Source organism: Enhydra lutris, unplaced genomic scaffold (assembly GCF_002288905.1).
Source record: "Enhydra lutris kenyoni isolate GAN:26980312 unplaced genomic scaffold, ASM228890v2 scaffoldscaffold7, whole genome shotgun sequence".
Taxonomy (NCBI): domain Eukaryota; kingdom Metazoa; phylum Chordata; class Mammalia; order Carnivora; family Mustelidae; genus Enhydra; species Enhydra lutris.
This window is the reverse complement of record NW_019154091.1, coordinates 30,578,069-30,852,200: the sequence shown is the minus strand read 5'-3', so window position 1 is coordinate 30,852,200 and position 274,132 is coordinate 30,578,069. Positions and strand designations below refer to the sequence as shown.

The 274,132-nt window shown below is 41.0% G+C and overlaps 3 protein-coding genes across 7 annotated transcripts; 2 read left to right on the top strand and 1 right to left on the bottom strand.

Moving 5' to 3' along the window:
- Positions 1–17,325: 17,325 nt before the first annotated feature.
- LOC111142223 (bestrophin 3) lies at positions 17,326–51,690 on the bottom strand. Its single transcript, XM_022495255.1, is given in 10 exon segments — positions 17,326–17,345; positions 17,348–18,264; positions 29,877–30,028; positions 31,798–31,878; positions 35,081–35,233; positions 35,322–35,399; positions 36,818–36,972; positions 47,572–47,805; positions 48,299–48,393; positions 51,539–51,690. Coding segments are annotated over 10 exon segments (2,037 nt in total).
- Positions 51,691–91,583: 39,893 nt separating this feature from the next.
- On the top strand, positions 91,584–137,555 carry LOC111142155 (RAB3A interacting protein). Of its 5 annotated transcripts, none has more exons than XM_022495144.1 (12): positions 91,584–91,744; positions 92,440–92,580; positions 106,124–106,396; positions 107,120–107,378; positions 119,000–119,095; positions 125,118–125,195; positions 126,093–126,296; positions 129,496–129,624; positions 130,878–130,990; positions 134,459–134,558; positions 134,645–134,714; positions 137,199–137,555. In XM_022495144.1, exons 2-12 carry the CDS (start codon positions 92,570–92,572, stop codon positions 137,279–137,281), a joined length of 1,416 nt encoding a protein of 471 aa, XP_022350852.1. In that variant the 5' UTR covers positions 91,584–91,744; positions 92,440–92,569; the 3' UTR covers positions 137,282–137,555. The 5 variants fall into 5 exon arrangements, with proteins under 5 accessions (XP_022350852.1, XP_022350853.1, XP_022350855.1 ...); XM_022495147.1 differs by lacking the exon at positions 91,584–91,744 and adding an exon at positions 106,450–106,452 and having other exon boundaries at positions 92,169–92,580; positions 106,124–106,215; XM_022495145.1 differs by lacking the exon at positions 92,440–92,580.
- An 11,110-nt stretch (positions 137,556–148,665) lies between these two features.
- LOC111142003 (myelin regulatory factor-like) lies at positions 148,666–267,505 on the top strand. Its single transcript, XM_022494930.1, has 25 exons — positions 148,666–148,711; positions 176,843–176,933; positions 193,590–193,657; positions 193,752–194,016; positions 194,890–194,981; positions 201,387–201,537; positions 204,765–204,960; positions 207,215–207,291; positions 209,266–209,376; positions 210,892–210,982; positions 219,885–220,085; positions 227,584–227,692; positions 228,455–228,564; positions 244,218–244,381; positions 245,274–245,337; positions 250,369–250,454; positions 252,873–252,947; positions 253,031–253,083; positions 253,211–253,390; positions 260,354–260,416; positions 261,069–261,156; positions 263,125–263,199; positions 266,515–266,635; positions 266,958–267,032; positions 267,227–267,505. Exons 1-25 carry the CDS (start codon positions 148,666–148,668, stop codon positions 267,311–267,313), a joined length of 2,739 nt encoding a protein of 912 aa, XP_022350638.1. The 3' UTR covers positions 267,314–267,505.
- Positions 267,506–274,132: the final 6,627 nt, after the last annotated feature.

Sequence of the window (274,132 nt, the reverse complement as noted above, 5' to 3'; positions counted from 1 at the left end):
AAGATTTTTTTTTAAATTTATTTGACAGACAGATCACAAGTAGGCAGAGAGGCAGGCAGAGAGAGACAGGAGGAGGCAGGCTCCCTGCTGAGCAGAGAGCCCGATGCGGAACTCGATCCCAGGACCCTGAGATCACGACCTGAGCCGAAGGCAGAGGCTTTAACCACTGAGCCACCCAGGCGCCCCTTGTGTTTATTTTTTATTTTTGACAATTATGAATGGAGTTTTCAACTTCTTTGTGTAAATGCCAAGAAGTGTGATTGCTGGGTCATATGGGAAGAGAATGCTAAGTTTTGTTAGACTGCCCAGAGGTCTTCCAAAATGGCTGTGCTGTTTTGCCTTCACACCAGCTATGAATGAGAGACCCTGTGGTCCCACAGCCTTGCCAGTACTTGCTATTGTCAAGGTTCTAGATTTTTGAATCCTTTGATCATCCGAGACAAGTCCCTAAGCCTTGGTTTCCTAGTTTGTGAAATCTGAAAACAGCGCCTTTTATTATTGGGTTGTCGTGAGGATGAAATAAAGCCACCCACACAAGGCATGGTATGTACACTCTCAAGAAATATTAACTGTGACGTTTGGATTCGGTCGGATTTCTGTTTTCAAAAGCATGTGAGATTCTTGGGCACAAAATGATGTTATGTTGGGGCACGAGAGTCGGCCCCCAACCGTTTCCCACACCGAGGACTTCCTGTTGGGTCTCCTTTGAAGACAGTACACAGTATATACCTGCCTTGTTCTCCATTTCCGGGTGAGGAAATTGCAGCCCAGAGAGGTTGCGCTGACTCAGGTGAAGTCACCCAGCTAAGAAGCTGAGTCAAGTGAGACTTCAGCGTGAGATCATGGGACACCAAAGTCCAACCCTTAGCCCCTTGTGACACCGCCTCTCCCAACCTGGTCTCCTTGCCAACCCACCTGCATCTTTGGCTTGGAAGTTGAGATTCACAGGGTTATAGTCTTTCCAGCCCATTCTCTGGCGAAGTCAGAAGTCAGGTTCCCATGTGAATATTAATTAACCCCAAACTGGACAGGTTAAAATGGTGATGTTGAAGTTCAGGTTGACTCTTCTGCTCTTCTGAGGGCTCGGCCAGTTTCTAGTGTTCGTCCATGTTGCTGCACGTTTCCCCCACCTCATGTGGCCAGCTCCCACTCGCCCTCAGGGCTTGGCCACCACATTATTTAATGCAGTGAGACTTCTGGGTCAGAGGCCCCCTTTTGCTCTTTTAGCACCCTGTCTTTTCCCCACTGTAGCTCTTGCCACCCTGTATTACACTGCTGTGTCTGGCTCCCCTACTAGGGTTAGCGCCATGAGTGCAGAGATGCTAGAGGTCTTGTCCACTGTTGTATGCCCAGCCCCCATGATGACACGGGGCCCCCAAGGTTGGATTAACAGGTATTAGTGGAATGAATGACTGAATGACTGGACATAAGGGGTTGGTGCTGGACTGCAACACTGGGTTTGGTGGGGTTTTTTTTCCCAGACCCAGTCTGGGACATCAGCATTGACATCCCACCTGAGGCATTCACCATGGTGTTTGACTTGGGGTAATCCAACTTCTGGATTTCCTCTTCCTATTGCAAGAGCAGGGAGTGCAGTGAGGAATGCCATGGGTAGGGGTGTTTCAACACTTAGGTGGACTCTTGAACAGCAAAGCTCTTCTCCCCAGCTCACCAACTCTGTGAGCAGAGCATGAACCCCGAATGGGCTTAATGCATTCTGTGGCCCGTTATATTCTTGGGGTGGGGGTCCCCAAATGCCCTTCCTGGGGTCTCAACTGGAGATAAATCAGTTGGTACATGGTGGTTTGGTCATATTTGTTGTCAAAATGTAAACATATTGCTCTACTGGTTGGTAAAGAACCATTACCCAGAGTGTGCTGATGCCCCAGTTTCTCTGGCCCCTTTCCTGAGACCCCTTACCTCCCCATAATCCAGGAAATAGGGCGGTAATGTGTGACAGGAGGCTCCCAAGATCCTGCTTCAGCTCCACGGCTGGTGTCATACTTCTTCAGTCTGAGTTTTTACATAATTTGACTATTACCCCTGGTAGAGTCCTTCCTGTGTTACTGGGAAATGGTCGAGGGAAGAGGGGAGAAAGGGGAGGAGGAGCAGGGGAAGATTCTGGCAGGATGTCCATTTCCCTGGCATTTGCATAGAACTAAGAGGATGTAGGAATTTGGACATTCCAAATGAATGAGGAGTGGTCTCCAGCTGCCCTCTGTACAGACAACTGCTCTCCATGTTCCTTCAAGGAGCCGCCTACCTGGAGAATAGCCACCATTTCTTGAGCTTTGATATGTGCACAGTACTCAGATAAACATCCATTGACCTTTCCTCACTCCTCCTGGGGAATCTGAACAGTTACCCTGATCTTCCAGACGAGGAAACGAGTCTGAGAAGTTCAGCCGTGCTCAGTTCATTGAGCTGGTTCCGGGGCAGAGTTGGGAGTCTGACCGAAGATGCCACAGCTCCACAGGGACTGCGCTGGAGGGGAACAGCTTCTTTCCAAGGCAGAGAGAGGCACAGAGACTTCTGGCAAGAAGAGCCACTTTCCAGGAAACAGTGCAGAAAAGTGAAACAGATTCACAGAGAGGGCTGCCACAAGGCCACGTCCCTTTGGTGGCCAGAGGGAAACTCGCCAAGAATCCCAAGGCCTGGAGATGGCTGCCTGGGGGCACCCCCTGCTCAGAGCCTCTGTGCTAACCTCTGCTGGAAGTGAACCAGGCTCCAGCCCCCTAAGTTCGCCCTCCGCATCTGCCCTAGCGCAGTGCACTTGGCTGACTGGCCGTGTGACCTGCCTTGAGGTTTCCCACGCTCAGTCTCCATAGCACCCCTGGGTGTCTGGGAAGTATGCTTGCGCAGGCTGGGGTATTGCAGAACTCCTACAAGGAGCTCTAGGTCAGATTCTTCCTGGAGGTCCTAGTAGATACCTGTTGCTTTGACTAGGAAATGTGAAAATTTCATCAGAGAACAAAAATTCTTTTCTTTTTTCTTTTAAGATTTTATTTATTTGACAGAGATCTCAAGTAGGCAGAGAGGCAGGCAGAGAGAGGGGGAAGCAGGCTCCCCCCTGAGCAGAGAGCCCGATGTGGGGCTCAATCCCACAACCCTGGGATCATGACCTGAGCTGAAGGCAAAGGCTTTAACCCACTGAGCCACCCAGGCACCCCTTGAGAACAAAAATTCTTGAAGAAAAGGAATCTTTAAGAATCCTCTTTAGTGAAGAATTTGCACTAGACCTTGATTTCAGTCATGAAAAAAAAAGATGGATAGGAGAAAAAAAAAAAGATTTGAAAAGAAGCATGTTAAAATGCTAACAGTCATTCAGATGTGTGGCAATGTATTTTTCTTTCCATTTTTCCAGAAAATAATGTGTTTACTTTTACAAGGAAAAACATACATGTTTATTTATTTATTTTAAATATACATGTTTAAATTCCCCCTTTCCTTCTGTGGTGGCTTATGTCTATCTTGAGGCATTTGAAAAGGATGGCCAGGAGCACACCAGCCAACCAGCCAAGCTTCCTCTTTGGGACTTGGAGAAAAATCATCTGAGTGCCCTGAACAATTTCCTCATTTGTGAAATGGGAAAATAGTGAGCTTGGTAAGGTTAGGATGAGCATTAAATGGCATTAGCTGGGTAAAAATTTTTTTTTCTTAAAGATTTTATTTATTTATTTGACAGACAAAGATCACAAGCAGGCAAAGAGAGAGAGAGAGAGGAGGAGGAGGCAGGCTTCCCACTGAGCAGAGAGCCCGACACGGGGCTCGATCCCGGGACCCTGGGATCATGACCCGAGCCGAAGGCAGAGGCTTTAACCCACCGAGCCACCCAGGCGCCCCAGCTGGGTAAAATTTTGATTACAAATCTGGCTCATGGTAAATGCTCGTGAGAAGTGGTAGTCATCATGATCACTAATTGGCTCCTGATGTCATTAGTTACTCTCAGGAGCCTCAGTGTTCCTGTGACCAGCAGAGGGCACTCCTGGCCCCGGGAGTCCACGGGATGGCTGGACACCAGGATTCCACTATCATGTGCCTGTCCTAGGTGGAGGGATGTGAGGAGACAGCACACAAGTGCCCCTGCCTTGCTCATTGCTCTCTAAATTCCCAGCCATGTGCTGAGATGAAAATTTGTGTTACAGCTGGAAGGGCTGACCTTCTCTAGCAGTAACAAAAAACTGACCGTGCTGCTCACAGAAATGCGTATGCGAAGGATTCCGATATTTCCTGTGGAGTTCAGTTCGGCAAAGAGGGCAAGCATTCTGCCTTCAGGACTGGAATCTTCTGGGGAGAGTGGGGATAGAGAGGGGCAGGCAAGTGAGTCTGGGGATTCTACTACTTGGGAAGAGTGGGGGGTGGAGGAGAAGAGAGGCTGGTGTTCTACTGGTCATTGGCTCTGGGAGGCCAAGTGGAAAGAGGGCCACACTCTCTGAGTTGGTGACTCCAATCTCTCTCTCCAGCCCTGACCTCTCCTCTAATCTCCAAACTTGTCTGATAGCCAGCTGTCATTTGATGTGTCTACTTGGATAAGGTTAAGCATACCCAAAATAAAACTGTTCTTCCTGACTACTAACAACCACCACCACCACCAACTACTACAACAAAAGCAAAAGTGAGCCCATACTCTCAAAATGTCATACATTTGCTAAACAAATATTTCTTGTGTGTCCACCTAGTGCCAGACACTGGTCTAACCTCTGGGGAGGGATCACAGCAGTGAGCTGAACAGGCTTGATCCCTTCTCCCCACCCCCATTATGGGGCTATATGGATAGAAGCCAAACACGTGTAACAAGAAGTGGATTGTGCTGCTTCACTGTGCACTGGTAGGAAAAAAACACAAAAAAATTATAGTATTATACTTGCTTCTGGGTGCACATTTGAGTAGGGCCATGTGGACTTATGACACTTCAGTGTAGAGAGAGAGAAGGATGGTGAGGGGATCAGGAAATGTAAAGATTATCTGGCAAGATTTGCTTTCAAGGAAAGGTGAGCGTGTGTGTGTGTTCACGTGTGCAAAAGCGCGCATGCATGTGGGAGGCTTCTCGAGACACAGCATAATGGCGTTCTTCAAGTGTCTGCAGGTGGTCCTCACCGTGGAGAAGGATGGACAAATTAGGTTGGACCCAGAGGGGGTATGAGAATGGTGAGATCCGGCTGGCAGGAGGCAGCTTTCGGCTCAGTGTGGTGAGGGCCATCTACTGAGCGCGGTGGTAGAGCATGAAAGGGTCAACAGGGGCGAACTGCCTTTCACTGGAGGGTTCTGGCTGGAAGAATCTTGGCAATGCTACTGTAGAGAGGATTCTGTCATGCAGTGGGGTCCTGAACTAGGTGACACCAGAATTTCCTTCCCACCCCGCGTTCCTAGGAACTGGATTTCTAGGATCCAGTTTCTAGGATCAGTGATATGGAGACCCAGCGTGGATGCCTTTCTGTCACCAGCCTGGTGCCCGTGGGGTATCAGCAGCCTCAGAGGTCTGTTCCTCAGTGTCCTGTCGATGAAGAGACTCTATTCCATAGTGTCCCATCCATTCAAGGAGAGAGGAGCAGTGAGATCTGAGGGTCCCCAAAATATGGTGACAGCTGACGCTCCCTAGCTCTGCTCAGGCCAGTGTGTCAGACTTTTTTTTTACTGGAGTGGCCTTGGCTTCTCTGTCTCCAACCTGATCTACCTTCCCACTCTGACTAATGTCCCCAGGCACCGATCCCGGGGGGGCTTGTAGAACCACCTCCCTGATCTCAGACAACATGCTCATCTTTGTTTTCCCTCCCGATAAGACTCTTAGCTCCCAATTTCTTAGATTTTTTCTCTTTGGTAAACAACCTATTTAGAAGAGATTTGAAATGTGAACCAAAGTTTTCAGAAACAAATTATGTGTGACTGGGCTGTCCTTAGTTCCAATCTGGTAATACCCTTGGATTACAGGAGGGCGTGTTTGGCCTGCTGTTCAGAATAAGGAGGAGGCAGGCCACAAAAGGCACTTGGGAGATTGTGTGGGATACCTCTCCTCATTTTTGCCTTTTCCCCTTTTCTCCCACACCATCTCACACTTCCTTTATTTTCTCCTTTATCATCTTAGACCAGCAACCCCAGCTCCCAGTAAGCCTCCTTCCCACCCAAAGCCCTTCCATGCTTTGGAATGCCTTCCTCCGGTTTCTCATGTTCAAGGCCCTCTCTGGCAGTGATAGCTGGCAGTGCCATCCAGGCAGGATGACCTGAGACTGATGGGGGTGTCCTGCACCCCGGTGACCAGAACCTAGTTCCAGGAAGGACCTGCCTGGCCAGTGGTCACTCCTGGGGTGAGTGTAATTTTTTTTTCCTTCTTCTTCTTTTTGGCATAAGATTGGGCCTCCAGAAAGGGGCACACTGATTTGGGGTGACTCAAATGATTAATATAGATAGGGACCCTGCACATCCTAATTGTGGCCCTACTTACTCTCTAGTCCTGTCTATGTCCCAAACTTCCCCCCGCCAGAGGCAATTTCTTGTGTGTCTGAGAACCTTCAGCAGCTCTCACAGATAAACATCACCATGACCCTTGGTTTAGGTGGATGAAACTGGAGGGTCTGATGGGGGGTTTCCTCAAGTTCAACATGCTAAAATGCTGCCACCTGGAGGCAGGTCTGGGCCACGCTGCTGGAGAAACACCCCTACTTTTTGTTTCCCTCTTGGGCCTTTGCCTCAGTCAAATGGAGTTTGCTATAGGCTTTTGTCAACTCAGTTGAAGGCAAGAAATTGAAGAAGTTATGTACTTTGATCTTTGACTCAGGAAAGGAGTCCTTCCTATACCTTCAGGGAAAACACATTAAACATTCTCAAATCTTACTTTTGCTCTAAAGTCAGGCGCACTTCATTAAATGATAATAAAGACAGTTAACAATTATGAAGCCATAACTTTCCATCAGGTTCTGTGTTAATTGCTTTACATCCATTATTTCATCTGACTTTTAAAACAGCCCAGTGAGGAACATACGGGCATTGATGCCATTTTGTAGTTGTTGAAACAGAAGCTAGAGCAGGTCAGATAAGTTGACCTAGGTCACACAGCTAGCAAGTGTCTGGGCCTGACCAGAACCTTATTCAGAGAATCAGAGTCAGAGCCCTTATTCACCATCCTGTTTAATACTAGGAGGATATAATAATGGCCGCAAACATTTACCATGTGCTTAATATATGACACACAATATACTCGGGGTTTTGTCTGTACCAACTCATTTAACACGAACAATAACAATGATCATTACGATGATCCCCATTTTATCTCCAAGGTAACCAAGTCACAGAAAGGTTAAGTAACTTTGCACGAGCAGCGGTGGGTCCAGATTTCGAACCCACACACTGTGTGTCCCAAAGTTCACCTTCTTCCCCTTTATGTTCTCTACTTGGCAAAAGGTGATGAGGCCATATTTGAAGCTGAGTTTTCTGAGGGGAAAATAAAGCAGAAGCAAGAGCTCCCGCTGCCCCCCTGTGCCTCTGGTGCCCTGGGCCCTGCGGAAGACCACTGATTTGTCTCCCATCACCTTCCCTGGGGATCGGCAGGAGCAGGTGTGTCTGCTGACACCGACAGGGGGAAGGTGCGAGCCCTGGGTTGGGGGGGCCGGGGTGCCCACATGACCCCCATCTGCTCACTGGGGGTCCTGGAGGCCCTGAGGGATGTGCTTGGATGCCAGCAGATTGCAGGTCTCCCTGTCGCTGCGGACCGTGGGCATCGAGGGATCCTCGCAGTGTCGTCTGCAACAGAACGGCACTGCCTGCTTGGTGGGCTAACAGCAGAGTGGGGTTTGCAAAAGCCACGCACAGGGGTGGCCTCAAGTAACAGAGGTCAGGCAGCTGCAGAGAACCCCCCTGGTGGCTGGGGGGGGCAGACCCCAACCCTAAATGTTGACGGGACAGAGGGAGAGGCTCCTTTCCAATCTGATGCTGGGCTTCTTTCTCGTTGTTCTCCATCTCCGCAGGGCCTCCCACGGGCTCTCTGAGCGTCCCTTGTAGTATGTTCTGAGGAAGGGTCCTTATGGCTGTTAGAGGTTTCTTCCCCACACCACCAGGGCTTACCAACTAGCGCTTCGTTGTTTATTCTTCTACTAGTAGGGAGACCTACCTTTTTCCTTACAGGGGTGAACTTAGCTTTTAAAAGTTAAAAAAAAAAAAAAATTAGATATCCTTGGTGCGCCTGGGTGGCTCAGTCAGTTGAGCATCTGCCTTTGGCTCAGGTCATGATCCCAAGGTCCTGGGATCGAGCTCCAGGCCAGGCTGTCTGCCCAGTGGGGAGCCTGCTTCTCCCTTGCCCTCTGCCTGCCACTCTGCCTGCTTGTGTGCAGGTTCTCTTTGCAAATGAATACATAAAAATCTTTAGAAATTACATATCCTTTTATCCGCCCTCTCTGCGGAGCTGCCCCTGTTACCCCGTGTTCCACGCCACTGGCTCGGGAGCTGACCTCAGACTGAGGTCAATGGCTGGAAATAGCAGAAGGGCTCCAGGCCGCCCCCGCCCGTGGCAAGAGACAGCCAGCCCGCCGGCTACTATGAACAGCAGCTAGAGTTTCTCCAGTGGGAACGACACACAAATGACATGCTGTTCCTGGGTTGTCTGGATCTGACATCCGTGCAGGGCCTGCTGCCAACGGGGCCTGGTCAGGCGTGGCCAGCTAGCGCCAGAGTCCCTGCGTCCAGAATGATTTGCCCTGTCAGTGAGCCAGGGAGAACACCAAGCCTGTCCAGCTCTCCCGGAGAAGCAGGTCAGGAGGAGGACGGAGTGCAGGTTTATCATGTGTGGGTGGTAGCTAGGGGCTGCTGGAGTTTATAGTAATACATAGGCCAAGGACCCGCCACCACTGGCTTCCCATCTTCTTACCCTTTCCCTCTTGGCACGGATTAGGAGCTCACCGTGGTTGAGGACTCCGTGGAGCTGCGGATGTTTTGGTAAAAGAGCAGCCGGCTCAGGTCACCTCCCAGGGCCACACCAAGTGAAGCAGGCCCAGGCTAGGGCGGTAGGCGGTGGCGGAGACTGTGGCCTGCTGGACAATCCTGGACAAGCAAGAGCTGTGAGGAACTCAGATTCAGGCCACCGGCCACCACTTTCCGCTGCGGACCTAGGTCATATATCCAGCTCGGGCTCAGACCGTGGAACTGTTTTAAGCGCTTCTGCCCTTGCACTTTCCCTTCCCTGGGCTTCCAGGATGCCCGCGCCCCGATCCTTGGGTAATGACCGCCTCGCAGCGAGTGTATGCAGCGGCGAGGCGCCCGAGTCAGCACTAATGAGAACACCGGTAGAGTGGAAATGACCACGGAGAACCTCTTACGGAGCGACCACTTTATCAGGCTGTTTCCCCCGAAGCCCACGTGCCCGGACGCTGAAGTCAGCGGAAGGGTTTCCGCGGAACCGCAGACCACGTGTGGCTTCTGCTGAGGAGACAGCGTGTTTGAGGAATTCTAGGGCTGTGGCTTTACACGCCGGCCGCAGGACGGGGCTGAGGGTGGCCGCGAACACCCCGGATCCACCCATCTTGGAGGAAAGCCTGTTCCACGGTGGAAAGCCCCGCAGGTCCCGGCTGTAACATCTCCGCCTCGGCCGGTCCCCGGCTGGACGGGGGTTAGATTGCGGACCCCGCCTCTGCGCTCCCGTCCCGCCTTCCTTTGAGCGCGGCGGGAGCCTGAGCTATCCTTGCAGCACGGACCTAGGGGGGGCGCTCCCTGCGTGTCAGGCTTGGCTCTCACAGTTCGGTCTCGGCCTGTTGGAGGACATGGCTTAGATCTCGTGGGTTTCTATGCGGTCGAGTATAACAGGAGTTTGCACGCTTCAGGCGTTCAAATGGGCAAATCACTAGTCAAAAGACAACAGGAGGGGGTGCATTTTGGAAACGGTTTGTATTTAGTGGGGAGGAATTGGAGTTTGATGGAGTTGAACTCAGCTTTCTCTTCTCCCGTTTATACCCCATCTTTCTTCTCTCTCAGATGCCACTTTCCTTCAGACCAGTGTATCTGCCTTACAGGAAATACATCGTACCTATAGACTGCTTGCTTAGCAGGAGGCGATGGGGGGAACCTACCTGCCTCATCTATGGAGGAAAATAAAACTGGACACCTACACACCACTGTAAAGATTCATAGGAAAATCTAGGAGAGTGGGAGAGCATCCTGACATGGGGGGGGGGCAGAAGGATTTCTTATCCAAAACTGCAAAAGCATAAAAAAAAAAAAAACCTTGATGAACTTGATTATGTTAAAATTAAGAATTTCTAGTCAACAAATAACAAGGCAGACACTTTTAATAGACATTCAAAGGGTTACAAAGATTGTTGCAATGTCTAAAACCAAGGAGGGTCTGTCTACTATTGTTCTAGAATATAGAAGGAACTCCTGAAAGTCAACAAGGAAAACATAGAAACGCCTTAAATAAAAGGGCAAAGAATTTGAAAAGGAAATTCAGAAGAGAAGTCCCAAAAGAATTAAGAAGTATATAAAGGGATGCTTAACGTCATTAGTAAATCAGGTAAATGTCATACAGTGATCAGTAATACTTAATTAGCAGGTAAATGTCAATTAAACAAGGATTAGGTGTCACTTTACACTTGTTAGACTGGAAAAATGCACAACCTAGGTAGAGCTGAGCATGGGGCAGGGAGGGGATGGTGGGGAGAAACCATGGGTGGGGGAGGGCCAGCCAGCGCTGTGGTTCTGGAACGTGTCTGGCAGGAGGGACTCAGGTTAATATATCCAGACTCTGTGACTCAGCAACTCTGCTCCCGGGTATGCACTCTGTGGGGGCCATAAAGGAAGCCTTTGGAGGAGGAGCTTACAGTGGAAGGGAGGGAGGCAACAGGGGAGTAGATGAGTAAGACAGAAGACATCTCAGAAGATGCCGGAGTTAGAAGCAACAGATGGGGGCGCCTGGGTGGCTCAGTGGGTTAAAGCCTCTGCCTTTAGCTCAGGTCATGATCCCAGGGTCTTGGGATTGAGCCCCACATTGAGCTCTCTGCTCAGCGGGGAGCCTGCTTCCCCTCTCTCTCTCTGCCTGCCTCTATGCCTACTTGTGATCTCTCTCTCTCTGTCAAATAAATAAAATCTAAAAAAAAAAAAAAAGAAACGACAGATGGGAGGTACACAGGGAGCTTGGGAGGGGGGACCTTAAAAACATTGTATGAGTAAACAAACACATGAAAAAACAGATGAGACCTATAATATAAAAACATTAACCTAACTTAAAACTTGCACCCAGATACAGGTTGTGTAAGAACATTTACAAACAAAGGGCTTTACATTAAACAAATTAAAATAGTTCAGAGGTGAACAGGATTGGGGATGAAACAAACATACAAACAGGAAGAGAAGGACAGATGATGTGGGAGTCGGAGGGTCCTAACTCCCACCCACTTCCACCCACCCACCTTTGCGGTCGACACAGCAGTTGCCTCATGTCTCAGAGTGACTGTGGATAAAAGTCATAATAAAAGGCTGGTGACATCATCCAGGACGACACTAAGTCTCTGATGTTATTCTCCTGGGAGCACTGGGAAATCTGTGATGTCGCTTGGCCTGTGGGGAGGAGGTAGATATCCTACTCATTGTAACAATTCTCTACTGAAAAATATCCCTTCTATACAAAGTAAAATGCCAAATTATTTCTCTAGAAGATATGGTTTATTTGTTTGATCCTCAGGGAGACATAGATAAAGGCTGAAACTCTCCATTATCTAGCAGTGCATTGGCGCATGTTCTTACGTAATATTTGGTGGAATATATTGTCACCACCCATTCTGTGAGCCACACCGCCAGGCTAACAATGGAGTTTGGCCACTCTTCCTGGTTAAGAGCCATCCAGGGAATTCTCTCAGGGTGAAACTCGGGGTTCGTACCCACTTTTTCTGGATTTGACTTATCGGCTCCTTTAGCGTCAGGGAGAAGTTGTGCCCAGCTTGCCGCTGGCGCTCACCGCTGGAGTTCAGCCAGTGGCTGAGTTCATCTGCTGTCCCCTAGTCCTCTCTCTTCTTCATCTCTCTTCGTTAGTCTCCCCAATGGTTGTCTCATTTTAACCTTCCTATTGGCCCCAGTCAGGGTTCCCGACCACGGTATGGTCGGCTAGCTGTTGTGGTGGTCTGTGCTGTCCGGTGTAGGAGGTCTAGTTTAGCAACATCCCTGGCCAGTCGCGCTCCCCAGTGTGACAACCCCAAACATCTCCAGAGATTGCCAAATACCTCCGGGACGGGGGGACAAAATTACCTCCAGTGGAGAACCACTAGCTTACACACACCAGCATTTCTGTACACGATCTGTTTGAGAAATGTTCTTCCTTGTTTCAGGGTATAAGATGCTGCAGTCTGGGACGCCTGGGTGGCTCAGTTGGTTAAGCAGCTGCCTTCGGCTCAGGTCATGATCCCAGCGTCCTGGGATCGAGTCCCGCATTGGACTCCTTGCTCGTCAGGGAGCCTGCTTCTCCCTCTGCCTCTGCCTGCCATTCTGTCTGCCTGTGCTCACTCTCTCTCCCTCTCTCTCTCTGACAAATAAATAAATAAAATCTTAAAAAAAAAAAAAAAAAAAAGATGCTGCAGTCTGTTTGCTGACTCTGTTCGGTAAAGGTTTAAAACCAGAAGCTCCGAGAAGACGGGTCCAGGTAACCATCCAGCCACATCTACCCGTGGCAAAAAGGTTGGGGCCTATTTCCTGAATTAATTCAGAAATAAAACAACAACCGCACAAAAACGGAAACCCTTGGTCAGAGTTAACTGAGTCATGAGGGCAACTGTGGTTCTTGGGCCGCTCCTTTCCCGGGTCGGTGCCTTTGTTTCCTGTTTGCGTTGGCCACAGGCGCGTGCCCGGCAAAGGTGTGAAGGGAGGCTGGGAAGAGGTAAATGTCTGTTCGGGTCACCTCTCTCCAGCTGTGCCAGTGGGTTGGGATCCTTCTGGATTCTCTAGGATTTGCAATAGGAGGACAAGGCAGGCATTCTCGAATTGGTTCTTTTGACTCAGTGGCCTTTTTGGTGGGAACAACTGTCCCCAAAATTAGGGTTGGTAGAACTAAGAAAAACAGAATGTAAGTGAAAGGACTGAGGATCTCCGTGAGATGAAATGAAGAAAATCCTTGGTTATGACTGTTAATACCCGCCCCCCCAGCACTTCAGAAAATGTTTGTTGTGGGTCACGTACGTGATGATTTGATGAGCGGAGGGTAGGTGGAATCAGATTCGAATTTGTCTCTTGCTTCGGAGTTTTTACAGTTGTGGTGCTTATTCCAAAATACCCAGAATTAATTCCAAAAAGAACCAGGTTTGGGGAGATTAGCTGCCCTAAGGCAGTCCTCTGACTTCAAACCAGGGGTGCGAAATCCTCTAGAATTATAGTAGAAAGAACAGGAGCAATTAACTGTTCCAAGTTCCACATTTTGGCTGAGGAGATTGGTGCAGAGACTGGGGGGGGCGGGAGGCACTCATCACCATGGTGATAAGTCTGGTGAGAAGTGAAGGAATGACAAAACACTAGAGAGAAGGAAGATGTGGGAGATGCTGGGAGGTGTATGAAAGAAAAAAAAAAAGGAAGCCAAAGAGAACTGACAAGTTTCTTGAATGAAAGAGATTAGAATCCTTGAGAATAAAGGGACCTCGACAAGCAAATGGCCAAAGTAGAAAGGGGCAAGTCCTTTTTCCTGCAGAATCATGGGGTCATCAAGTTCAGCTCAGCCCATCAACAAGACATTGCTGCCTGGGACTCCCAGCCTTTTCTCATAAGCCCCCTCAGCCCCCCCAAGGGCCAGTGAGATGGTGCTGAGAAGAGCCCATTTCACAGATGAGACTGCAAGAGGCAGAAGGACAGGGGCTCGTTCAAGTTCATAAAACTACAGGGGCAGATGTCACAGGCCGGTTTTGTACTCCTTATTCCATTACACCACATGGCTGCCTGGGCTCAGCGGATTCTCAGAGAGTAGATGTTACAGTGAGAAGATTTTAGAAAAATGATTGAGGACTGAATCAGTTTCTCTGGAGAAGAAGCTAGAGAGCGAAGGCACTGAAAATGAGAACATGTGAGGGGATGCCTGGGTGGCTCAGTCAGTGAAGCGTCTGCCTTTGGCTCAGGTTATGATCCCAGGGTCCTGGGATCAAGTCCCGCATTTGGGCTCTCCTCTGAGCAGAGGGCCTGCTGCTCACCCTGCTTGTGCTCGCTGGTTCTCTCTCTCTCTCTCTCTCTCTCTGACAAATAAATAAATAAAAAATCTTAAAAAAAAAAAAAAGAGGATGTATGAGTCTTTAAACAAATGGACAATTTTACATTTCTCCATTCCATTTAAACTGTGTTTTCCATGGCTTAGCTGAACCAAGCTGCTCACGGGACAGTTAAAGAGGGGAGAGAACAGCCTTCTTAGTTTTGTCGGGGGCCAGTCATCCCTGGATTCTTGGATGACAGAGAAGAAGTTCCACGGGCCTTTACCTTCCCTGATTTGTGGGCAGGACACAGCTAGCTCCTGTGGGCTGAGAGAGAAGGAGGCAAAGGGGGCTTGGCCGAGTTGCACTCTCTGGCTTTGAGGATTGCATCTGATGCATGGGAGAGCCTATTCTAGGGGTTGGCCAAGCCAAAAAGACTGAGCCAGCAGGCCAGGTGACCATTTATGCAGGGGGTAGAAGTTTCCAGAGCTCAGGAGAAAATGGGCTATGCAGGCAATGGAATCAGGCACCAGAGAAGAAATTTTTTTTTTCTTTTTCCAGCTTTGGTCTGTGTTGGGTAAAAACCCATTTTAGAATTAATAGAGATTTCTTCATCTGATCGGGGCAATTGCTAGCTTGAATTTATTGCTGAATTCAACCACATGGGCTCATTGAATGAGTCATTATTCAGCTTTTAGTGCAAGGAGGAAATGGGAGGCCCCCTCAGAGTCTGATGAAGTACTGAGGAAATTAAATAGTTCTCTGGACAAAGGTGCATAAGGGATGGATGGAAGCAGAGATGAACGAACATTTCCCTAGTCCGGGAGAGTGGACAACAGTCATACACTCTGTCTGTGTGTCATTTATCACCTTGGATGTATGAACAAAAATTGCTTATATTTTGAAAGCAGCTAGGTAGAAACTTGCTTGAATTTGAGCAATAGATAAAGCCAAAGAGAAGAGAATTTCAACTTAAGTTGAAATAGCCAAAAAAAAAAAAAAAAAAAAAAGGCAGTTAGAGGCTGGGGGAGGGTTAGGGCTGGCTCTCAGCTGCGTTTATATCGGGGCTTGATTGCATAGCCCTTACTAACACTTTGGGAATATCAGTCCCTTCCCAGGTGCTAACCCTCTTGATCCACATAGAGAACCATCGATGTATAGTATTTCTCCCAATATCATTTCCTTTCAGTCTTTGGAGAAAACCCAGTTAAAGTAAATGTCACTGCTGTCATGCAGCTTGGGTGGCCCAGTTGGATGCAGTGTCTTGTAAAAATGTGCTAATTATAACATTGCATGTTGGGAGTAGTTGGGGAGAAGGGTTCTGACCACTTTCTTCTGTCAGAAAAATGAAGCGGATGACGGCTGGGCTCCAAGTGGGAGCAATGCCCTCCTGTATGCGTACATAAAAGACCGGGTAGAGGCACCCGGGTGGCTCAGTCAGTTGAGTGTCTCGTGAGCCCCATGAGTGGCTCAGCGCATGGTCTCGGGGTCATGGGATCAAGCCCTGAATTGGGCTCCACACTGAGTTTGAAGTCTGCTTGCGATTCTCTCCCTCTCCCTCTGCCCATCCCCCACTCTCTTTCTCTCTCAAATAAATAAAGTCTTAAAAAAAAAACAAAAAACCAGGTAGACTCAAGCAGGGAGGACCCAGAGGGCCTGCCAAGGTTGGAGAAGTTCAGGCATGGCTTCCTTGGGGCATCCTCCAGAACTGTGGGCACACAGCTGGCTGATTCAGGGCCTCACACATGGCTTGACACAGTAAGGGAGTGCCCAGGTTAAGAGGGGGGGCTCTTGAGTCAGGTAAACCTGGGTTTGAATCTGAGCTCTACCCCTTTCTGGCTGTGTGTTATAAGTCACACTATTTTGCTTTTCCAAAGAATCTGTTTTCTTCATCTTTAAAATGGAGAGAATAGTACATTGACCCATAGAATTCCTGTGGGGATTGGTGAGATTCTCTGTGAACTTTACAGGCTGCCGCCTGGACCCATGTGTACTCGATAAGTGATAGCAATCAGGGTTATTTTATTTATTAAGTCATATGTAGTCAAGCTTCGCCATACAACAGAGATAGTGAGAGCAGCACTCCTAAGACATGGCCTTCTCCACATGAAGTCAGAGGCCCCAACCACCTGCCACCCCCAACAACTCCTTGGAGGGAACTGGTCAATGTCCTGTCCCCATCGTGCCATCCTGGACCCCCTTAACCTCCCAGCTCCAATATCTTACCTCATGCCAAACAACCTGGCAGACGCAGTAACTGGTCCCATGTTGTGACATGACTGGGATTTTAGCTTAAGAGTTCGTGTTAAACACACTCAAGCCTTGTTATTCTTTGGTTCCATAAGCATTTGCTTATGAGATTCCTTGTCCTCTTTGCTTCTGATTTCTCCAGTGTTCAAGACCAGGGGGTGGGTACAGAAAGAATGGCAATGGCTGCCATAAGCCCCTGTGCCCCTTCCACTGGGAGGCTCGAGTGCGTCAGGTTGGACTTGCGGACATCTTTGATTGCCCTGTGGGAGGTGCTGCCAAGGCCTCATCGTCTGCAAACCATGGCAAAAAGTAAGGCGCAGAGTTGGCAACAGAAAATAGTACAACCTGAAAGGTGGGAGAGAGTAGAAGGGAAAGACAAAAGGATGAGAGAATAAAAAGAAAACAGAGAAAAAGAAATTAAAAGGAGGTGGAGGTTGTAATACTGTGAAGCTTAAGAATCAAGAAGTGATCGTAGTTCTAGAAAGTGGTAGTGAGATGGTTAGAAAGCCTCAAAGAGTCAGTATTAGGAAGGAGCTTTTGCAGCATTGTGTGACCCATATCCCTCTCTTTATGACTGAGGAGTTGAAGAAAAGAGAAAAAGTGGGGAGGAGAGAAAACTTTGTCTCTCTGGGGGCAAAACTGGGGGACTATTGGCTACAAGATCCTTTCCAAAGGTAACATAATCTCTGAATTATAAGCCATAGATATATTATTAAGATTCCTTGTTTGGTTAAGATAGGTCGCTGTGGTCTGTGTGACTTCTGTGAAAGTCACCTTGTAACAGATGATGTGAATGTATTTGATTTTCTCAGTTCTCAGAAACTAGGATCATAATGCCCTTTAGTTTTAAGTTTTAAGTAGCTTATATAGTCTGATGGCTTTTTAAAAAGTTGACCAGTCCTTAGGTATGTTCCGGAACTAATGCTGAAAGTAAGAACCTCAACTAGAACCAGGTCCTAGAGGTTCTGGTTTTCCTTTGGGTGGTTCCTCAGCTGGCTCATTGTTAAAATCTATGATATCTGTTTCCTTGGTGTCCAGATTTTCCATTAAATACAGCATATCAGGAGAGGCTCGAGAGCCAGCCACGATGTTGATTCCACTGGTCTCTGAAGATGTTTCTGTGTCGAGTAAGAGAATGGGCTCAGGGCTCATGGGATCTGGGCGGAGGCCCACTGGGGAGGTGTGGCTGGACTCCAGGAACCCCGGGAGGCTCCACCTTTTCAGGAACTTGTCATCTTTAGGGTCTTCCCCAGAGACAAATGTGGGAACATTTCTTTCATCTTTGGCAGAACTAGTCTGGGGACTGGGATCCCTCGGAGGTGTCCCTTTCTCTGAGGGGCAAGGAATCAATCCCACGGGGACCTCCTGCTGTCCAGTCCCACTTGGCTCCACCCCAGTAAACTCTGCACTCTGAATGGAGGCCATGGAGCCATCGGACACAGGCACTGATGCCTCGGCCACTGTGATCAGTACCTCGGGCACCTGCGGCATTTTGGTGGGGGAGACCCTCACACTGGGCTGTGGACTCAGGCTCTGCAAAGTGCTCGTCCGGCTGGTCTCCCTGATGGTGGACAGCTCCCCCAGGCTGGAGTACATCTTGATGCTCCCCTCTGGGGGGCAGGTCTGGTTCGGGGTGCCTGGGGCACGGTGGTAGCTTCTGGAGGGCACGTCCAACAGATCCCTGGCTGGGCTGACATCACCGCTTGGGGGAAAGAACATGGAGCTGTCACTGGCCTGCCGGCTGTAGCTTCTCCTCCGGGGGCTGGAGGGGTGTTCGTGGGCGCTCAGGAATCTCTTGACTCTCCTAATCACGGAACGGCGGTGGCCGTGCTTCTCGTAACTCCACAGCCAGTCCTCGCCAGGGAAGTCGGATCCAGACAGTCTGAAACACACAATGACACAATGCAGGCAACTCGGCTTTGGGACCCCAACCCTCCAGGCAGTATCTCAGAATTAAGGACAGAGTCTGGAATGTTTGCCTTCCAGATCTGGAAATGGAGGGGATTTTAACCTGAGAGAGTCTAGCAGAGATTCTCAGAACTTTTGGTCCCAGGACCTTGTTAAACTCTGAAGCACTATTGAATACCCCAAAGAGATTTGTTTATGTGGGTTATAGCTATTGCTATTTACTGCATCAGAAATAACCAAGGCGGGCACCTGGGTGGCTCAGTGGGTTAAAGCCTCTGCCTTCAGCTCAGGTCATAGTCCCAGGGTCCTGGGATCGAGCCCCGCATCGGGCTCTCTGCTCAGCAGGGAGTCTGCTTCTTCCTCTCTCTCTCTCTCTGCCTGCCTCTCTGCCTACTTGTGCTCTCTGTCAAATAAATAAGTAAATCTTTGAAAAAAAAAAAAAAAAGAAAGAACCGAGGAATATAAAAAAGAAAACCCACACATACACGAATGCGCAAGCACACATTCCATTAAATGTTAAGTGATGACATCATCACGTAGCATGGAGCCTCTGGAAAATTCCACTGCACACTCAGGAAAGAATGAGAATGAAACAGGTAAATAACATTTTAGTGTTGTTAGAAAAATAGTTTTGACCTTAAGGACTTGGGTCTTGTGGGGGGATCCTAGTTTTTAGGGATTCCCAGCAGTTCCCAGACCATACTTTTGAAAATCACTAATTTAGAGATCTGAACATTAATCAAAAAAAGGATACAATGTGCGTTCCTTCAGCCTTATTACAGGTGAACTAAGGGCCATGAACTAACGATCTGTGAAGCCCCCCAAAACAATGGATCATAGGTAAATGCAAGACCCTGCAAAACATAGCTGACACATTTATTTAAGTACCTCCTTTCACTTAATTACCACATTCATTGTGTGAGCTGGTACTATTATGATTCTCACTTAACAGATGAAGAAACTGAGGCCCAGAGAGATTCCTAAGGGCTATGTAGCCCGTGGAGGCAGAACTCAAATCTGACTCCAAAGCCTTTGTTCTTAATCCCTTTTATATAGAGTCTGCTTCATGGGTGTCGGGTGATAAGGTAGGCCTGGGGGTGGCCGGGGGCGATGCAGATTAATGAGTAAAACAGTCCTTGCCCACAGGTAATTTGTTACCATCCCTGGTCTTCTCACCTAGGGTTAAGGAAGGAGAAATGTGAACACTGTGGCAAGAGCACAGCCACAGAGGAGGGCTGGTGTGTGGTGTGTGGCCTGGCCATGCGGCTGGGCTCTGCACGGCTGAAGTTTGATTTGGTAATGTTGCATTTTCAACATTGGGGACATAAAACAAATAACCCTACCCTTTTGAATCTTCTCCTTCAAGGCTGAAATAAAATGGGTAATTGGGATAGGAGTGAAAACTATGGGGTAGTTAGGTCAAGTCCGGCCTCCCAGTACATGGTGCACATCCATCCGGTCTTACTGAGGTTCAAGGTTAAACCTCGGCCTGAAACCACACATGCTCGCACTGGCTCTGGGAGCACCCACGCTCCGCTGGAGCGGTCCAGGATTTGTGAGGCCATCCGTGTGACTGTCGGTGGGGACGAGATGCCTACACAAGGCCAGGTGCACTTTCTGTGACCCAGAGGGTAAAGTTGGAACAGCACGATACGGGTGTAACCTGAAAGGGCACAGTGAGCAGCAAAGAGAACGTTGTCGCTCCGTGTTTATGAATAAAAGATGGCTGAGTGAGATGATTAACCAGCTGAATGTCCCCGGTTGGCGTCCGATTACAACCTCGTGCTGTTCTTCTAAAGCTCCAGCAGGGCTCTCGGCTACCGGATAGCCTCTGCCCCGCTCCCCCCACCCCTCCGCCCGGGCTGTGCCTGGCTCAGATTCTCTTACACATGGACTCCAGAAACGCAGACTCATGCCTCAGTAACCTCCTCCCCCCCCCCCCGCTTGGATTTCCTGAGGTCAGATCTGCAGTCACACTTCAGGAGGGCATTCGGTTATGGAGGGCACCCAAGGAGCGACAGTGAGGTCCTTCTCTAAAATGACCACGCTGGGAATCTGAGGCTGGGCTGGCAAGCTCCCTCAATAGGGTGAGCCTCTGTCCTCCATTTGGGGTCTTTACTTTTTTTTTTTTTTAAAGATTTTATTTATTTATTTGACAGAGATCACAAGCAGGCAGAGAGGCAGGCAGAGAGAGAGAGGGAAGCAGGCTCCCCGCTGAGCAGAGAGCCCAATGCGGGGCTCGATCCCAGGACCCTGGGATCATGACCTGAGCCGAAGGCAGAGGCTTTAACCCACTGAGCCACCCAGGCGCCCCTGGGGTCTTTACTTTTTATTGGGGATTTGTCTTCCTTGACTCCTCCTGAACCACACAACCCTGTAAGAATGATAGTATCTTCCAAGAAACCCGGTTGTACCATCAGTACTTCAAAACTTTGTAAACCCTAAAAGGACACAATTTTCTAACGATGCACTGATGTGAGGGACATGTATATTCAATGGGGGCAAGAGGATTAAGGCCCTGTGTCACCAGTTAGAGAAAAACAGAGCGGCTGCAAGGCACAAACTGCAAAAGGGCAATGCTCTTGCTCTATTAGTACTGATTCACCAACTGACACCCGGCAGGGCTGCCCATGAGATCCCGCTGCACCTTCTTGCCTCAGTAGACTGTGGTGTGGACGCATGAGATTTATCCGCTTACCCGACTCAATCTATGTGAGCACTGGCTATGAATAAATTGGGTGCACAAGTACTATATCACATCATTTAAAAGGCAGGAGAACCTTGTATATAAATAGCTACATTTGACGGTCAAGTAAGCTTTCAAGCTGGCTTTGACATAGAGTAGGAATCGAATGGGCAGAGAAGGGACTGAGCATTCCAAGTGGAAGAAATGACTTGAGCAAATGAGACAGGAGAAACTCTAGGGTGTTTATGAGGAATGGGAGATACCTGAGTTGTGTCAAGCACAGAAGAGTGTCAGGCAGACAGCTGAGAAGGCAGCCTTGGACTGTGGTATGGAGTCTCACATACTAGGTTGAGGGATTTGGACTTGACCGCAGAGGTGGGTAGTTCTGGACTGTCTTTGTGGATGGAAGGCATGAGTAGCTGTGTGCTGTTTGGTCGTAGTGTGCAAGCTGGAAAACTACATGGAAAGCAACACTGATGAGTGTGGTCATCCAGAAATGCTTTGGATGAGAAACATGATGCAGGAACTTTCCCTGCTGTTAGTCTGAAGGACCCAATGGGGGGTTCCTTGGAGGAACACTTGGCAGCCAGGATCTGGGTAACTGATGTGGTAAAGGAGGCCTTCCTGGTGTTTATGTTCATTCCAGAACTTAAGAGCAGCAGTGAGACTCCCTAGCACGGTGAACCTAACGACCTTTCCTCCAAGTGTTTCCGTGTGTGAACGTCTCAAGATCCCCATCTCCTTTCTCCCGCAGTCATGGTTCCTAATATGATGGCAGAAACCATGGTCTGAGAACAAAATGGTTTAAAGCTTAGAGTACACGGAATGGAAAACATTAAAGGTTTTTCATTTCTCAGTTGGCGAGGCTTGGATGTACCTTTTAGGTCCTTTTAGACTTTCTTCTCCTCCTTATTTGGTTTTTACGAAAGTGTCCCTTTCGTATAAAGAAAGTGTCCCTTTCGTATAAAGGTTAGTACAATCCTGAGGCCCAAATATAACACCACTTAAAATGCCTCAAAACAATGATAGCGGAAACATATTGCTTTACATTAGAGAAGGTCAGCTGAAAAAGGTCTTAAGTTCTGGAATTTGCTTGGAGTTAGATAAGCAGGTAATTAGAGCTCAGAGGACATTCATGGAAAGTGCCATGCAGCCATTAGTGTCCAGAAGATGGAATTTGAGAATTGCCTCTGTGGTGAGGAAAATGATTTATTTCAGGAGCTTACAGAGCCAGGATTTCTGCCGCCTGGGCTGACTCTAACCAGCTGTGTGACCTGAGGAGAGCCACTTAACCTTTCTGTGACTCAACATCTTACTCGATAAACTAGGACAACAGTACTTTGTCTACGTGCCTCACAGGCTGTTGGGAGTTCAAAAGGAGCAATAGATGTGGAAAAGCTTTGACGAGTATGACGTGAAAAGGACTCTGTCAGTGACTGGTAGACTGCCAGAGGCGACTTCCAAGTCATCGCTGACTTCTCGCACCTGGTTGGAGGAGAGGATAGCATGTGCCCGAAGGTTACTCCCTTTTCTCCTCCCAGCGTATATTTTACAAGTGTCACTACACCTTGGAGCTGCCGACTGACAAGGAACATCTTAGAAGGGAGGACGCCGACAGTCATTTCATGGTTAGACGAGGGCACTGAAAGAATGGAGAGGAAGCATGGGGACAGGAGAAACTAGGTTCCTCTGGAGAAGGAAGATGGGGCTGATCAGGTGGTTTTCGTGCCACTGGCAGACGTGGCCCAATCCGGCAGTAAACACCGACTGCGCAATGTAAATCATCAATACAGAAGAAATGATATTAAAGAAGGTTGTGCCAAGTACTGGGCTCTTTTTGAAGGGGTGGAGAAGGGGAAGTGGGGGACAGAGACTAGGTTCTGTTAAGCCAGTCAGGCTAGTTGGAGCTAGCCAAGCCAAGGAGGGAGAACATGAACTATTTCTATGGGTCACACTGGCGCCAGGATTGGATGTGTTCTTATTTCAATCTCAGCTGTTAAAAAAGACCAACAATCCACATTTTCAAGATATCTGTTGAACACCGACAACACCATCAGCCCCACAGTCTCCCTTTCCAGTGACAGATATCTGAACGCCTGAGCAGCAGTGATTTAATTAAGGGCTCTTGAGAAGCTGCTTGAGCTGGTCAGGGTGCTGAAGAACACTTGTCACCTCCTGTTGCCATAATAAGAGGCAGGGGAGAGGACTGCTGGAGATGATGGTGACTTTCAGAATTCTTGGGGTGTGTCTGATATGGCAAGACCAAAACAGCCCTGATGAGAGGTTTAATGCATTTTTTCTTTGGGGGGGGGGAAACTTTTTACAAAGCAACCCCTTTCTCACGTGAATGATAGGTAAATATAGAGCTTCAAAAGATTGAAGGGTAAAAGTAGATGATGCTTGCCTTTTTTAGTCTGGGCCATGTTTTTTTGTTTTTTGTTTTTTGTTTTTTTTATCAGCCCCCAGATTTATTGATATATAACTGACATAGAACATTCTGAAGTTTAATGTGTATGATGTGATGATTTGATTCATGTGTGTATTGTGGAATTTTTGCCACAAAAAGGTCAGCCAACATCGTCACCTCACATGGTCGCCATTTTTTTTTTCTTATTGAGCCACATTTTAAGGTGGTATTTTGACAACTTAAATTCAATTAATTTAGGTCATTTTAACAGAATTTTAATGAGGAATTTAGGAAACTGATATTTAATATGATGAGTTTTACTTCTCACATCAGATTTATTGTGTTCAAATTGCTGGTGTTACTCAAAGTAGGCAGCTGCCTTGGAGAGAGCTGATAATTTGCCTGAAAATCTATCAGAGCAGCAGGAACACATATGGAGGAGCATTTATTCATGGCAAAGCAAAATGCACTCTTCAAACCCATTAGAGGTGAAGGTTGTTATTTATAACCTTCTGCACTGCAGAATCTTGTCAAAGCGGTAGCCCAGGATTTATGAGATGGGAAAGGTAACTCTCATTCTGTGCTGGGAAGTGTGGGGAAAATCCACTGTGAGGAAAATCCAGCAGATAGAAGGCTGCATTCACCCAGCACTCCCCCCTACTCCCTTGCTGGAGGACAGTTTCTAGCAGTGGAACATCATGGGAGGTTCGCTGAGCCCAGTGAGATGCACACGGAGCTGGCAACCTTCCCTCTACCTTTCTCTTGCCTCTTTGCTAGTTTGAACCAAGGATTATGGTAAATCTGGCAAAAGAAAAGGCATATCTAGCCTTTTGTTACCACTTTGGTTATGCTCACTTGGCCTCCACTGAGTGACTCAAAAATAAATTGTGGTCCAAAATGGGGGTTCACTTACGGTCCCCCACGTCTCCACACCATCGTAGTCTACAAGAGTTTTGCTAGAAAAGGAAATTAAGTCATCTATACCTCTTATATCTTTTAGAAGATGAAAACTGAGTGCCAATGGTGAAGCCATGTTGGCATATGGAAGAATCGCTGAGAAAGTTCTAAAATTACCAACTTAATGCCATCTCCTTGGGAGGTTCCATCTCTCCATCCTTTCTGGTACATTAAGTGAAAATCAATGTCCAAGAATACCTTTTTGTTGAAGTTAGTGATTTAGAAATTGAGATATTTTTGGTAGTTTATAACCAAGCATGCAATAATATACATCAGCCTGTGTATTTTTTTATAAAGCCAAAATATTTTAATATAGTTAGCTAAGAGAGGATTACTGCCCAAAACACCCATCTAGAAGTATATTTAACCACAATCTAATAATTTGCTTGTTAAATACAGATTTTGGTATGCTAGAGCTACTATCACTAAGAATACATCTGACTGCACCATGCAATCCTAATGCTTTGTGCACATTAAATATATATGTATAATTGCAAAAAAGTAATTATATTATCTCTACATATTCTCAAAACCTTTGGAATAAAGATAGATAAGTAAATAAGTCAATAAATGTTCAATAAACCCCTCAGCTCCCAACGAGAAGAAACTTACAAATGTGTATATTTCTCCTCTTTTCTAAGTGCATCCTAAAATGACTTCATAGACCCATTCCTTGAGATCACTCTAAAAGCAAGGAAGTGGTGACATATTTGGATCCTGGCTGGAAGCCCAATAAAGCAGTGTTCTTCAAATGGCGTTGCAGCCAGAGGTTCAAGGTTCCCAGGCTGAGAGTAGGTGTCTACATCAGCAGGACACTGTGAGCGAGCACAGCCCCATGTGTACACACTTGTGTGATCCATTTCATAAGCAGCTAAAGTCCCTCTTCTCCAGGATTGGGAATCCTTCAGCTGTTATGGATAGATATTTCATTTGGGTTTTTCGAAGGCCTTGAAGGGATTGTTGCTTCTTTACTCTTGGTGATTTTGATTTTTAAGACAGGATTAAAGGGAATTATGAGACTTCAGGTCTTTCATTTCCTCAGAGACTTATAAATTTGCGCTAATGATAATCCCAATGCTTAAAAAAGAATAAGGATTTTGGAATGACTCATGATGCTATAATACGAAAAGCATTCTACCTCCAGCTAGCTGTGGTAGGCTAGGCCTGGCTCTTATTTTTATTTTATTTTCTTTTTTTAAAGAAATTTATTTTCAGTAATGCTGGCTTAAGTTTAAGCATTCTAGGTTTTGTTTTGGTAAATTTGGTTTCTTAGACGTAAGTGTTTAGTAGCGCTCAGAGAAGACCCATTTGCATTTTTGGGGCTTGGGGTGTGTTTTCTTCATGTGGGTCTTATGGACGACTCTTCTTAACGACTGTTTGTGGGTATTCTTTTTATCTTGGTTAATAATGTCATCACGGTAAGGACAATGACAAGACGCATTAATTAAAACAGCAGCCCTTCAATGTATACTTTAAATATCTTATAATTTTATATGTCAACTATACTTCAGTAAAGCTGAAATTAAAAAAAAAAAAACCCTGTTACTTCAAATATACTATGATTCCTTGCTATTTTTACTCATCTTGGCTTGGAATTTACCCTCTGCTGGATCTCTGTATTCCTATCCTCTGTGCTAGCTCCTAATTTGTTCCTAAAATGCACCTTACACTCCTCAGCTCCAAGGAGGTTTGTCTGACTCACCGGGCTTGGCGAGCATTTCTTGATTGCCGTGTTTACCACATTGTATTATAACCTGTCTCCTCGTTGTGTTTGTGAGCTTCAGAGGTGTTTGTTTTGCTTTGGTTTTCGTTTTTTGCCTCTGCCTGGCATTTGGCATAGAACCTACCATATACCAGACCTTGAAAGTGTATTTTGCCTGGAATAAATGGACGACTTTGTTGTGTATGCGAAGATACAAGGAAAAACACCATATTTTAAGTTCGTACTTGAGATAAAAAATGGGGGACACCTTATTTTATTTCACTAAGGTACATTTGGTAAATGTGTAGAAAATAGGGCAATATTTTGAATATGTTCCTGAATATAGAGGAGAGAGGAATTGTCCCTAAGGAATTTCCTTTTTATGTGGAAATGAGCAGCGTGCCGAATATGAAGGACAATATGACGCAGAGTAATTTCTCAGGTTGCCCCTGGATAGTACTTTTGCTCAGTTATGGAAGGGCATTGCCTTGATTTTTAGAATTTCTGGGTCATGGGAATTGTGCTCATAAGCGTGAAACATTGATATGAAAAGATAAGAGAACTTTTATTTCTGAGTTAAATCTGCTGGGAACATATATCCTCAATAGAATAAGAAAATAAAAAACTTACTCATCCAGGGAAGGATTTTATATGCACATTAAGCCGCAAACACTTGTCTGAAATGTTTGCAACCATACTATTTTGTCCCCTGGTCTTTATTCTCATGCAAAGGGCTCACTGGGTCATCATCATCAGTAAAATCATCTGGGCTACAATAATCCTTACTTTTACCTTTGCTTTTCCCTGAGCTTCAGTCAGATGGCTCTATTGGTATTGACATTGTATTCAGTGAGTGAACAATGCAATGCTTAGGGAATTACCTTTTGTGATTTTAGAGGACATCTATTGCTTTTCTTAGCCTAGCAAACCATTCACCCTTTCCTGGTAATACCACCCTAATTTTCTTAAGACATCCACTCCATATGGTTGGGTGGGGCTGACCACACCCCTTGGTCCAAAGATGGACATGTGAACCAGCCTTGTCTAATCAAAACATCATGTCTCCCCATTGATAGTGATTGGTTCAAGAATGGGCATGTTAGTCAAGCCCAGCCAACGAATTCGGTACTTTAGTTTGAAGAGTTGGAGAACAGATGGACTCTCTCTATAGGATTTGCTGAGAAGTTAGGTCATAGGCCTAAAGCTTCTGGCTGCCATCTTGCCATTTTGCATCAGGAGGGGTGAGCCTGCCTGAAACCTGAGCCAGTGGAGAGAAAAGTGGGAACAGAGAGACATGGCAATAGTGAGTGCTGGGGACATTCTCTGAGCCTCTGGATCCAGCCATGCTCAAAGTGAGGCTAGTCTCTAGATGTGACTCAAAGAAAACCCTTTTTTGCTTATAGTCAGCTGGACTTGGTTTCCCATCACAGGCAAACAGAAACAACTTAGACAAGTTGCACGGTCCTTAGATAAGAGCGCAGTCCTGGAAGGAATCAACAGTGATGGATCAAAGAGGGCATTTCTGTGAATTCTCCAAAAGCCTGCATTCTTGTAGTGACTGTTCCTGGGTTGTGAGGATCCCCTGGAATGGTCCCCATTCATGCAGAGAATCAAGACCAATTGAGCTTTTACCTAATTGTTTCTTTGACCAATTGGTGCTAGAGGAGTCCGGTTAAATGCCTCCCCTAATAGACTCTGGCCTTTGCCTGTGCCTGTTCCCATCATGCTAGCAAACAGCCTGTCTTAATTGCAGGGATGCTCTCTGACAGCTAAAAACTTAGCTGCATTCTTAAATATCATATCTCCTAGTTTTCTCTGAAGCATTTTATTTTCTGTCCTACATTTCCCAGAACTAGTTTAATACAAATAATAGCTTAGACTTGTTTAATCTTTCTATGCCTCACTTTGACATCCACAAATAAGAGATTTACGCAGGTCGATACTGACAATGCTCCGTGGTCATATCTAGAGTGTTTTTATGTTTATAATCTCATTTAATCTTCTCAATAATTGTTTGGGGTATTTTCTTTGAGGTCTTGTAAATCCTTAATTCTGAGTTTCTGTATTTAGAAATAGGGGAAATATATATTTTAATGCTTTCTAAGGAACATGGACATTCACATGAGAATGTAAAATTATGACCATTGGGATGAATGTGCAGATCAAGATAAAAATCTTGAGACCAAAAAAATATCATTTTAACCATCCTGCACAAACAACTTATTGGACCACAGCAATGGAGCCCAAGGGCTAAATAGCATCACTGCGACTGATTCTCTGACCCTATCAAATGTGCTGGTTTCTTTTCTTTTACAAGTTAGATCTTTGAACACTTTGTATTCATCAGTGATGGGAATGGAGGGAGATGTTAAAGCCTACTGAGTTGTCCAAAACAAACTCACAGGAAAAAATCTATTATTTTTCAAAACTGAGAAGGATTTCAAAGTCCATGAAACTGTCCCTGCAGAATGAGTTGCAAAATGCTGAGAAGTGAAAACCACAGGGAATGACTCTTCATGGAGCCAGAGCAGCCAGCTGGGGGAGGATTGAGCACCCCAGGCTGGAGGAAGCCCTGCACAGGAGAGTCTGGGCCTTAGCAGGCCTTCTAGAAGCAGAGGAAAGTCTAGCCTGGAACCTTCTCTAAGGTGTGCTTTGAGGACAACAAGGCAATTCTCCTGGCTCCTAAATCATCTCATTATTTGCCACAACTCCTGAAATTCTACTTCTTCATCTTTCCCTTTGGATCTTAGAAGGCTTTCAGCCTCAGCGGCTCCTTTAGGGGAGGGGTGCCACAAACCATCACTTGTTAGGATTAAGAGACATTTGGCCCAGGGTAAAGCCTTGTAGGAATAGGGCTGTAGGAATAGGGTGGAAACTAGATATCCTGATGGTAGGGAAAGAGGAGGACTAAACACGGTGGGGGAGAAGACAGAAGGTCCCAGGTGGCAATGACCGGACATGAACTCGCCTCACGAATCTGAGAGCTGGCCTCAAAGAATGGCAAACACAGTTTTGCCCAAAATTATAAGAAAAATCCTACAAAAGTTTTTGTCTTTTCTACATTTTTTTAGAGGGGTTCTTCTTATTTTTCTAAATTTGTCCATAGTCTTCTCTTTAAGTTACTTGGAAACTGTGGCATCTGCTTTCAGCAAATATACTTAAACTTCCCCCACATTCACACATTTCTCCAAAATCATATACATTATCAGATTTAATAAAATTGTTCAAGAACTGTGCATGATTTACTTCGGGCCTCAGCCCATTTATTTAAAGCTAAGTACAGAGGGACAGACTGTTAAGTTAAAACCACAGAACAGAGACTGACTTGTCAACGTAGTTGAATTAAAATCCTAGAGAAAACTTTTGATAAAACTTATCTCATTCCTTAAGATTTGCTTGCCTCCATGTAGTCTAATGCAGTGCCTACACATGGTATATGCTCAGTTAATACTTGTTACAAACAAACATTTAATTGTGATAGTCATAATTAAATGACTATATAATTGAATAATTAAACTACTTTTCAAATTGGAAGGGGAAAAAAAAGAAGATGGTTTCATAACTATTGGAAATTTTTCTATGGTATAAAAACAAGGTGAAGTGCAAATTACCCCCAATTACACACACATCACATTTAAACCAGAAACTAGAGTCTCTTTACTCTCAAACTTCCTTGGGCACGTTAATTATATCTGAAATTTGAAAAGGCTACTCTTCTAAGATATTAATAGTTGAAAATTGTCATGAAAGTAAATTCAAGATTAGGACATAAAAAATCAGAACAGTGCCATATTGTATTTTCCAAATATTGATGATTTAAAAAAGTACACTTACCCCATTTCGACAGTTGACCCCAGAAATGAGGGTATGCAGTAGTCTGCAGCTGCCAGCGTATAGGGCGGTCGAGCAGCAGAATCGTCCCAGTAAATGTCCTTTTTCATCTTAGGTAAGCTCATGTGCATCTCATCCACAGCTAAAAGAGAGACCTAAAATCATTGTTTTATTGTTAGAGTAATTCGGATATGAGTTGTATAATCAAAGAGAGTAAGTTCTAGTGGGTGGATGGGATTTGCAGGAGGATAGAACAGTCTGAAAGAGTAAATATACAAATATCTGTCATTTATATTTGCTGTAACCAAGGCTGCTGCACAGTTGTGCATGTTGTTTACTGCACAAGAGCACTTGACCTTGGCAATGGGGGTTAAGTGGGGCTATAAAACTGCCCAGACTTGGTTTATCAAGCCACAAGCCCAGAATGGAGCCAGCAACGTTTTACCTGGAGGCAGGAGAGACACCTTTTTCTTCTTTGTTCAGAGTTACCATGTTGTCTAATGGCTATCCTGACAGCAAACTCATAGTTCCAGACATTACAGGAAGTTGAAGATTCTCAATATCCCATTCTGTTGATTCCATAAACATAGTTACACTTGATATCATTTCTTATGCATCCTGATTTTTTTGTTTGTTTGTTTGGAAAAGTATATCAGCAAATCTCCACAGCCTGGGGCCATATAGTGCTCTCTCTTCTTGAGTTTGACACACTGAGGCATGAATAAATTATTAATCTTTCCGCAAATCCAATTCTTCCAAAGAGCGAGTGGCCTGTTATGCTTCCTCCCTGACAGACTGACAGTGTGATTGTTGGAGGAGGTCACAGAGAGGATGTAACCTCTGTTGACCTGAAAGCTGAACCCAGGCAATCACCCCCCACCCCTTCCCTGTTCACTGGAATGTACATTCTGCCTACTGTTCTCACAGTGGAGCCATTTCAAGGACACAGCCTTGAGAGAGCACTCTATTGTTGAGACCATCTTGACTGAAAGTAGGGCTGAACTCAGTTAAGGGCTCTGTATAAACTTGGAAGATTCTGGCAGGTGGACATGGAGATCTACCTGTCTTGTGGCTACCCAAGCCAAGCCTGGTCTGTCAGTCCCCTTGTTTAGTCAGCCTGCCACCTACCAATCTGGAGTGGCCTGGCTTCCCTTCCTCTGTGCTGGGCCTCCACATTCAGGCCAGTTTGTGAGCTAACAGTGATCTACAGTGAAACATTTGAACTGTTTAAGAGCTGAGTAAAAGCCTGAAGCAAGCAAATTGAAATTCTTTTCTCAGCCTGTGAGGGTCTGACGACAATCAGACAGTCAGACAGTCAGACAGTCAGACTGGTCTGACGACAGTCCTATTGGAAAGGAAAATTCTCTCATGCTGGTGCTTCCTGAAAAACCTCTCTGGAATAATGCTGTGGGGTCAGGGTCCTGGGGCCCATTTGGTTTAATTCAGTTAGATTTGAGACACAGGTCGTTGTGGCCTACGTGCCCAGTGCCCTGCCGGGTGGTCATCTGACCGCAGGCTCCTACATGACATGAATTCGGGAACTCACCTCCCGCCAGATCATGTCTGGCTGTCATTTTATGTCCCTGCTCACCCCACTTGGATGGCAACACAAAACAGATGAAAGAATGGATGAAAATATTGCTCTGCAGAAAGATGGAAGAGGCTGTGTAAAGCTAATAAAGAAACTTACAAAGAAAATTGGCTTGAAATTCTACTTAAAAGGGACTAATCTTTACTGCAACAGAGACCCAGGACCTGTGAGGTTCCAGAAGGACTTGAGACAACATACTGAAAAGACAAACCTCTTTCATCTGTGGCTAAAGCTCTGAAGCTCAGGGGCCCAAATTCCGAGTCTGTTCAGATTTGAAACACCACAAGGGATTCATTATTAATGTTTGTACAGGAAAGAGAAAGCTCCTCTAACCTGCAAGTTTCTGTCAATGCACCAGTTGGTTTCAAAATCATCATCGTCTTCTCCAAATGGGTTGATAAGCTGCTCAGCTACCTGCAGTGAGAACACAGAGCAAGGCCATCATGATGCCTGTGAAGACTAAGAAGGCAGGCTGAAGGTGATGGAGATGATGCCCTTTGCCACTTCCATGATATGAAGCCCAGAGGGGAGTGGGTCATTCCACCGACACTGATATTTATCCGCAAGTGAGACTTGACTCTCAGACCACAAATGAGGCACCGGGATGGGCTTGCTCTCCAGTGGATCTGTCTCTCTGTTCAGCTGGGGACAGTGCAGACCCTCCCCAAAAGAAGCTGTGTACCGTCAGGGAGCCGAATGATTGATGCTCAGGGGCAGATCTAGCCAGTGAATGTTGAAGGACCACTGACAAGGTGCAAGGCACTCTGCTGGACACCTGTGGGGTTATGTAGGCTGTGAGCTGAAGAAATTTACAAGGGCCCAGGTGATGAGACCAAAATTTAACCATGGGGAAGATAAAACAGCAAAGACTTAAAACATAATTAAAGAAAATAATACAAGGAGTTTTGACAATTATTGGACATAACAGCTAAATGAATGAGTCAGAGAGCTAGCGAGTCATAAAGTTGGAATTTGTCTCCCTTTGTTTTATTCTAAAGGGTTTTCTGGTACCTGGTCAGTTTCCCACTGGGAAAAGTATAGGTAGCTCCTTATCGCATTTTTTTTCACATATTTTCTTATAGTTGATCAATATGAAATGATCTTACTATGTTCCAGAATTGGAGAGCCTTGATGAGAGATTTATATGCCAAATATGTCTCGCCTCCTTTTTAAATAATCCCTTTGAGGAGTGACTGGGCGGCTCAATTGGTTAAGCATCGACTCTTGGTTTCACTTCAGGTCATGATCTCGGGGTTGTGAGATCGAGCCCCATAGGGGGCTCTGTGCTCAGCAAAGTCTGCCTAGGATTCTCTCTCCCTGTCCTTCTGCTCCTAGCCCTGCTTGTATTCTCCCTGTCTCCCTCAAATAAATAAATTTTAAAAAATCTCTTTGATTTTTATTATCAAGATTGTGTGTGTGTAGGTATGTGTGAGAGAGAGACAGACAGGTGGGGGGTGTAGAGAGATTTTACATTGGGCTTAGATGGGAAAAAACAAGGGTAAAAAATAAAGGCACCATTGATTAGTTGAGTTTCTATATTCTCAGACTATTTGGTAGAAAATCTACCTACTTAATTTTTAGGATGTAAGTCTAACCATTAACCACTTAGAGCAGCTGTTTTCAACCTTGGGTGAAGATCGAAATAACCTGTGGAGCTTTAAAGGCGCTTGATGCCTGGGTGCCTCCCTCAATTCTGATTTAATGGGTGCGAGGTTGTGCTGAGCTCTCTGTACTGGGTGAAGCTCCAGGAGATTTAAGTGCGTGGCTGAAGTCGAGAACCACCAACTTGGAGATGCATCTCCCTTGCTGTAAGTGATGAAACTGGGCAGGGCCTGTGCCCCGAATCAGTCAGCCTCCCAGCAATATTCCTGTCAAAGTCCCTCACTGCACCTTCCAGGGGCAATCCACTCTTTCTGGCCTGGGGTTGTAAGAGGTCACTGGATGGGCCTTAAAAATATTTTCGTTACATCCAGAATTTCACTTTTATGGGATCATTCCTGTATATAATATTAGAGTTTACATTTACCTACCCAAATGATATTATGTTTCTGGATTGACTATCTCAAGAAACAGCTTTTAGTTTCTTAGAAGCTCCCTTTCCAGCAAATAACTGAGTAATATACTATTTATAAGGTTAAGATGGGGTGTTTGTTTTTTTTTTTTTTTACATTTTGAAAAGCTTTATAAATATTAGGATGGGCAAGATAAAACATCTGCTTAGAAAGTGAGATCTAATCCATTGGGTGGGAAAGCAGTTCTCTTCTTTTCTTTTAAGGCTGTCTATCTCCTAAAGGAGCTAAGATTGTATTTTCGTATTTTGCCTTTAAAAGTATTTTATAAAGGAGCAGAATGTTAATATTTTAGAGAGCATTTCAGAAGGCAAGAACTGTTAACAGTTGCGTACAGGCTGGGCAAACACCACATGGACACAAAACAAAGAATTCAGGGGACAGGACAATAAAAGACTAGAACGATCCAGCATTCAGGCCAGCCTGATTTTCTGTTTATAAGACCGGAGTCTTCTTTTTTCTCTAATGGGAGATGAGAGCTATTAGTTTCTCTTGCTCTTTCTCTGTCTTAAATGGGTAAAAATAATTAAGGATCACTGTCACTCAGCTGAAAATGTTTTTGCCAATTATTAAGGACACACCTTTACTTCTTGAAATGCCAATATATTTATTTTTCCTGGTTAATGATTCAAGCCAATCAAAGCAAAAGCACTGGAGGGGAAAACTTTGCCACAGCCTGGAAGGCTGCTTTAGTGCATACAGGGTGTGGCTGGCTGCAAGGTCAGTGTTGGACACTTCATTTTATTCAAGTCATCTTCAAACTGTCCTTAGATTTCAATTACCTTAATGGAGCCATTGTCTTTGTGTGTATGTGTACTACTTCTCTTGCCTCTGGCTGTGGTGTTTACGCAGGCATCCAGGGCAGGTTGAGGGGCAGGGGTGGGGTGGAGGGTGCTGGGGGAGGGGGTTCAGGGGACTGGGGGGTGAGGACAAACTCAATTCTGCACTGATGGTGGGACAAGTCCTTCTCAGGACTCTGGCCTGTTTTTAATTTCCTGGCAAACCAAATGTCATCATAAATTCTGCTGTTTCTGGTTTTGATTCTGATGAATCCTTTTCTGAGGCTCAGTTCTAGTTTTGGAAATGCGATGCCTTTAATGTGGGACAGCTAGTAGGATTTCAGGGAGTCACAGTTAACTGCAGAGTTAGGTTGAACCAATTTAATAATACAATGCTAATGCTGAAGCCTGATATACAAGGCTTCTTATTTACTCCCTTTCACTCTGCCTAGTTGCCGATTGTGGCATAAAATATCAAGGCAGTTACGGTTATTACTTTAATTACATTACTAGAATCCTAATGGGAGCACACAAAGACTGAAAAATCAGTAGCTGTAAAAGAGTGTTCTTGTAATCTCTTTGCTTTAGATGGCTGTAATATGGTACTCACCACATCTCTTTAAAAGTAATGACATCCCTGGGCGATTCAATGTTAAGTCTACTGTTGAAGGGCTCATGAATGAGTGACTCAGTACAGACCCGGGGTGCAGAGGGTAGAACATGACAGGGTTTACAGAGTGGGTCTCAGGCGCGGAGACCGTGGGCTACCTTGAGCCATCCCGCGTAGAAGAAGAACTGGAGGAGCGTGAAGATCGGAATGTAAAGGTCTAGGTCATGCCCTGCGTAGCCTTTGGTGGGATCCAAAAACTGGCGTCCAATCAGGCAGGCAAAGAAGAAGGTGTAGACTGCCAGGGTGACAACCTGCAGCAGAGAGAAGCGTGAGTGAGAGCTCGGCGCCAGGTGCCCACGGCAAGCCTCAAGGAAAAACCGAGTGCCAAGAGCTTGATACCTGGGTGTAGACCAGCGGAATCCCAACCCAGTCGTAGCCAAATAAGAGGCTGCACCAAGAGCGGTATTTGTTCATTTCCTAAGGCAGAAACAGATAAAACATAGTTTACTAAGATGATGGGTGGGGCAGTAAAGATTTCCTGGGATTCGTAGTGTGGCTTTGACTTTTAGGAATATGTCCGTAAAGGGGCGCCTGGGTGGCTCAGTGAGTTAAAGCCTCTGCCTTCGGCTCAGGTCATGATCCCAGGGTCCTGGAATCCAGCCCCCGCATTGGACTCTCTGCTCAGCAGGGAGCCTGCTTCCTCCTCTCTCTCTGCCTGCCTCTCTGCCTACTTGTGATCTCTGTCAAATAAATAAATTTTTAAAAAAACCTTAAAAAAAAAAAAAAGGAATATGTCCGTAAAAGGATGAAGCTGACTTTGTAAGGTTCTAATTGGTTCTGAGAGCGACTGAGAAAGGAAACATTCTGGAAATGGCCATCAACATCATTCCACAATGCAAAATGGACGACTGCAGTTGGGCGTTTTAAAAAATATTAAAAGAAATCAGGTCTTTATAGGACTATCCCCTACTCTATTGAACCCGTAATTTCCAACATGTATGTTTGCCCAAAGTGGTGATGGGAAGGCAGGCGTTAATATTTTAAATAAGTCATTTCTATCCATTTTGGTACATTTCTGTGAGAGCAGATTTTTTTTTTCCCTGTTTCTCTACCTCTTTTGAAAACATGTTTGCTATAGATTTTAGAAAAAAAGAAGCACATCCTCTGCCCCCTGCCCCCATGAAGACTTTACAACAACACTTACATTGATAGAGAATAATCTCTGTTTGGAGCAGGAAGAACTCTAATCCATTGATTTTTTTTTTCCCCTTTATCAAGCATAAGTTATTACATAAGACTGGGAAGAGGAGTTTATGTTAATTTGGGAGTTATTTTTATATCATTCATTCTTTTTTGCCTGATTCAGGCAGGAGATGGTCATGGTACATGTCTATCTAGGTCTTCTATAAATTTGCTTTTCAGATGAACTCAGGGTTATTTCATCTAATGAAAACATCATTTCATTTCCTGGAGTATCTGAAAAGTTGGCTTAACCTCAGGAAATTCCAACTGGGGGGATCTGAGTGGACAGGTTTATTTTTACTCCAGATTTTATTCTAGGATGGTGGAGCCAGGGATGGTAAACACGCCATGTGGACACAAGATCATTCAGAACTCTTGACAGCTCTTGGTAATCAATTAAGGGACACTTTCTTACAGAGCCTGAAAGCCTAATTCTGTTTAGACTGAGTTTCTCAGCAACCACCAGCAATCCACATGACTTAAAACCTGTGTGTTATTCCTGTCCTGCATGTTGAGGGTTCCGATACTAGCCCAGTCTTTCTGGTTCCAAAGGAACCAGAACGAAGCAGACTTGTCCTGGTCTGACCTGTTCCATCCAGATCCCTGCTGGTCTCTGATTAGCGTCTTACACTGACGATTTGTGAGGTACTTACAGTCATCAATGATTGTAGGTCAACACTGTCCCTGATTCTACCTTCCTTTCGGGCTTTCGCTGCAAGATTTCCAAACCAGATGAATGGAACCCAGTATTTCAGATGAGGGGATTTGAGATGGTCAAATAATTTTCTTTCATCTGCTGTCATAAAACCTTTAGCACAAAATAAAAATAGCGCAATTATGCAGAATTAGTCTAGCACTAATACATTACCATAAATATTTTCATGGTTACTATGGGAGCATACAATTGGGGGATATTAAAAATGCATAAAAGATGCCTCAAGTAGTTTATACTTGTATTAGAAATAAGGAATGTGTGTGTGTGTGTGTGTGTGAGTGCAAACACATTTTTAATCTAACAATAATATATATCTAACTATATATATATTGTTACCTAACAATAATATATAAGTTATCTAAAATAATATATAAGGCAAGGCATGTTGGTAATCCCTCATAGAGATGGCCATTAGGAAGTAAGGTGACTTTAAATGGGGACTAGAACATCTGGGGAAGGTTTCCTCTTTAGATTTTGGTTTATTCATCTAAAATTGGGAGCAAGAATACTTAGAAATGTTAGGATTAATGGGTGACCTGGGTGGCTCAGTCAGTTAAGCATCTGCCTTTGGCTCAGGTCATGATCTCCGGGTCCCAGGACTGAGTCCCACATCAGAGAAGACTGCTTCTCCCTCTGCCTGCCTCTCCCCTTGCTTGTGCACTCTCTTTCTCTGACAAATAAATAATAAAATCTTAAAAAAAAAAAAAAAGAAATGTTATGATTGAAAGAATAAAAGGTGTTAATATACAGAAAGCACTTAGTATAGTGTGGAAACCACGAAGCACATACTTTTCCTCCAGCTCACTTGCTCCCTCCACAGTCCTGATCAACCAAGTCCCCTTCTGTGAAGCCTTCCTTGATGTTGGTCTTCTCCTTCCCTTGGGATTTCCCCCCTTCAAAGTTCCCCAGACAGTGGTCTCTGTTGCCTTGTATTAGGGATTGTCATACACAAAGATTTCTCTTGCTAAGACCCTTTGGAAGGGCAGTGAATGTATGAGTGTAAGGACCTATTTAGAAACTGTCCCTGCTCCCCTTCCTCCAGGGGATTTACTTGAAGACCAATCCCGGAAACCAGCTTCAGGTAAAAAAGCCCAGATACAAAGGTGGGTCAGGCCAGGTGGAGACATCCGATCAGTGGGGGGGATGCATACTCTCTCCCTGGTTACCAAGGAGTATGGGCCCTGCCCTCTGGGAGCCTTTTGGGCGCCAATCCCAATCAAGGTTAATAGGCTGGTTCAAATGTCTACTAGGGTAAATTGTAACTCCATTGGTCACCTAGCATCACTGTGGAGTTTCCTGTGTGTGTTACAATCTCAATCTCATTCGCCACCTGTGCATGGCCAGGCCTGACCGCATGGCCTTTGCCCTTAAAAGCTAGTCTGTGAAACAGAGAAGGGTCGCCCACTCTTGTAAGAGGTGCGTCCCCGAACGTTCAGTTAGATTTTTGATGCTTGGCGCTAAATAAAGCTTTGCTTGACCTTCACTTTATATCAGTCTTGCTCCTTTAATTACGGACCCATTATTGGGGCATAACAATGATCTTCATAGTGCCCAGCATATCTTAAAAGTATAATTTTTACAATCTTTATTTGTGTGTGTACATGTATATAACACCGTTTGCCTGAGCTTGCAGTGACCTCTCTAGCCTCAGTTTTCCCAGTTGTAAAAGAGAAATGATAGTACTACTTCCCAGGCATGTTGCAGAATTACATGAGATGATGAACGCCTGTCAAGAGGTTAACATAATGCTTAGCACATACCTAGCATTCAGTAAGTGCCAAGGCATAATACATTATGAAATTTTAGTTATCCACCCCACCCTCAACCTGCACAGCAAGGAAAAAAGAGATTTGAATAAGAGGAGAGGAGAAATAAGGGAGCAGGTTTATTTAATAAACGAACATTTACTGAATGTCTACTGTGCACCAGGGTTTGTTCATATAAATATCTACCTTATTTTTTATGTATTTGGGGGTGGGTAGGGGCAGAAGGAGAGGTAGAGAAAGAATCTCAAGCAGACTCCCCACTGAGCACAGAGCCCCCACGTGAGGCTCAATGTATTGACTCTGAGATCATGACCTGGGCCAAAACCAGGAGCTGGACACTTAACCACTTGAGACACCCAGGTGTCCTTCAAGTATGTACTTTAAAAGCTTGCAGTTTACACTTGACCTTTTGCTTTTTAAAATATTTGATTGAGTCATTCAAATGCTACAGGAATCCAGAAGGACCAAAAGAATATTAATAAGAAAAGTCAGTCTCATTTTCCCAGCTACACAGTTTTCTCTCTGAAGGAATTACTGTGGCAAGTTTATTGTGTATCTTTCCAGAGAAATATCATTCAGACTTAATTTTTAAGAACACAAATGGCTTTACACTAAATACATACATATCTGTCATTTGTTTCTATTTTTTGGTTATATCTTGGAGATCTTTTTTTGTTAGTATATATGGAGTGGCATCATTGTTTTTAATGGCTGCTATCTAGCTAATTGTATACAATGTTCTATTTAATTAGTCCTCTTTTGAATAGACATTAAGTTGTTTTCATTTTTTTGGTATTAAAAAAAAATAATGATGCAGGCTCCTGGGTGGCTCAGTTGGTTATGTGAGTGCCTTTGGCTCAGGTCATGATCCCGGGGTCCTGGGATCGAGCCCCACATCGGGCTCCCTGCTCAGCAGGGAGCCTGCTTCTCCCTCCACCTGCTGCTCCCCCTGCTTATGCTCTCTCTCTGTCAAACAAATACATTAAATTTAAAAAATGATGCAATTGGGACGCCTGGGTGGCTCAGTTGGTTAAGCGGCTGCCTTCAGCTCAGGTCATGATCCCAGAGTCCTGGGATCGAGTCCCACATGGGGCTCCTTGCTCAGCAGGGAGCCTGCTTCTCCCTCTGCCTCTGCCTGCCACTCTATCTGCTTGTGCTCACTCTTGCTCTCTCTCTCTCTCTCTGACAAATAAATAAATAAAATCTTTTAAAAAAATGATGCAATTAGTATTCTTGTACTTATTTCCTTGAACTTTTAAGTGGACTTTTCAGTGTTAACTGTAATTTAGTACCAGTAATGTTTTCTGAATTAAATCTTTTTTCAAAAATGGAGTTTTGTTAGATACTAATTTTGAGTTACTTTTGTCTCAGGAATGTGGTCATTTGCTTATGAAATTCTAACACATTCATATGAAAATCGACTTTTGCCCCAATGTAACCTAGTTTATATCCTTAATCACCTGTAATCAATTTACAAATATGATTATTCCGCTTTAAGTGATCCTCCCTCCTTACCATGGAGACGTAGTTTTATTTCAGAGGTGTTACTCTAATAGAAGAGGAGTCAAAGAGAAGAGAGACCTGCTCATTTTGAAAGTCACTGATTCATAGAGCCTTGGAGTTACCTAGATCTCGGTCAGTGTTTTTGAGAATAGGGGCTACTGATCGTGGGTATCTGAGTCACTTGTGACATCTGTCACCCATGGAGAGGGCTAGGCTCCACCCTCACCTACTAAATCAGACTCAGAACCAGCTCTGTGCCTTACCATCTCATGCATGCTACTTCTAGAAAATTCTGATTCAGGTGGTCTAGAGTGAGTCCGGGCATCAGCATTCATTCAGATCTTCCAGAGTGATTTAATGGAATTGGGTCCAAGCAGTCACATGTGTACCAAGCTCTGCCGGAAATTCTTTTTTTTTTTTAATATATTTTTTTATTATGTTCAATTAGCTAACATATAGTAGTACATCATTAGTTTTTGATGTAGTGTTCAATGATTCATTAGTTGTGTATAACACCCAGCCCTCATAACTGCAGGTACCCTCCTTAATGCCCACCCAGCTTCCCCATCCCTCCACCCCTTCAGTTCCATTCCTGAAGTCCAGAGTCTCTCATGGTTTGTCTACCTCTCTGATTTCTTCCCCTTCAGTTTTCCCTCCCTTCCCCTGTGGTCCTCCCCACTATTCCTTATGTTCCACATACAAGTTCTGACACACAGCAACGTTTGAAAATCACTGCCCCGCCGAATGAAGATTCTATTTATTCAGTATTTGAAGTAAACAGAGTATCAACTACAAAGCCAGTATTTACCAACAGGAGACTCGTTTTAGATAATGCTCAGGTTATTTATGTTAGCTTAGAAGGAAATTCCTCATGCCTGAGGAATTGGACTTTGTCTGGATGTCAAAAATAACAACGAGCCTGATCATTCGCTTCTCGCTTCTCAAGGCAACTCAAAGTTCTTGCCTGATCAAGATACTCCGCCTCTTTTTTTTTTTTTTTTTTCTTTTTAAAGACTTGCGGAGCATGATCGAGCCTTGTTACAAGAGGTTAATAAACTTGACCTGTCTTGGCTCTATGCTTAAAGATTTGCAGCAGCGGTTCATCCTTTACCTGGAAGCTATTCTCTGACATTTCATATCATTCGGCTAGCAGTTACATTCTTGGGATTTATGCTGCAATTTTCAAAAAATTACCCCGTTTATATACCAGTTGCAATCTCTGTCATTTGACCAAAGAATAACTTTACCTCTGCTTATTTTTTATTCAGGAGTATGGATCAATTTGTGCTGGCAAGTTCTTTTTCAGCTTTTTAGCAGAATGCAAATATGCAAAGTGAGGGTTTATTCAGGGCAGACACAAAAGCTAGAGTTAGCTTCTCTCCCAGGTAGCACACCCACCCACTGGAAGGGGACATGCAGAGCAAGGAAAGCTGGGGATTTTTAGTTTTTCAGCCCAGAGGTAAGGAGTACTTTGCTCAGCTCCGTGGAAGGTGGATGACAAACCAGACATTAATGTGTCCTCCAAGAGTGCACAGGCATTGTGGTTTTTGCTGCTCCCCTCAGGGTCACATGTCTTACTAAAAGTAACCCCGTCTTTGGAAATCATATCACTGGCCAAGTACAAGGAAATCCACAGATTGTTGGTCAAATCAATTAAAAGGATGTTTGTTATGAAATGTAATTCTATCCTTATCAGTACTTTAGGCCACTGTAACCAGAGACCAAGGAACTTTTTCAGAATGTGGTCATTATGCTCATCACTAGGACTGTGTGATCCGCACACCCACTGATCTGCCGCAGTTTGGTAGCGCTGTCAACTGGACTGGTCCTCACATCACCCTGTGACCTTGACCTGTCAGTCTTCATGCCATGCTCCCTCGGGTCCTACCCATAACCCTGACATTGCTGCTTTGTCTTGCTGTTACATCTGCTCAGAGCTCCTCTTGCTCTCTCTTTCCTTCTGGCTTTCTGGCCAGGTAGGCTCTGTTCAGCAATTTTCATACTTGTCCCAAGAAACCTCCTTAGTATTTCAAATCAGAGTAACCTCCCTCCACCCCACGTTTTTACTTGCAACTAGAATTGTGATTTCATGGAATAGGACCTCCTACTTTAAGGTAAAATGTTACTGCCCTCAAGCCAAAGGCCTAATTAAGTCCACTGATAAACAATATTCCAGTCTTTAAAATTTTTCATCTGCCATGCATTTGGTCTATTTTGCTTCAGTTGAAGCTCAGGCAGATGTCTTAGGCTTTTAAAGCAGAGTGTGCAAATGAGACTCTATTCAGAAGAGCTAAAGCTCGGCATCTCAAAGCTTGAAGGCAGAATGGGTTTATTGCCAGTTCTTTCTGAAAGAGAAGGTTGTGCATTCAGCATCTGAGCCCATCTCAGAGAGATGACTTTTTCAGAAAGATTGCAATGTGCCTGGCTAATTTTCATCTCTGTACTGTACTTTCAAAATGAATTGAAATGCAGCCACCGGATTCGACTACAGTGCTCCTTTAAACTCAATGGTAGAGGTTTAGAAATCCTTGTCAGCTGGAAAAATCAAAGGGAGGTCAGAGAGATTGAGGGAGAGAGATGGAATCACACTGTGAAACTGCTGTGGGCAGGATGTGAGACTTTTTTTTTCTTTTTTTTTTTAAACCACGGACCACACTAAGATACATTGTTCCCAAACAATGATTGGTTCTTTCAGCTGGTGGTCTCTCTGATATTTCCTGATCAGTTTAGTTCTGTTCTATTCTGTTCCATTCCATTAAAAAATGATGGTTGCAAGCTATTAAAATGACTTAAGAACCCAGTAATGAATTACAAACCATAGTTTGAAAAGCTTGAAATAGGATATGGTTGAGTGAAATCAGTTTCTAGGATTGCAATCCTGGCCAGAGACAGAGAACCTTTCCTCTTTTCCTCATGTGGATAAAACATCTCTACTCAGCCATATCCCTGTCCCCTGATAGTTCACCACCTTCTACACTTGACACACAGGAAATAATACCCCCTAAATCAGTGCTCTGAGCCCTCACCTGTCTGGGTGGCCCAGAATTTTATTTTCCCTGAGTGAGCAGACGTGAGGTGATTTGCAGGTGAGGTTGGAGGAGTTGATAGCTGTGCCCTGTGTCCTGGTGCAGTGCTTGCTAAACTCTGCTGTGTGTTAGAGTGGTCGGGGGAGCTTTTAAAACTCTTGATGCCTGGGTTATATCAAACACCTATTGAACCCAATGTCTAGGGTGGGAGCCAGGCATCAGTATTTGTAAAAGATCCCTAGTGATTTCAATTTGCAACAAAATTTAGGAACATCTAGCCTAGTGCACAGAATCGTTATGTCATTTTAGCATTCTTGGCCTGGGCTCAAACATCCTGCAGAGCTTCTGGGAGCTCGTTTGAGGTGGGGGCTCTTAGTTGCTAAGCCCCAGACATTCTGATTCCACCAGCTGCCCAGGAACGTGCAATTTAAAGTCCCCTTGATAAATGAATGTAGTCTATGATCACACTTTGAGAAACATTGAGTGGATGCCTTGATTAACTCTTAGAACTGTGTGGAATCTCAAAACCCTGACCCGCTGAGACTACCCATCATGGCATTCATTCAAGTAGGGCTGGTTCCGCCGTGCACTTTCTGTCCGATGTAGAGCAAGTGTGCATAGGTGAGTCAAGTTTCACTCACAGGATGACATTCTGTCTGTTCTGGGCACAGCATGTGAGACTATAGAGGTAACTGACTCAGCCTGTAAAAGTTCAGCCAGCAGGAAAAACTGGCACAGCTGCAAATGCCACTGTCCCCTTGATCACCTCTCTGGAGCGCAGAGTTGCGGGAGATCTCACAGAGACCAAGGAGCCCCACCGCCATGAATGCGTCTGAAAGAACTTGAACAGCACACCACAGGGCAGGAAGTCAGTACTATACAACAGCCATTTGATTTTACTTAGTGAGAGAAGATCACAGGTTACATGATCTGAGTATGGGGCTAGCCTTCCAGCCAGTGCATCTAAAAGCAGAATTTGTGTTTCAACAGCCATTTGACAATTGGGAGCTTGCTTAGTTGTATTAATGTCTGTATATCATAAGTGCCGCTAAAAATTCTGATGGGGTCTCCTCAGGGTCTTTCCTTATAGAAGAAGCTCAAAGATCCTCATGTTAAGAGTCAAGGGCTTTAAGAATACTGAACAGTGTCCTCTCCTCAAATTTTACTGTTTTCTTTCATTATCTCTCTCTCTCTCTTTTTTTTTTTATTTAAGTAGGCTCCACACTTGAGCCCAATGCAGGGCTTGAACTCGTGACTCTGAGATCAAGACCTGAGCTGAGATCAAGAGGCAGACACTTTACTGACTGAGCCATTCAGGCACCCCAAATTTTACTGTTTTCTAATCACTCTTATGGGCTACCAAGCACAAAAGGAAATGATTTGGGAGAAATAGAAATACAATGTAGAGATATAAAGTTCAGCTGTAAATACATTTGTGTTTTTCTCTGAAAATGATTCATGTGAGCAAAGATTTATAGCAATTTTTGCTGATCCTTGAGGACAGAGATCATATCTATTCTCACTTCTAGCTGTGCTTCCGTGCTCAGCACAGTGCCTAGCATATCATATACACTCAACAGATCTTTGTTAAATAAGCAAATACATGACAGATTTAGCAACAGCTTTAGTAATATTTCTTTTAGAGGAGTGTATATAATTTCCCATCACCTATTTCTGTGATTCTGGTGAGTAATTTTGAAGAGAAATATTTTTTTCCTTCTGATCACTATGAAACACCAACTAAAATGTTTTGATTCAGTTTTATTTCATAATCCAAATACCCAGTTAAGGCCATCGCTTGAACTGGCAAAGGTCTGGAATTGTGCACCTGACCTGACTTAGGATGAGTGACATCTTCCAGGGCTGGTCATTGGAATGACTGAAATTTTCCAGGCCAGGTTTGTTGCCAATAGGCAAAACGATAGAGACACTTCTGTTACAGCTCCTCTGGTAAGTAACTGAGAACAGACCAGTTTAGGGAATTTCCAGCAGTATAGATATTATTTTGCACTCTACGGGTATTTCTATTTTCATGTGAGCAGAAATGAAACCATTTTATTTTTAACTTGAGAGATTTAACCTGTAACATCAAAGCATATGTATTGCCCCAACAGCGTTTGCTCCTTTTAATTTTCCAGACTACTGGAACTTGACTGTCCAACTTCAAAGCAAGGAAAGTTAGGGACTAGCAGGTGGGTGACCTAGGTCATCTGGCTCTAGTCAAGAGATTGCCAGATGCTTCAGAAGGAGATGCTGGTCATTCTCTCTGCCCTCTCACTCAGTTCTGAATCTTTCTGAAGAAAGATTCCCTGAAGCCAGGCAAAGCTTTTAGAGGGAAACTCCAACCATCTTAAAACCCATTGTCTCTCAGAAGACCAGGGACCCCTTGCCTCAGAGTGTCCAGGGGCTTGTTAAATCCATTCATTCCTGGCCACCACCCCAGATCTACTGAATCAGAATCTCTAGGTGTGGTATCTTGGGATCTGAGTTTTTAGCAATATTGACTTTTAACAAAATCTACTGTGCACTGAGGTTTGAGAACATGTACTTTTCCTGACAGGTGATTTTATGTAAGAAAGTCACCAGAAAGGAAGTAGGTTTTCTTGTACCCTCAACATTGCCTCCAGCCTTTGCCCCCACTCCTCTGGGGCCCTTGTGCTTTATTTACTAGCCCTCTCTCCCCTCAGGCAGAGCAGGTGCCCTGGCTCTGGGCTCAGGACATCTGCCAGACATTTTCCGCCATCCCTGAATTTCCTGTTCTTCCCAGAAACGTTGGCACAGGCCAAGGACAGTCAGACAGTGACGGAGGCATGTGTCCAGCTCGGGGGAGAGTGGAAACTGACCCCATGTGCACACTGACTCAGCCCTCTCTGTTGGGGAAAGGAGCAAGTTTGGTGAGCCAGCTGCCAGTCCACAGAGCGGGTGCCCACTCAATATGGCAGACTGTGGGCCAGTCAGGAAGGATCTGGCCTCTGGAGTGGCTCTCCTAGCTCCGAGGGCAGTGGTTTGGAACCTTTGCCTCTCTGCCCAGTGCACAAACTTTATGTCCCTTTATGTCCCTGTGGCTACAAGCTGTCCAATTACTGCTTTTTCTTGTGAGAACACTTCAGAGGGAGCGAGAACAGTACAGACATGTTCCCTGTGATGTCAGGGAACCAGGCCCCAGAGGCACCCGCACAGGCCTAGGCACCCTCATGGCTCCAGTCAGTTCTGTCCACACAAACCAACTGAGTCACTGAAGTCAGCACAAGGCTCGTTATGCCCATGCATAAAAACCTCTTCAAAAAAGCCCTCAAATATCAATCTTTTTTTAAAAAAAGCTGTTTTCAAGGCCATCTCAGGAAAGGAGCCTGATACAGCAACCTAATTTGAGACTGTACTCAATATAAAGGCAGAATCACCTCACGTTTTTTGTTTTTGTTTTTGTTTTTTAAAGATTTTATTTATTTATTTGAGAGAGAGACAGAGAGAACATGAGAAAGGAGAAGGTTGAAGGGAGAAGCAGACTCCCCATGGAGCTGGGAGCCTGATGTGGTCCTTGATCCTGGGACTCCAGGATTATGACCTGAGCCGAAGGCAGTTGCTTAACCAACTGAGCCACCCAGGCGCCCCACCTCATGGTTTTAAAATGTGTATTCATTAATCTATCCCAACAAACTATCAGACTGACAAACAACCACCAAGCACAACTACCAGTTTTTATTTGGTGCCTGCCCACAATGATCTCATTTAATCCTCAACCCATTAAGGTCTGCTCTGACAGCTTCTCTCCTAAATATTAACATACCAAAGAGAACCATCCTCCCAACATGACTTGTTCCCAGCATACTGTGCCCAGGAGCGCGGGTTGAACAAATGCATCTATTTTTTTTTTTTTTTTAGATTTTTTTCTTTTTAAAGTAATCTCCACACCCAGTGTGGGGCTTGAGCTCACAAACCCATGATCAAGGGTTGCACCTTCGGCAGACTGAGCCAGACAGGCGTCCCCAACTGCATCTACTTTGAGGGGTCAAAGAGAGACCAGAGCCACACTGCCTAGACAAAAACTCATGGTTGGTTCCTGCTAGAATTGACTTTTAGAAAAGGTCAGGTGATATTAACATGGTTCTAATAAATACAGTAATTATTGTTATAGTATATTTACCTAAAGGCCATGTGACTCTTTGCCACTGAATTTGAAGTTGACTCTCTGCCACTTCTCTTTTGCGCCCCTAGGAAACTTCTTGAGAGCAGTAACTATGTCTTACTCATTTTTGCCTCTGAAGACTGTTTCTGGCATATAGGAAGTAATCAGTAAATGTTTCTTGGATGAATGAATAAATAAAATTTCAGAGGAATTTTGGAGGTTCCCATCTAGGCTGAGGGGAGTCCACGGAGGGCAAAGGCATTCAACATACCTGCTTCAACCACGTGGTCCATGGTTGGGAACCTTTTGTACACAGCGGTGCTCACAGAGCGGAAGATAAGTAGAGACGTGAGATTGACATAGCGCATCAGCGTCCTTCTTAGCAGGCGCCCGTGCTCGTCCCTTCCGTGAACACTGCTGGAGATGAGGAACATCAGCCTATCCGGCCAGGGCAGATTCACAAACTGGTTCCACCATCGGTTCACTACCAGAGTGACATAAAACCCTGTAAAATGACAGGAAACGATAAAGCCATTTCTTGCAGCATACATGGTGACCCTGATGCTTTTAGCAGAATTTCAGCTTTTTTAGGGATTGGAATGTAAAAATATGTTGCTATCTGTATCTTAGAATTTCGCCCTCCGAAATAAATAAATAAAAATAAATAAATAAATAAATAAATAAATAAATAATTTGTGCCTGGCAAGGCCTTAGCACCCAGTGAGTGGGTATTAGAGTTTAAATATTGACAGCAAAAATGGAGCGTTAGTGAAGAGGAAGCGTGATTGTCCAATCGCAAATGATGACCTCAAACTCGTTTGGGGTTAATTTAGCCAAAGCAGTCCTGAAGGAAAACCTTACGGGTGGTTGGGGTTCTATTGCAAGCGGTGGCTTTTCAGGCATGCCCCTCAGCTTGGAAACACTCCCATGCAGAGTCATCGGTGCCATCCTAACGGAGACAGCTGTGTGGCTGCATTCTGCGTGTGACCTATACTTACCAAGCACAAAGGTTACTGGAATTTGTTCAGCATATCTGTCACAGTAAATTGATAATTTTTCAAAGTAACGTTTTTGGGCTCCTGTAAGTAACAATCTGGAGCAAAAATAAAATGCATAGCCCTTTATGATATTATACTTCTGCACCTGCTTTGCAAGTGATATTCAGTGCAAACAATTAAGCACAAATAATTGTAATTTTTTTTTTAAGGCACAATAACTTTTTTCCTACCTGAGCTGATGTCTCTCAAAGGCTTTTTAATTGCCGAATGGTTCAAGTACTAATGTTTTTAGTACATGAATGTTATTGGCCATTAGACAGTTGGGTTTATTAACTTTTGTTTTTAAATACTTTACATTTTAAGCTTTTGTGTGATGAATACATTGGATTTAGAGCAAAATACCTCATGAAGGCGTCCAATTTTCAATTATTCGTCAGGTATGCTTTAAAAAAAAGTGTCTTGATTAAGTGAATTACAGTTATTAAGTTAATTACTAAATAATAGCCCTAAATTTGACATCTTGATCTTACTCTTCCCTGAATATGCTACTTAGCACATTCTTGATCATATGCGCTATACTTCAAGGGAGATTATAACTGTTTATTTCACCTACAATTAGTTAAAATATAAAACAATGCAGATATAACTAGAAGTAAAATTTTTTAATTACTATATTTGGTGGGTTTGTAGTTCTATAATATAAATATAAAAATTTATATTACAGATCTGACCAAAACTAATTTTCTGGTATTGTTTGACATAAATTCATTTAATGAAACTATTATTGATGTTTATATTATAGGGAGGGGATTCAGAGGCAGAAGAAAGGTCTCAAGTCATGGTCAAGATCTAGAAAGAGGAACAACACAGATGAATTTGCATGAAAGAATGAGAACAGCTGTTCCAAGGGAAGAAGAAATCTCTTGGAAATCCATGATAACATGTGCCAAGGGTGTGTTTGAGTCAGGAGAACTTGGATAAGGGAAGCAGAGGGATAATGAGGTAACAGGGAGCCACCAGCCAGATTGCAGATGAAAAGCTGGTGCTGAGAGGATTCTGGGGTGCAGGGTGAGCTTGGGGTGCAGGGTGAGCTTGGAATTCCTGCCTTGGCTTTGGAGGAAGTGTCAGAAATTCTGAAGTTAGGAACGGGTTGTGCAGGCGTGTCAAGGTCATGCCAATGACAAGTCACAGCCAGAACAGTTTCTGATACTCAGATAGAAATGGTCAAAGATGATTTAAATGTGGAAAGCACAGGCCATAAGGTCAGAGGAACCCAGGTTTGAATTCCGGATCAGCCACTTAAAGATTTGGACTTGGAACCTATCTTTAAATCTCTCTGAGCCTCAGTTTTCCCATTTTTTGCAAATGGGAATAATAATAACTATGTGTTAGGAATGTTATGAAGCTTAAAGAATATATTATATATATAACTACTTAACATATGATGTCATACTTAATTGATTAAAGAGGCTGTTATTATTAATAATTTGCCAAAGGAAAAAATATTCAGCTATTAGCTACATAGGAAGTTTAGTAGCTAGAAAGTACTAAAATGATGATTTTGTCAAGTTCATCCAAAAGTAAAAAGAGATATAATCAAAGAAATGAATTCTGTCTTTGACTTAGGATTTTTGCTAAGTGTAATTATTTGCTTATAACAGAATTTTAAAATTTAGGATTATTAGTACACATGAGAATGACACTGTGTCTATATTTTTCTACAGGTATGTTTGACTTTCTTGGTAAAGTCAGCCTATAGTTCTTGGTATGCCTTTAATCAAGATTAAACATCTATTTTGATAAGATTTTATAGTTGAACATTTAAAAAAATGAAGAATGACTTGCACAATTGATCATTATTATAAATGTAAGTACTTTTTGGTCTAAAAAATTTTAAAAAAATATATGCATACTATTTTATGGGGTATAAATAAGATATTAGAGCAAAAGAGGAGGCCCCATGGAGGATTTCTGGCTAGGATGCAGCTGCTCTAAGTGCTCTTCTATCCTAAGCAGCGGTAGCAGCAATAAACTCACATTAGTAAAAATAAACTAATGAGACAATTATTCTGAAACGTCATGTGCCTTCCACCATTTCATATTCTGAAGGATTAGATGACACAAAAATAAATTGTCCAAATAATATTGTATTTATAAGACACAACTGAAAGAAGATTAGAGGTTTGTAAATAAAACTTTCCCTTTACAGATATTTTGATAGGCAGCAAAACAGCTCTTCCTATTCTACTTTTGATAATTATCGGCTGGCCAAATTATCCCTCTTCTTCAGATAGAGTCCTGCTGCTGCAAAGAAGAAGGCAGGTAAGAGCAATGATAACACAAATTTGTTCACCTGTATGCGGGAAAGAACAAACTGAACTACATAGAAAAGGAGGAAATACAGCCTCAAAAACCTTTAGCTTTTTTATTTTAAGTTCTAACTTCCCCCAGAGTAGAAATGAATGCAATCAATTTTAATAAAAAAAAAAAAACTCACAAAGCTTCTCTTTTGTACTATTGATAAAATTTTATTAAGACCATGATTTTAGCCATGAAAGTATTTCTTGGACATGATTTTGCTCAGATTTTCTGTCAGTCTGACAGGTGTAGGTTGTGATGTTGTAAAGAATAAACATCTTTTGTTGTGAATATAACACACCCCAAACTCAGAAGATATCAACAAAATAAATTAGTTTTCAGGCCTTTATTTAGTTGAGGTATAGGTAGGATTGGCAGGCACCATCCTGGATAAGATCTTGTCATTCCAGGCAGAAGAAAGGAAAGTTGCCTGATACATACCATTCTCAAACACGTTCATTACGCAGGTAGTTGCTATAAGTTGTCAAATTACAAACTGACATTATCAATGACATAGCTGAGAGGGGCACAAGTGATTATTTGTCTGTGGCCTTTGCCATTCCAAATCATCTCTGAGTATTTAAGTATAAATCTTCCCTTTTATACCTCTGGCGAAGTCTGGCAGCGTGACTCATTGTGATCAGCTAACATGGGGCTGGAATGAGAGCCACCTGAATATGATAGTTAGGGTCTACTTAACATCCTGAGCATGGTTAGGTGTGGATTAAAATACCATGTCCTGAGGTGAAGAAGGCAAGAATGGATCATGCAAAGGAGGAGATTACATAATGCAAGAGTCAGCGGCAACCAAAGGCTCCGATTTTTGAGACTGTATTCTTCCATGATATCTGATGGCCATAGGAGACATGCAAAGGAAGGTACCTGTACACCAAACTTATTGCCGTGTAAAAAACAGCAAAGACAATAAATTCCCTGTACAGTAGTTTGTAGATGCTGCCTCTCCACTTGAGGAGTAACCTATGAAATCCAAAAAAAGTCGCATTTGCTACTTTACTGGAGTACGTGACAGTCATCTTGGATAGCTTTTTTTGTCTAGAAGAGCAAGAAGACAAAACACAAGTAAAAAGCAATGTTTAAGTTTGAGCATTAAGTCTATGTCTCAGACTCAAGCCACTAACCAGCCATCTCCCCATTCTGCCTTGCTCTGTTTAACTGATTTGGAATTTGGCGATAAGCACCTTCACCTCGCTGAATCTTTTAGTAGGAAAGGGGAGTTAAGTAGTCTCTGGAAAGGGTGATATTGGAACTTGCACTCATTTCTAAATGTTATCCAGGTTTTATAGTCATCACTTAGTAATATTTAAATGAACAAATGTGATCTAAGAAATGTGTTGTGTGTTTTCTTAATTCATGGGAAGATTTAGGGTATCGATATGCTATATAAATTGACATTTCCAAAAGCACCAGCCAAATGTACTCTTTGGGCCTTTATTTGCTAAGGTATGTAAAGAAGTATCTATTTCACCCTTAAATTTCCTGAGGGGGAATTTATGGCTCTCTACTTAGAAATCAGGCGATACTGTTGAAAAGAAGCAAGCCTCTTGTGGGAATTTAATTCATGGGTCACTTTTGGTGGCTTTAGTTGGATGTGGGTACCTCTGTAGTGGGGCTCCAAGTGCATGGGGAGCCCTCTGTACACTTTTCAAGGAAGGGTCACCACGATAGTAGTGGACTTTTCCCTGGAAAAGTCATCATAAAATACCTAGGGAGGCTCACTTTCTGTTTGGAACTGACCAAAATGAGGTCCCGATTTGGGCTCTCTCTACTTGGATCTGTTCCGTAGATGTGAGTAGGATGAGAATAGGACCCCAGTGCCTCGTTCCAGTGAGTTCTCTGGAATTCCATTGCTTTCAACAAGAAAGCAAACATTCAAGTTCTGAGATGGCCTTGAACTAATCCGGCACCACTACTCTCTAACATGGAGCATAAACAGATAACATGAGAGGTCTTTGAAGTCTTTTTTGCTTCAAAATGATCCGTGAGGAGGGTCTTACAGAGAGCTACTTAGATGGAAATTATGGAGGTTTTAGAGAGATTTGGGCTAAGACACAGGAAATAAATCCTCTAGCAGATTTCTTACAGGAAGTAGCCTGCAGCACACATTTTATCTAAATGAGAAAACGTCCTGTCTTTATTCAGAGGTGAGAAAACAGTCCAATTCTGATTTGCCTAGTTTCCCCGAAGAAATAAGACTCTGGCACTACATTCACAAACTTAAACTTTCAACATCACTGATGTTAGTAAAGAAATCGGGGCTTTTTGGCATAAGGAAGTGGCATTACGAGAGGACGGCAATCGTGCCACAAAGACAGTCTCATTTTCCCATCTTTACCTTGTCTATCTGTCTAATGTGAGTAGAGCCAAAATGGGGGGAGAGGAGCATAATAAATTAAGCCCATTTCATAATTTGTTCTCATGGGCAGTCTCATTTTAGATAACAGTCCTCAACTTGGTTTAACAGCTCTCTCATCTGTTTCAGCCGTCAGAAAAATTAAGATCGGATAGAGTAGAGGTCAGAATGAAAATACACGGGTACTCTTTGTGCACTAACCTATTTCTTGGGTTTGGAGGCTCCGGCAGGAAAGAAAATCTTGCGATTTCAGGCTCCCCCTGAAGAGGAGCCTTCAGGTCGGTGCTGCGTTCGGCTTCCCGCTTCGCTCGTGCACACTCAGATTTCCTTTCCTTCTCTGGTGACCGAGAAGACCCAGAGGGTGACAAGTCCAGGAGTTAAATGTTTTTCCACTTGCGGAGGCCTGTTTATGCCAATTTGCCCACTGATGACAGTTATAGCTGGGAACAAACAGAAGCAACAGCTGCTGATGTAGCTTTTTTCTACTCTATAATTATAACTCCACCTGCCGCCCAAAGTACCCCTTTGAATGAGAAGTCGGAGGTGACGTGAAGGAGTTTGGGCCCTTGAAGTCTTGTTATTTTCATTTTGGTTCTACCCTGGGATCAAGGAAGACAGATCCATTTTCCCCTGAAGTGTTCTGTTTAGAAGTTCACTGGCCACAAAGGGGGAATCGGGGTAGTCTGTGTGTGCTTAGGATGAAGAGTGAGTTGTTGTGAGGCCATAAACTGGGGCAGATGAGAATATATACAAGATTTTCACCCGTTTGAGAGGTATCGAGAATGATCTTCCCTTCAAAGCAACAAGCATGTGTGTTTGTGAATGTGTGGGCATGTGCGCGTGCGTATTTTAGAAAAGCAAAGAGAATTATTATGTGTGATGGCTTAGTGCAGTGGAAAACAGCACACGGATTCATTACATTTGTTACCCTTCTGTGGGCAGCTAGGAAAATTTTTTAATAATTCAAAATGGCTTCCATAGTTTTCTTCTTGAGAGAGGGAATACATTGGCATTCTCTAAATAGTGAAATAAATAATTCAGGGCCTTTGCAACCTCCTAAAGTAATGTGTGCCCCCAAGCATTGCAACTTTAGTTTAACTGAAATAACAACAGAAGACATATATTTTTGTGAGGAAAGGATAAAAAAATGCTTATTTTGAAGTTGAGGAATATACATTGAAAAGGGTTTTTTAAATAACATTTTTAAGTTTTATATGCATTTGCCTGGTTTCTTTTTTTTTTTTTAAGATTTTATTTATTTATTTGAGAGAGAGAGACAGTGAGAGAGAGCATGAGCGAGGAGAAGGTCAGAGAGAGAAGCAGACTCCCCGCGGAGCCGGGAGCCCGATGCGGGATTCGATCCCGGGACTCCAGGATCATGACCTGAGCCGAAGGCAGTCATCCAACCAACTGAGCCACCCCGGCGTCCCTTGCCTGGTTTCTTTATCAAACTATAAGTACCCTAGAGCAAAGACAGGGCATAGGTGTCTAATATCTTGCCCCCATCCCTGTTCACAGTTCCAGAATGAAGTGGATAATGGATATTCAATATGCATCTGTTGTTTGATTAACATCTTATCATCACTATGACGCTTCTGTGAGTACATTTGGGGGAATTTGTGAACATTTTAAAAGCACATATATCATGCTGCATGTTTTACATGTGGTTGCCATGGGAAGTGGTTGACTAGACCTGATGGTGTGTTTATAAGGGTTTTGCAAGACTGATCAGTGTTACAGAGTTTGAGCAAATCTAAACCTGAGGGCTTATGAAATAGAAACATGGAGGGTATTTTTAAAAAAAATTCTCACTTTTGTGTATCCTACTGAAACATGGCAGGATTCCCAGCAGTAAGGACCGTGGAACTGGGGGAGTGGGCCTCCTCTATGGGGCACTGTTGGCTGGTCTCACTTTTAAACAAGGTTAATGATGCTCATCTTTCCCATTGCACTGTTTTAAGGAATGACTAATTAATGGTTGAGATTGCATTTGAAATGCACGTTAGTCAATAATGATTAGACTAAATGAACAAACTCTCATTATTGAGCTCTGAGTCTGGGGGCTATTTCTAACAATGTCCAGAAAGATGCCATTCAGAGATGAACTCATTAGAGGGGACAAGCCACTATAGCTTATTTCCAAATATCCAACAAACGCCAAATGGCACAGTTAACTGCTCATATGACTTTTTGAAGAAAACTTTAAAGTTTCTTGTTAAAAATAGACATTTTCCCAGATTCTGAAAGTAACATATGCTTATTAAAAAATAAAAAGTAAAACAACGTATAAAGAACAGAGTTGTACTCTATATTGCTACCCTAGAGGAGTGATAATCATTGGGCACAGAGTTCATCTTTCCAGACTTCTGCAGAAAATATTTTAATTCCTATAATTAATGGTAAACGATATGATAGACATCTCTTTTTGTATATATGTGTGTGTGTGTAAATATATGTGTATATACAGACACAAACACACATATATATATTTATACTATTCCAGTCATATTTTGACAGTAAACATCAGGTAATGTGATCCTGACCACTCTGACTCTCATTGATCCTAATAAACACATTGGTCTTTGATTCCAGTAAAGATCCAGTGACAGGAAAATTCATAAAAAAAGAACAAGGGATCATTTCTAAGTGATGAGAATACTGATATTCATCCATAGGTGTCTGGATAAATCACTGGTCATTCCTCAAAGGCAAACAAGAACAAACTGAAGTAGCATTGCCAATTCCTCAAGGAGAACCAGCTTTTTAAAAAGCCCTACATTCATTTTAAACTCTTCTACTTATTTCATTGATGTGAGAAATCCTTTTGTTTTTAAAGGAAGGTATTTTTTTTAAAGATTTTATTTATTTGACAGAAAGAGACCCACCAAGAGAGGGAACACAAGCAAGGGGACTGGAAGAGGGAGAAGCAGGCTTCCCGCTGAGCAGGGAGCCTGACGCGGGGCTCAATCCCAGGACCCTGGGATCATGACCTGAGCCAAACCCAGACGCTTAATGAGCTAAGTCACCCAGGTGCTCTACTTACATTATTAAATAAGGAATAAGGAATCAGTAAACATGTTTGAACAGGATAAGGGCTTGAAAAAAATCTGTGTTACAGAAAGAATGTGCAGACAGAATGTGATGGATTTGAGTGGACAGGGAGTATAGGAAGGGAACCAGTTTGGAGTTATTATGGCTGTTCTTGTAGGAACTGGGGTGGTGGGTGAGTGGAATGCAAAGGAAGGACGGTGAGAGAAAGCCCAGAGGAAAACTACCACAGGAGGGAAAAAAAGTTGCAGGGGCTTGGGGGGAGTGAAAGGAAGAGGAAAGAGATGTCTTCTAGGACTCTTCCTTTGTCCTTTGAGCCCACTTGCTTAACAAGAACTACAGAATATGATTTGAAATTTGTTCAAGTGACACAGTTCTCTGTAGAGCACCATGCAACTTTGATGTTTGATTTGATCCTGTAAATAAGAACATCTTATCAGAAAGAAATGGGTGCAAAGTAAAATCACAGGTAGAAGCTCATGGGACCATAAAAAGTCAAGTTGTTGAATTATGTATGATAAGATAAGCCTCAGGTTTTCTGTTAATAATACTTTTTCTGGCACTTGCTCATTTTGCAATATGCTGGCTCTCCCTTACTACTTAAGATAGTAGTCAGGGCTGAAGCCCAAGAAAAATTCACAGGGTAAATTTTCAATTGAGAGTATTCATTCATGCTTTTTTTTTTTTCCCACAGCAGGGTACCCTGGCTCAGTTGGTTTGAGAGCATGCACAGTGATATTTTTTCCCTACAGTTAATTTTCAGTGGGCTCAGAGGGGCTGTAAGCTTCTTGAGAACTCCTGCCTTACTCTTTCTTGCTTCTCTTTCCCTATTTACTGGTTGCTGTGAAGCAGATGACTGGGACAAGCCATGTGTCAGTCCAGATGTATGGAGGTTTCTGATATGTGGTATTGGTGATGGAACGCAGCCAAAAGTCAAACCAAAGTGGGGTTAGTTAAGTTTTTTCTTTTTGACTTCAGGGGAGAAATAGAGAATGTCTAGGATTAGAAAGGCTATTGAATTTTATTACAGATGAAGTTCTAAGCTCCTAAGGGACTGGATATTTGAGGAGTCATCATCACTTTCTTTACACAGAGTAATCGCCAACTCAGCAGAACAGCAATGCATTAGTTCAAATTCTGAAGGTTATCTTTTTCTAATGGACGGTACAGAAATGTTCTATTTTAGCGATGGAAGCCTAGAGTCTAGAGGGTTCTTACTATGGTGCTTAAAATGTATCCTGTGCTTTCTAATCAATTATATTTCTTATAATTGAAATATAATGGATGGGACTGCTTAGCTCAGGTACATTCCTGATCTCTAAAGGAAAAAACAAAAAACCAAAAAACCCTGCAACATAAAACCAACTAAAGAGCAGTATAGTTTTTTTTTTTTTTTAAGATTTTATTTATTTGACAGAGAGAGAGATCACAAGTAGGCAGAGAGGCAGACAGAGAGAGAGAGAGAGAGGGAAGCAGGGCCCCTGCCGAGCAGAGAGCCTGATGCGGGACTCGATCCCAGGACTCCGGGATCATGACCTGAGCCGAAGGCAGAGGCTTAATCCACTGAGCTACCCAGGCGCCCCAAGAGCAGTATAGTTTTACATGAAAAAGTATACTGCTTATACTTTTTTGTATAAACAATATTTTGTATTCTAATATTTGTATATGCAAATCCAAATATATTGTTTATTCCAAACAGCTGAGAGATTCTGTTACTTTACCACTGTAATGGTAGAAGGTGGCCATCTGGAAATTATAGAACTATGTGGGCAAAGGGAAGATATAGGGAAGATATAGAAAAATTCCAAGCATAAATCTCTGGACACCTCTAAGACACCTTTCCATCTGAGGTAAAATGCATGTGGAAATGAAATACAGATGTTGGTTCTGGTTCTCTCACACGGTGGGTTGCTGCTTAATGGCTATTGCTGGAGAGGGCAGTGGGTTTGGAGTAAGAGAATGAAGGAGAAACTTCAGTTTGTGTTCCATATATTTTTGTATTTTTAAAATAACATCCATATTTTCATATTTAATCATATGCAATAAAAATCTTATTTAATACCACTTCCAAATCTATCCCTCCACCTCATATCTTGTATCCAACTCCAGAATGTTTATCATATTCTCATCAACATCTCAAATCCAACATGCCCCAAACTGGACTCCTGATCTTTTTCCTAGAAAATGCTCCATCTGCCACCTTTCATGTCAATTGATGAAAATTCCCTCCTTCCAAAAGGTAAAAACCTTGGAGTCCTCTCTTTCTTTCCTACCACAGGCCAGTCTTCCACAAACCCTCCACTTTCCAAGTAGACTCAGAATCTGTCACCTCACTCTCTTCTCACATGCCTGGTCTTCCTCTCCCGCCTCCCCTGAGCCACCATCATCGCTCTCCCAGCTTGTTCTGGCAGCTTCCCAACACACCTCCCTGCTCTCCACTTGCTCTCTTTTGTCCTGTGACAAGAAGGCAGAGTGCTCATACTGACAGGAAGGTCAGGCAAGTGGTGTCACTCCTCTGCTCAAAGCCCCTCCATGGCTCCCTCTTAAAAGCTCAAGTCCTTAAACTGTTCACAAGGTTCGTGGCTGCAAGACCCCATTTCCTCTCAGGGTTTTTTCCTATCATTCTTCCCTATCCTATGGGTCACATTCCTCTCCTTTCCTTCCTGGAACATATCTGGCATGGTCCCATCCTAAAGCCTGAGAAATGGCTCATCTTTGTGCCTGGAATGCCCTTCTTACAGGTATTTGAGGGGTTGTCTCCCTCACTCTTTCAAATCTTTGCTCAAATCTTTTCTCAATGATCTGATAATCTTACTTAAAATTGCACACTGACCCAGTGCACCTCTCTCCCCCTTGCACTCCTGATCCCCTTTATCCTTTTGCTTTTTATCCACGCCATTTATCTCCTTTATTTTTTTTTAAGATTTTATTGATTTATTTGACAGGCAGAGATTACAGTAGGCAGAAAGGCGGGGGTGGGGGGGGAAGCAGGCTCCCTGCCGAGCAGAGAGCCCAATGTGGGGCTCGATCCCAGTTCCCTGAGATCATGACCTGAGCCGAAGGCAGAGGCTTAACCCACTGAGCCACCCAGGCGCCCCTATCTCCTTTATTTTTAAGAAAGATTCTATATTTGTATCTATCTATCTATCTATCTATCTATTTATTTATTTGACACAGAAAGAGAGCACACAAGCAGGTGGAGCAGAAGGCAGAGGAAGAGGGAGAAGTAGGCTCCCCGCTGAGCAGAGATCCATATCTCCTTTAAATGTACCATCTATTTCACACATATATTGTGTTATTGTCTACTCATCCCAACTAAATTGGAAGTTTCATGAGGGTAGGGAGCTGTCTGTTTTGCTCACTGATGAAAACAAAGTGCACCCAATGCCTAGTTCAATAAATATTTCTTGAATGAATACATCTAAAGGAGAGACTAGAAAGGTTTCCACTTTTTTTTCATGTAAGTTTCACGAGCACAGATTTCATTATTTTGTTACTTGCTTTGTATCTAACACCTAGAAAAGTGTCTGGCATCTAATAGGTACCCAGTAAATACTTGTGAAACAAGTAAGAGAACATATATTTTATTCAGATGTTTAGCCTATCTTTTTCATAGAAATGCTTCTTACAGGATGAAAATGAAGAGACTGGGAATTTTTCCTGCAGCAGTTTTATAGCGCGCCAGAAAGTGAAAGGCTGAGCGCACTTAGGGACCTCTGAGTACTGACTCTGCGTTCTTCCTGGACTGTGGGAAGCTACGCCTGCATTGTGTGGTCACCTCTCTTCTGAATTTGTGTATCCTTCAGTAACTCAGGAATTTAGAAAGTAGGGGTGTGGGTGGTTCCAGACAACCATCTGTAACTCTGCCTTTTACAGTTTTTTTACTGACCTCAAGGAGATTTAGCTGAGGATACCACTGTACTTTAAATAGCAATAAGGAAAGAGGTAGGAAAAAATTGATTCCTTTCAGTTCCTATTGACTACCCTTTGGCATCATTTTGTTCCAGGCACGGGACTGAGTACTCACTTTGCTGGTGACAAATGCCTTGCACACCCATTAAAATAGCAGGGTAATGAAAGGATGAATACAGTAAATGGCCTTTAATGATGGTCTAGGTGGTGATGATATCACTTATGGTACACATAAGGGGCCTTAAGGTTCTTGACTTTGAATGCCCTTCTGGGATAGGGGTTATAGTTCTTTGTGAAGATTAAATTACCAAGGTCCTTTAGTGGACTATTAATGACTAAATCCCAATAGCAGAGTAATAGTATATGAGGGGTGTAGATATTCTGTTAAAGGGTATTTCAGAGCACATTCTGATATATTTCAATATTTTTGTGACATAAAAATGGAGGTAAATTGAGAATTAAGTCTTGTCTTTACTCTTTAACACCCTCTATGTACCCTGATAGTTTTGGGATGACTCATATTCACTCTCATCTGTTTTTCCCATAGACTCATGATGAGACTAAATTAAAAGCCCAAAAATGAGTTGCATAAAAGCAAACTCAATAGAACTCAGCTCATAGACCTCATGGCTTTAAGAAAATGAGGTCTGTTTGTGTGTGGACAAGGCTACTTTTCCCTTAGCACAGCACTGTCTTGTTATAAGAAGACCAAAGAGAAAGGTAAGTTATTACAGTTTCCTTTTCATTCCAGCAAAACTAGGTGGTTGCTTTTTTTATCTTTGCCTTCCCTTCTGCAAACCCATCTTTTAAAAATTTAATTTAGTTGTATTTATCATTAGACTATTTAAGAGAACCGGGATAGTTCTTTGTAAACTTCATTACTATCTAACAAAATTACATATTAACTCACTTTTGACTCCACAATCCCATTTCCAAAAATCCATCTTGAAGCATGCCTCCAATAATGCAAAAATGCATATATATCAAGAAATCAATAGCAGCATTATTTGCAGCTGCAAAATATTGAAAAGAACCTAAATGGCCTCTATGTAGGCCAGTGGTTGAATAAACTATGGAGTACACAGATGCAGAAAGGATTAAGAGTGATCTTAATGGAGTACACAGATGCAGAAAGGATTAAGAGTGATCTTTATAAATTGATAGGGAGTGACTTCCAGGGTATATTGGGTGAAAAAAACAAAATGCAAAAGATTCAAATAAGCACGTGGGAAGATATTTGACATCATTAGTCATTAGGAAAATGCACATCAAAACCACTTCACACCCACTAGGATGGCTATAATTAAAAAATAAACAAACACGGAAAACAGCATGTATAGACAAGGATGTGGAGAAATTGGCACCCTTGTGCATTGCTGGTAGGAATGCAAAATGGTACAGCGGCTATGAAAATGGTCTGGTGGTTCTTCCAAAAGCTAAACATGAAATTACCCTATGATCTGGCAATTCTATTTCTAGGTTTTTATCCCAAAATATTGAAAATAGGTCTTCAAACAAATATTTGTGCATGAATGTTCAAGGCAACACTATTCACATTAGCCAGAAGATGGAAACAACCCAATTGCTCATCAGCTGATGGACAGATAAACAAAATGTGGTAAATCCATACAATGGAATATTATTTAATCATAAAAAGAAATGAAGTACTGATACAGGCTACAATGTGGATGAACCTCAAAAACGTTATGGTAAACGAAAGAAGCCAGATACAAAGGTCACACATATGGCAGAGTTCCTTTTATATTAAACATCCAGACTAGGTAAGTCCATGGAGACAGAAAACAGATTAGTCATTGGCAGGGACTGTGGGGAAGGAGAAATGGGGAGTAACTTCTTAATGGTTATGGGGATTCTTTTTGGGGCAGTGAAAATATTGTAAATCTAAGCAAAGATGGTGGTTGTATGAGAATGTATTAAATACCAGTGAACTGTGCACTTTAAAATGGACAGTTTTATATTCTGTGAATTGTACCTCAAAAATAAAAGAAAGGGTCCCTATGGTATGCCTCCTTTTGTGAAAGAAAAAGGGGGGAGATAAAATATATATATATATCTTCATTTGTGCAAAAGATACACAAGGATTAAATGTAATGAAGTTGGTTACTCAGGATTGGGGGGGAGTGGGGTGGGAGGAATGAGGAAGTAGGAGTTGGTAGCAGGGTTGGGAGAATGACATTTACCTGATACTTTGTTTTGTAGTTTTGGATGGCTCTGACTCTTAAAACCATAGTACTGTTTCACATATCCTCAAAATAAAGAATTAAAATCAACCAGGATGTGAGGAAACCCCAATTTGGAATACAAAGAGTAACAAACAGATAGAAATATTACTGATGAATATCATAACCATACTAAAGAAGTTAGGGAAGAACCAACTAACTCTGGAAGATAGTTTTTAGACTGTATAATGTAAGGCTAAAGACAGAACTGCCTGCAAATATTATCCTCTAGTTTGTAAATTTTTTTCCTCAGGGGTGTGGGTTAGCAATTCTGAAACTACTTTATCTGTATACTAGGATAGAAAAAATAAGTAATGAGCTTCGGTGAGAAATTATTGATTCCAGGAGAAATACAAAATGAATCTGGAATAGCTTATGGTGCCATAAAGTATGGAAGTACTAAAAAATGATGGCATGTGTAAAAATGATACAGGAACCCACTTGAAAGAGCTTCTAATGAAAGGTAGGACAAGTTGAGCTAAAAAATAACAATGATAGTAATGGATTATAACCTGGAAAATGAAATAGATATCCCTGAGTTCATGCTGATACAAATAAATAATTGAATAAATAAACAAATGGAGAGAAGGAACAACTCTTCTTTAATAAATATAGAAGGAATGATAGGAATAGAAAATCACCAAAAGACAAAGACAAGAATAGTTAATGGACACTAAAAGCAGTGAAGATTAAGAATGTTGAGAGATAGGATATTTACATAAACTCAAAGTATTTCCTAACAAGATAGCTTTACTTACAAAAGGATAAATAGTACTTTATAGAGATGAAACCTGGCTAATACTGTACAGCCAAGTGATCAAAGTCAACTTTACCATTAAAAGTCATTGACATCAGAACCCTTAAGATGAGGCACTGAGAAAGGCATACCCTCACTCTCACTGTATTCCTACTTCAAATGCATAACCTCAACTTAATACCTAGAAAACATCAGACTAATTGAGGGATATTCTACAAAATAATTGACCAGTCTTTGAAAATGTCAAGATCATGAGATATAAAGAAATATTGAGAAACAGTTATAGACTGGAGGAGATTAAGGAAACACAACTATTAGATCTTGTACCAGAAAAAGGACATGAGCAGGGCAACTGGTCAAAATTGGATAAGGTATGCAGACTAGTTAGTAGTATTGTATCAATGCTAACTTCCTGGTTTTGGCCACTGTGTTGTGGTTAGTTAGGTAAGATGTTAATAGTAGGGGAAGCCAGGTGAAGAGTATATGGGAAATTTGGTGCAGCTTGTCTCTAAGTCTAAAATTCTTCAAAGTAATAAGTTAAAAGAAAAGTCTTTCTCACTTAAAACCTTTTTGTTGGGGCGCCTGGGTGGCTCAGTGGGTTAAGCCTCTGCCTTTGGCCCAGATCACGATCTCAGGGTCTTGGGATTGAGCCCCGCATTGGGCTCTCTGCTCAGCAGGGAGCCTGCTTTTCCCTCTCTGTCTGCCTGCCTCTCTGCCTGCTTGTGGTCTCTCTCTCTCTCTCTGTCCAATAAAAATGAATAAAATCTTTTAAAAAAATTCTAAAAAAACCCTTTTTGTTTATTTTGCTTGCTTTCATATTTAGCTGAGGCAAGATTTTGAAAATACGGGTAGATACTTTCCCTTTCAAAAAAAATAAGAGATTAAGGAAGGAATTTGGGATTATTAAATTAAGATGTTTCCGGTCCCTCTCCCTTCCTAGAGAAAAGATTAAATTGAAATAGGAAAATGGTGCGGCAAGATGTGGGGGAGGGGATCCAGTGGGATGAAATGATCTAGGAAAATGTTATCATCCCTCTGTCTGAATGAAAGAGGGGAGGGAGAGGTTAGTGGAACCCAGAGAGGGTAGCTGAATGAAAAGGACACTGGATAGGATTTGTGGGTGCCTTCTGGGGTAGGACACAACCAACTGACAGTAACAAAGCGGGGGAGCCAGGTGAATAGAATGGCCCAATCTTACTTGTCTTCTGCCTTCCAAGCTCCTGCCAGGGCCTCCAACCGGCTGTACCGAACCAGAAGCCAGAGGTCAGTTTAAACATACCCGCCTTTAGGGATTCAGAGGGGAGTATAGAAGTTTGGAAAGTGGATCTGGAGGAAGAAAGGAAAGCTATCAAGTACTGAGATCAGCTAATCTATCCTTCTCATTTTGCAGATGAGCGAAACAAACCTCAACGAGGGAAAAAAAGACATCCGATGTCACAATAAAAGGCAAGGTGATAGGGCTGAAAACCCATTGGTCTTTGAGTTGAAACACCTAGGTTCAGTCTTGGTTTGGGGCTTCAGTTTCCACACCTATGAATAAAGGAAGTAGACTAAAGCAGTGGTTCTCAGGTTGGGGTTGGCATATCCCTGAGGGCTTTGAGGAGACAAAAGGGCATGAATAATTTTAAGTGTGTCATTTTTTTAGACCCACACCTTCCTTATATATATATATTCTTATCTAAAGTTAATGTGCTTTCCTTTTGGTAATTGTTCTTCCACTTGACAAAAGAAAAGCATTCTCCTTGGCCATCTCAAATATTACTATAATGCATTATTTCAAGATGTGGGGACACCAAATGAAGGGACATTTTGAAAATGCATCGTTTTGGGGGCATATACCTGTGACAACAAACCAGAGACTTTCAAGGAAGAAATATTGAAAGGGGCAGCGGTTACTGAGGACAAATGTGCATTCACACATAGACTTTCTGCGAAGGGTTTGGATCTTACAAATAAACATTTCACATTTCAAACCTAAGGTTGAAAGCAGGTCTTTGTTCTTTTAGGAGGAAAGAAGTTTCTAGAGACAAACAAAAAAGCCAGACTCTTAACTATAGAGAACAGACTGGTGGTTATCCAAGGGAAGGTGGGGGAGTGGGTAAAATAAGGGGATTAAGAGTGCACTTATTCCGATGAGCACTGAGTAACGTACAGAACTGCTGAAACACTGTATTGTATGCCTGAAACTAATACAGCACTGAAAATTAATTACACTGGAATTAAAAATATTTTTAATTAAAAAAATAAAATTGTGTCAAATCTACCTCGATGAAGCTGTTAAAAACATTTAAAAAAAATTCAAATCTGTTTCTGATTTAGATGATGAGCACCTTGAAATCTTCCTGGAACTGGTCATGCCACATACCAGGCTGAATGGCACAACTGTAAATGATAATATGCAATTGTTTCTACTTCTTACACATACGGTTTTATTATTGTATGGAGCTCTTGCGTCTTCACAGAAAAACCAGTTCATGGTGGGTTAGACAAGACCAGTTGTCACTTCTTTTGAACACTCTTTTTCTTTTTATTTTTTTTTAAGATTTTATTTATTTATTTGACAGAGAGACACAGCAAGAGAAGGAACACAAGCAGGGGGAGTGGGAGAGGGAGAAGCAGGCTTCCGGCCGGGCTCCCATTGGGCCTTGATTCCAGGACCCTGGGATCATGACCTGAGCCAAAGGCAGATGCTGAATGACTGAGCCACCCAGGCGCCCCTTTTGATCACTCTCAAACTCAGACGTAGGAATTGCCATGCTGGCTCAGCCTTGGATTTATCTCACTCTGGTGTCTCCCTGAGGAGTAGCAGTGATCTCTTCAATGTGAACTTTAAGGCTAATCATTTCCAAGTTTCTAGTAGTTGTCAATTATGATTCTGCCTTCTTACATTCCTCTAAACATCCCCTCCGATTCTTGAAAATAGTATTATTGTTTTGTTAAAATGACAACATGCTCACTGTAAAATTTTGAACAATTCAGGATAGTAAAAAGGAAGGACAGAAAAATCCCAAATTTCACCCATCAACAATAACTATTAAGATTTGGTGATGGTCTTTCCAGATACATTCTATGCCTAGAGACACATGCACATTATTTTCCATAAATGAGACCGTCTTATGCATGCTGTGTAGTAATCTGCCCTTCCACCGAACACTGTGCTATGAGATGTGTGCTGCACATTACACGTTTGTTTGGTTTTTTTAGATTATTTATTTGACAGACAGAGATCACAAGTAGGCAGAGAAGCAGGCACAGAGAGAGGAGGAAGCAGGCTCCCTGCTGAGCAGAGAGCCCAGTGTGGGGCTCAATCCCAGGACTCTGGGATCATGACCTGAGCCAAAGGCAGAGGCTTTAACCCACTGAGCCACCCAGGTGCCCCCACATCATACATGTTTTATGTATGTGTTCAACACTCCGTTTAGATTGTTTCCAGTTTTTCACTTTCAAAAAACTCTGTGACAAACATTCTTGTGCAGATTTCTTTTCATGTTTCTGCAGTGTCTCTGCATTAATGGATTGTATTAGTTTTAGATTATAGACACCTTTGAGAATCTAATGAGCTATGTACTACCTCCCTTGCAAAATACACGTATTCATATACCTCATTTTGACTTTGACATTTTTTGTGTGTGGTTCCTAGCTACGCCCCTTGAAGTTCATCCTTGCTGAGGATACTTGCTAAAGATCCTTGGCCTCCAAATTAAGAATACCTACTTTAGGGGCACTTGTGTGGCTCAGTGGGTTAAGCCTCTACCTTCAGCTCAGGTCAGGATCTCAGGGTCCTGGGATCGAGCCCCACATCGGGCTCTCTACTCAGCATGGAGCCTGCTTCTCCCTCTCTCTCTGCCTGCCTCTCTGTCTACTTGTGATCGCTCTGTCAAATAAATAAATAAATAAAATCTTAAAAAAAAAAGAATACCTATTTTAGAGTCAAACTGTAAGTTTTAATAGCCTTTAAATTTATTTATATTAATTTATCATGTGTGAAGTACTCATATGTCTGTCTCTTTTTTTTTTTTTAGATTTTATTTGTTTATTTGACAGACAGAGATCACAAGTAGACAGAGAGGCAGGCAGAGAGAGAGAGAGAGGGAAGCAGGCTCCCCGCCGAGCAGAGAGCCCGATGCGGGACCCGATCCCAGGACCCTGAGATCATAACCTGAGCCGAAGGCAGCGGCTTAACCCACTGAGCCACCCAGGCGCCCCTCTCTGTCTCTTTTAATTGGGTCCAACCCTCCAGGCTCTGTCTAACTCTGGAGGTTTGGTGACATAGTAAATAATCAGATTACATAAATTTCCATTGATTGCCACAGGGGCTGATGTGATTTTGAACATGGAACAATGCATTCCATCTAACTTTATAGGCTTTAAGAAAGTCTCATAAACAAAAAAGTTTCATAGGTTAAAAAAAAAGGTATTGGAGCATTTGATTCCTTCATTCAGCATATAGACGTTGAGTACCAACTCTGTGTCCATCTTGGTGCTGGGAGCTATGAGTAAGGCTTCCATCCCTTCCTTCAAGGGCTTCACTGTCTAGAAGGAGAGTCAAGCTTATGGACACATCATTGTCAGGTGGGGATAGATTACAATCTGCTCTCACAGGGCAGCATGAACACAGGTGTGAACTAGCACACACTCAGGGAACTTTAGTGGGTCTGTGTGACTGAAGGCTAGCGGTCAGGCGGAAACAGCCATCCTCTTGGAGGTGTTATTAGCAAACCTGCTCTTTTCACATGGCCCATTCTCCAGCCCCACCAATCTGAATGTTCTTCCCTTTTCTCTGGACACAATATTTACTTCACTACTCAGGGAGACTCACTACTGACTTGAAATCCAACCATGTCCTGGATGGCTAAAGTGAATCTAGGAAGCCAAGTGGTTTGAGAAATCACTTAGGTTACAACCCACAAGGCAGCTAGGTTGTTTGATGAAAACATCACTTCTGTAGATTTGTGGATGTAGATGTCCTAGCTTTTCAATTGCTCCGGTAGACAAAAACCAGGAGAAACCACAGGCCAAGTTTACATATAAGTAAACTTAAGTGGTAAGTGGTTTGCTTCCTGTCCCGTGGAGTGTGCAAAGCTTGTAAACACACACCAATAGGCTGAGAAGCTTATTTTTGTGGTGTTTTTTGGTTTGCTTGTTTTTTGTTTTTGTTTTGTTTTGTTTTGCTTTGTTTTGCTATACTTTATACCTCTTGGCTTGGATGTAATAGTTTCAGTGCCCTTAGAAAGAAACCACTTCAGGGGTGCCAGAGTGGCTCAGTGGGTTAAGCCTCTGCCTTCAGCTCAGGTCATGATCTCAGGGTCCTGGAATTGAGCCCCACATCGGGCTCTCTGCTCAGTGGGGAGAGCTCTCTCTCTCTGCCTACTTGTGATATCTTTCTGTCAAATAAATAAATAAAAATCTTAAAAAAGGAAAAAGAAAAAAAGAAAGAAACCACTTCATTTGTCTTTAGCACAGCCCAAAGATCTCTTCAGTAGCTTGACTTCTTTTAGAAAGGTAAATCTCACCTATCTGTTGTGGCTTGCATGCCATTTTAGTCCTCACCTCCATCCATTCCTCTTGTTTTTTCTGCTGTATCTTTCCTCTTTCTTCACTGACCTCTTTTCTTTAGGTTTCTCACGTTTGGATTGCCATTCACTGGTGACTTCTTCTAGGTCTTCACATTTGCAATTCATCCTCTGCTCCCCTCCTTTACCTGCCTTCCTGAGTCAGACCTGGGGTGCCTGGCACATGACAGGAGGAGCCAGCTGAAGACTCATATTACCCCCATATTTGAAAGAGGAGGAAGGAGAGGAGTATAACAATTTCCCCGAGGGTCATATTTCTTAAGAACAGTATTCATAAAACTATTTTAGTTATATTGACTTCCCCTAGGATTTTGATATATGGTTGTTCTCAGGATAAAGGTTTAAAATAAAAATGTTTGGGTGTGTGTGCACTTTTCATTCAAAGTGAAAGTATATGTTGATGCACAAAATATGTTTTTAATACATTTATTATTTACACATATGAGTCACAGGCATCTGAAACCAAGCCTATTCAAACCTACTGAGAATAGGAACAAGTGGCATTTATATAGGACAAAGGAGGATGAATGCTAGATCTGTCAGCATCCCTGTCACTGCTCCAGCTCAGTGACTTTTAGGAAAACCGTTTTCAAATCTCTGCAGTATTTCTTGTACTTAATGGTTTTCTTTGTTTTGGTTTGGTTTTGGTTTTTTTTTTTTTTGCACATTCAATGTTGACCAAAAAACACACAACAAACACAAAGAAACCTCTTTATGTTAGTTTCTAATGTTACTTAATTTTGTTTTTGATGTAAAATGTAAGTTTTGGGGGCACCTGGGTGGCTCAGTGGGTTAAAGCCTCTGCCTTTGGCTCAGGTTGTGATTCCCAGGGTCCTGGGATCGAGCCCCACATTGGGCTCTCTGCTCAGCAGGGAGCCTGCTTCCCTCCACCCCACAATCCCTGCCTGCCTGTCTGCCTACTTGTGATCTCTGTCTGTCAAATAAATAAAAAAATCTTTAAAAAAAAAGTAACTTTTCTCCCTTCACATTTTATACTCCATTGATGTGAATATATACGTGTTTTTCAAATCTGCTTCACATCTATAGCCAGGGATCCTTTTTAAGGTTTGAATGGTATTTATGTTATTATAATTAGACTATTTTCTCCATTTTCTCATCAGTAAATGGGAGATCACAATAGGGTAGACCTAGAGTAGGGTTGTAATGAGTTTCAATGATTTAATACATTTAATGACAGCAACAACTGACATGACTTGAGTATTTTCTATATACCGGATATCACTTTGAGTGCTTTGCATGTATTACTACACTTACTCTTCCCCAGAACTCTGTGTGGTAAGTCCTCTTATTACCACCACCTCTCAGTTTTTTACCCACAGGAACTTGAGGGCAGCGAGCGTTGGAGTAATGTTCCCAGGTTACAATGTGGCAAATGGCAAAGCCGGGATTCCCATTCAGGCAGGTGGGCTTCAGAGCCTGCCCCCTTACCCACTGTGCTATACTGCCTTTCAGGTAAGCTAGTACCTGGAAGAGCCAGCCTGTGGCAAGGGAGGAATTTTTATAAACACCAAAAAGTATAATCGAGAGTGTGAAATGAACGTTTTTATGTTTCTAACGCACAGGGCAGTCTGGCTAGGGAATCTCTAATACTTGATAGTTGCTACGGTGGAACGTTTTCAGGGCCCTCGCTTGCTTGTTTTTCTGAATGCCTTTAAACATCTGACTTCAGGTGGGAGCACATGAGTGGAAAGATCACGAGGTTTAGAATGAGAAAGCGTTCGACTATTCTAGCTGCATGGTCTTGAGCAAGTTACATGCCTCTCTGGACTTCTCATCTGCAAAAATGACAATAATATCTGCTTCAGCATCTATGACAGGAGGCATGAAATGATTAAATATTCAAGCACAGAGAAATACGCTCAGGGAAGGTAGACAAGAGTCTAGAATGTGACACCCAGTGCTCAGCACTGACAGCATCGTCTTTGCTGCCTCCCTGGCTCAGAGTTTTGCCAGTTCTTGATGAAGATGAATATTAGTGTCAGGATCTTACTGAATATCACTGTTTCGTTCCTTATATACTTATATCTTGAATGCTCTCTATAGGAAATTGTGTATTATACTAATTCTATAATCCATAAATAATTCTTAGTGGATCTTTTTGTTATTTTTATCAATACTGAACATACAGAGCTTTTTTAACGTACACTACACGTTTCTAATTTGTGACATTAGCAAAAATTCTGGTGTGCAAATGATATAAACAATTTGTGGAATAGAAAACATAATTAGTTAGCCATATATGGGAAGTAGCTAAGCCTCTCTAGAGATCAAAGAAAGGCAAAACAAAAGACATACATCATGTTTCGCATATGAATAGATTCTGAGCTAGCGAGGGTCATATTTATTATTGATGAGTATATAAACTGGATAAAAGCCTGTTGGAAGGCTTTTTATAACATATAACAAGAATCTTAAATATGTTCATGTATTTTAAGATAATTTGTTTCTGGAATCTAGCTTTGGGAAATAACACAAAGCACAGTAAAAGCTTTTAATATGAAGTATTCATTGTGACGTTACTTATAAGTGGGAAAAAACGTATATGCCCTATAAGCTGCGAATAGTTAAATGAACAAGATGTTCGTCACGTAATGGATTACTGTGGAGTTATTTAAAATTATGCTTATAAATAATTTGTAATGACATGGAGAAATACATGTAATATAATTAAAATGAATAGCAAGAATGATACAGAATGACCCCAACTAAGTAAAAAAGAAAGTTACAAAAAATACAAATATCTGTAACTAAGTGTACAGAATGCTGATAATAGTTACTAGTGAGGTAATGATTATGAATAACTTGTTTTCCTGCTTTTCACTTTTTTGTATTTTCCAGTTTTTGTTCACAATGAGTGCCCGCTATTTTACAATAGTAAAACCCAGAGCAAACGCTCCGTGAGTGAGGATTTCCTTGGTAGGATGAGAAGCAGTGTCCGTTCCAGAAGGATGCCTCAACAAAGCTGAGTCCTATCCCTGTGCTCCGTATTACACTTTCTCCCAGGGTTTTTGTGAGAATTAAGTATTCTACTATGGGTAACTGAGGCCAGTAGAGATTGCTGTACTGGTGAGACACTTAGAGAAAATTTAAATTTTACAACCTTAACAGCAGACATGGGAAAACAACCAGACAGCAGTGTTGTGAAAGGATTGTTTCACATTTCCAAAGAATTCCCAAGTTTCCTTAACTAACTAGCTTCCTTGGGCACTCTATAGCACATAACCTCTCAGGAATATTTTCTTTCTGTGCGATGTGAGGATACATTTATTTGTATGTATTGGCAGCTTTATCAGAAGCATACCAAGAAAGAGAAAACTAGTTTTAATTCAGTCAGTTGCTTTTAAAAAGGTTTTCACCACCTATTTGGTGTTGAGAACTAGGGTTCTGGTTTATCCAGGACAATTCTTGTCTACCCTTGTGGTCCTGGTGTAATTATTAATACTGCCCTCATTTTCTCTCAAAATTGCTCTGCTTCTGAGAGTAAGTTACATGGTCACCCTTGCAATTTCAGATATGGGGAGGCGGGGAGGAAAGAGTGGTAGCATCTGGATGCTGACTCTTGAGTGGAGGGGGTGTGTGGGAGGGACAGTTGGCTCCTGACAGCCAGCAGCAGTGCCTGAAGGCACAGAAAGTAGCCCAGTTGCCAATAAACACTGGCCCACAGGCTATGTCGCTTAGGCTAATCAGTCGTATATCTATTACTTGATAGTGATTTTGATTCTGACAGCATTGGCTCTTCTTGAAGGTGGACCAGAAAATCTGTCTAGTTGACTTAAGACACCAAAGACACACCTGTCCCAGGCTTCTTTTCTGTCAGCCCATTCTGGTGCCTGGCATTTCCACCTTTAGAATCATGATGAATTGTTAGCAAAGTAATTCATATTATCATCTGGAGAGAACAGTGCAAAAGAACAGGGGAAACAGGACAATTAAGGAATTAGAAGGCTCTTCATACCAACTCTGCTCTCCCCAGTGGAATAACCCTGAGCAAAGGACTCAACCGCTCTGAGATTCAGTCTCTGTAGCAGTAAAAACAGGGGACTAAAACCCGTTCTGCCTACTCCTTGGGGGTAGTAATGTGACCCAAATGATGATTGTATATGAAAATGCTCTGCTAACACGAAAGCACTCTGCAAATACCAGAGACTGTTAGAATCATGAAGTCTTTAAAAACAAAGTAACACATTAGCTTGAGCTAATAGCATCACTTTGGAATGCAGTGAGCAAGTTCTGGTGGGGGGAACCCACAAATTGGGCAAATTTTGATGGGTGGCAGCAGGGAGGAGAGGACTGAAGCAGACTGGTTGATCATCTGAACCATCTGGAGAGGGTTTTGGGGCGGAAAAAGGATTGGTGGGCTTCATCCCAAGAGCTTGAGATTCAGTTGACTAGACACAGAGCCCAGAGTAAGGAGGAGGGGGATGGGGAAGCTGCTAAGCAAGAAGCAAAAGGGAGCAGACAAGGCTATAGAGAGAGCCGGGGGGAAGAAAATAATAGAACTCTCTTGCTTTGACAAGTTTTGTTTGTTTGTTTTTTCCAGAGCTAGCCTGGCTAGGAAACTAAGGACTAAAATTAATTTTTGTAATTTTTGGTTATATTCCTTCCCAACCCCCTCCTCTCCTCCCCCCAGTTCTAGTACATAAACCCCATGTGGGTGGGGATTTTTTTCCCTTTGCTTCACCGCTGAATTGCAAGCACTTAGAACATTTCCTGGCACATGGCGCCACAATAATAAAAATTGCATAGAGGAGTATTTGCCTGTTTTCCCCACCCATGGCTGTAATTTGAAGTTGGCTAATTTTGTTAACGCAGTTCTGAAGCTACTGAAAGGAGGGCTGTCAGACCAGGTTTAGGGTGAAGGCCTTGGTCCAGGTCACGAAATGGTAATTCTCACTTGTTAGGTAATTGCTACTTCCACCACCAACCCAAATTCTTTGTTGGTGACTTGTCAAGTTCTGCCGTCATGACCTTATTTGTGTTCTGCCAGCACTAGCACTTCTAGCACTAGGACTACCCTACCAAGAACAGAATTCTTTTTTTTTTTTTTTTTTTTTTTTTTCAGAATTCTTTTTAAAGTTGAGTTTAGTTGGTTACAGGAGTCCCCCTCTTATCTGTTGGGGATACATTCCAAAACCCTGAATCAGATGGTACCTGACCCTATACACACTCTCTTTTTTCCTATATATACCTATCTATGATAAAGTTTAATTTATAAATTAGGTACAGAAGAGATTAGCAATAATAATCTAGTAGTAAAATAGAACAAGTATCATATACTGTAATAAATGTTCTGTGAATGTGGCCTCTCTCTCTCAAAATATCTGCTTGTGCTGTACTCACCTTTCTTGTGATAACGTGAGACGACATGATGCCAACGCGATTACACAATGATGTCGGCACTGAAATGTCTTGTTACTCTATTAATGACTTTCTGACAGTCTGTCTGGAGGAAGACCATCTGTCCAGACCATCACTGACCATGGGTAACCGAAACCCTGGAAATTGAAACCACAGATAAGGGGAGTTGTCCCTTATAAATTAACTTTATCATAGGTATGTATTTATAGGAAAAAACATAGTATATATAGCATGTCATGCTATCTGTGGTTTTAGGTATCCTCTAGGGATCCTGAACATGTTCCTCACAGATAAAGGGGAGCTATTAGCTTCAATATTCAGTTTCCTGGGATCTTAGTTTGGGTCCTCTAAGACAAGAGAAACAGAGGCAAGGATGAAAGCATGGCCACTTTACTTGGAAAATGCTGGCTGAAGATGGTGAGGGTGAAGAAACAACAGAGAGGAGGTAAACAAAGATGCAAAGCCCTGGGGTGTGAGGTGTCCCCACACTGGCCAGGGTTTCATAACGGGCCTGGCAAAAACATGGCAGGTGCTCAGCTGGTATGTTGCTTGGTATGCAGGACTCTTCTGGAAAGGCTGTAAGAAAAAGACATCCTTCAGAGTAGTCATCTGCAAGAAGGTAGTGGAGGAGACTTTTCTGTTCAGATCGTTTCTGTCTCTTATTTCCCATCAACCAATGTTCACCCTGTTGGGAGGTAACTCCTTATAGTTCCAGCCCTTGGCAGCCACTCAGGAGGCCAATTCCTGTGCTCCATGGTGTGGCATTTCATTCAAATCTAGAGAGACAACTTGATGTGATAAGGCTTAGTGTGTGGGGAGTAAGGGCTATGTGCAGGGCCAGGGTTCCAACTTCAATTCCAGACAGCTCAGGGGGTTCAGCAAAGGCAGAGGTTGTGTTAAGGATACAATAAATGGTGTTAGGGTTGACTTCAGCAAGAAGAGGCAGTAGAGGAGTTCTGAGAAGGAGCCCAAAGATTGCATCTAATACACTTGCTTTGCAAAATGGAAATTCTTTAAAAGTGGAATCGTACATGTTCTTCTAACACTTGTTTTACTTTAAGAAGTCACAGCCAAAAAATAAAAATAAATAAAATAAGTCACAGTCATTTTCCCAACCAGTATGTTGTGATCATTCTTTTAACAAATGCCTAAGATTCCAGACAATGTATATGCTGTGATTTATTTTGCCATTTCCTTATTGATGGACATTCACGTTGTTCCCAATTTTCCCCATTATAGCAATGATCCTTAAGCACTATGTATGAATCTCTCTGGAGGACATACTGAAAGTGCTAAAAATAATCTGAAAAGAAAGGTCTTATTTAAAAGCAGTCACCACACTCGTCTGGAACTCTACTGATCTGATCCATGTGCTGGCATGAATTATGGCCTATTGAATTTTACCCAGGGTTAGGCAGTTCTGAGTTTATGCCCCTGACTACAATCTGCTGGCTTTTCAGATGGTGGTCTACAACATTGATACAGCGTGCTACCCTCCCAGGAGGCTCCTAACTCAGAGAGGAGATTACTTTCCATTTTTCCATATGTCCAAAGCCTTTCCATTTGAGTTATTTTGTCAGTGAATGAGTATCTTGAATAAATAAAGAAATGAAATTCTATGCATTCTGACTTGCCCAGCCTGGGTTTCCCAAACCCTGTCATCTAGGGAGATGTAATTAGTCAGGCAGTGGCATACCGGTGAGAATTTGGACCAGACTGTGCATTCCATCACCAGGGGTTTGATGTGTTCATTGATAAGAAAAACACCACATGGGGGCACCTGGGTGGCTCAATGGGTTAAGCCTCTGCCTTTGGCTCAGGTCATGATCTCGGGGTCCTGGGATCGAGTCCTGCATCGGGCTCTCTGCTCAGCAGAGAGCCTGCTTCCCCTTCTCACTCTGCCTGTCTCTCTGCCTACTTGTGATCTCTCTGTCAAATAAATAAATAAAATCTCAACAAAAAAAAAAAAAAAAGAAAGAAAAAGAAAAACACCACATGGAAAATTTTACATATCTTGTATCTCAGGTTTCAAGCATATGTTGGAGGAAAACTCTTTTGCCTTATGTTTTTAAAACTCTTTTGCCTTATGTTTTTATGTTGTTAATGCTCTGACACCATGATAGTTTTGAAGGTAATGACCCCTTATGGGGAACAACAGGGACTCCCATCTTCTTTTCCTCTTTTCCAGGCAGCTCATCCCCATCAGCCTCCAGCCCCCTGAGACGACCTCTGAAGATCACTCTGGTACCACCTCCTCACTCATCCTTCAGTGGTTAACTACGGCATTTCTCAAATGTGCAATTTTCTGACTGTAATAAACCCATCACTTTACTTTAAAAGTCAACTAACCCCTTCAGGCCATAAATTTAATTATAGTATATAGGATACAAAATATTCTTTATTCTAGTGCCCTTTTGATTTGTTTCTCAGAGAATCTTAACAACATAGACCTGTTATAAAATATAAATCAAATTTTACATGAAGCTATTTATTTTTTATTATTTTTAAAATATTTTATTTATTTATTTGACAGAGAGAGAGATCACAAGTAGACAGAGAGGCAGACAGAGAGAGAGGAGGAAGCAGGCTCCCCGGTGAGCAGAGAGCCCAATGTGGGGCTCGATCCCAGGAACCTGGGATCATGACCTGAGCTGAAGGCAGAGGCTTAACCCACTGAACCACCCAGGCACCCCACATGAAACTATTTAAAAAATTGATCAGACCAAACAGAAAAGACAAAATTAGTAATGTAACTTAGCCCTTAAAAGTATTTGGCTAGTAGTGTTGAATGAACTAAAGAGTGCTTGTACAATCTTAAAAAAAAACAAAAACCTGACCCCTGAATTTAAACCAAAACTGTATGTTTTTATTTTATATGGTACCATTAAATATTTTAACACATACATCTTATATCACTGTATTGATTATTTATCATATTAAGCCTGGAGAATTAGTTGATAATTTCAGGTGAACAAATTACAACAACCATTTTTAGTTATGATAGTTAGGATATAACTATCCTAGGATATAGATGGGAATAAATCTAACCAAAGAGGCAAAGAATCTGTACTCAGAAAGCTATAGAATACTCATGAAAGAAATTGAGGAAGACACAAAGAAATGAAAAATGTTTCATGCTCATGGATTGGAAGAACAAATATTGTGAAACTATCTATGCTACTTAGAGCAATCTACACATTTAATGCAATCCCTATCAAAATACCATCAACTTTTTTCAAAGAAATGGAACAAACAATCCTAAAATTTGCATGGAACCACAAAAGACCCTGAATAGCCAGAGGAATGTTGAAAAAGGAAACCAAAGCTAGTGGCATCACAATTCTGGACTTCAAGCTCTATTACAAAGCTGTCGTCATCAAGACAGTACGGTACTGGCACAAAAACGGACACATAGATCAATGGAACAGAGTAGAGAGTCCAGAAATGAACCTTCAACTCCATGGTCAACTCATCTTTGACAAAGCAGGGAATAACGTCCAGTGGAGAAAAGACAATCTCTTCAACAAATGGTGTTGGGAAAATTGAACAGCCATATGCAGAAGAATGAAACTGGACAATTTCCTTACACCACACACAAAAATAGACTCAAAATGGATGAAAGAACTAAATGTGAGACCGGAATCCATCGAAATCCTTGGGGAGAACACAGGCAGCAACCTCTTTGACCTCAGCTGCATCAACAACTTCCTAGAAACATGGCCAAAGGCAAGGGAAGCAAGGGCAGAAATGAACTATTAGGACTTCATCAAGATCAAAAGCTTTTATACAACAAAGGAAACAATCAACAGAACTAAAAGACAACTGACAGAATGGGAGAAGGTATTCGCAAATGACATATCAGATAAAGGGCTAGAATCCAAAATCTATAAAGAACTTACCAAACTTAATACCCAAAGAACAAATAATCCAGTCAAGAAAGGCATGAAAAGACATTTCTGCAAAGAAGACATCCAAATGGCCAACAGACACATGAAAAAGTGTTCAACATCACTTGGCATCAGGGAAATACAAATCAAAATGACAATGAGATACCACTTCACACCAGTCAGAAAGGCTAAAATTAACAAGTCAGGAAATGACAGATGTTGGTGAGGATGCAGGGAAAGGGGAACCCTCTTACACTGTTGGTGGGAATGCAAGCTGTTGTAGCCATTCTGGAAAATAGTATGGAGTTTCCTCAAAAAGTTGAAAAAAAGCTACCCTGTGACCCAGCAATTGCACTACTGGGTATTTACCCCCAAAGATACAAATGTAGTGATCCAAAGGGGACACACACACCCCAATGTGTATAGCAGCAGTGTTCACAATAGCCAAACTATGGAAAGAGCCTAGATGTCCATCAACAGATGAATGGATAAAGAAGATGTGGTATATATAAAAATATATACAATGAAATATTATGCAGCCATAAAAAACCCTGAAATCTTGCCATTTGCAACTATGTGGATGGAACTAGAGGGTATTATGCTAAGCGAAATAAGTCAGAAAATGATCTCACTGATCTCACTGATATGAGGAATTTGAGAAACAAGACAGAGGATCATAGGGGGAGGGAGCGGAAAAGTGAAACAAGACAAAACCAGAGAGGGAGACAAACCATAAGAGACTCCTAATCTCAGAAAACAAACTGATGGTTGCTGGAGTGGAGCGGGCAGGGAGAGATGGAGTGGCCAAGTGATGGACATTGGAGATGGTATGTGCCATTATGAGCACTGTGAATTGTGTAAGACTGATGAATCACAGACTTGTATCCCTGAAACAAATAATATATTATATGTTAATTAAAAAATCAGAAAAAAGAAGAATGCTGCAGTGAATAACTTCGTATATGTCATTTTTTCCTTGATTAGGGATCAAAGGATTATTGGGATTTGGGGCACGAAAGGGAGTGAGTTGGAAAGATGGGAAGTGAGATGTCAGAAAATAGAATGATAGAATTAAGATCATAAAGTTATTGATAATGACAAGGTCTGGAGCATGACTATGAGTGACTGAGATATGGTAAGAACAATGTTATTTGGATGGAGGAGTTAAAAAAAAACTGAGAGACTATGGTGTTGGAAGGATCGCCTACAATATTTATCAAAATCACCAAGAATTAAGACTAAAGAGAGAGATTACCAGATTGTAGTTAATATCACTGAGGAACAAGAGCAAATGACCTAAGTGTCAATGAATGACAGCAAAAATGAACATTATTAGGTGAACTAATCTGCTAACAAGGGCTTTAAAGCTGGGGAATTTTAGTGAGTGGAGTGCGAAAAGTCTGAAAGTGACAATGAGAACAAAGAGGTAGCCTGCCCCACCTGAGGCCCAGGTGTATGACCTTGGGAGAGAAACAGTCACTACCCATGATGGTTGCAGGGGAAGCAGTATCCTCAGGGAAGAGCCAGGTTTCTAGAGCAACAAGGTGAGTGAAATGCAGAGAGAAGAGGTTAAGGATACAAGGAGTTTGGCTAGTGATAGCTGAATTCCAGAGGGCACAGTGAAAGGGTTCCATTTAACTACACAGTGTTCACAAGCAGAACCTCTGCTGTAGTTTGGCCAGTAATCTTTTTTTTTTTTTTTTTTTAAAGATTTTTTTTTTTTTTTTTTTTTTCACAGAGAGAGGGGGAGAGAGAGAGCACAAGCAGGCAGAGAGGCAGGCAGAGGCAGAGAGAGAAGCAGGCTCCCCACTGAGCAAGCAGCCCGATGCGGGGCTCGATCCCAGGACTCTGAGACCACGACCCGAGCCGAAGCCAGCGGCTTAACCCACTGAGCCACCCAGGCGCCCCAGTAATCTTTTCTTTTGCCTGAAGTTCATCTTCTAGTAGTTTTCTTAAGAAAGGCTAGTGGGAACAAGTTTATTTGGCTTTTGCATATTGAAAACTCTTTGTCTTTAGTTTATACTTGAAAGACAGTTTGGCTAGACTTCAAGTCTCTGTGTCCACCTTCTCTATTTGAGTATCTTATCTATTGTTGTTCCACTGTCTTCTTATAATGAACAGTACTGTATAGAAATATAAGACCAGACTGATAGTTTCCCTTTATAAGCGACTTGATTATTTGCAACCTTCCTCAAAGGATTATTTTTTTCTATTTTTTTTTTTTTGTCTTTGTAGTCAGCGAGCTATTCTAGGTAAGATGTCCTTGGATTATAACACAGTTTTTCAGTAGAATGGTTGTCTTTTAATTGAGCAAAGTTTTCTTCAGTTGTATCTTTAAATATTTATTTTCTTCCATTATGTTGAGTCTTTTTCTTGGGGGGGGCACAAATCCCCTTTGTGTGTTTTCTCTATTATTTTGTTTCTAATCTTTTTGAGTGTTATTTTATTTTGCTTGTTGTTCTCGTTTTTCTATATTGTTATCTTAAGTATCTTTTCTTTTTTACATTCCTTCTAATTTTGATTTATTTCTTTGAAGGTTTGTTTTTTTCTACTGTCTCTCTTCTTCTTCTTCTTTTTTTTAAAGACTTTATTTATTTGACAGACAGATCGCAAGTAGGCAGAGAGGCAGGCAGAGAGAGAGGAGGAAGCAGGCTCCCCGCTGAGCAGAGAGCCCGATGTGGAGCTCGATCCCAGGACCCTGAGATCATGACCTGAGCTGAAGGCAGAGGCTTTAATCCACTGAGCCACCAAGGTGCCCCTACCGCTTTTCTTCTGAATTATTCTCTCTTTCAGTATAATCTTCCTTGAAGTCCTGCATTTCTGCTTTATGATTTTGTTTGTTTTCTTTTCATAGAGGTGATTGATTCATTTATTTGTCTTTTATTTAATAGATTTATTTATTTATTTATTTAAGAGAGCAAGAAAGAGAGTGCATGAGTGAAGGGAGAAGCAGAGAGGGAGAGAATCTCAAATAGACTTCCTGGTGAGTGAGAACCCATCACAGGGCTTGATCCCATGACCCTGAGATCATGACCTGAGCCAAAATCAAGAGTTGGTCACTTCAACAACCGAGCCACACAGGCACCCCAGGGAAAGATGGTTTTCAAAAAAATTTATGTTATAGTGACATTTTACTGGTAAAGTGTGCTTCCCATGTTAAGTTTTGCTCCTTTTCCCCCAGATTTTTGTGTATAGTTTCTTTATGTTGGTGCTGTGTTACTTCCTTTCTTATTTCACATCAGTGAATAAAATGTGTTTTCCTGGACTAGCAATCTGTAAGAGTTTCCAGTATAGGTGGGAGTAAGTGTGGGAAGGAGCCCATTTTCACTAAGTATAGGCTCTCTTTTCTGCTGCATGAACAGATTGCTTCCTGCAAATATGGCTTATCTGTGTGATTTTTTTTTAATTTTATTTTTTATAAACATATATTTTTATCCCCAGGGGTACAGGTCTGTGAATCGTCAGGTTTACACAGTTCACAGCACTCACCTTAGCACATACCCTCCCCAATGTCCATAACCCCACCCCCCTTCTCCCAACCCCCTCCCCCCATCAACACTCAGTTTGTTTTGTGAGATTAAGAGTCACTTATGGTTTGTCTCCCTCCCAATCCCATCTTGTTTCATTTACTCTTCTCCTACTATCTGTGTGATTTTTAAAACATTTATTTTAGGAGAAGAGGGGCCAAGGGAGAAAGAGGATCTTCAAGCAGACTCCTCACTAAGTGTAGAAGCTGATACAGGGCTGCATCCCAGCATGGCTTCCCCCAGGTTCCATACCCCCTTTTTCAAAACAAAGGATAATTTTTCTTCAACTCGGGGTATGTTTCCTATCCTTACGTGTTAACACTTTTGTCAGCAGTGTCTAGCTGGGTCTTCTTGCTGTTAAGATGCATCCCTATGTTTTTTTCCTGTTTACTTTCTCCCACATAATTTCTACTCAACTTCAGCTGGTTTTGGCAACTCCTATACATGTTTTAGAATCTGGGCAGGATACTAGTGTCCTAGTTTGCAAAAGAAAAAAAATGGTTGGTGGATTTGGGGGGAGGGAGATGTAGGTTGTGTCTATAATCTTTGTGGCTCTTAAATGATTTCCAAAGATAGAAAGAGAAAATACTAATATAGCTAGTCATGCTCATACCAGAAGTTCTAATTCCTTAGAACCATGATGTTCACATTGTATGGATAATCAGAAACTCATGTGTGTGTCCTGAATTCTCTCCTACTGATATTCAAAATTAGGGAGTTTTAGGATAGCATTAAGAGTCCTTCAAAATTACTTAGTCAACTGTTAATAAAATGTGCAATAGCATACCAAAACTAGGAATGACTCATGTCTCTTGGCCAGGCCTTGCTAAACCCTCAGAATTATGATATGCTGGAAATTTCAAGACCCCAAAAGGCAGACTAATTAAGGGTTTATACTCTTGTTATTCATTTACCCTCTCTAAAAGACCATGCTAAGCAGTATTCAGATATTTCCCATACTACCTCCAGGTTGCCTCAAGGTCAGATTCTACAATTATTTGAATTGTTTGGGTACTGAGTGGGCATTGCTGGCACCGAATTGGGGACAGAAGTCCATTCCTCGCCGCCAAAAGTGTCTGCTTGTCTGGCAAGATTTATTTCACATGGGGATGATGCCAGAGTGTTTCTGGTCCCGAAAAATATTTACCTAAAACAGAAACTCACCAATTAACTTTTATTATGACAGTGACAATTCAGATAGGTATGAGACTGAACAATTCTTGAGATGTCTGGACTGTATTCAAGCAATTACAGTTATTTCTATTCCAAATTTTTGGTTACTGAGAATGCCATCCGCCTGGATTGCAGTAGTTTCAGGAAAGAGAGCCATGTAGACAGAAATTCAGGACAATTTTGTGATTCATAGGCCACTTTTCAAATTCTAATTGAATTTTTCCTTTTTTGATAGTATAGCTTCTTTTCAGGTCTCTGAAATTAAATTCTCCTCTTCACCAAGCTGCACAGATAGAAGAGTTACTTGGTAATTCAAACACATCTTGAGGTTTGCATGCCAAAAGCAGCTGCAGAAATGTAAAATATGGTTCATATTCATCAGAACATGTGTCTCTGGAAATCTAGACTTTATGCTGACCGAAATAGTACACCACCACCTCAATATCTGTAATGCCCAGTGGCCACAAGCTCAATTCACACGCCTGGTTTGAGCCCGAGCTCTTCATTTTCTGACACAAAAGCCCTTCCTTTCCCCTCTGGTTTCAAGCTCAGTGTCCTCAGGTGTTTCATCAGATCAGAGAGAAAGCACAATCTCTTAAGGCTGGCATGTTGAGTGAGTTGGGCCTCTGAGGCTCTTTCAATTCCCCAAAGTCCTTGACCTCAAAACATCTCTAACTAGTTCCTATAATGTAGCCTGACTGCATTAAAACAAACCTAACTGTACACAGCTTTGTCTTTGTCCAGCCTGCGAATGGTTAAGAGCACAGGCATAAGATACGTTGACAACCAGGACAACCTCCATTCTTACACCGGGAAAAGAATCTTCAGCAGCTCAGGTCACAAACTTGCCCGATGAAGGATGCAAGGAGCATCAGACTTCTCCTTTGTCTTGAGTGAGTACTGAAGCATTCCCTCCCACCCCACTTCATGGCAGGGGCCCCACCTAGACTAAACACCCATCCTTATGCGAAACTCCCCAAATTCCTTGCTGGCAGAGAGAACCCTTGAAAGCTTTCTGTGTTTGAGCTAACCCGGGTCAATTAGGTTACCTCCTGAATGTTGCTTTGTAACATTCTATTCCATACATTTGTCAGGTGGGCTGTGCATCTTAAATTTAAAATAAAATAAATATGTTTACGTTGTTAAGTGTGTGTGTGTCACAATGGGTTTCAAACTTTTTTTTTTGACATCTGGAAATTCAATATGTAAAGGAAATAAAGAACGCTAACAGTATAAAAGTGAGGCAGAGAATAAACATGCATTCCCCTGTCTTAAGGCCTGTATGAAGCCCTTTCGATACACAGTCAATTTTTGTGAATAGTGCATAAGTATATAAAAAGGAGATATATTCTTATTCTCTCTCTTAGCTATTTATACAAATTTATAAACATATAAAATCTACCTTGTTAATTATGTTACTTAGGGCTGCTTTTTTTTTAATTTTATTTTTTATAAACATATAATATATTTTTATCCCCAGGGGTACAGGTCTGTGAATCGCCAGGTTTACACACTTCACAGCACTCACCATAGCACATACCCTCCCCAATGTCCATAACCCCCCCCCCCCCCCTCCCCCCATCAACCCTCAGTTTGTTTTGTGAGATTAAGAGTCACTTATGGTTTGTTAGGGCTGCTTTTCTATCCTTACTTATTTTTTACCACTTGATCTGTTCTGCATGAGAGGTAAATTTGCCATGTGTCCTGTTGATTCCTCCTTGAAACTGCTGTAGTTTTTTTTCTTTATAAATTTAATGCTATGCAATTTGGTATATAGATATTTATAAGTGTGAGATCTTAATTTTGTTATCTCATGCTTTATTGTTATACAGTGCCTGTCTTTGTCTCATTTAATACTTTTTCCCTAATTAAGCTTTGTTTGAGATAAAATTTTGATATTGGCCTCATTTGCTTAATATACTTTCATCTCTCCTTTTATTTTCATTCTAAAGCACTTTGCTTTCATTATCTTACATGTATAGCATATAGTTGGGATTTGATTTGATATTCCATCTGAGAAAACTTTTCAACTAATTGGTAAATTTAATCTTTTTGTATTAATCGAAATGAAAGTTATGTTCTATTTTAGTCCACATATAATTTTTTGTTATACTTTTAGTTTACATTACTTGTTTAAATTTTTGTCACTCTATGGCATGTATACTCTTTAGTAGTCATGTTTTTGAATTTTGAATTTGGTCCAGTGGGTATCTTAATAACCTTATAACTATATTTTTAGATATTATTCAAAGCAATAAGCAGTATATTTCCTCTTCCTCCTCTCCCATTCTCTAATCATATATTTTTTGTAGCGTTCACCTTATTTCTTTTCTCTCTCAACTTCTATTGGTTGTTTCATTGCTACATTGTCAGGATTTATAATTTACTCTCTGTTCTATGACCATAATTGTCACACTTATTTAATTTATTTTCTTTAAGGGTGGAATTTAATCTTTATTTACAGGACACTGCAAGAGAGGAGATCCCACATAGAAATAAGAAACCCACTGAGAGCAGGAACTTCATACAGTTTGTACAGTTTGGAACTGGTCAAGTAGAGTTTTGTTGTAAAAAGTGCTACAATAACAGAACACATTTAAAAAGAGTTCTTAGTAGAGAAACAGTAGGACAAACTTCTACCAAACAGAGCACACCACAAACAACTTTCTGCCTCAGCTGTATAAGCTAAAAGTTAAAGGTCCCACCAGTGCCATCCTGAACCTGGAACGTATGTCACACTTATTTTAGATTTAATTCTACAGTTAAATGGATTTAATAATCATGGTCAGTTGGTTTTTTTGTGTGTTTGTTTGTTTGTTTGTTTGGGTTTTTTGGGTTCTAAATTCATCTCTTGTTTGGCTGAAGCTCATTTTCTACTCTTGTCCTACAAAAGGGCTCATGACAGCCATATTGTTTGCATGTTCAAAAATGTTGTACATTACATTTGTATTCAAATAAACTTCTCTGGGGTGCCCAGGTTGCTCAGTTGGTTAAGTGTCCAACTCTTGATTTTGACCATATGTTTGGTTAAATTTTTCTTTTGCTTAATGGCAAGGTTTTTTAAAAAATTTTTATTTACTTTTTAAAATATTATTTATTTGAGAGAGAGAGTAAGAGAGAGCATGGAAGTGTGGAGGGTCAGAGAGGAAAGCAGACTCAGACTCCCTACTAAGCGGGAAGTCTGATGTGGGACTCAGTCCTGTGACTCTGGGATCTTGACCTGAGCCAAATGAAGTGGCTTAATCAACTGAGCCACCCAGGAGCCCAATGGCAAGGTTTTTAAATGAAAATTTTAATTTGGCATTTTTTTTTCCTGTTCCCTCCTTTTTTTCTTATGGTATCTTTGCATCCCTGTTCCTTTTTGATTGATTACTCATCTTTGAAGAAGAGGATTTCCAAGTTTTCTAAGATACACTACATGCAGAACGTTTGTGCTGAGGAGTGGCCTGGACCATGTTCCAGCCTAACAAAAAACCTTATGATACAAAGGTTCTGCATGACTATCCTTTAAATTCTCCTTCTAAGAGACTGGCAGTTGCAGGACTGCTCAACGGCACCGTTTCCATCTTGCCTCACCAACAGAATGCTTCCCACATATACGGTATGTTTGAACATTCGTCTCTCAACTGTGCCTTACCTCCTTTTCTTTATAATAAATCAGGTTGATTGGAGGCACTGCTGCCAACCCATATACTTGATCCACTTGTTTCAAATGCAGGATTGTTGGTTTTGACCCTAAGGTAAGTCACTTCCTTGTGTGAAAGTGTGCTTTGTTGATGTTTTCTGATGACTTGTAGCCATTGACATTTTACCTGATTGGTTAAGCTCAGTCATATGCTCACCCTTAAAGAGGCAGAATTCAGTTCTTGAATCATATGGACTAAACATGGTGAAAGGGTACTTTTCCAAATAAAATCACTATGCTGATTTCGAAAAGGTATAATGGATGCTGAACATGAAAAAGAGAGAGAGAGGGAGGGAGAGGATATTTAATCACTTGTTGCATTAAACAGATTCATCCTTTGAAATGTTTTCCCTTTTCTGTATTTATTACAGTATAGGCACTCATTATCTTATAGTAGCTTCCTATCTAATCTTGCCTCCCATTCCCCTTTGAGTATATTCTAGGCATTGCCACCAAATTACTCTTCTTAAACAACTGTTTTCTTTTCTTTCTTTTTTTTTTTTTAAGATTTTATTTATTTATTTGACACAGAGAGAGAGAGAGATCACAAGCAGGTGGGCAGAGAGGCGAAGCAGCTCCCTGCTGAGCAGAGAGCATGATGTGGGGCTCAATCCCAGGACCCTGAGATCATGACCTGAGCCAAAGGCAGAGGCTCAACCCTCTGAGCCACCCAGGTGCCCTTAAACCACTGTTTTCATTTCAACCTCGAACCCAAAATCTTTTAGGAACTCTCTTCTGACTCCCAGATGCCACATTTCTCAGTTTGGCGTTTATAATCTCCCAGGGTCTGGCTGCCACATATCTTCGCATATCTTTCCAGGCACTATCTACCTGTTCTTGTCCCATGTGCCACTAATCTGCAGGGCTCCCCATCACTGAAGCCATTGTGTATTTTCGTTATAATGCCTTTGCTCTATTTGTACTATTTGTTCTATTTTTTGCTCTATTTGTTCTATCCCAACACCACTTCTCCCCTCCTATGTCTGACCTCAGATGGTGAGCCAGAGACTGCAAGTTATCTCTAACATCTATTTTCTTTAGTATTAGAACTACTGATTTGTAGCTGAGTACATGGCTACTCAATAGAAATGACATGTTTCAGCGCTACTTATAGTTAATTTCTGACCAATAAGGGGTAAGTGTAGTAATGTATACAAGTTCTGCAGTTTTGTTTTTTTTTAAGATTTATTCATTTATTTTAGAGAGTCAGAGAGAAAGAGTGATTGGGGGGAGGGCAGTGGGGAGAGAATTTCAAGCAGACTCCTTGCTGAGTGTGGAGTCTGTTTCAGGGCTTAATCACAAGACTGATGAGATCATGACCTGAGCTGAAACCAAGAGTCAGACGCTTAACTAACTGAGCTACCCAGGTGCCACTGCAAGTTTTCTTAAATAAGAGGGGTGTGTCCTTTTCTGCCCCTATCTCTTTTCTGCTGGCTGGAAATAAGGATGTGATGGCTGAAGCTTCAGCAGCCATTATGGATCATAAGGTAGAAACTGCATGTTCAGGATAATAAAGCCACATGATAAAGAGAGCTTATGTGTTTATCAGAGAGCCACCGTAACAACCCTGAACTGTCTATACTTACATAAGAGAAATCATTTTATTTTGTGTAAGCTACTGCTATTTTGAGTTTTTAACCAGTACAGAAGCCAACCCCTCCATTAAAATACATTGTTCAGGATAATTTTCTGGTGGCCAATGATAGCAATCCATTAAAAATCTAAGCAAAATGGGAGGATTCTTTTAAGAATACAAGGATTTTTCACAGAACCTATGGGTAGGAATGAAGGAAGCTTCAGGGATATATCGGAACCTGGGACTGTGGGAAAGCCTTGAAGTTCTCTCATGGTGTCTCACCTCTCCTTCACTTCTCTCTTACTGTAGATTATGTATGTACCTGGTAGAGAGAAGCAATAAATAAGAATGTGTTTAATAGATGACAATTTAGGTGTCTGTGAGATAATATGGATCTGAAGCCAATTATCAAACTTTTCCTTTATGTAAGTAGTTTGTTAAAGTGACTCTTTGAAGAGAAACATACTCTTTAGCGTCTAAGCTCTTGCATTAACCTTTTTCTCTCAGCCTTCAATTTTTTTGCGGTTTCCAACATCAGTAAAGGGATGTGAGATGCAGAGTTGTCCATAACTGATCTAATAAAAGACACTTCAGAGCAGTTCTGTTTTTGTACAAGAGTTGCAAAAGGAAAATTTTATGGGAATACAAACACTGGCTCAGAAATAATTATTTTGCTAGACAAGGAAATGATAGATATTTTTTGGCTTATTTTTCCCCGTAACCAGCTTCCCCCCCCCCCCTTCTTCTTTTTTTTTTTGCATTGTTATTATTTACTGTCTGGGTTCCTGCTTTTACCAAGTTTTTTGCCCTCGAGGGGCATTCATGACAGCTTATCAAAATGTTTTATATTTTATATTCTTGTCAGCTTATCAAAATGTTTTATAAGATATTTTATATATTTGACCTAGTATTTTGAGTTGCTTTTGGTGGGACAATCGGCCACTCTTTAGTCTATCATACTACTGGACATGAAGTCTAGTATGCTTTTTAGAGTTTTAACTTCATTTGTTTGCAAGATATTACCCCATATTCTGAAGACCTATGCCCTAAGTTTGGTAGCCCAATTTCCCTATCTGTAAAGAGGAAGACTAACTACCCTCCTAAGTATGTCCAATTGTTCTCTGTAAAAGACTCATGAGATAATTAGTGTGAAGTCAGTTTGAAACTGGAAAGTACCCTGTAAATTTTCTGGACTTTATAAACAAAAGAGGCAAACAAACAATAAAAAAATCATAACTAAGGATGAAAACCATAGAATGACTTGTTCAATTTAAAATTTCTAGATATTTGCAATCATCTTATTAATTTTCTGACATCAGTTATGGATGGGAAAGTCTTAAGATTTCTTTAAAAAATACAATATTATTTACATGTTGTATTTGACACTAATTGCATAAGTTATTTTTTAATGAAAGAGAAAGAAGGCACATTTAAGCATACCACAAAATCTGTCATCACGTTTTTAAAGTTTGTGAAGGGTCGGTCCCTTTAAAATATGGGTGAGCAATCTAACCTAAGATGCTTACAACACTTTATATACTTTGCGGGCTGAGATTCTGAGTGTCTCACACTTTGTAATGTATTTTGGTCTCTGTGCTGCAAGGACAATGAAATGTTATTATAGGTAACAACTCATATCACTTTTCTCATTCTCAAACTGTGCTCACAGGTTAAGAATGTGAGAGGAAACACCTTTAAGTACACCTTTAAGAGCCTCTTGGATGCTAGGTGATTTGTAAATGGACCAGCCTGAGACTCAGGCATGACCTTACTGTTTACTATTTCCTGTAGACGGTCCATGTCTTAACTCCTACACTGAACATATCATAGGGCCTATCCTCTAAACATTTATTTTTTTAAAGATTTTATTTATTTATTTGACAGAGAAAGTGGCAGGCAGAGGGAGAGGGAGAAGCAGGCTCCCTGATGAGCAGAGACCCAAATGCGGGGGCTTGATCCCAGGACCCCGGGATCACGACCTGAGCCAAAGGCTGACGCTTACCGACTGAACCACCCAGGTGCCCATCTTCTAAACATTTATACCAAGACAGTACATTTGCATGTATGTCATTTATTTATCTGCATATATTGAGCCAGTCCTACTACGTGTGAGGTCTTATGCTTCTTCTCCAGAAGCTCACAGTTATTAGGAAAGGAGACAAAACTACAATTATCATTCTTTGTGATAAGTGCTAGAAAGAGACAAGGTCCTATGGGAGCACAGTCAAGAGCAACTAACCCGTATTGCGGTGCGATAGGGTTGGATGGCAAGCAACAGTGAAGGGTTCACAACAGAACTGATGCTTAGTCTGAATAATGAAGGATAAGCAGGAATTAGGTAAAGGAAAAGGAGGAGGGTCAGGACTTAAGAAAAAGGAGTAGCATATGTGAACATGACATGTATGAGAGAGTATGACAAGACTGGAGAACCCAGATAGTTTGGTGTATGCTGAATGTATTTATCCCACCTAGTTACTGTTATGCCTGTCTCCCTTGCTATGTTCCAGTTCTTGGGGTGGGATCGTGTATAATGGTTTCTTTGTTCCCATGTAGGCACAGAGACGGAGCACAGTAAATGATGACTAATGGTATTCATTCAGGACATGACACGAATGACAGGAGGTAAGGGAGAATAGTTAGGAGTCCATTAATGGAGGAAGGTTATTATCTAGTGACAGTGAATAGGAAATGGGATAGATTGAAGAATTACTTGGGAATGAGAATGGATAAGACTTGCTCTATTGGCAATGGGGTATGAAAGAGTAAATAATGACTTTCCAGGTTTCTGTTTGGATTATGGGTGGACAGTCACAGTAATGTTATTAATAATAACAGCTGATATTCATTGGGCAGTCTGCATCAGGTAGTACACTGTTTTACATGTATTAGACCATTTAATCTCTCAATGACTCAGTGAGGTAGATATGCTTATTATCCCTACTTACCTTTGAGAAAATCGGGAAAACTAGAGGTCTACTTGCCCCAAATCACCCAGCTAGGGATAGCTGATTTCAGTCCCAGGAATTCTGATTCCTGTAGTCATACACATAATGTACTCTTCTTCACTACCTCTAACAAATGTGATCAATATTTAGAATGATGGTCCTATTCAATGTTTGTCACATAAATTGCATGTCTTTTACTAAACACAGAGGCATATACGGTGATCGCCTCTTTTTGATCCGATTTTGGGACCTCGATTCTGTATTTTTCACTTTTCCTACCCGGAGAAGTGGGGTGGACGTCTGATAAAAAAAGTTAACACAAAAGATGAGAGAGGCGGGTACAAAAGGACATTCTCGAATGCTCAAGCCGCTGCTGAAATGATGGAATCTGGTTCTATCAGGCTTCCTCTGCCCCCATTCCCAGGCGCGCGCACACGCGCGCAAACACACACACACACACACACACACGTCGTAAGCTATATATGGACGCCAAGTTTTAGGTTGGTTCTAGCAGTCCTCAACTCACATCGAAGGTTTATTTTCCGACTCCTGGACAGTCCAACACGAAGTTAACTCGAGGCCGCCTGTAGAGCCCAGGGAAACACCTTCCGGCTAGGCGAGCGCTCGTTTCCAGAGCAACCGCCCGCGGAGGCACCTGGGGCACTCGCCCCGGCACCTGCGAAGAGACCCGCCTGACGCCAGGGGGCGCGGGAGCGCGTCGGCTCCACCCACCCCACGCCGGCCCCACGCCAGCCCCACGCCAGCCCCGCCCCCGGCCCGCCCCCGGCCCCGCCTTCTCTCCATCGGGCCGGGCCGCTCCTGGCTGCCAGCCGCGCTCCCAGCGCAGGCGCAGTCCCGCGCTCCCTCGGCGGCTCCCAGCGCTTTGCGCCCACCGCGACTGAGTGTAGCGGCGTCGGCCGGCCGTCCTCTTCCTCTTTTTCCTGCTTTAGGGCGCGCTCCGTACAGCGCTGAGAGCGCCCCTGAGCGCGGACAGTGACCGCGGTGATTTCGTCAGGTGAGTGCAGCCGCGGGAGGGAGAGGCCCCAGGCGCGGAGCACCGCCCCCCTCGGCGCCCGCGCGCCCGCCTCCCTCCCGCGAGCCGGCCTGGAGGAGCAGCCGTGGCAGGTGCAGGTGCCGGCGCAGCGCGCGGGGACCCGGCCCAGCAGCCCCCAACCCGGCAAGCGCGCTCTCCCGGCTCGGCCCGCGGGCTTTAGGACCCCCGGCGGGAGGGCTCCGCGCCTCACGGGGTGTCTGGGGCCGCTGTGGCGTCGGGCGGCGGCTCCTCCCCCACCCCCCGGACGCGGGCGCGTTACTCATTAACTGCGCGGTCCCGAGCGTCCGCGGCTGTGAACCCGAATCCCGGTTACCTGTCGGCGGGGCGCGCGCGGCTGGCTGCTGGGGGCCCGCGGCCGCGGGGTGGTGGTGGTGGGGTGGTTGTAAGAGAGTTCCCGAACAAGTGTGGAGCCCGGCGCTGCGCGGGACCTGGAGTGGGGCGAAGCAGTAGACTTGGACCTGGAGTCTTAGTAAAGGACAAGCGAGGCTCCGGGCCGAGACATAGAGGTCACACTTGGCAGGTTTCGGCGAAACTTGGGGGGCCAGAGCAAGCGCCGGGAGTCGCGCCTTAGGCGGCAGCGCATTTCGGCCTGACTTTTGTTTCGGGGAATTGAGACGAGCTGCACCGACGTATTTGTAATTACACTGCCCTTCCAGCGTTGACAACTCTCTGCGACTGCCCGGGGACCAGCCAGCTCTAATGGACTCTAGAAGTGATGATGTTAGGTGGAATCTGCAGCACGTGAAGAGTTGCCAGTTGTTATGGGATTAAGAAAACAAATCTGTAATGGCTAAAGGGTAAGGTCTGCAAAATTAAGAATGCTGAGTTAATACTGATCCCTGAGAAGCAATTTAGTTTCGTCGAAATACAGCATATTCCGAGGCTACCTGTTCCACACTCTTGTGTTTCCCCCTCCAACTCCTTTCAGTGTGGGGAAAAAATCCGTGTAATCTTTTGCCGTGGAATGATTACATAATTGGAGAAGACCGATAAGCGGATTAAAACAAAACTGTTCCATTGTAAATCGATTGAAAGACCCAGTTCTGTTCATTTTCCTCATTATTTTGTTCCTTATTATTTTCACGGTTTCTTTAAAACGGTGAATGACAAATCAAGGAGAAAAGAGGCAGAATAGATTTGTAGACCGATCACAGTAAATATTTGATACTGTTAAATATTCCACCAGTTTTATGGGGCCTTGTTCTGTTAATATTTGTTATTTATTTACTAGTCCTGCGCATTTGGATGGAACTTTTCATGTTTGGACAGACACTGAATCCCAACTGTGGTTTATGTGATCTAATCCTAAAACCCTTGTGGAATTTAAAGAAGTTTAACAGTTCTACAATTTTACTACAATAGTGTATTTTTTACGCTATATATATAAATATGTATATAATATATATTTATACACACACACATATATGTAATATATTAGTCTGTACATTTATTAACCAAAGTGGATACTTTAATATAACTTCTCCTTACGTGTTTGGCAAACAATTCAACTGTGGTATTGAATACCTCACACCTTTTCCTAGGATGGATAGTTGCTATTTGGCCACTTGTGGGTTTTCTAATTAGATACACTTTTACTTTTTGAATTAGTATAGTTATGCATATGCTTCCTTTAATATTTTTTCCTTGAATTTTCTCTAAACCCTCAATTCCCCACAACACATACACAGACATTCCACAAATAATTTTTACAGTGGAAGGTTTCTTAGAAATCTAGGTCCGTCCCAATCAATTCTTTATATGGTGGAGCAAAAACTTGGAGGTGACAGTTTGCATGTATTATTTTAGTTAGTGCACCTTTTATTTTCTTTCCTGAGCAGGACTGACTGAACCAATTAGTTACCTAGCAATATGAAAAATTATTAATCGGTTTTAAAGTTTTAGCTCTGTTACTTACTGTGCGTGTGACCTTGAGTAAATCGTTGAACCTCTCAGAGCTTATTTTCTCCATTTGTAAGTGGATAGAGTATTAGGTCAAACCATGTGACTGCCAGTTTTCAACTGTTTTTTAACATGGTTCAAACTAATATGAAAATCATAATGGTGGGATGAGAATTAAATGAGGTACTCCGTTGCGGGAAAGGAACAAATACTAACTTGGTAACTGGTTGCTCTAGGTACTTTGATTCTTTTGGTCCTCAGGACCTGCTGGGATATAAGCGGTATTACCCCATCTATAGATCTGGAAATTGAGATTCAGAGAGGTAAAATACCTTGCCTCTGGTTACTTAGTTGTCAGTGGTCATATAGATGATTAATGGCAGAGCCAGGCCAGGATTGAAAACTGAGTTGGCTGCCCAAAATGGAACTCCTCACATGCTTGCTCCCTCTATTCCTTTCTACATCTTCTGTAGAAGAACATTGTAATTAAAGGGTGACTGCAGAAGAACGGCGTTGTTGTCATCTGTATTTCTGGGTAAAAAGTATCCAGGTTTTCCGGTGACGGTGATACCACTACTGCTACTCCTGCTTTTGAGCTTAGAGCTTACCACGTGGCAGGTTCTGCTCTAAGCACTATCCCAAGTCATATACTCTGACAGTGATTTAGGAGTTAGCTAATGCTTTATCCCATTTTATAGTTGAGAACATTAAGACACTGAAAGGTTATGTAGCTTCCTTTAAGATCGCACAGCAAATTAAGCAACACGACTAGATTAGAAAAGTCAGGCAGTTTGTTTTTAATGGCTGTGCTCTTCGCCACTGCACTCTACTGCTTCATGTGTAGGTTGTAATGCCGAATTGTTTTTAATTAAGCTTTTATGAGATACTTAATATAATAAGTAATTCTTTATGTGTCACCAGAGATTTTCAAATCAAATATTCATTGAGCATCTACTCTGCAAGTCACAGTGGGGGGGGGTGGTTGAAGGAAAGTATTCATGGAGTCTAGAAGGCAGGCCTTATAATCATTCCCGTATCTTTTATAAGGTTCTCAAAATTTATTTTTTATTTTTATTTATTTATTTTTAAAGATTTTATTTATTTATTTGACAGATCACAAGTAGGCAGAGAGGCAGGAAGAGACAGGGGGTAAGCAGGCTCCTTGCTGAGCAGAGAGCCCAATGCAGGGCTCAATCCCAGGACCCTGAGATCATGACCTGAGCCAAAGGCAGAGGCTTAACCCACTGAGCCACCTAGGCTCCCCAAGGTTCTCAAAATTTAGAACATATACGTCACATATGTGTTGTAGTTTTAATGCATGCCAAATAAGACAAAGCGTTAGAATAGTTGGAGAGTGGGGAGGAAGGATGAGTCGTTGGTAGAGATATTGCGTGTTGAGGAAATGAGGGAAAACTTCCAGGATATTCTGAGGGAGTACACTTTTTCAAGTGTAAAGCTTTGTCTTAGAGTTTTGGTCAAGGTGTAGTTCATTAAAGGACAGTAAATTGTTACTAAATTAATTACTTAAACACACTTGGGTATTTTAAAAATAAAATATCTGAGCTTTTGAAAACTCCTTGCTAGCTAATTCCTCCCTTTCTCTACTGTTCTCCCTAGCTTTGCCAGCTAGTAGTTGTGTGTGTGTGTGTGTGTGTGTGTGCGCATGTGTGTTTTCTCTTTTATGCTTCCAGAGTACTGAGTACATGCCTCTCTTTTGGTATTCATTAGTTTTGGTATTCATATTGCCTTGTAAATCTTCACAGTGTGTTCTCTTCCTCTAATGTACATGTGCTTTGAAGGCAGGGCACAAGTCATCCTACCCCCCATTTTATAGCTTTAGCACTGGGCCTGGAACCCATAGGTACTGGGCTGTGTAGTGATGGGTATCAGTGGAAAAATATTACGATATGTTGAAATTGATCTAGCAGCAGTAATGGAAGTGTGTTCTGAGTAAGAGCTGGGGGGACTAAGGGAAGAAAGGGAAGGATATACTTCCAGCAGCTAGCATTAACTTGCTATCTTTGTTTTTCTCTTCTGCTTTCCCTTTCAACTTAAAACTAAATGAGGTAGTTTCATAAGCTTAAATTCTACCTAGTCATGGTTAGAAAAAAGTGAAAAAGTAATCTTGATTTATCTTAGAATATTGGCAGCAGAAAGTGAGATAGCTGTAGCCATTAGCTGAGATTACTTAGAGGAAGAGAATGGAAAATTTTGAAGTCGTTCAAGTTTGTGGGGATTTGTTTCTTGTTCTTAAGAACAGGGTTGTAGGGCTCCTGGGTGGCTCAGTGGGTTAAGCCTCTGCCTTCAGCTCAGGTCATGATCTCAGGGTCCTGGGATCGAGTCCCGCATCCGGCTCTCTGCTCCGCAGGGAGCCTGCTTCCTCCTCTCTCTCTCTGCCTGCCTCTCTGCCTACTTGTGATCTCTGTCTGTCAAATAAATAAATAAAATATTTAAAAAAAAAAAGAACAGGGTTGTAAACATAATTATAACTGAAGTTGATAGAATTCTACATATATGGATTGACAATCTGGTATAAAGAAACTATGCAAGAATGAGATTACCTTAGAAGCTTAAAAGAACATATAGATGATAGCTTAGAATTAATTAAATAAATGAATTGTAATATGATGGGTTTGGATAATGTTATTAAGTATTTGTTGGGAGCGCCAAGGTTGACAGATCAGGATCAGATATAAAAAAATCATCCAAAATAAGTTAAAAAAAACAATAAGTCAAAGTGTATTAATTTCCTTTTAGGAAGAGAATTGTATTTGAACTTTATACCTCAGGGAAAAGAAAAAACAACCCTGTTTTCCCTTTTATATCAGATAAATAAGGATCCCTTCTGGTTATAAGATCCCTTAGATTTTCACTTTTGTGTATTCCATAGATTTTTACAGATAGCACACGTTTGTGTTGTGCTTTGCAATCTCCGCAACATTTTTACACGGACCGGTGAGCCATTTGATTTCGTCGGATACAGGAATGGGGGGTAATGCCACCCATTATAGACGCTGAAACTGAGGTCCAGAGAAATTAAGTGACTTGTGCAAGTTTGCACAGCTAGTTAATGACAAAATCTGAGTTAGAAGGAAGGTTTTTCTAAAACTACTTTGATAAAATGCTCAGGATCCCCAAACATTTTAAAAACTCAGTTTCTCTGGTCTTGATATTCTCCCAAGGTGCTTACTGTTATATCTATATTTTTGAAACAAAGGTAGCCTGAAATCACTCTCTGTACTCTTTCTGCTTTGCTATTTGTTCTCTCTCTAAAGACTCTCACTGTTTATTTAGCCAAAGAATATACACCTCAGTGCCTGTTGAGTGTCAACATATATTCTTATGCAAAATAAGGAGTCTTCCGCTATTAAGAAAACTATTGGAAAATGTTTTTTATATTTCTTTTCTAAGGATTTGTAGTTAAATACAGTATTAGTAAGCCAGTTGTTAAGTTCTGAGTATTTTCTGAAAATCCTTAAAGAATCTGCAATAACTAGCGTCTCTAAAACACATTTGCATCCTGTAGAATTGGTAAATGCAACTTAATTTGTGCTCTGTTTTAATAAGGGTGGAAAGATTGTGTAGCTTGACTGACCATCTGATTAATTTTTCCCTTTGGTTATTAATTAAATTTATGCTTACCAACATAGGACGCTTCTTAAAATATAAATGTGATCTTTTTTGTTAATATCAAAATGTTTAGTGAATGTTAGTGAAAAAAGGATTAATATTTTCCCCCTTATTTATATAGTACTTGAATAAATTTGAAAGCTGTCTAATTATGGAGAATTTCAAATAAAATCAGTAGATGCAAAAACGTAGTGAACCTCAGAGTTCCTATCATTTAGCCCAGGAGTCAGCAAGAAGGGTCAGTCCTGCTACATCTACTTCTCCCCTTCTTGTATTATTTTGAGCGAATTCAGACATTGTATACTTTCATCTGTGAATATCTCAGTATGTTTTTTTAAACAATGAAGGGCAGTTAGCTATAATATGGTTACACACTTTAAAAAATTAACAGTAATTCCTTGGTATGAAATAGCCATATTTTTCACATAACAGTAAGACCACAATAATAAAATCAAGCTTCTGTTTATTTCTACTTACATGCCCATCCCCAAGTTCTATAAGAGGCTGAACAAGTATTTTAAATGTCACACAGCAGCTAAATGGAGGAAGAAATGATGATAGCAAAGAAAATATACGAAAATAGAACTCAAGGCAATAGTGAATGCTCATTTCAGTAGCTGTGTGTTAGAGAAACGTTAGTTTTGCCTTCCTGGAAGTAAGATGAGGGTTCAGAGTAAACAGTACTCTGTTCAGAATGCTCACTCACTCGTGGTTCGTTGAGTGAGACCTGTCTTAGAGAGCCTCTGTCTTGACCTACCCTTTCTCTGAATCCTGCCTCTTCCCCCCAGTCAGTTTTCCTTTTGAAGTGATTCTTGGATGTAGTGGAATCAGGTGGCAGAATCACACCAGGGTTTGAATCCTAGCTGTTATTTATTGACCATTTGACTTTGACAAAATTATTCTCTGAGCCTATTTCTTTTTCTGTTAAAAGAAGAATCCCAGTTCAAAGGGATACTGTGAGGAATAATTAGAATAATGTATACTATGTATATGTGTGTATGTCATATGTACAGAATGTATGTGTATGTATAAATATAGGTGACACTATTCGAATGTTTTTCATGTGTGTGCATGTATGTATGTATATGTGCATCTCCATCCCTTCCAGTCTTGGAGGTATCGCCTTGACAGTGAGCCCTGGGTGTTATACACAGATAATGAATCATGGAACACTACATCAGAAACTAATGAAGGATGGTATGGTGACTAATGTAACATAGTATGCAAACAAACAAACATCAGACACTCCTAACCTCTTGGCTAGCCTGTTGCAATAACCTCTTAACCAATTGCCTCTAGTCTCTTTAAAGTCCTTATGGCCTTAGGAGTCATTTTTTTCTAATGACTGCAGTACAGTGTATCTGTACTTGCTAAAGTGTAGATCTGACCATCTCCTCAGGATAAACTACAAGCAGCATTTTCCATGTTAAACGAAGCTGCTTTTAATCTGTCACATATTTGCTTTTCCAGCCTGATTTTCTGTCACTCTCTTTTTTGTTGTTTCATTAGTGCCACTTTTCCCTGGCTGTCCTGTTTTATTGCCCTGCCTTGTCCACCTATTGGATTCCTACTCAGCATCTAAAATAACTTGTATTTTCCTCTCCTTGAAACATTTCCTTCCTCCCACCCTTCTCCCCACAGCCCCCACGGTAACCATTTAGTGGCTCACAACAAGCCGTGCACTGTCTCTTCAGTCCATTTTCATAGTGCCATTCTTAGAACTTGGTGCCAGGATTTTCTCTGAGGAGATGTAAGCTGGCAATCATTCTTCCTTTCTAAATAGAATAAACACAATTGATAAAAAAATTTTATTAAATGCACTAATAATGTATATGGGTAAAATGTATTTAACAAATATGTTTTAAATGTTAGTGGTTTTTAAGGAAGTGAATTGTTGGGATTTGTAACACTTTAATTTGTTATACACTATTGAAATAGCAACCTAATTTTTAGTGACAGAAGCTGTTTCTTCCAAAATTCATGCTAAATTAAGAAGTCATTTGGGGGGTGCCTGGGTGGCTCAGTGGGTTAAAGCCTCTGCCTTCGGCTCAGGTCATGATCCCAGGGTCCTGGGATCGAGCCCCGCATCGGGCTCTCTGCTCAGCAGGGACCCTGCTTCCTCCTCTCTCTCTGCTTGCCTCTCTGCCTACCTGTGATCTCTGTCTGTCAGATAAGTAAATAAAATCTTAAAAAAAAAAAAAAGAAGTCATTTGGGCATTAATAAAAGCATCTGGACCTTCCTCCCTGCTTTCCATCCTCCAGCAGTCTCAATAAATTGAAAGAGGAAAATAATACATGTGTAAACATCTATGCCTGTTAAATACAGGATGTGGGTGTACAGTATAAGTGTTTTGTTGAGGAACATTTACAACAATACACTTGTAATTTTAACAATATTTTTAAACCAAACCAAACAACCATCGTTTTTTTTCCTCTTTGATGAAGATAATGTTTGTGCTGAGATAGTGTGACAGAATATTTGGCAAGTATTAGAAGATACCTTAGAGATCATTATAATTAGTAATAATGAATTTTAATTGGTCAGTGGCAGCCATGGTATTAAGCCCTTGATGAGTATTGTCTGAGTTAATGCTAAGACAACCTTATGAGATCAGTACAGTTATTAACACCACACCCCCATTTTTTCAGGTGAGAAATTTAGTAGAGCTCTGAGGTCAAGTTGTTAGTAACTGATTGAGCTAGGACTTCAGTCCAGTTCCAAAGTACAAGGTTTTTGGTGAGGTAGCAAATACTGGTTGTCAGACCCTGGTCTTCCTTCTCACATACAGATACACTTACAACCTTAAATTCGGGATCTTTGGGTCCAATTTCATCACTAAACAAACGAAGATATTTGGGCTCAGAGAAGTTTAATGTCCTGCCCAAGTTTGTGTGTATAAGTTAGAGGCTGGTCAAAACTAAAACCTTACCTTTTTTCTTCAGGTACTTCTGTTTCTGTTCTGCTGTGATGCATATAACCTCCTGCGTTGGAAATTATTTACTTTCTGAAGCGTGTGCTTGGAGGAATTGTAGTAAATACTGAATTAAAATTATTTAATTTTCAGATATTAAATTGATATGGGAAAAGATTAAGATTATGGCTTTAAAGTGTTTTCCCCCCCCAGAAGTAAATCCTTTGTTTCTCACTTGTTAAGTAAATCAAATAAGGGGAATGTGCTTTTTGTGGGAAAATGGATTTTATTTGTTCTTTTGGACTACTAATTTTGGACTAATATAAATTGAGTTTCTTGATTTCATTTAAACTATATATGCATATCAGTTTTATCCAAGTGCTTCAGTTTTTAATTGAAAATATTGTACCAGCAATTCATCTTAATTTCTTGAGTTATCCTAAAGATGCCTTGTATTTTCAGTTAGCAAATTCATTTGAATTAGAAAAAAGAATTTTATGACATGTTATTAGGATTTCTCTAGGCATTCATTAAATGAGTTAATACATGTGAAATTCTTAGCAACAGTATCTGACACGTAGTTAACTTTCAGTAAACATTGACTGTTGCTTTTGCTATGATAATACTGACTTCTAGAAAGAAAAAATAACATGAAATACATACGGGTGATCAGAAGTAAATTGTTTTGGTCAACTTTTCCTTATAATTCAATGTCAACTTTATTGCTTAGAATTCAGTAATAATAAAACCAAATAGGCTGTAGTTCACCCATAAGAATTTAATGTGGTCAACCTTTTTCACACATTGGTAGTGCTCCTTAACAGGTTTAGTTCATGAATTGGGATAATCTCCAGAAGAAATTAGGTTTTTTTGAATTACTCATTACTTGATGCAAAAAATAACACTGCTTAAAAATAGCAGCTTGTTTTACTCATATAAAAACTTTGAATATGAAGTAATTCTTAAAGCTTCCATATATTTTAAAGAGCAAAAGATTTTCAGACGAATGTGATTGGTGGCTCATTACCAGCTAAGTTACATTTTATGGAAATTGCATATGCTTGAAAAAGGGACTGAATTTAACCTTAAAATAATCTTTTCAGAAGTGACTTGAATTTAAACAAAGTTTAAGTATCCTACAGAATGAAAACCTTGTAGGGAGAGGCAATGACCAGAGGTCCTGTCCTAAGTGTTACGTGCGTTTCTTTTCATTCTTATCATGAAAGGTAGGAAACCCAAGCGTAAGTGGCACCTGGGTGGCTCAGTTGGTTAAGCACCTGATTCTTGATTTCAGCTCAAATCACGATCTCAGGGTTGTGAGATTGAGCCTTGTAGCAGGGTACACGCTGGTTGTGGAGCCTGCTTGGAATTCTCCTTCTCCCCCTGGTGACCCCCTGCTTGAACATATTCTTTCTTGCTAAACAAAACAAAACAAAACAAAAGAGCCCAGGCACAGATTTCCAGATGAGGACACCTAGGCACATGTTGGCCCAATAATTTGACAGAAACAGGATTCAAACCCATCTCTCTTTGAGACTTGCATTTTATGTTCATTACTTTTACTTCAGTCTATAGCATATTTGTATTCTCCATAAAGGCTTGGCTTTCATACCTTAGACATGCCCAAAAAGCCCTTCCAAGGGCTTTGTCTTTCTCCTTAGTTCCTACTTGTACCTGATTCTTTAATTATACCAATTTTCAAAATAATGAATTGACTCCCTAGCACCCATCAAAGGGGACCAGTGAGACTTTGTTTTTATTTTATTTATTTATTTATTTATTTTTAAGATTTTATTTATTTATTTGACAGGCAGAGATCACAAAAGTAGGCAGAGAGGCAGGCAGAGAGGGGGGAAGCAGGCTCACCGCTGAGCAGAGAGCCCGATATGGGGCTTGATCCCAGGACCCTGGGATCATGACCCAAGCCGAAGGCAGAGGCTTTAACCCACTGAACCACCCAGGCGCCCCAATTTTGTTTTTATTTTTAATAAAATTAAATGAATCATGAATTCAGCGATTTAAAAATATTTTTGTTTTGGTTCCTTACAGATACTATCTTTTTGATGTTCAGATTTTCCTATCTTTGGTTAGTGAGAATCCTTTTGATACCACTCCAGTAGTCTTTGATAGTTTCTTGCTTCCTGGTATAACAGGATGTTCCAGGGTCTTTTTGTACGTTACTGCGCTTGGCCTGGAAATCAGCCTTTTCTCTAAGGAGCCCTTGTTCTTTTTTTGGTACGAAATAGTATTACGCTGGGCACAAGGGGTACTTACTCATTGCCCCTGAGTCGGTTACTGTTGTGATTACCACCTCAGTGGATAAATTTAGGAATTTTTTTGTTCTAATAGAATTTTTTTTTTCTGATGGATTCATATTTAGAACTTCAGAATGTTTACTTCTTTGATTTTACATTTGTATCTCTTCTCATATGCTGAAAATCTTAATTTGGAATGACATTAACATAACTTATTTCCTTAATATTATAAATAATGGTTTCATGACAGCAACATTAATAATGTGATCACTGAAAATAGTTAACAGCTTTTTTCACATTTTTGGTCTTTGGAATATATTTGTTAAGTGTGTACAATTTTATGTTTTAAAACCACTTGCAGTAGCTCTTTTATGTTGTTAAGCTACTATCTCAATACACAGCTAAGTTTATTTGTTTTATTTTTAGGGATTCTTTTTTAAAATTTAGTATTGTTTTATCACTTACATGGTTCCAAGCTCAAATTCAAATCTATAAGACAAGGTCCATTTGGAAAAGTCTAGCTTTCATACCTGTCTCCTCCTCCTGTTCTCTCCCTCTTCCCATAGATTTCCTGTTTCTATTAGTTTTTATTAGTTTTTGGTTTATCCTTCCACTTCTAAAATATAAGTCTGCATCCATAGTAATACATCTATATGTCATATATACATATACAATTACAATTATATATGTACATAGAAATAAATTTGTATTTTCTCCTTTCTTAGGTAAAAGGTAGCTTCCTGTGCATAGTTATTTATCTTGTTTTTTTTTTTTTTTTAAGATTTTATTTATTTGACAGAGAGCGAGATCACAAGTAGGCAGAGAGGCAGGCAGAGGAAGAGGGAGAAGCAGGCTCCCTGCTGAGCAGAGAACCCGATGTGGGGCTCGATCCCAGGACCCTGAGACCATGACCTGAGCCGAAGGCAGAGGCTTAACCCACTGAGCCACCCAGGCACCCCTTTATCTTGTTTTTTAATTTGTCAGTATATCCTCAAGATCCCTTCATAGTGGTATGTAGATAGTATTTATTTCTTTTTACAGTTGTCTCATGCTTCATTATGAGGAGGTACATTAGCTCATTCAGCTTTTGCTATAACAAGATTGTAGTTGGTCTTTTGATAATGTTGCTAGCATTATGCATGTATCTGTTCTTCTTTATTTTAGTTTATTTTTGGGATAAAGGCCTGAAAATGGGCATGTCGGTTTAATGAATATGTCATTTTGCCAGATACTGTCAAATTTTCCTTTATAAGTTTTTACCATTTTGCATTTCTAGAAATGCAAATGCTTTCACATTCTATGATTTGGTGAACTTGTAAGGGTAATGATGTGAATTAAAAGTATGTGGGATGGATGAAAGGAAGTATCAGATAGTTACTGATAAAATGTCAGAGTTTAATGAAAACCCATTTTCTCCTCAAAAGTGAATGGATTAGTAAACTATATTCAAGTGAAAATGAAATTTTCAGGGTTAGATGTTTGGTGTATGTTTGTCTGTATTATAAATAAGGAATGAATAATATTCTTTTGGATGAAAATAATAAATTGAGTATTAAATACCTTACGTTCCTTGTTAATATGATCTTTCATTTAACAAGTGACTATTTTGGGTGAAAAAACAAGAATTAGTTTTATTTTGAGGATTCAGACTGTTTACTACAACAAAGAAAACATTGATTGGATTTGAAATTTGGCAGTTGCAGATTTAATAGATACAGTTTTCTTTTTTTTTTTTAAAGATTTTATTTATTTGACAGAGAGAGATCACAAGTAGACAGAGAGGCAGGCAGAGAGAGTGAGAGAGGGAAGCAGGCTCCCTGCCGAGCAGAGAGCCCAATGCGGGACTCGATCCCAGGACCCTGAGATCATGACCTGAGCCGAAGGCAGCGGCCTAACCCACTGAGCCACCCAGGCGCCCCTAATAGATACAGTTTTCATTGTCCATATATATATATAACCTTGAAGGTTTGTGACATGTTGTAATTGTACTTTTGAAAGAATATAAATATTGGGTCGCTTCTCCTTTCCCAGCTTTACTACAGCCTTTTTGTTTAATGCTTATCTTATATTATTATTTTTTTAAAAGATTTATTTATTTGTCAGGGTTGGGGGAGAGCACACATGTGCACAAGCAGGTAGAGGGAGAAGCAGGCTCCCTGCTGAGCAAGGAGCCCAATGTCTGACTCCATCCCAGAACCCTGGGATCAGGACCTGAGCCAAAGGCTGATGCTTAACTAACTGAGCCACCCAGGTGTCCCTCTACTTGTCTTATTTTAAACACTTCTTATTAAGGATATGAAAGAGTAGAATTTTGCAGCTTAATGAACGAAATTTTTGTATTATAAAGAAATTAGGAGTTATATTGGGGCCTGTGTTTGGGAATTTGGGAAGTTCTGAGAGGGTATCACTAGTGATTAGCACATTTTTATTCTGGGAAGGAAAAAATTGGGAAAAGAGTTTGGATTCAGATCATAGAAGACTTGATTTTCAGGCTGTTAAATTTGGACTTTATTCTGTAGACACTGGAAAATCAATAAAGGATTTATAAGATTTACATTCTTCAAGTGAAAAATTTGAGGGATATACTTTTTAGTTTTAATGTAACCTTGGTGATATAATTGAGTAGTTTTGAAATACTTTTTCTTTATGGAAACACTGAAGTGTACATGTTATTGTTAATGGCTGACTATAGTAACAAATGTTTATTGAGGCCATACTGGGTGCCAAGTACACAGCACACTACTAAGTACTTTATTTGATTGATCTCTTTTAATCCTTAGAGCAGCCTGGAGAATGGAGAAAATGTTGTCATACCCATTCTTACCCCATCAGAGGAGAAATTTAAGGCTTAGGGAAAGATAGCACATTATCCCAGATTGGATCCTAGACTTATAAATAAGAATATTATTGAGACAGTCTGTGAGATTTGACTGGGGCCTGTTGATAGATGGTCATATCGATCAGTATTAATTTCCTAACTTTGATGGTTTTGTGGTCAGACAGGAAAATGTCCTTGTGCTGAAGATATATATATTGAGATACTAAGTAGTAATGGGCATCATGTCACAAAACCTATTCGCAAATGGTCCAAAATGTTAACAGTTTCATAATCTGGGTGAAAGGTACATAAAAGCTCTGCAACACTTACCTAAATTTGAAATTGTCATTTGATCCTTGATCAACATGAGTTTGAATTATCAGGGTCCACTTACATGTTGATTTTTTTGGATAAATACAATACAGTACTGTAAATGTATTTTTCTTATGATTTTCTTAGTATTTTCTCTAGCTTTATTTTAAGAATACAGTGTATAATACATATAAGTATCAAATCCATGTTAGTTGACTGTGTATTGGTAAGGTTTCTGGTCAACAGGAGGCTAACAGTAGTTAAGATTTTGGGTAGTCAAAAGTTATAAGTGGGTTTTCAACTATGTGGGGATTTGGTGCCCCAGTCCTGTGTTCCGAGTGTCAACTGTATGGTGTAATGTATGTATCTCATTCCAAGCATGTGTATATATCTTTACTGCTTCTTTTAAGTTTATACTTTATATGGATTATTAGATATGTTTTAAAACTTATGTGTCTTATTTAATTTTAAATGTCACTTTCAAAATAACTGCCTGCTTTTTGTTTTAACATAGGTTATCTTATGATGAGGCTTTTGCTATGGCTAATGACCCCTTGGAAGGCTTCCATGAAGTAAACCTTGCTTCACCTACTTCTCCAGACCTTGGTGTGTATGAATCAGGAAATCAGGAGCAGACTACCTCACCAAGTGTCATCTATCGGCCACATCCTTCAACTCTGTGCTCTGCCCCAATTCAGGCTAATGCCTTAGATGTTTCCGACCTTCCCACGCAACCTGTGTATTCATCCCCCAGACGTTTAAACTGTGCAGAAGTATCTAGTATCAGGTAGGAAATCTTAAGATCCGTATTTTGGCGTATCATGTTAAACAAATGGACAGTTGGTTTGGTTGCCTTAAGTTTTACTATTTTAGAAAATTTGAATAAGCTTGTCCATGAAGAGCAGCAATACATATTAATGTTCAAGAGCAAGGGTCAGGAAACTTCTTATGTGAAGGGCCAGGTGGTAAATATTTTAGGCTTTGCTGGCCGTACAGTCTCTGTTGCAGCTATTCAGCTTTGCTGTTAAAGTATGAGAGCAGCTACAGACAGTACGTAAATGAATAAACTCCAGTCAGACTTCATGTATGGACATTGAATTTTGAGTTTCATGTAATTTTCTTATGCCACAAAATATTATTATTTTGATTTTTTTAATTTCTTTTTAACCATTTGAGAATGTAAAAATAAATCTTGGCTTGTGAGCCTTGCAGAACAGGTAGCAGGCTGGATTTAGCCTGCATTTAGTTTGCTGACCCCATTCTAGAGTAGGACTATTAAATAGAACTTTCTGTGATGAAGAAAATGTGATAGCCAGTGGCTGCTAGACTTGAAATGTGTTAGCTTTAGCTTTGACTGATTTTAATTGTTAATTAATAATTTATAAGTTAATTTAAAAAATGCTATTATTAAATATAGTGGCTATCGCATTGGAGAGTGCAGTTCTGACCTTTGTGTTTATGCCAGTTCTGTGTGAGCATATACTGATGTTTTCTGAACTTTCCTTTATAGCATCCATGTTACAGATCCAGCGTCTTGTTCTACCTCTGGAGTCACAGCTGGGTTAACTAAATTAACTACGAGAAAGGACAACTGTAATGCAGAGAGGGAGTTTTTACAGGGTGCTACTATAACGGAGGCTTGTGATGGCAGCGATGATATTTTTGGGTTGAGTACTGATAGTCTGTCCCGTTTACGAAGCCCATCTGTTTTGGAAGTCAGAGAAAAGGGCTATGAAAGATTAAAAGAAGAACTTGCAAAAGCTCAGAGGGTAAGCAAAAAAGATGCTTTATTTTTCCATGTTTTGTATTTGAAAGTAAGATGTATTCATGACATGGGGCAACCCCAGTGAAGTCTTTGCAGTTCTACATTTACCTTCCCATATGTACAGCCTTAGCTCCTGCTGGGCAGCATCTAGGCAACTGTGAAAATAATGGAATAGTAAAGAAGCTCATCTGAGAGTACGCACTGCCTACATTGCCTGCTCCCTGTCTTATTACATCATCATTCATACCAAATTGGTGGGTTATGTTTCATGTGTGAGTTTTCCCTTTCTTGTGTGTGGTTGACTTTATGGTCCTTCACTTGAAGTCATTTAGTCCAAGTCATTTTACTTTGAGGAATTGTTTGGTAGTAATTATCTTTGGCATTCAGTTGGGCTTGAATATTTTCTTACCTTGGAGAATTTTCTTTTCTTGGTAATTTGTTGTATTTCCCATTTGGTCATCTTTAAAATTTCTGCTATCTATTCCCAAATTTGTGGCTATTCTTATCCTTTTTCTGTGACTGTAATTAAATTTCAGAGGGAAATTTATAGCACCAAATATTTATTATTAGAAAAAGGAAAAAGTCTTAAATCAGCGGTCTAAAAATAGCAAAATCAGAGCAAGCAGAAGGGAAGAAGTAATAAAGAGCAATGTCAGTGTCAATAAAGAGCACTTTCCAATTGTCAATGACAATTGAAAAACTAGAGAAAATGAATGAAACAAAGTGCTGATTCTCTAAAAATATCAACAAAACTGACAAACACCTAACAAGACTGAAAAAAAAAAAGACAAATTATCAATAGCAGGAATGAAGCAGATCACTGCAGATGCTACAGATGTCAAAAATACAGTAAAGGAATAATGTGAACAACTCTATATAAATTTGACAACTTGAGTCAAATGAACTAATTCACATTTAGAAACTTGAGAGGATAAGACATTCTATATGTGTAATTTTTAGCATGTTAGGACATTTCACAAACATATATTCCCACCTTCTTTGCTACCATACTTGTCTCTTAAGAGTGTAACACTGATTTTTATATCCCTGGTGCTTAGCATAATACAATATGATGCCTGGCATATATGTCTTCTTATTAATGCTTCAGTGAATGGCTGATAGCTAAATAGCTATGCAGATATGTTAAAATATTTTTGATTAAATATTTTATCAAAAAGAAAAATCAGTAGTCTTTTATGTTTTTCCAAAGGAAGGGGGTGGGGTGAGATGTGATTGTAATCAGCTTCTGTCATCTGGATCTGACTCTGTTGTTTTAATATACAGTATTAAGTGAAATTATAGTTTATATAGAGGTAAACTATCGAGCATATATACCCATCATTGAGAATAAATCAGTGGTTCTTTATTGATCAGAACAAATTACTAATTTCTTAGGTCAAGTTGGGAATTTCTTTTGAAATCTTTAATGTGCTGTATTTAGAGGTCCTGTTGAGGTAATTGAAATAATAATGATATGTGAACACATATATATGGTGAATTATGAAGGGTATAGTATAGTATTAATGCTTAGAGTTCAAGGCTTGAAAATACCTCTTGAATATGAAAATATTTCTTGAATTTTAGCAACTTATGAATCAAAATTTTATCTATAGCCATTGTCTCTATTCTGATTATTCTTTTGTTAAGAGAGACCAGATAGTTACCATCATTCTATTCTTGTACCTTTAACTTATTTTTTTCTTTGTATATAAAGTGAGTTTCTTGCAGGTGATACATGATTAGGTTTTGCTTTTTAAAATCCTTTCCAGTAATCTCTGCCTTTTATATTTTATATAGATTTATATATACAATATAAATATATATACAATATAAATATATATATACAATAAAATATATATTTATATTTTATACCTTTTATAACTGGTATATTTAAAACATTTACATTTAATGTGATATTGATATGGTTTGGTTTAAATCTGCCATTGTACTGTTTTGTTTTCTGTTTGTTCCATCTATTCCTTTTTCTTCTTTTTCCTTCTTTTATGCCTTCTTTTGGATTAATTCCACACTTTTTTTTGTGATCTCATCTTATCTCCTTTGGCTTATTAGCTATATATCTTTGCTGTGCTTAATAGTATGCATATTTAACTCATTCGTGTCTACCTTCTGATGATGTTATGCTACCTCACATGTAAGAACTTTACAGAAGTGTACTGTCTGTAGCCTTTGTGCTGTAGTCATAGTCTGTTTCACTTGTTCATAGGCTTAAACTCTGCAGTGCACTTACTATTTTTTGCATTGAAAAAGAGATTTAGATGATAAGAAAAGAATCTTTATATTTACTGGTGTAGCTACCATTTCCATTGCTCTTCATTTCTTCATGTAAATCCTGATTTCCATCTGATAATCATTTTTCTTCTACTGGGAAGACATTTTTTAGCATTTTTGTTGTGTATGTTTGCTGGTGATAAATTATTTTTAGTTGTTATGTATCTGAAAAGGTATCTTTTCCCCATCTTTGTTTTTGAAAGATATTTTCACTTGGTCAAGAATTTTAGGTTGATAGTTTTTCTTTGTTGTACTTTAAAGATGTTGCTCCAGTGTCTTCTAGCTTGCACTGTTCCTCACAAGTAGTGAGGCATTGTCCTTTGTTCCTCTGCATGTGATGTAAAATTCCTCCCTGCACTGGCTGTAAGCACTTTGATTATGGTGTACCTTGGTGTAGTTTTCTTCATGTTTCTTGTGCTTGAGGTTTGTTGAGCTTCTTGAATCTGTAGTTTGTTAATTTTCATCGAATTTGGGAAGTTTGAGCTATTATTTCATAAAAAAACTTTTACCTACCTCCCCTATCTCTGCTCTCCTGCCAGGCTCCTATTACATATTCAGTAGACGGCTTCAAGTTGTCCCACAGCTCACTGATGCTCTATTCATTTATGTTTTAATCTTTTTTTTTCCTGTTTGTGTTTCATTGTGCATAGTTTCTGTTGCTGTCTCTTTCTTCAGTGTCACTCCTCCTTTCTTCAGTAGATTTAATCTGTAAATCCTATAAAGTGTATTTTTTATCTCAGACATTGTGGTTTTCATCTCTGAAAGTTTGAGTTGGGTCTTTTTAATATTTTTTGCTCTGTTTAATAAGTTCAGTCTTTCCTCCAGCTTCTCAAACATATGAAATAGAGCTTAATAACTGTTTTAATCCTTGTCTAATAATGCTTTCTTCTTTTCGGATGATAAGCTTGGCCAAATTATAGGACTCACCTAATTTGTTTCACATATTTGGAGGATCACTGTCTGCTGTTGGGTGCCTGGTGTCTTAAAAATTGTTTTATGTATTCTTTGCAGTTTTTTAGTTATGTCAGGTAGGGTTGTGAATGTGATCCTTGTTACTTTTTTTTTTTTTTAGATTTTATTTATTTATTTATTTATTTGTCACAGAGAGAGAGAGCATACAAGCAGGCAGAGTGGCAGGCAGAGGCGGAGAGAGAAGCAGGCTCTCTGCTGAGCAAGGAGCCAATGCAGGACTCGATCCCAGAACCCTGGAATCATGATCTGAGCTGAAGGCAGTGGCTTTACCCACAGAGCCACCCAGGAGTCCCCTTGTTACTCTATCTTTTTTTTTTTTTTTTTTTTTTTTTAAAGATTTTTTTTATTTATTTATTTGACAGAGAGATCACAAGCAGGCAGAGAGGCAGGCAGAGAGAGAGGAGGAAACAGGCTCCCCTAGAGAGCAGAGAGCCCGATGCGGGGCTCGATCCCAGGACTCTGAGATCATGACCTGAGCCGAAGGCAGAGGCTTAACCCACTGAGCCACCCAGGCGCCCCTTGTTACTCTATCTTGATTCGGAGTCAAAATTCTATTTCTGTTTGTATTGTTTATTCTGCGCCATCCTACTAACCCTAACCCAAAAACATACACTTAACACACATGGTCCAATAATTTTGAACTTCATGAGGATAAAGATCGTACGTGTTTTTTGCTCATGATTATATTTTGAACACATAGTGGGTTCTCGGTATATTTTGTTGATTAAATGAATCTATACATATGTATACAGTTACATTATTATAGAATAGACACACATATTAGTTAGGGACATGCTAGCTGCTAGTAAGCAACCCCTAAATTTTAGTGACTTTACCTAAAAGAAGTTAATTTTTATTTCTTGAGCATTCTGCGGCAGAGGCACATAGTTGATATGCAGTTCTTTATGAAATAATTCAGGGATCTGTGTTTCTTCTGTCTTGGATCTTTGTAGTCTTTTTGAATTTTACTGTTAACTGTATCTAACCGATGAAGTGAAGGGAAAAGAAAGTTTGGAGAAAGACACACCATTCTAAAAAGCCTTGTCTTTATTTATTTATCTTTTTAAAAATATATTATTTATTTATTTGACAGACAGAGATCACAAGTAGGCAGAGAGGCAGGCAGAGAGAGAGGAGGAAGCAGTCTCCCTGCTGAGCAGGGAGCCCGATGCGGGGCTCGATCCCAGGACCCTGGGATCATGACCTGAGCCGAAAGCAGAGGCTTTAACCCACTGAGCCACCCAGGCGCCCCAAAGCCTTGTCTTTAAAGTGACACATAACTTCTGCTCATATTCCACTGGTGCAAGCCAGTTTTCTGTTGATGCTTAGGTGTGTGGTGGGCTGGGAAGTGTAGTCCCTGGCTGGGCAGTGACTCCCAGCCACAAGTCCATACTGTGGATAGGGGGAATACCCGTGTGATCACTGATTTTGAGGTGCAGGGATGCCAGAGATGATGTATTCTTCACTTATTTGCCCTTCCACAGGGCATTGCTGAAGACCAGTTTTGTTGGACTTCTGAGGTAGAAATTGGGCTTCAGTTTACCTTTATTTAAATGTTGCTTCCTGGACTCTACCCCATATTCTGCTGAAATAAAAATTATTGTATTGAGGCTTAAGGATATGCATTTTTTTTTTTTAGGATATGCATTTTTAATAAACTCCTTTGTTTCTTGTATTTGCTACTTGTGATACCTACTGGTATAATGTGTTACTTCCAATTTTTAATTATTTTTTCTTAAAACAGAATGAAATAACTTGGAAAATAAAAATCAGTGGAATAGCTTGCAGCCAAATAAAGTCACCCAGAAACGCATACCTGTGTCAAATTCATATTCCGCATGGTCCTACTAACTGTGGCCATGGTTCTCTGTCATAGTACTGACAGCATTGTACAAGACCCTGTAGGGGACAAAAATAAATCAGATTTGACCCTGTCTTTAGATGTTTATTAGTTGGGAAGAAAAGACATGTATTACATGGTCATGTTTCACTGAATCTGAATTGTTTTTTCCCCATACTAACCATCGTGACACTCATCATTGCCTACTTGTGTATGAACTTGGTTATAGTTTTTCATATTGTAATTAATTCAATTGAATTGTGTGATTTGGGTTCTGTATTTGTTGGTCTTAATTACTGGCTTAAAGATCTTGAAAATGACCTCACTATGATAGGACATTGAAACAGAAGGGTATATAAAAAAAAAATCAGCTTTAAAGAGTTCTTATTATAAGTATAAAATGAACATTTTATTTTTTAAAGATTTTATCCATTTTTTCGACAGAGATCACAAGTAGGCAGAGAGGCCGGCAGAGAGAGAGAGGAGGAAGCAGGCTCCCCTCCAAGGAGAGAGCCGGATGCGGGGCTTGATCCCAGGACCCTGGGATCGTGACCTGAGCTGAAGGCAGAGGCTTTAACCCTCTGAGCCACCCAGGGGCCCCTAAAATGAACATTTTAAGTTAAAAAAAATAAAATCGTTTCATTGACAGCATTTTTTTCTTTTGATATAAAAATGTTTATCTTAAGAACCATAGTCTTAAATTTGATGGAATGTACTTGAACAGAGTCCTGAAGTTCTGTGTTTTGAATATCTCTCAAATTTCTTTTCTCCAGTACAACCACTCTAAATTTGTATCTTGCCTAAAATATAGCAGTAATCAGTGAACTGTTTTTCTTGTCTCTAATCTTTTTTTTTTTTAAAACCTCAGCTACCTCATCATACTTCCAAATGACAATTTTGAATTGCACATCTGATTACTATCCTGTTTAAAATCCTTCAGTGACTTCTCATGGCCTTTGAGATAATCTCCCCTTGTCTTTAAAGGACGTCCTGACTTCTAAGCCAGTGCTTTTTAGGATGGGCCATAAACCTACTTTTCTGGTATTATCTTTTTTGTGGTGTTCATCCCTTCTTGTCTTTAACTACTGCAAAACATACTAGCTTTAGCATATGGATCAAGGGAGAAAACTCTGAAAAGGGAAATTGAGCTCATATTGTAGAGGGCTTTTAGTATTTAAGGTGAAGTTTATACCACTTTGGTAGAGAAGCTATTCACGAATTTTGTCTTCCTGAATGACATATGTATTGCTCTGATTGCAAATTTCTCAAGGAGCAGTATCTCACCTGGTTTCGTAGCTTGAGAATTACCATAGTGACCACGGAGTAGGAAATGTTGAATGAATTGACTTACTTTTCATATGTAATTATAAAATAGTGAAATTTTAGTGTTTGAAAGAACCTGGCATTAAATTTATGCAGTTATAGATTTATAAATTAACTCAGGGAGAACTGGTATCTTTATGGTATCTTTCTACTCAAGAACATGGTATGTCCTTCTTCCTCTTTGTTTAGGACTACCTGTGTTTTTGCATTTGCTAGTATTTTAAAGTTTTCATTTTGCATTGTAGTCTTCAGCATTATGAAGTTTTTTTGTTTTCAGTGATTTTTGCCCTGTATTCTGTCTAGTCTGATATGATTCAGATTCTTATTTTTATTTGTATTACATTTTTTAGTATACTTCGCCCATTCTTTTATTTTTAATCTATCTGAATTTGTTTTAGGTATGTCTCTAATCTAAAGCTTAGAGATGGATTTTGCTTTTATAAGCCAATCTGAAAATCATTTTCTTTTTAATTAGGTGAGTTGCATCTGTGCCCATTTATTGATAAACATGCTACATTTGGGCTTGTTTCTGTCACATAACTTTCAAATGTCTGCTGTGTGTGTATACAACCTTTTCCTATGTTGTTCCGTTTTCTTTTTGTCCTCCTCCTTTTTGGTATTTTGGAAGGTTTGATTTCCATTCTAGTTGTTATCTTCCTTTAATCAAAGATATATATACTATATTGTAATTATATATATCTTAGCCTTTCTTTAGATACTGCCATTGTTTCCTGCCATAAGCAATACTAAACTTACCTGGTTACTGTTTTTCTCGTATCATTTGGTTTTAGTCAGACTGTTATTTCAAAGTTAATCTCTATGCTTTTAGATATATTTAGTTTATACTAGTTGAGTTGTGTGCCTCAAGTTATAGTCCTTTACTTCCCATTAGTATTTAAGAAGTTTGTGAATTCAATTTCATTTTCTCTTGTATTTTGTGTGTATTATTTTTATATTCCTAAAGCTTATAACATTTGAATAATTGTTTTGTCAGCTTTATCCCTATTAAAAAAATAGACTTTCTTCCTAGGAACATCGCCAAAGGCAAGGGAAGCAAGGGCAAAAATGAACTATTGGGATTTCATCAAGATCAAAAGCTTTTGCACAGCAAAGGAAACAGTTAACAAAACCAAAAGACAACTGACAGAATGGGAGAAGATATTTGCAAATGACATATCGGATAAAGGGCTAGTGTCCAGAATCTATAAAGAACTTAGCAAACTCAACACCCAAAGAACAAATAATCCAATCAAGAAATGGGCAGAAGACATGAACAGACATTTCTGCAAAGAAGACATCCAGATGGCCAACAGACACATGAAAAAGTGCTCCACATCACTCGGCATCAGGGAAATACAAATCAAAACCACAATGAGATACCACCTCACACCAGTCAGAATGGCTAAAATTAAAAAGTCAGGAGATGACAGATGCTGGCGAGGATGCGGAGAAAGGGGAACCCTCCTACACTGTTGGTGGGAATGCAGGCTGGTGCAGCCACTCTGGAAAACAGCATGGAGGTTCCTCAAAATGTTGAAAATAGAGCTACCCTATGACCCAGCAATTGCACTGCTGGGTATTTACCCTAAAGATACAAACGTAGTGATCCAAAGGGGCACGTGCACCCGAATGTTTATAGCAGCAATGTCTACAATAGCCAAACTATGGAAAGAACCTAGATGTCCATCAACAGACGAATGGATAAAGAAGATGTGGTATATATACACAATGGAATACTATGCAGCCATCAAAAGAAATGAAATCTTGCCTTTTGCGACGACATGGATGGAACTAGAGGGTATCATGCTTAGCGAAATAAGTCAATCGGAGAAAGACAACTATCATATGATCTCCCTGATATGAGGGAGAGGAGATGCAACATGGGGGGTTAAGGGGGTAGGAGAAGAGTAAATGAAACAAGATGGGATTGGGAGGGAGACAAACCATAAGTGACTCTTAATCTCACAAAACAAACTGAGGGTTAATGGGGGGGTGTGGGGGGTGGGATTATGGACATTGGGGAGGGTATGTGCTATGGTGAGTGCTGTGAAGTGTGTAAACCTGGAGATTCACAGACCTGTACCCCTGGGGATAAAAAGATAATATATGTTTATGAAAAATAAAATTTAAAAAAAAAAAAAAAAAAAATAGACTTTATTTTTTAGAGCAGTTTTAAGTTCGTAGTTAAATTGAGAGGGTGGTACAGAGTTCTCATTCACTCTGTCCCTGCACTAACATAGCCTCTCAACACTATGAATGGTACATTTATTATAATTCATGACCCCTAGATTGGCGTATCATTATCCCAGAGTCCAGAGTTTATATTAAGGTTCCCTTTGTTGTATGTTCTACTGATTTTGACAAGTCTATAATGACATGTATCAACCATTGTAGCTTTATCCAGAATAGTTTCACTGCCCTAAAAATCCTCTGTTCTCTATTTATTCCTCCCCACTTACTAAATGCTAACATCCACTGACCTCTTTTTATGGTTTCCATGCTTTTACCTTCTCCAGAATGTCATATAGTTGGAATCCTACAGGATGTAACCTTTTCAGATTGGATTCTTTTATTTAATAATATGCATTTATTTTCCCCCATGTCTTTTCATGACTTGTTAGCTTATTTCCTTTTAATACAGAGTAATATTCCATCGTCTGTATGTACCAGAGTTTATTCATTCACCTGCTAAAGGACATTTTGGTTATTTCCAAGTTTTGGCAATTATGAATGTATAAACATCTGTGTTCAGGTTTTTGTGTAGGCATAAGTTTTGAGCACCTTTGGGTAAATAGTAAGGAGTGTGATTGTTGAATCATATGGTAAGAGTATGTTTAGTTTGATTAAAAAACGACCAGACTGTCTTTTAAAATAGCTATGCCACTTTGCATTCCCAGTAGCAATTATGAGAGTTCCTTTTGCTTCCCATTCTTGTCAGCATTTGGTGTCGTCGGTCTTCTGGATTTTGGTCATTCTAATCGGTGTATATCATTGTTTTAATTTGCATTTCCCTGATAACATATAATATGAAATATTTTTTCACTGCGTATTTCTTCTCTGTACCTTCTTTTTTGAAATGTCTGTTCAGATCTTTTGCCCATCTTTCAGTAAGGTTGTTTGTTTTCTTACTGTTGAGTTTTAAGAATTTGTATATTTCTTATAATAGTCCTTTATCAGATACTCTTTTGCAAATATTTTCTCCAGTCTGTGCCTTGTCTTTTCATTCCCTTGATGTGCCCATCTTTTAGTTGTAGTTCTATAGTGAAATATATTTGCTTCTCACCCCCAGTCCTTAGTGTTAAAGCTCCTCCAGGGGCGCCTGGGTGGCTCAGTGGGTTAAAGCCTCTGCTTTCGGCTCAGGTCATGATCCCAGGGTCGTGGGATCGAGCCCCACATCGGGCTCTCTGCTCAGCGGGGAGCCTGCTTCCTCCTCTCTCTCTGCCTGCTTCTCTGCCTACTTGTGATCTCTGTCAAATAAATAAATAAAATCTTTAAAAAAAAAAAAAAGCTCCTCCAGCTTCTTCTGGATTATGTGAATTTCTGTTCTTTACTCGATCCCTGAATCATGCTTATATGAGAGATATTCTCTAAAGTTGTATAAGTTTATAATTCTTTGTCTCTGGTCTTATACTTGAAGGACATTTTGGCTAGATATCAAATCCTCATTTCACATTTTTTCCTTGAGTATCTTCAAAATGTTATTCTGTTGTTTTCTAGCATAAAATGCTATTGACATTTAATACCAATCTGATTGTCTTTACTAATAAAAGTGACCTGGCTTTACCTCTAACTTTTTTTTTATTATGTTAGCCTCACATATTTGTGTTTGTTTTCCATATTTAAATGGGTTGGATTTCCCTGGACTGTTAGGAGGAGGCTCCTGTGAAGGAGTAGGATAGACAAGAAGCTTTCTCAGTTTTATGTTTAAGAGCTTTCCCTTCCATTGTTACTGTCTTATCTTTGTAGCCTCTTCTGTCTCTCTGGGGTAAACCTCATTCAAGAAGGGTTTCTCCTCTAGCCCTGTGTCTCTACAAACTTTACAGATATAACATTATGTCTAGAGATGATATTTCTAGAAACAGAAGAAAAATACTTTTCTACTACCTTCTGTGATCTGTTTGCTTTGGAACCTTGCCACCCTCTTTCTCCTTTTTTTTGTCTGAGCCTTTTCTCTGCCAGTCTCCATTATTCCTGTCTTGCAATTTGGTTTCAGATTTCATGAGTTTTTCCTTTGGGGTGGGCCGTGTCCTCAAGGTTCTCTTTGCTGGATGCTTTGCAGTTCCCTGAGAGTTGAGGGCTTTACAGTACTGTTTGCTGCTTCAGGACTGCAAATAGGGTTTCGTACTCCACCTGCAGCTTGGAGCTTGTGGAAACCTTTTCCTTTTTCTCCATTTGTTCTCATATTTGTTCTCCCAGTTTCCATTAGGGTCAAGTCCTCTCTTTTGGGGTATATGTAATAATTTTTGGATCCTGAGGCTTCACAGGATACCTCTATAATCCTTTCTGCTTCCTGCTGTCCCTTCCACATGGTAGCTGACTCTGCCATGTTGGCAGTGTAGCCACGTTCTCTCACAGTCTAAGATATTGCATGTTATTTACATCTTAAAAGATATTTTTAAAGCATCTACTTGATACCTTTTGAGAAGTCATAGAAATGAGGGTGTGATCTTGTCGTTTACATTCTTCTTAGTTTTAAGTACAAATATGTATCATTTGCTTCTGGTTGCAGTACTAAATGGGTATAGTCTCCTAATGGAAATTTTAGACTAATTGCCATATGGTACTTAAAGTTATCTGTAAGTGAACAAATTTTAAAGTAAATATGAAAAAAACCCACTGAATTTTTATTGAAATGGATAAATGGAATTACATTCCTTTCTGGATAGAAATAAGTATGTTCAGAGAAAAGGGAAAAAAGAATGAAGTCATTTAATTGTTTATTTTCACATGTAATATGTAATCATAACTTTGGATGTCTCATGAAAGAAACATGAAAATTTAATATGTGAGTTAGAATTATTTATAATTTTAGATTTGCCTGATTGTCTTCCATATAGCAAGTGCTAAATAAACATTTTCAGTGTGAACATTGTAGGAGGGGACTATTAATATATTGTAATTTTATTAGTAAAGATTATATAGTCTGCTGAATCTAACTTCAAACTATGGAAATTCAAAATAAAATGATCGATTTCTCATAGGAACTGAAGTTAAAAGATGAAGAGTGTGAGAGGCTTTCTAAAGTACGAGATCAACTTGGACAGGAATTGGAGGAACTCACAGCTAGTCTGTTTGAGGTTGGTCTATTTACGTCTTGGCCAAGAGCAACATCTTGATTTTTATATATTGATAGAATTGTTTTTTGAGGGCGTCTTGGAAAAGATATGCTTAGCTTCACACATAATTTATACGTCATCTAAGAAAAATTTAATCTTCAAGAAATGTAGAGTCTACAACTTAAAATGATGGGAAAACGAAAAGATTCTGTGGGCTACCAATATCAGGTTGTTTAAAAAATGTCTATGTAGAAAGAAAGGAGGTAAATTTTAATTTTGTTTTTATCAAGTATTTAGGGGCTGCTTTAGGGTAATCTTATAATATGACTTACAACCAAAATAGCAAGCCCTGAGGTAGCTTTCTGATAGATGATGGTTTGAGGATTGTTAGAAGGCCCACCTGTTTATCTCCAGGCTGCCAACAGGACCACAATTTCTGCTCAACTCAAGCATGTTTCTCAAGTGGGGTGCCATTGACATTGTCATTTTGCATTTTTAGTGTATTAATCAAGGTTCTCCAGAGAAATAAAACCAGTAAGATGTGTATATATACATATACTGTATATAAAAAGAGATTGATAATAAGGAATGAGCACAGGTGATTATGGAGGCTGGCTATTCCCAGGATCTGCGGGGTGAGTTAGCAGGCTGGAGACCCAGGAGAGCTGATGATGTAGTTGTGGTCCAAGTCCATAGGCCCGAGAACTGGAGAACCGATGATGCAGTTCTAGTCCCAAGGCTTACAGGCTTGGGACCCAACAAGAGCTGATGTTTCTCACTTGGAGTTTGAAGGTAGAAAAATTCGCTAGTACTCCAGGGGCTCAGCCTTTTTGTTCTGGTTAAGTTGTCAGCTGATTGCATGAGGCCCAGCCACATTATGGAGAGAGAACAATCTGCCTTAGTTAACCTACCAATTCAAATGTTAATCTCATCCAGAAACACCTTCATAGAAATACCCAGAATAATGTTTGACCAAATACCTGGGCATCCAGTGGCCTTGTCAGGTTGACACATAATATTAACCATCATACTTGGCTTTGGCCCCAAAATGCTAGTCATACTGCTTGATCATTTTGGCAGCTTTTGCAAGTTGTAAACTTGGATGGGAAGAGGACAGTACTTCATTTGATTAAGAACCACTGTTATAGAATGCCACTTTTGGGTTAAGACCTTGAGCATTTAAAAGTGCCTTATTTAGGGGTGCCTGGCTGGCTTAGTTGGTAGAGCATGCGACTCTTGGGGTTCATGAACTTGAGCCCCATGCTGGGTAAAGAGCTTACTTAAAAAAAAAAAAAAAACAAAACCAAAAATGGTTCCTTATTCAGAAAGGTTGGTGTGTTACTGGAATGACTAATGTCATTATCATTGTTAATTCGGGTGTCTGCTGGCTCATTCAGTAAAGCATGTTACTCTTGACCTGAGGGTTGTATAAGTTGAGCCCCCTGTTGGGTATAGAGATTACTTAAATAAAATCTTAAAAAGATAATAGTACTAATTTATTTTTTTCATCTAAAAATTTGTTTTTAAAAGTTCGAGTGTAGTTACAAATTTTAGAAAAATTTTAAAATTTTTCCCCTTATGTTATTTTTATTTATACAACATCTATTTCAGTTTTAGAAGTATGCATAATTTCTTACATAATTTTAATCCTAATATATTTTGTATTTTTTTCCTCAAATAACATGTTTTCATATTAACTTACATGGTCATTGTCATGAGAGTCCTAACCCACCAATTGCATATTCCACCATTTCTATCATTACAAGTAACATTGTAAACAAGTTACATGTGGGTTTCTTCAGATGTGGATTTTCCATGCTCCCTCTGCTCCATGCCCCTTTGCCCTGTGTTCTTTTTTGGGGGTCATTTTTTTTCATGAACTGATTTATTATTTTTTGTTAGCTAGTCATCAAAGACTAGAGGATAAGAGCTGTATGACTTACTGATTTTTGTTTGTAGAAGTAGTAGAAACCTTAGACTTTTTCTTCCAGCGTTGTCTGGCCGGAAGAGAATTTTGTAATGATATATGGATACTAGAAGGAAGCAAATATACTAAGCTTCTCACCTGCCCACCAATAATTTTAGCCCTGCTTAGTTCCTCTTGTCTGCACTTGCACGTATATTCTGCTAGGTGAAGTAGGAAGAAAGGAAATGAGAGGAAACTTCTCCCTCTCCATAGCAGAATGTGAAGGACCAGAAACGCAGTTTTTGCAATAAGTTAAAATGTATATCTTAAAAAAAAGTTTTGGAACTCCTGATCTTTCTCTGACCTGACAATGGCTAATAGCCTTGACACCGTATATATTTTCTGAGAAAGAAGTTATACTGACAAAAGATGATTTCAGTAATGAAGAAAATTGTATTCAGACCAGTTATTTATGAATTTTGTAAAAAGATGCTAGAAGCTTTTCTGTGGTCTATTTATAATTAATTTTGTAGCAAAGTTGGGTCTTAAAATATCAAATACAAGAAATATAAAATTTTATGTATGTTTGTATGTATATATATTCCCACCTAGTGTCTCAGATTTTGAGATAATATAAAAATGAAGTAGGAAGAATGCTTTACAAAGTAGTTGTAAAAGAATGTGACAGAATGCTCTACAAAGTAGTTTCATTTGACATGGAAAAAAAAAGGTAGCCTTAGATTTTTTTCTTTTACATTTTGTCAGCCAGTTTTAGTAAATGTCTATGATATGCCGAGTTTTCTCTTTATAATGCTATGAGACATATAGAACAAATTGCTCATTTTATCTGTGAAGACAGTGAGGCATAGAAGATTAAGGAGCAATGTTGGGATTCAAATTCATAACCCTGACTCTTGCTTTAAGTACTGTGAAATCATAAGTGGTACTTTGTCTCAGGCCACAGAAAAGGAGTCCTCATTGAGGCCTTTCCTTTATCCCACATTCACAAGGAAAATCTTGTGACACTAACTCTGGAATGTAAGGCAGATGCATCTGCCTTTTTACTATGAAACTGCTAATATCACTTTACAAGCCATCATTATTTCTTACTTAGACCAAGAGATGCCAAACTTCTGTTGAGATCATGTACCTCCATCTGTAAAAGAAAAATTTAAGCATGTACCTTTATTATGATGAAAATAAGTAATATTTATTGAGGGTTACCTATGTGGTAGGCACTGTTTTAAGAGCATATATACTTACAAGTTACATATATACACTAATATAATGTGTTATATAATTATAAAATAACAGTTTTAAAAAGCAAGTCAATAATAAATACTAAGTTTTTTATTATAGTACAGAAATATTTTAGTCTCACTAAAATATATTGTGTGTATGTGTATATTCAGTGAAAGGAGTATGATTGAATATGTTACCACCTTGTTTTCGAAAATCTTGTTTTAACAATTTATGATTCAGGTGAAGTTCTGGTCTAAATTCCTTTTTTTAAATTAGATGTAATGCGGCTGATAACTCACAAACATATGGATCCAAATGGAAGAAGTACATCTTTCCCTGTATGAAACCATTATACTGAATTTTCATTTCCATTGCTGGTTATGTGAAGGTTTCTCCAGAATATTCTCTAGTGAATTTGTCTTCTCTCATACCAACAAATTGTCTTTGCAAATTAATCAGAAGATGTTGAGTTTAAACATTATTTTAAAGAAAGAAAGAAGAAAAACACCTTCATTTGAATCCCTGCTAACCAGATAGGAAGCAAATTCCGTTTTCAAAGTCTGTAAGTCGTATAGACGTAAATGTTTGTATTAGAGGTCTGCACACTACAGCCTATAGGGCAGAACTAGCCTGTGCCTGTGTTTGTGCAGCCTTCTGAGCTAACTGGTTTTTACATTAAGTAAGTGGTTAGGGCCAGAAAAACCCAAGAGGACTTTGTGATGTGAAAACTGGGATTCAGATTTCAGTGCTGATGAATGTTTATGGAAATGGCCGCCTTCGCTGCTGTTTGTTGTCTGCGGCTGCTTTCACCCTGCAGCGGACGAGGCCTGGCTTCTCGAGCCCAAGCTGCTTACTGTCTGACCCTTCCCAGAAGTTTACAGACTCCGGGTATAGAGGGTACTTGGATCATTTTCACCTTTAGAATTACAGAGTGGTAGACAATTTTCACTTTTTTGGAATCTACTATTTGATGTCTTTTGTCAGTTTGCCAAGTCTGGTGCGTTATCTTTTCAGCTACTGCTTCTGCCTCACTTCTAGTGCTCTCTTCTCTCCTCTTGTGACTCAGTTACATGTAGCTTACACCTCTTCACTGTGTCTCTCGTACCTCGGGGGGAAAAGTCGCCCCAAATTCCGTCTCTCTTTTCTGGGTTTACATCTTCTCCTGAGTCTTGGTCCCCTAGTTCTTCACCATTTTGTTAGCTCTCTAATACCGTCAGACACATTTAAAAAAAAAAAAGTCCAACTTCTGTAATTATTGTCCATGTGAGGGTTGGTCCAAGATGCACAGTCCTCTATTAAGGAAAGCAGAGTCCATTTCCAAACATTTAAACAGATAATCTCTCCTTAGCATGAGTTGCTTTTGCATTTATAGTTAAAATGTTTTACTTATCCTGAAGGGGGTCAGATTAGATATGTTTATTATTTTGAAAATATCTGCCAAATAGTGATCTGTTGACAGCCACTTGTCATCACAGAAAAATTAAGCAAATCTGAAACATTTGTTATTTTAAGAATAAAACCACTTTTACTTCATTAAATTGGCAGCTCTTAAGGACTTTGATACAAGATAACCAGCATAATTGTGCATGGGAGATTTTCATAGTTAATCTTATCTCATTATAAAACATTGATAGTAAAACATCTCTTACTTAAGCTAATGTGATCGGTAAAGTCATGTTCATGGGCATATAAAGAAGCATCAGTTCATTACTACTGTAGAAGCAAATGGGAGTGCTGCTGTCAGACTCTGAAGTGGAGAATGTTCACTCTTCCACTGAATAGTTGACAAACATTACTATGTGCCATTGTCAAACATATATTAAATGTCTTTGAAGCTGATTTCTTTCCTTCCTTCCAGCCAACTTCCTTCCTTCCTCCCTCCCTCCTTCTTTCTCTTCTGTCTCATAAACTGTCAGTTGAAGTTCTAACATACATGTTCTTAAATCCCAGGGGATTATCTCAAGCACCCTGTATATGGTTCTAGTCCATCCTTAATCTTTAATGAGACTATTCCATACAGCAGAGTAATTTTTTTTAAAATATAGGTAAGATCAGTGACTTTCTTCCTTAAAAGATCATAAGGTTTCATACTGCCCTTACAGTAAAACCCAGAATTCTTACTTGGATATTTTATTGATTATTAGAATGTAAACTGAATGTAAGCTCCTTAAGAGACAGGGACCTTGTTTTTTCCCCCAATATACTATCAACACCTGGAATAGTACCTCACAAAGAGATGTCGTGAGTAAATTGATGAATAAATATAAGAAAAAAAGGAATTAAATACCTAGAGTTTCATATTTATGGTACTGAAAAAAATAAGACCTTATTAATATCTAATCTCTGATTTGCCTTTTTAGATTGCTCTGCATAGAATTGTCACTTAATATCATTTTGTGACTGTTTTTATTGGAAGCTCAAAGGGTTCTCAGCTGTCATTCCTATAAACTGCAACATTAGTGATGTGTTAATATTTTTACTTGTCCCTTCTATATGTCTTTGCTATGACTAATAATATATATATATATATATATATATATATATATATATATAGTGGCCAAATTACAGAAACCTAACTACGGAGAAGTTGGGTTTGACATGTAGGATGTTTATTTTCCTTCATCACATTTGCAGTCTTTACACAAACATTAATCAGGGTGATTGAACTCAACTTGGCTATGTCAGTGGTATTAGTACTAAAAGAAAGTATGTATTCCTAATTCCTACCAGTTTACCTACCAGATGATATTTGCTATTTCAAGAGTTGATATTGAGTATTTATTATCAGGTTAAAGTTTGGTAGTATATCTTTGCTACAGTCGTAGACATTTGCTGAAAAATTTTTGAAAACAAAGGCTACTTTGTTTCCAAAATTTGAGATTTTAACTTTTTCAGGAAGCTCATAAGATGGTGAGAGAAGCAAATGTCAAGCAGGCAACAGCAGAAAAACAGCTAAAGGAAGCACAAGGAAAAGTAAGTCTTTGCTACTTTAACAGTAAAAAAAATATAAAATCAGTGATTACTGGTTTTTGTTTTTTTTTAATTTTTTTTTTTTTAGTGATTACTGTTATAAAGATACTTAAACATTTATTAGATTTTGTTTCTATTGTAAATTAGGGCCTTATTTTAGAAGATTTGGAAACTATAAGTAGAAAACAGCTACCACACAGATGCAATTAATAGTGAACAGTCAGTGCTCATTTATATTAGAACCAAAGGATTTTAAGTCTTGTGAATCACATGTATTATCAAAAGGATCATAAATCACATTTTATTGATTTATTTATTTAAAATATTTTATTTATTTGCCAGAGAGAGAGAGAGTACACACAAGCAGGCAGAGAGGCAGGCAGAGGCAGTGAGAGAAGCAGACTCCCCGCCGAGCAAGGAGCCCAATGCGGGACTTGATCCCAGGATTCCGGGATCATGACTTGAGCCGAAGGCAGCGGCTTAACCAACTGAGCCACCCAGGCATCCCTTTAAATCACATTTTAAAGTCACTATTTTTCTTCATTAGCTGGAAAAAAAGCCACAAAACTGTTAATAGATTTTATTATTTTAGGAATGAACCACAGCTCTTCATAAGCTATTTATATTTTGAACATTTTGAAAATTCACATGAATTAAATATTAGACATTTTGATAATTTTAAAAATTTCATTTCATGTTGTGAAATGCAAGCATGGCTAAATGCAAACCATATAGAAACATTAAACAACTTGGTTTCACTTTCTTTTTATTACTCCACCACAAATATACATTAAATTTACATGTCCTCTTTGAAAGGAAAGTGTTTTGAGCAGATAGCTAGCATTTAGCTGCATCTGTCATAAGACATAGTGTATGGAACTATGTTGATTTCTTTTCAAGATCGATGTCCTTCAAGCTGAAGTAGCCGCATTGAAGACACTTGTCTTGTCCAGTTCTCCAACATCACCTACGCAAGAGCCTCTGCCAGGTGGAAAGACACCTTTTAAAAGGGGGCATACAAGAAATAAGAGTACGAGCAGTGCTATGAGTGGCAGTCATCAGGACCTCAGTGTGATACAGCCAATTGTAAAAGACTGCAAAGAGGTAACTCGTCGAGGACTGTCCCCTCTGACTCTCTTGATACTTATTAATTCTCACCACTGAGCTGTCAGTTATGATTTTTGCCAGCAAAATTTTTTAGTACAAAATATGCAGTATTAAGATGGGGGAGGCTTTATCTAGAGCTGGCTGCTTTCAGGGAATCTTCAGTTCCATTCTCTACTTGGCTGACCTTGGAGTTACCTGCTAGAAACTTGGTAAGTTTCTTAATCTTGATACTTAATTTAGGGAGCAAACTGTCATGTGTTGTATAAAGGAGAGGGGGGTGGCTTTAATGATCTGGCTAGTCAAAATTTGTTGGTAAGATGCTTTAGCAGAATATGAATATAAGAAATGTGTGAAAATAAGGTGATTTTCTTGAACAGCACATTGCTTTTACTTAAATTCTGGGGGAGGTAGAGTTTTATATCAATAAGAGAGTCTTAGAGTTAATTCAAATAAAAAACAGAACTAATGGTAGCCTTATCATTTTAAAATATGTTGTGAAGGTAACTGAGATACTGTGGAAATATTTTGAGCTGTTTTGAGTAAAAATTGTATAATTATAAAATGTTTTTTTTATTTTATCATTGCATACAATGAGAAAGCATTTCCAATGGGATTGATCATGGAGCAGCCCCTCCCTCTTTTTTCCCTGAAAAGCTATGTTTTACGTTGTTTTATTCAGGTTCATCGTTAGTCTTTAAGCAGCTGTATCTGCTCATTTGGTTAAGTTTTTGCATGGAAGCCAGGATTTTATTAAATTGAATAACCGAGGTCATTACGTACTTTCATTGAATTGCATTTTGGTTGCTTATTAATAAAAAAGATGCTAGTGAGAGAGACGTTCAATACGTGACCAAATCTGAATGTGATGGAATCAAAAATCCATGTTAAATATTTCAGAAACTTTTAAAAATCATAACTTTAATTTCTTTGAATTTAATTAGCATTTTTAATTGCTTGGTACAACTCATATTTTGCTGTGGTTTCTCAGTGTGATTAAAAACCTTGTTTTCTGTTACATACACTTACAAAATTTAAATGTTTTCTCATGGGACATTTTAAAGTCCTGTTTTTAATTTATGAGGTCTCATGAAATGTGAAGCAGCAGCAAACAACTTCAGAATGATAACTTTCTGTTTTCCAGATATATCTTGTATTCTAATGTTTTGTGAAAACTTGTCAAAAAGTTTTATTAGACAAAGGAAACACATAAAGTTGACCTGTATAAGCTTTAGACAAAGGTAAAACAGTTGGAAAGAAAGTGAACCATGTTCATGTTTCTGCAGAAAATGTGACAGGCAGAAACAGTATTTGCAACGTAGTTTCTGAAAGCACTTAAAACACATGTCTGTGCAAGTACACACACACGCATGCATTATGCAGGGCTTTGCGATTGAGTCACTTAGACACAAATTTGAACTTTTACAGGTTCCTTGATCTGTAACCTTGGGCAAGTTATTTACCTCTCTAAGCCCTAGTTTTCTTATCTAAAAAAAAAAATGAAGATCATAATGTCTGTCTTGCCCAGTTGTGAGGATTGAGTGTCTGTGGGGTGCTTGCCATAGTTCTTGGCGCAGGACCAGATCTTAATAGTTTAAGTGACTGCCTTTGAACTAGAATCTTTCCTTGGAGTACCACTTACCTGCTTGGGGGCTTATGTCCGTTAAAGGGTAAACTTTACAAAGAAAATGAATTTGGAAATTTAAGTATTATTTATATGCTGGTTTTTTTTTTTTAATCTTCTTGACTTTAGTTTTGATTCAAAGAATTTATGGATTGGAATGAAAAAAATTCACACTGAAGGTGCCATTATATGCTTTAAAAGAAAGCGTGTAGGAAAGCTTGGATATACTCAGCCTTTTATTACAGTTATATAAATCACCTTCATGTGCCATTAAGCTGTCCTGAAGGCCATAGCGGCCATCAGTGTGTCATTTATGGTGTGCCCAGCTCTTCTGGATGAGAGTGGCTTAGGGCTGCAGGAGGATGAGGGGCATTGCCGTGTTGGGCAGCCGAGGGCAGGTGTGGCTTGTGTGTGACAGGTAGGATTGAGCTGAGTAGAGGGCATCTGGAGGGAAGAATACTTGGGGAAGTTTTATTAAAGGGAGGAGGAGGAAAGAGGGACAACTGGAAGAGTGAATAGGAAGATGGGGGCCAACCTGGGTTAGTGCTGATAATTCAGACAGTTGCAATGCCAAAATATATCTTACTAAGTGTTATGTGTTGTTGTTTTTTTTAAGATTTTTTTAATTTACTTACTTGACAGACAGAGATCACTAGTAGGCAGAGAGGCAGGCAGAGAGAGAGAGGAGGAAGCAGGCTCCCTGCTGAGCGGAGAGCCCTATGCGAGGCTCCATCCCAGGACCCTGGGATCATGACCCGAGCCGAAGGCAGAGGCTTTAAGCCACTGAGCCACCCAGGCGCCCCTAAGTGTTATGTTTTAAAGATAGTTCCTTTAGGAGATTACAGATGTGCTGCTTTTAGTCTTGCTGTTTATGGAGTAAACATTTTCAAATTCTTTTGAAAATGCCCTCAGGTAAAGCGGAACAATTAGTGTCATTTTTGACCCAAACTAGTTTCACAATTTAGTCTCCATTTATTCATACACTGTTTAATTAACTTGGCTCCAGATGACTTTTTCAATATTTTCAGAAAAGACTTATGACTTGTTTTATATTCAGAGCAGTGTGCACATGTGTCTTAAGAGGAGCTCCAGCATTTCTGGGGGTTGGCCGGGAATCAAGGTAGCATCACTGGACACTGTTGTAGATCCATTGAAAAGAGCTAGTCAGTCGTTTGGGGTTTGGATTTTTTTTTTTTTTAAAGATTTTATTTATTTATTTGACAGACAGAGATCACAAGTAGGCAGAGAGGCAGGCAGAGAGAGAGAGAGGAGGAAGCAGGCTCCCCACTGAGCAGAGAGCCCAACGAGGGGCCTGATCCCAGGACCCTGAGATCACGACCCGAGCCGAAGGCAGAGGCTTTAACCCACTGAGCCACCCAGGTGCCCCAGGGTTTGGATTTTTTTAAAAAGAAAGCTGGTACCATGTATTATAACACATCAAGAATGATTCAATTCATTATTTTAAATGAATAAGATTTCTTCCTTGGTAATGTTTATATTAGATTTGTGTTTTATAAAGTGATTTATGTTTGTACCTTTAAAAAGATTATTTTGTGTTTTCTTCTGGTTTGTCAGGCTGACTTATCTCTGTATAATGAATTCAGATCTTGGAAGGATGATCCCACAATGGATAGATCGTGTCCTTTCTTAGACAAAATTTATCAGGAAGATATCTTTCCATGTTTAACATTCTCAAAAAGTGAGGTAATTTTTTTTTATTTTAATAGGAATGTGTTAGAGTAGTTCCTGTACCTTTTGTTAAATCATGTAAAAAATTTTCTCTTATGTGACTAAGTTATAATAACATGTCGTGTTTTATCCTTTTCTGCATTCCAAACAAAGATCATGATCATTTCTTGGCATTCAGTTACAGAGCATCTTTGCTTACATGAGCAGAGGGTCATTCCCAGTGAAGTATGTGTTTTACCAGAGTAAAGCAGTAAATGTGCGCAGGGGTCGGGCTTAGTTCTTGATTCTCAGTCCAAGGTTCAGTGGAAAGGAAGTTCTGTACACTCCGAGGTGTTCATGTGATTTATCTGTACATGACAAAAAATCACATTTAGCTTCTTCATCTTTAAAATGGAAGAAAAATGCCTTTCTTGCCTGTGTGTCAGGGTTGTTAAGAGGTTGAAATGAAGTGAAAAAGTACACACAAAAACTTTGAAAAAAATACGAGATACTATACAAATGTAAGGTCATAATTTTAATTTGTTCTTACATGTGGAAGGATTGTCTATAAATATCCTGTCAGTCACTGTTTAAGAAATGTAGTCCTAAAAGTCTTAAGTCTTTAGAGGATTTAATTTTAACATTACTTGTAAGGAGAAGTTAAAATGGATAATAAAACACTTTTGATATGTACATGTTATTCGTTGTGACTCTGTGTCTGTTTTTGGGTAGTCCGTTCCGGATTACTAGTCTTGCCAGACTGAAGAAATTTGCCGGTTTCATCTACTGTTGATCAGTTGCTACCATCTCCATCCGGACATTCAATATTTGATAATCCTTCTAGTTCTTTTGTAGGTCACTCTGGTGCACATAAATACAAATTCAGCAAATATATAGCTGTAATTGTATGTATTGCTAGGTTATGAATGACTGGTAGTTTTAAAAATACGTATAAATTTAGCAAAATAAAACATTAGGGTATTCATTTTGAAGTGGCATTATTAGTGGATGTTAATTGTGGTTAAGAGATGGATAGATTGGAATTAATGCTCTCAATTCTCTTCTAGATACAGGAAAAGTTAGCTATAACTGCATTGCCTTTCCTAACAATATTTGAGTTATAAAAGAATTCAAACCAAGACTGTGTCGTTTCATTCTTTTCTTTTGGCCTAAGACCAAACCAGTGGAGCTTGGGGAAAGAATAATTTTTAAAAATTCAGTTTACTGTAGAATACAACTTTAACATTTTAATGCTGGCATAGCATCTGATACTTTTTGTTTTTTTGAAGTTGGCTTCAGCTGTTTTGGAGGCTGTGGAAAACAATACTCTAAGCATTGAACCGGTGGGATTGCAACCTGTTCGATTTGTGAAAGCTTCTGCAGTCGAATGTGGAGGACCAAAGTACGTTTTCAGAACCATGTCTTGTGGAAGACACTGAGTTTTTAAATTTTTATATGTTGTAATAAATTTAGTTTTTCTAGTTTTAAATGTGATTAAATTTCTTGTTACTTTTCTGTTTAGTTTGTGCAGCCTAAAGGCAAATCCTCAGACAGTATGAGATATGGCATTTCCAATTTAGCATCAATTTAGCCCTTTTAATTACAAATATATGTATTTTAGACCAGGTATTAGAAACATTTTTTAGACCATATGTTGTGACTAATTAGTTGATCATAAAATCAGCTTAGTGGGTCATAAGCAGAGTTTTTGTTTGTTATACATATACATACAGGTTTTGGTGTAAATGTATTTCTTCCTGAGGGTTGCCATTAAGAATAGTTTGGGAAGATAGTGAATTAGACCAGGTCTTATCAAGCATGCCAAAAAGATGCCAAAAAGACTTCTGTAATCCTCCTCTTTCATACTATCATATAAAGGATTCTCACCTTGGTAAATAACCAGTTCTGTCTTTCATACATGACAGATACTTGGCAATTACCAACCTTCAGAGGTAAGACTCCCACATTTCATAGCAGGGCAGATTTTCACTCTCCAGTCCCAGGATGAGGAAAGACTGAAACCAGTGGTTCCTAGGACCTCTGGCAAAGCTGTTTGCGAAGCGACTTGGAAAGATTTGGGGAAGCTGCTTAATTGGTGGTTAAGAACTAGATCTGTATAGGGGACCGGAAATCTGACAGAGCTGCTAGAAAGCAGTAACTGATTCCTGTTTGGGTCACTGAGAAGGTAGAAGAGAAAAGGGCCGCTTGAAATGAGCTAATAGGTCTGTGTGAAAGCCTGTGGGAGAAGTCACATTGTTCTTCCTGATTGCACAGTGTTCGTGTTCCGGTAGCTGTCTGTGGGGAGTACCTGGTCATGTGTTTGCTCTGTGAGCCAAACCTCCCACCACACTCCTTGCATGCTGTGACTATAGCAGAACGGCCTCTGAATCGTGGGGAAGGGATTTATATTCCTAAACTTTCCTCTTTCCATAAGCACCTGAGTATTTTTATCCTGATCATCAGTGATAACAGTTTTTGTGCTTTTAAGGTCTATGTTAATACCTTATTTTAAGTATGGTAGATACCAGTTTTTATTATAGAATTTTAAATTTCTACTTGCATCATATGTAACACATACTGTACTTGTGCAAATAACAAATGATGACAAATGAAGATACTAGTTAAGGTTGATTTATGTAGTAGTTTAGTAAAATAACATAGATTGGGCTTAGGGAACAGATTACATAGTTTAGGGATATTGTGCTTGTAGGAATGGGGTTAGATGCCACAGTGTTTGGAGTGCATGTTGTGTTGAGAAGCTTCTGGAAGATACTCTTCCCTGAAATGTGAAGTTCGGCCTTGGCCAAGGCTCTCATGGACTAGGTGGTGAAGAAAATCATGACATAAATGGCTCACGCTATAGGAACTTTGAGGAAGCCAAGACCTGTCCCATGGGTGGGGATCAGTGGTGGGAGATTTGATCTAGGTTTTTGAAGCAGGAGTGGAATTTGGGTAAAGAAGAGTACATATGACTGAAGACCTGGAAACAAGAAACTTTGTGTTCAGAAGATGGTGAATGTATTGGGGGGGGAAGGATGTGACAAATCTGAAGAGAACTTTGGAGAGGAAAAGATTCAGGTGGGGATAGTAAAAGGAAAGGAATTAAAGATGGTCGACTAGAAGAATGGTGTGATATTTTGGAGGTTAGTGGGAGGGGCTCTGGTTTGGGGAAGAAGACAGCAGGTCTAGGTTTAGACATATTGACATCCCCAACTGAAAATCAAGGTAAGGGTTTAAAATCTGGAGACTAGAGCTGCTAAGAGGTATTGAAGTGGAGCATGTTAACAGAATGCTGGCCTTGGACGTCAGAAGACTAGTCTTGAACCTTAGCTCATATAAAAGTGTGTTGGGTGTCACAGTTCAGAGATGGCTTTAGAAATGAGGTAAGAAATACTTTCATTATTTCAGAAGTTGATGCTTAAAACCACTTTAGCAAAGCCCTTTTAAAATTAGACAAAATACTAGACTAATAGGTATATGTTTCCAGAAGAGTAGTGTATATGTTGACTTCTATCAGTTAAATGCTTACTTTTCTTCTTATGTAAATTACACTTTTGGAAGTTCTAAAGTCTTCAACACTTGTGCAGTTTTTAAATTTCTTGATCTTCTCTCCTTCCTAAGCTAGTAGTTAGTGTTTTAAAAATATTGTTACAGCTCATTAAAGGAATTTTCTAAGAAAGGAACAATGAGGCAAACTTTCTTTGAAAATGTGTTAATTCTTTTGTGGTCAGAATGGCCGCCTCCAAAATTATCCTATTTACAAAGTTTCTTTTCTTAATATTTTATTTATTTTAAAGACAGAATGAGAGAGCATGTGAGCAGGGGGAGGGAGAAAGAGGAGGAGAGAATCTCAAGGAGACTGTACACTGAGCATGGAGCCCGACATTGGGCTCAATCTCACAACCCTGGGATCGTGACCTGAGCTGAAACTGAGTCAGACGATTTACCAAGACACCCAGCTGCCCCCCCAAATGATCCTATTTTAAATACACATTCTCTATTTGTTTTCTTAATATGGAGGCACATTTGTATCATATTCAAGTATAGCTGAAATTTAATGTTTATGCAACATTTTTCTTTATTATATAATTTATGATGTTATTTTTAAAAGATTTTATTTATTTGACATAGAGCACAAGCAGGGGGAGCAGCAGGCAGAGGGAGAGGGAGAAGCAGACTCCACACTGAGCAAGGAGGCTGATGTGAGACTCGATCCCAGGACCCTGGGATCATGACTTGAGCAAAGGCAGACACTTAACCACCTGAGGTACCCAGGTGTTAATAATGTTATTTAAAATGCTGTCCGCTGCTTCATTTTAGTTACAGCTGTACTTATTTTGCCTTGGTAGGGAGTGGTAGTTGTGATCAGCCATGGTCCTAGCTTAAGAGGGTAACACCTGGGCTGCTTCAAAGTATGCCCTGATAGACAAACCAGCATCACTGTATTGAGCAATAGAGTGACAGGTGGCTATCACTTAACCAACAGTCATTGAGGGTCTGGTGTGTACTAGGCACCTGCTTGGTGCCTGGCATTTAAAGTTGAATAGATAGAGTCTCTGCCCTCTAGAGTCTTACACAGCCTCATTGCAGCCAGAAAGCCATCATACGAAATCTGAGAGTCTGTAGTGTGTGCGAATAGAAAGGATGGTATTTCTGAGGATGCTGCACCCTTAGGTAACTATTGAGAGTCAGTACTTTTGGGAGGCAGCTTACTCCTTTGTATTTCTCAGGCCTGTGTGCATCCAGAATAGTGCCGGCTGCATACTAGGGCTCAGATATTTGTTGTCTTAGTGAACATGAAACGTCTATGGAAGATAGGAGCAAAATGCTTTCAACTTTAAAAAACTAAAATTTTGTCATTGTTTTACAGAAAATGTGCTCTAACTGGCCAGAGTAAGTCTTGTAAACACAGAATTAAATTAGGGGACTCAAGCAACTATTACTATATTTCTCCTTTTTGCAGATACAGGGTAAGTAACTGAACCATGAATTTTAATTAAGCCCACTTTGATATGAGATGTTTGACTGTTTATGACTTTTTTTCCTTTTGACCTAGATCACCTCTGTATGTAACTTTTTTACATACATTCGATATATTCAGCAGGGGCTCGTGAAACAGCAGGATGGTGAGTGTTCTTAATTGGTTACAAAATATTTACATAAACCTTCGGTGAAAAGTATAGGACATAATAGTAATCCTCAAATAAGCTTTATTATTGGTACATTGATATTGAATCTCTCATAGTTCTAATAAAATGTGTGGAGAATTTGGGAATTAATGTCTTTTAAAAAATATTTAACCCTTAGAACTGCCTAATTTTACTCTGATATGAGTTTTAAGCAGAATCTGTTATAACTCTAAGGGGGGTATATTGATAAACCAGATGGCAAATGTGAGGGGAGTAAAAAGCTTATTGAAATTATGCCTAAGAAATAAAAGTAAGTAAGCGCTAGACATGGTCAGATTTATTTTAATTGGTGAAAACCATGGGAATCTAATGATAATTTTTTCTATATTTTGTACTTTCACATGTGAATTAACAAAGCAGTCATGAAGATAGTTCTGAATGGAATAAAGTTTACTATATGCTGAATCAGCTGAAACATATAGATGATATATCCAAGAGAGCCAACCTCATGCAAGTGTTTTAATATTTTTAATTCAGTCTTTCATGATTACTGATGATTCTGTAGCCACATGGCTTAAATGCCAGGCATGAAAATGCATAAGGCCCAGCAACTCCAAAGCAGTGTTTCTTTTTTTTTTTTTTTTTTTAAAGATTTTATTTATTTATTTGACAGAGAGAGACAGTGAGAGAAGGAATATAAGCAGGGGGAGTTGGAGAGGGAGAAGCAGGCCTCCTGCCTTCCTGCTGAGCAGGGAGCCTAATGCGGGACTCGATCCCCGGACCCCGGGATCATGACCCGACCCCAAGGCAGACACCTAATGACTGAGCCACCCAGGTGCCCCCAAAGCAGTGTTTCTTGAGTACATGTGATTGTTTTAAAACAAGTAGCAGATACGAAGCTAGGGATAAGTCCGTACCCATTTTGAGTTTGAATTCAAGTTGTAGAAAATTTCCTATTCATATTTTTTTAGGGACTAAATATATTTTTATATTTAAAAATTAGAAGAAGCTTGCTATCTTTCAGTCATGTAAACCAGTGAATCTTAATTCTGTGGAAAGGTTAGTCATGCTAATAAAAACTTAATTTAGCCTTTCAAAGCTTTGGTATGAGAAGAATCCTATTGATTTAGAATCCCATATAATTAGATTTTAATGCCTAAAAGAATGAGGGTGAAACCTCTCATTAATGTTGAATTTCAATAGGCTGAGTAGCATAAAGTAGTGTTTAAAGTGTGCAATACTTTCTATGACTTTAATAAAATTGAAATATTTTTTAATACCTGTTGGTGGTTAATAGGATTTAAGCCACAGAACAGATGATTTATGTTAAGTTAAATTGTCAAGTGTGTTTTTTCTCCTTGTTAAAGTAAGTTTTGTAGGGAAGATAAAAGGTAATTTCCTTTGTGAAAATAGGGAGAAATTGCCATGAGTAGTAGTGGGGGTATAATGGTGATAAAAGTGGCCTCTTCTCTGGTTTCTCTCACTCTTCCAGGTCACGGTACTTGGTACATATATAATGTGTAGATTTGTAGCAATTAAATATTACTAATTTTAAAATATGTGTGTTATCTGTGCCTTGTATCAAACAGGATTTAGGGCAGCTAAATCTAATGCAGGGTTTCTTAAGCTTGGTACTACTAACATTTTGAGCTGAATAAGTCTTTGTCGTGGAGGTGGGGGCTATCTTGTACATTGTAGGATGTTTCCCATCATTGCTGAGCTTTACTCTGTAGATGCCAGTAATGAAAAATGTATACAGACATTTTGTCAAAGGTACTCTTGAGGACAAAATCTCCGCTTCTTGAAAACCGCTGATCTAAATCAGTCTCTAATCTGATGATATGTCAGAGGAAGACTTTTTGTCTGAAATATAAAGCCAATTTTTTTTCCCACTTACAGAGGGGGCTTGCCAAAGTAGGGAGAATTGAAATCTACAGTTAGTCTCTACATTTATTTTTATTTCTAATTTGAGCCATATACAAAACCTTTCTCTGTTATTTCTCAAAAAGAATGTTACTGAGTTCTCTGGACTGCCTTTTGTTTTCCTCTTTTTCCTGTTTTACTCTGTGTTGGTGTTAATAAATAGTGGAATGGCCAAGATGTCGCAGACTAAAGTAAGAAGATCCCTATATGAGAATAATTGAGGACTGGGTGTAATTCCTTATAGTGGCACCATGATTTCCATTTGCTCAGGGCACTGAAGCATCTGCCGTCTGTCAGACTAAAGTGGTCATTGACACATCTAACAAATAGTTGTAGCAAAACTGGTGAAAATTGCTCATTTATTGATAAGACTGGGATGCTCACAAATTTGTGAAAAAAATTTTTATGAATTAGTAGTAATATGGCAAGGCATTAGGTATGTCATTAGGAAATGCCCTGTTGGCATTTCAACTAAAGTTAAATTTTCAGTGAAACAGCTAAAAGGTAATTAAGATGTTATTTTATGATTTTTACATGTCTCCTTTTCTATTTGTATAGTTGATCAGATGTTTTGGGAAGTTATGCAGTTGAGAAAAGAGATGTCATTGGCAAAGCTGGGCTATTTCAAAGAGGAACTCTGATGCTCTGCCTGGGACCATGCATGAACCTCCCTGAACACCTGGAAAATGGCTGCATATTTTTATGGTTACTTGATATTTATTTCCAAGGAGTGGGCCCAAGACTTTTTCCCTCTTTTGCAGATTACACTAAGAAGTACTGTGATTTCTTTTAAATTGACCTATGCTGTGTCTGCTTACTCTTTAGTTGAACATACTATAAAGAATTACAGGTGTACTAGTGATTGTAATTTATAGTTGCAAAAAAAAGCTAAATAAATAAAATACATCAACGTTAGATTGAATATGTTTTTGCTTTCTCTTCTAGCTCTGACATGGCATGTAGGGTAAGCTGAATGCATTGAATTGTAGCTTTCAAACTGCATAGCAGCCTATGAGTGGCGAGGAAGAAGGCTAAGTGGACAGAATTAGCTCTGTCCCCCCACAAGAATGGGTTTATTTCTATCTGTTTTGTAGATTGGGCTTCAAAGAAGGATTTTATTTAAAGAAGGCAAAAAGAAGAAATCAGCACCTACCCTCTCCATCTAGAGAATGCTACTGTTAGTATTTCTGAAGAAGAGTCTTCCAGCTTTCAATATTTTCTACCTACATATGCATATTTCTGAAACAAAGACTTTCTTCTTTAACTTAAATAAGTTAAATATTTTTTCTACATGTCTTTAATCACTATATGGTTTTGACTGTAGGATGTTAATATACTTTGTTTTGAAATGAGCTTAAAACATTTTTTTCATATCATAATGCTGTGATGAATATCCTTATGCATACTTCTTTGCACATTGTTGGGTTGTTTCCTTCATATAGACTTGCCTAGAAGTGAAATTGTTGAGTCAAGCTATATGTGTATTTTAAAATATTTGATCTGCTTTGCCAAATTGCCCTCTACAGAAGTTGAACAAATTTATTTTTTACAGCAGCATTTTATGAGAGACCTAGTTTTCTGAAGATGGCATTGTTTTCAATCCTATCCTCAAAGATTTGGTCACCCTTACCTGTAGAAGATTCAATCACCAGGATGGGTAGGAGTCTACAGATAAAAGGATATTTGAGAATGGTATGGTGTGGTAGAAACTATCACTACCATACCAAGCTGAGGAATCTGAAATTGAACATGAAAAGAACTTTGAAACTAGAATTTTATGTCCTGATAAATAGTTATTCAAATGTGAGGGCATAATAAACATGTTTTCAGACCTTCAAAACTTCAGAAAATTTTCCATACAAAGATGCAAATTAAAAACACTTTTGGAGAAAGTACCTAAGTGTGAATAGAAACAAATCCAAAAGAGGCTGCAAGAGATTTGGGGAAAAAGAGATCCTTAAGGAGATTGTTGATGACTTTAAAAGAATCAAAGGTAAGGGTAAAGAAAATAATAAAGTATATAACAATCTAGAATTAAAATTCTTTACAATGTCAAACATTGGCAATGGGAGGAGACCATAGATTGTGTGGGTAAAGTTCCAGTCTTGTTAGATGGAAGAGATACCAATTAATTGTGAAGGACCAAAGGAAAAAAGACCAAGTAGAGAAATGAATAGTGTGATATGGAATAATATATTTATAATATATAAAGCATAAGGACATGGAAAGGTTAAAATACAAGTATAACTTGTTAAAATACAAGTTATATAACTTGTTTAAAACAAGTTAAAATACAAGTATAACTACACTGTAACACATTTTCTGAAAAACAAATGGATAGAAACACTCAAATACAGAGAATAAACTGGTGGTTGCTAGAGGGGAGGGGGGTGGGCATCAGACAAAATAGATGAGGGGGATTAAGAAGCACAAACTTAGAGTTGTGAAATAATTCACAGGGATGAAAAGTATAGCGTAGAGAATATAGTTGATATAACTTTGGTGACAGTGACTATACTTAATGTGGGCATTGCATAATATATGGAATTGTTGAATTACTGTTTGTACATCTGAAACTAATATGTCACCTATACTTTGATTTTAAAAAAGAGAGAAAGTAGTGCTTCAAGGGAAATTTTGTAGCTTTAAATCTTTTTTTTTTTTTATTTAAAATTAGTTTGCCAACATACATCATTAGTTTCAGATGTAGTGTTCAGTAATTTATCAGGTGATGGGCATTAAGGAGGGCATGTCATGTGGTGAGCACTGGGTGTGATATGCAGCTTTAAATCATATTTTTTAAGTGAACTGTGTTCAATTAAATTACAGAAGGACAAGATAAAAGTAAAGGAAAGAGATAACAGAAATAGCAAGGATGCAATAGAGGATCAACAAAGCTGTGTGTTGACTGAAAAGATGAACAAAATAGACAAAATTTTCTATCAAGTTACCATGGAGAAAAAGAGAAACTATACAAATAGCCCATACAAGGAGTGAAAATTATGTCATTATAGATACTGCAGATACTAAACATGAATATATGAACATCCCAATATATTTGAAAATTTAAGCAAAAGGGTAAAATTCCTAGAAATGTTGTATTTTGATTAAAAAGAAATCAAAAGCCTGAGCAGTACTATTACTATTCAAGGAGAGGCATAGTTAAAAATCTCACAAATAAAACTCTAGGTATAGACAACTTTAACAAACTTTAAAGAATGAGCTATTCTAATCTTACATGTATTCTGGAGAATAGAATTACTATGTTTCATACATCAAAAACCAGTATAACCTTGATAGCAAAACCAGATGGGGACAGTCCATACAGGTAAAAGAAAGAAAGATTATAGGTCTATTTTGTCATGGGTAGAAATGCAAAAGCAAACAATATGACACACTGACCAAGTGGCGTTTATCCCAGGAATGCAAAATGGTATATTAGAGGGGCATCTGACTGGCCCAGTCAGTAGAACATGTGATTCTTGATCTCAGGGTCATGGTCATGAGTTTGAGTCCCACAGTGGATGTAGAGATTACTTGAACTTTTTTTTTAAATGGTATATTAGAAAATGTATAAATCTAATTCACATTTACAGAATAAAAGTGAACACTGAAGAAAAAATTAAAAAGAAAAGTGAAAAACCATCCAATCAATAGATGCAGAAAAACATTCTGTAATTTTTTCAGCTTGATAAAGAGTATCTTAAAAAATCTTATAGTAAACATGATCCTAAGGTGGGAAATGTTAGAAGCATTTTCTTTAAAATCAACAATGGAACAAAGATGACTACTGTACTCACTCATATTCAAAATTGTACTGTAAGTGTTAGTGCAGCAAGATGAGGAAAATATACAGTGGTTGGGAAGGAAAAAATAAGAATTATGCTATGATTGTCTACATAGAAAAGTCTCCCATCAAATTATTAGACACAATTGGAGAGTTTAGTAAGGTGGGTAAATACAGGATCGATATATATTTGTGAATTGTACATATATGCAGCCACAGTTAGAAAATAAGATTTTTTTAAAAATTTCTTTTCAGCGTAACATTGTTAATTCATTGTTAATGCACCACACCCAGTGCTCCATGCAATATGTGCCCTCCATAATACCCACCACCTGGCTCCCCCCACCCCCCCCCCCCCCCCCCCTTCAAAACCCTCACATTGTTTTTCAGAGTCCATAGTCTCTCATGGTTCATCTCCCCTTCCAATTTCCCTCAACTCCCTTCTCTTCTCCATCTCCCTGTGTAACAACTGCAAAAAGAATTCTGAAGTACCTAGTGAGAAATCTAACCAAAGATGTGCCAGGTCTGTGGAGGAAAAGTTACAAAACTTAATTTAAAAAAGCATTGAAAAGGACTAGAGTGATCTATGTTCATGAGTAGAAGGACAATATTTTTTAAGAAAATGAATGTGTAGATTTAATGCATCTCCAAACTAAATCCCAAAATTTCTGCTGGAATTGACAAACTGATCAAAATTTGTGTGGCAGAGTCAAGAATGAAGAATGACCAAGGCACTTCTGAAGGACAAGAAAGGAGGAAGAATTCATCCTACCAGAAGGACATTTTATGAAGCGGAAGTATTTAAGAAAGTGGGACACGGTGCAGAAATAGAGAAAATGGCCAATGGATAGAATAGAGAGCTCCAAAGTAGACCCACATGTATTTGTAAATTTCGTATTGACCAAGAAGATGGTAGATCAGTGATAGGACTTATAATTAAATGGAGCTGGCAAAAAGACAAAGGAATGTATGAAATTGGATATTTTCCTTACACCATACAAAAAAAAACAACTGTTTAAATGTCCGGAAACTGTAGAACTTCTGATGTAGAAAATAGAGTTGAAATTATAGGTGAAATATATTTTGAAAATACAGGTGGATACCTTCCTGATCTTCTAAAAACTTCTTTTTTTTTGTTTTTAAAGATTTTATTTATTTGACAGAGATCACAAGTAGGCAGAGAGGCAGGCAGAGAGAGGGGGAAGCAGGCTCCCCGCTGATCAGAGAGCCTGATGCAGCGCTCGATCCCAGGACTCTGGGATCATGACCTGAGCCGAAGGCAGAGGCTTAACCACTGAGCCACCCAGGCGCCCCTTCTAAGAACTTCTTAAACTGAAAGCAGAAGAAACTATAGAAGATGGCCATGAAAGGAAGTTGTGCTATGTTATAAATTGTTAATTTAGAAATTTTGTTCATCAAAAGGCATGTTAAAGCCAGACTACAAGCTATGAGAAGATACTTGAAAAACTCATAACCAAGAATAGATTAGTATCAAGAATATATACAGAAATTCCACATATCAAAAAGAAAAAAAAAAAAAAAAGAACAACAGGAGATGGCTGGAACAGGTCCTCCACAGAGTTGGAAATTCCTGTGGGCTAATAAACTATTAAATGGTCTTCATTTACTAACAGAGAAAGCAAATCAAGACCACAGTGACAGGTTTAAATTCAACTGGCAAAAATTAAGCCCGATGAAGTCAAATGGAGAGAATTTCAGTAGGATTACTCATTAATTGCTGGTGGAAATGCCAAATGGTACACCTACTGTGAAAATTCGTTTGAAAAGTTGAACATTCCCCATGGCCCACCAACTCAGCTTGTAGGCATATACTCGAGAAGGACTTGTACAAAGTGCCCTGGAATGCATCTGTAAGAATGTTTTGGAAAAAATCCAAATGTCCATCTAACAGGAGGGTAAAGTGTTGTGCGCTCACATAAGGGACTATCTATCACATGGCAGGCAAAAATGATTGAACATGGGCTACATGCAAAGAAGCAACTTAATATAACACAGATTGGAAAAGCAAAATTGCTCAGAAGACTGGATAACAATACTTTTCCCATAAAGTTCAAAAACCAAAACTCAACAATTGTTTAAGCATGTATATATATAGAACAAAACTATCTTTTTAAAAACCCAAATAGTGATAAACCCAAAGTTTAGCTTGGGGTTACCTCTGGTATAGAGGAGGAAAAGAGAAGTGGGAAGAACAAATGTAAGAGTAACTCATTGTTGCTGTTCTAGTCCCTGGGTTGGATGTTGGGTTCACTTGTCATGAAGAGTACATATATGAATGAGGACAGTTGTGCACAGACCATTGGTGGTGTGTTATGAACCAGTGCTCCTGCATTCAAGAGCAAAAAAACAGGACCTGCTGATAATTGGATTTGGGAGAGAGGAGAGAAGTAGGGTCCGAATCCTAGGCTTTTGGCTGAAGCTATTAATGCATTTATGGAGATGGGGAAATCTGGGATAGGTTCAAATTATGCAGAGACAAGAACTCGGTGTTTGATGTGTTAAGTTTTAGAGGCCCATTAAGCATCAAGATGGGGATATTAAGTAGGTATTGATATACAAGTTCAAATTCAACGATTAGGTCAGGCTAGGTGATGCGTTTGGGAGTAGTTTAGCTCTGGGATCAGATAGGAGTTTAGGGATACTTTGGAGATGGAGAAGTATGGCACTGGGAAAGAAAAAGCCTGCAAAGAAGGCTGACTACAGAGGAGCTAGCAGAAATGGCGAGGCAAAGGAGATGGAATAATTAGTGTGCTGATGAATCTTGGCTCAGGAGAGCATTTCTGGACAGAATTTAATTGCCTAGACTACCAATTCTAGAAAAGAAGAAAAGACTTTGATGAATTTCTATAAATAGTTTCAGAGCTGAGGAGAGAGCCTGGCCTAATGGAGAGAAGTTGGACTAGGAGTTGCTCAGGAGAACTGCATTCTCCAGGGATGGTTCCCAAAACTGATCAGTTAGGCAGGTCACCACTCCTCTTTGGCCTCTTCGATGAAGGGTAAATCAAGTGTTCTCTATCGTCTCTCCCAGCTCTAGAACAATCCACAACCTTTGACTCAGCATTTATACTGGAAGAACAAAGGTTCGGTTCCTGAACATTGGGTTTCGGCCCTTGAGTGGCAACCACCGACCTACCCACTCAGCACCACCGCCATGTGAATTCTGTGTGTTTTCATTTTGTGCAGCTAGAGTCTTACATGAGTCTGCTTTTATTAGAAACTTTGTTTTTAAAAGTTTTCTTTGTTGTGTTTTTCCCTAAGTAATTTTGACTCAATGTTTAAGACAGAGAGGTCAAAGCAGTATGAATGTATATTTGTGTCTAACTTTTGTGCTAGAAAAATAGTTCATTCCCCCCCCCATGGAACGTAGTACAATTACCATTCATCAGACAACTAAGTTTCTTATCTTTGATATAGACAAACAAGGGCCCAGTGGTGTCTGTTAATTTTTGTGCTGAACTTCTTGACAGAATTCCTCCTCATCGTTCACATGTATCTGGGTCTTGGGTGTGCCAGGTGCTGCTGTAGGTGCAGGAGATAGAGCAGTGAGCAAGACAGGTGAGGTCCGTTCTCGCAGAGCTCTCCGTTCTGTGAGTAATGGGCAAGAAGACTAATATTAAAAGGTAAGTGCTCTAGAGATACTCAAAATGGGGTAATGGGCTAGAAGGGGAATGGAGGAGTACTCCAGATCAGGGGGTCGGGGAAGGCCACCTCAGGAGGTCACATTTTCCAGCTGGGCTCTTCTGACCAGACCCAGGCTTATGAAGGGAGGCAAGCAGCGAGAGAACCCAACGCTGGCGTACAGCCCCTAAGGGAGAAACGAACTTGACATATTTGAAAAACAGCAAAAAGCCTGAGTGTATGGTTGGTGTCAGGGAGGTAGATAAGAGAAAACTGGAGAGGGAGGCATAGGGTCAGACAACGTAGGTCTTAGTAAGCTGCAGTGGGGAATTTGAGGTTTTCTGTGACAGCTTTGGTCACAACTCTAGCTGGCTCTTTCTTAACTCAGCTTTTAAATACTGGAATTCCTAGAGTTTTGCCCTGGCCCCCCTTCTTGTTATCTAAATATTCTTCAGATCATCTCATCGGGGCCCTAGCTTTGAAAATCAAGTACCATTTGCATCTAACTCTCCCATCTCCAACCCTGACACCCCTTCCCTAGCTTCGGGCTCTTGTATCCATTTGCCCATTGGCCCCTCCACTTAGACTTCTAACGGGCATCTCATACCCAACATTGACACAGCCCAGTTGTTTACACAACAGTCTAGGGCTTATTCTTGGTTCTGTCACCAATCCACCTCCAATCCAGTCCATCAGCAAGTCACACCAACTCTGCAAAACATACCTTGAATCTGTCTACTTCCCTCCATGTCCACTACTACCACTCATCCAAGCCAGCATCTTTTAAAAACTAGCATTTAAAAAGTTACAATACCACAAATGACCAAAGCTGCTAAAATACAGAGCAGAATATAACCCTAACAGCAGCTCAGCTTTTACCTATTTATTTTTGGAGTTATCTGGGAAACGTCATTACCCAAACATCTAAACCACAGCTACATTAGATTATGGCTCAAGAGATGAATCTTTACCAAATCTGTGCAAAATGGGGATGCCCAATAGAATTAGGAGATCTTAGAGATGTAAAGACCATAGTCAAGGACATATGGGTGGTATTTGTTATTCTCTGAGAGGGAGAAACCTTAAACCCCCATTGCCACCAGCTGGATTGTGCCTTCAGATGTGTGTTCTGGACTCATCAATTAATACAGATATATTTTCCAGCCCTTCCTTCCCAACAACTTTCTTCTACATTCTCTTTACCTTCCTCAAACCATGTTGGTTGTTATCGGTTAGCCTCTCACCTGGAGGTTGCACACCGCCATAGCGCAGGCAGAGTCATGTTTCCACCTATGTGCTGTTTGTCCTTGACGATGTTTTGGTTTATTTTTACATTCGATTTGTTTCTGAACAAATTAGTTGTATCATTTAAAAATGAGATTTAAGGGGCACCTGGGTGGCTCAGTGGGTTAAAGCCTCTGCCTTCAGCTCAGGTCATGATCCCAGTGTCCTGGGATCGAGCCCCACATCGGGCTCTCTGCTCAGCAGGGAGCCTGCTTCCTCCTCTCTCTCTGCCTGCCTCTCTGCCTACTTGTGATCTCTGTCTGTCAAATAAATAAAATCTTTAAAAAAAAATGAGATTTAAAATTAGTTGCAACGGAGAAGGGAGTTGAGGGAAATTGGAAGGGGAGGTGAACCATGAGAGACTATGGACTCTTTTTTTTTTTTTCTCTCTTTTTTTAGACTATGGACTCTGAAAAACAATCTGAGGGTTTTGAAGGGGCGGGGGGTGGGAGGTTGGGGGAACCAGGTGGTGGGTATTAGAGAGGACACAGATTGCATGGAGCACTGGGTGTGGTGCAAAAACAATGAAAACTGTTACGCTGAAAAGAAATAAAAAAAATTAGTTGCAACGTTTAAAAATGAGATTTAAAATTAAAATCTGCATTTCTAGCTTCGCTTTTAAAATTGGCCACTTTGACAACACTGAATCCACATTCTTGGAAGAAGCTGAGGGGTTCTACCTGTTGGGGGGATCCACCCTTTAGCAGGGCTTGTAGCCTCTGTTTGCTCTATGCCCCACCACCCCTGTCTTCCTGACCCCAAGACTAAAGGGTCACTTGTCAGTTATCAGTATGCTTACGTGGTTGGTTTTTGCTTATGTGGGCCCATTGTACTAACTTACCTGCCTGGCCCGGTTAAGTATTTGAGCTTGGGAACTTATTCTAACTTTGCTTCTCAGCCCATCACTTGGAATCTTATTTCTTTCCCTTTTTTGTTTCTGCTCACTCACTAGTCTGCTGCTGAGACTGAGGTGTCTGGGTGAATCATTGGCTGGATCCTCTGTCATTTGGCAGTGAATACAGCGTGACGACTTACTTCCAACGGCCTCCAGAAAACGTGGCTGGGAACTTCTCTTGGGAGTCTAGATTTAGCCCTGGCCACACGTCTTCGGCATCCTAATTCGTATTGCACCTAAGGGCATCTACTTAAAAGTATCATTTGGCCTCTTCCTTGCTCTGCACATCCCATCTGAAGCCAATTTTGGATTCAATACCATCTTCGGGCTTTAATACGGGTCCAACTTTGTTACTGCTCTAACCAACACTTTCCAACACAGCTATCTTTCAATTACATCATGCATGACCACTGCCTAAATAGAAATCCTGGACAGAGAGTAAATATTTGTAAGGAATCCGATGTCGCCCAGCATTCAAAATCTACCCAAATCCTTCTTCAACTTATTTGCCATCTTTTCTCTTCGTGAAGCACATGCTGCCCCAGCTCTTCTGTATCCATGTGCCATTGTTTGAGTCCCCTCCAGTTTCAGCTCTTGGTGACACCCCCTAGATTAAATAATCTCTGCTTCCTCTGTTCTCATGAGATGTTTTCCCCAGCCTTTATCAGCGTCTCCTTGAGTTAGAGTGACTTGTGTTTCTTGCATGCTCCACATTTAAACCTGGGGAGGGCTGGGACTATTATTTACTCATCTTTTTCCTTCCTGCACCCAGCAGAGATTTCAACACAAGTTGAACTAAGAGAAAACAACAACAACAACGTAGAAAATTCATTTCTTCAAGCAACTTGATGACTTGTCCTTGAAGCTCTGGGGCCCAATATAACCTTCAACATAAGATTTTAAGCCTCTCTCTCTCACTTTTTCCCCCTCCAATATAGAATTACCTTGCTTGTTTTTGAGGAACAGTTTATATGTGTGAAGTTTTAAAATACTTATAAGGAAGCATACCACATAATCTATACTAATTCTAGCAATAATGAAGCAATCAGACAAACCCAGAATGTGGGACATTCCATAAGACAATAGGACCTGGATTGTTAAAAAAGTGTCAATGTCATAAAAAGCCAAACAACTAAAAATGACAATATCTCTATATCTCTGTCTCTAAAAGACATAACCAAAGGCAATGCATGAACATTTATTAGGTCCTTGATCAGAAAACAAAAAGTCATGAAAGATATTTTGGGGACAGTGGGATTAATACTTATGAGATATTAGTATTAAATTTATTACATTTCTTGGGTATAATGATACTGTGATTATGTGAGGAAATGTCCTTATTTGTTAATATACAGAATTATTTCTGGTGAAATGTCAAGATGTCATTTTCAGATGGCCTAGCCAAAAATGTATATAGCAAGAGGGAAAAAGCAAAAGTGGTAAAATATTAGTAATTAGTAAATCTGGATGAAGAATGAGTGGGTATTTATTTCATGGTACTATCCTTGCAGCTTTTCTAAAGATTAAAACTGTTTTCAAGATAACAAGTTGGGGAAAAAGAGAAAAGGAAGGGACTAAGAGACAATTTAATTTCCTAATTGTATTCTTAGGCTACTGTTAAGTAAATGAATAGCTGAGCGGGAAAGCAGAACTTTTATATTTAGGAGTGAAACCAGCTACTAATAGTGAACCATATGTACTCCACTGCGAGAGTTACTGAATCAAATGCCGTTTTGTTGCCCATTAGAGGAGCTTCTCATACGTTATACTTTCAAAGAAAATAAAATCTGGAGGAGATAGACTAGGTGTGTATCAAAGGAATGTAAGTTTCCACTGTGGCTAAATTTGGAAATACTTCACAAATCCTAACTTTTCATTAGCACAAGCCTGTTTATCTGCTATTCAACGTATCTAAAAAAGCGATTACATTGATGTGCCCCCTCTCTCTAGGTAAAAAAGACACACAAACTCTGTATATTTGCCTGGTTATGGCTAAATTGGTTGATATAGAGGGAGAGATAAATATATTGGTGTAAAAGGACAAATAAGAGATAAGCCTATGTATTTATTGCCCATTTATGTAATTACATGTATCACTAAGGACAAAGGTCCTTAAAACAAAGACAAAAGGCAGAGTAGAAACAGTTCCCTACAGTAAGATAGATGGATTTGTTACCACTTCCCTCACCATGAATTTTTTTTTTTTCTGTATGGTCACATATCCTGGTTTTATAATCATTTTGAGAACCTAACCATCTTTCCGGACACATTTGTTGGCAGAAGATAGGCTTCGCTCCAGTAAAAAGAAAATGAAGATTTTTCAAGAGCATTCGTAGGCTTCAAGTTGAGAGGACAGCCCTTACTTCCTGAGCTCCGAGAACCCTTGTTCTGGGAGGAAATATCAGTAGGACTCCAGCACCATGGATGTGTTGGGGGAAAAGGAGGCCCTGCAGCAGTTCTTCGAAGGTAAGAGGCCAGTTTCCAACATGCACTTCCTGCTTCTGAGAAATGGCTCTGCTCGCGATCACTGTTTCACCTTTTTGGAATTCACTTAAACTTGGCCTGGGAAGAAATGCTGTCATACTAACTGGCCTAAAATTGGAAGTGGAGGTTTATTTGCTGTGTTTCTAGCAAAAATCAATGGTAGTGATTTAAAAGAACACAGAATTTCCATCTTCTAGCTTGGCTGTTAAAAGAATCACGGGGTCAGGATATCTGTGTTGTTAGTGTTTGCCTCTGTCCTGTGCTAGATTGTATTTCTTCTAATCCCCTACGTTTCAAAAATTGCAGGTTTGTCTTGTCTCTGAAATTACTGAATGTAGCACAAGAAAGATGTAAGATTTTATTAAGACAGTTTTTCTCTGAGTATATAAAACAACAAAGGAACACCTCCTCCTCCTTCCCATTTTTGTTTTTCACAACACTATTTTTTTTTTCTTAAGATTTCGCTTATTTATTTGAGAAAGAAAAAGGGAGAGCTTGAGCACAAGTAGGGGGAGGCAGAGGGAGAAGCAGACTCCCTGCTGAGCAGAGAGCCTGATTCAGGGCTCAATCCTGGGATCCCAATCCTGGGATCAGGACCTGAACCCAAGGCAATGGCTTAACTGACTGAGCCACCCAGGCGCCCCTCACAACATTTTAATAATGTGCAACTGAATAATGTTTTTGACGGGACAGGCATACAATAGGAATGAGTACTTTTTCTCTGAGAGAGGCATACTATAGGACATGGTTACACAGATTTTCTTCCTTCTAAAAATCTGAACTGGCGGTAAAGTTTCTCATATTTAGCGGGGTTGATGTTCTCATGGAGGGTCTGTTGAAAATGTCATTGCCATTGGAGACTTCAGTGCGGCTTTGGTGTTTCATCAGCCATGCTCAGACTTCCATGTGAAGGGAACTGTGACCATACCTTTTATATATTTGAAAGGTATTTCCCAGGAGGAAATAGGAGAATTGAGGGCAGCCCTATTTACTCACAGAATCTGGAGGGCAGTTTGCAGCACATTGAGAAGTGCTTTTGGCCTTTCTTATGATTTGTAGAGTGCCTGACAAATTCTAGATATTAAAAGGTTGAATGGAATTGACCCAACACCAAAAAGTACCAAATACAGAGTGATCATACCAAAGAAGTGGTGAGATTCTAGGTCACCATCAGAAGGAATCAATACAATATGGTGGTTTCTGTGGCTTGGATTTTGCCAGAAGTAACAAGAAGAAATGTAAGACCAAGAGAATTATCACATTATCTCAGTTGGGACACATCCCATGGAATACTTGGTCTCTGACAGTGGCCAGATCAGTGTGTCCCTGTGGGCCAGGCTTTGCACACAGTAGGCACACTAACATAGCTCTATTTTATATTCCATGATTTTATATTCTATGCAACTTTCATTCTAGCAGTGTGTAGCAATCTCTAAGCTCTAGCTACTAATGCTTTATTTTAGGGAAACCACCAGTTCATTTTATAAAATCATGAAGTCTACTTGATTCCTTCTAGACCTAGAAAGTTAATCTGGTCTACCTTCTGGTTTCTGTTACACCAATAGGATTCTTAGACTGTCTTTGTCTTATTTTCAGATGTCTCTAAGGATAGTTTCAAGAGTCTTCTCTGTAGCTTGCTAAAATATCCAATTATTATTTTAATAGTATTTTTCTTAGCTTAAACCAAACTCTGTTGCTCCATTTGAAGCCTTTCTTTTCATGAGGGAGTAGTCATTTCTCCTCATTTTTAGAAATAAAAAAATAGAGGCACTCGCTTAAGTGATTCCCTTCTGCCTGAAAACCATACAGCTAGTTGTCAATTTCTTATTACCTCCACTCTTGAGCAAATACCGAGCACCCACCTTGTGCCTAGTCCAATGACCGCCTCTTTTCAATGGTAGTTTGTAGGGCTTTGTAGTCTTTCCCTTAGATCTTAGTGATTCCTTTCTGAAATATTCCTTAGAATGAGGACAGCGAAACTAGATATGGTATTCTCATGAGGAGAGCCAGTTGCTCATGCTCCTGTTGATGTATCAGTTCTTTTTTTAATTTTTTCTTGAGAGGGAGAGGGAGGAAGGGGGCTGAGGGGAAGGGATCTTCCCTTCAGCTCCCTGCTGAGCATGGAGCCTGACACAGGGCTCCATCTCACACCCCTGAGATCATGAGCTGAGCTGAAATCAGGAGTTGGCTATTTAACTGACTGAGCCAGCTGGGTGCCCCTGTCAGTTTTAATTAAATGTGATCTTGTATTTAAAAAAACAAAAACAAAAGAAAAACAAAGTCTGAAAAATCAAGAAAAGTTGTGGCAATTTGTTACCTAGCTGAAAGCTATTTTTCTGTTTTCTCCGATCCTTCAGTCTAAGAAACTAAGCCTTAAATGCATTTTCCTCATGAACGTGTTGGATTGGGGTGCCTGGCTGGCTCAGTTGGTAGAGCATGCTACTCTTGATTTTGGGGTCGTGAGTTTGAGCATAGAGGTTACTTTAGAAAAAAAAAAAATTTTTTTTAAGTATCTGGATTGGGGCGCCCAGTTAGCTCAGTTGGTTAAGCGTCTGCCTTCGGCTCCTGTCGTGATCCCGGAGTCCTGGGAAGGAGCCCCATGCATGTCAGCCTCCCTGCTCAGCGGGGAGTCTGCTTCTCCCTCTCCCTCTGCTCCTCCCTGCTTGTGTTCTCTCTCTCGTGCTTGCTTGCTCTCTCTCTCTCAAATAAAGAAGTAAAATCTTTAAAAAATAATAGGATAAAAAAGTATCTGGATTGACAATATCATTTTCAATTAAATGGTCTTACGTGTCAAAGCTCATGATGATCTTAGTTTTTGTTTTAAACTTTATGCTGAAATCTGTGTGTCAGGATAATGACAAGAACAAAGGGCAATTTCAGGTGGCTAGCAATTCGAATTCTAATTCCCAGCCTGCCACTGATGCAATAGGTAGGTCAGTGAACTAAAGCAGAGAAAGATCAGGTATTCTAGGGATCCCAACGTCCTCTGGGAACTGATACCATGTGACATGTTTGGCTTTTTCAAGAAAGCTGGTACCAGTGCAAGAGAAAGAGGTTATCAGAAGAGAAGCACCTTATTTTATTTACAATAACTAATCTTTGTTACAAGCTAAATTCCTAATAGTGTTGGATTAATTAAATGAATTATGGTTTTTCCATGTAATGGAATATTTATAACTATAAAAATGATGATTAAAAATTGTTCATTATATAAAGGGGAGAGGGGATTATAAATTGGTGTATATGATTGAATATATGTGTATACATATATACATGTATATATAACTTCCCGGAACAAAGTTTATTAAAACTGATTTATAAACAGTTAATATAGGGATGCCTGGGTGGCTCAGTCAGTTAAGCATCTGCCTTCTGCTCAGATCATGATCCCAGCATCCTGGGATCAAGTCCCGAGTCTGGCTCCCTGCTCAGCGGAGAGCCTGCTTCTCCCTCTCCCTCTGCCTGCTGCTCTGCCTACTTGTGTTCTCTGTCAAATAAGTAAATAAATAAAATCTCGAAAAAAAAGAAGAAGAAGAAAACAGTTAATATCTATACATACATGCTCACACACAGACACGGAACCGACTGGATGAGTACGCTTCAAGTATTAATAGTTGTTATCTCCTAGTGATAAGAGCATGGGGATTTTCATTTCCCTCTTTATACTTTATTATTTAAGCACTTAATAGTTGAAATGTATTATGTTGTAATCAGGATATGTTAAATAGAGGAGAATGAGTTTAATTCAGCAAAACTCTTCTGTTTAAGATCCATGTATAAAGAAAGAATTACAAAAGACTTTGATACAGATGAAAAAGATTATAGACCTCCTCCCTAGTAAACCATGTCTAGATCACATCCTTCTGGGGATATCAAATTCTGTAGGATTTATACCTTTCATTGTGTTATAGCTATTTTAAAACTCTAGATGTTGCAGGTAACTGATATCCATGTAAATGATTTTGTCTATAGATAATGCAAATGAACTTGGTTTACGTGGGTAAAAACCAATTTTGCATTTTCTTGTAAAACCATTCCATGGCCTAAATGGATAGATATAGGTGTTGTAGATCTAGATCTAGATCTGCTGTTTGAATTTTCCTTGAGTGGCTCAGTCAGTCGAGGGTCGGACTCTTGATTTCAGATCAGGTTGTGACCTTGTGGTTCTGGCATCAAGCCCAGGTGAGGTTCCTCGAACAGCAGGGAATCTGCTTCTCTCCCTCTCTCTCCTCCTCTCCCTCGACTCCTCCCCCTGCTTGTGCTCTCTCTCAAATAAATCAATAAATCTTTTTTTAAAAAATTAGGTAGTTTAATTCTTTGATGTGCATTCATCTTATATTTGCATGAAAGTCATGATTTTATCTTTAAAAAAAAAAAAGATTTTATTTATTTATTTATATAGAGAGAAAGACAGCGAGAGAGGGAACACAAGCAGGAGGAGTTGGGAGAGGGAGAAGCAGGCTTCCCACCAAGCAGGGAGCCGGGTGTGGGGCTGGATCTTAGGACCCTGGGATCATGACCTGAGCCTAAGGCAGACACTTAAGGACTATGCCACCCAGGTTCCCCAGTCATGATTTTATCTTTAAAATTAGATATCCTTTAATACTTGAAAAGTTTTAAGTTGGTTAACTTGGACTTTATCGATTTCACCTTAAGTTTGAACCAGATTAATAACAACATTTATTACACATTTACCATGTGCCCAGCACCATGCTATTCACTTTATGTTCATTATTTCATTTAATTCTTACAACAGCTCTCTGGGTAAAAAGGAATAAGCAAATGAAATGCAGTAACTCTCATTCTTCAGTTTACTTCTTCTTCTTTTTTTTTCCTTTTTTGAAAGCTGTGATTTCACATTCTTAATTTGTTTCCTTACGGGTATTTCTTTGGATTACCTTGATATCAGAGGAACTCATCTTTTATTCCCAGGCTTTTTAGAAGATTTTATAAAAACTGATTTGAGGGGTGCCTGGGTGGCTCAGTGGGTTAAAGTCTCTGCCTTCAGCTCAGGTCATGATCCCGACGTCCTGGGATCCAGGTCCTCACCCGACTCCCTGCTTGTCAGGGGCCCTGCTCCGCCCCCACTCCCCGCCCCAACCTGCCTCTCTGCCTACTTGTGATCTCTGTCTGTCAAATAAATAAATAAAATCTTTTAAAAAAACCCAAAAAACTGATTTGAGGGATGCCTGGGTGGCTCATTTGGTTAAACGCCTGCTTTTGCCTCAATTCATGATCCCAGAATCCTGGGATAGGGATCTGCATGGGGCTCCTTGCTCAGTGGGGAACCTGCTTCTCCCTCTACCTGCAGCTCCCCCTGCTTTTACGAGCTCTCTCCCTCTGACAATTATTAAAGTCTTTTAAAAAATTTTAAAAAACTGATTTGAGAAGAATATTTAATTGTTCATTGTATTTAATCTTTAAAGAGGAAGTTTTCTGAATTGAAAACTTATTTAGCTCTTCTTGGTCATGTCCTGAAGTACATTCTTAAACACTTGCTAGCTTTTCTTGAAAGCAAAAGAGGAGATTCCTACCCTGACTGCATGGAGTGGGAAAAAAAAACACATAGTAAGAGCAGATAACAAGGAGAAACACAAGGAAGACACTGGTCCACTGAAACTCCAGCATGTTCTTTGAAGTTTGAGGAGCCGGTGGCTTCTAGAACCCAAAGCTGTGGTCAGGCAGGAACCACCTAACAGCTCCTGAGATCTAAGAGGAAGAACAGTCCATTCAGGAAGCAGCTGTCAACAAACTTCCAAATAGTTTCTGCCGCCCTCTCTCTGCTTCAGATTTAAAATGTTAGATAGCTGTTATTAAACAAGAGTTGTAGGGATGCAGGACAGGCAAAAACACCTGCTGCTCATGAACTGTACAGGGATACCCTGGAGGGCCGCGTGTTCAGGCAAATGGGGAAAATACAGAAATCTGGAGCGGTGACTCAAGTGCCCAGCCCCCATGGGATGGATCTAGAAAGTCTTCCAAGGAAGGTAAGCAGAATTGTTGAGGAGGAGAAGAGATGTCGCTTAGAAAAGTGCCTATGTGCATATAGTAGGCAGTCAGTAATATTAATTGAATAAACTAATGAAAGAACGATGTGAAAGACTATTCTAGTCAACAAAGAGTGATTGAACTTGGGTTTGGAGAACCCAGCAAGTTCAAACATAGGAAGAAGGAAAACTTGCCCAGGAAGAAGCAGAAAGCTCCAGTGAACAGAATAAACAGAAGCAGAGCCGAAAACGTGTTGCCAGGTGGTGGAAAGCCTCAGATGAATGGGAAATGTATTAAGTGGTCCTCGCATGTTATTTCTCCAAAAGTGAAACCAGCTCTAACTGGTGGATGAATCTGACTTCCTGCGAGAGGCATCAGAAGCTCCGAACACCTTTCAGCAGTGCGGGAGGCCAAAGCTACAGTGCCCAAGGCTGGCCCTGGGCAAGGCTGTTTTGTGGGGGAAAGGTGTTGTTGGCCTCAGGCCAGTCTCTCAGTTATTTGTTTTTCTTTCACGTTGGGACCACCACTTTCTCAGCTTCCCAGCACCCTTTTGCCCTCTTCTTTCTGTGCCAATAAAACCTGAGCGTGCATAGAAGGTACAAACAGCAAATGATCAGATGTCATCATATCTCTATAGAGCCTTGCACCTGTGTGCTTTCAGTGGACACGAAGATGTTTTGACCAAATGAGTTGAAAAAGGTTGCATCTCTAAGCGTAGGTTTGGTTGTTCTTCAATGGTGGAATTTTAGATGTTGTGTCTTGGCAACATCCTATAGTTATCATTGTAGGACTGATTTTATTGAACATTTATTACGTGCTGGGTATAGAGTTTAATTAGGAACATGGATTCTGAGTCAGCTGTCTTCGATGTGAATCCTGGTTCTGCCATTTATTGCCTCTCGGATGATGGAGAAGGAAACCACTGCAGGTCTTAGTTTCCTTATTTAGAAAATGCAGATAACAGCATTATCCCAAATTTTGGTTATATTATTTCTACGCCTGGCACAGAGAGCTTAATTAATATTAGCTATTGTTATTCTTGTTGTTACCTTGCTAGCGCTTTCTCTGTGTGACATCAGCTCAGTCCTGTGAGGGATTTTTATCCTCCCATGAGGATCAGGAGGCTGGAGGAGGTTAACTTGCTTGAAGATCATCCTGGTAGAAGGTGGATGCGAGTTCCTCACATGTCCCTTTTTTTAATTGAATCAGCCAGTCAAAGTGAGCCAGGGGTTGCCCTCACGCGGAGGGATTCAGTGGTGAACAGAGTCCTTGTTCCGAAGCAGCTCCTCTTCTGGCTGAAGAGAGAAGACAAGCAAGGGAATAGAATAACTTCAGAGAGTCAATAATTATGAAGAGAATAAAACCAGATAGTTGTGCAGAGAGAGACTGAAGATGGCGGGGAGAGTAGGTGACATAAGCTCAGGTAACCAGGAATGCTTCTGAGGAGGTGGCATTCCAGCAGCTGGTCCACCAGGGGTAGGATTGCTGGTCAGGGCTGTGTCCGTGTGAGACTTGTGCTCCGTTACTTTAAGTGAGGCCAGTCATTATGTTTGAATGATTTTCTATTCAGCCACTTAAGTGCAGGCTTAGGGTAGGGGAAGAATTGGGTTTTTACAAAGTTGAGGTTTTCCCAGGTGAGTCCCAGGTGAGAGAAGGGAAGAGAGTGACTAGCCTTTGCAAGGGAGTAATTGGAGTGACAGGCCCTGACACCTCAGCGAGGTGAGAAGGGAAGGGCGAGTCCCAAGGGGTGAAGAGGTGTGGAAGGGTGGCGGTAAGGTTTATGAATGGGGGATCCCAGTGGGTGAAATGATAAGAGTAGAGGCATCAGTGTCAATGAGTGGAAAGGATGAGCTGATCAGAAGACAACACTTGGAACTGAGACTTCAGAGGGTGGTGCAGTTATTGGTTTGATGCCAGGGTTTTGCAGGGCGCCATGATGGGAGGTATTTAAGGTGAGGTGGAGAAAAGGTGGGAGGTGAGGGGTTTAAGAACCCGAGAGGCTGGGAGAGTATCGGGTGGATGTGGAAGCCCTGAGGAGTCATGGCGAAAGTGGTGTTGCAGAGAGGAAGAGAGGGAAGCACATGCTGGGTGTCCAGTGAGACAGCAATAGTGAATGAGTAAGAGGTTCCTAGACAGCGCTACCAGGAGGGGCCTGGTCATCTGATATGTGCTTCATTGGAAGAAGGGAGGAGGAAAGCTAATCTGAAAACAGCAGAAGAGTAAGGAGAACACCTCCCCCTTTTAGCCCCCAGGAACATGTGGGAGGACCTTTATTGGAGATGTTCTATAATTTAACCAGTTCTTATGGCTGGACATTTGGGCTTGCTCTAGATCTTTCCCTGTTCTACATGTAGTGTGATCAAGTTTTCCCCCAAACCCTTAGTTATTTACTTTGTATGAATCTCCTCAAAATAGAGTTACTGGCATATAGATTTTTTTTTTTAATTAGTTCTTTAAGACAACTTATCTGCTAGGAAGTTTTTTTTTTTCTTTTAATCAATCTGTAGACTGTCCCTATCACTGCTGTTTGATATTAATTTTCACTTTTTGACTTAAAAAAGATACTCTATGCAGAGTTCTTCACCTGGGTTAAGATTCAGGGGGACTCGAAGCCTGCGATACTGAGTGGAAACAGGTATTTGTGTAGGCTAATATGTTAGTGGAAGTATCCATACTTTTCATCAGGTGCCCAGTGAGGTCTGTGAATCAGAAGAGCTGAGGAGCCCCTGCTCTGGTCTTGGGCTGTTGGCGGCTTCCCTCACCTGCCCCTCCTGAGGACCCTGAGCCTGGAGCCCCCATGATGAAGAGGATGCCCTTCAAACTAGGAAGAAGATCCTAGACTGGGGCACGGTTTGACAATCAGAGCCTAGAAACTTACAGGCTCTACTTGAAATGTTGTTAAGAGATGGGAAAGGGAGCTCTGATGGCATGATTAAAAGCAGTGATGAAAAAAAGTTAACGGTTTCATCTCTGTATTCGGAGCTGTCACCTTATCAGAAAATGCTTATACCAAAGGGATACTGTAACCAAAAATGGAATGAATTCTTCAAAGTCTGCTCTCAGTTTTACTAGTGGGTATAAAAAAATCTCCAGAAAAAGGTGATTATTTCCTCTGCACTGGGCTTCCTTCAGTCCCCAGGGGTGTTCCCAAAGCACCTGAAGAGAGGCTTCTGGGGGCCCAGTCTGCTAGGCGGAAACTCTCGGCACTGGATCAGCATTTGCTGATTATTTGAGCCTAGCCTGCTTCTAAAAAGATTCTGGGTGTACTTTACATTACCTTAAAATTGATTTAATCAAGTTAATACTAGGGAATGGAAAGGATAATAAAACATCCGGGGGCTGTGTGCATAATAGCAAAATTCAGGTATCCGTGGGTTAGCCGGAAGATTGAAATCTCTTCTCTCAACTCTATCCCTCCTTCCAGACGTTCACTTCTCTTTCATCACCAAAATACCCTGAAAATACATCTGAAAAATACCTGCTCTATTCTTCACGTCCTATTTGCTTTTCAACCCAATTTAATCGGGCTTCTGCTCTGACTTGTTCGTTTAGAATTTCTTCTAATTGCTGGATGGCATTAAAAACGTTCGACCTCATCCTCCCGGCCGTGACTCTGGGATTCATCACCATCACCCATTGTTCAGTTGTGGAAACTCTCTCCTATTTGATGCCCTGGCACCTTCTCTTCTGGTTCTCCTCCGGCCTGTGTCTTCTCAGGTGCTTTCAGTAGTTTGCCCCCTCCTGGTCTGTCCACGAGTCCTGTTTCGGAAACTCTCTTATTGGAACATCAAAGCTTACCCTGAGTGGGCATTCCCATGGGTCAGCATATCCCAAGTTCTATTGCCAAATTCCGGACCTGGATTTATAACCTTTTAAAGTACATGTGTTTGGGCCTGGGTGTCCCTCAGTTTTCGCAAATCCACACATTCAAAGTGGAACTCATGTGGATGCCATTGCTTAAACATTTCTGTTGAATCTCCTTTGCCTGAGCTTAGCGTAATTGTCCCAAGATAACATTCCAGGTGTCCTATCGCAGGGGACTCCTCCACACTCATATCTATTACAGGTGGTTTGATATAAGTGGTTAAGGTCATGCTCCAAGGCCAGAGTTCCAATCTTGACTCTGCCCCTTGCTAGCTGTGTGAGCTTCCTCCTACTTCATATCTCTGTGTCTCATTTATGTACTTATAAAACCAGAATACTCCTTGTAACTATCTAATAGTGTATGGGAAGGTGACATGATGCTGTTTACATGAGGCTCAGAATAGTCTCTGGATTACTATATGTTTGCTATTACTATTATTATCTTCAATATTGTTCTTACTATTACCTATACCCCAGGCTCACAACTTCTCATGGTTTCTTGAATGCTTCCTGCCCTTTCATAACACTGGATCTTTGACGGTGTCCTCTCCCCAGAATGCACTTTCCTACTTCTTTCTCCAGCAGACTTCCCTGGGCTAAGTTAGAAGCAAAATTCTCCATGCTTCTCCCGCACTTTGTCTACACCCTTGGGTGCACACCCTTGGGTGCGCACCCTTCACATTAAAGTTCAGTTTCTGTGTTTTGCATGTCTGTCTCCCACAGAGGACAGTGTAAGCTTCTCCCTGTAAGGATTTGCCTTTGTCTTGCTCATCTTTGTAGGTTCTCTGTCTTGCATGTTGCAGTTACTGAAAAGATGTTTGTTGAATGTGTGTTAAGTGAGTGAAATTCTTGACCAGAATTTCTGGTGGAGAAACAGGGGCCCTTCTTTTGCCATATATAGCTGTTCAGTTTGTGCTCATTTTCTCTGGATATCTCATTTTCTCTGGGTATTAAAATATCCAGACCAACTCTGGAGAGGAAGTCATAGCAGCTCACCGATGTTTGTTATGTAGATTACTCTTGGATCTGTGACCTAGGGTGGTTTCCTCTGTTCTCCTTAAAAGGAGCTATTAGCGGGAAGGGAATGAAGGTGGTGTGATGTTCAGTAGAAAACGAGGCAGAGATGCTAACTGGGGATGGAGAGATTCAAAACCCAAATCCCTTTATGACAGGTTCAAGCTCTAACTCAAACTGGGCCATTAGCTATGAATCAAAATCAATACTTAGAAGTCATCAGGAGACTTTCGGAGTCTAACAGAGGAATGGATGGTGCAATCCTGAGGAAGAATAAAGGTCCAGGGGCGCCTGGGTGGCTCAGTCAGTTAAGTATCTGACTCTTGATCTCAGCTCAGGTCTTAACCTCAGGGTCATGAGTTCAAGCCCCATGCTGGGGTCCATGCTCCGTGTGGAGCCCACTTAAAAAGAAAGTCCAAGCATCAGGAAACACAGTCAAGGTAATGGGGCTTGCAGGAATGATCTTGGGGATTATTACAGGTCTTGCCCATGTTTTATAGGCCACCCACATGACCTTTGGAAACTAGGCACCTTTACAAATCACACACATTAACCCTGAGCTCCTGACTCCAATCTGCATGTGTGGTGATGAGTGACATGGTGGTTAGAGCACAGGCTTTGCTTCCAGATTGCCCTGGGTGGAAATCTCAGCTCTACCATGGACTTAGGGTGCAGCCCTGGCAAATGACTGGGTCTCTCTGAGCCAGTGTCCTCAGCTATCAAGTGAAGTAGATACTGTTTCATAGGAGAGGAATGAGAATGAAGTAAGATGATCTTAGGCGAAGGGCTTTGTATGGTGCCTGACCCACTGTTATTGCCCAGTGCAGTAGTTTTATTTTAACCTATAATTAAGAAAATGTTCATTCTTTTAAAGGAGCTCCCTGAAGCAGCCTGTGATCAGTCAGAAAACTACTACCCAGTAATGAACACTTGACTTGATGTGACATGCTGTACCAAATCTTAAGCTGTATTAATTCTTAATTTTCACAACAAAATGAACAATGAGATAATGTTATCACCACTTTATAGATGAGGAAAGAGAGATTCAGAGTTTGTATCTGGCCCAAAGGAACACGGCTATTATGTCTGAGAGCTTGGAGCTAAGCAGAAGCCCGTCTTACTCCGGAGGCTTGTGCTCCTCGTCACTCCGCCCGGTGTTTTCTGAACAGGTTGCAGAGGACCATCTATATGCTTAGGGGCTGAACTTCCGGCTCCTGTTCAAATAATCGGGACGCGCACGTGCGCGTCAGTATGTGCGTGCGCGCGTGCGCGTGTGTTCGCCAGTTTGCATGTAATTCCATTCCATAGATGAAATTATTCTGGAGCCTGAGTGATTGGTACATTAGTGGCATCCAGCTTTTTCTTTTTCTTTTTTGCAAAACCCAGCTCCAGTACTATGAGATGAGGTGTTAGTGATAAAAAGGCAGTAGTTTATGTTCATAGAGCAGGCAGTTACAGATACTCCAAAGATAAGGCTACCCAGTAAGAATGCAAAGCTAGAACACCAGCCCTGGCCTGAGGCACTGCTCAGAGCAAATCAAACATCTGTAGAGGGGGTTGGGGCAGCGGGGTTCCTCAGAAGTGTAGTAGGAAATATTGACTCTCCAACTTGGCTTTTTTGGTAACCAGAGTCAGAACAAAAAGTCCCGTGGGAGGATACTCCGATATCTGAGTCACTGATGGTAGCAACATAAGAAGCAATTGTCATGCACAGTAATGTGAGATAATGTGTTCTAAGGAGAACTTGAGATGACTTGACAGCTGGAAGGAGTGTCACTCCACCAGGGTGAAGCCGAGCAATAGCCTCAAATATTAGGAGCTGAGAAATACGCTTCCTGTGAATTTATGGCTGTGGGTGGTGGCGTAGGTTTTGGTGAACCACGGCAGACCTGGGTTTGAATCCTGATTCCCCTGCTGTTTAGTTGTGTGACCTTGGGCTAATGACTTAACATCCTAAAATTTCAGTTTTCTCCATCTGTAAAAGGGGGATAATAACATCTGTTTGTTAGGGTTATGGAGATGAATGAAATAAATGATAGCTATTGATTTTATGATAACATTTGCAAGTGTAAAGGAACCAAGTTGCTTGCTTGCTTGCTTTTGAAACAAGAATGAGTACAAGCTACACCCACACCCACACACAGACACACACACACACACACACACACACTTCTTTTTCAAAGAAACACTCCTGTCTGCAGGGAGTTATTACAACTTTTACATGTTCACATTAATTCCAGAGCCTTTATAATCATAAAATCCATTTATAGCCCTTAGTTGCCAAGCAACATAGGACAAAGTACTGAGTATTTCCTTTTATTGCAAAAGGTTCAGCTTTTCCATATTGGTCTTGAAATCAACATTTTTCAGAAAAGACAGAACAGCAAAAGTACTGTATTTCCAAGGTTTTTTGAGCATTCCTTGCTTGGGGATAGGATCAAAGCCGAAAACAATATATTGTTATTATTGTCCTGTTCTTGAATAGTCTAAAGCATTTTGTGCTAATTTCACAGTAAATCTGTAAGAAGGTCTGAAGATGGGAGACTGCAAATTTAGTTTAAGGGGAGAACTTGCTTCATATAATCTACATTCTGAGGACACTCTCACTATAGGAGAACTAGTTCTTTGATCCGTCTGTGTCTTTCCGGAAAGACTGGGGTGACATAAAATTCATATGAAGAATGCTGTCTGCTGACCTTGGTAATTGCTGACCTCAAACACGTCATTCAACCAGGCTTTGACAGGGTTTGGAGAAGCTGGCTTTGAGGCGCATAACTGAACTAAATTCTCTTCTTCTTTGAAAGGTATTAATGGTTTTAATTATTTTTTCTTGTTTTGCCTGTGGATAATTAGGAGGTAAAGGTTGGAAGTCCAAAGAGAATTGAAAGAGTATATTACTATTTAATAGTCTAAAAAGTATCCCGGTACAACTTATATTTTTAACAGCTCATAAAAGCATGTATAGAAACAGTTTTTAAAATTTGTGTAGCTATTTCTCTATGTGTGTGTATTAAAACAGGACAGAAGCAGATGAGAGTATCTTAACTGGAATTTTACTCTCCTTGTCCCATATGCATTGTGCACATGCAGTGGATTCCACAGATGCAAAGGGTGGAAGCAACAATCCTCTTTTCTTCCTTCCGTTGTTGGTTAGGCAAGCGTGTTGCTTTGAAACAAATCTGTTAAGTCACACAAGATGTTTTATATGCAGGAAGAGGCAGAAAGGACATCTACAAACAATTTCTTACAAATTTTCCAAGGTTGGAGCTAACCAAGACTCTTCTCCTAAGGGTAAATGTACTTTGGGATGATTTTTCTGTGTGACTATAGAAGAGTAAGATCTAGTAATGACTAGGCTAATTCCAATTGATCGGTAGAAGGGCACTTTAAAATCTCTTATCCTGGGGTGCCTGGGTGGCTCAGTGGGTTAAAGCCTCTGCCTTCGGCTCAGGTCATGATCCCAGGGTCCTGGAATGGAGCCCTGCAGTGGGCTCTCTGCTTCCCCCTCTCTCTGTGCCTGCATCTGGGCCTAGTTGTCATCTCTGTCTGTCAAATAAATAAATTAAATCTTTAAAAAAAAAATCTCTTATCCATGCATCTCAAGAAGTGTTGTGCCTTAAGAAGTATTTGGAAAACTTTCATTTCTTCTTTGTATCTGCATGGGGATGACAGAAAGACAGCAGTCTGCTCCTGGAAGAAGGAGGCTGCTGTGTGAAAAATCTGAGTTAGCCTTTCATGATAGTCAGGGCTGGAAACCATGCTTAGGACTTGGTCCTTCTTTTGCTGGCTGTTTATGGAAATGTTGGAAAAAATGAAAATCCATACTCAGCCACCGATTTTTTTTAAAGATTTTATTTATTTATTTGACAGACAGAGATCACAAGTAGGCAGAGAGGCAGGCAGAGAGAGAGGAGGAAGGAGGCTCCCTGCCGAGCAGTGAATCTGATGTGGGGCTCGATCTCAGGATCCTGGGATCATGACCTGAGCTGAAGGCAGAGGCTTTAACCCACTGAGCCACCCAGATGCCCCTTAGCCACCAATTTTGACATTGTTTTATTTTGCCATTTCATTCCTTACCCATCTTCAAAGTTTTCTTCTCATTCATCCAGTTGTATTATGTTCGTTGATGGCATTTGACATTTCACAAACTCTCATTTCTGTCACTCATTGGTCCCTCTTGCAATCCTGAGAGGAAGGAGTTTTACAGATGAAAGAAATGGAGCCTCAAAGAAGTTGAAAGATATGTCTAAAACCACCCTGGTAAATGCCAGTGGTGGTGACAAAACCTTTATCTTCTCATCCCAAGTCCAAAGCTCTTTCCCTCTGCATACCCCTTCAAGGAGAAGGAGGTAACGCTTGGCTTGGCTCATTGGCTTCCATATTCTAGGGTAGAAGTCAGCCTAATACTTCAGTAAACATAGCCAGCCTTCGGAAAAGTCTCCTCCCTTTTATCCTCCTCTCCCTCACCTATCCCCAGTCACCATGTTAATCTCCCACAAACTCACCTCTGGCTACCTCACTGCACCCACTTTCAGAACAGGGCCAGTAAGTTCCTATCATTTGGGCCTTCACTTAACCCCCTGCTTTGATGATCTGATCTGCCTTGACTGCAGTGATTGGTTTATTGTTCTGAGTCCCGTGTTTGGGGTGTGAGGACAAGGAGCAGAGAAGGATTAAGAAGGGAAAGAACATTTATTATGTGCTGAGCACTAGTAGCGTTAAAGAAAAAATCGGTGATACTTGTTAAAGCCTGGTAAGGATGACTTTATTCAAGGGAGGGACTATCAAGATAGGTCTAGTGACCACTGTGATGAAATTTTGCAATGGGGGAGAGAGACTGGGCTCAACTCTGTGTGGGCAAGTGGGACTGTCTAGTCCAGGTGCAGGGTAAGGGGGGGGGATTCTGGCTAGACCAGCCTGACAGAATTCTTGCTGGAAGCAGGCTATGGTGACCAGCCGTCACCTGGGGCAAGGTGGGGATGAGGAACCTGATTAGATGTTAAGGGTGATCAGATCTGGAGGATGGGTGATTCCAGTTAAACTGATCTGTCAGGATTCTTGCTATTGGACAATGCGGACAGAAACATGAAAGTAGGCCTTGTTGAAAAGTTCAGAGGGGCCTGAGTAGAGTTTGATCTCGGAGTGAACCTGTCAGCAGCAGGATTACGCATTACATTTAGTCTGTGAGCCATGCTCTAAGGTGGTAAAACCTGCCCTCCCTCAGATAAGGAAACAGGCCCAGAGAAGTTCAGCGGAACTAGAATTTATCTCAAGTTGGCCTGGTGGCAGTTCTCCAGATCTCATGCTTTTCCTTGCCTTCATGTTACATGAGGCTCCCGCTTCTGGATTGCCTTTCTCTGCCCTGCTCACCTGGCTAATGGCTGTTCACGCTGGAAGTCTCTGCTTTCGCATCATTCCCTTGGGGCTTCTGCACATTCCTAGTACTTTGCACTTCATCATGAAATACATGCCTTGAAAAGGCATATATTGCCTTTTTCTGGGTCTGCCTCCCACAGACAACTGGAAGGAAGGAACTATGTCTCATTCATTCCTTTGGCCTAAGTGGCCAGGGGCTGACTCATAGTCATCACTCCAACCCATTTATCAAATCAATAAATAAAAGCCCCAAGCCAGGTCTTCTTCCAAGTCTGGTGGATTTCCCTCCATTATTTCTCACATCCAAGAAGACCTGAGTCTTCATCCCATAGTCGCAGGTGACCCAGCCCTCGGTCAGTGTCCTGCTGGGCTGCCTCCCCCTCCCTGACCCCCTAACTGCCTGGCTTGGCAGGACAGGAAGGCACTGCTGAGGCGGGACGGGTGCTCCTCAGAGCCATAGGGTGGGCAGCTTCCGTGGCACATTTCCCTGAATATGTGCCATGCAGGGTCCACCCACTGGGGGCATCGATTTCATATTCAACATTGTACATTCCAGAGGATCCAAACCACCTGGTAAGCTTATGGGTGGATAGCCCCCCTTTAGCTCTCCTTCCTCTGGGATATCTTCCTCTTCATACTTTCCCTTCTTCCTTCTTCTTCCTCTTTTTTGGCCCTTGGCAAAATTAGAGCTGCTAAGAGACCAAACCAGAGCAATAATTCTTCAACAATTTTGAACATAAAATAAATGAGATTCCTTGATGTGTTCCTATACCACTTGAAAAAAGGTTGTAAGCTTCTGTTTGCCAAATTTCTCTTCCACCGTTAAAAATTAATATTGGTTAACATGCAGTTGATTGTGTTTTATTCATTTCCCTGTGTATATTAACTTTAGTATATGTGTGTTAGTGAAGAGAAAGGGCACAAAGCATAAAAGTTTCATCCTCATGTTGAAGGGCTGGGAGGAAGCTCGGCTGTAAGGTTCCACAACTCCTGGAAAACTGGGTTCCCAGATTCCCAGAAAGGCCAGAGTATCTTGCTTAATTTATATTTCAGATCATTAATTTGAAAGGAGAAGAAGTGTGAACTTGATAACCAATTAATGAAACATTGAAATATGACATGAAAATCGAGGTTACATGGGGCAATAGACTGACCATTTCCCCCTCCTACTTTAAATCCCATGCAAAAGTTTACATTATTCACCGAGAAGCCGTGCAAATTGCCATAAGGGCAGTGATCCAAGGGTACTGAACCAATCAGCAATCATTTATTATTTACACTGAGTGGTTCCTGAGTCTGTGAAAAAGCAAATTGGACACATTCATCTGGAACTGTCATAACGTTAATGCTGAAAGGTCATAGATCTACTACATTTTTAAGTTGTATATGGCAGACACCATCAGCTGCCTTCTCAGTAGTGGTCCAGCCACCTTCTTTTCTGCTGGCAGAAGCTTTTTCTATTCTGAGAGAGGAGGAGAGTCCTGAGCTCAGGAAGGGTAGGCTCTAATGTAATTGATTTAAATCAGGTATCACAATCAAGTATCAAGTTCCTCCTCTCTCTCCCCTTGTCTTCATAATTCAGCAGCTATAACTCTTTTTTGCAACCCCTTCCATCTTCTTTTTTATAAAGGGAAAATTTCTGTATTTGCTGAAGCACATAACAATATTATTAATAGCTTTGACATGTCCTTTACATTTTTCCATGAATGTTATTATTTTTTATTAGTTTTTGAGTTGTTTGCCCCAACCCTACTTTCCTTCATTCTTTTGCATGATTTTGCAGAAAGCAAGGTTGTTCAAGAACACATATATTATGGGAGAGTAGAAAACACTGGAGCCCGTGTAAGAACAATTGTGTTATTATAACTTGAGTAAGTTACTTAAGCAGGCTAAGGACATTTGGTCTTCTGAGAAATGGAGATAATAATAGCACCTATCTGATAGAATAAAATTATTTTGCAGGTCAAATGAGAATGAAAGGTAAAATCCTTAGCACAATACTGGTCCATAAAAAGTGCTCAACAGACTTACCAAGTATTGTTATTATTTTTCTCCATTGACCATCTTTTGTGTGGCTTGACTGTTGAGTCTTTCCCACTCTGCTGGATCTCCTCTAGACACCCTATTTGTCAGCATTCCTCTGAAGGTGTGGAGCCCAGGTCATCAAGGTCAGATATGTGCATAGAGGAAGAGGGCCTCACCATCCTTGTTCTGTACTCAGTGATTTTATCAGTATAATTCTACATTAGTTTCTTTGTCTTCCTAATACTTCCTCATGATGGTCCAACTAAAAGACCTTTTTCTGTATCACTATTCACTCATAAACCAAGTTTCCCCATCTCCTGTTTACATTAATTTAAAAAAGTTAATGTAGAGCTAAACACTTAATGTGCTAACTGTCCTCTTGTCAGAGTTAGCCATCAACCCAGTCAGCCTGAGATTAGACCCGACTCTTTCAAAACATATCACTCCCTGCCTATATCCTTCAGGCCATCTGTATACTTGACCAGTTTGCCTTCCTTCTTCTTCTAAAAAAAAACAGATAATCACATCAAAAAATGGGCAGAAGACATGAAGAGACACTTCTCCAAAGAAGACATACAAATGGCTAACAGACACATGAAAAAATGTCCATCATCATTAGCCATCAGGGAGATTCAAATCAAAACCACATTGAGATACCACCGTATACCAGTTAGAATGGCCAAAATCAACAAGACAGTAAACAACAAGTGTTGGAGAGGATGTGGAGAAAAGGGAACCCTCTTACACCGTTGGTGGGAATGCAAGTTGTTGCAGACACTTTAGAAAGCAGTGGAGATTCCTTAAGAAATTAAAAATAGAGCTACCCTATGACTCTGCAATTGCACTACTGGGTATTTACCCCAAAGATACAGTTGTGAAAAGAAGGGTCATCTGTACCCCAACATTCATAGCAGCAGTGGCCACAGTTGCCAAACTGTGGAAAGAACCAAGATGCCCTTCAACAGACCAATGGATTAAGAAGATTTGGTCCATATATACAATGGAGTATTATGCCTCCATCAGAAAGGATGAATACCCAACTTTTGTATCAACATGGACAGGACTGGAAGAGATTATGCTGAGTGAAATAAGTCAAGCAGAGAGAGTCAAATATTTTATGGTTTTGCTTACTTGTGGAGCATAAGGAGTAACACAGAAGACATTGGGAGATGGAGAAGAGAAGTGAGTGGGGGGAAATTGGAGGTGGGGGAGACGAACCATGAGAGACTGTGGACTCTGAGAAACAAACTGAGGGTTTTGGAGGGGAGGGGGTTGGGGTTTGGGGTGAGCCTGGTGGTGGGTATTAAGAAGGGCCCGTATTGCATGAAGCACTTGGTGTGGTGCATTAACAATTAATCTTGGAACACTGAAAATAAAATAAAAATCACAAATAACATTATTGACAAGGAGGAGAGCAGAGGCATTTCATACTAAATTTTAGGATTTTCTCCGGGTTAGCATTTTGGGGTATAATTGTTTTCCCAGGTATAAATTCTCCTAATCCTAATGCAATTTCCTCTGCCTTCCTCCATCTCATTGACAAATATAACCATCCTTGACTGCCTCCCTCAAATCAGATGGAAGCCCTGCAGGTGTCTCCTTGGGTCTGACTTATCACACTATATTGGCACTGCCTGGTCTTTTTCTGTGCCCTTCCCCTACCTTGAGGGTAAGATCGAGTGTTGCTCACTATTGTATCCTGGTGGCTAGCACATAGACACTTCATCAAATATTTATTAAATGTTGAATGAATTAATTAGCAATTTTGTTAGCAAAATTTGCAACAATTTTGTAGCAAGTGTCTCATTGAAATCAAGAGACCCATTTCCATGGAGAGTCTCCAAATCTGGTAGTCGGAAAGCAGAACAGGCCAGGAAATGAAGTGCAGGCAGGCTCTTCGATGTCTTCTGCTGTTCTTAAGAATCCAGTAGCCACATTTTTAACGATCCTTTCTAGAATTTTGCACCTGTGACAGTTCTGGAAAACCAACATGGGCGTTGCCCTCCTGTTACACAATGCGCTTGAACTTTCTTTACTCAAGTTGAATAAAGGTTAATTTTCATTTTATCTTTTGATTATCGGGCACATAAATTTCAGGTGATTCATATCATGTTAAAGTCCAGAGACAGTCTTTTAATTTGGTCACTATTTCCAACAATGGGTCATGTTCACTGTGGTTTAAAGAACTGATTAGATTCTTCCTGGATTAACGTAGGCCTACCTGTACAAGAAGAACTGGGGAGATTCCCAGACTTCCAAGTCATTAGGTGGAGTTCCTCTTGGGAGCAGGGCCCTGCTGCTCCTTTTTGTCTGAGTGCAAAAATGGGAGGACATGATACCAGCCAGAGCAGATGAAATCCTCAAACTCCTTCTCTTGCTCCTCACCCGACTCTCTCATTTTTCTTATCTCAAGGCACCAGTACAACCTCCCACCAATCACCATGCTAAAACAGGGACTAGTGACTTGCCTAGATTCCTTCCATTCCATCACAGAGTCTAGTAGGCATCTCCTCTCAAATACCACCCACATTCAGTGATGTGCTGGTGAATGTTCAACAACCAACTCTTGGGGGGAAAAAAAATCCCAATTTGTAGTGTTTGCCAATTTCCATGGTGTAAATACACCCTCTATGGCTGGTTTCAAGTTGCTAACATGAAAACACTAAATATGGAGTGGGGAAGAGATGTGCACAGCTTATACAAATTGGTTCCAAATCACTGTGCTTTCTTCCACCTTCTTGCCTCCACCTCCCCTGCACTGTCTCTGAGTTTCATGGCCTTCATGACCCAGGGATCTGTCCTTGCTGACTATTCTGGCCTCATGGACCTCTGTTCCTGGAGCTTTCCTGGTTCCCTTTTGCTCCTGTTGGGTCATTTAGGTGACACTTAATGCCCCGTGTACATCTTTGTTGTCCTATCACAATGCCATGGTATGTGTTTATGTCAGGCTTTCTGACTGGTGTATGAACTTCTTGAGCACAGAGACTGATAGGAATGACAAAGGGTGGTAGTTATTGAGCTGGGAACTATACTAAATATCTTAAATGCATTATCTCATTTCATCTTCACAATAACTCTGTAAGGTTGATGCTCTTATTATACTCTATAGATAAGGAAATTGAGGCACAGAGAACCTAGAGAATTCGCCCAAGGTTGCACAGCTGGTGGCACAAATCTAGAGCCATATTTGAACCCAGTCTTGGTTGAAGAACCAAGACCTTTAACTATTAAGTCTTCTTTGTCTTTGTGTGTCAGCACTTCGCACTCTACCTGGTCCATAGCAGGGGCCTTTTGCCTGTGTGTTGAGTAATGAGGAAAGGCTCATGTTGGCAGTATCCTTGACTAGTTTCTTTTTCTAGTCTTGTTCAACTTCAGTCTAATCTCCCAACAGCAAGCAGGATGGCCTTTCACAACTATAAACCTCATCATGTTATCCATCTGATGAAAATGTTCCAATGTCTTCATAACTTTCAAGATGAATTCCTTATCTTGATGCCTATGAACCTTTGTGATCTGGTGTCTGCTAATTTCTCTAGATAACAACTTGCACTATTCATAATCCCATTTATGCATTCAAATTCTAATACTTATCCAACAGATGAAATATTTATTAAATAATTAGGCCTAACAAGGTTCCAGGCCTTGTTCTAGGATGTGTACAAAAAGAGGCAGTCTTTTCCCTAGAGAAGCTTGGAGTTCAGTAGAGAGAGACAGACACACATACCACAATTGCTACTGTGGTTGAAATAGAAGTGCATCCAGCTCTCACCGGAGGCCACAACAGGCACTGTTCTCAGTCTCAGACACATTCTTCACGTGGCTCTTTCCATACTAGTGGCACATTTCCACAGGAGTCCTGCTGCTGAGTTTTAAGGTTCATTTGCACATGTTCTTTTCTCTTCTTAGAATTTTTTCTTGATAACTGTTTACTTATCCTTGAAAATTCCTTCTGAAGTGTATCACCTGCAAGAGGTCCTTACCGCCACCACCCCACTCTGGCCAGCCTAACAGGCCACACGGTATTTCTATCTACAACCATCCTAATGCTTAACACCATGTACTACTCTAGCCGATGTTCTTGTCCCTCTCCCTGGGTTGTGAACTCATCTCTTATTTTATTCCTGAACACATAGTGGATACTAAGTAAATGTTGAATGAATGAATGAAACATTTAGTGAATTAATGATTGGAAATGTCATCTTTACTCATCTAACTTTGAATTGGCTGTGGCTCTAAACACTAACATTAGATTTAAATTCCAGTATCATTTTTCAATACAAAATAATCTTAACAAAGGAGAGAAAGAGAGTGTTTGGTTTCTCCTCCTCTCTTCTGTCTTCTCTTCTTCTTCTCCTCCTCCTCCTTTGGAATATTGATAAACATTTCTGCTTGGATTTCTCATGAACACTGGTGTATCAGAGGGAAACTATCTTTATGTTTAAATCCAAAGGGCAGCCATTGGGGGATCCTCACTGTTGCTTTTTAGACTCTCTTAAAATCCTAGAGTTATGGGGCGCCTGGGTGGCTCAGTGGGTTAAAGCCTCTGCCTTCGGCTCAGTCATGATCCCAGGGTCCTGGGATCGAGCCCCGCATCAGGCTCTCTGCTTGGCTGGGAGCCTGTTTCCCTTCCTCTTTCTCTGCCTCTCTCTCTGCCTACTTGTGATCTCTGTCTGTCAAATAAATAAATAAAATTAAAAAAAAAATTAAAACCCTAGAGTTATTGTACAGACAAATTTTGTCATCTTGGCCGTTGTCTGAATGCTCTAGGCGGTGATGCTGTGTGACAAAAGGTGAGATTTGACAAAGGAAGGAACAGGGGGCATCTGGGTTGAGGAAAGTGATATAGGAACAGAGCCTATCCGACGGTAACAAGAAAGGACTGGTGGGTGGTCGATGGGCAGGTGGGTGGAGGAAGCAAGAGTAATGAAAGGAAGGGCCTTGCTGTATGTTCCCTACACACACCTTTGGGGAGCATTGTTTCCCCAAAGGTATATGTATGTCTATTAGTAGATCCTGTGGATTTGACTTGGATTTGTCTGTGGTACTCTCTGGTGGATTGATCCTCTGTGTGCTTTTTTCTTGTCTGCCCAAGGCCAACCATGTGACAGCTGTCCTCAGCCTAGAAGGGGAGGAGAGAACTAAGATGAAGAAGGCTTTTCTGAGAGTGAAAAAGGGGGTAGTTCTCTTGCACTCCCAGGAGGCCTGGCAGCTTCTCCTGTTCTGAGCAAGACTATGACAGCCACAAAAGAAAAATGTAGAACAGGGTGGGATCAAAGCTTGAAACCAAGCCTCGCCGACAGGGGGGTGGGATGCCCAACAATGCCATCTCTGCACGTTTGAGTGTAATAAATAAGTGTTTGGGACATTTATAGCAAAGTGATTATTTTTAAAAGCATGAGATTTATTTTAACAGTCGTTTAAGTTTCCCTGTGTGTGTAAAGCCTCCTGAAAACAATTTTATCTGACACTACGGATTTATCTTGTTGAATAATTTCCTTTGAGTCTGGAAGGCACAGATGTGATTTTGGAGTCCTAGAGAAAGCTGGTTACTGCGGGGATCCTCCTCCTTGTTCATGAAGGTGTTTGGACATGCCACATGGGGCAGGTCCTGGGAACTGTGGACCATCTATCTCTGCCTGCGGATGGTGGTGGGGGAGGCTGAGTGATGTAAAGCAAGTGATACATTGGTCAGGTCTTAGCATCTGTGGGCCACCTCCGATTTTTGTCTGCGGCAGTGTGTGTGTGTGTGTGTGTGTGTGTGTGTGTGTGTGTGTGCATGTGTGCTCACGCACGTGTGTGTGCACATGCACACTCGTGGGCATGTGTACGTGTGTGTGCATGCACGTTTCTATAAAGCAGATGGGACACCAGCAGGGGCTTCAGTGGGATAATAAACAGATTCTTCCCTCCATCTGCTTCTCTTAGCAATCAGCTTGACCAAAGCCCAAAGAAGGAATAGAAGCTAGTCATTCCTGTCAGCGGCTGGAGCATGAGATGGGGCAGTGATGGTGGGGAAGGGAGTGAGCATGTGCTCAGGAATCAGGGCAGCCTGCTTGGTTTCCCTGCATATCACTTACTAGCTGTGAGACCCTGGGCAGGCAAGTTAAACCTGTGTAATCACTTTGCTTTCTCTAAACTGGGGATACTAGTATCTACCTCCTAGGGCTGTCATGAGGATTAATGAGCCAGGTAAAGTGCCTCTCCTTTGGCTTAGCTCAGAGTAAAGAAATCCAAACACCCTCTGCATAGGGATGGCATTTGAATTCATCTCCCTTCTGTTATCCCTTTATAGTCCTTTTCCACTAAGCAACCAGAATAAACTTTTTCATTTTTTCTTTTTGTTTGTTTATTCATTTGGGGTTTTTTTTTAGGTTCCACACATGGTAAAACCATGTGGTGTTTGTCCTTCTCAGTGTGACTTATTTCACTTAATGCCCTCTGGGTCCATCCATGTTGTCACCAGTGGCACAATCCCATCCTTTTTTATGGCTGTGTAATATTCCGTTGTAGCTATATACCACATCTTCTTTATCCATTCATCTACTGATGGACACTTAGGTTGCTTCCATATCTTGGATATTGTAAATAATGCTGCAATAAACACAGGGATGCATATGTCTTTTCAAATTAATGTTTTTATATTGCTTAAGTAAATAACCAGTAGTGGAATTGCTGGATCATGTGGTATTTGCATTTTTAATTTTTTTTTGCATTTTTAATTTTTTGAAGAACCTCCTTACTGCTTGTCAAAGTGGCTATACAGAACAAAACTTTTAAAAATGTAAAACATATCATGGCACTTTCCAAAGGCTTCCCATTGCTCTGACCAGCCTCTCCTACCTCCTCCCTATGCCTTAGCCACCCTGAAATTGTTTGTTTCTCAAACAGCCCCTGTTCTCTTGCCCTTACTGTTTCCCACAGCCTGGCATGGGTTGCCCTATCTCTGCATACTGGCTCTTTTCTAAAGAAGCCCTCCCCCCAATCAAAAGGAGCTCTTTCTTCCTACAGCCTCTTATACCACTCTGTTTCATTTTCATGTGAAAAAAAAATCCTGTTTATTTATTGTTTCTCATATGCCACCTCTGTCCTCCCCCATCCCCACTGGTGCCTCCTTTCCCTCCCTTAGAATTCAGTCCCCCGAGGGAATTTGCCTTTTTTTTTCCTCTCTGTTATGTCCCCAGAACCTTGTACAGTGTTTGGCGTGTACTTGGTACGTGCTTAATAAATATTTGTTGAATCAATGAAAGAATGAAGGGGTCTTATCCAGCTCATCTCCATCCTGTCCTTTCTTCAGAGTCTTGCTCAAGACTAAACTCCACTCTGAGGTTAATTCTGACCATCACAACATTTAAGAGTATCTTCCATCCATTTCCCTCTTAGTTTATGTAACTGAAAAGAGTTGGTGATCTCTCTGCTCTTTCTGTCCTCTTCTTTTTCTTCCTCCCTCTCATCTGTCTATCTCTGGCATCCATCAGTTTTTCCCATTGGGGAGGGGCTCAAGATTTTTAAAAATTTATTTTAATGAATGAGATATAAAGCCAAAAGTTAAATGTAAAATGGCTCTCCTGTAACTAGTGCCATGATCTGAATGTGAAGGTACCTTGCCCCTAGGAAGAACACAAAGCATTGGATTACATGAGGGATATTTGTGTGGGGGTAGAGAGTTGAAGTGTTATATATTTAGAACATGCCTGGGAAAAAACCCACAAAGTTAATAATTGGTGAATATGAGTGCAGGGCAAAAGTGAGTTACTTTAAATTCCTGTAGCTTCTCTTTAGGTTTGAAATTATTTCAAAATACAAAGTTAAAAATTCTTCCCTCCTCAGAAAATGTAGAAAGTGAAATTTATCAATATTTTGCTTTATAGTTTTTGGCTTTTGTGCCATGCTTGGGAAAGCCTTTATCCCAAGATCATAAAAATATTAACTCACATTTTCTTTCTATGGTTTTATTTATTTATGTTGAAATCTTGCTCTCTCTGGAATTTTGTTGTGGAAGTAGGAAAATAATCCAGATTTTTTCCTCATTTGTCTAGCCAATTTTTCCCAAGACTTTTATTAAATAAACCTTTTCTCACTGGCATCAAAGGATTTGTTTAGCATGTACTAAAAGTCCTTATACATTACAGTATATGTGATATTTCTTGATATACCCCAGATATATCCTACATCCTTTGATGTGTCCTTGTGTATATTTCTCAGTATTTACCTCCTTCTCTATAATTTTCTGGTGATTTTTGGCTATTTATTTTTCCAGAATAATTTCAGAACACTTTCACTTGGGTATTATTTAATTTCAGATAACACACACACCAATTCAAAAGGTGTGTCATGTAATTGAAATGAAAATTGAACAACCAGGCTTCAGTAAGGATTAAAAAAAATCAAGAAGGACCTGGGTTAATGTGTTGGAAATATTTAAACTATCACTCTAGCTCACCTTGTTATTACATGACTTCATTTTAACAACCAACTCTTGGTCAACCAAGTCTCGTTGAGATTCTTAGGAGAAACGATTGTAGTGGTCCCTGGTCAACCAGTGGATCGGGTCTCCCTGATTTGGGTGCCTGTAGAGGTTGTGTTACAAATATGGCTGCTGGAGACCATTTTCACAAGGGGAAAGTTCTCAGGTAATGTATATGTGGGTTTGGCAGATATTCTAAACAATATCTAGTAGAAGTTTTATGATATTTTAGTCTTTTAGTCTAAGATCAATGTCTTTCCATTTATTCAAATTTCTTCTTATGACCCCTCATAGAGGTTTTTTTAGCTTTTAAAAAAAAATCTTATCCCTAAATATGTATTTAGGTATTTTATACTTTTTGTCATTTTGAATAGAATCCTCTTCATTATATTTATTGAAATTGTTGATTGATTATTTTTTATATATAAAGAAATTTTTTTTATATTTAGTTTTGATCAGCTACTCTGTTGAATTTTCTGATCATTTCTAATTGTTGCCAATTATTTCTCCTGAGTATACTAGGTATAGAGTCATGTTATCTATAATCAAATATTGTTTTGTCCTCATTATTATGTATTCCTATGTTTTATACTTTTTATTCTTTTTAAATTCTAATGTCTTTATTATGATCAGAAAGAAACCAGTAAGTTTATTTTTATTTTTTTCAAACCAAGAAAAAGGACAAAAATATTGTGTTACATTTTGGGAAGTTTAACAAAAATGTGAAGCAAGATACTTCTTGATGAACTTAACTGGAAATAATCTGTCCAACAACAAACCAACTCACCAACCATCCATCCTTCCTTCCATCTAACTATCCATCCAATGAACCATCCATCCATCCATCCATCCATCCATCCATCCATCCCCAAATGTTTATTGCTGCCTTTTTTTACACCATAGATTCTTATGGTTACTGTAAGAAGGACATAGTCCCTGCTCTTAAAGACTTTAGGTGGAGAAACAAACACAAAGGCAAGCAATTATAATAGTGCATAAAACAAAGCACAGGCTATTAGTGGAAGCACATAAAAAAGGGCACCTAAACCAGACTTAGGGAAGGTTGCTGGAGGAGAGTAATATCTAAAGAGAGTTCCTTTTTTTAATAATTTAAATTAAATTAATTAACATATAATATATTATTAGTTTCAGAGGTAGAGGGCAATGATTCATCAGCCTTATATAACACTCGGTGCTCATTACATCAAAATCTAAAGAGACTTCTAAAGAAATATTTGAATGGAAGAAAGATTACACTCTCAATAAATGTATTATACTGTTTCATTGCTTTAAAATTCTTGGGTACAGGCATATCAATGTTTTCAGATATTAGCAATTCTGAAATCTTCATGAATCTGAACATTTTAAATTTGTCTTTGCAGCTCAGGGGCCCAGTGACACTCTGGAGAACCCAGTGCTGGATACAAGTCTGCTGGAGGAATTCTTGGGCAATGATTTTGATCTGGGGGTCTTGTAAGTAATGAAAGCACTGCTCTCTATTTGATGTTTTAAAAGTTGTAAAATAATTAAATGAACTAGAAAGTGTTTCCTCCTATTCTATTTTCCAAAAGGACATGGATGGAGTCGGTATTGTTTCTTCTGTAAATCACTGGCAGTTTTCCTGAGTGAAGTCTGCTGTCCCTGGAATTTTCTTTATACGAAGGTCCTCCCCTTCCAATTCAGTATCTTTAATAGATACGGGGTTATTCGGGTTATCTGTCGGTACTTATCAGCTTGGGCAGTTTATGTCTTCTGGTGAATTTATTGATTTCATCTAAGTTGTCAAATTCACTAACATAAAGTTGCTCATCATATTCTCTTATTTTACTTTTAACATCTGTAGACTCTATAGTGATAATCCTTTTGTTCTTGATATCAGTAATTTGTGTCTTTTTTTTTTTTTAAAGATTTTACTTATTTATTTGACAGACAGAGATCACAAGTAGGCAGAGAGGCAGGCAGAGAGAGAGGAAGGGAAGCAGGATTCCTGCTGAGCAGAGAGCCCGATGCAGGGCTCGATCCCAGAACCTTGGGATCATGACCTGAGCTGAAGGCAGAGGCTTTAACCTACTTAGCCACCCAGGCATCCCAGTAATTTGTGTCTTTTTCTTCTTGATCCCTCTCGCAAGAGGTTTATCAGTTTTCCTAACCTTTTGAAGATCCAGATTTTGATTAAATGTATATTCCTAATTGTTTTTCTGTTTTGTGTTTTGTTGATTTCTGCTTTTATATTCTGATATTAACGTAACTACTCCAGCTTTCTTTTATTTTTAATTTACATACAGTAACATTCAATTTTTATCCTGTATATAGTTCTGCAAGTTTTGACAAGTTCATAGGTTTGAAGAACTACTATCAGGACTAGCACAAACAATAGTTCCCTCACCTGAGACACTTCCCTTATGCTTCCCCTTAGTGATCAACGCCACCTCCTAGTGACTATTGATCAGTTCTCTGTCCCTATAGTTTTGCTTTTCTTGAATGTCACATAAATGAAATCTATGGGATAAACCATTTTTAGTCTGGTTTCTTTCACTAAGCCTAAAGTCTTTGATCAATAGTTCATTCCTTTTTATTGCTGGGAAAGACCCTATTGAATGTTTATAATTCAGTTTGGTTATCCAGTTACCCATTCAAGGACATTTGGATTATTTCCAGTTTGGTGCCATTATGAATAGCTTCTATAAATATTAATGCCCAGGTTTTTAATGTGATCAAGAGTTTTAATTTCTGAGAGTACTATTTATTTATTTATTTATTCAAAATGTTTATTTAAATTCTAGTTGGTTTCAGGAGTAGAATTTAGTGCTTCATCACTTACATCATAAGAAGTGTTCATCATAAAGTGCCGTCCTTTATACCCATCACCCATTTAGCCCATCCCCCATCCTCCTCCCTCCATCAAACTTCAGCTTGTTTTCTATCTTTTAGAAAAGTCTCTTATGGTTTGCTTCCCTCTCTCTCTTTTTTCCCCTTCTCATATGTTCATCTGCTTCATTTCCTAAATTCCACATATGAGTGAAATCATATGGTATTTGTCTTTCTCTGACTGACTTATTTGACTAGGATAATATACTCTAGCTCCATCCATATCATTGCAAATGGCAAGATTTCATTTTTTCATGGCTGGGTAATGTTCCATTGCATGTATATACACACACATACACACACACACACGCCACATTTTGGCTATTGTTGATCATGCTGCTATACACATCGGAGTGCATATGTCCCTTCAAATGTGTATTTCTGTATCCTTTGGGTAAATACCCCATAGTGCAATTATTGGGTCATAGGATTCTTCTATTTTTAACTTTTTAAGGAACCTTCATGCTGTTTTCCAGAGTGGCTGCTGCAGTTTGCATTCCCACCACCAGTGTAAGAGGGTTCCCTTTCCTCTGCATCCTCACCGACATCTGTTGTTTCCTGTGCTATTAATTTTTAGCCATTCTGACTGGTGTGAAGTGGTATCTCATCGTGGTTTTGATTTGTATTTCCCTGATGAGTGATGTTGAGCATCTTTTCATGTGTCTGTTAGCCATCTGGTGTCTTCTTTGGAAAAATGTCTATTCGTGTCTTTTGTCCATTTCTTCTTTCCTTCTTCCTTCCCTCCCTCCCTCTCTCCTTCTCTCCTTTCCTTTTTTTCCCTTCTTCCTTCCCCTTCATTCTTTTTAAAATACTTATTTATTTGAAAGAGAGAGAGCACATATGCATGAGTTGGGGGAGGGGCAGAGGGACAGAATCTTCAAGCAGACTCCCCACTGAGTGCAGAGCCCAGTGCAGGGCTCGATTCATGACCTGAGCTGAAATCAACAGCCAGAAGCTCAACTGACTGAACCACCCAGACTCCCCTCTTCTGCCCATTTTTTAACTGGATTATTTATTTTGGGGTGCTTTGTTTGATAAGTTCTTCATAGATTTTGGATACCCACCCTTTATCAAATAATGTGATTTGTAAATATCTTCTCCTATTCCATAGGCGTCCTTTTAGTTTTGTTGATTGTTTCCTTCATTGTGCAGAAGTTTTTTTTTTTTATCTTGATGAAGACTCAATGGTTCATTTTTGCTTTTGTTTCCCTTATTTCCTGAGACGTGTCTAGTAAGAAGTTGCTACAGCCAAGGTCAATGTTCTCTTCTAGGAGTTTGATGTTTTCCTGTCTCACATTTAGATCTTCCATCCATTTTGAATTTATTTTTTTGTATGGTGTAAGCAAGTGGTCTGGCTTCATTCTTCTGCATGTTGCTGTCCTGTTTTCCCAACACCATTTGTTGAGGAGACTCTCTTTTTCCCATTGTGTATTCTTTCTGTTTTGTTGAAGATTCATTGACCATATAATTATGGGTTCATTTCTGGGTTTTTCTGTTCTGTTTAATGGATCTATGTGTCTTTTTGTGCCAGTACCATACTGTCTTGATGACTACAGCTTTATAATATAGCTGGAAATCTGGAATCATGATATCTCCAGCTTTGCTTTTCTTTTTCAGGATTGCTTTGGCTATTCGGGGTCTTTTGTGGTTCCATACAAATTTTAGGATTGTGAAAATCTAGCTCTGTGAAAAATGCTGGTGTTATTTTGATAGGGTTTGCATTAAGTGTGTAGATCGTTTTGGGTAGTATAGACATTTTAACAGTGTTTGTTTTTCTAATCCATGAGCATGGAATGTTTTTCCATTTCTTTGTGTCCTCTTCAATTTCTTTCATAAGTGGTCTATAGTTTTCAGAGTATAGATCTTTCACTTGTTTGGTTAGGTGTACTCCTAGGTATCTTACTGTTTCTGGTGAGATTGTAAATGGGATCGATTCCTTCATTTCTTTTTCTGCTGCTTTATTATTCATGTATAGAAATGCAACAGATTTCTCTATGTTGATTTTCTATCCTACAGTTTTAGGGAATTCCTGTGTCAGTTCTAGCAACTTTTTGTTCAGGTTTTCCTGCATAGAGTATCATGTCATCTGCAAATATTGACAGTTTGACTTCTTCCTTGCCAATTTGGATGTCTTTTATTTCTTTTTGTTGTCTGATTGCTGAAGCTAAGACTTCTAATACTATGTTAAATAGTAATGGTGAGAGTGGACATTCCTGTCTTATTCCTGACCATGGAGGAAAATCTCTGTTTTTCCTCATGAGAATCTGAGGATAATATTTGGAAAGAAGTCTGATGGGTGATATTTTAAGTATAAGCTTAACTTTATAGAAATTGCCAAATTTTCTAGAGCAGCCATACCATTTTCCATTACCACTAGCAGTGTGTATGACATCTAGTTTCTTCTCTTCATTGCCAGTTCTTGGTTTTATCAGTTTAGAAAATTTTATTATAGCCATTCTACAACAAAAAGCCATTCTGCAGTGGTATCTCATTGTGTTTTAACTTGTGTTTTCCTGATGACTAATGATGTTGAATATCATTTTGTGTGCTTGTTTGCTATTTTTGCATTTTCTTTGGTATAATTTCTGTTCAAATTTTTTGCCCATTGGAGTTTTCTTACCTTTGAGTTTAGAGAATTGTTTAATATTCTGGATATAAAAACTTTGCTAGGTATGTGATATGCAAGTATTTTCTCCCAGTCTGTAACTTAAGTTTTCATTTTTAACAGTATCTTTCCCAGAACAAAAGTTTATAATTTTGATAATGTGCAACTTATCTTTTCCAACATAGTTTATGCTTTATATCTAAGAAATATAGATATTGCCTAATCTAAGCTTCCCCAATTTCCTTCTGTTTTCTTCTAAAAGTTTTAAAGTCTTACACTTTACATTTAGGCCTATGATCCATTTTGAATTAATTTTTGTATAAAGTTTGAGATATAGGTTGAGACTAACTTCTTTGTGTATGGATGTCCAATTATCCAGATTTATTTGTTGAATAACTTAGAAAAAGTTATTAAATTAAATTAATTTTACACTGTAGTAAAAAATCAGTTGACCGGGCGCCTGGGTGGCTCAGTGGGTTAAAGCCTCTGCCTTCAGCTCAGGTCATGATCCTGGAGTCCTGGGATCGAGCCCCACATCCCCACATCGGGCTATCTGCTCAGCGGGGAGCCTGCTTCCCTTCCTCTCTCTCTGCCTGCCTCTCTGCCTACTTGTGATCTCTCTCTCCGTCAAATAAAAAAAAAAAATCTTAAAAAAAAAAAAATCAGTTGACCATATTTGTGTAGATCTATATCTAGACTCTCTACTGTTCCATGGATCTATGTGCTTGTCATTTTGCCAATACTACACTATCTTGACTACTGTACTTTTATTAGAAGTCTTGAAATCAGATAGTGTAAATACTCCAAGTTTGTCTTTTTTCAAAACTGTTTTGGTTATTTGTTCCTTTGATTTCCCAATATTATGATTAGCTTATTGATATCTGTGCAATCGTGCTAAGATTTTGATTAGGATTGTGTTAAGTCCAGAGATCTATATGCGGAGAACTTATATCTTAGCAAAATTGAATCTTCCAGTCCATCGACATGGTATATCTCTCCATTTGTTTAGTCCTTCTTTGATATCTTTCATCAGTGTAATTAGATTGCAGCATGTAAATGTTACACAAATTTTGTTAGACATTTATCTAAATATTTCATGTTTCTCTTTGAGCTATTGCAAATAATAATTCCCCTCCCCCCGCAAATTTTAGGTTCCAATTATTTACTGTCAACATATAAAAATAGTATGATATTTATAAATTAAATTTGGGTCCTGCAATCTTAATGAAGTCATTTATTAGTTTTAAGAGATTTTTAAATAGATATTTGGGGATTTTCTGTGTTTACAATGATGTCACCTGCAAATTGGGACTGTTGTATGCCCCAAACTCTATGCTTTTATTTTTTTTTTAAGATTTTATTTTTTTATTTGAGAAGGAGAGTGTGGTTGCACACATGCACGAGCAAGGGGAGGGACAGAGGGGGGTGGGAGAGGGACAAGAAGACTCTGCACTGAGCATGGAGCCTGACTTGCGGTTTAACGCCACAAACCCGAGATCATGACCTGAGCCAAAATCACGAGTCAGACACTGGATCAACTGAGCCACCCAGGCACTGCTAGGCATAGTTTTCTTTGAGATTATATTGTTTGGGATTATATTGTTTTTGAGTTTGTAAATTTATAATTTTTAGTACATAAGGAAAGTTTTCAGCTATTATTTCTTCACATTTATTTTTCTGTACCAATGTCTTTCTTACCTCTTTTTAAGACTCCAGCAACACAAATGCTAGACCTTTGATACTGTGCATAGTTTCCTGAGTCTTAGTTGATTTTTTTCAATCATTTTTCTCTCTGATATTACAACTGGATAATTTCTGTTGATCTGTCTTCAAGTTCACTGACCTTTCTCTGTCATCTCCATTTTGTTATTGAGCCTATTTTGGTATATGTGTACATGCCCTCTTCCCTCTCCCCCATGAAAGAGTGAAACCAGACTTGAATCTCAGCAATGAGGAAACCCATTTGTGGATATTTCTGGTACCTGGCTCTTGCTGCTCTTTGATGACAAGAACATCCTTGTCGAATGACCACAGGATGAAGGGAAGCTCAGCATTTTGAAAGCTAGTCAAACACAAACACACACATAGCTAGTGGGTAGCCTAATGTATGAGCCCACACTCTGAGTTGGCTCTTCTGCTCTAGGCACTGTGTGGGCTGAACTCAGACACTAATTGCCCCTGTACCTTCCCTCACATTCCCTTTCGCTCCATCCAAACCACTGGTGTGAATTCCTGTGGAAAGAGTGGGCAGTATGTATCCTTGCCATCTCTGGCCTGAAAACAATCTGCCAAAAGTTGTCTAGTCTCTCTTCCATGTAACTGCTCCTTAAGAGAAGGTATAGCTGATTGTACCAGGGTTCTGTTTAATCATCTGGATCACTTTTACAAGTCACAGAAAGAACTTTTAGCTGTTTGGTGGGGAGACGTAACAAAAGTCTCATTCGAAGAATTTGTTTTCTTATCTGGGAAGGCTGAAATCTGCCATACAGTTGTAGTTTCCGTGATAATCATGGTCTTTCCTATAGGACCAGAATTATCTCCTTAGAGGCTATCATTATGGATTTGCCCAACCAAATTCATTCTCTACCTTCAGGGGTGGTTGGGTATAAGAGAGGTAGAGGAGGGAGTTAATATTGTTGATCATTTATCAAGTGTTGGGCAATGTGCTTTACAGTTTTTACACATTCATTTATATAATTACATATCTGATTTTACACATTTCATTCTCTGAACAAATTTGCCAAACAAACATAATATCATCTATGTTTTATAAATAGGGAGGTGCAAAGAGAATAAAGTAACTTTCCATAGGTCAGTAAGTGGCACAACTGGGATCCAAATGTGCCTGGCTCTACACATGACCTTTCCTCTCTGTGCAGCTTTTGGATTAATTAGGTGGTATTTGGGAGGAATGTGAACCTCAGGGAAATACATTCAATGTATCTAAAATGATCTGACAAAGGATGTGACTCAGGATGGGTCTAAGCCAGTTTGCAAAGATGGTCAGAGTTCATGCCCATTCAAGAAAAGTCCGGTAATCAGATAGATAACCTGACATTGCTTGATAAAAACCACTTGGGTGCATGCAGTTAAGTGAGGCTGTGATAGCAGTCTGAGCAAGAACGAGCAGAAACAGCTCCGGTCCGTCCAAGCCCATGGGGCTGTTCAGCTGGCTCAGTGATCGTTTCATCTGTACAACCCATTCAAATACTCCAAGTGTTGACTATTTCTAAACACCTGGCTCTTTTCAGGTTAGTTGCATTCCTCCTAGCAGCCCTGAGAAGTAGGTTTTCTTGTCCTCCTAGCAGCCCTGAGATGTAGGTTTTCTTGCGTCAGCTCACAGCTAATCAGCAGCGGAGCTAGGATTCACACCTAAGTTTATGACCAGTCTTCAGTCACTTCCCCTCTACTGTATTGCCTGTGAATTGTGCTTTTAAAAAAATACCAGTGACGACTCCTTGCTGAAACGATCTAAGAGACCATGAGGCTGCAAAATTGATGAGACTCGGTTTGAATCTCATAGGGAGATTTTCACATCTTAAATATATTAAAAAATGGAATTGTTGGCCTTGTAAAACAGATGCCCCTAGATGCTCTATGGAAAATTGGTCCCATGAGATGCTGTGGGGGGAAACCAAAAGTTCCATTGTGAGTGAATAAGCTTATGAGTCACTGGCTTAAACAAAGCTAAATAAACTTTACCGCAGGACTTTTCAGAGACTTTGTTATGCTAATATACAACTGGAGAAGAGAAATGGAATATAGTTTTTCTCAAATTTATTTGGCCTTGGACCCCCTTTGGGAGGGAGGTACCCATGCACGAGCATTGGGATACACCCCTCAGGACTTTCTCATCTTTCTGTGTGACTCTAATCGGTGTGTTAAGCTAAGGGGAAGTCCTGTCAGCATGTGAAAAGTTCTGAATATTGTCCTTAACCCTTTGTTTCCTTGTGTAGCAGAGTCCAGGGCAGCTGTTGGCCCAGGAGCAACAGGCTGAAGTCCTCTGATTTCCCTAGGTTAGCCAGCCAGTTACCTACTAGGTAAACAGGTGAGCTCTGGTGGACCTACTGGGAAATGTCTAAATGTGGAGAGCTTCTTGAAGGAAGGTGGATTTAGATATTTAGGGGATAGCATAGAACCCTGGAGGTTTCAGGGAAAAAGGACAAGAAGTGTGTGCATGTGTGTGTGTCTGTGTGTCTATAGAAGGAAGACTCCAGAAAAGAGACTAGTGAATCTTAAAACAGGCTTTGTTTCCCTCAAAAATGCCCAGAGGTTCACCTGCTTCCTTTCTTTACTCAAAGTGTGGGTCAGGGAGCAGCACTAGTCTGACCCGGAAGCTAGAAATGTAACATCTCAGACCTTCCCTCAGAAAAGCTGAATCAGACTCTGCATTTTTACTAAGCGCCCCCACAGAATGCGCATGTGCATTATAGTTTGAGAAGCCCTGCTCTAGGTCTCACAAACATGCCTCCTTCCCCACAGCTCCTACGTTCCAAACCAAATAAATTGGTTTAGTTTGAGTAAGTGTGCTCAGTGGAGGTCATGTCATACTGAGCTTTAGGCTGGCCTTGGGGTCCTACCTGTGGAGTAAGAGGGAACTAACCAGCTGAGGGCACTGGGGTGACACCGATTCACAGGTTTGAATGGGTGACTTCACAGGAGGTGGAACTTAAAGACACATTAGGTCCATGAGGCATCCACTGCAGGTTTTATTTTATTTATTCTACTGGTTGAGCTTATTCTGGGTTTTACTTAGGACTTGGCTTATTGGGGTTGGACAGCAAAATGAGGTAGGGGTCAATGACCAGCTGCATGCTTTTTTTCTGCCACCAATGGAGCCGGGCTGATAAGCTCTTTACTGTGGTGTTGCGAAAAGGGTGAGGTAACACGCCTAGTTCTGTGAGAAGAGCTTGTTAAAGACTATGTGAGTTCATTGACCAGTTTGACTCCTGGGTTCAAACTGATGCAGTAGGAGGAAGGCTAAACAGAATCCTGGGCTGAAACATTACTGGCAACATCTTGGTTCTAAAGATATTTGTGGAAAATTACCTATAGTAATTAATTTGATTAGGAGAGTCTGTTTAAATTACTATGTATTTTAGAGCATTAATTCTGGTAGTAGACCATTTAGTTCCAGCTTGACTAGTTGCTAGATGAATAATCTTTTTTAAGGTATGAAACCTCATGAAGGCTTAGTTCCATTGCCTATGGAATAGGGACAATAGTAGTACCTTTACCCATGGTGGTAGCTGAGATTACATGAGATAACACATGCAAAGGGTGAGCTCGGTGCTTGGACCAGAGTGGGTTCTCCACAAAAGTTTATCTATTTCTAAAGCAACAGACAGAAGTGGCAGTGGGAGGCTCAGGGTCCTTGCAGTTTACCAATAAAGGACTGGAAGTGTGGGGTGGCATCTTGCTTCCTCTGTCCTGTCATGAAATTATTTTCTTGGGCTATGTTATCCACTGACAACATTTCTGCCAAGGCCCTTTCTCATCCTAACTTTCAGATGGTGGGTACAAACCCTAACCAAGCTTGATCAAGTGTTTCTTGTGTGCCTACAACATGCTCACCACTGGGACACTGTGCAGGACACACACACACACGCACACGCGTGCACACACAGTATTAATATATGTTCTTAATGCAAATGTCCATGTGGGAGGATAAATCATATACATGAGAAATTGGAGAAATTATTTTCAATAACAACTATTTCTATAGTTGGGTGATGTAGTAATCTGTGAACAAAACAGATGAAATCCCTGTTAATAGTTTACCAAGGGCAGTGTGGTGGGAAGCACCGTGCCCTGGCAGAGCACCCAGGCATTTTTCTCTAAGTTGATGGTGCATGGTGAGAATAAAAGCACACTGATTTTTGTAGGTGTAAGTATTGTTTTTAAATTCCCAACAGACAATGCATTTCCTTATTGCCTTCTGCTGGGGTGAGACACTCCCATCCCTCTACTCTTGGTTCTCCACTGCTGTCATGCTGCTCTAGTGGGAAGAGAAAGACAATGGCATATAGTATAAAGTCATTCAGTAAGATGAAGAAAAATAAACATAAGGTAAGGGAGTAGGAAGAGGGGTGGGGGAAGACTATTATTTTAGATTAGATGGTCAGGAAAGCCATTTCTTAATATATGAATTTATATATGTAACATACTTAATGGCTATATGTAGTGTAAAAAAGCAGTAATTCATATTTATTACATACCAACTCTATACCAAGCACTGTGTTGAGTTGAGCTCACTGTGCAATAGAACTTTGGAGAAGGTGCAGTTGGTGTGTGAAGGCACTGGGGGAGTCATCAAAGAAAACTCAGGATTGGACTGTTGAATTGTGAATAGTCCCAGCTGGGTATTCACATGAAGCCCATGTCTTAATACTGTTATGTCCTACATAGTGCCTAGTATGGTCATGAGCATGTGGTAGGCACTCAACGACAACTTGGTCAAGTCTGAGTGCTATCTGAAAGAAATATTGGCTGCTTTGGGCACAGCAAGCAGCTGTCATGGATATACATATATCTTAACCAGCTGGGAACAAGAGTCTCTTTGGCATTCCCTCTTTTGGTTGCATGGCATTCAACCCCCAGGAGACCATATTTATCCATTTATCCTCCCAAACACAGTAACAAGTTCTATATCTGAGAGAGAGTTTAGAAGGCAAATTATTCATTTTTTATCCATAGCTAAGAATCTCTTGATTATTACAACTATTTCCTATGGAAGGGAGAGACAGAGATGGCCACTCAAGGAGTGACCCATGGTTCTATTACTTTCCAGGTCCACTTTACAGAAATCCCTTTGGCATAATAGACAAATTCAGAGCATGAAGGCCAAAAACAGTCTAATATGCATGACTGGGATTCCTGATGTGATTGTGAGTAATGAGGAGATTACCTGTTCATAAACAGTCCCAAACAAGAGTGTTTTCCATAAAGTTAATTGCCTTTATTTTAACAATTTGCTCAGTTTCAAAGGTAGCTATCATTAATTCTTCCTTCAAATTCCCTAAAAAGAACTGCAAAATTTCTTTCAACACTGTAAAATGCATTGAGCATGGAATTCAATGAAATAAAGGAGTAGCTGTGGTGAGTTTTGGAGCGGACAGTAAACTTCAAGGAAAAAATTAGAAAAATTTCAAGATCTTGGGGTGCCTGGGTGGTTCAGTCAGTTAAGAGTCTGACTCTTGATTTTTGGCTCAGGTCATGATCTCAGGGTCCTGGAATTAAGCTCCTCATTGGATTCTGTGCTTAGCAGGAAGTCTGCTTGAGGATTTCTCTCCCTCTTCCTCTGCCCCTCCCCCACTCGCACACACACATGCACACACACACACACACACACACTCTCTCTCTCTCTCTCTCTCTCTCTCTAAAATAAATAAGTCTTTAAAAAAATTTTCAAAATCGTCACTTTGAAACCATACCACATGTTGCTGTCACTCAACTAAAGGACCTTTGATTTTCCATGCATGCATTCCTGTATACAATAGGCCATGCCATATTTCTTGAGTGAGTTGATAAATTACTTGTGATTTTTAGATTTTATTATTACTGAATTCCAGTGGTGCCACTAATGTAAACGGAAACAACTGCCTAGAATCTTGAATGTGGATTTGTGATATCATAGAGTCAATCATAAAATTTAATTTGTAGTTCTACAGAAGTGACACGTGCAGAATTTAAGAAGTCAAATGGTACTGTGTGTATATGGCTTACAATAAAAACCAGCAATTCTCATCTTCTCCATGATCATCAGTTTGCCTCTCCCAGAGGCAGATACTTTCCCACACTTTTAGATATTTCTACCACTTTGTATCTAAATGCTGCTTTATATTGCTCTTCTTACTTTATATATTTTAAGAACTTAATATCATCTTCAGGGGAGATTTAACTTCTTATACCACATCTGACACCCATTTCTAGCACCAACCTCCCAATAACATAAAGTTCTATAAAAATTTTTGGTTGGGTCAATATCCAGGGCTTACATTATTATCACTATGTCTTCACATATCATTTATTATGATTATATTTTCTTTCTTGATCTTGTTTTTCTTGAACCATAGCCTTCTTTTCATGGTTTTCTTGGCTTTGAATATAACTATCATTAATTCTTCCCACAAATTCTCTGAAGGGAACTGCAAAATATCTTTCAGCATTCAAACACCTCAGTTACTTTTCTTCTTAAAGAAATTTCTCAGGTGATCTTTGTCATTACTGACTTTTTTGTTCTATCAATTTGTACTACCTATTTTGTTCTACCAGTTGAGAGAGGGATGTTAAAATCTCCAACTATGATTGTATAGTTATTTATTTCTCCTTTTAATTCTGTCAATTCTGATTCAAGTGTTTTGAAGTTCTGTTATTGGATATGTAAACAATCATGATTGCTATTTCTTCTTAATGAAAGAACTGTTATTATTATGGAATGAGCCTCTTTATTTTTAGTAATGATCTTTATTTTGAAGTCTATTTTACTTATTCATGAAATCACTTCTGCCTTCTCATACCTTTTTCTCCCATTTGTTTTCAACTTATCTGAGTCTTAAAATTTAGAGTGTTGCTTGCAGATAACATACAGTTGGTCTTGCTTTTAAAAAAAAAAAATCCATGCTTACAATCTCTGCCTTTTATTGGAGTTTTAGTCCATTAACAATTAATGTAATCACTGATAATGTATTTAATTGTGCCATTTTATTATTTGTCATCTTTTTATCCTTCCTATTTCTTCTTTGTAACTCCTTTTTACTTTATTTTGTATTATTTGAATAATTTTAGATCCATCTTATTTATTGACTTTAGCTATACCTCTTTGCATCATTTAACTTTTTTACAGTCTACTTGGAGTTAATGAATTAATATTGTATCACTTTATGTAAAATGTAGAAACTTTCAACTATGTAATTTTATTTTATCCCCCACTGCCTTCCTCTGGGCTGTAGTTGTCATAAGTATTACACCTTCATACATTATAAGTGCTACAAGATAATACCACAATTTTTGCTTTAATCAGTCCTATGTATTTTAAATAAATTAAGAAAAAAAAAATGAAGTTGCATCAGATACATACAATTCTTTACTCTTTGCATTTCTTTCTAAAGTTTCAAGTTTCCATCTGATATAATTTCCTCTAGCCTAAATAATGTCTTTAATATTTCTTATTGTACATGTCTGTTTATGGTTTCACTTAAAAATTTTTTTTAATCTGACAGTATCTTTATTTTGCTTTTATTCTTGGAAGATATCTTAATCAGATATGAAATTCTAGATTGTCAGTTTTGATTTTCACTAGCACTTTAAAGATATTGTTGCACTGTCTTCTTACTTCTGGAGATTTTGCTAAGAAGTCATTTGTCATTTGAACCACTATTACCCTACATATAATATGTTGTTTTTCTTTGGTTACTTTTGAAAATCTCTCTTTTTTTTTTTTTTTTACTGATTTGACTCTGATGACCTAGGTGTGGTTTTCTCTATATTTATCTTAGGATTTGGTAAGTTTCTGAAACCTATAAATTTGTTTTTTACTAAATTTGGGAAGGTTTTGTCATTATATCTTTAATTATTTTTCTGTTATATTCTCTCACGGTTCACAAATCTCTCTTTCTCTCCCTCTTTTAAGATTCATTTTTCCTTCTCTGTTCTTTAGACTGGATTATACCTACTAATTTGTCTTCAAGTTCTTCTGTTACACCACTAAGTAATTTTTAAATTTTCTGTTTTTATTTTCATTTCTAGTTTTATTCAGTTCTAGAATTTCTATTTAGTTCTTTTTTAGTTTCTATTTTTTTGCTGAGATTTTGTATTTTTTATTCTTTACAAACACATTATCTTATACTTTATTAGGCTTAATTACAACAGCTATTTTTATAATGGCTGCTGCTAAAGTATGGATTTATCTACTAATCCAATATCTGGATCATTTCTGGGTTGGTATCCACTAACTGTTCTTTTCCTCAAGGCTAGGCTACATTTTCCTGCTTCCTCATTTGTTGAGTAATCCTTAATTGTATTCTAGACATTTTGAATGTCTGGATTTTTTTTTTTTTTAATTTCCTCTGAAAAGTATATATATACTTCTGTTTTACCAGGCAGTTACTTTCCTTAAACTCAAATGATAAACTCTGTCTCTTGGGAAGTAACTTAAATTTTAGTTCAGTTTTGTTTATTTGTTCATTCATTTTGCCTTTTTTACTTTTTATTTTTTTTATTATTTTTTTGGTTGGACTATGTGCAGTCAGCCGCATACATTGATGGCTCAGGAGTCTGACAGACTCTTGGCCAGAGTTTTTACACAGAATCTATAGGGTTCCCCTCTCTGAATCTCTTTTTCCCAAGATTCCCCTTTCACTTTAAGAGGCTGTTTGTCCCAAACTCTGTTCTCTGGTTCTTTAGGTCAGAAAATTTGTGTGTTAGTATTGGAGTTTTAGCTGGTCTGTGGTTCTGCCTTCAACTGGCCTTGAGGCTAAAAGCTATAAACAGGTAACCCTCCTTATGCTATTACCTTCATCTAAGTTTCAGTGTCCCCCCAGAATCCACTTGCTATTGTCCACTTTCCAGTATTTTTAGGCAGATTTAAAAAAAAATTTTCCAGAGTTCATAGTATAAAAAGGTCAAACTGGTAGGAGCTTACTAGTGATATCAGAAGCAGAAGAGCTCTTTGTGGATTTGTTTTTGTTTTTGTTTTGTTTTATTTGCATCCCTTCTTTATCTAGCTGCTTGTTCTTTGTCCTTAACGTTAAAGGTTTCTGGAAATGTCTGATCCTTCATTTTTGTGCTGTTTAAGATGTTCTGCATGCAAGCCATTATTCTCAAAAGGCTGTAGAGTGATTAAGCCGGGATTGGCCATTTTGAGCGGTAACTTCAAAATCTTATTTTTTCCCTTGCGGACATTCAATTTTTCTGGGGAACGATCTTCCAATTTCTTACTGCAGGAAATCTGCCTGGATGCCTGCAAAGTTAAGTTGAGGAAGGGTCTCAGGGTTCAGCATTTAGACTTTCATTGAATCCATCCATTTTTAGCTCATTTTAACCCTGGAATCTGTTTCTCCAGAGAGTAAACCCTTTCAACTTCCCTTGGGCTGAGGAAGGTAGTTGTTGAGCTGTACAGGTTGGGGAAGCTAATCCAAGGGTCCAACTGTTCCTTAAGCAAACTTTCAACTTTTTGTTTTCAGCTCCAACTTCCTCCTGAATTCAGAGATTTCTAGTGACTCCAATGTCTTGGGCTTTTCTGGAGTTATTTTAAAATTGGATAATCTCTTGGGGCGCCTGGGTGGCTCAGTGAGTTAAAGCCTCTGCTTTCAGCTCGGGTCATGATCCCAGGGTCCTGGGATCGAGCCCTGCATCCGTAGGGAGCCTGCTTCCTCCTCTCTCTGCTTACCTCTCTGCCTACTTGTGATCTTTGTCTGTTGGATAAATAAATAAAATCTTTTAAAAAATAAAAAATAAATAAAATTGAATAATCTCTTGTTGACTGTGTCCCTTCTGCCATCTCCAGGCAGTCTTGTTTTTGCTTTTTCTGTTCTGTTAATTCAGTTACCATCTATCCTACTTCTGTCTGCCGCAGTGTTATTAAAATACAGTCTGTTGTGCTCTCTGCACATGTACTCTATGTCCTTTTCAGTTTACTCCTCTTTATTCCTTTAGTTTCATTTTTGGTGGTGTTTTTGTAGGAAGGTGGCATTGCTGGAGGAAGGTTTTCTCTTCCTTTATTCATAAAGAGTGAATAAATTATAAAGGATCAGTTTGAGGAGAAAACCTTACTTTTCTAGTAAACAAATAAAAATAGACTTTTCATTGTATGAGGTTAAAATCTTAAATCAACCAAGAAAAACATGATAGCTTACTCTCTAGCAGGAGAATCAAGTGGACAGTGGTGGTACTTCTGAATGCCTTAGAATCATGGAGTTTCTGAGCCATAAGGAACTTGCAGGTTTTTTGAGACAGAAAATTTCACTCTTTTTAGTAGTGGTACTCATTTTTTTCATAAAGAGATTGTGCTTGCACCTCAATATATAAAACAGGAAAAGTTATGAATTTTTTTCCCCCAGACATTTTTTTCTTTTGTAAAACCACTGAGCTCATTCCAAGAGCTTTGGGATTTCCCCATGTACAAATGGAAAACCATTGCTTTGGTGATGACATTTTATAGGTTGTTAGCCCAAACAGGGTGCACAACCATCTCTCTGGTGTAAGTGTTTGAAATGTTTAGAAACAACAATACTGTTAATTAAACTATAATAAATAAACTGTATATATATAAGTGTATATATATAAACTATAACTGAGCATGAACTCTGGGGACGTTATGTTATGTGTTTTATACACAGTATCTCATTTAATTCTCACAAGGATGCTAGGAGGAAGGCATGATGGTTATTCCCGTATTGCAGGTGAGGAAACAAGCCTGGAGAGACTAAGATCTTGGTCATGGATACACAGCTAGGCAGTGGAAAAGCTGGGACCCAAACCCAGTTTGGTCTGCCTCAAAACCCATTTACTTAACATGCTACACTAGGCGTGATCTGGTGGGCTCTGGGCCCCACAGTGTACTGTGCACAGAGTACTCAGAGCTGTCTCCCATTTGTGAAGAGCTATAATGACGGAACAGGTCACAACAAAAAGCAATGTATGTCTCTAATCCTCAGGCAGCAGCAGCTCCCCGATACTCCACCCTATTCCGCATCAGACTCCTGTTCTCCTCCACAGATGCAAGGTGAGTGCACTCTGCCGCCCGCACACCTTGCCATGTCTTCTGGGACGCTGGGCTGTCAGAAAGAGAGGCCCTTCTCACTGATATGTTCCCCCAGGTGCTTGCTGCCCGGCCACGAGACCCGCAGCCGCAGCCGGGAGGACTCCAGCTACCCCTCTCCATTCTGCAGCTACTGCCGGGATGCTCCCTGCACACCTGCCGCAGAGCTCCTGTGAAATGAGCAGCTCTGCCCACGGCCTCGGCAGCTCTCGCCACTGCTACCCGGACACCAGTCATCTTCCAGCCCCCTCGGACCGATGCATGTCCTCCCATCAGGGGATAAGCCGTCCTTACCATCAGCAGCCTCTGTGCCACAGCCCTGGGTAAAGGGCAACATATTTAGTTATAAAAGACCTCAGAGCAGCCAGCACCCCACGCAGTGCCGGTAAAGCATGAATCGTGGCGTTCTCTCCAGGAGATGGCGGTGTTGAGACATATATCAGACACAGGAAGCTCTCCTCCCCCGAAACCACCCTCCGGCGCCGCCCCCTCGGCTCTAGACCGTCTTTTAACTAAAACCCCACAAACCCAAAGTCCTTATTCAATGGAAAGTTAAAATGTCAGAAATGTATGGGGGCATTCCGAGCAAGGAAAAAAGCACTGTTTGCATTTGCAGCCTCAGCTAGAATACGCAAGTGATTTGTGAATGAGCTCTCAGAAAAATACCTGTTGATTATGCATTAACTTAATATTTTTTCTTCCCCCTCTTTTCCTTCTTCTTCTCCTTCTCTCTTCCATTCCTCCTGAATCTAAAGAATGGCAGAAAGAGTAAAGGTCCTCAAAAATTGTGACAAAATTCCATGTGAAAAAAATTTCAGGTGTAAAATGTATACACATTTTATATACTTCTATTTTGTATATGTATATTCTATAGTTTAAGTTCCTGTCTTTGTCTCAATGAGTCCTCTGCCTTTGGAAATATATAGTCAGTTTATTTTTCAAGCACTCGAATCTCAGATCTACTGGCTATTGGAAAGCTATGTTTCAGACTAGTAGGGCTCATGGGGTAGGAGCTTGTCCCGTGCACTCACGTACAACCTAGTGGTCCTGAGGATCAGGACCAGGACTCAAGGAGTCTTAACCAACTACAGCTAGTTTTAAGAAGGCTGAGAGCAGACACCTGGGAAACGGAATCTGATTTCATGTAACATGGAGAGCAAAAACTCCTAACCTTCAACCTGGGTTCTTGATTCTAGAGCCTCATTGCCACCTACCAAGAAGAGAAAGTGCACACAGGCGCTGGAGGACTCCGGGGACTGTCACGTGTGGGCCCACCACTCCAGACCAAGTGAGCCAACCCGGGGCCGGTCACTGCTTTCACCATTAAGTCAGGGATTTTTTTTTTTTTACACCAGCCTTGTAGTAACCCTGCAAAATTATTGTCTCCTTTATGGAAGGGCAAGGGTAAGCCCTGGGAGTTTCTTTCTTTCCTCTTGACACAATGTTTCATGCAGTCTTAGGTGGGGTCATGCAGGTGCTCCTAGGGAGAGATGCCATTCTCTCTCTCTTTCTCTCTCTCGCTGGTGGAGAGGAAATGCAAATGTCCTTTTGATTTTAGGGGTAATATGTCTCAGAGGACATAGGCTCCAGGCCGGTGGGAGCTTGCAACGTGGCAGCACGTTCAAGAGCCGACTGCTGTGCTATTGTTCAGGCCCTTGTAGTCCTTCTTGACTTCAGTGCTCACACAGATAAAATAGGGGCCTGGGTAAAATGCAGGATCTGATTCAGTACGCCTGAGATGGGGCCTGAGGGTCTGCACCCCTAACAAGCTCCCAGGGCTAACGGTGCTGCTGGCTCATGGAAGCAGACTTTGGAGGATTTCTCCAGGGGAGCAGAAAGGTAGAGAGTTGATGTACTCTACTAGTGCTCACTTCAAGTTAGTGGGTTCCAAGTAGATCTTTGAGATTTTGTGAGGTCATTTCAGAAGTCTTTCAGCAGAATCCTACGATGTGCAAGTGGCCAGACTACCTTATTTTTAGTGTTATGTAACAGGTGACACATCATGTTTTCAGCTTAGAGACTTCTTCAAGTTGTGAACAAATTGGAGTTTTAGAGTCTGCAGCCTAGAATTTCCAGAATAAATGCTGTGGCACTTAATAGGCAAAAGGATGAGACTCCAATCCTCCTCTATTAGCTGCGGTAAATAATGAGACGTGGGCAGTATGAATAGCAGCCTAGACTCAGGGTACATCACTTTTACTACCCTGAATCAGCTTGGCTGGACGTTCAAGATTTCTGTTTGGGGGCTCCCCTTCCCACTATTGTCCCCAAACTCCAGGGCTTTCTACTGCCCTGGAAGGTGATGCCGGTGCCTTCCTCACCTCCTTGAGTTGCTGCCTTTTTCTTTCCTGGCCATGTGATTAGAGCTGGTCCTCTGCTTGCCTGTTGGAGCCAGCTGGTCCTTTCAGGGATGTCTGGCTTTGGCTTCAGCATGGCTGGAGGGTCCTCCAGCCAAGGCCCACACGTGGCTGCCTCTTGGCCATGGGGTGGTAGAACCATACTGGGCATCCAGCTCTCGCATGAACCAAACCTCTCACTACTTCCTTTTCTTTCACATGGACCCACCCTGGCCCACGGTTGCTTGGTTTCTCTTATTCAATCCTTGAAACAGAAAATGTTAACTAAAGTCTCCTTTCTGGATAATATAGAGCTCACCACCCAGCTTCCTTATGCGAGTGTACTCTGATTTCTTCAAGAATCCTTACATCGAGCCTGCAGCTTCTATGTGATTCTCAAACACAAAAGGCTGAGTAAATTTCTAGCCAGACGAAGGGACCATCTGTTCACTCTCCCACAGATGCACCAGCCCACTGGGAGAACTGGGCAAGCCACCCAAACCTTCCAAGCGTTTCCTCATCAGACCAGATTGCTGTTCAAACCCTACTGGCCATTTCAGGGTTAAGCTCCATCTTGTGGTGATTTTCTGCTGCCTGTCTCCGGAGAGGACATTGATTTTTCACCATTTCCAGAGAAAATCATGAAAGAGTAACTGACATGTCCAGCAGATAGGAAACCTTGAATCCCTTGTTTAAGTCCTATTCGAATGAAGGTCACTGAAAAGCTGACTAAAGATAATTGACTCTGGACAATCGTTCCAGAATGTAAATGAACATTCTCCCAGGGCCCGGCAGGGGGTGGTGAGGCAAAAAATCCAAATGCTATGTTTTCATTACAGTTTATATTTTCAGCAGAAGTTTTCTAGGAGAGAATTCATATTTGATGTGGCAGAGGCCAAGGGTTTTCACAAAGGTCCTGGGGAAATGGCACATAGGAGGAAGAAGGAGGAGCCTAGGCTGGTAGTCTTACTGAGCAGGGATTTTGATAGGAGGACATGTTCTAAATCAATCAGGAAGCCTTTCGGTGACCTTCTCCCAAGCAGTTCACTTTGTCCAAGGGTTCTAAGATTCCCATTTATAGGCTCATAACGTAGAATCACTGGGCTGCTGGGGACAGATGTAAAATCTTGCTAAGAGAGAAAATAGCTGGTGGGTAAGCTCTTACTAGCTGTTTCCAGCCCCACATGGTCTGGACCCCGTATACGAGAGGGTCCCCGCTTCCATTTCACCTGAATCCCAAATATAAGATGGTTCATGGATTCATATGGTTTGAACCTCAAATATGAAAGGGTTTTTTCAGCCCCCGAGTGGTGGTCTTTGGCCTGCAGGAGAGGCGCCCTGGCTGAGTTCACACTGTAAAGTCAGAAAAATTGTCTGTCTCATCTCAGCAAGTAGGTACTTTGTGAGACTTTTTTTTTTTTTTTTAAGATTTATTTATTTATTTCAGAAAAATTGAGAGTGAGAGAGCGAGCACCGGGAGGTGGGGCAGGTGGGGGTGGGCAGAAAGGGAGGGAGAGGGACAAGAAGAAACCACGCCCCGAGTGGCTGAATCTCAGGACCCTGAGGTCACCACCTGAGCTGAAACCAAGAGTTAGATGTTTAACTGACTGTGTCATCCAGGCGCCCTGAGACTGACTTCTCTCGATTATCAAACAAGAATCATAATTTCTACTTCACCCATTTCTAAGATTTTTTATGTATTTATTTATTTAAAAAGATTTTATTTATTTATTTGACAGAGAGAGAGAGATCACAAGTAGAGAGGCAGGCAGGGGGTGGGGTGGGGGAAGCAGACTCCCCGCTGAGCAGAGAGCCCCATATCGGGTTTGATCCCAGGACTCTAAGATCATGACCTGAGCTGAAGGCAGAGGTTTTAAACCACTGAGTCACCCAGGCACCCCATCTAAGATTTTTTAAAAGTAATGTATAAAAGAATATTTTGAAAGGCGTTAAAATGCAAGCTATAAGTTTTTCTGAAAGGTGGGAACTTGGTCAGTTTGCTGCTTTCACACTTGCATTCCTCTTCTGCTACATGTTCTCAAGACATCCTCAGTGTAGCACGAAGGGAAGAGGAGGGTTTGAACCCTGTCTCTCCCACTTGACAGCTGTGACACTGAGCAAGTTATTTCAGGTGGTCAAACCCCAATTTCCACATTTATTAAATGACATTAGGAATCCTGATCTCATAACCTCTCTGTAATCAGTGGTTGCATGGACTAAAGCACATCCTATGACCTAGTGGTTCCACCGCTGGTAATATGCCTAGCAGAAGTGTGCAAATACACCCACTAAAAGACACACACAAAAATTTCCATAGCAGTGTTACTTTTAACAACCACAAACTGCAAATAACCCAAATGACCGTCCAAGGCAGGACAAATTGTGTTATATTCCTACAGTAATGGAAATAAACAAATGACTGCCATTTGCAATAATAATGAGTGAATCTCATAAACATAATGTTGGGCAAAAGAAGCCAACACATAAGCCTACATATCATGTAATTCCACTTCTCTACACTCCTCTATGGTTTTAGATTTCAGAATAGTGATTTGTCTTGGGCAGAAGAAAGTAGTAGCTGGAAGGGTAACTTCTAGAGTGCTGGACATGCCCTATTTCTTGGCCCAGTGAGAGTTACCCAGTATAATTCATTTTATTTAAAAATATCAAATTGTGTACCAGTGCTCTGTATATTTTTCTTTATGTATATTATACTTCAGAAAAGTAAGTTTATTGAAAAAAGGCACCCTTACCTTGAAGAGTTGATGAGAAATTATGTCAAGTGTCTTGATACACTTGGGGACAGTGCCTGTGTTACAGAAAGTACACAGGAGAGCACCTGGGTGACTTAGTTTGTTAAGCATCTGCCTTTGGCTCCAGTTATGATCTCAGGGTCCTGGGATCGAGTCCCATATCAGACTCTCTGCTCAGTGTGGAGTCTGTTTCTCCTTCTTTCTCTCTCTCAAATAAATAAATAAAATCTTTAAAAAAAATAAAAAATAAAGTACCCAGGAGTAGTAGATGTTATTATCAGTATGACTAGTAATAGGTTCCAGTATGGGGTTCAGGCTTGTGCCTCAAATTTCAGCCTGGACCTGTGGTCTCTGGGTCTCACCAGCTGATATCTAGCTCCCAGGGAAGCCATGGCTATGTCAGTCCTGTTGGAGTGGCTGCTCCATCCCTTTGCTGCTAACATGGGAAAAAGCAGGAAATGCTGTTATCCTTGACCTTGCCACCATGCGTGAGTGGGAATGGACCTAGGTTAGCTGATAACCACTCAGGCACTTGGTGTTAGTTATTTCACATCAGAGAGAGGTACCATGGAGGCCAAGCACAGAAGTACTTGCCAAGGTTTCTTGGACAAAACCGTGTCACCTGAGCTGAAACAAGTCATATGATGATCACAGTGCCACCGATATTAATGAAATGCACCATTGTTTAAACTCTTACTGGTGACAGACACTGTGCTAGGCACTTGTCACTCATAGAATCCCTTCACCAACCCTGGGAGGTTTCATACTGTTACCACCATTTCGTAGATGAAGAAACTGAAGGCCTGAGACCAGAAACCGTTTCCCTAGATTGTAGAGCTAGTAAGTGTAGAGCTGGGACTCAAGCCCAGACCATGGATTCCAAACCTCAAGCTCTGGAACTTCCTTTATCCTTTCTCCTCGGGAGGACAGAGGAAGGGAAGGTGGGAGAACTGGTTTCTTCCTTTCTCTGAATTTGGTATAAGCAGGAGAACCGTGGAAGGTGTTTGTTTGTTTTGGAGAAGTTTCTAGGTCTGTTATCTTTTGGAGGAGCGACAGCATGAAGAGCTCCTTACATTGCTCACCTCCTGTATTTTAAGCCGGGAAACAGTTTTTCATGATTTTGAGAAATCTTTTCAAAGTGATTGTTTACAAAAACTGAAAAAAATCGATGTTTTGCTTAGTTGACGTGTAATAGGGATACTCCAAAGTAAACACATTTCCTTTGACATTTGAGATCAGAGACAACCCGCAGCAGCTCTGCTATTTATTCATTTGAGGAAGCCCTCAGAAGAAGTATAGAGAAAGAAGTTAGACAAGTGAAGAAAACCCTGCAGTTTCCAAGCTGGGGGCTAAGTGCACGCTCTCCAGGAGCTCCCCTCCTATCTCTGTGTTGTTGCTCTTGGCCTGCACCTGATCTTGGGAACACCCACCATGTACATTTCACTCCTGATGCCAGGTAGGAGTCATCTTGAGGGAGTTAAGAGAAACAGAAAATGTACCAATAGCATTTACATAAAAATTATCCGAGGTTGAATCACACGGTTTGGAGGCATACTCAAATTAAGACAATTTGCAAGGATTATGCAAAAATAGTAGCTTGCGCATGTGAAATTGCTGTTATTTTAACATAGAAAAGTAGCAATTTCCTATAGTCAATATTACATACTTAACGACATTTTCTGCTACTTTATCTTGGCATTAGCTTCTGAAAGTGCTTCCACTTGTACTCTGATATTCTCTCTGCTTGTACAATGTTACAAGATGGGCAAGACATCTGTTTTAATTTCTATTTTGCTGTTGAGGAAAGTAAGACACTAAGCGAATAAATAGCTCCTCTGAGTTCAGAAAGCTAGTGCCCTGGGGGACTTGTAACAGATTAGAATGTATTGGTTGCAATGAACAAAAACAAAGAAACAAAGGACAAAACCCCCCAAACCCCAAAACATCAAGCTGCCTTAAGCAAAAAACAAGCAAACAAAAAAACAAAACCGGAGGATTTATTGCCTCCTGTTGCCCAAGAGTTTAGGATTGGATCCCAGAACTCAAATCACGCCATCAGAACTGGGTGACCTTCATCCTCAACTCTGCCTTCTGCTGTGCGGGCTTCATTCACAGACAGGCTCTTCTTTCATGTCGCCAAATGGTGCCAGCAGCTCTTCAGGTTGGTGTCTCCCAGGTTTAAAGCTCCCGGGTTTAAAAGAGGCAGCATCTTTGAACCCATGTCCCCTGAAGTGCTGAGATTCACTCTGCTTGGGTTGGCTTGGGCCATGAGTCAACCTGGTGCAATTATTGAGGCAAAAAGTGAATGCTGGGCTTCAACTGAGCCAGCCTGGGTCCCCCTGCCCTCCTCTGGCTGGGAGTGAACGTCACTGGAACCACATTGACTGCACGTGGGAAGACGCTATGCAAGAGAGAGGGTAGAGGGACACTGAGGGCACAATTCCCAACAAGGCTACTCACATGTCTCCTGCCTCCCACCACTTGTCACTTCCCACATGGTCACCCTTCCTTATACAAGGCCGGTTCATTAGCTCCATGCAGCTGTCTGTGAGTCTAGGAAGAACAGCCTTGGAGGAAGGATCTAACACACCGATTTCTTTGCAGTGACAAGTAGGAGTTCCAGCAGCGAAGTGCTATTCTACGACAGTGAGGGACAGAACATGACACCAGTGGACCAGGGTTCTCCTTCTCTGAAGTGGCAGCCATACCAGAGTGTGCCTTGGCACAGTTTATTCACTGGTCATTATGAGAAACTGTAAGTGGCCCAGGGCCCCCTGGTGGTGTACGAGGGAGGGAGGGAGGAAAGGCGGAGCTAACTCTCAAGACTAAATCCGAGGATTTGGGCTTTGAAGCCACCCCTGATCAAATAGGATGGGTCCATGAGGAAATGCGTCTTACTCCTTAGGTTTCACATTCTGACTAGTTCATAGCTCGGACATGGGTTTATGGCCTTTTGGAATCCAGACTGTAATTTTAACTCATTACAACTTACCCACTAAATGGTGGAGGGAGAATGAGTCTTTCTCAGACCATAGACCCAGTTCAGACTTCAATCTGGAAAATGGGGATTTTCCAAAGCAGTAACATTTAATCCTGCAGTTAATTTAAAATTCCACAGAATACCATTTTGGGAACCACATTAAATGGCTAGCTGGTGACATCCCCCCTCCCCTAATATCTATGCTGTGAATCAGTATTGTCAAGCTCATTATCAATATATACTGCAGCAATCCTGTTGGTATTGGTGGCGGCTCGTGTTTAAAGACTGAAATGAAACCATACACAGTATCTTTAAACTGGAAAATTTTCATCCTAATCTTATGACATGATTTCAAGAAATAAATGTGGACTTACATATTATTGCTCTTAAACATCTTCAGAGCCTTCTCTTTATTCCTTAGTGTGTAATTTATCTACGTAGGTTAAATGTTAATAAAACTATTATTAAAAAATAAAATCTACGTAGATTGAAAATTCTTTTAGAATTTTCAAGATTATAAAGGGCCCCTTGAAAAATCTGAAAAATGTTACTGGTTAAAGTATAAGACTTTCAAGTAATAAATATAATATGAAATGAGAAATGTTGATCCACAAACTTGAGGGTCTTCTATGGCATTTTCCAAATTCAAATAGAGCTTCTTTAAGGGCAAAACTTATCACTAGCACTTACATGTTGAATGAACTAGAAGGAAGAAATCTTTTCCTTGAAACAAATTCTAAAGACTTAACAAACTGGGAGTTGGTGCATCGAATGGGAAGCAGAATGATGCAAATTACTAGTTGCCTCATTGAAATGTCACAACTTTGTGTGTTTGCCACTGTGTACAATTAGAAAAAGAAAGGGAGGGTCCCCATGTCTTGGTTTTAAGTCGTAGCCTTTATTTGGTTATCTTCTGGGGAGTATTCCATATCCTATCTTAAATATGAGTACCCAGGTATGAAACTCTTCATCAAGTTTTTGAGGCAACTTATCCTTCTTACTTGAGTAGATTTAAAAAAATTTTTTTGAACAGCCAATCTAAGCTCCACTGAGCTGGAAAAAAAAGGAGAACACGATGGTATCAGCTTAAAGATATAGAGGCAGATTTATTTTGAATGTTTAGACATAATTCACTTTTCCTAAGTGCAAGAAAAAGACAATATTAATCTACATTAGATCTTAGGTTGTCTTGATTTCATTATTCATATCATTGAGACAGAAAAATCACTTGTGTCAGATTATTATGTCTAATTTGTCACAAAAATGTTGTTTCCTTAAATTACCTAAAAGCAAAAAGTTAGGGAATTGAAAACTTTTTTTCCTGAGTGATACATAAAACTTGTGTTAAAAGAGCTTTTAAAAAGCCGGTTTAGTTGGCTTTATTTATAACATTGGATATCAAAAACCGAATTGCTATTTTTAGGTAAACAGAGTTCTATAACCAGAGATTGGTGTTTAAGATTCAGAATAATCTTCAACTGCATGATTGCTGTTTGTTGATTCAGTTTCTACTTCTAGCTGTCTTTAAATTTCAGGCTAGTGTTCATATCTGAGTTGTAAACCTTACCTCCTTCCTTCAGGGTTTTTGATAGTGAAACATGGATGATCACTAAAAGTTATTTCTCTTTTTCCAAATTAAGACAGTTCTTATTATCCTCAGCCGTAAAATCTATACAATTCCATTCATCTAGCCTTTAGATGAGTAAATTAGAAGATTTGTTCTAGAAATACAAGTCAGTATGAAGTTTCCAGATGGCATAAGACATGTGGTTTTTATCAAATCCTTCATTTGTTGAGGCTTTGACGAATCAGCTACTTGGGAGTAATCAATGACCCAGTGACTTGATCCACTGGGAAGGTGCTTAAATTGCAAAGAACATGAACACTCTTTTCCCCAAGAGACTCATTCATATTCATATTTTCTGTCTCTGGAATTAGAGAGAAACTTAGAAACTCAGTGTTGTTCATTATAATGGCAGCCATCCAAATTGAGATCCCAGGAAGCACAGCACCACACAGCAGCAGAGAGCTAGCACAGCAGTAAGTCCTGCCCTCCTCTGCTTCCTGTCCCGAGGAGGAGCTTCTTTCCTGAGGAAAAGTCCACATTTAGGAATCTTGAGGAATTGAAAATCATGTTCCAAATCTTCAACATGTATGGGAAAAGCTCACCAAAAAAGTTTCACCTATATTCTTTTCTCTGCTCAGTAATATTACACATGTGGGGTGTTTTAGTTTTATTTAACATTTAAAGATCTTTAATTAAACACGAGATACACAAAGCCTTGATATGGAAAATAATTTGGTAGGATAAATAAAGCAAGGATCTGATTAGCCACCTCACCACTTCTGTTCCCAGCAGAAGCAACCAGCATAGTAGGTTTTCAGTGGTATTACCAGATCAGGAGGATAAAAAGGAGATGACCAAACTCTGGTGAAAATGGGTTTTCAGTCAGTATTCTGACTGGCTCTGGTTGATCTGGTTTAAAGCTATTCCTGGTAGTTTGGGCCAGCCTGCTTTTTTCTTCTAACCACATGTGGGCTGAATATTCACTCAGGAGAGGGACTGTTTGAGTGAGGTGTTGCTGATGACATTTAGAGCATTTTTTTTTAAAGGAAGAAAAAGATGAATTTTATCCCAGATATTTCACAGGTCTGAGTAATGCAATGACTTCTCAACTTCTAGACTACATCTTTCTGATGTATGGTGGAGTCAAATTAGAATTCTAGAAAGCACAAAGGGAAAGGGAGGCCGAGGAGACAATGCTTCCATTTGGCAAGAATTGTGCTCCTTCCTTGTGAGAAGATAAAATGCTGTGAGAGAGCCATCTGTGTTTTGAAATAGCATTTTCACTTCCTCAGCAAAAATCCACAAAATTGATTAAATATAACAAAAGTCACTTTCCACAGTGTATCTTGAAATGTTTATACTATTAATATTGGTGATGGAAGAAAATGTGTAGAAAATGTTTGTTAAATTGGTTTCTTGATTCCTCTTTTCATAGACCCGATATAGGCTATCAAGTTGTCACAGACAAAGGATTTAATTTTTCACCAGCAGATGAAGCTTTTGTTTGCCAAAAGAAGAACCATTTTCAGATAACCATCCACATCCAAGTTTGGGGAAGTCCAAAATTTGTCAAAACTCAAATGGGCCTAAAGCCAATAGAAATGTTTTACTTGAAAGCTTTTGGGGTTAAGGTAAGTCTTTTATTGAGCTCAATTTAATGAAGCCAGTATTACTAAGTGTTCCAGGTATCTGTTGCTGCATAACCAACTACCCCCCAAACTTAGCAACTTATAATAATGACAATCATATCTTTGGGTCACAAATGTGCAGGTTGGTTAGGGCTTGGCTCTCACAGTTCATGTCTCTTCAGGAGCCATCAGCTGGGGCACCTCAGCCGGGCCTGGATCCAATTTCCAAGATGGCTCCTTTATCTGTCTGTCACGTCTGGGCTGGCCATTGGCCAGGAGCTCAAATGAGACTGTGGCTGCGAGACCTTGGCTCTCCTTCATGCGGACCTCTCTATGGGATAGGTTGTGCTTCCTCACAGCATGGCGGATACTTTCTAAGAATAAATGTTCCAAGACCTAGGAAATGGGAGCTACCAATTTCTGAAGCCTGAAACTGGCTCAGAAACTGGTACAGCATCACTTCAAACTACATTTTGATAGTTTTCATGATATAAATCTTGTACTTCCTTACTAACTGTAATATTTTATTATTTTTGATGCTGGTGCATTTTCATAGGCAGTAGATTCCTAGTTTTTGCCAAATTCTCAATAGGTCTCCGACTTTAAAAAGCCGAGGAGCCATTAATCTTGTCAATGTTCCATCTTTTTCAGTTTAACAGAGTGGAGACTGAGTCACAATAAAGTTAGACAATTCACCTAAGATAAATAAATGAGAGAGCTGAGTTTAGAATGCAGATAGGATGACTTCTGGGTGGCCAGCAAGACCTCAGATCCAGCATTTAGGGGAAGGAGCATCCATTATCTGCATATACTATTCTGATTATTAACCTGAGCTTAGGCAGCGAGTCTCCCAAAATAGGGCTTGACACATTGGCACATCAGCTGCTCTTGCTCCAAACTGAGCTCTTAAACCAAACCAAACCAAACCAAACCAAACCAAACCAAACCAAAAAACAAAACTAAAGCAAACAAAGATAATAAACAAACAACAACAAAGCATATTTTTCTGATTATGGAAGTAATATGAATCCATTGTGAAAATTTTGGAATACAATAGGGAACTGTAAAGAAGAGAAAAAATGCATTCCTATTTGGGATCCACCATTTGGTAGTCTAATTTTTTCTGTTATTAAAATTAATCTCATATTGTTAATAGTATATTATGAAAATAACATGATATTATTAAAGACCCTATAAAATATTATTTACAAAAATGACATAATTTCTATTGTATAAGTGCACCATATTCCCACATTATTGTAAGTTTTGCTTATTTTCAATCTTAGTAAACATCCATGTATACCTGTCTTTGCATGAGGATACATTCCAGAAGAATTTATATATCAAGGGCATAAACATTATTAAAACTCTTGGTGTATGTTGCCTACCTGCTTTTCAGAAAAAACGTTATTATGCTATTACCCACAAGCCATATAGGACAGGACAGCTCTCACCATACCCTTGCCACTATTCATTCAGAGCAAGAAGAGTTTTGTAGCAAGTACTGAAAAAATACTGTTTTCTGTATTTTATTTGTTTTCATTATTTGTTGTTATTTCTTTTTATTAGAATGTTAGCTGTGCATGGCTGGGGTTTCTGTTAATTTTGTCCACTGCTCATCTCTCTCGCCCCAAGCAATGCCTGGTGCATAGCAGGTGCTCAGCAAGCATCTACGGAATAAATGAATAAATGAATGGATGGATGCATGTTCCCTTGGAGCTGCCTTGCTCCTGTGTTTTGCTCCTGATGTTTTAATTATCTGTGAGCTCACGCCACAGTCACTGCTCACCTGCAGTTTTCTGTTGTCTTGTGTTTTCATTGTTTAGTTTCACATGTATTTGTTTCTTTTCTCACCAATAGCGTGCTCCTTAAGGTTGAGGTCATTGCCTTATACATTTTTTTCAGTGACTGGTTCCTCCTGCCCAGTGCCTGTCATGATGCTTTGGAAAACATTTTTTTTTTTTTTAAGATTTTATTTATTCATTTGACAGAGATCACAAGTAGGCAGAGAGGCAGGCAGAGAGAGAAGAGGAAGCAGGCTCCCTGCTGAGAGCAGAGAGCCTGATGCGGGGCTCAATCCTAGGACCCTGAGATCATGACCTGAGCCGAAGGCAGAGGCTTTAACCTGCTGAGCCACCCATGTGCCCTGCTTTGGAAAACTTTTAAAGTACTTGAACATTACTTACTAGTGGATGTTTTTGTTAATAAATTAATTCATGTATTTGGTAACTAATTTCCTTTTTGTTGTTCCCCACAGGTAGAAGCCACCAATCAAATAATCGCTATTGAACAATCCCAAGCAGATAGAAGCAAAAAAATTTTCAATCCTGTTAAGTAAGAATTTCTTTTCTGAATTCCTTTGTGAATGTACTGGGAGAAATACCTGTTGCCTAATTTATTTTAGCAAAAATGAATCCCACCGACCGTATGATGTCACCTATAGGTGGAATCTAAAAAACAAAAGAAACAAATAAATAAATACACACACCAAAAAAGCAGAAATAGTCCTATTAATATAGAGAACAAACTGATGGTTGCCAGAGAGGAGGAGTTGAGGCATGGGTAAAATGGGTGGAGGGGAGTGGGAGGTAGAGACTTCTAGTTATAGGATGAGTAAGGCATGGGGATGAAAGGTACAGCACAGGGAATAAAGTCAGTGGTATTGTAATGGTGCTGTGTGGTGACAGATGGGAGCTGCACTTGTGGTGAGCATAGCCTAAGTATAGAGTTGTTGAATCACTATGTCATGCGCCTGAAACTATTGTAACATTTTACGTCAACTATACTTCAGTAAAAAAGTAACTAAAAAAAAAAAAATAAAAGGAATCCCATTGCAGAAACTACCTTAGTAATATGTTAATATTATAAATACATGCTTATTAACAAGAACAATTATTGAATTACTTGTAAACAAATTCTTATAGAAAGCTCCATTTTAAGTCATCATTATTATTATTACTATTATTATTTAAGATTTTATTTATTTAATTGACAGAGAGATAGAGAGAGAGCACAAGTAAGCAGAGTGGCTGGCAAAAGAAGAGAGAGAAGCAGACTCTCTGCTGAGCAGGGATCCCAATGCGGGGCTTGATCCCAGGACCCTGGAATCATGACCTGAGCCGAAGGCAGCCGCTTAACCAACTGAGCCATCCAGGCACCCCCATCGTTATTATTTTTTAAAAGATTTATTTATTCATGAGAGAGGAACAGTGGGGGTGGCGAGGGACAGAGGGAGAGGGAGAGAGAATCCCAGGCAGACTCCACAGGCATGGAGCCCGATTCAGGGCTCAATCCCAGGACCCTGAGGTCACAACCTAGCTAAAACCAAGAGTCAGACGCTTAACTGACCATGCCACCCAGGTGCCCCAAGTCATCATTATTTTTATAACCATTTTAACCCACTGAGCCACCCAGGCGCCCCTTTATAACCATTTTTAACACTCTTGCTAACTACCTGGTTTCCTTGACATAGATTATGGTTAGACCTTTCTTTTAATTTTATGCTGTGCTTAAAACTCATTTTTTCTTATTTTTTAAAACTATGTGAATTGACTGCCCAGTGGGTTCCAAAATAGTTGACTGGCATTGTCCAAAGCAATATGGCAGTTCAAAGTGAGCATTCACCCTGTGGAATGACTTGGAGTGGAATTTGCTTTTTGACAGTTTGGCTGGGATATAGTTGAGACGTCTCAGTGTTTTGAACCTGAGTCAGTCCCATCTGCGCTGGAAAGAAGGCGATCCCACTGCCTGGAGAGATCAGGCAGGTGCTCAGCCTGATGCTCAAGCAGGAGCTACATGTACCAACATACCGCCGAGATGCCTGGTGCATCTGGTTCTCCCTCGCCAGGGCGGGCTGTCTGGGGTCTTCCTTGGGAGCCAAGCCAGGAGGAGGCAAATATGTGAAGGGGATGCCAAGGAATTCATGAGGAAATTACAGGCATTGCTTGTCAGGACGCAAGTGCTCTAGCAACAATGGCAGAGGCACAAATGAAAAGTCTTCTCTCCCCATTGTGGAGTTAAAAGAACCCATACATGGTATGAGGAGCACATGCTCTTATGAGTCAGAAACTCTAGGCTTGAGCTTCTGCTAAATGAGCATATCTCACCTTTCAAGAGTTTGTTCCCTGGTAGCCATTTCTGACCGTGTTGCAGAAAGTTTATTAAAAATCGGTGTCTGGAGTAAACTGTTCTCCTCAGAGTGATGGGGATGGGGGGACTGAACATACCTGAGAATCTCAGAACAAGGTAGAGGTGATCTAGAGTCCATATTCTCTCACAGTGTCTTGGTATTTCTGCTATTTGTTTTAGAATCGACCTGCTGGCCGACCAGGTCACCAAAGTTACATTGGGCCGGTTACACTTTAGTGAGACGACAGCGAATAACATGAGGAAGAAGGGAAAACCAAATCCTGACCAGAGGTACTGGCATTCGTGCGTATGCCCCTCCATGGCCGGGGACTCCGTCTGACCAGCTGGTGCCCTCTGGAGGCCCCTCTGATCCTCTTGGCCGGACCAGCCTGCACACCCATCTCCGCGGCCCCTTTCTCTCATCTTGGACTCTTCCTATTTATTGACACATCTCATTTATCCTCAGTCATCTTTCCTTGTCCCTCCTCAGCCCCTACAGTGCCTGCTCCCCTGTCCAGCCTCATATCTGCCTTGATTCCATCCCTGATTCTCTGGAGTGACCACACGTTTATGCCTCACTGTGGTCCAAAGGCTGAGGACCGTCAGACCGCCCTGTGTTCTTGTCACCAGTATAAAGCCTTGAGTCCTGGAGCTCTGCGATCGCTTTTTTTGGTTTAAAAAAAAAAAATGAACTTGCCTTAATGATTTAAGTCTCTGGTTCTCCTAGTGTGATCCCAGACTAACAGAGATGGTGTCCCCTGGACACTTGTTAGAGGTACAATTTCTCAGGCCTCACCAAAGACCTACTGAATCAAAAACTCTGGGGTGGGGCCCAATAACTTGTATTTTAACCAGTCCTCCAGGTGACTTGGATGCATATTCAAATTTCGGAACACTGGTTTTAGTACATAAGTGTTGGAGTTGGAAAGACTTGAGTTTGAATTTGATACTGCCATATACTACCTGGGTGACCTCGAGCATGTAACTTAATCCATCCTGTAAAATGGGGACAATGTTTATATCCTTCTCCAGTCGGGTTGTTCTTGGGGTTCTAAGTGAGATACTGTAGATAAACTGCTAAACCAAGCATATTGCACATTTTGAGGACTCAGATGATGGCTAATGATTATAATGAAAATAACAATTATTTTACTATTAGTGCTTTTTTCAATACGGGAGAAAACTATTATTCTTTGAAGGTCAGACATCTGTGGAGTTAAAGAAGAAGGAGGCAAGGTTTTTGCATCCAGTTCTTAAAGCCAAAGCTTCTCTCAGAGGGATAGTTTTATTTTGACTTTCAAGAAATGATCTGATCTTAAAAATGCCACATCAGTATTACACAGGAAGAAATAACAGAAGTAACGTTGATGAAAATTGCACTGGGAGTAATTGGAGGGAAGGGTTGAGGTCTTTGAGTAAGGTCTTGAATGGGGGGTAGACAGGGGACCTGACCAAGAGCAGAGAGTGTGGGAAGGAAGGGCCCTGCTGGGAATGGGTACATAGCTTGGGCGGCTCTGGGCAGAGGGACCTCTTAGGTGGCCGTCTGTTGTGTGTCTGCCTGTGAGCAGTGCTATGCTGTGGGCTTCTGGAACAGCTCACAGATACCCCAGAGCGGGCAGAGCCCACAACAATATTGAGTGAATCAACTGCTCTTTGATTTCATAGGAAGGGCAACTTAGAACAGAATAGAAAGTCTTTAAACATGCAAAGCTATCTAGGTAAATTCACTATTAAGCATCGGGTGGTGTTTGATGGCACAAATTCTGTTTCTCTTTCCTGACGTGTTATCTGCTGTTTCTGAGGTAGATACTTCATGCTGGTGGTTGGGCTGTATGCTGCGCACCAAGACCAGTTCTACCTACTGTCTGCCCACATCTCTGAACGGATCATTGTAAGGGTAAGCTTCAGTTCCTTCACGTTTCGGAGCCCACCTGCTTTTCTCCTCTCAAGGAGAATTTGCATTTTCTTTTCTTTTTTTAAAATTTTTTTTAAAAAATTTTGAATTTACTTTTCAGTGGCATGCTCGAAGTGAGCTGTTTCTCAATGGATCATAGTAAAGGCAGGCTTTATTATTTTCATTTCCGTGTAATGGTTCTCAGCCAGAACTTTTGTCCCTCAAAGGTCATATGGCAATGTGTGCCAACATTTTTTGGTTGTCACAGTTAGGGGTGCTACTGGCCTATAGTGGGTCCAGGCTGGGGATGCTGCTTAGGACCTTACAATGAACGAGATCCCCCTTCCAAAATTTCAGTAGTGCTGCAGTTGAGAAACTGGTCCCGGCACTGGGCTAATTTACATGTGACACCATTGTATACTGCGTCACGTTTATGTTAGCTTCTTTGCACACAGAGGGGCTGAGGCTCAAGAGGCCAGGAAACTCCTGGTGATCACCTGGTTTGTGAATGACGGGGCTTTCTCTGATCCCGAAAGTAGAAAGACGGCATTTCATACCCCAATGTGACTGGTGACCCAGGGAACATCTGGGCCCCTGCCTACCACATGGTAACGGTTCAGCACATCTTGCTGAGTGAATGATTGGTCACAGCTGTGGACAGGAATCTTGGCAGCCACAGAAACAGAAAGCTGTTGGCAGCTGGAGCTGCAGCTGTGTGAGGCCTGGCTGGCCACCGCTGAGAATACTGGGGGCTTAAGGTAACGGGTCACCACAGGCCTGGCAGCCGAGGAAGGGCTGTGTTGTGCCACGGGGAGGACATGTAAAGTCCAACAGGAAAAATCATTGAGTACAGCAACTTCTGTGGCTGTTACTCTTTGGCCTGTGGACCAGATCTGCCTCTTTGGCGAGAGGAGTCTTTCCTTTCTTGGGTTGAGCCATTCTGAAACACAGGGCCCTCTGTGTAATTCTTTTAATCAGTTAAAAATAGGAAGCCACTTGTAAGTGGAAATCCTTAAACAAGTTTCAGTGGAGGTGAAATAACAATGGAAATGAGGTAAAACACTCGTGTTCAGATGTCCCAGGGCTAGGCTTTGTCCCTGCCATTTTTGTGGGACCTGATCCAATCTGTGGCTAACAGAGTGCCATTCAAGCAAAGGCAGGTGGGGCCCTCTTCCTGGGTCATGGGCCAAGGGCAGCGGTTCTCCACCCGCAGCGGGCTACAGGGCGGTCTTGGACATCTCGCCTAATGACCTCTGGGATTGTGGTGTTGCCCTAACAAACATGATTTAAAGTAGGGTCTGGAAGCCTGGGTCACTTATTGCTTCTGGTTTTTCACAGGAAAAACCATTCTTTTCAGAGTTAGCATAGGTTAGATATTACGAAAGTGCAGCTTTGAGCTAGGAAACGCATGCCTGAGTCAGGCAGCCTGCTAGTCACCCCTGTACCTTGAATAATGTACAAGGTGTTTGGTTTCTCCATTTCCTGCTGCCAGCTCTGTTCTCTGGCTGTGGTGAAGTCCGCAAGGCAGCAACGTGAGAGAGCGCTACTGTCTCGTATTCTGTTACCAGAACTCTATTCACTGGTGCCTCCTCCTATCCAAAATGCCATGATAATTTAACTCAAGATCACTTTGAAAAGTTGAGTGTTCCTACAATTCATATTTGGAATGAATACTAAAAAATATTAAATTATACTTAGTATAGATTGGGTGTCATGTTAGTCACCAAATTTTTATTTTATAAAAGTGATTGCTTTCCAGATTTGATTGCTGTCTTCTAGCCATAAGTTTTGGGTAAAGAGAATGCCCTATTCTAGAAGTATGCTGGTCATACAGGGGTTACTCTAGCAACAACGAGAAGAGGGAGAATGGTAATACGGTAAATCATTCTACCCCTCCCCCAAACTAGAAATATCTCTTTGATACTATTTCGATCTAACCCCAAATGCAGAAGTGAAAATGAATGTAGTTTTGAATCTATTTAATTAACGTTTAAACCAACCAAGAGAAAAAAACCGAGCTTCCGATATGGTGATGTTGTTTGAATCAGGGAGTTTTTGAAACGTTCACATGACACATTTCCTGCCCCTAAGATTCTGTAGGTATATGCCTTGGACGCGTATCTATGGTCGGACAGAGGGCAGACCAGCTCACATTCTCCCAAAAAGCCAGATGTGACCTCTTAGGCCATAGCCTGGGTCTGTTTTTTTGAGCTCCAGAATAAAGGGAGAAAAATTTGACAACTGAACAATGTTATAAGAGCAGACTGCGTTATACGGAGAACTGCAAATTGCACTGAGCAAATGCAGGTTAATTTTGAGGCCTAAGAATCATTCCTCCCAAGAGCTGAGATTAATGTAAGGGCAAATGTAGGAGGCGTGGACTAGATGAGTTTCCAGCTTCCAGGAAGGCTTCAGAGACCAAGCTTGTCAGAATTCTCCTTAGGGAGGGTATGATGGGCAAGACCCAGGAATGGTTCATCTGGGTTGTCAATCAAAACAGCTTTAGAAATATATTATGGTCCTGTCGTGTAGATTGATCAATTTCATGGAAATTAAGGTTTACTCCAAAGACAGATTTATTTCCCAGGTCTTTTGTTTTGGGGAGCATTCTGCCATGGAGTTCCTTCAGATTCTCTTTGTTAATGACTAGGTTTTCATTCGGCTCCACTTTCCTTCTAAAACACATAATTAAACCTGGTTTGGAGTGCTGTGTTGTAAGCAGGAGGGATGATTACTTTTGTCTGCCTTTCAAAGACGCGCCGGGGTTTCCTAGTTTTGAAAACGAATACATTATTCCAGTTTCTTTTCCAGAAGAATAAAAACGTGCATGTCCCCAAGAAATGCCCCCTTACTGCCCTGCAAACTGCACTGTCCTAATGAGAAACCAACAAACAAGGACAGGGAAAGCAAAAGAAATTATACAGCTGCAAGGATGGGGAGGGATGCGCATAGAGCAGAGCCATCCCAGGGCCCAGCTTGCCCTTTTCCACAAACCTCCCTTGCCTCACCCCCCCACTCCCCCGCCACACACATCTGTCTTCTGGAGTTCAGATGAATTTTTATTTACCCAAAGCAATCAGTATGTGGAGCAATGTCCATTTCACCCCGTGGTTTGGATTCAACTTTTGTTAACTCTGAAAGGGGTAACTTGACCAGGAATATATGGGACAAAGAATCCCCCGGAGAGTAAAACAGAGATTCCTGGGTCTTCCCTCCACAGCTTCTGATTCAATAGTTTAGATATACATCTCGAACAAGTTTCCAGGAGAGGCTGCTGACCTTCAGACCACACTTGGAGTAGCACTGATAGGGAGAATTTCTAGGAACAACAGGAACAAAGATTTATTTGCTATGAATTGTCTTCCTCAACTCAAGCTTTCCTAGTATGCTCTTTGCTGCTTTAGAAGCCCAACAACGGTGAAGCAAAGAAATTCCAGCTTTCCATTCCAAACTTAGAATGGCCTCGAGTTACTACTATTCATTGCTGTTTCCTTTTCCAAGCACCTGCAGAGGGCTTTACTTTACACTTTACACTTTACTCAGCGAATGGAGCTTCCCTCACAGAATTCGTGCATCTCTCTAGGTGTGTTGGTGATGAGAGCAGATTAAATGATTACAGGCCGATTTGGGAGACACTGTAGGTTCGATTCCAGACCACCGCAACAAAGCAAGTCGAACTTCATTTGTTTCATCAACTAAGTTGATGTCCTATTTTAAATCCTTTGCTCTCACTGCAACAGTCTTCACGGAATCTTTTAACAGGAGTAGATTCTATCTCAAGAAACCACTTCCTCTGATCATCCCTAAGAAACAAGTCCTCATCCATGAAAGTTTTTCCGTAAGATGGTAGCAATTCAGTCCCATCTTCAGGTTCCACTTCTGATGGTAGTTCTCTTCCTATTTCCACCACATCTGCAGTTTTCTCCCTCTGCTAAAGCCTTGAACCTCTCGAAGTCCTCTATGAGGGTTGGAATCAACTTCTTCCAAACTCCTGTTAGTGTGGATTTTCCCACCTTTTCCCACAAATCAGGAATGTTCTTAATGACATCTAGAATGCTAAATCCTTTACAGGTTTTCAGCTTAATTTGCCCAGATCCATCAGAGAAATCACTGTCGATGGCAGCTATAGCCTTATGAAACATATTTCTTAAATAATAAGACTTGAAAGCCAAAATGACTCCTTGATCCACAGGCTGTAGAACAGATGTTGTGTGAACAGGCATGAAAGCAACATTAATCTCATTGTACATCTCCATCAGACCTCTTGGGTGACCGGGTGTGTTATCAATGAGCAGTTTTATATATGTGTGTGTGTGTGTATAAATTTTTTTTAAGATGCAGGAGAATTTTTTATTTTAAAAAGATTTATTTGAGGGACAGCTGGGTGGCTTAGTTGGTTAAGCATCTGCCTTCAGCTCAAGTCATGATCCCAGGGTCCTGGGTTCAAGTCCCTCATTGGGCTCCTTGCTCAGTGGAGAACCTGCTTCTGCTTCTGCCTCTGCCGTCCACTCCTCCTATTCGTGCTCTCTCTTTCTCTCTGTCGTTCCCTCTCTCTCTGACAAATAAATAAATCTGTAGTTTAAAAATATATATATTTATTTGAGAGAAGGAAAGAGAGTGCAGGGGGAAGGAGGGGTAGAAGGAAAGGGACAGAGAGACTCTCAAGCAGATTCCCTGCTGAGTGTGGAGATCAATCTCCAGACCCTGAGATCACGTCCTGAGCCGAAATCAGGAATTGGATGCTTAGCTGACTGAGCTGCCCAGGTGCTCTGAACAGTCATATTTTGAAAGAAATCTTTCCTGAGTTGTAAGTCTTAACAGCGGACTTAAAACATTGAATAAACCATGTTATAAACAGATATGCTATCATCTAGGTTTTGTTCCATTTACAGAGCCCAGGCAGACTAGATTTAGCATAAATTCTTAAGGGCCTGAAGCTTTTCAGAACGGTCTGTGAACACTGACTTCAACTTAGAGTCAGCCTGTCCTTTGAAGCTTTGAAGCCAGGCATTGACTTCTGTCTAGGTATGAAAGTTCTAGATGGCTTCCTCTTCCAATAGAACCCTGTTTCATCTACATTAAAAAATCTGTCGTTTAGGGTGCCTGAGTGACTCAGTCAGTTAAGTATCTAACTCTTGATTTTGGCTCAGGTCTCTCTCTCGTGCTCTCTCAAATAGATAAATAAATAAATAAATCTTTTAAAAAAATCTGTTGTTTAGTGTAGCCACCTTCATGGTTGATCTAGAGCTTCTGGATAACTCCAGAAGCTTCTACAGAAGCCCTTGCTGCTTCACCTTGCCCTTTCGTGTTATACATATGACATTTTTCCTTAAACCTCATGAACCCTGCTAGTTTCAGACTTTTCTTCTGCAGTTCCCTTACCTCTCAGGCTTCATGGAATTGAAGAGAGGGAGGGCCCTCCTCTGGAGAAGGCTCTGGCTGAAGGCAATGTGGTGGTTGGTTTGATCTTCTGTCCATACCATTCAAACTTTCTCCATGTTAGCAGTAAGGCTGGGTCACTTTCCTACCATTTGTGTGTTCTCTGGAGAAGCACTTTTAATGTCCTTGGCCTTCACAACTTGGCTGTCTGGCACAAGAGGCCCAGCTTTTGGCCTGTCTCGACTTTCAACGTGCCTTTCTCACTAAGCCTCATCCTTTCCAGCCTTTGATTTAAAGTGAGAGACATGTGTCTCTTCCTCTCACTTCAGTACTGAGATGCCATTATAAGGTTGTTAATTGGCTTAATTTTAATGTTGTTGGTCTCAAAGAATAGTGAGGCCCCAGGAGAGAGAGAGGTGGGGAAATGGCTCATTGGTGGAACAGTTAGACTAATACGCAGACCATTTATTGATGAAGTTCTGCCATCTTACATGGGCATGGTTTGTGGCTCTGCAAATTATGATGATAACATCAAAGATCACTGATCACAGATTACCACAACAAATGTAATAATGAAAAAGTCTGAAATACTGTGAGAATTACCAAATTTGTGGCAGAGACGTGAGATGAGCAGATGCTGTGGCATCAGTAGTTGGTGGTACAGACAGACTTGCTCAATGCAGTCTTGCTACAAACCTGCAATTCGTTAAAAAAAAAAAAAGTACTATTTGCGAAGTACAGTAAAGTAAAGCTCAATAAAAGGAAATATGTCCGTTGGACGGTAGTTGCATGCACAGCAGTGTGCTAAGGACAGTTTGAGACTATCATCCTCATTTTTGCAAAGTATTCATATATACATGGTTTCAGTAAGTTCCCATAACACTATGAGATAGTCAAGAAGTCATTATTATTTTTAAGCTTCAAAGAAGAAAAGCTGGTACAGAAACGTTAAGTGACTGCCCCAAGATCACACAGCCAGTTTGTGTCATAACACAGATTAAACCGTTCAGGTCTTCCCTAAGTATATAGGGCTGTGGGATAAATAATGAAAGTATTTTAGAGATTTTAATTCATTTTGAGGTTTGATATCAATGAACCACTCTTGGACCACATGGGAACACCACTTCATAATTCCAGAAAGAGATAGTACATTACAGTTTGCTTTGACCCATTAAGATTGTGGATACCAGAGAAGGGAAAAAAGTTCAGAGACTTTATAACATTTCCCATTACTGATGAGACAGACACCTCCATAGGTCTATACATTTTAAAAAATTGCAGATCTGGGGCTGCCTGGGTGGCTCAGTGGGTTAAACCTCTGCCTTCAGCTCAGGTCCTGATCTCAGGGTTCTGGGATCGAGTCCCACATCAGGCTCTCTGCTAGGCAGGGAGCCTGCTTCCTCCTCTCTCTCTCTCTCTCTCTCTGTCAAATAAATAAAATCTTTAAAAAAAAAAAATTGCAGATCTGTGGCCCTTTCCAAGATGACTTGAACGTATTTTAGGGATCTGAGTTTTCATCTGGTGAAAGCTATGTGAGATTGTTGTAATTGTTCCAAAAAAGTAAGTCTAGTTACATCTGCTGTTTAACGTGATATGAAGTTTATGATAATAATTATCCCAAAGCTCATTAAGAAAAAAAATCCATCACTGTCTGTTTTGTTTCCTTGAAGTGGCTCATTATGTTCAGAGTAGAGCAAAATGCATCAGCATTTATATGGTATACCTTTGGATTTAGTTGATTGCTTGCAATAAAAGGATTTGAGTCAAAGCAAATTTGCCATTCACTCGAGGGGACTCTGGGGACCTTGTATCAAAGCACTTTGTTTAAGTGAATTCACACAAAACAATGTTCAAAGTCGTTACTTTCTATTCTTTCACTGCTTTTGTCTATCAAATGTCAAAGGTTGAGTCTTCTAAGCAGTTCGGGGTTCAAATAGGCAAGAGTGAAAAAGTTGAAGACACCTAAAAGTTCTTTCACTGAACCTAAGCTAAGAAATAAACTTTGTGGGTTTTTTTTAAATTATTATTTTGAAATGGGTAGCACATGCTTATGGTAAAAACATCCCAACAATACAAAGTGGGTATGTTAAGTAGTGAATCTGCTTCCCAGCCCAATTTCTACATCTCCCGGTTCCTGTTCTTGAAGAAACCATTGCTATTGGTGTCTTGAGTATTCTCCAGAGTTAATCTATGCATATTCAGGTCCTGAGTTCACAATGTCTCCTGCACTATCCAGAAAGGTAGTGTGAAGACATTGCGAGAGTGTTAACCTTTTAGATGGTCAGGGTCTATAGTGTTTGTCTGAATTTGTGACAGCTTACCCCAAACACAGAAAAATCAGATTTAGAACAATAGGTCATAATTTTAAAAACAAATTAATTTTTTTGTGAGGATTTGGAGGGATTCAGAGATCCTTACTTAAAGATATTTGGAAATATATTCAGCAGCCACAGGAGGTGGGGATGAAGGAAGCCAATAGAGTGAAAAATTCTTCAGCAGAGAATTTTAGTTAAGAGTAAAACCTCCAGAACTTTGTCTGGTTCTCATGGTTTCACTTGGATTCTCTTTGAAGACTGCATTTGGTCTGGGTTATATTTTATTTTAGTTTATTTATTTGAGAGAGAGCAAGCAGAGGGAGAAGAAGAGAGAAGCAGAAACCCTGCTGAGCAAGGAGCCAGACACCAGGCTCAATCCCAGGACCCTGGAATCATGATCTGAGCTGAAGGCAGATGCTTAACTGACTGAGCCACCCAGGTGCCCTCCACCAGGGTTACTTCTAATAGGAAAAGTTAGACTCATTCTTTAATGATTAAAGGAGCTATAAGTCCAGCTCCAGAATTTATGAGCTTTGTGGCCTTGGGCAATTTGTTGCTCTTTTCTGAGGCTTCTGGATAACTGCAAAATGAGGCTGATGGTACAGATCTCATAGAATGGGGGTGTGGACTAGCTCAAACAAATGTAGCTGTTGTCATTCTTCCTTCTGTGTCATCTGTGTTTAGGGAATAGTTGAGGTGTATTAAATATACTTGTACTATTGTTTGCTTGTCAATTGAGTATGAAATCATAAATAGTAAAGTGTTTTGAAGCTATAAAAGGGTTAGCTAAATGCAAACTATTTTTATGTATCTGGACTTTCCTAAGCTTAGAATGTCTTCTGATGTAAGGTTCTGGTTTTAAATCATTTTTCTTATTATCACTGAAAAGAAGGTCATTTGGGGTTCCCTTCTTCCTTATCATCCACGCACTGTAACTGACACATTCTCATTTCCAGATAGTTGCAATAGAGCCTGGACATCCCAAGCCATGGCATTCTGAGCTCCTGCTCGAGGGGAGCCGAGAAGTCGGGGGGCCCTCCTGGCTCTCCTGGGGCCACAGTTGTTTGGATATGTCAGGATCCCACCCAACGTAGGGTTCTCAGGTGAAAGACTTAGATAACGTTCTGTCTTCCTTTGCTTTGAGGAATAAAGCAATCATCTATTCCCGCTACTCTAACTTTAATTGTAACATATTTATGTATTTTTTCCAGGCCTCTAACCCAGGGCAGTTTGAAAATGACAGTGATGCATTATGGCAGCGAGGACAAGTTCCAGAATCTGTCATTTGTCATAGTCGAGTGGGAATAAATACAGACGCCCCAGATGAAGCCCTGGTCGTCTGTGGCAACATGAAGGTGATGGGGACGATTATGCATCCCTCTGACAGCCGCGCGAAACAGAACATCCAGGAGGTGAGCACGGGGCTGGCCTCGGGCACCTCCTCAGACACCTGAGGCAAATGAGCCGGGAGCTCCTGGACGCTGACACTCCTTGCAAAGGGCATCTCTACATGTCTCCCGTTGGTGTGAGACGAACACAGGGCTTAACAGTTGTGAGTGTGGGAGCTGACAGGCATTTCTGCTGGGACTGGAACGTGCTTCCTACCCAGGAGAATGGAGCCCACCTGACAGGAGCGGTGGGCAATGACAGCCTGGCGGGGCTTCACAAGCAGGACGTCTCTGAGTTACTGGCCATGGGCCACTGCCCTTCCTACCATGCACTGTCAGCTGCTGGAGCTTGCCTTTTCCTTTGCCATCTCCAGATGTCCATCTCCATGTTCATCTTCCAGACACTGTCTCAGTCCAGTTCCTGCCCAGATTTCTCCTGAGCCTCCCAGCCTCTTCCTCCCAGAGTCCCTGGCAGCCATCGTCTTCCCTACTCGAGTCTTTCTCTGAGTTGCCGTTAGAGGAACTCCTCCTCCCCTTCTTCCCTCCAACTAGGTCAATCCCATCACCTAAGGCTCCAGGCCCAGACCTTCTCCTATCCGTGGAGAGGGAGTTGCCTCGTGGAAATCAGAAATCAGGCTGGGAAATCGGGAGGTGCTTCTCGACTTTGGGCTCATCCCAGCAACATGGCCCTATAAGACAGCTCCGCCCAAACACACTGCCTTCATCTAGAAGGTGGAAATGGAGCCACTCCGCTGGATCCTACCGTCTTTTATAGTTTTTTAACGTGTTGAGATAAGGATCATCTTGGAAAGCCACAACTGCTGTGAAAACCCAAGAGATTAGGATTAAGATGCTTATCCCTTAGCCAGACCACACTCAGTTCTAGCTCGCCCACCACTGAATTCTGTTTCTCCTTCACTGCTTCTACCACGTCCCCACCGTCTCACACGCCCTGCTTCTCCGCTAAGCATGTTTGAGGCTGGCTATGGCAGAATTGTGTTTTTGAACCTCCTTTCCTTAGTCTTTTTTTAGTTAGTAGGAGACACAATCTGTAAATCATTGGCCAGTCTTCCAGACTGCATTCCTTTCCCAGTGCAAATGTGCACTGGTTTTTCTAAACTGGCCAAGGAATGTCCTCCTTTGCTGAGTGGATTCCAAAGAATGGTTGTAATTGTAGACTTTTATTCTGATTGCAAAGCTGTGGTTCATGTTAGAAGAGCTGTGACCTACTGCCGGATGGGAACTCTTAGGGCTAGAAAGTTCTCACATACATTTCCCGATCCCAGTCCTAGATATTGTGCTTTTGACTTTTAGAGACAGATAAACTGTCTGCGTTTCAGATCACACCAACTCAAACTTAATTTTGCAATGGGCTTTACAATTCCCTGCCAGGTCTTATCTAAATGCAAATGGAAGATGACAAGTGGGGAAGACCCCACAACCCCTCCTGCTATTACCAGGCCACCACCCAGAATTCACTTACCAAACATCTTGGTTTGAAGAAAACATGCTGTTTTAACATAACCAGCTTCCCTAGAACTTCTCAAACCTCTTCTAGACAGCCTTCTCACATAAATAAAATGTCACCCCAGTCCGGGCTGTAAATGTGGAATTCCTGTATTCCCATCCTGCTTTGTGGCAACATGATGGGATAAAGAGAAGCCCATGCTCTGGAGGAAGGCCAGAGTTTTAGTCCTGATTCTGGCAACCACTGGCCCAGGAACCTTGGCACAGACATGTTCTATGCCTCTGTTGATTCTCCTGTGAACAGGGAGAGCTCATATTCAATTTACTTGTGTTAAAGCACATCTTAGCTCACACACATGAAGCATTCTTTAGCTGTACAGATAGATATTAACATTTTTTACTTGTATAAGATGCAAATGATATGTAAGTCATTTATTAAATTATTTCCTATTAATATATTTGTTCTTAATAGGTCTATCCACATTTATAAAATGTAGCTTTCTAGAAATCTTACCCTAGAGGCCACTTTTAGGCACACAGTTTTGAGCAATGGAATGCAGAGAGGGCCTGAATTGCCCCGTGGCTGAATATGGACGGGCCCATCAGGGGACCTTCCTCAAAATACTCAAAATATCCACAGCCCCTCACTGACCAATGGGCTGCTTACAACCAGGTGCAGTCACTAGAAAAGGGAAGATTCCATACGTCACCATACCTCTTCACCTTCCCCCTTTAAATATGGCCCCCACCCACTGCCTCGTGGCAGACAGCCTGTCCCTCCCTGTCTTGCCTGCAACTCCCTTGTGGTGTGTTCGGTAAATTTCTACCACCTTTCTTCTGCTTCGGATGAATCCTTTCGCTGTCCATGCTGCTAGCTTCCACTCAGTTGGGTTGCCCTACATTTGGGGGCTCCCGTATGATTGGGAGAGACACCACACTTATCAATCCTATTCACCATTCCAGGCAAGAGAGATGATGGTAATGACGATGGGGCTGACAGATATGTGAACTTCATCCTCACTTCCCCCGACTCAGTTTTTCCAACTTTTAAAAACAGCCATTCCATTCTGAGAAGTGGACCCTGGGTTGATCTGATTACAAGCCCAGGACTGGAGGCAATTTCTCATCCTTTAAGGGTACACGGTCACCAGAGCTGGCTTCTGGATGAGCTGTTGCAAAACTCAGTGGCCACACACATTGCCCAGGGCAGCAATCGGGAAAAATGAACAGAAGTTGCTGCCTTGCCCTGCTCTGCGCCTCCTCTGGAGATCTCTGCGCTCATCTGGACACACAGCCAAGAGAGAGACGATACAGCAGATGTGATGGAAACCTGTGATGTGGAAGGACTGAGAAAATGAGGTCGGCCTAAGTGGGGAGCAGCTTCACTTACCCAGACATTGTGTTTCCTGATGGGACTATGGACTATAGAAGGAAATGCAGCTCTTAGAACAGAAACAGCGAAATCAGGGTGGAGCCAATATGCTGAAAAACAAAGGAACGTGAAAAAATGTGAAAAACGTCAAGGTCAATGCCTGACAAAAAGTGAGGAAGTTGAAAGTTGAATGCATCAGTCAAATTCTGTGATGACTGCTGAAAACAAGGCTGTGAACGATTCAAAAATAAAAGCCAGGAAAGAAATCAGTTAAGATGAAATGCTCCGAGAATGTTTTCCCCAAACGCATCAGCCGTGTGGTAGAGACAAAAATGTAGAGTTGGAGAAAGTCAGCCATGCGAAGTCTCCCCTTGAGGCCATGAGCCAGATGCAGGAGTTCCGTAGCTTGAGGTGAGACGGTGTACTCCAGCTGCTCCCGATGGGAGCCTGGGCGGCTGGGCTGTGGCCAGATGACAGATAATGAGATCTCCCTCCCTGAACAGACTGGAGTCCCAAAGAAAAGAATGCCTTTTCTGTGGTGCAGTTCTTTAAGTAACGTCAGAAAAGCCTTGGGTGTGACGCGGGTGTGATGCCCCAAGACAATGATGGCCATTTGCATTCAGGGTCAAAACTTTCCAAAACTGCCACGCGCAAGCAAGATCGAATCAGACCCCTGAACTCAGCTTCTAGCTTCTTACTCACCACATGTTGATGAGCAAGGTGTGCTGTTAAGTGCTGATCAGCGTTTGGTTCCTGGAGCAGGATTCCCAGAAGGCACAGCCCCTGCCCTCTTTCCTTGAAGGGTTTGGGTGCAGCTACACATCAGACACATTGCTAGGCCCTGCAGAGGTCCTGAGATGAAGGAGCTGTGGGCTTTATCCTCAAAAATAGAACTTTTAAAAAACTTTTTAAAATTTAAACTCCAAGTAGGAAATACTCATTGACTCTCCAGTGCCTGGGGTAACACATCGGGCACACAGTAGCTGTTCCTTAAATATTTGCTGAATGACCTGTCCCTCTCCCTCCCCCTCTGCACCTCCCTCTCTGCCACCAACCTTGCACTCTCTCTCTTAAATAAATAAATAAATAAAATCTTTTTTAAAAGTAAATATCTGTTGAATGAATGAAGGAGCTTACAGTGTTAGCGGTGTGAGAGCTCCTTCCCAGCATGGTGGCAAGGGCTTCCCTGCTCTGGCCTTAATCCTTATGGTGTGTAGTAACGCCCACCTCTGCCCTCGATGTGCAGGCATCATTCTGGCGACTTTGCCCTTGGGACTCCGCTCATGGAGTTCTTTCTGCCTGGCATCCCTGTCTTGGTCTCACCCTTTCCATCCCTTCTCCCTGCCTTGCCTCTTTCCCTAACTCCTATCTTAAATTCCTTTTTATTAGACTTATTTATCAAATAATTTATTTAACAAATGTAGTTGAACATCAACTACATGCAACAGATTGTACTGGAAACTGGTAATATGGGGCGCCTGGGTGGCTCAGTCTTCAAGTGTCTGCCTTTGGGTCAGGTCATGATCCTGGGGTCCTGGGATCGAGCTCCGCGTTGGACTCTGCTCAGTGGGAAGCCTGCTTCTCCCTCTCCCTCTCCCCCTGCTTGTAGTCTCTCTTTCTCTGTCTGTCTCTCTGTCAAATAAATAAAATCTTAAAAAAGAAAGAAAGGAAGAAAGAAAAAGAAAAATAAGGAAAGAAAGAAAGAAAGAGAGAGAAAGAAAGAAAGAGAAAAAGAAAGAAAGAGGGAGAGGGAGAGAAAGAGAAATAAGAGAAACTGGTAATATGGTGATGAACAGAAAACCATGGCCTTAAATATGTCTTGTCCCTCATGGGGTATATATCCTATAGGGAAGACAGGTAATAAGGGTGACACAGCTAGTAGCCTGGTGATAACTTTGATCAGTGCTATGCAGGAAAACAGCAGCTCCTGTTAGCACAGAAGGCAAAGGGACCCTTTCTAGTATTGGAAATCAAGAAGTGCTTCCTTGGTGAAGGGATGTTTATGTTGGGGGAGAAGGTAGGAGTGGAAAGGAAGAGATTTTGAGGCAGGGAAAATGCCCCAAGCCAAGGGCCAGAAGTGAAAGGAGCAGAATTTGTTTGAGAAGCAAAATAAGGCAAGATGTTGGTGGGGCTTCACCATTTCTAGGAAGCCTTCCTTTATGCTCCCCTAGGAATATTTTAGGGACCTCCTTGGAACTGCCATAATTCTCTTTTTTCATAATTCCACTATCACTCTGCATTTCTCACATTGTAGTATAATCATATATGATGAGTCTGCCTTCCTGTCTAGACGACAAACATTTTTTTAATGTTCATTTAATAAGTGTAAATTTTAGGAAACTTGGAATGTGGAATCCCATAGAAAGAGTATGCTACAAGGTCAAGACAATCAGAAAACCTATTTATTTATTTTTACTTTATTTTAAAAATTTCTTAATTTTTATTTTGCTTATTTATTCCTTATTTGATTACAATCAACACATAATGTGACATTAGTTTTGCGTGTGCAACATAGTGATTCAACAACTCTATACGCTAAGTCCAGCACAAGTAGAGGCACCATCCAGTGCTGTTACAGCTCCATTGACTGTATTTCCTGTGCTACACATTTTCTTCCCATGGCTTCTTCATTCCATAACTGGAAGCCTGTATCTCCCACTTCCCTTCACCCATTTGCCCATCCCCTCCCCACCTCCCCTCTGGCAGCCATCACTTTGTTCTCTGTATTTATAGGTTTGACTCTGCCTTTTTAGCAACATTTTTAATGGCTGAGTAATATTACATTATATGAATATACTACATCTTCTTTATCCATTCATCTATGCTTGAACACTTGAGTTGCTTCTTTATCTTGGCTTTTGTAAATAATGCTACAATAAATATAGGGTGCTTTGTGAATTGGTGTTTTCATTTTCTTTGGGTACTCAGTAGTGGAATTTTTTGGTCATATGGTATTTCTATTTTTAACATCTTGAGGAAACACCATACTGTTTTTCACAATGGTTGTACCATTTTAGAGTCCCACCAACACTGCACATTTTAGCCAACCCTTGCTATATCTTGTCTTCTTGATTCTAGCCATTCAGGAAGGTGATATCTCACTGTGGTTTTGATTTCCATTTCCCTATTGATTAGTGACATTGAACATCTTTTCATGTGTTTGTCGGCTATCCAGATGTGTTCTTTGGGAAAATGTCTTTTCAGGTCCTCTGCCCATTCTTAACCAGATTATTTGTATTTTGGTGTTCATTTGTATAACTTCTTTTATATTTTGGATATTAATCCCTTATTAGATATATATCATTTGCAAATATCTTCAAATATCTTGCCTTTTTGTTTTGTTGATGGTTTCCTTTGCTGTCCTAAAGCTTTTTATTTTGATATAGTCCTAAGAGTTTATTTTTGCTTTTGTTTCCTTTGCCTTAGGAGACATATCTAGAAAAATGTTGGTATGGCTGATGTCAGAAAAAGTACTACCTATGCTCTCTTCTAGGAGCTTTATTGTTTCAGTCTCACAATTAGAAGAGCACAAACTTTTAAAAGGCAATCATTTTTTAAAAATGCCAACACTTAGTGTAGTGCATGGTATGTTGAAGGTAATTAGTAAATGTTAGTTGAATAAAATAATGAGTGAATGAATTGAACCAAGCTTTGGATTATAGCAGGTATCAAAATAACAGCACACTCAAAATTATACTTCCCAAGAAGAACCTAAAGTGAATTTTTCCCATTTAGCCAGTTAAGTGTCAAGCCACCACCTTTTATAATTAGCCAAACTAATGAAGGACAGGGAGCTTTTAATGATATTGGAGGAGCTTTCCCACTCACCCAACAGAGTGGGTCAAGGGAGGAGTTGAGGGCCATATCAGGGGTTTTCATATAACAAGAAAAATGAAGCATTTCAGTTACTCTAACACATGGATGAATGTCCAGGCAGTATAATTTTAATTGCCAAGAGACTACCGGTTTTGTAATTGTTATATCCTAAAAGAAAATTATATCCTGAAAGAAAAAGGGCTGCCAGCATTTTACTTAAAGAATAAGGTCATTAAAAAAAATAGGTTCTGCTAGTACCATGAATTCATTAAAAAAAAAACCAAAAAACTCAAAAGAGAATCCTTTGAATCAAACACATTTGGCTTTAGGAAAAATTCACCCTATTGTCTATTGTCATATTGCTGGGACCAGGTGACATTGTTTTGAGGAATTTGCAGTGAAAGTTGGGAATACCTTTAGTCACTCTCAAGAGCAGTGAACTCAGAGGAGCATATACCTTCCCTGCCCAGAGTGGTCTGGGGGAGAAGCTGTCTGCAGGAGAGGAAAGTCTGGATCTCAGAAGGCCTCCCAGGTGGGCATTACAGGGACCTGAGGAAATTTTCTCCAGCAGGGTGTCCAAAAGGAATTCAACGATACAGGATATATCCATTCCTAAAGGTTTTTTGGGTTTTTTTGTTTGTTTGTTTTTATTTTCACTAAGCCTTTTTGATTTGTAAATACAAGGTTGGCCTGTGTTTATTTGGTGTTCGTACTGTATGTCATCGGGAAATGATCCCTTGCACTTGTGAATAGTGACTGCTTCTCTCCCAAGTCATCCGTCTCCATTCTCGGAAGGAGAATTCAAATTTCCTATCTAAACAGGAAGTATCTAAGTGGCTGAAATCTTCTCTTCCTGAATTAAATTAGGTTGACACAAATGAACAGCTAAGACGGATAACCCAAATGAGGGTCGTGGAATACGACTACAGACCTGAATTCGCGTCTTCAATGGGGATAAACGCCGCCCATCAAACAGGTAGGTGCACAAAGTCCCTTTTTAATTTTGTGCTGTTGACTCTTGAAAGCTTAATTCCCTCTTTATCTGGTGGTTGTGTGCCGTGGCACTGATTTCCTCTGTGAGATCCACACTCACCAGGACTGTAAAGGTGAGAGAAATGTCTGTGTCACCTGTACTCGACATTCCCACCCCTAGTCCTGCACCCACCGTCCGGGTGGAATATGTTGAATACGTTGTTTTTCACTGGAGCCATCTTGCTCATAGGATGAGGGCTCGGGGGCGATGGCAGCTCCAACAGTAAGAGGGGCAGCATTGGGCAGACCTGGGAGAGGGAGAGGTGGCTGAGTAGGCGGGTCTAGGTCAGAGAAGGGGCAAAGTGGTATTTATACTCCAACCCAGGAATCCTAAAGAAACCGGGACCATTTAGGTGGCAAATCCTCCTGCAGGAAAAGAGGAAGTCAAGCTAATGCCCCACTCTTTCTTCTATATACAGGGATTTTAAGGTATTTACCCACTCCTCCCAACATTCGGCCCAGAGTCCCAAGGAAAAGTGAAGAAAATGACACCCCTACTTTTAATCCTATAGTGGTTATGGGCTCAAAATTCCTCCTTTGCTTCAAATGTATCATAGATCAAAGCAAAAGCTGAAAAGGGATAATAAGCATCTACTTGCAAAGATGTCCTGGGGGGCTGTCAGCGGTCCATTTTGATGTAGACCTGGGAGGATTTTCTCCAGAAAGCTCTTTTCCTGACTAAACGTGTTGGAGTGTTTGTGTCTAGGGATGATTGCTCAGGAGGTCCGAGAAATCCTGCCTCAGGCCGTCAGAGAGGTTGGTGATGTCACCTGTGAAAATGGAGAGACGCTGCAGAACTTCCTCATGGTCGATAAGGTAACTAGGAATCGTTCTGCCTCTGGAGCGACAACCCCACAGGGGATCCCCTTTCTGTGGCCTCACAATAACCTGAAACCTTCACTAGGAAACAAGAAAGCTTCGCCAAGCTGTGTGGTAATTCCTATCAGCCGTGCCACCTGGGCATAAGGTACCGGAAAGAAGCCCCCTAAGGGAAAAAGAGGAAGGAATACGCAGCGGTGACCTGGGCCAAGCCCATGTACCAGCAGTGCCTGGCATCCTGTGGACTAGTGACAACAAGCTGTGACCAGGTTTATCTTAAAAAACGGAACTAACTTCGGAAAGGGCAATTTATCTCACCGAATACAATTTAGGTTATCATGAAAATAGAATGATGAGATTCGGAGAATGACTGAAGATGGAAAGAAGGGGCGATTTTTCTTTGTGAGCACAGTTTCTCAACAAAATTGAATGTTCCGCTTTCAGAGGACAATCATAAAGTGGGTCACTTTGGCAAAGATAGTCACGAGCCTCCTCATTTTTCCCAAGGGCCTGTCTTCATTCTTTGATATTCAAATCATTCTCTTTTGAAGGAATGTCCCCTTCCTTGTAGCCGAGCTCCCCTTCTCAGGGCAAAGGGGTCTCAGGCTGCCATTCCCTTACTTGCTTTGTGTGGGTGACTTGAGTCGGTCTCGGAGATCGTGTTTATTAATTCCGCGAAGTCCTGGGTCTGTGGCAAGGTTTGCAGACTCACTCCACGGCCGATCTGTACATTGCTCTGCTGCATTTGATACAGGCGGGAAAACTGATTGACATAGGGTTATTACAGTTGTAGGGAGACACATCTGAGTGGAGGCTAATTTGTAATTTGTCAGCTCATGGGGGCAGTGCTTCTCTGACTTCAAAGTGCACATGAATCAGGGGAGGAACTTGCTAAAATCCAGGGAGGCTCTGATTCAGCAGGAACAGGGTGAGACCCAAGAGCTTGCATTTTTAACTAGTGTTGAAGTGATGCCAATTTTGCCGATCTTACTGGCATGCAAGCCACACTTGGAGCTGCAAGGTGGAGGGTCCCTTTCCATATTGGGCCCTTCCTCAGTCTTCAACCTCTGGGCTCTTGGGCAACAAATCCTTAGCTGATGGAGTGAGGATGGCCTGCTCTGCCCTGGGCTGCAGGGCTACGGTGGTAGAAGTCCAGTTTCTTCCTCCTGCTTCCCACATTCATCTTGAGTAGAAGCAGCTCTTTGGTCTCAGACCTGGGCTATCACTTCCCTTGAGAGATGTAGCGTGAGACATCTATTTTTAACAATAAAATAGTGAAGTTTTCCTTAAAATATATTTTAAAATAAATAAAATAAATGTATTTCCTTAAAATATTTCCTTAAAATATAAGATAAGAGATACTCTGAGGTATTCATGGGGTAAGGTCACTGTCACTTTCTGGCATTTTTAGAAGCTTCCTGGGTGAGAGAAGAACCTGGAAGTGTAGCTGTCTGGCTTAGGGCTCAGCCTTGAGTGTGGACCATTAGGCTGCCAACATGGGGCTCTTGGGGTTACTCATTTGGTGGCGGCCATGTCACTTCAGACCATGACCCTCCCCGTAGAACACGTTTCTGTGTAGGTAACATCTGCCCAGGGCCTTATGATGATCACTCTGTGGGAAAATACTTAGTTCTCCTCTGGCCCAGGATCTTCCCACTCCCAGTTAAGTTAAATGAGGTCAGAATCATTAGCAGCAGTGGTTCTGAGGGCTACCCACCACCTTTACCCCCTGAGAGACTACAACCCAAATTTATTCCTAAGAAGGCCAAGCCAGAGCCCTGGGAAAATAAGGGGTGGTCTTTCCCAGTCAAGGCAGCCAGGTTCCTTCGTCCTCTGAGGAGCAGTCCCCGCCCAGGCAGCATTCAGGTTATAAGCAGATACAACTGACAGGAAGGAGTCTGGAAGGGAAAAGTTGTGATTCTCTTAACAACAGCATCGTGTAGTGATTCAGTCTATGGAGCCATCACCAAGGCCACACTCATTGACTGAATCTGTAACGCTACGAGTGGTGAACACCTCCACGCTCTGAGCCCTGGCTTTCCACTTTGGCTCACTTCTAGGGAGACAAGAAGAGACTTCAATTGCTGGTTTAATCCTCAACATTGTGGGATATCCCTCCACTACATTATAAATACTTCACAGAATAGCTCCTTTACTCTCTCTTACTAAGAACATAGGTTATGTGACTCCTGCTGTCTCATGCTCTCTGTTAACTGTACAGTAAGCAAGATACACAGAGAGCCTGTTGCTTTTTGGTCTCCCACGCATTTGTGTGGGCACCACGTTGGCCTTGAGTGCCCCATTCAGGACTGCTTGTTCTTCTTCTTTTTTTTCCCCCAAAGACTTCATTTATTTATTTGAGAGAGAGAGAAAGAGAACATGGCAGAGGGAGAGGGAGAAACGGACTCCCCGCTGAGCAGGGAGCCCGATGCGGGGCTTGATGCCAGGACCCTGGGATCATGACCTGACCTACCCAGTTGCCCCAGGACTGCTTGTTTTAAGGAATGTCTCTAGGACCTCCTGACCACACGTGCTGTAGCAATGGGTGGACATTGGGTTCAGTTACAGTGCCTCCCTCTATACTCTATTTCTGTTCCACCCAACTCCCCTTTTGTATAAACAATTTTTTATTGAAGCTAAAGCACAAACTAGAAATGCACATGAAAACGTTGAAATGTTGCACTTCATGATTGCTATATCTTTTCCACATGGACTTTGCAACTTCGGGCCCAAATAAGAAACAGAATGGCTGTATCTTTACAGATGGCCCATGTAACCCGCCATAGCTGGAGATGAGCGATGTTGGCGGAAGTTAGTATAAATCAGGCTTCTTTCAGAAGAGATGACTGTGTGAGATAAACTTCCCTTGTCTGGGGTAATTTGCTTCTTCTCATAAACTCCTCATGATCTGTGTGCCCCGGTGAAAGCTCAGCGATGGGAGGTGGCATGAGAGGGCTTCAGGCTGGTCCTGAGAGCCAGAGGGCTAAAATTAAACGCCATAGTCTAACCCTGCATGAGACCCCAAGGGCTTTGCCCTTCACCTTGCTCATCTCTCTCTTTATTTGGCAACTTTATTTATTTCTGTGACTATTTGGGAGTAGGCTTTTATATTTCTTGAGCATTATTATTAGGTGGGCTTGGTGTAAGAAAAATGTGCCCAATAAATGTCAGCATGGCCTTAAACATATTTACAGCTAAGTCTGTATGAAAATGAGGTTCAGTTTGAATAATGTGTGTGTGTGTGTGTGTGTGTGTGTGTGTGTGTGTTTTACGAAATGATGTTATGAGCCACCCTACTACACCTTAGTATGTGGTTGCTTTTTGCTCATTGATTCTCTTTTTCCTGCAACTGGAAGGAATTTTCTGTTTGTCATGCAAAGATAAGTAAGACAGGGCTCCTGTCTTCAAGCAGCTGACAGTCCGAGGCGGGTGGTGAGACAGGACTCAAGAACAGAGCTCTGAGTGACAGCATGACAGGTGTGCTCCTGTCTGTGGACACCAGGCAGGGGCTTGCAGATGGAAAGGGAGTGGGGACTGAGAGACAAGGGAAAGAAGACAGAGGCCCACCTGGGGTGACTGAGAGAGAGGAGCATTGCAGGCGGTCTCTCCATTTTTCTTTTTTCTCCCTCATGCTGTCCAATTAGACGCCCAGTGCTGCTGTCCAGAGTTTGGCCACCTCTCTTGTCTATTATCTTCTCTCCGTATTCTCTTTACCCTTCCCAGTTTTCTCCCTAAAACAGAAAGAAAAGGAAACATCTCTGATGATACAATCCCCCTTCCCCCCTTTGCCTCTTCATTGGCTTATTATCACCCCTCCACCATCTGGATGGACCCGTCGCTCTCTAACTCATTTCCTAACCCTCACACCCACCCTGCCAGCCCCCACACACCTTCAGAATGCGAGGTCTCTGCACGCACTGACACCTTTGGTTTGCCGGCCCTTCTGCCACCGGCCTCGTTCTCTGTCCTCACGCTCACCAAGTTTGTTTCTGCCTCAGAGCTGTTCCACGGAGTGTTCTCAGCCCTGCAGACTCTCCCTTTAGATGAGCTTGTCATTTGGATCTCAGGGCCAAGACCTTCCCCCACCACCTCATCTAGAAAAGTCTCCATATCTCTTGCTTTCACTTTTTTGTAAGATTCAGGGCCACCAACAGGGTGTGTAGTGCCTTCGCTGTAATTAGAGAGAGGAGCCCCCTGTTTCTGGGGCAGAACCCACCCTTACCCTCAGCTGGATGGCTGTGCAGGGGACATACTGTAGACTTCTTGGTGATGGCCTGGAGAGTTCTGTCCCCGCTGGAATGGTCTCACTTGCCTACTTATTCTTTACTTTCCTGGTTCGTTGTGTGACCCCAAAAATCTATATTTTTCAAAACTGTAACTCCAATAGTTTCTTTGTGGTTTCAACCCCAGGGCTTAGAGTACTAGTCCATAAATACTGGCTGAATGAATTAAGGATTCTGTGATGCCTTGATCGATCTTGTCTCTGTTCTGGCTCAGGCCTCCCCATATACATCTTTCTAGAGTATTTATCACATTGTGTTGTCATTCTCTTCCTAGTCCGTATCTCTCCCACCAGACAGTGAGCTTCTCAAGGTCAAAGAATGTGCCTTGTCAATCCTGCGTTGTTCAGCGTGGCATATGGTACATTGTGAGTTCTCAGTAAGCATGTGTTTGAGTTAATGGCTGAGTTTCTGGATCTCACTGAAAGGAAGAGAAGTGGTTCCATTCAAATAAGGAAGTCTGACAGAAAAGTGGCTTTCTAGTGGGAAAATGAATTCAATTTTGTGTTTGAGGTGTCAGCTGAGTATTCAGATGAAAATGTCCAGAGGCGACTGAGAGTGTGAAAGTTGGGAGGCAGCCGGGGCCCAAGGGACGCTGCAGCCATGGATGAAGATATTCATTAATGAGGGAAAGGTTATGGATGCAGGTCACAGATCAGAAGCCTGTAGCCAAGTCTGGCCTGAAGACTTTTTTTTCCTCATGGTGTTTTAAAATTTTTCAAATTTGTTGCCTATTTTTAAAAATGAGGGGCTTCTCAAACAAATTCTGGGTTTCTGGCTCCCCGGAGCCATCAGATCTGGTCACATGAGGCTAAGGAGTAGCTCCCCAGCGAGGGCTTCAGGGGTCCTCCCATCTCCGCTTCCTGTTACCTGCCTGACCTAGAGGCTTTCAGTTCTGACAGAATGAGAAGCAAGTAGACTAAAAGCAGCAGATTTCTTCCAGTTAGGACCAGGAGTAGATCTGGGCAGGCTGAGAAGGTTGGGCTAAAATGGAATATTATGGAGTAAGCACAGTGTCAAAAATTCAAGTGAGCAGAGAGGATGGATGCGGACATGGGGAAGAAATGGTTGAGATGGAAGAAAATGAATGTTAATAAAATATGATTTTAGCAATTGGAGAATCACTAATAGTACATGGCAAAGTGGTTAAAAGTGTGAATTTTGACATCAGATAAGACTTTGTCCAAAGCTTGGCTCAGCAAGTTTTGGGGTTAATGAGGTCACTTTCAAATTATTTTACTCTTTACAGTTCTCAATAAAGATAACTTCAGTATGGCAAGTTGAAATTCTACCTTCATCACTTTTCCCCCCACTGAAGCAATTGTTTTTATAAATGATTTTGGTTAACAAAAATTTTCTTAAAACCACGGCTTTTAGGTCTATAATACAGTAAAACCTAATAAATGGTTAACTGTTAGTGAATTTTTTTCCAGATGTCACTCAGAGATGCTAATGTCTCAGGTGCCTTTGAAATGATTTGTGTTTTTTTTAATAGAATGACACATACTCTGTTTTATTCAGAAAAACAGAGTGGTAGAAGATTTATATGTTTGAGTTCATATGGCTAGCCCAGAAACTAAATGGAGGTATTTATTTATTTATTTTTCAATTTTCAAAATTTGAATATAGTTGACACAAAATGTTACATTAGTTTCAGGGGTACAGCATAGGGATTCAACACGTTTCTACGTCATGCCACAATCACCACAAGTATAGCTCCCATCTGACACCATACAACACCACCAATGCTATTCCTCATGCTGTGCTTTTTATCCCTGTGCTTTTTATCCCTGTGACTTCTTTATTTCATAACTGGAAGCTTGCATCTCCCACTCCCCTTCACCCAAAATGGGGGCTTTTAAACATCCTGCTCATCAGTTGGTTTAGAAGTCCAATCTTGGGACGTCTGGGTGGCTCAGTCAGTTAAGTGTATGCCTTCAGCTCAGGTCGTGATCCCAGGGTCCCAGGATCAAGTCCCACATTGGGTTCCTTGGTCAACGGGGTGCCTCCTTCTCCCTCTGCCTACTGCTCCCCCTGCTTGTGCTCTCTCTTTCTGACAAATAAATAAATAAAATCTTAAAAAAAAAAAAAAAAAGTCCAGTCTTTTCTCATCAAGGGAGGTAGCAGAACTCATTTATTGCTTGTGGTGCTAAGTTTCCTGTAAGGGGAAAGCTTTCTCTGTTGGACTCACATGATTGATTTGACTCCAAGCTCAATGATTCCTTTTAGAGATAATATGTTCTTAAACCAACCCTGGCTGTATGAACAACTGATCACCTGTTTGTAAGCCATCTTCTTCTTTCCTAGGGGCTCCTCATTCTGGAGGCAGGGAGAAAATCCTTTTTTTTTTTGGTAAACATTTTAGAGAGAAATATGGTAATTTATTGTTTTCTTGGAAAATTTCTTTTTGTAGTTATGTCTTCTTTTAAAAAGTTATTGCTCATTTTTTTTTTTGCTATGTGTTAAAAGTTCAGAAGTAACACAGGTAAAAGCAATGGATTACTAGGGTGGTAACTAGTAAAAGTTTATTGTGTACACAAAAAAGACAGTTTGCCAACTGAAACCAAAACACGGAATAAGGCCATTTAGGAAGCAGCTTGTAGAGAGAGAAAGCAGTGCCTATTTATTCTTCGCTGTGATTGGTTATAATACTAGAATTTTCTTAAGTGATAGGGAACTGGTCGGTGGTTACTTCCTATCAACCTTGGGAAACAGTTCAGGTCTTGCTTATGGTTTCCAGAGGCATAAGCAAGAGATGATGTAGGTCAAGTCAGTTGTGCAAAATGAGTTGGATTAAGCTTTGTTTATATGACTAAACTAGTTTTGTCTGCTTAGGGAATTTTCAGGGCTGGTCTCCATTTGTTTTTAATTTTAGCACATGCATTTAAACAAGATGGAAGGATGGATGGATGGAGCTAATTGTGGAATTTATAAAACATTAGTCCATGCAACACCAGATGCCACCAGGAGACTCTCACTGGGGAAGAAATAAGAGCCTGATTCAACTTCTCCAGGCTTTCTTTACGATCAGGCTGGGTTCGCCTTATTTAGTGTTGTTAGATAGAGGACAAGTGGCAGTTCCCAGACAGAGGAGAGGTCAGAGGAGAGGCTGTCTGGCTACTCCCGTCTCAGGCTCCTTTAGGACCAGAACTGCAAGGGAGGCTGGAGCTCGCGGTCTGCGTTCTGCAGGGCTTGTCTGGGACATGCGGAGGCCCTGCAGGAACGTCTATCCATCTCCTGAGCCAAACCCTCCCAGAGTTGCAAAGGACCTGATAAGAGTGGAAACCAGTTTGCTGGGTACAGTCAAACCAGCTCCCCATCCCCAGCCGCCCTGAGGGTGGGAAACACTAGTATTGCTTTGTTTAATTCACCCAAATTTCCATGGACATTTCCTAATATGGAAGTGGAATTTGGACCTCAGTCTTTTTGCTTTTCTGAGAGCGGCCTCAGATAAAAGAATACACTAGAAGTTTGGCCACTGTCTTCATTTCACTAGAGAGCAGTGCTGTGGCCTCCCGATGCTTCATGACAGGAACTGTCCCTGCAGGAATGTTCCCTCACATAATACACACTGAGTTCCTGCTCTGTGCTGGCAAACTGCCTGAGGACAAGATGTGTCTCTGGGTGTCCATCACATGGATGGGTACGACACAGAGCGGAAGGAAAGTGGGAGGTGGGGGAGACAGGTGGTTCAGGTAGAGGGAGCAGCCTGTCCCCGCTAGCTCCAGAAACCAGAGAAAGCTTGAGATGTTCAGCAAAGGGCAAATGGTTCAATGAGATTAGAGCGCAGCACCTACGGTGAAGGATAAGGCTTAGGTAAGGCACGTGCTGTAAGCTCATAGTGGCCCTGATTTCATGATCCTTCCTGTTGTTTCCACGTGCATGGATACTTGCTGAAGTGCTCCACGCGTCCTGCAGAAAAGATATCATGCTGTCCGTTTGTACCTTCACCCCAAAGCAAGTCATAAACAGGCGCAAGATTCTTGTGTGATTTGAAGCAGTCTCTATTTTCTACCTCCCCCGCCCGCCACCCCGAGTCTCATGAGCAGTTTTTGGTGGCAAGAGGTCTGATAATTTTTGCATCACCATCATAAAGCTACATTTTAGCTGAGATTGTTGGTCCCACTTCGCCTGGTTAATAATAACTGGACAGGGTTGAATAATTGAATTAAGTTCAATTATAAAATAGTTATTAAACAACAGTGCGTATTAGATGGGGAAGCTTTTCAAAATGTCCCAGTTTACGCCCATCTGAGTTCTAAGGCATACAGACCTTTACATGGGACTTGGATGAGCATATGTGAACAAAGTTTCCCTGGTATCCGGTTGCATGTTCACGGTTCAAGTGAACTCACTGAGACCTTATCACTTGCGTAGAAAGGAACACTTTCAGAAAGTTCTGGATTATGTTTTTGAACATATTTATACTGGCTTCAGTATGGTGTGAGAGGACAGAAGTCAGAAGTATTTTAGTCAGAGTCGATTCCTATAACGTAATGTCCTAGGAATTTATTTTGTGGTCATTTTCCATTGGATCCATAAAGTCAAGGCCATGATTATAACCGGGAAGGCAGTAGTAAATTTCCTTGCTACCTTTATTTCCTCTTAAATAGGAAAACACATGAATTATCTTCTTGCCTATTGGATCTACCTGGAAGATATATGGTGCCAACAAATTTGAGTTGGAGAAATCAGAGCTGGCTTGTCATTATTTACAAGTAACTGGACAATCACTGCCAGTTGCTCATATCTCATGAGGCAGCATTAAAAGTCCTGTGGGGTAGATATTGCAGAATGAACTTAACCCTGCTTTAGACGGGACTTAAATATCATTCTCCATGGTCTGCTCTTGTTTGGGCTAAATCACAAATTCATGTTACCAGGCAAGAATTAAAAAAAGAAGAAGCTGGTTGCCAAGAAAAGTAAAAAAGAATTTTAGGTATGGTAGCACCAGTGAGGATCGGGAAATGTGGGTGGATTCAGGAGATTTGGGAGACTGAGCAGGTGGCAGGGCACAGCAGATGGCCCCTGGGGGAGGCAAGGGGGAGAGGTCAGGTGATGGCTGGGAATCTGTTGGGGACCACTGCTGGACATGACAGCCAGTTATAATTAGAGTATAAGGCTTTCCACAACGTAAACAAAGCAAAAGGTGGTATGACATTTACTGGGATTTAGAACCATAGAACGTTATTCTTGTCTTCGTGATTTCTGCTTTATTTTTATTAAAACAAATTTAGAAGTAAGGGAACATTTGTACCAGAATTAGAAAATTTTAAAGAGCTTTTGTCAGGAGATTGGTATTTTATTTTTTCTGATTTATTTATTAACATTTTAATAAGGAATTTCGAATATACATAAATTAGAATAATAGTGAAACCCATGTGTATCCTTCACCCAGATTTGACAATTTTCAATTTGTGTCCTATCTTACTTTATGCAAATCCCCCACCAACTATCCTTCTTTACCAACTGCATTTTTTTTTTTTTTGCTGTATTGAGATACAAGTTTAAGGTATATGACATGACGATTTGATACACATACATATTTCAAAATGATTACTACAGTGAGGTTAGTTAACACAACCATCAGCCACATAATTACCTTTTGTGTGTGTGTGGTGAGAACATTTGAAATCAACTCTCTTAGCGACTTACAAGTATTAATGCAATATTGTTAACTATAGTCATCAGGCAGTACATCAGATCCTCAGGACTTATCCATTTCAAACCGAGTTTGTACCTTTTGATAAACATCTCCTCATTCCACTCCCCCCGCACTCATCTATCAGTCTCTGGCAACCACCATTCTACTCTCTGTTTCTCTAAGTTTGGCTTTTTTAGTTTCCACCTATAAGTGATAGCACAGTCTTTCCATGTCTCATTTATTTCACTTGGCATATTGCCCTCAATTCCATCCAAGCTGTCACAAATGGCAGGATTTCCTTCTTTATTATAGCTGAATAATAGTCCATTTGTGTGTGTGTGTGTGTGTGTGTGTGTGTGTGTGTGTCCCATTGTCTTTATCCATTCATCTATCATTGGATACTTAGATTGTTTCCATATCTTGGCTATTGTGAATTATGCTGCAATGAGCATAGGGCTGCAGGTACCTCTTAGAGATGGTGATTTCGTGTCCTTCAGACATACACCCAAACATTTTGGGGGGATCTCCATACAGTTTTTCATAGTGCCTATACCTATTGACACTTCTACCAACAGTGTACAAGCGTTCCCTTTTCCCCATACCCTCGCCAACACTTGTACTCTTTTTTCTGCCTTTGTAAAAGTAGCCATCCTAACATGAATGTGACGATATCTCACTGTAGTTTTGATTTGCATTTCCCTGATGATTAGTGGGATTGAGCATCCTTTCATGTACCTTTTGGCCATCTGTATGTCTTCTTTGGAAAAATGTTTATTCATGTCCTCTGACCATTTTCATTAGATTATTTGTGTTTTGCTATTGAGTTGTGTGAGTTCCTTATATATTTTGAATATTAATCCCTTATCAGATATATGGTTTGTAAATATTGTCTTCCAATCTTTAGGTGGCCTTTTAATTTTGTTGCTTGTTTCTTTTGCTGTATGAAAACTCTTGAGTTTGATGTAGTCCCACTTGTTTATGTTTGCTTTTGTTGCTTGTGCTTTTGGTGTCGTATCCAAACAAATGGTTCTCAGACCGATGTCAAGAAATTTTTCCCTATGTTTTCTTCTAAGAGTTTTATGGTCTTAGGTCCACATTTAAGCCTTTAATCTATTTAGAGTTCATTTTTGTGGGTGGTGTAAAGTAGAAGTCCATTTCATACTTTTGCATGTGACTATCCAGTTTTCCCAATTCTGTTAAAGAAACCACCTTTTCCTGACTAAGTACTCTTGGCTCCCATGTCACATTTTAGTTGGCCATATATGCGTGGGTTTATTTCTGGGCTCTCAAATCTATTTCATCAGTTTCTATGTCTATTCTTATGCTAGTACTCTTCTGATTACTATAGCTTTATTGAAATCAGGAGGTATGACACCTCCAGCTATGTTCTTTCACAGGGTTGCTTTTGATATTAGGGGTCTTTTGTGGTTCCATTCAATTTTTAGGATTTTTTTTTTCTGTTTCTATGAAAGATGCCATTAGAATTTTGATAGGGATTACATTGGATCTATAGATGGCTTTGAATAGTGTGGATATTTTAACAATATTAATTGTTCTGATCCAAGAACATAGAATATGTTTCCATGTATTTGTGTCCTCTGTTTCTTTCATCAATGTCTCATAATTTTCAATGTGCAGATCTTTCACCCCCTGGATAAATTTATTCCTAAGTGTTTATTGGTTTTGATGCTATTGTAAATGGGATTCTTCCTTTCTTTTTCAAATAGTTTATTGTTAGTGTATAGAAATGCAACTAATTTTTGCATATTGATTTTGTATCCTGCAACTTCACTAAATTTATTAATTCTAACTGTTTTTGGTTGACTCTTAAGGACTTTCTGTATATAAGATCATATCATCTGCAACAGATAGTTTGCTTTTTCTTTCCAATTTGGATAACTTTTATTTCTTTTTCTTATCTAATTTCTTTGTCTAGGACTTCTAGTATTATGTTGCATAGAAATGGCAGGGCAGTGAGCTACCTTGTCTTATTCCTGATCTTAGAAGAAAAACTTTCTGCTTTTCCTCTTTGAGTATAATGTTAGGTATGGACTTATCATATAGGGCTTTTATCATGTTGAGGTATAGTCCATCTATAGTTTGTTGAGAGGTTTTTTCATGAAAAGATGCTGAATTTTGTCTAATGCTTTTCTACATCTGTTGAGATGATCAAATGATTTTATTACTGTGGTGTAACACATTGACTGATTTGCATATGTTGAACCATTTTTGTATCCCAGTAATAAATCTCACTTAATCACCATGTATGACTCTTTTAATGTATTATTGAGTATCCATACTTATCAGAGATAATTGCCTGCAATTATCTTTTTTTGTAGTATATTTATCTGACCTTGGTATCAGGGTGATGTTGGCCTTTTAAAATGAGTTTGGAGGTGTTCCCCCTCCTCTTCAGTTTTTTGGGGAGAGTTTGAAGAGATTTGTATAGACTCTTCTTTAAGCATTTGGTAGAATTCCCCAGTGAAGCCGTCTGGTTCTGGACTTTAGTTTGTTGGGATGTTTTTGATTATTGATTCAATCTTTTTTTTTTATTTCTTTTTAGATTTTCTATTTTTTCATAATTCAGTCTTAGTTTGTTTTATGTTTCTAGGAATATCCATAACTGTTCATAGTAGTTTCTTAGGATCCTTAGTATTTTTGTGGTATCAGTTATAATGTCACCTCTCTTTTCTGATTTTATTTATTTGAGTCTTCTTTCTTTTTGTTCCTTAATCTAGCAAAAGTTTTGTCGATTTTGTTTATCTTTTCAAAAAATTAGCTCTTAGTTTTGTTGACTTTTCCATAGTATTTCTGCTCTGATCTTTGTTATTTCTTTCCTTCTACTGCCTTTCATCTGAGTTTCTACTTCTTTTTAAAGTTCCTTGAAGTGTAAAGTTAGGTTGTTTATTTGAGATATTTCTTTTTTCTTCTTAATGTGGGTGTTTATTGCTATAAAATTCCTTAGAACTACTTTTGCTGGGACACCTGGGTGGCTCAGTAGATTAAACAGCTGCCTTCAGCTCAGGTCATGATCCCAGGGTCCTGGGATCAAGTCCCACATCGGGCTCCTTGCTCAGTGGGGAGTCTGCCCCCGCTCTCTGCCTGCTTCTCCCTCTACCTACCTATCTCTCTCTCTCTCTCTCTCTCTCTCCCTCTTTTTCCCCCTCTCTGAAAAATAAAATCTTTAAAGAAAAAAACACGACTACTTTTGCTATATCCCATAAGTTTTATTATATTGCATTTCCATTTTTATTTGTTTCAAGATATTTTTTATTTCCTTTTGGTTTCCTCTTTAGCTCATTAGTTTTGCAAGCATGTATTGTTTAATTTTCACTACTCATGAATTTTCAAGTTTTCCTCCTGTTTTGAATTTCTAGTTTCATTACCATTGTGGCCAGAAAAGATACTTGGTGCGATTTTAATCTTATTAAATTTGCAAGGTTTGTTTTGTGACCTAACATATAATCTAGCCTTGAGAATGTTCTGTATGCATTTGAGAAGACTGTGTATTCTGCTCTGTTGGGTGGGATTTCTGATATATCTTTTAGGTCATTTGGTCTAAGGCATAGTTCTAGTTCAGTGTTTCCTTACTGATTTCCTGACTGGGTAAACTATCTGTCGTTGAAAGTAGAATACTAAAGTCCCCTACTATTATTATATTCTTCTATTTTTTCCTTCAGGTCTGTTAGTAGTTGCGTAATAATAGGTTCTCCAATGTTGGATCTCTCTCTTTCTCTCCCTCTCTCTCACTAGAGATAGATATACAGATACAGAGTATAGACATATAGATTTACAAGTGTTATAGTTTGATGCATATCCCCCTTACCAGGTTGATTGGCCCCTTTATCAGCATATAACCTTCTTTGTCTCTTGTTACTGTTTTTGACTTAAATTTTATTTTATCTGACATAAGTATAGCTACCCCTGCTCTCTTTTGGTTTCCGTTTGCATGGAGTATCTTTTTCCATTTCTTTATATGTGTATGTCCTTAAAGCTGGTGTGAATCTCTAGTAGGGAGCAGCATATAGCAGCTTTTTTTTTTTTTTAATTCATTCACACCCTCTATGGTTTTTTATTGGAGAACTTAATCCATTTATATTTAAAGTAATTATTAATCGGTGAGGACTTTTTAACGCCATCTTATTGTTTTTTGGCTCTTCCCTTATTCCTTTCTTCCTCTTTTGCTATGTTCCTTTGTGAACTGATTTTCTGTAGTGGTATGCTCTGACTCCCTTCTCTTTATCTTTTGTAGGTTTTTGTTTTATGGTTACATGAAGCTTATGTAAAGTATCTTATTGCTTATTTTAGGCTGATAACAACTGAATTTTGATCATATACAAAAACTCTACCCTCTTACTTACATCTCCATGTTTTATGTTTTTGATGTCATAATACCCCTCTCTGTATGTGTGTACTATTAACCAATTATTGCAGTTATAGTTATTTTTAGTACTTCTATCCTTAAACTTTTCTAATTGAGTTAAGTGATTTATAAAGCGTCATATTAGAGTAGCAGAATGTCCTGAAATTGACTGTGTATTTAGCTTTACTGGTGTGTTTTATACCAGTGTGCAGGTCTTTAAACTCCATAAATTAAGACTTAAGTTTGTATTGTTCAGCTTCTGAGTCCTTTCTAAGTGGTTGCTATACAGTGTGTGAAACCCTTAAAGCTTCAGTGTGCATCATGAGAATCTCAAAGACACACAGCCCCAACTTTGATCCTCCAACTACAAAATGATCTTTTTCTTTTGGCCTTGAGCTCATCATTTTACAACAGTGGACCAGCCTCTATGAGCCCCAAAGAATTCTATGGCATTCAGAACTTGTAAACAGAAAGGGGGAGAGGAGGGAAGGTCACAGGATCAGGATGAGAGTTGATGAGAGCTTTCCAGTGTTTTTGTTATGGCTGAGAGAGACACACATGTTTCCATGGCAACTGAAGTGTGTGGGTGGAAGAAGGGATGGCTGGCACACTCTGGCTGTGGTTGGTTTCCCTTTCTTGCTCTTTCTGGTGTGTTGGTGGCCTTCTCTGAGCAGATATAATTAAGTGTTGTTGTTTTCAATTTTGTTTGGGAGTTAGGCTAAAATAGAAATTGTACATGGTTGCTCATGGGATGTTAAAGCAGAAATTAACACGTCAAGAATTATCTTCTTGTTCATGGATGAAGATAATGAAGCTCAGAGAGCTGGTTCTGCTCAGTGTGGGGTCTCACATCTAGTAAGTGGCAGAACTCAGAGAAAAGCCCAGGTCTTCATGCCTTTCTCCTTCACCCGAGCAATTCGATACACATGTTACCAGAAAGAACTAGAATCATTTCTTATGAGGATTTAGTGATGCACACACAAATCAACATTCCAAAGCCTGTTCTGACTTTCTCTTGATGAGTTTTAAATATAGTATAATGGCCGTACGAAATAAATCTTCAGATTCCAAACTTGACAATGTCCTTCAGCTCCATTCTCTTTTTGGATCACAAGGACATATTTCTATTTTATTGCAAATTGAACATAAGCAGCTTTACTACACAGCCAGCAGTTTAGCAAGATCATTTTAAGTTGCAGCCCTCTCCGGTTTTATCTTGAGTGAACTTGAGGTTTGTGTGTGTATAATCATTTTCAGTGGTACGTTTCACCTGTCTTCGAATGGACTGTGGTCAGTTCCCTGGTGGTCTCACGCTGCGGATTTACACCCTCTGTAAATTTACACCCTCTGTTTTCATTTCTAGGACCAGATCTTTATGGAAAATGTCGGTGCAGTGAAGCAGCTCTGCAAACTAACCCACAACCTTGAAGAAAGGATAGAGGAGTTAGAAATATGGAACAGAAAGCTGGCCCGGCTGAAGCGGCTCAGTAGTTGCAAGTCCTCAGCCAGCGAAGCAAGCTCCATCAGGTACATCCCCAAGTACCACGGGCACAGGAGTTGGAAGGAAGGAGAGAATGGGGCCTCTCCGTAACTAGTCCAGTGAAATGGTCTTTCTGATCCAGCAGCAACCATCACTCTCTGACGCTGCCATCCCTCCTCTCTTTCTTTTTAAGATTTTTTTCATTATTTGACAGAGGGAGAGAGAGCACAAGTAGGCAGAGCAGCAGGCAGAGGGAGAGAGAGAAGCAGGCTCCCCGCTGAGCAGGCAGCCCCATGCGGGACTCTCTCCCAGGACTCTGGGATCATGACCTGAGCTGAAGGCAACGCTTAACTGACTGAGCCACCCAGGCACCCCCCCTCCCCCCCTTTTAAAAATGTTTTGGGAAAAAAAAAATGTTTTGGAACACAATTGCCTTATGTGGTAATTTTCTTATTTTTTCTGTTGCTGCTTTAAAAAGAAAAACAAAACATGAAGTAGCTATTTAAGAGCAAAGTGTTATATGAAATGTTACATTTTAGCAAAGGGACGACTTCTCCTTTAAGGAGGAGAAGGGGCCTTTTCTAAATTTAGAAAATCATGTTTAGTTCTCAGGGAAAAAACTTCTAGTTTTTTTTTTTTTTTTCTTTTTCCTCATTACTTAAGGAGGTAAATGCACATTCCCTGGGGTCTAATTATGAGAAAAAAGAAATATAAGGTTTAATGCATTTATTTATGCTTACTAAGGTTCTTTTTCACAAAAGAAATTCTCTATTGCCTCGACTTTTCCTTTTTAAAATTAGCACTGTATTACCAAAAAAAAAAAAAAAAAAAAAAAGAAAGTCATACTGCTGTGTTAGTGGCAGCCTGGGCTTTTGTCTTGTAACTCCCAGAGAGGCATTTGAATAGTAATTAACATTCTCTCTCTCTCTTTTTTTAAAGCAAATTTAGCAGAGCTCTTAGTGCGTCTTCTCCCAGAAGGGCCATTCCCAAAAAAACCAACAAGGTAAATAGACTTAAATTTGTAATGAATAATGATGATGTTTTTTCTATACCCCCCTAAAGTCTTTAGAGAAATTGATCAAAAATGCTTTTCTTCATTTATTTGCTGATAGACACCCTACTTTGCATCCTTATGCACTTTAGGTTTTTTTTTTGGTTTTTTTTTTTTTTTTAGATTTTATTTATTTGAGAGAAAGAGAGAGCATGAGCAGTGCATAGAGAGGGGTTGGGCAGGGCTCAATCCCTGGACCCTGAGATCATGACCTGAGCTGAAGGCAGATACCCTTGTACTACCCCTTTAATAGATACTAAGTGTTTTTTCAAAAAGATGTTTAGAGAAAGGAGTGCAGAACATGCTCATTTCAGAAATACTATTCTGCCAGCTTTTGTTTATACTGTCCGCCCCACCCCCCCAAGTGAAATTCATCAGCCTCCAGGTGCACTTGGCCCTTGGCTGCAAGTTCTGTGTGAATGCCTTAGCTTGACCTAATTCCTTATCTATGGCTTCAGAAGTCCCTGAGAGGCTTCCGTTACTTCCCCAAATCCTTCTTTTCCCTTTAATATTTAGTACTGTTCGTGCAAATGGGTAAAATAGGTGTTCACTTTCTTGTAAGAGTAAAGTATTATGGTTTTATTAATGAATAAAGAGAACTTTTCTCAAACAGGTTAACATTGACAGTAAGTGTACAGTAAAAGTTGGAGGTTAATCATGTAATAATTTGAAGTATGCCCTCTCCAGAGCAGAGAAGTGTGAGTGGGGGAGAAGCTGCAGTATTCCCGTCCTAGCTGCAGTTCACAGAGAGCTGGGAGACTCCGCTTGCTCCCTCTAACCCACCCGTGCTACACAGCTGGCCCTTCCCAGGAACAGAGTCATGACCTTCATCTATATCCTGTTAAGAGCTGACCTGGTGTGTGGGCCATTGGCCCCTTTTATCTCTACTCATGTTATACCGCACTGACCTATTCTAAAAGGATTCAGGAAGAGTTTAATATTCTACTAAAAACTGCTAAAATGTTCTGTTGCTGACAAGCTACTTGGTATACCAAAAAACATAAACACATGGATAAATATGTATGTAGAAGTGTCCTTGGCCAAGTTACTTAATTGCATTGAGAAATAAAGATAATAATAATATCTACCTTGCAAACATTAGTTATGGGATTAAATAAGGGGAAGCCCTTAGCCATAGTGCCCAGCACAGAGCAGTTTGCTCGATAAACACAGACTATTAAAAATATTGTGTAAGAAAGGTGCCCTGTGCACTAACAGTTTGCAGTGGGATGGAGGGAGATGTACCCACATCCCTGGAGGCCCCGATCGATGACGTTGTGTCACATGCAACCTCCAGCTCTCACTTTGCACCCAGGGAATCTCTTTATTTTGCAGTTATCTCGGAATATTAACTAGAATGTGTCATTTATGAGAACAGGCCCTATGTGTGTCTTCCTCATTCTGCTTCCCCAAGGACTGGTATATAGTAGGTACTCAAGAAATACGGAGGGGTGCCTGGGTGGCTCAGTGGGTTTCTGCAATCAGCTCAGGTCGTGATCTCAGGGTCCTGGGATCTAGTTCCGCATTGGGCTCTCTGCTCGTCGGGGAGCCTGCTTCTCCTCTCTCCCTCGGCCTGCCTCTCTGCCTGCTTGTGATCTCTGTCTGTCAAATAAATAAATGAAATCTTAAAAAAAAAAAATACGGAAAGCCCAGTCTGATAATCTCCCTGAAGTTTAAAAACATTAAGTGGTTCAGTGTCTTGGATATGTTGTAGTGGGGGAGGGGGTTGGGTTGTAGACCAGTAGAGGATTTATGTAGGTATTAAAGGACTCATTCAACTCAGAGACCTCTTGCAGTCCCTGTCGTAAGCTTGTGGGAGGCAAAGGTGAGTAACACATGACCCCTTCTAAGGCATTTCTAGGTAGCCAGGGAAGATCAGAGGAAAATACAAAGAACAGTTTTATATGGATGTGGGGAATATTGCAAAGGCTCGGAGTGCTGCAGGAGCATATGGGGACGGGGCCTTCCAAGAGGAGAAAGCTCTGGCTGGGTAGAGGAGAGGTTCCAGAGGGAATGGTATAAGCCAAGGTCTAGGGGCTGGCACTGGCTTCATTGAAGGATTAGGTGAGAGCTGGTTACAGAGGAGAGTGGAAGACAAGCCTGAAAATATAGGGAGGGCTCAGATATCCTGGACCACCTATTAAAGAGTTCACTTGGTATGCCGTGAAAACCTTCCGAATGATAACAATAATATCTAAGTTGTAGAGTATTCTCTTGCTTTACGGACAGAAAATTTGAGGCAGCCTAGCCCAGTGGTTAGGAGCACAGATTCTGGAGCTAAATGTCTTTTGGTTTAAATCCTGGCTCTGTGACTTACTAGCAGTGTGATCTTGCATGAGGAACTGAACCTTCATTTTTTCCCCTTCTCCATAAATTGGGGCACCTGGCTCATAGGTTTGTTGTTGTTGTTGTTGTTGTTTTTAAGATTTTGTTTATTTATTTGACAGAGAGATCACAAGTAGGCATAGAGGCTGGCGGGGGGGCGGGGGCGAAGCAGGCTCCCTGCTGAGCAGAGATCCTGATACAGGGCTCGATCCCAGGACCCTGAGATCATGACCTGAGCCGAAGGCAGAGGCTTTAATCCATTGAGCCACCCAGGCACTCTGCTCATAGTGTTGTTAAGAATTATCATGAGGGCTAAATAAATTTTTATATATAAAGCACTCAGAAGAGAATATGGCACATAATAAGTGCTGTATAAGCCTTCACTCCTTTCCTCTTTCTTTCTCTTTCTTTCTTTCTTTCTTTCTTTCTTTCTTTCTTTCTTTCTTTCTTTCTTCCTTTCTTTCTTTCTATCTTTCTTTCTTTCTTTCTTTCTTTCAGTAGGTTCCATGTCCAGCGTGAAGCCCAATGCAGGGTTTGAACTCACGACTTTGAGACTGAGACCTGAGCTGAGATCAAGAGTCAGGTGCTTAACTGACTGAGCCACCTAAGCACCCCAAGCGTTCACTCTTATTAGCATTTTCAAACCCACAATTTGAGTGGTTCTCATACTTTGGCATGTTATCAGAGTGTTCCAGGGAGCTGGAGAAAGTAGAAGGAATGGGGATTCCCATAGGTTCACTTTCCCTTCCATGACACCAACCCCTAGGTATCCTCTGTTCCTCAGAGCCTCTGTGATCCTTAGGTCATTGAAACATTGTGTGTGGGTGGAGTGTGCTACTACTCTTGGGTTGGGTGGGTATGTTAATGAGCAAAGTGCTGGGAACTGGCTGGGAGCAACTGGTGGGCCTTACCAGACGGTAAGAAATCTGGCTGGGCCTTGCCTTAACTTCCACACAGCTGCCAATGGTAATACTTGTTCTGGAGGAGGATTGAGGTCTCCTGTGTAGCTCTCATCCAATCTAATGTTTCTCTACCTCCAAGATATAGATGGGTGATCCCCGCTGTGTGTTGGTGGTTGGGATGAGGTAGGAAGACCTTCAGGCCTTTGCACGGAATTTTCTAGGGCACTTTGGTTTTTAATAAATTCCAAAGTAATTCTCATGCAGACCTGAATTGGAGAACCATTTCACGATTGGTTGGACCCACCCAATAACTGAAATGTTGGGCAGGTATTATCATTCCTATTTTATTGATGATGGAAATGAGGATCAAGGACATTTAGATGACTTGTTCAGCACCTGGCTCCAAGCCTAACTCCAGGTCTTAGGTCATTTCCCTAAACTAGGTCAAAGGGTATGAAGCAAACGCATGGAGATTTAAAACAACCCAGCAGCTGTGGGGAGGAGGTTAGAGGGGCAGCTCTTATCCTGAGACTAATGCTATTTAATTACAATTGATTCAACAATTTCATTGAGTCCCTTCTCTGCCCAGCACATTATCAGACCCTCCTCTGCACAGTTCCAGTGAGATACAAGAATGGTATAAACTATTCCCTTCTTGCTCTTCAGAATGGCTTCCAGCTACCCTTATGGGTGACTCAGTTATAAGAGCCCTACGGGTTTACATATAGGCTAAAAACTTATATGATTAACCCCACCCCAAATCCCAATATAACATTGAGGAACATTTTATTTAGTCAGATAACCTGCCCAAGAAATTGAGATAAAGACCAATTTTAAACTATTTCTTAACTACCACCATCCTCCCATTCTCTTCCAACAAAAAGCATGATTCTAGCCTGTATTCTGCAGGCAAAAACAAAGAGAACACTCCCTATTGCATTAGTAGGGAAGCTCCTATTTCAGGGGCATCTTATTAAAGTGGACAGAAAACCCCTCCTATCTTTTCAGCCAGCTTCACCACCAATTATACAGCTGTCTACTCTGTAGTTCTTGGCCCATTCCTCATATGCAAGTTTTTATGCCAATATGTATCGGTCTTAGAGGTTTGCCTCAGTGGCTTCCTAGAGACTATAACTTGCTCATTATTAGAGTCCTTATAGTGTTATATGTAATAGTGCTGAAAGAATATTTGTCGAGTGGGTATAAGAATCAGTAAGACACGGGCTCAGAACGGTCCTTAAAAATAGGCAGCAGAATTGAATACCAATGTGCATGATTTAGAGAATACTTTTTATCATGGATCGTAAAAGTCTTTTCCATGATGTGTCATGATGCCTGAAATTCTTCCACTGGGATTTATTTCATCACGTCTTGAAGACCTTCTGATTTTCAGGGATGTTGTAGTAAAGGAAATGAACATCTGGGTCCTGAAAGTATCTTGTCTGATAGGGCCTCTGCTCCCATAAAACTTCGAGAATAAGCACGAAATGAACGGCACAGACGCGGGTACTGTGGGATGCCAGGGAAAAGACAGGTGACTGTAAGCTGGAATGTCAAGGAAAGGGAGAGGCTTGAGCTAGGCTCTGGAAGAACTTCATTTTCAGGGACAGACAGCAGGGAGATGTGGGCTGAAGAGAGCATACTTGCCGGCTCACTGGGAGCAGCAAAGTTCCCTGCTGGGAGAGAGTCTTCAGGGGTCCTTCTCGCAATTAGCATTGCTGGTTTATCACAGCTTCTGACTGAATCTTTTTTACAGGTTTATTTTTCAGGAAAAAAACAGCTGTGTCCTAACTGGGTTTTCCAGACCTTGGTTATAACACTCATTGCTGTGATGGCATTTTGGTAAGAAAAACTTCAGTGTTATGCTCTGCCAAGCTCTTTTTTTTTCTTCCCATATTCCTTTTCTCACCTATGAACTGGGGACTGACCTATGTACTTTGAAGACAGGGAGCCCTTAAAAAAAATAAAAAAGATTTTATTTATTTACTTGGGAGACAGAGAAACAGAGAGAGGACAAGCAGGGTGAGTGGCAGGCAGAGGGAGAAGCAGGCTCTCTGCTGAGCAGGGAACCCCATGTGGGACTTGATCCCAGGACCCTGAGATCATGACCTGAGGGGGAGGCAGACACTTAACTGACTGAGCCACCCAGGTGCCCTGAAGGGGCCCTTTTAAAGCTCATATTCTGGAGAAAAAAGCATGGACTTTCTGTACTTAAATGTGAGATGAAGGATGATTTTTTTCAATCAACTGGTAATTTTTAGTAGCTCATTATGCTGTGTGTGTGTGTGTGTGTGTGTGTGTGTGTGTGTGTGTGTGTGTATGTTCCAGTCTTACAAATAACTGTCTGAAATTCCTAGTTCTTTTTCCTGTCTACTTGGGGGAAATCAGAGAGGGCAATCAGGTACAATCTGTTCTCCCCCAGGCACTCCTATTTGTTAGGATTCTTCTGGACTCTTCAGTGAAGACCCAACACCAAAAGGGCCTTTGAGATAACCCCAAGATATATAACATATTGAAACTGCAGCCAAACGTACTGAGCAGCTGAAGCCGGCCAACGCAGTAAGGACAAAGGATTCGCTGCGAGCGGGGGGACCTTGACCGCCCTCCGTTCTCAGCAGGGCTCTTCCTCTGGGCTCTGGTGTGCAGGCTCCTGCTGCCCAGATCGCCCCTCAGGCTCCAGGACTTGGTCATCTTGCCTATGTCCTCTGGACCTTGTTGTTTTTGGTCTATTTGCATGGTCACAGGGGTATTTATCTCTCAAAAAATGCTTTATGAGCGTGGGAAAGGACTGCCTTTTGGGCTTTGTCTCAAGGGGCACAGTCATTCTGAGAGGCAAAGGAAGGGGTAGTGCCAAGGTGCTGGTAGTTACAGAAGGTAGTGTGAGTCTCTCTCTGTGCCCTTCTCTCCCCTCAGCGTTTCAGCTTTTCACTGGCTACTGCCCACCTTGTGAAGCACCCCAGGTAGCTGACAGACACCGAGACACAGAATCCCCACTGGAAGCCGCAGTCTTTTTCTCACTCTTCTAAGCAAGCTGTCCTCCGCTGGGATTCCCAGCTCAGGACAGTGTGAGCATCTACTTTAGCAGACATACACAGCAGACCTCTCTAGAGATACAGTGTCCTGTGAAAACCCAGCAGCATGGCTATAAGAAGTCTAATTCTGATGTACAGAGACTGCTTTTTAAACATGCGTATCAGAATTTTCTTATGAATTCCAGTATCGTGAACCACTAAGATTATAAGTGGGAGGTCATGGGGCTTGTTAAATTTGCTTCTGGCCTATGGTATCAAGAAGGGTCAAACCAGAATTTGCCCGCAAAGAAAGGAGCAGATGTCCATTTCATTCTATAATTCTGGAAGTTCTCTGGGTCAGGCATTGAAGTAGATGCCAGAGACAAATTAGAAAGAGCACTTCAGGATTAGTTGTAGGGAGACGGAGGGGGATCTGGGAGAACAAAGTGAGGGAGACTGGGTCACAGCAAGCAGTTGCCAGGGTGACACAACGGATTCTGTCTGCCGGCATCTCTGGGGCTCGACACCACTTTCCCCAGACAGGGCTGTGCATGCTGGGCAGTAACCTGCTGCTGCTGAGAACACTCTGGAAACTTCTTCTTTATGAGTGGAATTCAAACGTGTGGTATATTTCCTTGTGTATATTTAATAATAGTAAATCCACCACCTTTGAAGGGGAACAGTGTAACGAGGAGTTGAGTCTAAGGAGCCAGGTGTGAAGGTGTATTGTGCTCTGAGAAGACAGGCAGACAGAAGATGTCAGAGAAGCAGCCAAAGGGTTTGGCGTCTATGCCTGACTAAACCCATGTGGCCTTTCCTCTCCGGGGCCATGGGGCGGACACCCTCCACCAGTGGGATGTGAACTCCGCTCTGACTTTTTCCTGCAGGGAGCAGAGGGTTGCCTCCAGCGATTTACAGCTTCCTCTTGTAATCTTCCACTGGTGACAGACGCTTCTGAGGCAGCTTGCCAGGGCCAGGGGGCTGCTCTCTGGAAAAATCCATCAGTGCGGAGCACCCCAGAGCCTCTTTGCTCTAGGAGGGGGAGGGCTTTCTCTTACCAGGACAGAGAAGCAGAACGGTGCTGGTTTCCATGGTGCTTCTGTCAGCCGTGGCCGCATCCCCCCCACCCCCCCAATCTGTGTGGCCTGTGAGAGTGTATCTCTGGCCAGCTGGTTGTGTGAGATACAGATGAACTCAAATCTGTCACGTAATGTTCCCCTTCTTCTTTTTTTCTTTTTTTTTTTAACAGTGCCTTGACGATAGTCTCTCTTTACATACTTAGCTTAAAAGATCAAAACCAACGTGCCCCAAATCTTCCTCTGAGGTGAGAGTTTTGGTCTTGTTTTCCTTTGGGGAGAAGGATCCTTGAAGGCCTCCTTCATTAATCACTTAGTTTTCTTCCTCCAGCAATATCACCAACTCTCAGGCGCCCGCCCTGCCGCCCACAGCCTCCCCCTCAGGTAAGATTTAAGATTTTCACATTCCTCACTCTCAAACCCAGCCCCGTTTCCTGTGACTTGTCAACAAAAGAACCAGCTTTTCAGGTTAACCTTGTCGCTTCCCTCCCCTCTGCCTGATGCTTTGCAGCACCGAATACATCCCTGGCAACCACACAGTCCTCCTTCCGAGTACCAGAAATCACTTTCTGTGAGATCCTGCCCTGTCTGGAGACTTATTGCTGCCCCATCTGGGGAAAGAGAGGAGTCCCCTCCGGTCCTGTGCGAATGCCGTCTCAGGAGGAGGAAACCCATCAGAAGCCATGGGCAGGTAAAGAATGTTCGAAGTGAAGCATCTAGGGCTCTGAAACCTGACGTGTTTTACTTTGCAAATATTCACTTGCCTAATCTGTTAATGGTCCCAGACAATGGTTCTACTTTTCTCTTTGGCGTGGCAGTCTCTTTAAAAACACAAGTATGGAAACTTGCAGTCCTCTATAAGATTGAGTTCCCTGCCCAGTGATGAAATTATAGCTGAGTGTGTGAAAAGGTTTCATTTGTCCATTGCCAACAAAGATAGTAATAGTAGAACATGTAAAGTAATCCTGGGTGGCTGGGTAGATTTGCCGGCTCACTTAGAACTTATAAAATGATGTCCTATCTGGGCTTTCTGCCCAAACCAAGCAGGGCAAAATGTAAAAGGCTTTGGAAGTCTAATGAGTTCAGGGTAAGCTGCAAGTCAGTGAAAATCACAACCCCTGTCCGAATATCCGTCTCTTCCTCCTAGGGACACACACACACACACACACACACACACACACACACACACACACGGAATTTTTTTTTTTTTTAAGATTTTTTTTTTATTTATTTATTTGACAGACAGAGATCACAGGTAGGCAGAGAGGCAAGGCAGAGAGATGAAGGGAAGCAGGCTCCCTGCCGAGCAGAGAGCCCGATGCGATGCGGGGCTCGATCCCAAAACCCTGGGATCATGACCTGAGCTGAAGGCAGAGGCTTTAACCCACTGAGCCACCCAGGTGCCCCACACACAGAATTTTTTAAGAAGCAGATTTTTCATTAAATTAAAAAAATTATGGAGACTTGATTAAGGGCTAAAAGTATAATTATCACTGTAAATCCATGTGTAATACATCCAAATGGATACTAATTCATTATTATTTTGGGGAACCTTCTGCACATCCACAACAAAGGTATGGAATAATGATGACAATCACAGCAGTACATACATATTAGCATGGCTTATCTATCAGGATGCTGTGGCAGCAACAGCTCCTGAGTTACAGTGGCTTAATGTAGTAGAAATTGATTTCTGACTCTCTCTCTTTGTCAAATGTGGATCAAAAGAGGGCTCTCGCTCATCATCTCCTTTAGAACCTAACTAATGGAGACTCCACTTCAATCCATATTTCTGCAATCTCTGTAGCAGTGGTAAGAGAACATGGCTCTTAAAGCTCCCACCTATGTGTAGCATGTGTCACTTCTGCTTACATTTCATTGGCCAAAGCAAGTGACACTGGTCATGTCTCATCTGAAAAACAGTTGATAGGGGTACCTGGGTGGCTCAATGGGTTAAAGCCTCTGCCTTCAGCTTGGGTCATGATCCCAGGGTCTTGGGATCGAGCCCCGCATCGGGCTCTCTGCTCAGCAGGGAGCCTGCTTCCTCCTCTTTCTCTGCCTGCCTCTCTCTCTGTGATCTCTCTCTCTCTCTGTGTGTCAAATAAATAAATAAAATCTTAAAAAAAAATAAAAAATAGTTGATAACGTGCAGACCTAACGTATGCCTGGAAGAAGATGAACCAGAATTTTTTGGGCCGTCCAAATGACTGACATGTACAGTGTGGTCACTGGTTGAAGTTTGGAGGCAGTGGTATGTTTTTTCTCTTTTGATATTACTGCATATCCTAGAGTTGAATAACTTCTACAAATCCTCCTCCTCCTCCTCACCATTGCCACCGCCATCACCATCATGATGGAATGAGATATTTCTGTACACAAAAACACTGCCATAAGTCGTCTACATGAATAAACCATTCCATCCCCACAAGCCTGAAAGATAGGCACTATTATCTCCATTTTTTTCCAATGAGGGGAAAAGTTTTTGGAGAGCTTTTGGAGAGTTTTCCCCTATATCTGTAGGAGGCCACGCTTGCACTGTTTTTTCTCATGAAAGCAACTTTTGATTGAACTTGGGATGAGATGCACCACTCTAGGGCAAAGATAAAGCTTCCATGTGAAGAAAGGAATGTGTTTCAGTCATTATATTCTCAGTAATGTCAAATACGGAAAAGTCTAGTACTGTTAAAAAAAAAATCCCTTAAAGCCTTCATCTCTTGTGAAAGCACATGGACCCTTGTGACTGGTCAATCCTTTTCCTACCTCAGGAGCCCGTGTTGGGTATACTTGGTGACCTTGTCTGAGAGTGGTCCTCAGAAGAGACCATCTCACCTATGAGAGATGTGCAACCATGGATCCTGCGCGGGAAGAGGTCATGGACTGAGCCAATCTTCATTTTCAAAAATGTTCTTGACCCTTGAGCAAACTCCTTCCCATAGCAACCAGCTCTTCACGGGCAGAGCAGTCTTCTCAAACCAGAGGAAGGCTTATTGCTCTCCTCTCTGGGACACTGGGTGCCTGCATGTCTTCCATTGCCCAAGTAGGGGAGACTCCAAAGAGACTCCTAGAGAAAGAAGGGCTGCTCCACAGTGCCTGGCTTTGTCCTCCTAGATGCTGTCATCAGCTTCTCTGGGTAAAAATGAAATGTAAGTCTTGCTCTGCCAGGCTCCCTGGTACATGGGGAGAGTAGTCTCCTCTTCCCTCTTCCAGCCAGAGAGAGATAGCAAGGATTTACGTGTTCTTTTCACTGTCACCTTCTAGAAACCTGCAAACTTTTGGCGATTTAGAGTCTTATAGAATGTGAGAGGGGTAAACCAGTGATACCTAACTTTTTAACCCATAGACTCTACTATTAATTCATTCTTCTTTTATAATTATTTGACTGAGAAAATACATAGAGGGAGAATGTTACTGTAAACTGTTAAGCTTTTAGTCAAATTATTTTTGTTAACCCTGCAGCAACATTTGAAGAATAGTACAAGCCCATGGGAGAGTTGTTACTTTTCAAGGGTGCAGACGCCACTGACTGCTTTGTGCAATCACCTGGGGTTCCAAGGTCCCCAGGTCAGGAACACCTCTGACTGATACCAGCTCACCCACTGGCCAGCTGATGAGATGGAGGCCCAGGACCTTGCTTAAGGTTCTGCAGTAAGTGACTAGCACAGTTGCCACAGGAACCTGAGTCCTCTGTGTCCATGCCCTGGGTTCCTGCCCATCTACCATTATCTCTCCTTTATTTGGGCACCGTGTGCACATGTACCAGGGATCAACTCCAGAGGAAGCCAAGAGTATTCCCTCTGTGATTCTGGAAACCTCCTTTGGCATGCCCCTCCTCCAGGGTTGCCTAGAAGAGGTCCCTGATGTGGGGCGTTTCTGGTGGTATAAAGAAAGTCTCTTCTCTTCTGCTGCAGGTCTATCCTTCCCCTTTGTCCTGGGCACTATGTGACACTAGGGTTCCTAAATCTGAAAGTGGGGAAAGCCAGGCAAACTCTTTCAACCAGATGTTTCTGAGACATTGACAACTAACTAAAAATGGAAGAATAAGGACTCCTGGGTGGCTGAGTTGGTTGAGCATCTGCCTTCAGCTCAGGTCATGATCCCAGGGTCCTGGGATCGAGTCCCACATGAGGCTCCCTGCTCAGTGGGAAGCCAGCTTCTCCCTCTGCCTGCCATTCCCCCTACTTGTGCTCACTCTCTCTCTCTCTCTGACAGATGAATAGAATCTTTAATAAAAAAAAGTTAAAGGATAAAAATTTTAAAAAGAAATTCAATGGTTAAGGAAAAAAAAACAAACATGTTGGAATAACTCTCTAGGACGAAGAGTAATATCTAGCAGTTTGCCAAGCCCCAGAAAACACTTATGAGCTTCTTTTCTAAGGGGTAAGACCTCTAGTAAAATAAGGGAAGGGAAATTAGCATTTTTATGATATGCTGAGTGCAAGCCATTTTTCTTCTTTTGGACCCAAGCTGATTATATAAAACGTCTCTCAGAAAGGTTATCCCACCCCTCTTCGTATAAAAGGTTTGGGTTAGACTAACCAAGAGGTGGAGAGTGGGTATTTTGGAATATTGAGTTTCTACTCTGAGGAGCCAACTGAGTGCGATGGATTAGATTTTAATCTATGGAAACAATAAAGACCTAAATAGCCAGAGTTAGATAGGAAAAAGTAAAGAGCTTATGAGGAGAAAAATCTATGGAATTCTACAGATGTTAAGAATTTTGGTGAAGACTTAAAAAAAAAATCTCATGAAACTAAAGGCATGGGAATTCATGCTTATTTTGTTTTGGAGACCAGAACTCTGGGAAGAGCAAATGGCAGAAAGAAACTGACTCCCTGTGTTAAAGGACACAGTCATCAATCGGTTGGGCTCATTGACTTTTTCTTGGCATGAGTCTGGTTCAATCAGGAAAGAAAAAGGTATCCAAGATGCTGTTTTGGAACTTAGCCATGCAGCACAATTTTATAAGTAATGCTATATACACACTCTACCACAACAGGATATGCTTTGGTTGGAGACCATCTTAAATCTTTCTTCTCCAGAAGTTTCTAATTTAGTTTATTAGGAGATCTTTTCCGTTGATTGCAAAATCTGTCTCCAGCTTCACAATGAAAACTGCTGGAAGTGTATATTAAGTTTATAGTGAATATTACTGGAAGACATTTATAAAATGAGAACCACCCCTGTTTGACTACAGGAGAATTTATGGTTTTCTAATAACCAGCCTTTCAGAATTGAATAGTCTTGCCTCAGAGAAGTGACAAACTGGAAATGTTTTATAGGAGATTTAAAATTTATTTCCAATCCTGCATTTGAAAAGCCATTTTCATAATTCTAATCTGCAAGATTATCTCTCCTTAACTTTACCTTTTTATTAGTTTTTAAAATACTGTTATCCACCAGATACTAAATCCTATCACAGGATTCTGTGTCTCCAGGAACATGAAAACATGCTTCTCTGGAAGTGAGGAAACTCTGTAATTCTGTTGCCAAAATTTATAATGAGTCCTGTTCCTGCAAATTCAGTGGGAGAGTAGAAAAAGAGGTAAGGGATGGAAACAGATAGGATGGAGAAGTTCTGGTTTCCTCTTCTTTTTATGTTTCAATTGCCATATAAATTCACGTCCTTCTATGGAAGCAATCATAAGCAAAACTCATAGCAGGGGACGTGTGCTTGACAAAGATTGGAATAGCTGGAATCCAAGAAATCTAGAGGCCTTTGGACAGCACATATATTTATACCCAAAGGGAAATATATATTCAATTTTCTAGAAAATTCTCATGTGTCAAGATCCATTTCTTTTTTTTTTTTTTAAGATTTTAAAATTTATTTATCTGACAGAGATCACAAGTAGGCAGAGAGGCAGGCAGAGAGAGAGGAGGAAGCAGGCTCCCCGCTGAGCAGAGAGCCCTATGCGGGGCTCGATCCCAGGACCCTGAGATCATGACCTGAGCTGAAGGCAGAGGCTTTAACCCACTGAGCCACCCAGGCGCCCAAGATCCATTTCTTTTTAATGATCAGGTCATGATCCTAGAGTCCTGGGATCAAGGCCTTTGAGTGTGTTAAGAGGAAACATTTTTCTAGAGGGTATATGATGGACTCTGCTTCTTCTTTCCCTTCCCCTCTTCCTTCCATCCTCCCACTTTGCTGAGCACCTGCAGAGAGCCCAGGATTGCCTTACCTGGGGCAATGGCAGGTGCATAAGATGAGCGCAGGCTTCTAGAAGCTCACAGTCATTTTTGTGGACAGGTAAACAAGCCTGTGTGCTTAGTGTAGGAAGTCCTAACCATGGCAGATTTACTTAGGAGTGATGGCACCCAAGTAATGTGTGCTCTAGCATTTGCTTTCCATCCTGAAATTCCACACAGAAACATGAATAGAAAACTTGTTTTAGATCTCGCGTCTCTTTCTTATGAAAGCAACACACCTTGTATCAACTTCTGTCTCTTGTTAAATGAGGGTACTGTTTTTGTGTTTTACCCCAAACTATGTTGAAAAATATAAACATTATATAATGCAAAGGAAGGAATACAGTGAGCAGTACATAGCCTTGAGAAAAAAATCAGCAAATTAAAAAAAAAGACTGCAAAACCTTCAAAATTCTATTTAAAGACTTGTTTAGTAACCCACTAAATAATTGCTTTCACCATTCACTTTAAGATATTTTCCCCCAAAGCCTTCACAACAATCCTCTGAATAGTTACCTTTCCCAAACTGCTTGTAAAATGCCTTTTCAGCTGTGACAGGGCAAAACCACTCCCCCACTTCTTTCCTTCCCCACAAGCCAGCTCCAAGCCACCCACACCACTGATCTGCTGCTTTGGCACCATGATCCCCACCTGGGGTTTTAAGCTCTCTTTTTTTCCTGTGTGGATCACGTTATGCTAAGAGTTACAGAGAAATCAGAGAATTTTAATAGAGGTTCCCTATTCTGGGGTTTTCAAGAAAGGGCAAAAATACATACAAGTAATAAAACTGTGATGACATACTTTTGATGTGATAACAGACTACTAACTGATCACCACATGGGTGGTTCTGTAGTAAGGCGGTGACGTCAGAGCAGAGGGGCCGTGAGCCACAGTGATCCGACCTGTTATGGCCGCCATCACAAAGGACCACAGACTGGGCAACTTCAAATACAGAATTTATTTTCTCACAGTTCTGAAGACCAGAAGTCCAAAATCAGAGTGTTAACAGGTCTGGTTTCTTCTGAGATCTCCCTCCTGGACTCACAGATGGCCACCTTTGCTGTGTGTCCTTGCAGGGTTTCCTCTCTGCCTGTCCCTGGTGTCTTGAGTGTCCTAATCTCTTCTTATAGGGGGGACACCAGCCAGATTGGATTAGAGCCCAGCATAACGGCTTCGTTCTAACTCGATTGCCTCTTGAGAGGCCCTATCTCCAAACAGAAGCATGTTCTGAGAGGTTGGGGCTTCAACACAAGAGTTTGGGGAACAAAGTTCAGCCCAAAACAGATGGCTTCTTGGGGAAGATGAGAACATATTAGATCCCTAAGAAATGAGGTAGGCATTGGATGGGTGGAAAGGCAGGAGTGAGAACGGGTGGAGAAACATTCAACTGACAGAAGGGACACACATACTGGGTTTCCTCTCATCCTGGCCAAGCCTTAAAGTTTGACAGACTTTTTTTCCTCTTCAGAAGACAGAAGTTTGTCATTCCTGGCAAGAGATGCGCTAACCAGCCCTGACTGGGGGAGTGACTGTAAGTTTACAGCCAAGCGACTTTCCTTTGGCTTCAGGGTAGAGGCCCTGGGAGTGGCAACAGGCAGTGAAAGCATTACAGGAGTGAGGACGGGGGACAAAGGCTGCACCCTGCAGCCAATGCTCATGGGGATTAGGGTTAGGTTTTTATAATCAATGCATCTAACCATTAAGGAGGCTTAGAGATGGTCGTTCACACTAGAGTAGAGGAGGTTATCTCCATGGATTTTGATAATTTATTTGAACCTCCTACATTCTTCTTCAATTCTGACTGTACGTTTCATTTGTTTTCTAAGTTTTGTTTTTTTTTTTCTAAAGCTTTCTTTCTTGGCCAGATTGCATTTCACACTGCACTCTCCATTTCAATAAATGTCAATTTAGTTGGATTTCCAGGGTCCAGAAATTCTTTTGGATGTTATGGGGCTACCTATTAGAGCGTGGGTTTTTATGAGTTTTCTTAAAATTTACTATAACAACAACAAAAAGACTTCTCCCTTTCCCCTTCCCTCCCCTTCTTTTTCCATTTGAATGCAAATGGAACCCATTTTATCTAGGAAACTCTTCTTTCACTTTGGGTAATTTGGAGACATTGCAGAAGCAGGATAGTTTTCCTCTGCAGAAGAGTTTACTTTCTTTGTTTCTTCTCAATACAGGGATTGATACAACCATCAGTTCTATTCAGATCATGGAAATCCAGCAAGTAATAGATCATCGGTATTGTGGCCGAGGCCTCCAGTGCAGGTGGGTAAGCCTCCCCATTCTACCCTGATTGTTTCTGGAACTTACTCAGGGCTCTGGGTTTCTGAGGCTGGAATGAAAGCTCAAACTACATGGTAAAAATCAATGTGTGCTTATGTTGCTCCTTAAGTGAAAACACATTTGTTACATGGTAGACGAGGGCATCATAAAATGGTTGCTATTAGCAAATGTCAATAAACCACGGCTCCAATGATTCCACCCTCCCATGTTAATGGGTGAGTCCAAAGCAAAAAGCTTAGGGGGCAGCTCTGTGGCCCACTCTCTGAGGACACATACAGTAGGCTATACGGGGCTGCCAGTTAATTGTATCGACAGGAAAGACATTGTTACTCATGGCTCCAAGTAATGAATGAGCTGATGTTTATACATTTTAATAACAAGGAATATCATTATTTTAATTGCTAAATAATAAAGCTTATCTTGGCTTTTTCAGTTAGGAGTGAAAAAAAAAAAATCCAGATATTACAAAAGTTCTCATTGACCTCCGTGTCTATTGTGTGTGGTCAGGTAACGATGCATTTAGAGTCTAAGCACAGACCACAAGTAGCTTCAAGCTAGCCTGATAGGCAAGTTGAAGGCGTTAAGAATGGGGACTTATTTTTCTTTCTCTGATAAATTTTTACGGGGTGATTGCTAGGTGAAAGACAAGACCCTGTACTTTGAACTGGTGTCACAAATCCTTGGGATTCTCAGCCTGATTTCTTTTCAACCCGATGTAACTTAGACTTCAAGTTGATGACCCTGAGCTTTAAAAATAAACTGCATGGTGCTTTATGACTTGTTTATGGCTTTGACATTCATTATGATGTGGAATTCTTCCCCAAATCCCTCTGAGGTTGGTTTAGTTGATCCCATTCTGCCATTAAGGAACCTGAGCTTCAGTGAGCTTAAAGAAGTCAGAGACAGACATTAATTATTGTGCTAGGGTGACATAATGCAGAAGTGTGGGATGACTGGGTTTCAAATTCTAGAACTTCGACAAGGTGTTTATCCCCCCTGATTGTCCGTTTCTCCTCTGGGAGGTGAGGCTACTGAGTTGGGTGGCTGCGAAGTGGGCAGACGTCGGGGCCACATTGTAGGAAGTGAATTCCATTTATCTCTGCTTCTTCGCCATTGAACCAGGCTCTCCTGATCCCAATTCAGATCAATTCCTTTTATTTCTGCGTTCTCATTTTTAACAACTTACTTTAGGATTGATTAAAAAGAATCTAAAATGGTGAGCTCTTCTTCCAATGCATCTGGTTTTAAGTTGTCTTTCCATATAAGGTATGGCCTTGACGATTATAAGAATTTGTGTCGGATATGCTATGCTTTTCTGCTAGAGTTTTTATTATAGGAGGAATCCCAGGAAGCCCCCGTTTGCCCCAAGTAGCTCCCTTCCAGAGGCTGCAGGGCAGGAGTGTCTGTGGATGCCATAGTTTTCTCAGTCACAGAACTGCGATTAGGACTATTATAATGTTAGTTGATTCAGGTTCTGAAAGTGCGTGGTATTTCCTACTCATATTGCCTAAAAGGGAGTGATTTGGAGTAGGGAAGCTGGTATTCATTATTTTCAGTCCTCCTTTCCAGAGGGATGGTTGGTTTGAGGCCTTTGCCTCATTTGTCTCCTGAAATCTGTGTCTCCTTAACGGGGACCAGAGTCGTTTCCTGTGCACTCGATTATACATATTTAGCCTGGGATTTGGCTTTCCATCACTTTGTCTGTGTGCTCCAACAAACCATCAATCTTTGTGGTATGGTTTGTATATGAAGACCTGAAAGAGATCACTTTGAAATTTGGCAAGTACGTCTCTGAAAAACATAAAGCTCTACCATGCTAACTTTGATTTTTTGCGTCTGTTATAGACTATTTCACCACTTATGTAGTATATAATGAGTAACAAAAGCTTTTTGAAGACTTTCCTGTGTATTCTGATTTGTGGTTTTATTTTATTTTTTTTTCATAATTAGCACTGGAAATTACAATTACAATATTCCTGTTAATAAGCACACACCTACCAATGTCAAATTCTCTCTGGAAATCAAGTGAGTAACTGTAGAGAACAATTCTGCTTCTGTCACTATTTGAATAGCAAGTCTGAACTTCCTTCACAATTTGATCAGTAAGTTAGGGGTGGGACATTATCAGTCTGTGTCCACTGACGCTTGTTGAGTGGAGAGGTGGCCAGCTTGAGGGAGGAGTCTTCAAAATGAAGGTGAGGGGGATGCCTGGGTGGCTCAGTTGGTTAAGCTGCTGCCTTCAGCTCGGGTCATGATCCCAGTGTCCTGGGATCCAGTCCCACATTGGGCTCCTTGCTCGGCGGGGAGCCTGTTTCTCCCTCTGCCTCTGCCCTCCTCTCTGTCTGCCTGTGCTCGTGCTCTCTCTCTCTCTCTCTCTAACAAATAAGTAAATAAAATCTTAAAAAAAAAAAAAAATGAAGGTGGGGGTCTTCCAGCCTCCCTCAGTGGAATGGAAAGACTCTAGGCTTTACACTCACAACTGTAAAATGGGAGTGATCTTGGATTTGATGTTTACAAGCTGCAGACTACCCCTGTGCCCCTTTGAATTGGGGTGAGAGCAAGAGGAATAGCACACCGTCTGGGTGGGGAGCTCCTGGTAGCAACGCTAATGCAGACCCCACTCCCTCCCCAGAGGGGTTCAAGGAGTCAGAGTTTGGAGTTGGGCAGACCAGGGTTCAAATTTTGTCTCTGCCACTTACTAATTCTATAACCTTTTGGAGAAACCACTTATCCTCTCTGAGCTGTTTTTATCTATAAAATCAGTTTGAGATAATACCATAAGACATAGAGCTGTTTTGGGAATCACTGTTAATAATAGTGAAATTAGGGGCACCTGGGTGGCTCAGTCGGTTAAGCAGCCTTTGGCTCCGGTCATAATCCCTCTCCCTCTACCAGCCGCTCTGTCTACTTGTGCTCTCTATCTCTCTGTCAAATAAATTTTAAAAAATCTTTTTTTTTTAAAGATTTTATTTATTTATTTGACAGACAGAGATCACAAGTAGGCAGAGAGTCAGGCAGAGGGGGGGTGGGCAGGCTCCCTGCTGAGCAGAGAGCCTGATGTGGAGTTGATCCCAAGACCCTGAGATCATGACCTGAGCTGAAGGCAGAAGCTTTAATCCACTGAGCCACCCAGGTGCCCCTAAATAAATAAAATCTTTTAAAAAATAGTGAAATTAATAACTACCATTTGCTGAGCGCAGAGCATACGCCAGACGCTCTCCACTTTAATAGTGGGTCATATAATCCTCACAATAACCGTCCGAGTTGGGTTTTTCTTTTCTAGATTATATTTTTCAGATGGGAATGTTTAGGTCTGGAGAGGGTTGAACACACTTGTCCCGAAACTCACAGCTAGTAAGCCAGGGAGCTGGGTTTCAAACTCAGCCCATCCTTTAAATCATCACTTTCCTGATGAAATGAGAGATGTAAGAACATTGCTCCTTCCTGGCTTATAGTAGGTGCTTCATAAATGGTAGCTTTTATTATGACTACCTTTTCTTCAAAATCACAAAGCTCTAATTTAATCTACTCTCACCAAATATTTAAAATAATTGCAGTACTTTAAGACTTTGACCCACTTCACTCAAATTATGCAGTGAGCTCCTCACCGGGAAGATAGATGGTTTTTATCCTGTGTCTCTGACCGTAGTCTCTCCTTTTCTGGCCCCTCTACATTTTCTCTCTTCTTCCCTTTCATTTCTCCATCTCATTCCCTTTCCTCTGTCCTCTGCTCTCCCCTTCTGCTTCCCCAGCTCTCTCCTTCCTCCTCCATCCATTTCCCGCTGCTCTATCCCTTCCTCTGTTTCACGAAGGCTTCATACTCCTTCTCTCATCAACTTCACTTCTACAATGAGTTGATGACACTCGACCCAACTGCTTGCCTTAGAAAGGTTTGTTTCAAGCAGCAAGTATTTTGTGACTCAGAACTCATCACATTTCATGCAGAGCAAGAGCTAAATGTACTGTCTTCTAGCACTCCCTGAGTGGCCTGGAATAGCCTTTCCTCATTCATTCCTAGGGAAATAGAGGGAAATAAGCTGACATGGTGTATCCCCTGAAGTGGCAGAAGACCATCTTGAGACGCTAAATCAGGCTTTTTAGCTTAAGAGCCATTTTTCTAATATGGGTGATTTAAAAATAACACACAGACTCAACTGAGATTGTAGGTTGTCCTGCTTGTGCAAAAAGATCATTTCCAAAGACATACGGATCTCATCCTCTTGATGGTAATTAATGGGCTAACCTCCAGAGGAGAATCATTCTTTCTGGCAGGACTTCCACTCTGACAGCTATGACAGTGGGTAAATTCTAACGGGGCTCAGCCCCACATCCCTTCCTGTTTGTTTACCTTGCTGCTGCAAACAGTATGTACTCAGATCAGGGGTTTGTAGAATCTGAAATCCTGGAAACTTCAGGTAGATGCAAATTTAGCTGCCAGTGAAAAGAGAAGGGATAGCTCCAAAATGGATTTATTTATTTATTTATTTTTAAAGGTATTATTTATTTATTTAGAGAGAGCTCTAGCAGGGTGAGGGGCCGAGGGAGAGGGAGAATCTCAAGCAGTCTCCTTGCTGAGTGTGGAGCCCAATGAGGGGCTTGATCTCACCACCCGGAGACACGACCTGAGCCGAAACCAAGAGTTGGACACTTAACTGGCTGAACTACCCAGGTCCCCCCAAATGACTTTAAGATCTATGGTGATAAGAACTGCTGCTGCTGGAGTGATTTCAGCCAGGAGATTACATTTTAGAGCTGTCAGAGGCTACCTCAGGTGGTTTTGATTGGTTCAGACTGACGTAACAGATACACTATAGCCTGGGAGCCTTAACAAACATTTGCCTTCCACCGTTCTGGTGGAATGGTGGAGGTTGGGACATCCCATATGGAGGCACTGGCAGACTTGGTGTCTGGGGAGGGTTCACAGAAGGCCATCTTCTCACTGTGTCTACCTGGCAAAGGAACAAGAGAGCCCTCTGAGGACCTTTTAGAAGACCAGTAATCCCACTCATGAGGCCCCACACTCGAGACCTGATCACTTCCCATAGGCTCTGCCTCCTAACATATCACAGTGGAGACTGGGATTTAGGCCTATGAATTTGGGGGAGGGGAACATGAATGTTAAGTCTATCACAGTAATCATGTGGGACTGAGTTTCTTTCTGTAATAAGGAGTTGTGAACGGGCATATGGGCATTGACAAGCTTAGTGTACTAAAATGCCTACCTGAAACTGAGTGGGTGTCCAAGTTATGTTCCCATTCATACCTCTTTTTACCAAGGTGTAGTCCAGTGGAGCTGGTAACTGCTTTCCCTTTGCCCTTTTTCTCTTTTGTCTCTCGAAGCACAACAGAGCCATTGATAGTCTTCCAGTGCAAGTTCACCCTTGGAAATATATGTTTCCATGGTACAAGGGGAGCCAAGAGGACACAAAGCCGCCAAGAAGTCTCCCAAGAGATGACACAGGTAATGCTTTCCAGCCCCTGGGCCTTCTATCCCTGTTCCCGAAGAAGTGTGTCTAGAATTGTGGTAGAGCCTCTGCTCCCGACGAAGAGTGGGATGCCATGGGCCACCCGCCAGGGTTTCTCCTTGCTGGCTGACCCCCATCACCAGGTTCGGCTGTGTCTTCCTGTGTCCTTCAGAGCCTGCCGAGTGTTTCAGTGACTCCTCTCAAAAGCTGTTGCCACAGATAACTTTCCTAGAGGAGTCAAAGAAATGCTTTCTCAGACGATAGTCTTTCCAGTGGTAAATGTGGTTATGAAATGGATCTCTTTCATGCATTATTTAGGGCTATCAGCATATTTGGACACTCCCTGTAGCCCCGTTCTTTGACAGCACGTACCATTTCCGTGTAGCTGCGCCGGTAAGCTTGCTTACTTTTCTTTTTCTTTCCTTTTCTTCTCTCTTTCTCTCTCTCTCTTTTTTTTTTTTTTTTTTTTTTGCCTTTTTCTTTCCAGGGAGGGAGGAAGAAACAGACCATTAAATCAATCAATCAATCGTTCAATTACTTTAACTAATGCTTACATTAATCATTCCTTTTTTCTTCTGTTCTGACAGGATTTAGCGGACTGTTCAACGGATCCTTATTTTGCTGGGATATTCTTCACAGATTACTTCTTTTACTTCTATCGGCACTGTGTCTAATTTATTCGAGTTTGGTTGAGGACTTTGCCAAAGAAAAGTGCTCAGAAGTTCGGTCAACGGAAATATAGCCTCTGCAATTTCTTTCTTCTCTTTGTAAAACATTCACATTTATTGCCACAGGACTTGTTCAGGCTTTGGCTTGAACAGTTTTGAGCCATTAATGAGGAGAATAAAGGGTTTGCTGCAACTTGAGATAATGTGGTCTTTGATTTTACTATGAAGACAACATTTCTTGAAGGAAACAGCGTGGTTGGGCTTGAAAATACTGCTTCTGGCATTAAGGAATATATGAGGTCAAAGAGGCAGGTCTAACTTCAGTTTGTCTGATGTGTTTCTTACTGTAGCTTTGGAGAAAAATAAAAAGGCCCATTTCATCCATGTCAGCTTGGACCCACTACATTGAGAGTGTATGGTACGGTGTGTATTAGGGGGACAGATGGGTGGTGTCTGATAGCGGAGCTCACATTTATGCAGACTATTGCCATGAGTTTGTGGGAGAGAAGGAGTAGGAAGGAGCGACAGTGGGAGAGAGTGAAAGAGAACTACATACACTAGACTACAGAACAGAGCTGGCTAATGAATTGGATTTAGGAGAAATTGTTGCTATTATACCCTATAATGCTTGATGGACATTGAGTTTTCTGTGCTCTCTTGTGAAGCACTAACTTGTGACAAGTTTTTAAGATAACCCAGATAATCGAGACCCAGACAGTTGCATTTAATCTCCCGGTTGTCAATGGTTTTCGGATTTTGTTTTGTTTTCCCTCCACATATGAGGGCAACTCTTACAGGGCCATAGTGCCCCTCTCCATTGTTTACATCTAAATTAGCTTTTGGATGCTTCTCACTGGCTTATGGGTACATTTGTATGCCTTCCCCAACTTAGAATGGCCAGAAATCCTCTAGCTGGAGACTATCAACCGTGTCTTTTATTTTCTGTATTCTGATGTTTTGACCTTTGAGGATCTGGCTGACCTTAGTGGGACTCTACCTCCTAGGGTTAGTCAATTCCTCGAGAGAGTAAACCACCAGCCCATGAGTGCTTTTCAAATACAAACCAACCAATCCTGAGTCCACACTGCAACCCACCTCCTGCATCAGCTCTCATACTCCACCTGCCCTAACCACATCAGGTCCCAGTACCAGCCAGCTGGGCACAGACCCTGTATCCCAGAGCCTGTTCACCCTGCCTCACCTGTTCCTGCCCATGGAAACCACAATAAAGGCCCTTGCCCATAGCTCTTCCCCCTTCCTCTGCCTCCTGACTGACGCTGGTGCTTCCTAGTGTGTGCCCCCACCCCGCCCCCGAATGTGGCTTATGCCCTTCTCTTGGGAACTGAAACAAATTATCTTTTCAGTGGCAATCACTGGCCATCTCATACCTCAAATTCTCTATTAATACACTATATCTTATGTCATGGAAGTTCAAGCCCCTCTAGCTCTAGTCCCAGGTGACAAGGCTGCTGAGTGGCTGGCCTTCTCTTATCTTACTGTTGGCCTTTGGGAGTCAATTAGGAAATGAGAGTATTTGATTTTTTTTTTTTTTTACTTTGACAGTGATGACCAGTAGTAATAATATATCCTCCTCTTCCTTATTTTCAAATATTACTAAACCTGTGCCACATGAATGGAAATTAATTGGGAGACCCCATCTATTAAGAAAAGAAGAGATGGGGTCCTTGCTCTCCCAGAAGGCATTTTGAAATGAACTCAATGATACAGAGGTAGTTCAACCCCGTAGGACCCGAGACTTTGGATCCAAACAACCCAGGCTTTGAGTTCATCTGTGAATTTGGACTTTATCTGTGTACCCTTGGGCTACTTAACTTCTAAAGCCTCAAGTTCCTCTTAAGGAAAAGGAGAGTGAGTAGACACGGTTAAATGAGATAAAATAATGTCAAGCACAGATAGGCTGTAAATAAATCTAAACTATTGTTATCACTGCCTGTAACAGAATCATTACAAAGATTACAATGGAATTATAAAGGGACTGAGTCACTGAACACTCACAGCACATCAAGGCATGTTTGTCATCTGTCAAAACCAAACAGCAGATAGAGCACACACATGTGTTACATAATGTTTCTATTTTTTTCTATATTTGGAAAATTGTTCTCCCTTTCACTAACAGCATAGGCTTTGTGGGAAATTAAATAAGGTAGTTAATTCTTGGGAGGAGGATTTTAGGATTTCTGTGATTGCCTGGATTCACATTCAGACTTGCTTGTCCTCAGTTGTCATATCAGTCTGTCCCAGCATGACCTGTGTCTAGAGACTTCATTTTTCCATTTCATTTTTTAATAGCATCCCAGGTGCTTGGTGTGGGAGGGACTCCATTAATCTGACTCTTCCTCTAGGAAAGAAAGCTGGTCAGCTGCGGGATTACAGAGTTCTTTCCAGCCCGCAGATCCCATGCTGTCCTTCACGTGCTTATGTTCCAAAAAGCATGGGGGTTTCAGACACCTCATGTAGGCTCAGTAACATTGCCAAAAGAGAGGATTTCTTTCAAACAAACCCTGTTTTCAAATTAAATTCTATTACAAAACTGGAAGTCTTTTTCCCACCACAACAAAACAAACAAAACAAAACAAAAGGGTGTGCCACAGGAGATTGTGTTGAAAGTCTTCAGAAAGGAAGGATTTAACACAGTAAACAGACCTGTGGCAATCTGTGGCATCCTGGGATTAGTTAAACCTACTAGGAGAATAAACTTGCTGGAAGATTCTCCTATTTGAAGGACTCCTCTAGTCGTGAGATGTCCGCTGTGGACCATGCTGCTTCAGGTCAAAAGATTTTTTTCCTTTTGCCAGAGAATTCTTTCTACAGAAATATTCCCAAATTTAAGTAATGTCTATAAATCTTTCTCCCCAAAGCTCATACTCTCAGTCTAATCATGGGCAACATATCAGACAAATCCAGAGTGACCATCTACAAAATGCCTGACCAATACTCCTTAAAATCCTCAAGGTTATCAAAAACAAGGAAAGTCTGGAAATTGTCAAAGCCATGAGGAGCTTAAAGAGATATGGCAACCGAAGGCACCATGGTAGCCTGAATGGGAGCCTGTCACCAGAAAGAGGCAGCAGATAAAAACCAAGGACATTTCAATAAAGTATGGAGGGTCATTAATAAAAATGTATCAGTGTTGGCTCATTTATTGTGACAGGTGTTAATGATTGGGGAACGAGGTGTGGAGTTTATGGGAACTCTTGCACGAGCTTCACAATTTTTCTATAAGTCAAAATCCGCTCTAAAATTTAAAAAACATATATTTTTTAAAAGTCAGAAGAGAAGTCCCTAGGAGCCGGGCTGAATATCACATGGTGCCACCAGCTGCCATTTGCAATAAAATATTATAGGATAAGTACAGTCCTGAAAAACAGGTACAGTTTAACCTCAGGGCATTTATATCTTAGTTACAGTATCTGAAATACAGTAACTACTCTGCCAAGTATTTGTCAGATTCTGCATATCAATTTAGTTAGCTGCCTCCTAACATCATAGAAAATGCTATATAAAATATAAACACTAGAAAATATAAAGGAATCACATAATCTAAACAAGCAGAATTATGATAATTTTATGAGTTCTAATAAGGAAACTCAACAAGATTTTGAAAGTTTTACCAGATTTTTAGAGAACCGAATCATAAAAATTCACTTAAAAAATTGCATGCATGAGTTCAACCCTGCAGCATTTGAAAGAAAAAAAAAAGTAGAGCTCTTAACCTATCTCTTTTCCCATTTTTATTTTCACTTCTTTTGCCTAAACAGTTTTGGGATTTCAAGTGTAGTGGCAGATTCCCAGCAACACATTATTAAAGATCTCAACAGAAGAGCAGAAAAGCCATTCTGTTGGCAATTTAAAAGCCCTTCCCAAACTTCCTTTGGCTGGATTCTCACAATGATCTAGCGATGCTGGCAATGAGGAGACTTCTATTCCCTCATTCTGCAGATTAGGAAACTGAGGCACAAAGAAGTTAAGGAAGGACAAGAGATGAGCCAGGTTATCTGGTGCTACAGTTCACCCCTCTCCCCTATATGACCCATCTTCTTCAGTGCGGACACCACACAAGACTGAAGCCTGGGTGGCCCCTACACTGGGGATATATTTCTCACAGAGCTGGAGACTGGACATCCAGCAGGCTCAGGGGCTGGAGAGGGCGCCATCTTTGTGTTGTATACAGTTGCCTTCTTGCTGTGTCTCTGTGCAGGCAGGTGGTGAGAGAGAGGGTGGGGATGAGAGAGAGGAATCAAGCTCTTCCGTGTTTCTTTTTTGAAGGGCACTAATCCCACCATGAGGGTTCTCTCCTCGTGACCTCATCTAAACCTAATTACCTCCCAAAGTCCCCATCTCCACAGACCTGGAGACTAGGGCTTCCACATAGGAATTTCAAAGGGAGAGGACCCAGTCGGTAGTGTTACATCACTCACCCTCATGAAATGTTTTCCTTTCTCTACAACTCGTTGGAGTTTGCAAGAGATCACCAACTCCCGTATGGACCCACCCAATTGGCATTAATAGGACAATGGCTCTGGTAAGTGATGTTTACACTCACCAGGTCTGCAAACTGAGAGGATTTATTGGAGGCCACTGATTTCCGACCCCAGAATCAAGAGAGGGCAGAGGGACAGAGAGGAGGGGAGTCTCTGGTGGCCGCTCAGGTCCATCCATTGGTATTGCGCTGGGGCTGAGGGGCTCACTTGGGAAGGCTAAATACAGGCCGAAGAACACTTCAGAAAACCCTTCACTCCGCAAAGCTAAACGCGTTTTGGCTTTCATTTCTTCAAGGACGTGTGTCATTGATTTTTGTCTGATTCTGAAGAGCCGGATAAGCTCTTAAGCAGCGTCCAGGGATTCAGAATCTAGTGCGTTTTTCATGGTGGTTGCCGGAAGCTTGCAGCTTTGGGGACCCCTGATTTACCCGCAGTGCTCTCATCCAACCCTATCTTTCCTTGGCTGGGTTCCGTGAAGGGGGAAAGTCTTAACCGGAGGAAAGGGCAGGTGCCAGAGATCACGGGCTCAATCCTTCAGTGTCCCTATGGCCCCGCCCGAACATAAATAAATGAGATCACATTTGAGAAAGACTCCCCAGAACACGATAACACGTCTTTGCCAGAGCGGAGTTCTCAATCCCTGTTTAGCTGTACCAGTCTGACCTCCTGTTTAACTGTGGAGGAACTGGAAAAAGAACCGGAGTCAGAGCCAGGAAACTTGGTGTGGGATGTGGCTCCATAATTGGCCTGTGGTGTCATCTCAGGTACTTTGCTCTCCCGGGTACAAAATCAGGCCCAAGATCATCCTGCCACATAGAGTCATTATGAACAGTGAATGCAAAATTGACGTGAGACGTCTGGTGAGGCGGGAGGTGCTGTATGAACACAGCAAAGACACCTTAAGAAGGGTCTTTGAGAAGACATTATTTTGAACAAGTAAATAAGATGCTGGAAGTCCTCACTTCTTCTAATGAGCTTCAGTCCATGCTGCTTAGGGGAAGAGACTGAACCTTTCCATTCTCCATCTTCTTCATGCAGAAACCATGTGGCCTAGCACACAGTAGATGCTCAATTGACATTTATGAAGTGAAGGTGGGTAAATAAAAAATTTCCTCATATTTTCCAGGGTATACGGCACCTTATACGCCTATTGGAAGGGTAAATGCCTTCTAACAGAAACGAGGAAATGACACAGCCTGTGGTATGTCAGAGGATTTCAGACCCTAATATTCAGCATTTATATTTATACTGCTGAATGTTTTTCATAAAGCACAACTGCAGAAGAATCAGAATTAATTGCATATTAATTATAAAGCCCTTAGCGAACGTTTCATATTAGAACCAAACATGGAGCATTACGACCGCAATAAGGCTGCTGTGGTTTTCCCCTGAAGTGAGTCCTAAGACCTCAGGCCTATCATCCTATACGATGACCGAAAAACCTCTCCTTTCAGTGCAGATACTCTGGGCTCTCAAGAGCAGTCCCTGAATTATCTGCAGTAGAGAAGCTACTCAAGATTATGTTAAGAAGCAAAAGGCTTCATAACTGCACGAGGGGCCCCTTGACCTCTGAGAACACGACGCTCCACCTGTAGATGATCTTCCCCACATTCGGCCCTGAGCGCTGCTAACAGTTGGCTCATTTTCCCTCTTTCACTGAGACATTTGGGGAGGACCTTCTATGTGCCAGACTCTGGGGAACAAGGGGAGCACGGCGTCATTCCTGACCCTCCTGCGCCATCCGGGTACCCTCCGGACGGCTGCACAGTTAGCCACCCGACAGCAAGAAAGACGCTGAACCGGGCGTTGACGTCGTGCTGGGCTTGGACAGGGCAGGGCCGGGGAGGCTGCCTCTCGGCCCCGGGGAGAGAAGACTGAAGAAAGGAGGAGGCTTCAACCGGGAGGAGACAATCTGAGCTCTCTGGCTCTGGAAGAAGGGGACGTGGTTTTTGGCTCAGTCTGTTGCTTCTGTTTCAAACAGAAATGTAAAAAGAGGTGGAGGTTGCATATGAATTAATTCTTGATAAGAAAGAATCTGATTTTGAGTGCGCCAGGAACTGCCAAGAGCATAACTCCCGCCCCCACCCGCCGGAGCGGGCCCTTCTGCTAGCTTTGCTCCCGCCGGGAGAGGCACTCGCGTTTCTGAAAGACACCCCTTCTTTTCCTCAGCTCCGAGAGCCAGCCTCTGTCCCAGGAGGCTCAAGGGAACTGTGGGAAAAGCACAGCACGTTGGGTGGGACGGGGATGACTCAGGGAACTGGCTGCGGGGCTGTGGGTGGGGAGGCCGCGCCTCAGGAGGGTGACTGACTCATCCACAGGTACC

What these genes read in the sequence shown, in the direction of transcription:
- LOC111142003 (XM_022494930.1), top strand. Translation starts at nt 148,666, where the DNA reads ATGGATGTGTTGGGGGAAAAGGAGGCCCTGCAGCAGTTCTTCGAAG. An exon ending in AAACCAAATCCTGACCAGAG is followed by an intron (nt 209,377 to 210,891) that starts GTACTGGCATTC and finishes TTTCTGAGGTAG; the next exon opens with ATACTTCATGCTGGTGGTTG. An exon ending in ACTTCCTCATGGTCGATAAG is followed by an intron (nt 228,565 to 244,217) that starts GTAACTAGGAAT and finishes TTTCATTTCTAG; the next exon opens with GACCAGATCTTTATGGAAAA.
- LOC111142155 (XM_022495144.1), top strand. An exon ending in TTGTAAAAGACTGCAAAGAG is followed by an intron (nt 126,297 to 129,495) that starts GTAACTCGTCGA and finishes CTGGTTTGTCAG; the next exon opens with GCTGACTTATCTCTGTATAA. An exon ending in CTCCTTTTTGCAGATACAGG is followed by an intron (nt 134,559 to 134,644) that starts GTAAGTAACTGA and finishes CTTTTGACCTAG; the next exon opens with ATCACCTCTGTATGTAACTT.